We start from the raw sequence: 277349 nt of genomic DNA on the forward strand, positions 1-277349 counted from the left end.
ACAGCTGAATTGATGCAGGCATGACCAGAAACAATTTCCTTTCAACAGACATGGAAAATGACAATATTACTCAACAAGTCACTAGCATCAAAAGAATCTTTACGTGCGCACTTCCAAGATTAGGTTTGTTCTTTCCTCTGTCTTGTTGTATGTACCACTTCAACGATAATGCTGAAGAAGTAGCTAGCTAGCTTGTCATTAATTAAAGATTATCCATAGTATTTACCTTGAGCCTCGTTGATCTAAAGGTGGTTAAGAGGAAGAAAATCCATGTGTGTAATAATACTCTTTCGCATTAATCATATTTTTCAAGTAGCTGACTACACCTTTTCCTTTCCTATTTCATATCCTTACGTAAAGCCAACCTGCTGCAGGACTAGCTACCCTCTTCTTGCGCTGTATGGAGAAATTAAACAAGCAGCAATATATACGAGACATTGCTGAGGGAGATGACATGCACGCAGCATAACTACAAATCTCGACTACAGCTTATATTATAAATGGCAATTCATGACTGTCAATTAACAACATATTTTGTACACTGGATTTTGAATGGTGCATACATACCAAGACTATAAAAAGAGTAGCGCTAGTGCTGTCCTGTCAGCGAGTGTCATTTTATGTGTATTTTTTGTCGGTGTTAACAGCTAGCAGTGCTGCAGCAAATCAGTAGTTACAAATTACTAAGCATATATAGAAGATGACAAAAGTTCATATAACACAAAAGGTGCAAGTCCCATAATATTAATAGGGAAATCATTGGAGATGAAAGTTACTATTACCTCATCTTCTAACCCAATCATGCTTGACACATCATTCAAGCTCAAATCTATACCATATCAAAATCTGGCTATCGGGTGTGTTGACATGGCAAAACAAGATCAAATAACAACAAAATGCGCACCTCTAACTCAACATGCTGCCAATCTACCTTCTGTAGTTATCAGGGATCTTCCCTTTGGTTGGACCACACACATATGCATGAAAGTTGCGTTGATTTTACACCCTCTAGGCATTAGTGTTCCGTACTCGGGGAAAAAAATATGGAGAAAAATCATCATGAGGAAAGAGTTAGACGTGCTGAATTTACTCTTTCTTCTTTCCATGCCTTTTGCAACATGTATAGATGCTATGATGGAGTTGGGTGCAGGGACAATTTTTTTGGGAAAATATCTATGAGAAGCTAACAATTTCACATGATCTAATTTCAGCTGGTTTGTTGTGCCACAGCTTAATTGTCAATAAAAGTTTTCAAGATGGAACGAGTTGATGGAACTAGATGATGCATGAACTAGAAGAGAAAAGACAAACCTGTCAAGAACTCTAGCAACAAGACAGAAACGTTGACGCCTTGTACGTGGCCTAGAACTACAATATTTAAACAGGGTTTGTTTTTAATTATATATTGATTTGTTATTTGTTCTTTTTGACGTTTGCCTCCAAAAACAATTCCATTCTCCTAAAAAATTGGCAATAATTGATCTTATTAACAGGAACAACGCATTTATCATCTGCAGAGAAGTGAGTTTTCCTTATCTGATCAGTTGACACCGTATATATACGATGTTGTGCTCTGAACCCAGGTGCTCGGTGTTCATGATCAGAGAGATAAATTGGCGAAAGCACAACATCTAGCTACTTGTAAAGAAACTATATAGCTATATATAACTAGTATAAGGGGTAGAGTCATATAAAGCAACAGAATAACAAGCCTGGCCCCTCTACTTAACAGAAAGACAAAGAAAATGAGCTGCAACATGCCATTTGCGTACCCAATGCTAATTCTCTTTTCTTTCAATTTGATAGAAAAATGCTACAGTTCAAATTGGCATCTTGGCGGGTGTTGGCCTTGCTGACAAATCAAGTCACGTCACACTCAATGGTATGGGCAATTTTTGTTGGTCTTGAATCATCAGAGTACTAAAAATCTGAACTTCGGAGAGTTTTCTTAACCATGTCAATTAAAACCAAAGTAATGATCAAATCATCACCACCCTCAGCGCAACATTTACAGAGGCTGATATATATTACCAATTATGAATCCCTGTTTTAGGCATGAACAATAGGAAAAGATCAAGCATGGAAATATTAATGTCAAACATAAAGGGTGTGGCGTGGATTGAATGATCAAGGTACGTATATAGTATTATATTAGTATTGATCCTCTGATCATCATGTTAATATATATACATTCTGCTGGTAACATTGCATTTTTGGATAATTATTTATATATTATCATTTGGCTGGTATTAGAGGGAATCGATTGTCTGTCTAGAAAAATTCTCTAGATGGTGGTAAGGACCCACTTATCACGTGGTGAAGGACTGCCCTAAAAGCAATCCTACAAGACAAAGAAATGGTCATTTACATATCTCCTCTAATCCCCTCTCCACCAATTATCATCTATCCCCCACGTGGGACTGCTGGACCCATCTCCACTAGCTAGAATCCCTACACCCTATTTCCTTCGCTGTTGATCGCCTCCTATGGTATGATGCAATCATCTTCCTTGTATTATATATATTGCACCACCAACCCAGGCATTCTGCAGTTACATATTTGTTTTCCTGCAGTTCTTGCTTAATATTCTGCGTATATATATATAGCACTGGTGTTTTGGATCGGGATCATGGGAGACTCATCTGCTTCATACATACACATGGTTAATCTTATAGAATATTTAGCTCAACGTTTTCTTCTTTAGTTCTCTTAGATTTTTGTTGCTTGGTCATCTATGTTGGGACTTGTTTGATTCATCCATTCTATTGACTGTTTCTGTTTCTGAAAATCTTGATTTTGCTGTTGATGGATTTGTATGGTGATTAAATTTATAGGTGCAGCACCTTATAGAGAAGTGCCTGATCTTCAACATGACTAAAGAAGAGTGCATGGAAGCTCTCTCTAAACATGCAAATATCGAGCCTGTCATCACCTCCACTGGTTTGTAATTTCCCTAATTCTGTCCATTTCTACTTTTTCATCCTCTTCCCTTCAATCCTTGAAACCTTCACTTTGTAATATTAACCTAATTAATTATTAAGGCAATAGAGAAGGATTTGATACCAGATCACGCTCGTTTAACACAGATAATAATTAAGTGGGTTCATGTGTGTGTGTGTGTGTTACATATTATTCACTTTCTGTTACCTTGAAGATATGGTCATGTACTCTTTAGACTGATGACTACAAATAGAACTTGGCCATGTCATGTACAGTAGGTCAAAAAAGTTTTAGTAGAAAAATCTAAGAGTTATTTTTTCTTTATAGGTTTGAGATGAACTGTCTAATTGTTCCTTATGAAAAAAATAGTTCTTAACTATGATAATCACCAAAAAAGATTATATGTATAAGTGAGGCTATGATCTATATGTAAGCGTGCCTTAAAAGAGAAAAGCCAATCGATCCTCCCATACGAGCTTGCTCACAAAATTTAAGGAATTAGAATGTTCATACGAGTTACTTGATGCAATCATTTCATAGACTCATTCCAATATGCCTGATTGATCTTGGCTTTGATCTCAAAAACAAATAAGATCATGGCTTGTTTATCTCGTAAACAATCCAGAAATATATACAAGATCCTCTCTTGTAAAAAAAAATAAAATATTGAAATGATTATTTAATATATAGTCACATAATCATCAAGTACATGCAGACAAACACAGACACCAGGATTTTTTCTTACGTAAAAAGCATGTATGCTAGCTACGCATAAATATATTTATAGTAGCAGTAATAATACATATAGCAATGGCCTGTGTTTATGCAGTGTGGAAAGAATTAGAGAAAGAGAACAAGGAATTCTTCGAGGCCTATGCTCAATCGAAAAGCAAGGATGACAGAATGTCCGAGGAAGAAACCAGTCGAGTGATTCAGAGGATGATCTCCCAACAATCAGAATCAGAATCCTCTAAAGATCATGATCCAGATAAATAAAGATTAATTAATGATTTATTAATTTTTCCATGAAAACGACCGATCCCTCGATCTCCTTATCATGTTCGGTGTTCGGGCTGGTAGTTTTGCCTTCCCTCAAAACTCTAATCCGACCAAAACACAAAGGAAAAAAAAAAAAAAGTTATCTCAAAGTCCCTGTATTTGTGAATTTAAAGCAGAAAACCACGGTCTGTTGCTTCCATGGTCCTCCTAGCCACAAATAAAATCATGTATTGTGCTGTCTGAAACAAGAGACAGCGCCAATTATTTAATTAGGGTGTATATAAGAATATATCATAATTGTATTCGGATCCAATATTCATCAATGTAATCAGTCAGGGGCTATTATGTCATTTATATTTCTTGTTATATTGTATATAATTCATGTGGTTGAAGCATGGATTTGTCTTCTTGACCGGAAAAAGAAGTCGTCTTTTTAGATTTCTTCATGAGCCAAACCAGGTTAAGACCGGCTTGTCTTAGACCGGAGGGCCTAGCCTTGGCTTGGCATGACTCTTCAGGCTAATTCCCATGTTTATACAAACACACACACACACACACTGTTGATGTATGAATTTGTCTTTTTGAATTATTTAAAAAGAATTGTCCTTTTGAGCCTCGAGGTATGTAGGGGAAGGGAGACATACTCATGGTTTTAGAACCCCCACCTGGAGCAGGAGTTGGCGACATAATTTTTTTTATAAAAAGAGAACGAAAATGATATTATTATAATAAAATAAAAACTTAAAGGTTAATAACTGAGCCAGATGAAGTTATTTAAGTCATTTGTGTTTTTTTTTTTTTTTTTTCAAATTAAATTGGTACATACTTGAAATTAATATATCGAGTTATAAATTAACTCTCCAATCCATTTAAGTTTTAAAAGATAATATTTTAATCTATCACTTTTTACTGTTTATACTTATTCGTGGACCAAATTGAAAGGGTGTTCTAGACAGCGGTGGATGTTTCGAAAATCATAAAAACATTATTTAAAATAAATAAAACTTTTCAAAACTCCGTGGCCAAACACCCCTTTGGTGAAGACCGGCTCATCTTAACCCTTTATTTGGTGGCCCAAACCAGGTGGGGCTCTTCAAGTTACTTTCTTGGTTTGCCCTCAAGTTTTATCTCCCCACCTACCGTGCATGATTAAAAAAAAATAATTATGTTATATATACATTATCATAACTATATATAAAAAAGAATTCCATAAAAAATTATTGATGGATATTATACTTTTATATAATACTATAATATATACACATACACACTACTATTTATAAGTAAAGTGAACCTCATATTTAATTTAGAAAAAAAAATATTGATAGATCTTCTTAAAAAGAAAATTATTAATTTCTAGAAATAGGCTGTTTATAAAAATGAATTATAAAATATATTTTTATCCTTTTTTAATTATTTTTTATTTATACATCATATAAAACCATAAATAATATTAAATAAAATATTTTAATCACTCCTGAAATATTACATACTATACTAGTATTTTATCTAGACTATCAAAATTCTAAAGGCTTCGAAACAAGCTAATAAAAACAAAAATAAATATTAAAAAACAAAAATAAATAAAATACTTAAGATTTCATAGAAATATTAAATTAAATTCTTTGTTAATTTATTTTTTAGGTTGTTTTTTTTATTATTATTATCATCTTACTTATTTTTACTCTTTGTAAAAAGCATTGATAATATAAAGAAAAGGATTGAAAAAAAATAAGAAAATAAAAAACCCATAACAATATAATGTCAAGTGATTTTTTTCCGGGTAATTATTATTTTGGAAGTGTTATATATATTTACCCTAACTATTAATTATTAATTCAATTGAATAATAATTCAATTGTGTTCCTAATTTTTAATTAAATACAATTATAAATTATATTATATGGTTGAAAAGATAATTTAATTATAATCATCAAAATATAAAATTTTATATTCAATTATAAATAATTCTGAACATTTTATTGAAAATTAGAGGAAAATACTATAAATTAGTTAAATAATCCACGTGCAAAGTACTTGTCAAGAATCTACTTAATTAAAAAGGGATCCATTTACACATGTAAGAGAAAAGGGTTCTCCTCAATTTATTGAAAAAAAATATGCATTAAACCACCGCTTCCCTTTGCCAGCGGGCCTCGTGTTTCTCATTCATATAAAAATAAATATATGCATTAATTAATTAGTATATTTTTTTAAATATAAAAATAAGGTTTGAAAACCTTTAAAAAAAAGGATTGATATCTATTAAGTTATAATTTATTGGCTTAATTAATTAGTATTAATAAAAAGCGAGCCATCACAGAGCATACCTTAATTAATTACTCCCAAATCCTATAATATTAACTTATTATCCTATTATAGTTTCGTAGCAGCAGTTCAAATACTAGTAGTCATAAAAAGATTTAACGAAACTCCTGCTTTTCTATAAATTTTTATATTTTTATTTATTTCTTTTTAATTTTAATTAACAAAACCATTAGTTATGCGATGAATCCCGAATCATTTGTATGCATGCATAGGTGTCTTTCGCCATGACCTGATTCTAGTGTATATCCAAATTAACCAATGGTTCGAGCCACCTTTTTCTTCTTCTTATCTATACGAGTATTATCTCCAAATGATTCTAGCTAGCTAGCTATCCAGGGAAGGATCTGGGATTCAGAGATAAGAGGAGGAGACGGAGAAACTTTCAAGAAATACAGGAGGCCCCCTTCTCCTCCATGTAAGTTGATCCGCCCTTGTATCTATCAATATATCATCACTGTTCACTTGTTTCTGGTTTATTGAGCATTCCTGGACTTGTTATAAGTGTCTGATTTGCAGAAAAAGGAATATATACTCGAAGAATTGATGCTTTAGATTGGGCTCTTCATTCTCTGCAGATGAAATCAAGTTGTGCAAAATTGATGAACTGCAGAACCAGTTCAGCTCTATTGCTACAAGGGTAAAAGCTTTGAAGCCCTTTTACCTGTATTCACAACTTGACAGAAGCAAACAATGCAGCAGGTCATTTGGTTTGGCTAAGCAGAGTCTGGACAGAACAGATGGTTTTGTAGCCTGGTTTTGATCTAGTCCATCTCTTGTATTTCTTGCTTCTGCTACTGCTACTGCTACTGCTTCTGCTTCTGCTTTGTACCCCATTATCTTGAATCCTATTAATAGAGCCTGGTTTAGCTTGTTTAGCATAACGGGCTCCTCTACTCTCAACTATTCGCCATGCGAAATATGATGCTGCTAATTTTGCAGAATTATGTTTTGAGCGACGCAGAAGTTTTGGCTAAACCTTGCATATATGAATTAATGACTGAACAACACGTACACTGGAAACTTAATTTGGATTTCTTCACCTGGAATCCATGGCAACACGGGGTGCCATATGGTGTTGTGCCATTTCCATCAAATGGAAAATCTCAGTGGGATAACGCAGTCCAACTTCATTAACAGAGCTGGTCAAGGCCTGTATCTAGCATTTAATGCATGCCTGCCAATGGCATTGCACAATCAACGTTTCCGTTTTGGTAAAACCAAATCTCTGGCTTCCTAGCTGAATTTGAAAAAAGCATTTGTGCACACATTCCAAACTCCTATCATGAAGATGCAGAACGTCCTCACGTTAAAAATAAAAATAAAAAACAAAACAAGCGGTGCAATATAACAGAATGGACACTAGGTAGTGCTCTCATAGCAAGGCAACAGACACGCGATGCTAGAAAAAAACAATGCCAGCCATTTCACATCGATAGGTTAATAGATTTTATTAGATGATAGAACACACAGCAACCAGCTTGGTTTTAAAAGGTCTGACATACACCAGGCTCAACTTTCTTTCTTTTTTGCCCCTTTCTGATAGAGAAGGCTAAACCACAGTACATAACCAGATTCTGATAGCTTATAATTTGGAACGAATTCATGCATTGACCTTTGGCTCCCATCCAGCAATGATGTATTCCTTAGCAGCCTTCGTCTTCTCGAAAGATTCACGGGAGAACAGCAACTGCAAAGGAAGAGCAGAGGGATTTGTTAATCAGTTTCCAACTTCAACAATTATGGGGAGATTTGGGTTCTGTATTTCTATTGACCTGAATCACAATAGTTCAAAACAACAAAAATTCAAAAATAAAATAACTCCATCCAAATCACATTTCCTTCAGCCAACCAGTAATTTGAAGGAGATGTGATGTAACATACCTCTAGCTCTATTCCACATCAACTGGACCTAAAAGCTAGCATGATAAAGTTCTCTCCCGGGTATTGTAGCACATTAATTATCATAGAGCATTTCACTATAATGATATATTTTTTTTTATCTTGTACACAAAATACATGAATATCAAAAGACCCTCGTGAGTTCCTTAAAGCTGTAAGGTTAATGCATGCTATTGATGCTATCAATAGCATTTAATCATAGGAAAGCAGCATTTAATCATAGGAAAGCAGAGTTCTTCAAGTTGGTTTACTTCCATGAAGAAACCTAATACAACCGAATCATAAGCACCTCGTGAACCACAGTTGATTTGTAAGAGTGTGTTTGGCATTGCGGTAGCTGTTGTGGTTGTGGTTTGAAAAAAGTTGTTTTATAAAAAGTACTTTTAGTTGAGGTTGATTTGAAAAAATGAATGTTTGGTTAAAACTGTGGTTAAAATTGAGGTTGAAGAAAAAGTAGTTTAATGTGTTTGGTTTAAAAAATGCTTTTTCAAATTGAGGTTATAAAATAAATTAAAAAAATATATATTAATATTGATGGTTTTAAATTTAAATATTGTAAAATTAATTACTCCTATTATATCATGAAAAAAATAATACTTTATATAAAATATTTTTTATTATTCTATTAAACTATTTATAATTTCATTACATACAAAATTCATTCGATAAAAACTACAAAATTGATATTACTGTGCGAGTGAATTTAATTCTCTATACTAGTTTTTCAAGAAAAAATTTCGAGAAAAAAAATATTATTCACGTCGCGAACGAATTTAATTCTGAAAACTATTTTTTTTTAAAAAAAAATATAATACAATTAACACATTATTATAAAAAAAAAAAAAAAAAAAAAAAAAAAAAAAAAAAAAAAAAAAAAAAAAAAAAAAACACCTGCGTACAGTGCAAGTGAATTGCACTGTTCACGTGAACAGTGCAATTCCTTGTTTTTTATTAGCCGCAGAGAACGAAAAGCATGTTTTTGTTGCTTTTTCGTTTCAAACGCAAAATTCATGTGGGTCCCATGCACAGTAAATCACTTTTCTTAATTACCAAACGGCTGCGGACTGCGTTTTAAATAAAACGCAGCCGCAGCCGCGTAGACAAACGGACTCTAAATCTAAAACCCCAAGAGCTCTCTTCAGCTGACGCAACATAATTCCACCTGGGAATTGGATAAACAAATCTTGAATTGCTACTCTTCTTGAAGTGCAAAGAATATAGATACATTTGGTTGCCAGGAAAAGGGCATCACGTGCCCAACCTAACCTGTCTACATTATAAGATCTGGCAAAACTCAGTGATGGGGACACCGAACCGGAAACATTATTTATGCACGCATACGATCATAGACGATGGAGGATAGTCCAAACCATTGAGAAATTGGGCTTTAACTTATGTTTTTTGGTTTAATTTATATGGACTTTCAGTTGAGTTTTATTAATTTGGCTTTATTTGTTGGGCTTGATTTAATTAATGTTGGATATTTTATTTAATGGGCCATAAGCCCAATTGCTTATTCAAGTTAGGGTTTTAGTATAAATACCCTACTTCTCTAAATGTTAAGGGACTTTTGATGATTAATGAAAAAATGCAGATTTGCATATCTCCAACCCCTCTCCTCCTCTTCTTCTTAGCTTCTTTCTCTCTTTACAGCTTCTTTCTTTTCTTGCTTTAATTCTTTTTATTTGTTGTCCCGCGTCAAATTTGGTATCAGAGCACGGCTTTTAATTGTTCTTACAATTAATCGATCTATGTGTTATGTTTACCCCTAGATTAATCTGAGAAAAAAAAAAAGTCACTGTTCGCCGTGAAAAAAAAAAAAATATATATATGTTGTTCTGATTACAAAGAAAGTGTGGACGCCGATACTGTTCATCGGTATTGTTCGAATTTACTGTTCACAGGTACTGTTCAAAATTACTGTTCATCTCCTCCGCAGCTGCCAAAAAAATTTGTCACTGTTCAACGCCGATTACAGCTTGCATCAACGCCGGTCACACCAAGATCCACGACGACAGATTCTCCTACAGAAAACCGCTCCCTACGCCATCGACAGACACCAAATCGTCTTCAGCGGCGCCTCCACAGAACCACAGCGGTTTCAGCAGCACAAATCAGAATCACAAACCACACCAGACACCACAAACCACCAGACGCCGCCACCCACAACACCCATCACAGCCAGCATCGATTCGGGTTTACAGCAGCAAAGGCAGCGCCTCAGCCGGTGTTGTCCTCTTCAGCGCCAGCGACCGCCCACAGTACCATCGTCGCGCCCCGCCATTAGCGACCGATAGAGCAGTAGAATCGACCGGCGGCGACCACGATCTGCAACAGACTGCAGTCACGCGTGCGCCGCCAGCAACAACACCCAAGGAGACAGAGAAGAAGGAAACAGCAGCGTGCAAGGCAAATTAATTAACCTGCCACGTCAGCGCCACGTCACCTGCCACGTCACCTGCCACGTCATCACTCAAAGACAGCATCTGACCACATAATTGACATGTCACCTGCCATGTCATCACGCCAAGGCATCAACTGTGTCAGCAGCCACGTCAGCCTCTAAATCCACATCAGCCGCCACATCAGCATGAGCAGCCATGTCACCCCAATTGCCATGTCATCTGAGGTCCATCCGCTATCGAATTCGACGATTTGAATCTTGGTCGGTAAATTACTCTACTCTTTGATTTGTTGATTTTTACTTCTTTGGTATTGCACTTAGTATTCGAAATTATCATTAATATTTCTGTTTGTGCCAAAAAAAAAAAAAAAAAAATCTCACCTAGCATTTTTATTATTAATTATGTTCATCAACCTCTTTCATTAGTGATAGCTAATATCTTGTTCTATTTGATAATTATAAGTTCTCGCTTGTGACATCGTGTTTGTTTAATCATTTACAAAAAAAAAAAAAATCTAGTATTACATGCTTACAATTTTATTAGTGTAATTTGTTCTTGATTAATCTCCACATTAAAAAAAAAAAAGATCAAAAAAAAAAAAACAAATTAGCTTTATTTTTGTATTGTGATTTTACATGCACGAACCATTTGTGATCTCAATTCCATTTATAAGTTAGTATTGCATGCATTTGTGTCACGATCATCTAGTGTCTAAGCTCAAGTTCACACTTACTGTAGACTCAACCTTTAGTGATACTCTGATGATCATTTTAAAGGAACTGCAAACTTAGGTGATCAACATGTTTAGCAGAATTGAGCCCCAAGAGAGTTTTCGAATAAGGCACTCAAAGACCAATAAATATCACAAGAATAATCATTATGAACAAGATCACTCTGAAGGACACCAATATGACCATCATTTAGGTTACTCTAAACACGATGACTTTGATGAGCGAGTCTTGAGTCCTAACAAAATAGAAGCCCCCACTTTTGACGGTCGTCATGACCCTTGGATATTTGATATGTGGATTCGTGATATGGATCAATTCTTTGAGTGGCATAATTTGTCTGATAATAAGAAAGTTAGATTTGCTAAGATGAAACTCATTGATAAAGCCAAAATTTATTGGAGAGATGTTGAAGATTGTTTAGAGATGAGAGGTAAACCTCCTATAACAGACTGGATCAAAATGAAACAAAAACTTCAAGAGAAATACGTACCCCAGTCTTATAGGAATAAACTCTTAGACCAATGGAACAATCTAAGACAAGGAAATAAGTCTATCAATGAGTACATAAGGCAATTTAACGATTACATGATTAGATGTGCCATAAGAGAGAGTGAAGCCATGACTTTGCGTAGATTTTGTAGAGGCTTAAATGATGATCTTAGAAGAGAAGTTGTATTTCAAGGTGTATCTACCCTTGACCAAGCTTATACCTTACTAAAAACTACAAGTTGGTCACAAAGAATCAGTGGAAAAATCATCAGGACTCTTATAGTATCCCTATTAGGTCCCAATTCAGAAGTAGTGATTCTTTGTTAGTTGCTCCACCCCACAGACCTAATCCTAGTAACTCACAACCTTACAAGAAAGATAAAGGCAAACAAGTTGTCAATGAAGTGTCTAACGTGAGTTCAAAGGTTAAGTGTATTAATTGTTTAGGTTTTGGTCACATCTCTTTAGATTGCACCTCGAAACCCTTAGTCGTCCAAAAACATAAGAATATAGGTAAAGAAGAATATTGTAGTGTTGAAGTGTATGAGCCTAATCTTGAGGATTTTAGTGACCTAGATGATGAGGATGTACAAGACGAGGGACTTAACACAATGAGCCCACATAAGCTTGATCTTGAGGTTAAGAAAGAGTCTGCTATGTCTGCTTTAATGGTGGAGGGAATTTTAGAAAACTCTTTAGTGGAACCTCCTATAGAGATAAGTATGGTCTTAGAAGAGTCTCATGATATTAGTCTTCCTGAATTACCTGATTCCTCATCCCACATGCTTGGTGTCCAGCATTTTATAAGTTTAGAGCAACATGTTGAGCTTTTTGACCTCTTACCACATGCACGTGATGAGAAAGATGAAGATAATCTTGGGTTACTTGATTGTGTCCATACCATATCTACACAGGTTTCAGACAATGCTTGTCTCATTCCACACTCTCAATCATTTAGTGTTCATAGTTACAAACCTGAGGAGCCGATAGAATACCTTCCCATATCTCCTCACGATAGGATGTCTAAGTTAGTTGAGTCGTTACCATGTAGAGTTCATAATTTGCATATTGAGATCATGAAACAAATTCAAGCAAGTAATGAACAATACAAATTTCGAGCTGACTTACTTAAATATCATGATGCACTTAATGTTGGAGATTATTTCATGATACAGATTAGACCTGAACGGTGTCCTTTGGAAACCGATCATAAATTGCAAGTAAGTAATGCTAGACCATTCAAAGTGTTGCAAATGATTAAATCAAATAATTATGTCATTAAATTGCCATTAAACTTTGATATTAGCTCTACTTTGAACATGAAAGACCTCAGTATTTATAAAATACAGCCTACCCCTGATGCTCCTTTTGATACCTCTACCTCATTATCCATATTTTTGGCACAAAAGGAACATATTAATGCTACTTTGAATGCACAAGTTGTTTTTACCAGGGATGGTGAACTTCAGCAAATCCCAGTATATGGACTCGACAACCAGATTCAGACTATACTTGGATTATCAGAAGAACATCACAACAGCTTGATCCTTGTCATTGAGAGCATTATCGGAGCTGTCTTGACCTATACTCGACGGGGTCGAGTTCTTCCAACCCCGGGAGAATTGATGGGGACACCGAACCGGAAACATTATTTATGCACGCGTACGATCATAGACGATGGAGGATAGTCCAAACCATTGAGAAATTGGGCTTTAACTTATGTTTTTGGGTTTAATTTATATGGACTTTCAGTTGAGTTTTATTAATTTGGCTTTATTTGTTGGGCTTGATTTAATTAATGTTGGATATTTTATTTAATGGGCCATAAGCCCAATTGCTTATTCAAGTTAGGGTTTTAGTATAAATACCCTACTTCTCTAAATGTTAAGGGACTTTTGATGATTAATGAAAAAATGCAGATTTGCATATCTCCAACCCCTCTCCTCCTCTTCTTCTTAGCTTCTTTCTCTCTTTACAGCTTCTTTCTTTTCTTGCTTTAATTCTTTTTATTTGTTGTCCCGCGTCACTCAGGCTTGTACGACTCAGCCACATCCCTGCAGGAGACCTGGCTGTGCACTTCCAATCCTAATGCAGGATGATGTGACCAATCAAATAGCTACCACTAACATCACGGCATTCTATGAATCTGCCCCTGAGCCTCTGCACAACCTTTGACAAGAAAGAGGGCATCTTCATAGAAGTATAGGAACTTAATTTTATTTTTCTTTCCGCTATTTCTATCTCTAAAAGTATCTGATAATTCTCAGGCACATTTAGCCCCCCATATCATACACCCCAATAACGAATAAGATATTCCTGATAATTTGCCCAAGAAGTGAGATGAATGAATCAAATTCAGAAGGATCACTTCTCAAGGTCTCAGGCGGAGCTTGAGGCTACTGCATCGACCATCAAGAATATCAAGAAAATCATTTTATTTTCCGGTGCTAAATTTTCAAGAATATCATACCCCTCGATATAGTAGGTCATGCATCAACTGGCACAAGTATTGCAAATTTCCAAACAAAAAAGGTCGATCAAACTTGAAGTGTATTTCAATAAGGTTCAAGTCATTAGCAAACTTCAGTGTTCTCTTAATAATCCACACTTGAATCTCAATATCACACCCATAGAAGCGAACAACTTCAAAAGATCAGGTCACCCAAGGTATGAATGTAGTTTAAAAACCTACCATCTCATATGAATGATGAGAATCATGACCAAGAGAGGGGGAAAATAAGGAAACGGGAAAGGGAAAGTTGAAATATAGACGGCTAGTTACCTAAACAAGGGATTTCCCAAGCATAAATGAAAACAGCTTATCAAAGTTTTAGATCCATCATTTAATTTGTTGAAGTCATATATATGAAACAAAAAACAAGGTGCATAACAGGATAGCCCAAAAAAAGAAATGCGTACCTTTATGTAGTTGAGGACATGTGTCAACTTGTCAGGGATAGTCCAGTTCTTGAAATGGGCAAGAGCAACCTCAAGATGGTAAAGCTTCGGAGCCAAGCTCAAATCTACAGCAGAGATCTTTTCTCCAGCAATGAATGGACCCTGATAACAAGCTCCAATAAATTAGTTTATCTTTCAAAACTAAACTGCAAAGCAGAACCATAAATTCTTCAAAGACATGTCTGTGTTTCAAATCTATATGTACGTGTGCTTTAAGATGATCATCCAACGCCTTCAGTTCCTCAAGCAAAGCCTGCTCAGAACCATCATTGGGATCCTTGCTCTTCAAGAACTTGACGAAAGATGGGAATATCTTTGAGCCCCTGTACTTCCACATGGTTTATATAGCAACCAAGTTAATGATTCAATCCATGAACTTTCTGTTAATAACCTTCTAGAAACAGCCAATGAGATTTGAAGCCGGAACACAGACAAAACATCCAAAGACAACCTCAAACACATATCAGCTAGCTGTTATTGTAATTAGAAAACATCTGAAGAATAATGTATCCTTGGAAGAAGAAATTAAAAAAAAAAAAAGCTACGAGTATGCAAGATGTTTTGACGAAGATTTGATCATGAAATGAGAAAAAAAAAAGTAAGAGAAATGAAGAAATTTCACACTGCCAATGAACTTCTCAAGGATCCATTTCCAAATAAACAGTGAGAAGAAAGCACGTAACATTAAGCACAAAATACAAAATAGAATCGATTTGCAAACGATATCTATCTTGCAATTTCAGCAACTTCCCATATTCACCAGTCAGTGAATCTCGAGCTTGAGTATGAAACTACGCTATTAAAAAACATCCCCCCCCTGCTCACCTGTCATTTATTGTGACAATAGAGCTTACGTTTTAAGAAGAAAATGGTACTTCGCTTCGCACCTTGCCCGATTTCCATGTAAAACAAATCTCAGAAAACTACCACATAGACGATCAAACTAGTGGAGACGGTCGTGGAATGAGAAAGATGCTTACACAGAGGCAAATTCCGGAGGAGTGGCAAGAGAGGGCCCAGGGTATTTCTCCTCTAAGATCCCAACAATCACATCAGAGTCTGCGACCCATTTGTCATCAAATTTCACCACTGGAACCTTTCCTTCCGGGTTTACCTCCAAGAACCTATCAAAATAACAACCATCTAAATGTTAATCCATCATAGCACATAAAAGCAACAAGAATAGTACATGCATTTTCCATGTCTATTCAACGTGTTCATATCAAGTAGGTGTACTCTGGCCATTAAAAGTTCTATTAATCCATAGTTAATGATACCAGTTGTTATCAATGATGTCCGATCCTCTTTGCACATTAAACCTTCATTTCATATCTGAATTTATATATGAAAAAATGATCATGCCTTCCTAGATCATTTTTTAACAGTTTATTCTGCAGTGGATAACGAAGTCAACAATAACCTTCATATTTTGGAAGTACAGTTTCTTCTTAGGCAAATACTAATCGCCCATACACATGTGAAACACATGGTGACAGCAAAAACAACAGCTATATGTAATCCAACACCACAACAAAAAATAAAAGCCTCAAAATACCATATCTAGCCAACAAGCCATCTACACAACAGGAACCCATTTTCTCAGACGCTTGAAATGAACAATAAAAGCACACAGCAACCTCAGATTTGCAATAAAAACAACTATTTTTGAAGATTGATCTATATGATCAGTTTAATACCATTGAGGTTTGTCACTAAGATTGATGAGATGAGACTTGTAAGGAATTTTCTTCTCTTCCAGAGTCAAGAGAGCTCTCTGGCTAAATGGGCCTAAAACAACAAAAGGACGCAAACTTTAACACAAGCATGCAAAGTTCCCATCAAAACCCAGATCCAAAATCACAACCAAATGACACCCATAAAAATAAGCAAAGAGAACTTACAGTCTCCAAGAATATCAGGGGCACCGACAGCAGCTTTGACAGCGATCTCCAGAACCATTTTTTGAGGGAGAGATTGCAGTGAAAGGTTTATGAGGCAGAGAGGGGGGGGTGCAAGAGGCGGTGAGTGACCGGTGGTGTATTTATTGTGTGGTTTTGATGGATGTTACAAACTTACACCAGGGTGAACAGATCAGGACCGGTGAGACATGGGCATAATTCATGCTTTGTGGGGTTGAGGATAATGTTATCATATTCTGGTTTGGGAAGACGTGTTAAATGTGAGTTATTTACAAAAAGGTTGTTTTTTATTTTTATTTTTTTATTTACATGAATGTCCGGGTCAGCTTGCATGCACCACAACTAATCTCACGACTTATTGAACATCCTGCAAACCCAGTAAACATGTAAGGTACCGCAGGGATGACAGACATGCACGATGAAGTTTGAATCCAGAATACAGAGAAAGAAAATAAATTCCTTCAACCTCTAGATTAAAACCTCAAATGCGGAAAAGGTTGCTTTTTTATCCAGAACGTTCTTGCTTTTTTGCCACTCATTTATCCTTCTTATTTTAATTAAAGTAAATTTCTTTTCTTTACCTTCAGATTTCTTTATGTGAGTTTTTCCTTCTTCAATCCCCTTTTTAAAATTGAATTCAAAATGATTGAAATGGACAGTTACGAAAGAGTTTGGTTATGATAATTTTTTAAAGTATTTTTTATTTAAAAATATATTAAAATAATTTTTTTATATTTTTAAAAATTATTTTTAATATTAATATATCAAAATAATTTAAAAATATTAAAAATTATTAATTTTAAATTAAAAATTAAAATTTTAAAAAAACTACATTCCTAAATAATTATTTATTATAATTAATACGATTTTATCGAGTTAAAAACTAAGTTAACATGCAAACACATTAACCTAAGTAAAACCCACTAAAAAACCAGCAATTTTAAGCAAACTCGTTTTGATCCTTATTTAAAATATTCTTTTGATTCCTAGTCTCCTGATCCGTGAGTCTTATCACGGGTATGTCTTGTTTTTGGGAGCAAAAACCTATAAGGGAAAATAAAAATTGTCAAAACAGTTTGATTTTGTTTCCTTTTCAAGCCGTGAAAATGGATCCGATGAGTGATTATTAATTAGGTTTTGCACATTTTCCTCGTTGGAAGAGTGTTGTTAAGCTATATTGTTTTTAAAATATTTTTTATTTAAAAAAATATTTAATATTAATATATTAAAAGTATTGAAAATATAAAAAAATATTAATTTAAATTAAAATAACTAATTTTTTCATAAATATTTTACAAATACAAAAACAAACAAGTCATGTATCCGCTGGCAATCAGGAAGCAGCAGTGAAGACAGCTCATCAAAATGAATATGGTCGTCTTCCCCGATACGTTCTTGGTGGTGTCAAGATTCTTTTATTGATCACAGGATAAAACACGTGTTATCAACCTTGTCAGGTGAATTAATTGGAGGTTTTTAGCGTGACTTGATAACGAATCACGTTTCAAATATGTTAAATTGATTTTTTATATATATTTTCAATCACACATCTGACTGTATTATGTCTCCTTTCTAGTTAGTTTTTTAATATTTTTTTAAAATTTGGTCCGTAGAAATTATGTTGTTTCGGTTTTATACTGGTTTTATATTTCGAGATTTGTTTTGAATTGCATGCTCTCACATGTATGCAATGATAAAAATGTCTGACATTAAATAAAATATTCATTTTATAAATTATAATTTAAGGTTATTCTTAAAATAAAAATTAAAAGAAACAACGTCCAAGATCACATAACCTTTTTTTTTTCCATGTGCATGTTTTAAGTAATTTTTGATATTGTGTTTTAAAAATGTTTTTTAAAAAAAATTAATATAATTTTTATGTTTTCATATCATTTTTGATGTGTTGATATTAAAAATATTTTTTAAAAAATAAAAAAAATATATTATTTTAATATGCTTTAGAATAAAAAACATTTTAAAAATCAACCGCTATCGTAATTTTTAATTTATATATTTTTTATTGTTTTATGCTTATTTGACCAATCTTAGACTTAATATTTTAACGTTTTAATCCTTGAATGTTGGTAGAGAATATAAAAGATAATTGAAAAAATAAAAGGGGGAGAGGAGGAGTTTGTTCAACTATGTTCCAATCATGTAAGGTTTAATCCCAGTATTAATAGGTTGGTTATATAAAAAGTTCAGTAAATGTAATCTTTTCTTCAAACATGCTAAAAAAACAGATCAAACCCGTGATTTATTTTATTTTATTTTATTTTCAAGGTGATTGGATGGTGTTTTCAGATTAAAAATAAATTTATTGAATTTTTTAGGATGTTCTTAAAGTATTTTTAGGGGAAATAAATCTACAGTTAGATTTTAAAAATCATAACTAGTAAACAAGATGTCGTTTTCCTGGATGAATCACTAGTCATTTGATGTGTCCATAAAAAAAGTTAATCAAATGTGCAAACCCACGCCTGGCCTGTTTTTTAACGAGGGAGTTTCGGCCACGTGTTCCTTCCTCCTCGAGGACGTCAAAAAGCAGACAATGAGAGTGACGGGGCTTTCGCGTCGTTCACTCTTTATTACAGTGGGGATATCTAGTTCCACTCGAAGGATACTTTTTTGATTTTTTGTTGCTTGTTGTGGTGCCTGTCTCTTTCGTTCATTTTCTTCTGTCTTTTTTTCTTCGTTTGCTATTAAGCATTCTGTTAGATTGCTCGAATAATATTTTCTCCGAAAGTCACAGGTCCATTATACAATTGTAATTGTAATTGTAAAATATACTACAACGTATCAGTGTTTTACTGTGGACTGCACAGTCAGTCCACAGTAAAACACTGATCCCCGCTGTTTCTTTTTTTTTTTTTTTTTTTTTGTTAACTTTTCCTTTTTGCTTTTTGTTTTTTCTTCTTCATTTTTTCTTTGTTTTTGTTTAATGGATATTTTACTGATCCTGTGCTTTACGGGTTTTTTTTTTTTTAATTTTTTGCTTTTTTTTAAGTCTTTTTTTTCATTGTTTTATTTTTAATTGAGTTGTCTTTTTTTTTTTTCCTTTTTTTTTTACTTTTTACTTTTTACTTTTTGTTTTTTTTTTCTTCATTTTTTCTTTGTTTTTTTTAATGGATATTTTTTAAAAAAAAATTTTGTTAATGTTAAATTTTTTTGTATCTCAAACTTTTATAACACGCATTCCAGGTTTAACGGGTTAACCCAGATTTTTTTTTTCTGGTTTCATAAGTTAACCAAATTAATTATGGGCTAACCCGTTAATTTTTTTTTCTATGCAGTTATCAAACTTTCATGACGCGAATTCCTGGTTTGACGGGTTAACTTGGTTTGAGGGTTAACCCAATTAATTCAGATTTTTTTTTTTTACTTTTTGCTTTTATTTTTCTTCATTTTTTCTTTGTTTTTTTTTAATGGATATTTTAAAATAAAAATTTTTATTAATGATAAATTTTTTTTTTCCATCTAAAACTTTTATAACACGCATTCCAGGTTTAATGGGTTAACTCAGATTTTTTTTTTTTCTGGTTTTTCTTTTTAATTAATTTTTTTCATTTCCATAGTAAAACACCGATTCCCTAGGCGTTTTTTTTTTTAAATTGTCTTAGTTTTTTTTAACTGTTTTTTTTTATGTTTTTTGGGATTTTTTTTTGCTTCTTCCTTTGTTTTCTTTTAACAAATTTTTTTTGTTTAATTTAGTTTATTAATGTTTAATTTTTTTATTTAGTTGTCAGACTTTCATGACACGTTTACCGGATTTAACGGGTTAACTTGGTTTGACAAGTTATTTTTTTGCTTTTTATTCTTTTTAATTAATTTTTTTTCATTTAGTTTAGTTTGTTAATGTTAAATTTCTTTCTATTTAGTTATTAGACTTTCATGACACATATCCCGAGTTTCACGGGTTAACCTGGTTTCACGAGTGAACCCAGTTAATTTCGGGTTGACCCGTCAATTTTTTTTTTTATTATTTTCATAAATGTTTTTCTTTAATTTAGTTTGTTAATGTTAATTTTTTTTATTTAGTTAGTAGACTTTCATGATACAGATCCCGAGTTTAACGGGTTAGCATGGTTTGATGAGTTAACCCAGATTTTTTTTTCTTTTTAATTAATTTTTTTTGTTTAGTTTAGTTTGTTAATGTTCACTTTTTTTTTATTTAGTTACCAGACATTCATGACACGGATCCCGGGTTTAACGGGTTAACTTGGTTGATGAGTTAACCTGAATTTTTTTTTTAATTATTTTTTTCGTTTCGTTTAGTTTGTTAATGTTAAATTTCTTTCTATTTAGTAGTTTTTTCTTCTTAGAGGTTTTTATTTCTTTTATTTTTTTTAATTAAATTTATTTCATTAATTTAGTTTATTAATATTAAATTTTTTTCTAAGTAGTTTTTGGCCGATGCCTTTAGGTTTTTTTTTTTATGCCTTTGACTGTGGACTGCACAGTGCAGTCCACGGTGAAAAGGCTGATGCCTTTTTTTTTAATTAATTTTTTTTAATTTAAATTTTTAATGTTATATTTTTTTCTATTTAGTTATAAAACTTTCATTACACGGATTCCGGGTTTGACAGGTTAACCTGGTTTGACGAGTTAGCCCAGTTAATTCTAGGTTAACCCATTAATTTGTTTTTTTTTTTTAATTATCAAACTTTCATAATGCGAATTCAAGGTATGACGGGTTAACCTGGTTTGAAGGGTTAACCCAATTAATTCATTTTTTTTCTTTTTTTTTCATTAGTTTTTTTCTTCATGTTGGTTTTTTTTTTAACTAATCTATTTAATTATCACACTTTTATGACACGGCCTTGCAACCAGACCCACGTCCAATGCTATTGGATCTGGTATTGTAGTCCATACACTTTTATGATAAGGGTTAACCCAAGTTTAATGTTATTATTAATATTATAAACATTACTCTTGGATCAGGCGATGCAACCAAAATTGAGATTTTTTGGTATAATTTTACAAAAAAACCTAATACTTTTAAATCTTGACTATTTTTAAAATGCAAAAAATAATTAACCCGCGGCATCGCGCGGGGCATGTAACTAGTACAATACTCTAAATGGTGTGGGGGGATCACTGTTCCCCCACACACAAAGCATTGTGGATTACAACAGTAATCCACAGTGCTTTCCTCCTCTTTTTTTTTTTTTTTTTCAAATTTACTTTTTTTTTCAACTTTCCTATTTTTTCTTTTTTTTCATTTTTTATTAATTTTTTTTCAAATTCCTTTTTTTTTTCGTTTCTTTTCTTTTTTTTTTTTTCAAATTTACTTTTTTTTTAACTTTCCTATTTTTTATTTTTTTCATTTTTTATTAATTTTTTCTCCAAAATTATTTTTGTTTATTTTACTTTTTAAATATTGACTTGGTTAAAAAAATTTTCTTTCTAATTTTTTTCTTTAAAATACTGTGAAGTGCTGCGATGTTTTCCACATATTTTTTCTATTTTATTTTTTTATTTTTTTAAAATTATATTTGTCGATTTTTTTTTAATATTAAGCTGATTGAGAGTTTAGTTTTGTAATTTTTTTTTCTTTAAAACATTGTTGATTTCTACAATGTTTCTCCACATGCTTTTTTTTTTATTATTTTCTCCAAAATTATCTTTTTTATTTTATTTTTTAATATGGAGCTGGTTAAAAATTACAGTTATAATATGTGAGGAAAGCACTGTAAATTTCCTTGAAAATTAATGTTGATTGCTACAGTGTTTTTTCTCACATGGTTTTTTCCTTTTTTTGTTATGTTTTTTCCTAAAATTATATTTGTCAATTTTATTTTTTAAATATAAGCTGGTTAAGAATTGCAATTACAAGTTTTCCTCACAAAACACTATGGATTAATATAATTTTTCCTCATATGTTTTTTTTATCCAGTTTCTTTTGTATTTTTTTTGCAATGTCTTTTTCTAAAATTATCTCCGTCCATTTTTTTTTTTAATATTGAGTTGGTTAGAATTTAACTTTGTAATAAAGCTTAATCATGTAAGGAAAGCATTGTAGCTTTGCTCATAAAACATTGTGGATTGCTACAGTGTCTCTCCGCATGGTTTTTTTTTGTTAAATTTTTTTTTCAAATTATCCTTTTCAATTATTTTTTTTAATATTGAGTTGTTTGTGAATTACAATTATAAGTCATTACAAGTAAAGCTAAATCATATGGGGAAGTACTGTAGCTTTCATCACAAAACACTGTGAATTGCTACAGTGTTTTCAACATGATATTTTTTTATTTTTTTGGTGTTTGTTTTGTTTTTTTTTTTCTAAAATTGTCTTTGTCTTTTTTTTTTAATACTGAGCTGATTAAGAATTTAGCTTTATATTTTTTTTCTTTAAAACACCGTGACTTATTGCAATCCTTTTCCATGTGATTTTTTTATTATTTTTTTCAAAATTATCTTTGTCGATTTTTTTTTTAATATTGAGTTGGTTAAAAATTATAATTACAATAAAGCTAAATCATATGAGGAAAGCGTTGTAGTTTTTCTCATAAAACACCGTGGATTGCTACAATATTTCTCTAAATGGTTTTTCATTTTATTTTATTGGGAAAAGTGCTATAGTTTTCCTTACAGAACATTATCAATTGCTACAATGTTTTTTCTCATGGGTTTTTTTTCCTTCCAAAATTATCTTTATTGGTTTTTTTTTAATATTAAGTTGGTAGAGAATTTAGCTTTGTAATTTTTTTTTTATTAACTAAAAAGCTAAATCATGCAGCGAAAACACTGTATCTCTCCTCACAAAACACTATAGATATCTGCAAATCATTTTGTTCAGTCTCTGAGTTTTTGATCACCAGCACAACTTTTTTTCCCATCATGAAATGTTTGCTCTATCATACCTTTAATTTCTATTACTTATCTAGCGTTGATTCACAATTATAATACTATCAAATGTATTTATTTTATAAGCCCGCGGTAACGCGCGGGCATGTCATCTCGTTCATAGTAATCAACGAGTGTTTTAACTACGGATTGTTATTTTTATAATTGTTTTTGCCAGCTCAGTTTCCCTTCGCGAGAAAAAGGAAGGTACAATGATAAGTGAGCCACTTTTCACCTTTTAAGGGCCCGGATATTTCTTACGGTGGGGATATCAATTAGCCATCCACAAGGGCTGTGCTTTGCCTCTACAAGGAAAAAAAAAAAAAAAAAAAACCATTCAAGCACTGTTTATCAAATCAATAATCATTTTTATGGGTTTACTTGATATTTAATTCAACTTGAGTTTTAAAAATGAAGTATAATTTGAAAGGTTAAATTCAGATATTCTGATTAAAATATAATATTTTTTTTTAAATTTCCTTTTAACTATATAAATTAACCGACTAAATCCATAAATTAACCTTGTATCGAGTGATATTAGAATAGAGTGTGTTTGTTTTTGAGATAATTTTTGTGGTTATGATTGGAAAAAAAATAAGTTTTAATAAAGTATGGTTACTTGGATTTAAATACGTGTTTGGTAAAAACTGTGATTAAGGTTTATATATAACAAAAAACATATATAAAATGTTTAGTTAGTTGTGTTTGGAAATATAATTGCAGTTGCTTTTCAAAGTGTTATTTATTTAAAAATATATCAAAATAATTCTTTTTATATATTTTAAAAATTATTTTTGATATCAACGCATCAAAATAATTTTTTTAAAAATATTAATTCGAAGTAAAAAAAATAAATTTTTTTAAAAACACTTTTGAAACAAAAAAACAAATATAGTTTTAAAAAAAACTCAATTACAAAAACATGTAAAACCGTTTCTTAAAAACTGTATTTTAAACTCAATTTTTAAAGAACTTACATTAAAAAAACACAATTTAATATGTTATAAAACATCTTATTATATTTTTTGCACTGCAAGTACAAAAACTACAAATATATAAACTCAATCTAAGTACACATGGGTAAAGTTTCTCTTCACGAGTTCAATTTTAAGAAATTAGATATGAATTGTTAAGGTTAAATTTAAATATTTTAATCAAAGTATAATATAATTTAAAAAAAAACTAAAAAAACTTCATTTTAATTATATGAGTTACCTAAAGTTCAACTAGGTGACCTGGCCACTCAGTACACAGTGAGTAAAGTTTCAGAAACCACCCAAGTTCAAGGGCTCGGCCCGGTTTGAACGATGGACTCAGAACTTGAAAGCCCACTTGCCACCAGGTCCAACTACCAGCCACGTAATCAATCACAAATTGGCGCCCTCATGGCTCCTGCAACGGAAACAATAATAAGAAAATACCCTGATCTTGTCTCAGTTCACATGCAAATCACTTGCGGATGTTTTGCCGCGTTTTCCGTTGACCACAATAAATACTCCTATTTGTCGATGTTTCTCACTATTTCCACATCCAATCCTTCTAAATCCAATACTAACTACAATATCATTTTGCATGTGCTTTTTTTGGCACGGTATCGTAAAAAACAACAGTGATAAAATTAATGCTGTTTTAAAGATTTATTTTTTCTGAAAAGAATGGACTATGATTTAAAACAGAAGTATATTAACAAGTTTTTTTTTTGTTAATATTATCTAAATGCATCTATAGCTTCCATTTTTGTCGGATTTAGCTTAAAATGTTATCGAAATCAATCTTTAATTAAAAATTTTATTTTTTAATCCATTATTGATTTTTTATATGATAAAAATAACCTTTATTTTATATTTTCAAATTTCAAGCTTCACCTATTTTTCCCCCAACATTACCTCTACGTAAATTAAAAAAATCTGGGTACTCCCAAGTCCCAAGTGCAGTATATCTGTAAGAAGCAAAAACAAGAGTGAGAGTAGCCATCTGCTTTATCATTCTGGCGCGAGGTTCGCAAATACGCTGTTAAAAAAGCGCGCGTAAATCCACACAGTGACAAAAAAACCGAACCCACATATTTCTTTCGATGATGCTTCTTTAAAATAATTAAATATTAAATAGAAAAATAAAAAAAATAATAATTAGATCCTGTCTCAATCATTTCTAATTTTCTATTAATTAACTTCAACATCTCTCTCTTTTTTTGATTTCTTAACGTCTCTCCACCCACATTTATTTAATTTAATTACTATAATCTTATCATTTGCGTCTCTGATGATCTAATTTGTATATAAAAAATAATTGCTACTTTTATTTTAGCCGACCATTTGTGATTCTTCTGCATGAATTCCATTGCTGTTGACCTAAACTTCTCTCTTTCTCTCTCTGTATTAAATCTGTTTGACTCCAAACTTTTATCCAGCATGGCGGCGTGTCTTTTCTTGCTTGATTTCTGATCAAGATTATCATTGAGCGTGACTTAAAGATTTTGTTTTTCTTTTAAAAGAAGAGATTTTGATTGAATTCATCGCATGTTAAGGAGAAATGAAGTAATGGGTATCGCATGATATCCAAGATTGGTATCAAGATTCAAATATCTCTTCAAAAAGGTCATTTCCCCCCTCTTTTTTGTTTAATCAAATTCTGGGTTTTTGTTCTTGTGTTGTTTATGGGGTGTTTGTAATGATTTTGATTTTTTGCGTGTACTTTTGCTAAACTTATTGATTTTGTTTCTAGTGGAATTTAATAGTGATGTTCTGTGGTAGTGGCATCAAGATCATTTGGTTTTTGTTTTGTTCTTATTGATGCTTTGAGATCAATGGTTTTTGCTTATCAAATCTTCTTCTCATGGCAGTTTGTTAATTCATAGGTTTATTTGTTTGTTTTACTTTTGAAAACTGTGACCAAGTCGTAATGATGACGGTATGTTACATTTACTCAACCACTTTACACTTGTTTCTATGCTGTTCTAATAATTGCTTGCCAAAGAAAACTGTTTTTAATGATTCTGTTTCTGCATGCTGATTGCCTGTGCTGCCACTTACTAGTATCTTGTATTGATTGAGATTTAGTACTTGGGTTTCCAGAGACTCCTTTTCGGCTTCATGGACGGATCACAAAAGGCTGTGATTTGGATTCACTGACTGTTTTTTAGAAGAAAAAAAAATTCTTTCTTTATTTCTTAATGTTTTTTTTTTCTTTCTTTATTCCTTGCGGGGATGGTAGATATGGTCTAAAGGTTATGATGTTTCCAGTATATGGCTTTTTCAAAAGTTAAATCCAATTTTTTCATTTTTTGTTTACTGGTCTCCCGCAACTGTGTTTAGGGTTAACTTTCATTTTTACGTGCTGTTTCCCTATCTTTTTGGTTGTTTGTGATTCTTCTTTCCTTGTTTGTTTTCTCCTTTCGTTTTGCATTTAATTTTCCAAATATATTCTCTTTGCATATTTGTTGTTTTTTTATAAAATCATTTCCAGGAAGCAATAAGGGTTTGAATTCCTGGAAATGGTCTGAATTTGGCATCTTATATAGCAGTAAGTAGCTATTGCTGTTTTGATTTTGTGCAGAATTGTTCTTTAACTTTGCACACCTAGGGGGTTACTCTAGAGTAAGTAGCTATTGCTGTTTTGGTTTTGTGCAGAATTGTTCTTTTAACTTTGCACACCCAGAATACAACAACATGAAAATTAGAGGAAAGAAAATAAATCATGAAATAGTTGTCCTGGTATTTGAATAATTTTATTTCACCTGATTTGGTATTTCTCTTTGATTTGATTTGGTGTAGGGGCGTTGTTTTAAATTCTAGAGGGCTTGAATTTTCAGTGTTAACTTCAAGTGCCCGAAGTGAGGTCAATGGAAATGAAACCTAAACAAATCACAGAAAGTGTGATTGCAAAATTAATGGGTCTTGATGAACTGCCACCCCAGCAGCCTGCTCAAAAGAAACCAAGAGTGCTCTCTGAGAATTATCTACGAAGAGTTTCTTCTATAGGTGTTAGAGAGAAAAATTCAGAACCTAACTCATGTAGGTTGAGTAGTGAAGAGCAGAAAGATCATATCGAAGTCTTCCAAATATTAGAAACATTAAAGAGACACAAGCACCGTAGCATGTCAGTTGAAAAGAGAAAAATACGTTCAAGTTCCCCAGGGGCAAAGGTGATGTTTAGAAGGGAGGAATTCAAGCAATCGACAGATTTTTCAGAGGATATGAAGCTTCAAAGTTCAAAGGAATGTCATGACGCACATGAAGTTATTGATTCAAAGACTGATAATTTTCCAAAATATTTCCAGGAACCAGAGTTCACCAAGAAAGCAAATAATCTGCAAGGCATCCCTCATTACTTGCAGCCAGGGCTCATTACACTTGTAAGGCCATTGTGTCCTTCTGACCGCAGAGATATTGGCAGGAGCAGGAAATTTTGGAGGCCAAGTGAACAAGGATATGCAAGGAAAATTAAAGATGGCCTTGGGACATATTCCTGCAGAAAACTTGGCCTTGACGTTGCTAATGAGTCTCTTGGATCACAATTGGATTTGAATGATGGGTCATGCCTCCCCACTACCAGGATTGTTCTTCTGAAACCAAAGTCAGGAAAGGCACATGATGCTGGAAGATATTTTTCATCTACTGGTGCTATTGAGGTTTTTCATTCAGTTGATAGGAATCATGAAGAGATTCTCAATGTTCAAAATGAAAACTTGTATGCTGAAGTGAAAGAAAGGAAGAAGATGGACTGTGACTCAGGACCTGCAAGGTCGAGGTCTAGGTTTTCAAAGCAAATAAGCAGAAGAATGGGGCATGGTATAAACAGCATTTCTACTAAGGCACAGGGGTCTGAAATCAGGGGTAGTGACAACTTGCCTAAAGAGTCTGAGTTGATGATACCTTCTTTGCCTGTTTTTTCTGATAGGAAGAACCAATATCACTGTTCAGATGAGCCATATCTGGCCAGGGAAGCCAAGAAACAAATCTCTGAAAGATGGAAGACGACCAAAAAGTTTCAGCAGGTTGAACTAGTTAGTAGGTGTAAAACCTTGGGTGAAATGCTTGCCATTCCTGCTTGTGAAGCAAGGCCAAAAAAATTTGCTTGCAATCCTGATAACTATGATCAAGTCGTTCCTGACAGGGGAGGTGTGAACTCTAATACTCCTTTAGGCACAAGAAGCCTGGAATTTCGGGATGGTGGGCATGTCAGAGACTTGCCAAAATCCAGATCTCTTCTTGTGAATTTTAATACAGTTGCAGGTCCTAAAACCATGACCAGACATAAATCTCTTCGAAAGTCCAGCTGTATGATTTCTCCATCAATTCCTCATCTGGGGTCAGAAAACAATCATTCTGCAGATGCTGTTTATGCTCTTCAAAATGAACTGGAAAACAAAATTGAGGTGAGCAATTCACATGGCCAAAGATCCTCATTTCTCGGTTCATCTGGACAAAACTATCAGACCTTGCAAGATCCTTGGGTGACACAGGGGGGGCACAAGAATGAAGGCAGTGATGGGGATCTATCTGAAAAGAATTATGAAGTTTGCAAATCTTCAATGAGCAATATTTCTTCAACTAACGTGGTAGTTAATTCACCGGCTGATGCAGAAATTGCAGTTCCAAAGAGGTCCCTGTCATATCACGAGTTGCTTGAATTGGAACCTAGCAATTGTGTCTCGCTAGTAAAAGATGAATATTCTTCTCAAGACCCACCTACTTCAACTCAACAGGTATGATTCATTGTTTTCCTTGACACCTTGAAATTTCATTAGCCAAATTTTGCAGATTCTTAAAATGTAATTTAGCTGCTGCATTTATCTGGAAACATAACTATCTGCATCTTTCCTCATGCTGTGCAAATTGCAATGGAGAATTTATAGTAACAAGTTCTACATCTTCAGAAATAATATCCACTACTCAAGACCTCAGCTGTATGTTATGATGCATGTGACTGATATTAGCTTTCATTGTTGGTATTTAAGAAAAGATTTCTAGGAAAAGTGTTTGTTTGTTCCTTCCCAAACTTAGAAAAGTGTCATTCTCATCGAGCTAGTGAAACTCTCTTGCAAGTTGGAGTATAGACTCTGAAAGCCACATTGATTCATCATATGTTCTGTTACATTAACATGTTGGGGGAAGTGGTTGCATATTCCTGACAACTGGGGTATAAGTTTCCTGGCCTCTTATGATTGTTATCCTGTTGGGACGTGTCTAGTTTTTAATGAATTATTTACTTTGTTGAAATTCTGCAACTTTTGTATTTGTTATGGTTTTATTTTCCATGTGTTTTATCTCTTTTCTCCTATGTTGCTTACAATGCAGTGCAGGAAGAAATGAGGATATGCAATCGATAACCAAAATGATTTTAACTAGCATGCAATAAAGACATCATTTCCAGAATTTATTAGTCATACAATGAAATGAAGCACACCTATGATTTTAACAGACGCATATATGAATATTTTAGTCATCCTTAATAGTTTATTTTATTCACTTGATTTATTACCTTTTTCTTTCTTTTTGATAATTGTTACTATAAAATTTTGAAGGCTCTTTCTTATTAGGAATTATATAATAATGCTGCAGGATATATCCAATGGAATCTCTGAGATAGAGTCTGTTTCTTCACACTGCTCTGGCACCGATGGAGACCCGGAATCTTTGATGAGCATTGAGGATGCTTATCAACCTAGTCCAGATTCTGTACTGGAACCATTATTCAAGAAAGAGATTTCATCTACCTCTGACTGTTTTGAGAGCGTCCATGCTTCTTTACATGGTTGGTGCACTGGATCTGCTCCTTTAGAGTTGCACAGATTCTCTTTCTTTTAAGTTTTTGTCCTTATCTCTTTCCTTGTCTTTTGATCTACCCGTGGTTCCTAGGTTTACAGTCGCATCTTGAACTTATGAAGTCGGAGGCATCAGAAACATACTCAGAAGGATCTGGCATGATGGTTTCTAGCGATGAAGATGCTGGGGAAGGAGGAGGATCAGTGGATGACTCTGATGAAAATGACAAGACGAGATTTTTCAGAATTGAAGAGAGTAGGGATTTCTCCTACCTGGTTAATGTATTGTCCGAGGCAGGTTTTGACAGTAGGAACCTGAAAATGGGCTTTGATTCGTGGCACTCTCAAGAATACCCGATTAGTCCTCTTGTCTTTGAGACCCTTGAGAAAAAGTTTGGTGAGCAGACATCTTGGAAGAGGTTTGAAAGGAGGCTCCTATTTGATCGAATAAATACAGGGCTGATTGAGATTCTACAGCCATTGATGGGCGTGCCGACATGGACAAAACCTGTAGCAAGAAGGTTTAGTTTTAGTCTGGGCCAGGAGATGATCGAGGAGGAGTTATGGATGTTGCTGGTTGCTGAGGGAAAGGAAGCCAGCAAGGAGTCTGGAAAGGTTCTGGGGAAGGATGACAAGTGGTTAGAGTTGAGTGATGATGTTCAGATCATCGCTATAGAAATAGAAAATTGTTTGATGGATGAGCTGGTTGCAGATGTTGTTAGCATGGAGAGTTTCTGAAAGGTCGGCAGTATTACTATATTGTTATCAGAATTCCTCAAGAATATTTGGATAGTCAATCAGAATTCCTCGAGAATATGTGGATAGTCTGTCTGTATTGTTAAAAATCCAAAGGAAAAAAAAACATTGAAGAGGTATAGGGACTAGGGAGGTAGTCGTGTCTTTCGCTTGTTCATGTTTGAACAGTAGGGGAGAGGCATATGTAGGTTCAATTTTGATCCAGGTGTGAGGCTTGAAATTGGTTTTGGAGATTGCAGTGAGTATTCAAGTTTTTTTTTTTTTTGCTTGAGTAAATTTTTTCTGTACCAAATTCACGAGCCAATTTTCATGATGTATTGAATTCATTCTTCTGTGGAAGTTTTTGTTTTTGAAGTATCAGGTTCTTTCATTCCTGTGAAGTGAAAAATGTGATATTGTTTTTTTTATCTTCAGTGGTGCGTGACATACCCTTGTGAGTTAGTGCAGTAGCCTCTACTCTTGAAGAACATGTGTTGCCCTCCTGTTTCTGATGATTAATTAGTCCATTTACAGAATAATGTTTTTAATCTGATATGGGTGGTCTTCGCGTTTAGGATAATTGTCTGTTTATTGTTTACCAGCTTGCATCCCCGTTTTGATTTGAAAGGAAGAGAGTGATATATTTGTTGCTTACGTTTGCACTGAGAGGTTTTGAGTTTTAAAATCGGATTCTCTGAAGGCAGAAACGAGAAGAGCTCCCTCTTGCATAGTTCTGATGGACTAGTAAACGAGGGGAAAATTTTATGGTGAAATAATGTATCGATTATTGATGATTAGGTATGCAACAACTCCACTGCCAGGTCCAATAATGCATATAGAGGTTTAAGTTTCCTTCACAATCCCAACCGTTCCTCTTGTTCCACTTTCTACACCTGACCACACACAAACAGTTAAAAAAGTTCTCAGCAACTCCATCTCATCAACTCCGATTTCAGAGAGCACAAGCTATATATACATGCATTCACATGCCCTCTAAAGCATAAGCAAAACACGGAAAGAAAACTCGTCTTCTTGAACTTTATTCTTTCTTTTCTGCCCTCGAGTCACTGAAATGGAAATTCACAAAATTCTCTCTGCCACAAACAAGGCCATAGCCTGTATTCTGTTCCTCACTCTCGCCATTGCATTTACTACCTCAGCTAGAATCCTCGATGAGCAACCGGAGGTACCTGTTGCCCCCCCGGAGTCATACAACGCAGTTGATAATCCTGTCACCGATGTTTCACCACTACCTTTACACACATTAGCACCACAACAATAATCCAACGGCTGCAAGTACTAGTGCGGGAGCCACAATTACCAATCCTGGTCATACCTTAAGCTTCTTCATGCATGACATTCTTGGTGGGACAAACCCCTCAACTAGAGCCGTGACCGGCATAGTCAGCAATCCAGCAGTCACTGGCCAAGTCCCATTTGCCAAACCTAATGGTGCAAACCTCCCAATAACCAATGGGGTGTCCCAAAATAACAACAATAACGGCCTTATAAACAACACAACCTGCCTTTCCTAACTGGACTTGGTGGCACCACACAACCTGTGTTACAGAACAATGGCAACAACTTCAACAATGCATTTAACTTGCCACTGAGCATGGGGGCACCTTCCCATCTGGTTCTGCTCTTCAACAGCTCATGTTTGGAACCATTACTGCGATCGACGATGAAATAACTGAAGGGCATGATTTAGGGTCAGGTTTTTATAGGTAATGGCACAAGGGGTTCTATGTGGTTAGTGTCTGTGGATTGGTACAGCCAAATATGGCATTTCACAGCTATGTTCCAGAGTGGTCTTTATGCTGATAGCCTTAGCTTTTTCGGGGTTCACCGAACAGGAGTTTCCGAGTCTCAGCTTGCTATCATGGGTGGCACTTTCGGAAAGTATGTTATGCTTCGGGGTTTTGGCTGTTGTTAAAGACAATCCTTCTGTCAATCAGCACGCGACTGATGGTGTTGAAACCTTGCTTGAATTCGCTGTTTATGTTAGTTACTAATCCAAATTGTTCGAGAAAATCAATGCTGTATTTGTAAGCATGTTGTATGCGTGCTTGGGGATTGTGAGCTTGTAGCATGTGGGGCTCTTTGAACAGAATGTTTGCTTTGTTTATGAATTATATCTAGAGAAAATGGAAAACTCTGTTTGTTTGTTCATCAAGTTCAAACCAATTAAAGGAAACATGTGATTCATCGATATTGTGAAATGAAAGCTTAATTCTCTCACGTCATATGCAGAGAAAACCTTCAGCTGGAGAAAGCATTAACTCATCAAAACTAAAGGCATGCAGTAATTAATTCTCACACATTTCTATGTTCAGATATTAACTGTGGATTAAACTACTGTAGAGGGGAATTGGGAATTTTAAGCCATCTATGTCACTATTTGTCTGCTTCTTCTCCTTCTTTTTTTGGCTGTCAAAGGTAACTATGGTTTTGGCTGGTGGTCAACCCATACCTGCAACTTTGCGAGATACACAGACAATTTGCTTGGTGACCATAGGGACCAAAGCAAACTCCCTGTGGAATTCCGTACTGTTTTGCGTGCCTGCTGATAATTTTTAGTCATGCTTTGAATAACTCTTACATTTAACACATGACATTAACCAAAATATGTAAGAGCATTCTAGTTATTCTCAGTCGAGTGTTTTGTCCTCAAGCATCAAACCAAAGAAACTAAAGTAATCAAGCAAATCCATTCATTAAGGCAGTCAAACAAGAAAGTTTTCTTTTCCAAAGGATCATGTTACCGATTAATTTTATTATCCTGGTTGCTTGGAATCAAATTTAATTATTACACAAGAGATCCAAAAGAAAACCAAGAAAGGTGAAATCTCATTGGATCGAATGGTACCTTTATTGTTGAATCAAATGTGCTTCTGGGGTTAAATGGACTAAAATCTGTTCTCTTGTAACAATAAATATATATTATAAAATGCTGCCCACTTCACAAAAGGGCATTTGGTCTAGTGGTATGATTCTCGCTTAGGGTGCGAGAGGTCCCGAGTTCAATTCTCGGAATGCCCCAGTTTTGTGCCGTTTATTTTTACTTTCTAAGATTCATTTGGGCCTACGAGAGCCGGCAAACTTTAGACGGTACTGATAATAAAGCCCAGACAGACAGCTTCTGCACGAAACAATATTTAGCTATTTATTTCCTTTTTCAAAATAATGGAATCATCATGATTGACCGACCGTATATGGATTTTAAGAGAAATTCTAATAATCCTTTTGTTTCTAATTCAATTTTATTAACGGAGTTTAACGATCCATTCCATTTTCACGTTAATTTACAGTTATTCAAATTCATCTGTGCATGTCAAATCTAATCAATTTTTTCTATGCAATTAAGTTTAGATTTGAGATTTAAAAAAAAATGTATTAGTTGTTGCCTAAAAGAGCCAGAAATTTATAATTTTTCTTTAGATATAGCATAAAAACAGTAATGTATTTATATTTAATTTAATGTAATAAAATTATTGTTTTCTTTCTAAACAAATAATAATAATAATGGGTGGAGAGAAATATCGTTATTGATCCAAAAGCCGTGAAGACGGCTTTAAAAGACCCGAGATCTTTACAATTTTGGTCCTTTGAATCCATCTGAAATTCAAGAATGCCAAGTTCTGGACTTGCTCACTACTCGAGCTTTGAATTGATGATGCATTGGCTTCATCTAACCACAATATGGTATATATAATCAAGGCTGTTGACTATAGTTTTGCTGAGACATTATAGTAATTGACTAGAGTAGTATATATATTTAACACTCAACAATATTCAATTCCTTGATGATTTTAACGAGTATATACTGTCATCAATCCCAGCCTCTCTTGGTTCACCATAGCTATAAATTTGTTCTCCAAATTCATCCAAGAATCAAGACTAAAATGCCATGCAATGTAACCGCCAAAACACATTTGATTCAACAACAAAGCTGGTCTCCTTCAATATTCCAATATATATAGTTCAAGATACATCAAACTTCAACTGAAGTTTTCAAACAGAAACCAATCTTGCAGATTAGTAAAGCAACTCCAACCAAGAACACATGCACACACACACACACAGAGACATCCTACTCAGAGAGGTAAACATTGAAATGCATTATGGTATCTACACCATCAGTTGTGTGCTGATCCACTTGTGGAAGAGTCTCAACAGTAGCATACCCTTTTGCATTCTCATACTTTCCAGTGCCACCAATCACTGCAATCTGTGAATCGGTTGTTGCTGTTCTGTGTACCCCAAAGAAACTAATAGTATCTTCAACATCACCATGATTTTCTCCACCATGTAATAACACTGTAAATGCCATTGTATGGCTAGTACCATCCATTGAACTAGCCAAGTAAAATCCCTGTGCCTTCCCAATCACAGCAGAACCCAACTCATGTCCTTCTGTTAATTCGTTATCAACGACTGTGATAGAGCCAAACATGAGCTGTTGTAGTGCGGACCCAGCTGGGAGATTGCCCGCGGTGACAAAAGGCTGGTTGTTGCCATTGGCAACATTGTTGTTGTTGCCTGTGTTTTGTAGGAATGTGTTAGTTTGGGTACCAGTCAGGCCTGTAAGGAGTGGAGCGTTGTTTGGGTTTATGAGGTTGTTAAGGTTGTTAATGTTGATCAGTGGGGTCCCACCTTGGAGTGGGAAAAAGTTGTTGTTTGGCTGGGAGAAAGGAATGCCATTGATTTCAGTGCGGGCGATGATCCCGGTCACGATTCTATTTGATGGGTGGGTTCCTCCTAGGATGTCATGCATGAAGAAGGACAACGGAGGAGAAGTGGTAGCGGTGGTGGTTTGTGAGCCAGCAGGTTTTGCTACGGTGGCACTCGTGGCCACTAATGGGGCTGGCCCACTTGGTGGTGTGGTGGTGGTGATGGGACCTGCAGGTAGTGGTGCTGCTACTCTGACTGGAGAAGCTACTGGTGCTGTACCATCATCAACCGGTGTTACCGCATCAGCAACTGGTGCTGCCACAGCAGTGTCAGGGACTACAGTTTCATCTGGAAGTGGAGGGTCTGCTTCGCCATCTTCAACTGTGGAGGGAGTGGTCGCTTGGAATTGGCCACTTGGCAATGTAGTCGTAGGAGCTGGGACTGCTGTTGTCGCCGGAGGGCCAACAACAGCTGGATATTCGGGTTCTACCCCATCAAGGATTCTTGCCGAGTTGGCACAGGAGAGAGTCATAGCAATCAAGAAAAAACAGACAATTGCCTTGAGTGATGTAGTGGTAACAAAGAGGAGTCTAGCCATCTTGGGTTTCGATTCTGTGAAAGAGCTAAGTATTGCTCAAGAGGATTGAAGAATGATTCTGATGCTAGAGGAGGAGTCTATTGTGGTTATATATAGTTAAAGGAAACTCCAGTGAGAAGTGGAACTGATATAGTGGAGTTGGAGCATACCTTCTATTAAGTTGAGTGTTCTGGTTGTGATACCAAATTCCTATTTCATATTTTGACGTGGGCATGAATTGGTGCAGGTGACTTCTAGTTACAATTTGGTGTACCAGATCACAAAGGGAAGTTGTGAGCTTCCTATAGCAAAACCAAATGTGGTGTGTATGCTTCTTTTCGAAAGAAAGGCATGGGTCGCTTGGTTTAGGTGCCTTTCTACTTTTAATATTTGGGAGCAGGTACTCTATTATGCAGGATAATTGGGCAGTTAAGGTGGGATTTCTCTCTGGCATTACATGCTAGGTTGCTGCTTGGTGTAAATTATATTCACAATCTTAATCCTGGCAAGGATCAGAAACTACCTGCATTAAGGTTTGGCTAAATAGGGATTCAATTTTGAAATAACATGAAAATAGTCAATGCTACATTTTTCAGTCCATTAACTGAAAACGAGTTTCCGACATCTTCTTGACACCCTACCATCTTAACTGAAACCATTGAGATTTAGTACAGCACTTGGTTATCTGGTGGTGGTAAAGAGGGCAATGAAGGTCATGTCCAACAGGAAATTGATTGCCTTTTGCGGCATCTCAAGATTAGTCCTTAGAAGCAGGTTGTGAAATGGATTTTGCTTTCTTAATGTTGAGCATCCGGATTCGAACTCATTGACAGATGTAAGAGCAAACAGATAAAGCTGAAACAGCAGTTAACATTTTCTATTTCTGGACCTAACTTGTTATGATTGTGATGAGATGACTTGAACTAGCCCAGAATTATCTATTAGAGTTTGTCTTGCCACACTGCAACTCGATTATAGAAAGGTGATGGACACTGTAACAATGGTAAAGAGCCCATTATATGGAAGTGACTGGTAAAGCAATTGCGCTGCTGCTGATAAATCGCTATGAATTCATAACGTGACCACCACTGCAATTTCCATTTTCCATTGGTCTGGAAGCAAAAAATCCTTCTGTTTCCACAACAGTTAGGAACCCATTTGGGAAAACAAGATGGATCACCCCGTTTTATGGTTGTCCGGAACCATTGACGATCTTTTCTTTAATAGGTGATGGTTTCCATAATTAACAGTTTTTTAAGGAACAACAAAAGAGTAAGTGGGGATCATGATTTCCTTGTAACATTCTTTTGACTTATATATATCACTTGTGACAAAATAAAATAAAATCATATATGATATCGTAGTACAGATCTGTAAGAGTTTTACTAGCTTAGATAAACATTGAATAGAAGATTTCCTTTTGTTCTGTTTTCTTCCCCTGCAGTACTCTTAGAACCAACACCAACCGCCTTGATCACAGCATAGCCATTGGCACTGTGATACTTCCCAGTGCCACCAATGACTGCAATATGAGACTCAGGCACGTCTGTCTTATGCACACCAAAAAATCTCAACCCATCCTTGTACTTATTCTTCACAAACTTTACTGTCATTGCCATCATGTGGCTAGTTCCATCTTCTGAGCTAGCAACGGACAACCCTTGTGCTTTTCCAACCACCAATGATCCATAAACAAATAAGTCCTCATCAATTTCTGTTACACTTCCAAATTCCAACTCTTGCAAGGTAGCTCTAGCCGGAAATGATAGGCCAATGTTAGAAACGTCAAGTGTTTGTGTTGACAACCCAGTACCGGAAACTGCTGGGTTGGGTTGCTGTAAAGGGATGCCTCCACTCGGAGGAAAATAGCCTAGAGGTTTGGGAAATGGTATCTGGCTAGTAACTTTAGCTGTTGCAGGCTTTGGTAAGGGGTGTGTCACATTCAACACATTTTGCATTAGGAAAGTAATTTTCTTGTGGTGGTTGTGGTGGTGGTGCTGGCCAGGACTTGAATTGCCAAGGGTTCGAGCGAAGGATGATCGGTTGATGATATTCATGCAAAGGAGCAAGCCAACCAAGCTCATCATGGAAGGAAGCTTACCCGTTTTCATATTGTGAACTTGTGATTAAATTTAAACTCTGGTGACCAACATTGATCATTTATAAGCTAGAAGAAAAGGGAGAATTAGCAATGTTGAGAGAGAGAGGGAGGGAGGGAAGTGGGTTAGGCTTCTTGTAGTTGGAGCAGGTAGGTTATGATCTGAGAGTGACGTTGTTGGGTTAGTCATGTGGTGTCTTTTTGTGATAGTAAAAGATTTTTCTCATAAAAAAATGACGATGATGAATAAATGTTTTTATTTTCGGTCACTGATTCACATTCGTTGTCGTATCTTACCATAATGTTTTCCTAAAAAATAAGATGAATTAATTAATAAAAATCAATCGCAATATGCTTTAGTAAAATAATATTAGTATTTCCCACAATATTGTTTTCTTTTCATCTATTAAAAAACATTACAGTAATCATTCATTTTTACATTTATATTTTGTGTTTTTAGAAATTATAATTTATACTTTTTATGAGTGTAAAATAGACTAAATTATATTTTTTTTTTCTTTTTGACTCTAATTTTCTTTTTATCTATTAGAGAAGATCATTATGATCATCTTATAATTTATTTATTTTTATACTTATATTCTGTGTTTTAAAAAATTATAATTTATATTATTGATGAGTTTAAAATAAAATAAACTATATAGCATCTTCCGATATATATTGTTAAGCATGTAACAAAGTTTTATGATGTGAACTTTAATTTATAAAAACACGAAAAATAAATGTAAAAACAACTAAATTATATAGTAATTAGAGTAATTTTACATTTCTTAAAAAAAAGGTCTTGATGAAACTTACGTCTTAGCCATAGTGATAAATATTGGTGGAATTCCACCATAGGGAAGTTTGAATTTATGATATATCAAAGAAGGAGGAGGGGAAAAATTGACTAGATACAGGAAGTTAAGGTTAGGAAAGATTGAAAGTATAAATATTTAGGGTCCTTTCATCATTTATTATTATTACTATAATCAGCATTGTGAATAATATATATGCAAAGAATTAATTAAGAAAATAAAAAAACTAAACCAGCGGGTCATGCTGACTTGTCTAGCATTTGTGAGTCTGGGTCTGCCCTAGTTAGTAGGAAAATCAAGTCAGGTTAGACATGAATGATAAATATTTTGATATTACTCTTTAAAACATTATCTAAAGCAAAAAAAATTTACGAGCTTGAAACTTGTATGGATTTATATTATATTATATTTAATTTTTATTAATTAAAATAAAAATAATGAGATTTTAATTCGTGATTATTTGGTCAACAACTCTAATATCATGTCAAAAAATAATTTAAATCAAAAAGGTTAAATTGTTTGGTGAAGCCCCAAGATAAGATTTTATATTACTTTTTAACACACTTCGCAAGTAAAAGCTCTTTAGGCTTGAAACTTGTATAAACTCATACTATTTTGTGCTTGATTTTTATCAAATAGAATGAGGGTGGTAAGATTTAAATTTGTAACTGCTTTGTCACAAAAACTTTGATATCATGTTAAAGAATCATATCACCTAAAGATTTAAGTTGTTATGTGAAGTCTCAAGAATAGTTTTTATATTACTCTTTAACACATTCTTTCATGTGAAAGCTCTTTGAATTTGAAACTTGCATAAACTCATATTACCCTGTGTTTATTTTTTTTTTATCAAATAAAATAAAGATGATGAGATTTAAAATCATGACCATTTGATCATTAAAAACTCCGATACAATGTTAAAGAATCAATTTTATTTAATAACTTAAGTTATTGAGTTGAGATGATTTTTTTTGACAGAATCCATATTTAAATCTACTTTTAATAGGGGGTGAAGCTTTAACGGGTTTAAAACTTTTATAATAGTCCATAATAGTTTATGGATATTGAATTCGCATCACTTTTTTATATATATTCCCAAAATGTGGTTTTTTTGAAACTTTCCCATTATTCAATCATACACCTAAAAATATGATTTGCTCAGAATCATTTAAAAGGACTATTTTGTGTTTTGCAATTCAATTTTAATATGATGATTTTGTTTAAATCAAATATTACATAGTAAAATAATATTGTATACTAATGTAATAATACTTGGCAAAATGGTATTTTTACTTTTGCTCCCCTTAATTGCGAATCCTATACCCGCCCTTGGCTCTCAACCATCGTTATGAACATAGCTAGCCAAGCAAACAATTTGCAGAAATCCTCCTTCTCCGTGTGAGCAGGAAGAATACCACAGTAACTTTATCAACCAATCTAGGCAGATTTTGTTTTGAAGAACAAACATTCATTGAAGAACGTCCTTTGTCTGCTGTGAATTTGATTATATATAATTTCTATTCAATCTCAATTGAAGTTCTTGACTTTATAAAAAAAAAAAAAAAAGGAAAGTAAGGAGGTTATTGGAATTTCTTTTGTCTCAAGGGCTTTTATATAAGTTTGTTATCATATTCCGTTTGTTTTTATGTTTTAAAAATGTTTTTAAAAAAAAAATATATATTTTTAATTTTTTTTATGTTTAAATATTATTTTAATGTGTTGATGTGAAAAATAAATTTTAAAAATAAAAAAAATTTAATAAATTTTTTTTAAAAATATATTTTTTAAAAAAACAATTCATAAATTACTATAATATTAAATAGGCTTTTCATGCAATGATGTGCTGGAGGGAAGAGATTGGAAATAGCTTGCTCATGGATGGAAAGAATGATGTTCGTCTGAAACCCTAGCCACTACAAAGTTTCAACAATCAAGAATTATAGTTAAAACTTGATGTAAAAAATTTAGGATTTAAAATTTATATAAAAAACTCAAAATCCTAAAGTTTGATCTAGATTTAATTTTTATTTAGATTGGATAAATATCAACCTGATAGAATCCAGTTGATTAATCTAATTTTTTTAAAATTTATTAATTTATTCAAACCAAATTGGGTTAACATCAAAGAAACAAAAAATTATCCATTTAATAAAAATAATTAATTCAATTTTAATTTAAAGTTTGAACACTTCAAACTTAGTTTCTATGATAAACTCCTTCACTAATTATTTTTTTAACTTTGAACCTATCTAAATTTTAAAACATAAACCAGAAGTATAAAAAACCTATCGTTGAAGACTTTAGAAGACTTACTTTTTTTCTGGTTTTGAAAGTTTTAAAACTTGTTGTCAATTTTTTTTTGAAAATAAAAACAAAAACAAAAATGTTTATATCTTGCTTACAACAGAAAATAGAAGACGAAATCGATACCAAACAATCCCTAATTTAATTACTAGAAAGATTCGTCTTGGATAAAAGTGGGCTTGGTCCTTGTCTAGTTTTAACCGAAGCCCGTTCTCTAGCCCAGTAAACTGTAAGAGGACTTATTGATTTATATATGGGCTTGTTCTCTGTAGTGGTAGTTGATGGGCCGAGTCTTAAAGTCCATTGCCAATAAATCTCATGTGGTCAATTCAAGAATTATACGAGAACCGATTCTTCTCGGAAATCCAGAACCACTCTCTAGCTAGCTCTCTTCTTTAAAACCCTAAAACCCTGATTCCCACCATTTTCTCCCACTTCAAAACCTAACCTTACCATGTACCTCTACAGCCTCACTCTCCAACGAGCCACTGGAATCATCTCCGCCATAAACGGCAACTTCTCCGGCGGCAAAGCACAAGAAATCGTAGTCGCTCGCGGCAAAGTCCTCGATCTTCTCCGCCCTGACGAGAACGGTAAGCTCCAAACAGTTCTATCTGTTGAAATTTTCGGTGCAATTCGCTCATTAGCTCAGTTTAGACTAACTGGTGCTCAAAAAGATTATATTGTTGTTGGTTCTGATTCGGGTAGGATTGTAATTTTAGAATATAACAAGGAGAGAAATGTCCTTGACAAAATTCATCAAGAAACTTTTGGAAAATCCGGTTGTCGCCGGATTGTTCCGGGTCAGTATTTGGCAGTTGATCCGAAGGGAAGAGCTGTTATGATTGGTGCTTGTGAGAAACAGAAGTTAGTTTATGTTTTGAATAGAGATACTGTTGCCAGGTTAACCATTTCTTCACCTTTAGAGGCGCATAAGTCGCATACTATATGTTACTCTGTATGTGGTGTTGATTGTGGGTTTGATAATCCTATTTTTGCTGCCATTGAGTTGGATTATTCGGAAGCAGATCAGGATTCGACAGGGCAATCCGCGAGTGAAGCACAGAAGAATTTGACTTTTTACGAGCTTGATTTGGGGCTTAATCATGTCTCCAGGAAATGGTCTGAGCAGGTTGATAATGGCGCTAATATGCTTGTTACGGTACCTGGAGGTGGTGATGGTCCAAGTGGGGTTTTAGTTTGCGTGGAGAATTTTGTGATTTATAAGAATCAAGGGCATCCTGATGTGAGGGCTGTGATTCCCAGGCGTGCTGATTTGCCTGCTGAACGTGGGGTTTTGATAGTCTCTGCGGCTACACATAAGCAGAAATCAATGTTTTTCTTTTTGTTGCAGACGGAGTATGGTGACATTTTTAAGGTTACGTTGGATCATGAGAATGACAAGGTGAAGGAATTGAAGATTAAGTATTTTGATACGATCCCAGTCACATCCTCGATGTGTGTTTTGAAATCAGGGTTTTTGTTTGCTGCATCAGAGTTTGGGAATCATGCGTTGTATCAGTTTCAGGCCATTGGGGAGGAAGAGGATGTGGAGGCCTCATCTGCTACTTTGATGGAAACCGAGGAAGGCTTCCAGCCTGTGTTTTTCCAGCCACGAGGGTTAAAGAATCTTGTTAGGATTGACCAGGTTGGGAGCTTGATGCCTATTATGGACATGAAGGTTGCTAATCTTTTTGATGAAGAAACCCCACAGATATTTTCACTTTGTGGGCGTGGACCTCGTTCATCATTGAGGATATTGAGGCCTGGTTTGGCCATTAGTGAGATGGCTGTGTCACAGCTTCCTGGTGTACCGAGTGCAGTTTGGACTGTGAAAAAGAATGTTTATGACGAGTTTGATGCGTATATTGTTGTGTCTTTTAACAATGCAACTCTTGTGCTTTCAATTGGAGAAACAGTTGAGGAAGTTAGTGATAGTGGGTTTCTTGATACCACACCTTCACTTGCCGTTTCTTTAATTGGTGATGATTCTTTGATGCAAATTCACCCAAATGGCATAATACATATCAGGGAAGATGGGCGTATTAATGAGTGGAGAACCCCTGCAAAGAGGACAATTGTGAAAGTTGGCTCCAATAGACTTCAAGTGGTTATTGCTTTAAGTGGAGGGGAGCTTATATATTTTGAGGTGGATATGACAGGTCAGCTGATGGAAGTGGAGAAGCATGAGATGTCAGGAGATGTGGCCTGTTTGGACATTGCCCCTGTTCCAGAAGGAAGACAGAGGTCTCGTTTCCTAGCAGTTGGTTCGTATGATAACACCATCCGTGTCTTGTCTTTGGATCCTGATGACTGTATGCAGATTCTGAGTGTGCAAAGTGTTTCAGCACCTCCAGAATCCCTCCTCTTTCTTGAGGTTCAGGCATCAATTGGTGGGGAAGATGGTGCTGATCACCCTGCCAGTCTTTTCCTTAATGCTGGTTTGCAGACTGGGGTTCTATTCAGGACAGTGGTGGACATGGTGACAGGCCAGCTTTCTGACTCTCGTTCCCGATTTTTGGGTTTGAGGGCCCCAAAACTTTTTTCCATTAATGTGAGAGGTCGACGTGCAATGTTGTGCTTATCTAGTCGACCCTGGCTTGGTTATATTCACCAAGGGCATTTTCTGTTAACTCCCCTTTCATACGAGACTCTTGAATATGCTGCCTCATTCTCATCTGATCAGTGTGCAGAAGGTGTTGTTTCTGTCGCCGGGGATGCATTGAGGATTTTCACAATTGAGAGACTGGGAGAAACATTTAATGAAACTGCAATACCTCTAAGATACACTCCAAGAAAGTTTGTGCTTCAACCTAAGCGGAAATTGTTGGTGATTATTGAGAGCGATCAAGGAGCATATACGGCAGAGGAGCGTGAAGCAGCAAAAAAGGAGTGTTTTGAAGCTTCTGGAATGGGGGAAAATGGAAGTGCCAGTGCTGAGCAAATGGAAAATGGTGATGATGATGATAAAGAAGACCCCCTATCTGATGAGCAGTATGGCTATCCAAAGGCTGAGTCAGACAAGTGGGTTTCTTGCATTAGAGTCCTTGACCCAAGGTCTGCTGCTACCACTTGCTTGCTGGAGCTTCAAGACAATGAAGCTGCATTTAGCTTGTGCACTGTAAATTTCCATGACAAGGAGCACGGAACTCTCTTAGCTGTTGGTACAGCCAAGGGACTGCAGTTTTGGCCCAAAAGAAGCTTGGTTGCTGGGTTCCTTCACATTTATAAGTTTGTGGATGATGGCAAAAGCCTAGAACTTTTGCATAAGACTCAAGTAGAAGGTGTTCCACTTGCTTTATGCCAGTTTCAGGGAAGATTACTTGCTGGAATAGGATCGGTGCTGAGATTGTATGACTTGGGGAAAAAGAGGTTGCTTAGGAAGTGTGAGAATAAGCTGTTCCCCAACACCATTGTTTCTATCCACACCTACCGTGATCGGATTTATGCGGGTGACATTCAAGAAGTATGTTTTCTAAATACATTTAATCTGGATATATATTCAGATATTTGTTTGTTTTTATATACATTTTCCCATCTTTATGTCATTTTTCCTGGTGACATTATGAAGTATATTTTTGGTGTCTGCTTTGCAGTCATTTCATTTCTGCAAGTACAGGCGGGATGAAAATCAACTGTATATTTTTGCTGATGATAGTGTCCCAAGATGGCTTACATCATCATACCATGTAGATTTTGATACCATGGCTGGTGCAGACAAGTTTGGAAATATCTACTTTGCAAGGCTGCCACAGGATGTCTCTGATGAGATAGAAGAAGATCCAACTGGTGGAAAGATAAAGTGGGAGCAGGGGAAGCTTAATGGAGCTCCAAACAAGGTAGAGGAGATAGTGCAGTTTCATATCGGTGATGTGGTTAACAGTTTGCAGAAGGCATCTCTAATTCCAGGTGGTGGCGAGTGCATCATGTATGGGACAGTGATGGGAAGTGTTGGGGCCCTACTTCCATTCACCTCTAGAGATGATGTTGACTTCTTTTCACACTTGGAGATGCATTTGAGACAAGACCACCCACCTTTGTGTGGAAGAGATCATATGTCATATAGGTCTGCTTATTTTCCTGTTAAGGTAAGTCAATATAGATGTTCTCATTTGATTATGGTTTCTCAACACCAATTTAAAATGCTATTAAAGCCACTGAGTTGTTTCAAACTGGAATGATTCATTGCATGTAATTATTTGTCTCAGTAATTTATTTGTTTTTTTCTAAGTTATAGTGCTACCTGGTATTTTCTAAAAGAATGCTAAAAGCCTTTGGGATAATTTTGCAGGATGTGATTGATGGGGATCTATGCGAGCAGTTCCCAACTCTGCCCCTTGATGCACAAAGAAAAATTGCTGATGAGCTGGACAGAACTCCTGGGGAGATACTCAAGAAACTTGAAGAAGTTCGAAACAAGATCATCTGAGGAAAGATTATCTTGAAGGTGCTTCTTTTCCCCTTTTAAATATTGTGATCATCTTATTTGTAGCTCAATATGAATGCACACAGTTGTTTTTGAAATTGCAGGACTGGGACAGACTCATTTTCATGAATGCATTATAATGTCTGTGCGAGTCTTTTTGAGATTTGGATTTGAAACTATATATGAACTTTTTATACAATCAAACACCCTATAATGTGAAAAGTGTGTGGCTATTGAGGTCGTCACTCATGGAGTATAATAAATAGGTATACAAAATCAATTAAATATTTTACAGGAGAAGACGGCGAGTCCTTGTTTTGTGTTAAATTTTTGATGAGCAAGTGTTGTTGATGAAGGCTCATTCACCCTTTCATTTGTTCTATAGGTATACTAATAGTTAAAGTATGCTCCAACTGTTATATATATATATATATATATTGTTTATGGTTGGGTCTTTGCAACTGTCTTGCTGGATTTTTCAAGGAAAAAAAAAGCTTCTGTGCTCTACTTAACTTGTGATATGGCTAATTTCTTTGCTTGAGTTTTTAAAACCTTTTGGTTCCCAAAAAAAAAAATCACTTCTTACAACTGCTTTAAATTGTTAAAAATGAATAGAGTATTTTCAAAGTTTAGGTTATTTGGTAATTTTTATTATTTTATTTTTTTGACAGTGTCAAATTCCATATGCCATGTCAACCAATAAATTGAGAAGCCTGGATCGCATAGAAGATTGCTTGAGCAATCCTCAAAGAAGCGCACTTTATGATTGAACCACGGAAGGGTTTGATTCCAACCTTCTGGGACCGTCGAGGAGAGGCTGGAAGATTTCAACGTCAACCCTCCTATCCATGCAGTGGTTCTATCAAGACTTGTTGGCATGGGGCCTGTATAGTAACCTGAGTGTGATTTTCTTTAGCTCCCTGCAAATGCAAGCGATCAAGCTTCACTTTTTCAACAGGTAAATGGGAAATGGATATCCTTGTCATGGTGCACCGGAAATGGATTTCCTTGTCATGGTGCACCGCCTTCTATCCACCTAATGGTGTCTGGGTGGTCTTGCAGTCATTGTCCGCCTGGTTGGCTTGCCACTGACTTTCTCGAAGTAACTTTGTACCTAATAGTAGGCTCGTAGCTTGGGTGCATATGCAACTCTAGTAGGTTTGCACTCATTGGTTAAAAAGGTTTTCACGATGATCAGTTTGTGAAACTTCAGTTAAAGAAGCCTTATTGTTTTGGTTTCTTCCATTTTGTGAATTTGATGGTTGCTGTAATTACTCGATACATGCTATCTACAATTACTTCAGAACTGAAGTGATAAATTAGCTAGCGAGCACATTCTTGAAACCAAGATAGAAGTTGCTCACTGTTAATTTAGAAAGCCTTCTGTAAAACAAACTTTTCGTACAGAGGATGTGCAGGCGTATTGAATGAATTTCCCGAAGCCATTTTATGTTATTAAGTGCCCCTATGTATCTCACAGTTCTTACTTCTAATCGCACTTTAGCCTTTACGTACAACAGTCCAGCCCGACTGCCCTCGATTATTGATGAATATTATAATGTCATCATTTGGGATGTACTGTTTTTGTAATGGAAATTCGACCTCGCACTCATCGAATTGAAGAACTAGATCTTGCCCAGGGGAAGATCATCACCACTGAATTTCTTGCTCTTATTTAGACTTGGAAAAATCATCATGCTTGTGTTTTTGCTCCCTCTCCAGTCTTGTATTTCCACGATCAGCCCTGTTATCTAACCAATCGATAATGTCTTCAAAAACAATGTCACTGTTTTCTACTGGTTCTCCATAAAGTAGACCGTGCCACATCTCAGGATACAACTTAATGGTCTTGTCTGAACTTGAAGCCACCCTGAGGAGTTGCTCGCTGACAGATTTATCTGTCACTCTATCTGCTTCACCATGCAGAACTATGAACGGCAATGACACTTCCTGAAGCCTCTGCTCAAGATCCAAGCTAGTCCTTAGAAGTTCATGCCCGGTCTTCAAGCGAGGTTTCCCTTTGTAGCAGTAAGGGTTTTCTCTGACCTGTAATTAAGTAATCATCAATTATTAACATATCATTTTAGTGGGGGGGGGAAATCATTACAAATTGGGAGGAAAATAAATATTTGGAGCTAGAAGAAATATACCTGTTGTCTTACTTCAGGTACTTTAAAGGCAATATCCACGATATCTTTGGTTGGGATTATTTTCCAAGTTGGAATGATACTGCAAAGCTTTCTTAGAATGGTGATTACGAATTGAGGTGGCTTCACATCATCTGCAATCTGCAGATAAAATCGAGTTCAAGTAAATCGTCATGCCTTTTACTGAGCTTGAATGGGTACAAACAGCTAATAGAGGACCAGATCAATAAAATGACGAGAAATATTGCCTGCCTGACCAATTTCTGAGCAAGTTTATTTGACAATTACAGAGCTTTTCAGCTTCTTCTTTTTTTTTTGCTGCAATCATTGGCTAGTGTTCAACTTAGAAAGGTTTTCGGAAACAGCTTGTCCTTGCGACTGACTCAAACAAAGTGGTTGAAAAGGTAAAACACTCTGATGTTTTATATTTTTATTTGAATAAAATTATAGCCAGCATAAAAACCTATCATACAAACAACTAGAAAGCAACAAGAACTAGATCCAATTTTGTAGGCAGACCATGGATATATAAGTAAAAAAAAAAAAGAGCTAGCAGACGTGTGAAACACTATAATAAAGGAGGGTAGGCATTTTTTTTTTTTGAAAAAAATAAAGCAATTTGAGAGAGAATAAAGGGGAAAAAACATAATTAATAAACAAAGATACCTTACACATGGGTGCCACCAATACCGCACCATCCCAAAAATCTGGCTTCTTTCTGTGTAAGAGCAAAGCGACTGCTCCTCCCATGGACTCTCCTAACAAATATCTCATCTTCTCCTTGTTCTCTTGCTTTTCTAAAATTAAACAAAAAAAAGAAGAAGAAATGATTGGCCATACAGGATGCTTCAAGACAGTTGATACATACAATAAAAAAAAACACGTTACAAGAAGAAAAATAAAATATTACCACATATACTTGTAAAATGACTAGAGCAGTCATTGATAACGTAATCCATGTTTTCCACGTAGCCTTGTAAACCAGCTGATTTTCCATGTCCTTCATAATCTAAACCATAAACTGCATAACCTGCCTTTGCAAGCCGAATCGCCGTGCCTGAAAATTATAGTGGAAACGCCCCTTAGGATTGAATTGCCAATTTTCCATAACGTTTTGATATTCATCAAGGCAAACTTCAAAGCCTTAACATGCAGATTTTTGTAGATACTAACTGTTCATGGTGATGCTGCATTCCATGCCATAACCATGGCAAATAAAGACCAAGGCTTTTGGTTCTTGATTCATGGGAATCCATTTGCATGCGAAAAGCTTCAATCCTCGAGAATTCAATACAAACTCCTATAAAAATTTATAAAAGGAAAAACAGTTTAAAAACTGGTAAAATAAAATACTATAAGATAATTCAAAAAAAAGAAGAAAGAGAGTAACAAATGAATATAGCCACATGAACTTATCTAACCTCATCATACATGACATTTCCAATCTCTCGTGCCTGAAAATATTAAACCAGGAAGAAAAAGGTAAATAATAAAACAACTATATATAAAAAAACAGGAGCGAGAGGTAAAACTTTCTCAGAAAAAAAAGAAACAAGAGATTAACAGATCTCCCAGATAGAGAGCTATACGTACCATGACGTTGAAGGATCCCAGAAACCTGAAACTTGATAGGATGTGTATGATTTAGAAAGAGAAAGCTGGCGCTGAAAAATCTCAGGGAATTGTTATTTTGCACGAATGAAAACTTGGGTTTTGATGAGGATGTATGGATGTAGAGAGAAAGATTAAGATAGCGAGAAGGGAACACTAAGAGAATTCAGGGTAGATAAAGATAATTAAGAGATATATATCAGGAAGAAAGTTGTATAAAACCTCAGGTAAAGAAGGAAAGAATAAGAGACGAACAAGGATTACAGAAGCAGACAAAGGAACGGAAGTGGAGTGTTGAGTTGTCTTCAGAATCTATTTGAACATATTTGTAACTGTTTCGTGGCCATATTTAGATAGTTTTAAACCTAACGACTTGCTTGTGTCTGGTACCCTACAGGCTACAGGCATGCCATTACCCTTTCCCCGTTTTATAACCTTATTATTGCTAGATTCACTTGTGATTGAGATTTATAAGGCGGTAAAAAATACCGGAATTCACCTGTCAAAAAAGATTCCGGTAAAAAAACTGTGAAGGGTCATGTGCAAACCTAACGCGAGAGGTTGTTGGTTTTAAAGATGATAAATACAAGATGATTACATAATGGTTGTTAATAATTAAGGGAAGGTGACAAGGATGAGTAATTTTCCCTTGATTTTTCTAAATTTAATATTTGGATTTGATTCTTCTTTGCTGAGATCACCCGGAGCTGCAGCCTGGACAAGCAACTTGCCTTAGTGGACAATATCCTACCATTTTTGAATTACAACATGAAGTCATATTCCTTTCTTAACTGCTTTTTGGTCAATGCTTTTCGCAATTTCCTTGTTGGTTTACGCCATGGGAGGCCGAGGCACTTCCGTTGCCGTTCTGAATAGGCAATTAATTATTCCTTCAAGGAAAAAAATAAAAAAAGTAGTGTCGGCGGCCGGGTAGTTGAAAGTTTTATTTTTATCTGTTAATTCTTTGTATTTCTTATGAGATGTTCCGATCCTTCATAAAATGGAAAGGAAAGGAAATTAATATATATTTCCCACCCCTTCTGTTAGTAATAAGCATGAAATTAATGGCGCCCTAGTTAATATTTCTCATGTCTTTTAGAAATAATCAATAGAAAAAATGATGATTTACAACTAGTTTTGAATAATTAAATATAGACAATTTCCCCAACGTTTTCGAAACAAAATTAAAAAAAAAAAAAAATCGGTAATCTAGCATGCATTAATCATGTAACATCATGTTTTAAATTGCACTGGCAATCTTGCCGCCGTCATGTGAAACCAGTTTCGAGAAGATCATGAATCTTTTCATATATGTTCACATTATACATGGCTCCTTCGAGAACAGCTCCTTCGAGAGAACTGCTCCTTCGAGAACAGCTCGAACAGCTCCTTCGAGAGAACTGCTCCTTCGAGAACAGGCCTGCAACTGAGTAGCTATTGAGTGAAGTTTCCTGGCTCCTTGCCTGCTTAACTTCGGGCTCTCGTCGTTTTCAATGTGAGAATATGGCTCAAATCCACGCAGGAAAAGCAGAACAGCAAAGCACTTCGAGGATTATCTTCCTGGAAACTCATGCCTATCTCGTCTTCCAATTTTGTATTTAACGATAGGGATATTTTTGTAGTCTTCATGAACCGAGTCTTGGGTGGATAACATCCTTACTTCCAAACCAGCTGGACCCTACACTTTAATGTTATTCGTGGATGTTATATTTTCTTTGTCACCTTCTTTCATGAGTTGTTGTCATTAGCACTGTTAAAAATCAACGTGTCTTGTTTTTATAGCTTTAATTTCTGTTTCCGTATATTTTGATCCTTGATTTTTAATTTTTTTCTTTGATCCCTGTATTTTATTTTTTATAAAGAAAATATTTAATTGAAAGTTTGTTAGTCATTGTATTTTTAGTATGTATAATTTAGTCCTTGAATTAAATTCGTATATGTCAGGTTGAAAACTTAATTAGTCGAATAGTTAATGAATACAACAAATTTTATTTCATATAGAGGGTGTTTGGGAGTGTGGTAGCGGTTGCTTTTCAAATAGCTTTTTGTGCCGAAAAACATGCCAATAATGTTTTTTTATTTTTAAAAAATCATTTTTAATATCAGCACATCAAAACGATTCAGAAAGTACAAACCGAACTCAATTTTAACAAAAAAAAAAAATTGAATTTTTGCAAAAAGCTGTTTGGACCGCATTGCCAAACAGCTTCATAATATTATTGATGTGGGTTGTGAGAGTTTTCTTTTCATTTTTATTTTTTTTTTAGATTTTCTTTTCATATAATATTATGCATTGTGAAATATGATGACTAAAAAGCTTTGAATTAAAGACTTCATAAAAATAAAATACAATGACTAAATTATTTTTTCTAAAACATCAGGGACCAAAATATACACCAAATGAAATTTTATGTTATAGAAGCATGACACGTGTCAATTTTTAAAAGCTCTAATGAAGCTAGCCAATGGAAGGACGTGGTGACAACAAAAACGCAATATACATGGATGATATTAAAATAAAAATAGTAGAAATTATTTTAAATACATTAACCCCTAGCTAGACTGACTATTGTATTTATAATTTTTTATTGCGGTCTCCATGGCTGGGATTATTTAGATTTTGAATAATAATAATACAAGGCACGGAGCCACTTAAACTAAGTCTCATTTCTTCATCTTACACACATCGATCGATAGCAATTGATTGTGAGAGAAGCATCTAATAATCAAAATCAAAGTGGAATTCATGTATTTTGTCATTTGTGCCCGCAATTCAAAGCAACCACCGAGCCAATACGATCATCGATTTCCGATTTCATTATGATTCATTGCTCCGGCTAACGTCACCGTTCAATAATTATTGATTTCTATGTTCTTAGATCCAGATATCAAGATATATATGATCAATATGACGTGCCACGTCTCTCGGGTATAAATATAATGCAATGTGTGCTAGAGAAAGTTCATATGCCGGACGGTGAATGGTGGATGACGATTGCACACTTGAAATTTTAAACGTTGATTATTTAATTTCTATATATAACGATACATATGAACACTGGCCATCAAAGAATTCAAATCTCCGAGTCATATAGCTCATTAGACATGCACTTCAATTTTACGACAATATTAATTTTTATAAATTATTAAATTTTTTATAGTGTGAAAAAGTAATATAAAATTATTAACAAAACCTTACTTGATAATTTAATTTGTTAATATGATATCAAAATATTAATAGTCATAAAATTACAAGACTCTTGAATCTTGTTATTTTAATTATAAAATTAAGTATTATAATCATAATTATATCTTATCAAATTTGAATTTTATTACTTACATTCTAACTAATAAAATTAAGTATGTTTAAGAGTTTTAATTAAAGAGGTTTAAACTAAAAATATAATTAATCTCTAAGTATATAAAAAAGTTAAAAGATATCTCTTAATTGTTTTCAAAGTTTTTGAAAAAACTTTTAAGCCGTTTTAAACGATTTTGAAAGCTTTTCATGTACGTCAAGGATTTAATAATTCTTTGTTGAATTTAAGATTTAAAATTTTAAAAATTGAGAGAATGAAAGAATCCTTTACAATCACCACGGGGACAATTCTTTGAATCACACCTGTTTATTTTTTTGTCTTCAAAATTAATGATTCTGATTTCTAAAGATCCCAAAAGAAATAAAACTATAAAGATATAAAGATAAGATAGTAATATAAATTATATTTTAAAATTTTATGAATACTGAAATTTTTATTATTTTTCTGTATATTTTTTTAATTTAAAGCTCCTTGATCTTAAATCTTGTATAAATCTCATAATCATTTGATTAACAAATTTTAACAGGAAATTATAATTTTCTCACTCGTGTTTTTTTTTTTTTATATGACAATTGATACTCTGGTCAAAAATTTAGGTCCGATGTGATGTAATGATGACTGGTATTGCTTTCAAAGTACAGGACGAAGCATAATAAAATAAAGTTCTCCCTTATTTTATTGGACACCATTGTCGCTCGAGACTTTTGATAGCAACCACGAGGCCCGCAATTTGCGGTAGTCAATGCCACTTGCGAGTTCCTAAGTCCTAACCAAATAAAAAATGGGGATGTTGACCTAGCATTTTGTTTTTAAATCAATGCTAGGGATCTTTTTTAGATCCCCTTTGCTTTTATATTTTCAATTTTTTATTTTATTTTATTAATTATTAATTTTTTATATTTTCAAATTGTTTTAATTTTGATGTGGTGATTTTAAAATTATTTTAAAAAAATTAATTGAATATATTTTAAAAAATAACAGGTTTCATAATTTAAACACAGTTAAAAATTATTCACATTATTGTATTGTATTGAAGCACTTAAATAATTGTCTAGGCCTGAACATAAATGAAACTGGATCCTTCAATCATTACTAGGCTGGCCCGTAAAAGAGCATCCCAAGTGAGATAAAAAAAAAGGCCCACTTGAACCATGATCTTTCATAAAGGCCCGCTGAGAAATTATTACCTGAACTATAAAGCAAACTTTTTGTTAGAAAAATCTCTATTAAAAATGTCGTGGAAGAACTGAAGCCAGCATTGGTTATTGGACCGCAACCAGATCATTATTTAGGCGGGCCTACAAATACATAGCTCAACTGAAAGTAAACTAAATCGCAGCCCAATATCAACATTATTTTAAATATAGGCCCATACAAATGGAATCACCGGTGGCCCACATCCAAAGAGATACTTTCCCAAGCTATTGGGCAAACCCAGGACCAAATACTATCGAGCCTAGCCCATATCTAGCTCTCGCTATAAAAGAGTCCAAAACCCTGCCACCTATTTAGGGTTTGCACAACACAGGAGAGCCGCGCAGCCGTTGCAAGAGAGAAAGAGAGAGAGAGAGAGACAGAGAGACAGAAGCGAAGCAATGGGTAACGAATTGAAAAATCCTAGAATCAGTTGATTTTTCTTAGAGTTTTATTATCGTGTATTTCTATTTCTGATTTGTGCTTTTTGTGAATGATTTCAAACAGCAAGAATCAAGGTCCATGAGTTGAGACAGAAATCAAAGACAGATCTTTTGGCTCAGTTGAAGGATCTCAAAGCTGAGCTTGCTCTCCTTCGCGTTGCTAAGGTCACCGGTGGTGCTCCTAACAAGCTCTCCAAGATGTAAACGCTCACTATCCCTCCTATTTTGCCATTTTGTGTTTTCTTATTCACTAAAACTGATTGATTGACCTGATTTTGTTACTTATTAAGTTTGATGGGCTCTCTCTTAGGTATTTTTTTTATGGTTTTACATAGCGTTTCGTTTGCCTTTTTTTTGTTTAGAGTGTATTCAACTGGATTTGCTTTTAGTGTTGTCATATAATCTCGACTTTTATGCTATACTAGTGTTCTTTTTTAAAATTTATCTAGGCAGTATTTGCTGTCATTTTAGGCTGCTTTCTGCTAAAATAAATAAGTAGGTAAATAAAATCGTTCGTTTTGTAAACCATTGAAGTGATTTCGAGTATCTACCCTGCATGCCTTGATTTTAAAATATCATTTTTGTTTACGTGGCAGTGTTTAGTTTATTGTGCACTTCCTTTTGTTTTATATAGCAGCTTGATATTAAGGGCTATTAAGCTAAAAGACAACATGTTAATTAGTTTATATTCTTTTTTGAATTTGTTAAGAAATTTATACATTATTTAATCATCTTTTTAGAACAGGAAATTCATTCTCTTTGGAGTGATAAATGTTCTTTCAACTTTGGAACTGAACAATGCCTAGGTCTTATATAGTGCATGCACAATATCTTGATGTTTTTCATCTACTCTTTGTTGGTTTACTCATTGAATTTGTTTTGTTAATTGTTTTTTGTGGTTATGTTTTTATTTATGTATTTTCTTGTGTTTGTGCTGTGTCTTGATGTTGGATGCAGCAAGGTTGTGAGGTTGTCGATTGCACAGGTCTTGACTGTGATTTCACAGAAGCAGAAGGCTGTATTGAGGGAGGCTTACAAGAACAAGAAGTTTTTGCCTCTTGATCTGCGTCCCAAGAAGACCAGAGCTATCCGCCGGAGGCTTACCAAGCATCAAGTAATATTTTTTTTCTGATCTCTTCTCTATTATCTTGTGTTGGGTGCTGTGCTGGGTTTTTTTTTTTGGCATGCTATCTTTTGCTGTTGAACTATTTGTTTATGCCTGAAACATCAAAGCCTAGACAATGTGTTGTGTTATAGATGTGTTATTACATGGTTATCCAGCCAAGTAGGTGACCTCTGGTGTGTTGATTAGGAACTCGAGTTTAAAATCTTGATGTATTTACATCCTATTATGTCTCCTTAAAGCATATCAGTTCGTGTACAAATCTTGTTTTTTAAGGGTGAAAGAAGCAGAATAGGGAGTGATCTTGTTCCTCTTGGAGGGACCTTTTTGCAATTACTGGTATTTTATCTTGGTCTGGAATTGTAGGCTGTTTAGCTATGTGTGGCATTGGTGCTTCATGTTAGCATGTGGTGATCATTTGTCTTTGTGATTGATAGAAAATGGATCTGTAATATACTGTCATCACTGGGAAGTTTGCAAATGATGCAATTTCTCTCTGGTTAATTTATAGTGTAGTAATGAAGCTCCAATTTTCAGTGCAATGTGATTTTTGTCAGGACTCCATTGCTGGTGCATAGTTTTTCTTTTTATTAATATTTTTGCTTTCAGTGGGATTGATTGTGTGTGATCATGCAAAGCATTATGTTTTGTCAAATATGTTCAGATGTGAAAAGCTTTTCATCTCTAAATGTTGTGGACTTCAATAATTTCGGAAAAAAACATAACCATTGTTTATAATTAGAATGAAGTTTATGGAATCTGTTATTGGTCATCGTCTCCTGCTTTTATGTACATGTATTTCTGCTGTCTGTCTAAACATTTTGATATGCTTGTCTATGCAGCAATCACTGAAGACTGAGCGCGAAAAGAAGAGAGAAATATACTTCCCAATGAGAAAGTATGCTATTAAGGTCTAGGGTGGCATCAATCACATAGGCTATTTTGATATCTTTCCTGAACCTGTTTTGTTGACAAGTTTTGACTTTGATCGTCTTCGTGTCTTGTTTGTGAACTTGTTTTTTTTAATCAATTTATGTTTAAAAACTTTGGGAAGGGGTGTTTCTTACTCTAACCAAGATGCTAGATTTATATTGGAATAGTAGCTGAAGAGTATTTTTGTTCATGTGTCTTGAAGCCTCGCTGTGCAGTCGTGCACTTTCAGATTGTTAATCATTGCTGCTCGTATTTAGGGTGTTGTCTTGCACTTTTTTTCTTCTCTGCCATTTATGCTTGCGAAATTGCGAGAGCAATTATTTAGTTCCTTCGGAAGTCGGTATGGTGGGATTCTTGGTCTGGTTACTTTGCCCAGTTGGTCGGAAGTTTTCATCAATAGTGAATTGGCAGTTTTTTGTTAAAAAAAAAAAAATAGTGCTCGATTGAATGTACTTTTAAATATTTTCAAGTGAAAACAAGTTGAATGTCAGGTAAAATCCATTCTCTGGTTTTTTTTATGCTGGAAGGTAACTAAAATCTGGATCATCTAATTAGTTGACGTGTGTTATTTGCTCCAAATGAACAATGTTAAAAGGGTTGTGTCATCCACGTGTGGGTTTAGCCTTCCAGGTTCTACTTCAAACAAAAGGTTGTAAAAACAAAAAAGAGAAACATGAACAAGGATAGGGAGTTTTGATTATAAAGATTCAATTTTTTTTCTTAATTAAAATCATCCCAAGTGTTTTACGAATATTGTTTTAAGTGCCTTTAGTTTTAATTAAAAAAAAAATATTTTGCTAATAGAGAAAACGTATTCGTTAAAGAAAAAAAACATGAATAAGAAAAACAGATTTTAGTTACAAATGTTTTTTTTTAAGAAAAATATAAATCATTATCCTTTTAATATTTTTTGAAGAAAAATATGTTTTAAGAAATACCCCATGACATTAACTAATTGAAACGAAAGTCATGTCAATTTGTTCGAGCGGTAAGTAATATTCTGACAGAGAGGAACGGAAGACGGGATGCGTTCGCTTCACGAACCATGGATAATAAAATGACAAAACTATCCTTTACTGCTATTTTTATTACAGTCAAGAGAGGGTGTGAAGGTTATTTATTCACCATAAGCTAGTTATGCCCAAAATCAGCTATTTTGTAATTTCGCAGTAGCATCCTCTGTTATTTCCAACCCATTTCCTTATCCACCTTCAATTAGAATCATGGAATATTCAAATAATTTTGTAATATCCCCTCGCCCATTTACACTTCAATTAGATTCTATCCAAGTTGTGAGATCGACAGCTTTGTGGAGGGTTAAATTGTCATTTTCTACGCGCGCGCGCGCGCGTACTATTCCAATCAACCGTGTAATTTCTCGTCCCATTCCGTGAAACTAAGTGCAAAAAATCTACTTAGTCGCTCGAAGAATACATTCTAGTAGACAAGTGTAGTCTAATCTCCTCTAAATTCCATGCAGTCGTCTTCCTCGATTTCCATCTAACCCCGGTGCGATGGTTCATGCACCTGGTCTGCTGTAAAGACCACTCCATTTAATTTTTCTTCGTGTGCCGGCTAATCAACTCTGGTAGAAAGTGGGAGGCAACGGTAGTGGTGTAAAACTCGGTGGCAAGGTCGTCACCTAGAATAAAAAAGAAACGTGGTAGCAGAGGCTTCTATACGCTAAGGACATGGAATTAGAGGAAGCGGGAGAAGCTTCTGCTACCAGACTTCACTGCAGGGATTCCAGGCCCGTCACATACCAAACTACTAGAGCCGTCGCTCGCACTGAGTAAACAAGTCGCCCATGATACATTAATTAGAAGTAGACCATCATACTCTTACTCTATTAGCTCTCTTAGTAAATCAATTAGCAATTCATAAATCACATCTTTTCTTCACGAAAGTGGACCAATCTTATGAATTAATATAACACATATAAAAATAAAAACTATTATTATAGCTTTAAAATTCAATTTAAAGTTAGTTCAGAGTAAGCTCAGATCGCAGGGCGAGAGGGTCGACATGAGTTGAACCGAGTCAATTAATAATGAAAGTAGTTATTATCATTGTTTAAAACCTGGGAGTTGACCCGGGCTTACTCGAGTCAATATAAAAATAAAAATGATTGTAGTTTAAAAATTTAACTTAGAAGTCGATCGAGGGCAAAACTCATGTCATGGGTTGGAAGAGTCAACCTAACTTGAAAGTTAATGCATAGAAAAAAAAAGTTATTATCAGTTTTAAAACCTAATTTAAGAGTTGAAGGGGATCAAGACTCAAGTCAAGATGAGAGGGGGTCAACTTGAGTCAATGTATAGATAAAAATGGTTATAATTATATTTTTAAAACTCGACTTGAAAGTCAATCAAGGTTAAGGCTAGAGACACGGATCATGAGGGTAAACCCAAGTTGATTTATTTTTAAATTAAAAAAATATTAAAGCAACCTGATTTTAACCCTTGTTTTAAGCTTGGTTTTTTATCGGGTTAGATCGAAGCAATCATTCCTCTATTGTTTTTTTAAATCAGACTAGTTCATGCTCCAAGTCAACCCACCAGTCTAGTTCAAGTTTTATAACCAAAGTATTATTATATTATTAATTTCAAACTTAATATAACTAAAAAAAAAAAAAAAACATCTAATTAGTTTTTAAAAATACATATGTTCGACAATAACATGTATTAAAGGTAAAATAAATTTTTTTATATTTTGTTTATAATAATAAAATAAAATATAAAAATAATTATTATATCTTGTATACTACTACCAAACACGATTTTTCTCCTCTTTTTTTTATTTATTTTTTTAATTATCCTTGTCTCTTATATCCCAAGATTATAACTAAACACAACCTTAACGCAACAAAAATTAAGCACCTCATATTCTAGTTCCTGGTATATAGATTCGTAACTACAAATTTCTGAAATTCATAAACCGTGCTGGAAATTGAGGGTGTCAAATTGAATCACATTCAAAGTTATGATTATGAGATTGGCTAAATAAAAATTTATAAGATGGATATATTAATTGAGACAAACGCTAGAACCAAAACACATGATTTTGCTTTATCAGAAATCAGTTTCTTTGGCATTTTACATTTTTTTCAACCACTTTTTCCTATTTTAATCTGAATTCATTTTTCAGATTTGTTTGCTAATGCAATAAGTGCCCCAGTTTTCTCCTAGTGACCTTGGTTCCGTGTAAGAGTAACAGCTTCTCGGTATTTTTTTTAAAAAAAAAACCTTTAAATTGATGTGTTCTGTAACTATTTTTTATGATTTTAATATGCTAATTATTTTTTATGATTTTAATATGTTAATATTAAAAATAAAAATAAATAATCGGGCAAGGCGGTCTTTCTCGTTACTTTGACAATTGTTTGCTCTTTTTTGGCCGAAATAGAACTACTGAGGATCTCCCCCGTAATCTTAGATAGGTTGTCCGAGGGTTTGCCGCGGTTCATTGTGCCTAGGCAAATAAAGCTTTATTAGAATTTAAAATTATAGCCAATTTTAAAGTGAAAAATGCTTATGAAAAGAATTTTTTTAAAAAAAAAAATAGCACAGCAAATTAAAAGTTTTGGCAAAATGACATCATTTGAAAAAGATTTCATGAAATATCTAACTTTATCTTGTCACTCTTCTGAATAGTAGCATTTGAACAAGTCACGCTTCAAAAGCACGATAACTTAACATGTAGCTTCAATGACAATCATTTGACTAAACCGATCAGTCAGTTAATTCAGTTGTATGAATCGATTGGCTGTTTCACATAAAAACTATAATTTTATGAATTTTTTTTTCAAATATGTTTTATAAGTGTCAATGATGTAGTTAGACTTGCGATAACGAGTGATTTTAAGTAATCATATATGAGTCTGCCACAATTAAATAAAGATTTACCTTAGACAGATTACATGAATAGTCTAGCATATGCATTTATGGACCAGTAGGATAAGTCTAGACTCAAGAAAAGATTTGGTTGAAAACAAACCAAAATAATAACTCAAAAAAATTATAACTTTAGATTATGCTCAATTTTTTACAGGAATTTTTGAAAGTTGTTTTCCGTCAAATCTTTAGATTTTAAAAAAATCACCTCAAGGTCTAGTTTTAACAATTTTATGATTTTTCTTGTTATTTTCGAACCAGTCAACCAATTTAAATGTTCATTACAAAATAGTCGATCAGTTAGTTCTGAATTTAACTAATATCACAACTGTGAAAAAAGACATCAATTAAAATTTCATCGCAGTTCTTAACCATGACATTTAATTGTTGTCACAATTAAAAAAAATAATGTTTAATTAAATATCATGGTTGAGAATTATTACATGTAAAAAGATGTTATTTCGCTAAAATTTGTTGCTGCTATATTAATTCGTTTTTTTTTTTTTTTTTATGATAATCGACTAATTTATCATTTTAATCTAAACACTTACTTTATGATAGTGCGCTTGAAATTCCCGTCGACGCAAAAGGTTACACAAGAAAATCACAATATGAAGTAACAAATCAATTGAAAATCCCGGCCCTCGCTGCTTGTCCTTAGTACCTTGACTTCCTCAACTCAGGCCAAATCAAGATTTCCCTACTTAAAACAGGCGTAGATCCTTGAGCCATACGACGTTCACTGCCCGGGTAATATCATTTGAACAGTTCTTAACATAGTTTTAAAATCCAGTCCGGTTTAATAGATCGGTCCAGTGAGAGCCGGCTGGCGAGAGCCGAAACCAAACTAGAATGAAGAAAAAACAAGTAATTAAAAACCCGTTGTAATCCGTTGATTTTTTTTTATATATATAAAATAATGTAGTTTTTATTTAAAAAAAATTAACCCAATTAAAATTAGACCAGCTATCAAGCCGGATCTAAAAACAATGACTCTTAACCTCAACAAAAGAAATCTTAGAAGACGCCATTCTAAGTTGATGAGTGATGACTAAGAGGTTTCAAGCCCAAAAAAGGGTTCTTGAGGATATGCTTAGCTCTGTTTCAATACTTTAATATAAAATTCGTGGAGTTTATAAATAAGCATAAAAGACTTATGATCTAATTCAATATCCTTTTGCATGCATAAACATTTCCTTGTTTTCTTCAATAGAAGACAGAAACCATGATTTCGTGTAAGAAAGTCGCTGTTGAACAATGCTTCGTATTTCACATGCTTGATGCTGATTTTTATAGCACATCTGAATTTTTCTTTTAAAAAGAAAAGACAGAAAAGAAATGGAATCCTTCTACCTAGAAAAGATACAGTTCCCATCCCTCTACGATTATCTAACCTGCCGAGACGTAGTAACGTAATTCGCCACAATTTGTTGTTTAATTACAGCTTGGCGTGAGCTATCGTCCATTGCTTATCATAGCCGATATGCTTATCCGAGGAGGGTTTGTTTATCACGGTCCAAGATAATGGCCTGTGTTTGCTTGCTGTGCAAGGATTCTGCTAGACTTTTTCACAAGCACCCACCTTCTCACCTACACCAATATTTAAATATAGTTGCATTCCTCGCGTCAACTTCAAATGGGAGCACCTCAAAGTAGCTGTTCTAGTCAAAATAAATGAAATAGTCGTACTCACTTAGATGAAATTCCCGTTAGGTGGGTACAATTCGATAATAGTATGATCAGTTGTTGTTAAGATCCATAATAATTCAATTGCTTTATATTTGTAGAGTTTAAAAGCAAATATCTTTAAATTAATATGTAGTTTTAAAAAGTAATTTTTTATTCAAATTATTCGGATAATTTGACAAGAAATATTATGTATAATTATTAGATCAATTAATTCTGAAAATTTAATTAATTTTAAAAATAAAAATAAAAATCATTTATATTAATACTTCAATTTTGATTTTCTCTGCAAATCTTCCCTCCAACATCCAAATCTATTGATTTGGTGTCTCTCACACTATAAATTACAACAAATCCCCTTACATATTTTAACTGTATAATTAAATTGCATTTTGGTTATATTTTTCTTGGTAATTTATTTTAAACATCAAGTTGCACGTATTCTTACATCACTAAAAATGTATAGTAAATTTTCAATCATTATATATCATTATACCCATCATTCTCCATTCTTCTTGTCTGTGGATAAATCTCTTCTTTTCGATAATTTTTCAATTCCTTTTCTTTGTTTTGAATTAAAAAATAATTAGCCGATAATTAAATTATGATTTTTGTAAAGAAACTCACATATTTAAATATTTGGAGAAATTAAACGGTGAATTAGATAATTAAATAGTTACTATACTATGTAGTTGGCTTTGTAAAGACGAGAAAATGCTGCTGCTGCACATTTTAATGATATTAATCCTAATAATTGTAACCATTTAATGGGCAAACAAATCACAAGAATGAATGAGGATAAAATACCTGACAACAAAGTATAAATGATGATGCATTTATGCCAAGTTAAAATTCTAAATCTTGTTTGTTTTCATGTTTTAAAAATATTTTTTAAAAAAAAATTTAATTTAATTTTTATTTTAAATTTTTATTTTTTTGGTGTTTTAGATTTTTTTGAAGCACTAATATCAAAAATAAATTTTTTAAAAAAAAAATATTATTTTAATATATTTTTAAGTAAAAAACACTTTAAAAAATAACCACAACCATACTTTCAAACAAGTTCTGACATATTTTTGCATGAATTGGTCAGTACATATGTTTTAGCATATTTAAAAAAAATAAAAAAATAAAAATTTAATAAAAAAAGTGATAATTATTGATTCACATCAGTTAATAAAATAAAATAAATTTTGGTATTTCCCTCGTTATTAAAATGTTTTTGTTTTTTTAAATCCCACCTATCAAGACAGGCAATAGATCATTTGACGACCATCTCCTTCTTATCTACACTCATTTCAATTTACACAGAAACATGATTATTATAATTTTTTTTGGTGCTAGAAAGGATGCGTGTTTTATCAATATTTTTCATGAACCACATAAAATCTAGGAAGTCCAAAACCACAACATTAGGAGCAGTGTATGATTAATCTTCATTGAATTAATTAGAATACAAATTTGGTCAAACATTTCTGCGGTCACTAGGAGAGCCTACCAACTTTTTTCATTTTCGTTCTAGAGGGTTTGGGGAGTGCTTTTCAAAAACTACCAAAAAAATTTAAAAATTTTTTATTTATTTTTTTTGCTTTGAATTAATATATTTTTAATGTTTTTAAATCATTTTAATATGTTAATTTCAAAAATAATTTTTAAAAAATAAATAAATATTATTAGCATACTTTTCTAAATAAAAAACACTTTAAAAAACAACAACAACTATACTCCTAAACACACTCAAGTCTCGATTCTCAAGCTCTGGTGTTGCTTGCGACAAGTGCATGTCTCCTTTTCAGCATTTTTTTTTTTTTCAATCTTTTCTTTATATATATATATATATATATATATATATATATATATATATATTATTTTCCATGTGTGTAAACATGACCGGGTAAAAGCCCAAGAAATGGATCTTTCTGCACCTTACCCGGGTCGTTAGCCACCAAAATGCTCCATCATATGCCTCCAATAAAAGGGTCAATATGGATGGTTGACTTGATATTTGGGATTCCAGAAAATTCATTTTTATTTCCACGTGGATTACGAGTTAAAATTAAACTCTATAAAACAGATGAAAGCTTTCACCAGATGAAACAAAATTAGAGAATCTTATGGTTGCTGTAGACTTAAGAATTAAGGTTGTTCGTCATGGTTGAAACGAAACGATAACAGCCTTCCTAGTCCTTACGCAGTTGACAAGGGATAAAAAAAACCAATATAGAAGCATCTGCGAAGAAGCTGAAAAGACTAACATTGTACCAAACTCAATTAAATGCCATTAATTACTAATTGAATGTATGATTTTCGAATTAATTATAGGAGATGTGCAATCTTGGAAATTCGAGATCCACTAATTAAAAAGTTTGCATTTTTCTATGCATTTAAATGACATCTTACTCGAAGAAACTTCATGGTGCCGAGAGTAATTACTCGTATTAATTTTAAAAGATAAATAAATATAAAAACAAAAACAAAAAAGAAAGGAGAACATTCCAATATTTTTTTATGGATCCTTCGATTTGATTTTTTTATTTAATTTTCTATATTTTTTTAAAAGTAAATTAAAGAAATAACTACTCGTAGATACCGTAAATAAAGTTTTTTTTTTTTTTTTGATAAGCATAAAATTCTTAATTTCTAATCGAACCAAGAACCTCGAGCGATTTATGGAGCCCCAAGGGAATTTGAGGCTTAAATTTATAGCTACTAGCTAAGTGGTTTTACTTAGATTGATAAACAAAATGTTAGCAAGAGTTTAAGGATTGGGAGTTGGGTTATGCGAGTCATGAACAATTCAGAACATTCTCGATGCCACGCTGGACACTTCCATAAAAGTGTCTTGGTCCCCGACTTTTCTATATTGGCATCGTGGGGTTCATTCTTTTTTCATGTGATATGCCAGATTAACTTGTATATATTTTAATTAATTTTATAGATTTTAAATTAATAATTATATAATTTTTTAATAATACATTACTAAGATTTGTGAAAAAACAAATTTAAAATTTTATTAATTAAATTATACTTTTCATTCTTATACATGTAGTATGACGAGGTCGGAAGGGAATATAGAACGTTCACAATGTGATCTCATCATTGAATTTTCAAATAAAAATGATAGGACTTAAATTCATCTATTTATTTAGCAACTATAATTGAAAGTTAAGAGCCAGGAACAAGTATTTTACAGCTTATTCAGTTGAGTCAGGTCAAGTCTAGGTTTTGAAAACTAGCTAAATGAAATTGATGGGCTTTAGATTATGGGCAAGAATCAAGATCATGACATGCACGTCGTGGTTTTAAAGAATCAGTCTAACCCACTGAAATTAAAAGGTGTTTAGAGTTTTCCAGGATGTTTCCACCTTCCCTTTCTTCTCAACAAGCAATTAAAAAAAAAAAAAAGTTTCGATTATCAGCTTAATGCTCTATCCGGAGAGTTCAAAGCGCTAGAAATCCTTTCGATAAATATTAAGTTCAAAAAACAAAATGGTTAGGTCGCAAGTGCAGCCTGGCTCCAACGCCAAAAAATAAAAAATAAAAAAAACGAAAATCAAGTAATATTGAAGCTAGCATAGCCTGAATTACAATATCTTTTAAACATATTCTCCTCTAGAGAGATCAATAACAGAGTTCTTGGGTGGAGACTGGCCGGAGCCATAGAGTCTTCGTCAGTCATTTGATACAAAGAAATCTTGATTAACAAAGCAAGACCTTACGGAGTGTGTGTTGGTAAAGCAATTAATGCTGGTTTTTTCTTGTAACGATAGTCAAGCCTCGGGTTCTAAGATTGGGTGGGCAAGTCATGACTTTGCTTGCTAAATCCCTTGCTAGTATTTAATTCCCATTTATTACGTTTTTTAATTTCATCATCCTCACGTCACTAACCATTCTACAAAGAAAATAAATAACAAATAAAATCATCACATAATTGTCTAAAATTAAAAAAAGGAAAATACAGTGTAATTAAATGTATAAGGTCTTATTTAGTATTGAAGTCCAACTATTTAGTAATGTATTATTGTTTTAATATATTGATATTAAAAATAAATTAAAAAAATTAAAAAATATAATTTTATATATTTTTAAACAAAAACATTTTAAAAAATAATATTTATCACGTTTGATTATTCTTAAATACTCTATTTCATCTAGACATCTTGCTGGAGTCGGTCGATGATTTTTTGGTCAAACAATGGTAGAAAGCAACCTTCCTCGATTAGGAACTTAGCAGCTCCTTTCCTCTATATAACCCCGCTCCATATTAAACACTCAACTAGAATAACCAACAACTGCAAGCCTCCTGTTTCGAATATAATTAGCTTTGAGCGCACACTTTCAGGGCTCAATGGCTCGGTCAGAAACTCCAAGGAGTATTGCAGCAAAAAGAGGGATGTTAGCCCGCCTTTTCTCATTCTCTACAACACTCTCCTTCTCCTCTTCACTTTCAACAACCCCTTCTACTCCTTCCACTCCTTCCTCCTCTACCCACAACATGTTCTCCGAATCCGTGATGGAGGAAACTATAAAAAATGTCGAATCAATCATCACCAAATGGGATCCAAACTCTTCACCGATTACCAGAGCCACCTCTCTCTTCCATAGTAACAGAGAAGAAGCAGAAGATTTTCTCGAAAGTGTCAATGACTTGCGTCGAGCAATGCATGCATTGGTCTCTGAACATTCGACCTCTGATAAGCTTTTGCTTGCCCAGAACCTCATGCAAATCGCCATGGCAAGACTTGAGAAGGAATTCTATCAGATACTGTCTGCAGCACGTGATCAAAAAGACCCAGAGTCTATTTCAGCTCGATCCTCGGAGGGGTCGAGTAATCTCGAAGATGAGAATGAGCTTGGATCTGAAGAAGAGTTCACAACAGCAGGTGAGTCAAACACTAACGTGGAGAGAGTCACAGCACTAGCCATGTCATCAGACCTCAAATCTATTGCTGACTGTATGATAAGTTCTGGCTACAGCATGGAGTGTATTAAAATATACAAACTTATCAGAAAATCAATCGTGGATGAAGGATTATATCTGCTCGGAATCGAAGAATTCAGGCCTTCTCAAATTCTCAAAATGAATTGGGAAGCTCTCGAGCATCAGATCAAGAACTGGCTGAATGCAGTAAAGATTGCCGCGAAAACACTCTTTATTGGAGAAAAAGCTCTCTGTGATCATGTGTTTTCAGCATCTCAGACGATCAGGGAATCATGCTTCTCTGAGATAACAATAGGAGGACTAAATCTTTTCAGATTTCCTGAGCTTGTAGCTAAGTGCAAGAAATTGCCAGAGAGGATTTTCCCACTATTGGAGCTCTACGAAGCACTCTCTGATATCCGGCCAGATGTAGAATTGATATTTGACTCTGAATCAACCTCAAAGATTAGACAGCAGGCCGTTTCATCACTACACGGACTTGGCGAGTCAATCCGTGCCATTCTTTCCGACTTTGAATCAACAATTCAAAAGGACTCATCAAAAGCTCTAATCGTTGGTGGCGGGATTCACCCACTGACCCAAAAGGTTACGAGTTACATATCTTCACTTGCAGATTACAGCAGGATTCTCTCAGACATTGTTGCTGATTCTTCACCACCAGGGAATACAGCTTTCCCTAAAGCTTACTATGAGAGTCCAAACTATGATGCCAGTTCAACACCAGCAGTCTCAGTTCACCTAGCTTGGCTCATTTTAGTCCTTTTATGCAAGCTTGATAGAAAAGCAGAAGGGTACAAAGATATGTCCTTGTCATACCTATTCCTAGCAAACAATCTTCAGTTTGTCATAGATAAAGTTTGTACAACTCGCCTTTATGTGCTTCTCGGCGAGGATTGGGTGTTCAAGCATGCCGAGAAGGTTATACAATATGCTTCCACCTATGAAACGCTGGCATGGGGTAACGTCTTCTCATCTTTACCAGAGAACAATTCTCCACTACTGTCTCCTGAAGCAGCAAAGGAATGTTTTCAGAGGTTCAACGCAGCTTTTGAAGAAGCATATAAGAAACAAGCATCATGGGTTGTGCCGGATAGGAGGTTGAGGGATGAATTGAAGGTGTCAATTGCAAAAGAACTTATACCAGCATACAGAGAATTTTATGACAAGCATAAGGTGATGTTGAGCAGGGTGAAGGATTTTGAGGTGTTTGTAAGGTTCGGCCCTGACGATCTTGGGAATTACCTCTCGGATTTGTTTCATGGAACTGCCATTTCAGGCAGCACCTCACCTCCTACACCGCGATAAAGTCAATCTCCGTGGAATGATAGAACGATAACTGTTGTAGGCTTACAGAACCTGTTACTTCCTTTGTAATTATGTCTCTTTTGTGCGAGTTCTTGCTGTAAAATAAGCAGTCAGCCAGTGCCGCAGAAAATCAAATATAATTGCTTCGCATCTCTACTCATATTCTGCACAGATGGTGATTTTCCATTTGCAGTTTCAAACAGTGGTTATACCAGAATAAGATTTTTTAGCTGAGAAAATATGGCTAAAAATTCAAAATTGGTGAAGCATATAAAAATATTTCGACTTCAAATTTTTAAATATGTATGAAGGATTTAGATTAAGTTGAGAGTCAAAGAGCTTGTGAAAATATCATCAGCTTCAATATCAAAGCCTTTTCTTCTGTCCTGCTTCATATATATTGCTTTGAGAATAAACCTTATAAAACCACAGTAGAATGATACTACAATTAAGAAGCTGTGTATCTTGCTGCAAATCGATGTCCTAAATTCTAAATGCAAAACAACGCATATGCTTAATCACAACAAATCACCATCATTTTTTGGACTCCAGGTCCTGCAGACTGAGTACATTTCCTGAAACGTTTTGGGCCAGGTTCTAGGCCTTTTTTATTTTGCTTGGGTTGGAGTGGTGCTGGGCTGTTCTACTTGAGCCTTTTTCTATTGATAAGTAGGCCCACTTCATGGCTTTGCCTTTTTTCTTCTTCTTTTTTATGTTTCCCACTTCCCGCCAAGGGACATCATTCTCCAACGAGTCGAGGGTGAAGTAAGGTTTTAAGTTATTTTTCAATTCAGAAAAAAAAAAAGTTTTAATATTTTAAATATTTTTTTAGTATTATAATTTTTTATTATTTGTGTTTAATAAAATAAATCAAAAAATATATAAACTAATAAATCAAAAAAATTATTAATATTGATTAAATATCAAATCAGAAAGCTTATTTTCCTTATAAAAATAAATGATAGATTAAGTATAAATATTTAACCCCAATTATTATTTTTATTTAATTTATTTTATCTTAGAGGTTTAATTACAGTTGTTAAGAAGAAGAGATTTTTGTTTTTATAAATGTGGCATGCAATTATAATTTATTTATATAAAATATAAAAGGAACAAAATTAAAAATAAGTCATAATAATATCTTTAAGAAATTATAAAATTCAAAAACAATTAAAAATATTAATTGATATTCTAAAAATCGATGAACTATAAAAATTAAAGAAAAAATATTAATTTTAAATTTTAAATTAGACTGGGCCTGTAAGGCCCGTGCACTGAGGCACACATAAAAAGTCATATATTGTGTGGCAAACAACCTATAATTTGTTGCATAATTTTGAAAGTGATCGAAAAATTGAAACCCATGTTTTCATACCCTAAAATCCATTTTCAACTTGTTTACAACTTAAAACACCTAAAAATATCATATCAACCCCAATAAACTCAGCTACAATTTAATTATTCTAAAAACCGAATATAAATAAGTAAAATGTTTATGGGTCCTAATCTATTTTTTTAGCGTGATTGGAAAAAAATCACCTCTACCAAATTATTTTCAAAAAAATAAACTCATTGTCACAAAAAAATGATCTTTTTAATGAATAAGATCTAGCCACTAGGCTACTTTCTCACTCCTCAATACTTTTCAGTTTTTTTTTTTTTTTTCTCTCAGCATTTAGAGATCTAAATACAAAAAAAATATTGTTTGAGATCAAAACGTGAAATGCTAGGATAATCAGGGCTAACCAATAAATAAACTAAACTTTAGAGAGAAAATTGAAGTTCTCCACGCCAATATCCAAATGGGGTCATATTGTGTTTTTTGTTCTTTTAAGTTTTTTAATCACAACTAGAGTTTTATTTCACAAAATTGAACTTTAATTCATCATTTAAATATTCCTTAACACTTTGTATATGTGAGAGGATGCAAATTAAAAAATATCCTAACACATAAAATCATACTAATACAACTTAAAAGGATGGAATTGCAAATAAAAAAAGTTTGATGACTAAGAGGTGCATGAGACACTGTTCCTTGTTCCAGATCTTTATATCTAGTAATTGTAAATTTGTAATTGCAATGTAATTCGTAACAGGACCTTTTATCCTTCTCATTATTATTCTTATATAAACTTTAACTAATTTCACGAATAAAATAATTAATAATTATATAAGTTTTTAATAATCCTAAAAAAATTAAAACATGTAATTATTAAAGAATAAACTGTACCAGAGAATAAACTCAATGCCTTGCCAATTTAACTGTCCTAATGGTTACCTCTCATTAATTTAGTTAGGTTCCTTAAAACAGGTTCATCTGCGCCCCTGTGGGTCCCTCTCATTAATTTACTTCACACAAAATTGCGAGTTTTTTTTTTTAACAAGGTAAAAAGAAAAAACAACGCATTTGAAAAATTAATTAGGAATCTAGAATAGTTTCAAGAGTTGTAAATGGTATACGTGACTCACATGTATCTGCAACTCGCGTTTCTCATAAAGCATCTCCAACATCACCATGAATGACCTTTCGGCCCTCTCCCCCGGAACCCAAAAACTTTGATTTCTCATATGGTGTTGGCGGATGAAACTGGTTGACGGCGGCGTGAGTTCGAGCCCTGCCTCTTCATCTCCTGCCAACGTGCTACAGTGTTCGGTTCGTGCCTCGTAGGTCTTTGTTGGTCGGTCTTCGTCGGTTGATTTCCTCTTACGATTGAACGCGATTGGTGTTTGTTGCTAGATCGCTTTTCCTAGGCTCTATCCACCTTCCCCCACACGTGAGATGCCCTTTTTTTTTTGTTTTCAGTTGAAGAGAGGCTGCAACAGTTTACGGGTTTGATTTGTCAGGACTGCTTGGTGGTGAAGAGAGAGGTTTGATGGTGACAAGGGAAGTTGATTCCGGTGGCGGGTAAAACTTTGGCTTAGAGGAGGAACATACGACAATGCGGTGGAGCATGGCCTAAAGGAGGCTATTAATGGTGGTGAGAGAAAAAAAATTATAATCTGTGATATTTGTTTTCTTAAGAGGGGTGGCGGCTTGGTTGCAATGAATGGGTTGCTAATTATTTGGCAAATCAAAGTTTTTGGGTGATGGAAAGAGAGCTAAAAGGTCGTTCATGGTGATGGTGGAGATATTTTATGAGAAACATGAGCTGCAGATTGATGACATCTGTGAATTACGACTCTTTACGTTATATTTTTTAATTATTTTTTCACCTGTAATATTTTACAAGATTTTACTTTTTTGAATGTGATAATATATCGAAACACTACAAAATTGCAACCCTATCAACCAACAACCTCATTTATGGTTGATGTCCTTTCTGTTTATGTAAGGTAGCTGTCAGTGTGATACTTGTAGTGTGTTTGATATGTTATTGTAATTATTTTTTAAATAATTTTTTATAATTTTATTTTTAAAAAATTATTTTTAATATAAATACATCAAAATAATTTAAAAATATATTAATAAAAAAAAAAATTTAAATATTTTTAAAATTCAAAAACAAAAATACTTTACCTGAGCTTACTATTTTTATCATCGTTTGACAGCTTTGCCCTTGTCATCTCAGATTCTGGAATGCAGTGCAACAAGTATAATAATATATACCAGTTTTCTGTAATTATTAATTATAATAATCTGGAAAATTCTGCAATGCTATCGATGCTCTGAGCCGTTCAGAAATTTCAGTATTTTGATTTCATTTATTTCGAATATACTGCTGAGATCTTTCATGACTTTCATTTAAAAAATTAATTAGCCTTGTACCTTTAATTTTAATTTTGACCACCTTATACTAAAATATATTTAAAATTAAATCTTTTTGTTACCTTTTTAAAGCTTCTTTCCATATTTTGCATACAAGAGTAATAAAATGACATGAATGTCATCAACATCGATATTTCTCAACGTAATTGATTTTTTTTCTTGATAGATTTGGTTTTAGATTTTGAAAATAAAAGTAAATAAATTTAAGATTTATATAATTATTTTAATTCTCCGGTAAAGAAATTTGATTTTAATTTGTTTAAGAAACAAGCTAGTAGCCTAAATATTATTTATTCTGTCTTAAAAGAAAAAACATATCAGAAGCCTTAAAATCTCTTCTTTGTTTTTTTTCCCTCTTAAAATCAAACTTTCTAGAAGAGGAATTAAAACGTGACATTAAATTTTATTCTTAAGATTCTTATAGAAAAAAATTAAAATTGATTAGCTAGGTCCAAGCTTACTGAAGTTGAGCGAATTTAATTCATCTAGTTGAGAATTCTACTCTAGTTCATGGCAAAACATAGAAATCTAGAGACATTTTCAGGTCTATGCGTACGATTGTGATTAATGACAGCTCGTGCTTCTTGTCAGGTTAATACAGGGCAGGTCCATGTATATCTGCTTGCATAAACTATCCCGTGGTGCTCCATCTAGAACGTCGACTTTCAGAAAGAGTCCTAAATCCTCAAGTTAAAGTCTGTCGAGAGCATTAAGTTTTTCCTAACTCTTAACGGTCGGTGGAGGAATAGATTGTCAAATATCTTTGTTTTTATGTTTTAAAAAAAAAATTATTTTTTTTTAAATTAATAAATTTTTTATGTATTTAGATCATTTTGATGCGTTGATATTAAAAATATTTTTTTAAATAAAAAATATTTAATATATTTATAAATAAAAACACTTTAAAAAATAATTATAATTATAATTTCAAACAAGCCATCGAGGCATCTTTTAGAGGATAAGGGAATCTCCAGTGTGTCTATATTGGATAGCAGTAACTTGGATGGAAGAAACACATTCTTACCGAGCAATAATCATGGCTAAGCTCCATGATCTGCAACACATCTCCTTCACCTTATTAAACAAGAATTATCCTTTTCATTACATTGGGCTTGTAGCCCAGTGGTGATAAGGGCTTTCTTGTTTTTGCATTCTGGGTTCAAGCATTAACGTGTATGCCTGTTATCCCCGCGGTATCTTACATGTTTACTAGGTTTGCAGGATGTTCAGTGAGCCGTCGGATTAGTCGTGGTGCGCGCAAGCTGGCTCAGACACCCAAGTAAATCAAAAAAAAGAATTATCCTTTTCATTGTCTGCTGCCTGCGAAGCACGATTACAGCAACATCAGAAATGAAAAATTACTTTAATCTCAGGTTGAAAAATTACGAATGATCGCTCATACTGATGTGTTGGAAAATAAAAATTGCATCCAAAGGGAAGAGGTCCTAAATAACGTGCCTGTAAAATCACACTCGTGTGCCTGGGTGTTAATGTTGTTTATGTGCCTATAAAATTCAATCAACTTAAGCTCATATAATTATCATTATCTTGTTCATATAAAGAGCACGGAACAATTTAATTTTTACTAGCCAACGAACCTAGACTGTCCAGAGTCTAGCCAGGCTCACGTTTATTCGTCGTTCTGTGGTGGTGAGCTTTTTCCACTCTAGACCCTAGAGAGCCAAGCATTGTATAGGTCAAGTGCTTGAAAAGTTTGTACGAGACGTCTGTCCTGCTCATTTATTTCACACGAAATTGCAACTTGATCAACCTCATTTACTATAAAGACGAGGTAACATCTCCTCGAGCTGCTGTGAATTTATAAAATAAATATATTTAATAATATTATAATTATAAATTAATACTAAATAAATAATAAAAATTAAAGGTATAATTGAATAAATATTTCATGATAAAAAAAATTGTGTTGGTAATAAAAAATTTAGAAACTAACAAAATAATTTATAGCTATCTATAATATTTTATAAGAAAAGATACACTGCTTTCACCATATGATTTAGTTTTTTTATTAATAAAAAGAAAACAAAATTACAAAAAAATTTTTTACCAACTTAATATTAAAAAAACCAACAAATATAATTTTAGAAAGAAAAAAAACCCATGAGAAAAAACATTGTAGCAATTGATAATGTTTTGTGAAGAAAAATATAGTGTTTTCCCTAATAAAATAAAATAAAATAAAAAACAATTTAGAGAAATATTGTAGCAATCACAATGTTTTGTGAGAAAAACTACAATACTTTCTTTATATGATTTAGCTTTAGTGTAATTATAATTCTTAACCAACTTAATATTAAAAAAAAATCAACAAATATAATTTTAAAAAAAATCATATGGAAAAACACTACAGCAATTCACAATATTTAAAAAAAAATTATAAAGCTAAATTTTTAATCAGTTTAATATTAAAAAAAATCGACAAAGATAATTTAAAAAAAAAACAAAATAAACACTAAAAAGTAAAATCAACAAAAATAATTTAAAAAAATAAATAAAAAAAAAAAAATAGGAAAGTTGAAAAAAAAAATTTGAAAAAAAAATAAAGAGTAAAGTTGGAAAAAATGCAAAAAAAAAAAAAGTATACATTGTGTGTGGGAACAGTGATTCCCACACCATTTATTGTTAAATTTGTTTTATTACAAGCTTCGAGCTTCCCGTTCTTGTCAGAGGCTGACAGCTTGGCACTGGCCATGTCAGAAACTGGAAGGCCGTGCAGCAAGTTGACATATAGCACCATGCCAGTTTTCTGTACTCGAAAATTTTGGAAACTTCTGCAATGCTTTTAATGCTCCGAGCCAATGGAAATCTCGATGTTTTGGTTTTAGTCTTGGGATTCAAGTGTCTCAAGTTCACGGCAGAACATAGAAAGTTGAAGATATTTGGAAATCTGTACATTTGTAGATATCTAGAGTAGGTCCTATTCCTGGTATTTTGGTGTTTAATTGCCCGCGTCGCAGCCAAGGTTCAAGCAAAGCGGCGGCACCACCACCACCACCACCACCAACAAGCCGATATACACGTGTTGCTCCGTATAGAACGTTGAGATTCAAACGTGTTGAATCCTTGATACCGGAACTATAACATTACTGTGAAATTTCTGCTGTAGCTATGGGATGATTTAATTTCCATGTTGATCGAGATAAATAAAGAACGATTTTAAAATAAATAAAAAAAGTCTGCCCAGCCTTTCACTATGTAGCAAGATTTAATACACTATGTATTGTTACAGTGCATACTTAATACATTATACGTTGTTATAGTACATTGATGATTTTACTCTACAGTTATAAAAAGAGAGCTAAGTTTTGGGAGGCATGCGGATGGCATTACAAATCTGTTTAGGAGTAGATAAGTCTCTTTGAATTTTTATTATGCAATGAAATTATTAATTTACCTTTTAGAAACAACAATTATAACCCAGGGCAAGGAGGGTTTATGGTTTTTAGTTTCTTTAACGGTGTAATTATTTACCCTTGTAATTTTGTTTTCTCTTGAAGTTGAGCTCAAGGGTGTTTTTTGTAATCTCACTTTGGCTTTTTGTAATTGTGAATCAGATTTTGGAGCAATTAGGTCTTTCGGGATATATATATATATATATAAGCTTATAGGGGGAGGAGTCCATGTAATTTGAGGGGCGCGTGTTAGCTATTACCGCTATCAAACACTGTTTTTCAGGATAACATTTAAAGCGGCGCGCTAAGAGCTTTTTATTTTCATGCGCTCATGACGACGAAGGATACATTGTATGACTGTGGTGGACTTATTTCTCCTCCCCCTTGTTTTTTTCTCTCCTCTATTTGGCAAAGCACACAAGCCCCTTTTCATTTCTTTTATTATACAATGTGTTCCTCATTATTTTTATTTCTATTTATTTAGTTTTTTTTTTAGTTTTTTTTTTTCAATTTTTTCCCAATCATTTAATTTTATTTATTTTTTATATTGAATTTAGTCCTCATTTGATTTTTATCTATTTTGTTTTTTATCTTTTGTATGTTAGTTTTTTTCCTTTAATTTCATTTCTCATAATTAAATTTAATTTAGTTTTTATTTCAAATTTAATCACCATTTTTTTAATTGATGTTTATTTCATTATACACACACCCCATCCATATATATATATATATATATATATATATAATCTGATGATTGGTATTCATATAAATATTTAAAATTCTATTGATAGTTTATAAATATCTAGATTTTTTACCCTACAGATAACAGGTAGGATATGAATATCAAAAATCAATACACAAGTACTTATTGCTATCCATGCTCAACATTTGATTTTGATTATTTTTTTTTATCAAATTTTATTCTTTTTTTATTGCTCTTTGGATCCTTTTTTTATTCTTTTTTTTCAAATCATCCCTTAATGTTTTGTGATTAATAATTTTACTTTGTTATTTTTTTTTGGTTTACCTTCAATGAGGTTAATTCCAAGCTCATAACCAAGATCACAAGTTTCAAATATTAATACATTGACTTCAATCTTTTGTTTAGGTTTTTTGGTGAGATTTTTTTTAATCTCACTCTTCAATGTTTGATTATTGAAAATTGATTCTCAAGCTTTTTCTCTTACTTTTGTTTTATTGAATTATCTCAATTTTATATCCATGGTTGGATTAAAAAATTAACCCAGTTTGACTAAGATATTTTTTTATTATTTCACTATTTACATGCTAAATTGTTTGGCATAATCGAGATTTTAATTTGCTTACAATGAGATTACTCCGGTATAATAATCAAGTCATAAATTTTGTATATTAACCCGGATAAATTCAAGTTTTTTTTTTTCATTTATATTATCAAAATTATACATGTTCATCACCCAGGTCAAGTTAGCTACCCGATTCTTTCTTCTTCTTCTTTTTTTCCTGAGAATATACTAGTTGCCTTGAATTCTATTTCTTAAAAAAAAAAAAAAAAATTGATCTGCCACGCGATAACACAGGCCACCGGTCTAGATAACGATTGCTTACATGCGCGTGTAAAATCCTTCCTATTCATCTTGCACTTTCAAAAGAAATCTGTGGGCATGTGAGATGGTGAATGGTTTCGGGGATTCAACTTCAAGCCCATACACGTAGCAAGTCCTGTTCAGTGGGCCTTGCCTCCATCAATGGCTCTGGCCTATATCCACAACTTCAATTTACAGCAAGCAACAATCCACGGAGGTGGATGAAAACTGCATCACCTAAAGCAAATGGACATGCCTAGCTAGAACTTGCATCAACCTCAAATTGTACTATAAAAGGACAGAAGTTCAACACTTCTGATACACACACACACAACTTCTACTACTCTCTTCCTTCCAACAGGGACAATCATGATACTCTGTACTCTCTTCCTCATTATTTTCTGCCTTTGTAAGTTGGTTTTCCTGAAAAGAGAATCCTGTTGCTACATGCTGGCTTACGAGTGCTATAAAGCTCCGGATGATAGGAAGCTTGACACAGAAACTAGTGCAAAAATCGTCTTCAGAAACAAGAACCTGGGGATAGAAGAATACAAGTTTCTATTACAAACTATGGTTAGTTCTGGCATTGGTGAAGGAACGTATGTCCCTAGAAACATTATCTCAGGCCAGGTAGATTCATCAACTCTCAAAGTTTCCATTACGGAAATGGATGATCTCATCTTTGACACACTCGACAGGCTCTTTGCCAAAACAGGAATTTCTCCATCAGAAATTGACATCCTTGTTGTCAATGTTTCTTTGTTCTCTCCTGCACCTTCTCTAGCAGCTCGCGTTGTTAATCGTTACAAGATGAGATCAAACGTTAAAACTTTCAACCTCTCTGGAATGGGATGCAGTGCAAGCGTTGTATCCATTGATCTTGTGCAGCACTTGTTCAAGTCACACAAGAATGCATTCGCTGTTGTTGTGAGTACAGAATCGATAGGTCCAAATTGGTACCAAGGCAAAGAAAAATCCATGATGCTCTCAAACTGTCTGTTCCGTTCAGGAGGTTGCTCGATGCTCTTCACAAACAACAGCGCCTTAAAACGACAAGCCATCTTCAGATTGAAACATCTTGTACGTACGCATCTTGGCTCAAAAGATGAGTCCTACGGATGCTGCACACAAACAGTAGATGACCTTGGCTATAAAGGTTTTCTCCTTACTAAAAGCCTTAAAAAATCTGCTGCTGAGGCTCTTACTTTGAATCTCCGTGTCTTAGCACCTAAAGTGTTACCGGTAAGTGAACTCATTCGCTATGTTTATGTATCTCTTCGAGAAAAGAAAACCAAAAACACCAGTATTCAAGAAATGGGAGCAGGTTTGAATCTGAAGACTGGAGTAGACCATCTCTGTATACACCCGGGTGGAAGGGCAATTATTGATGAGGTTGGGAAAAGTTTAGGCCTTAGTAATTATGATCTTGAGCCAACTAGAATGGCACTTCATCGATTTGGCAATACATCAGCTGGTGGCCTCTGGTATGTTTTAGCCTACATGGAGGCCAAGCAGAGGCTTAAGAAAGGTAATAAAATACTAATGATCAGTCTCGGTGCAGGTTTCAAGTGCAACAACTGCGTGTGGGAGGTAATGAGGGACCTGGACGATGTCAACGTTTGGAAAGACAGTATAGACCAATATCCTCCAGAAACCACAGTCAATCCATTCATCGAAAAGTATAGTTGGATCAATGAAGAATATCTCAGCTTTGTTAGATTTCACTAGATGCTAGTCCTGCCCAGATCTTTCCTTCTTTTGAACCATCCTGGCATGATTTCTATGTTTCTTTTCTTTATGATTTTGAGCAACAGTCAGTATCGGAATATCCATTGTTTCTTTTAATACTGAACTGTAGCAGTTGCTGTGGAAGATTGATGTATCTTAGCATCTCGATGCCCACATTCGGTGCGGCATTATCAAATTTCTAGTTATTTCTGCATGGTCTTGGTGTTTTTTATTGCAAATTCTCTCTGAATTTCTATTATGCCATCTTTTCTTATTTTGTTTTTCCTTTCCCTTTTGGTCGGAACTTTCAACTTCCTGTCATGCTAGATGGATCATTCTGGCCTTGTTGATGAGATCACTGGGCAAGTTTTTAACAAAAGCAAAATTAATTATGTTCACATTAGCTCGATAAGAGCATGGTTATATCCACCTGGACAATAGAGATTCATATCAATGTTGCTTAGATCATGGGATTAAGACAGCTGTTTTTTTTTGCTAACTTATTAATCTCGCCAGCTTGTTTGTGAGATTTATAGAGGCAGAGTAGTTCATATTTCTACATGGACCTTGTTTTTTTTTTTTCACGTGTATAAGCTAAGCTTATAATTACTGCAATGTGACAGAACAGGGTGATGGAAATATGTTTTTTTTCCTTGCATGCTCACAACCTTAGAAGACTGGAGCCATCGGCCTTGCTATCAATTCATCTCAGCATGCAGAAGCACCTGGTCATTAGAGAAGAATATTTACGAATAAATAATTGATCATAAATGCAAGCCAGTTTATTTTACAGACCTACCGTAGCCATTGCAATATTTGAGAACTGTCGCCATTGCTTGCATTGCACATGTCTATCGTCAGTTATTACATACTGATAAACAGAACTTCTATGTTTTCTTAGTTATCACTTGTCAACCATATCAGCCCTGCTATATTTTATTGAAATGGTAAAATAAACTAGGTATTGTCCAATGAGTTTTTTTTTTCTTGTTAAATTCAGAGTTGAAATCCTAATTAAATTAAAGAAGGTAAAGTTGACATAATCAAATCATAATACAAACTACAATAAAAACCTACATGAGGGTCATTAAAGATACTATAAGATCTATAAAAAAGACTCTGCACAAACTATGATGTTATTAACCGAGAGGTTGATCTGGGAGAAGAATTTCTGTATTAAAATGATGTTATTTTGTTTTTTAAAAAAGGCTCAAATTAAAACAAGTTGTATTGATTACAAAGTAATAATAAATTAACCCACCAGTTGACAGATTAATCCAGCCGACATGTGATCCGAGTTTGAGCAGGATGATATAACTATGATCTTAATTCGCATGGCAGAGACCATCGTTAAGCTCTCGACCTTTAATTTTCTGTCGTGGAAAGTGAAAATACTTGCTACCTGCTCAAAGCAAAAGGCATTGATTACGAGAGTAATACCTCTGATACACATTGAATTCACATTATAGAACCACCTACCCACGCGAAAACTTGACTAAATGCAAAATAAATTTGTCAGATGCGATGGATAGAAGGAAAGACGGGAAGGATAAAGTAGAGCGATAGAGTGAGGAAAGGACGCATGTTAGATGCCACACTCGTCTATCCAGTTCTTAGGCTCTTAGGCTAGAGAGGGTAAGAAAGTCTACGCCCACTGCATGCAGCACAGTAAGGCTTCCAGATACTAGCTGCAATTCAATATATAATTACACCTGCTTGCACACCCATAATTGACTGAGCAGTGATAATTGATCTCCGATAGGCCACAATGTTTTGGGAAAGTTTTGAGTTACATCTCTTTTCCTTCGTCAGTTGTTGTTTTCATCACTTTCTTCTAATATTTTGCTGGCGCCTTTGCCTGTGCAAGAACACAATCATCACATTCAGTTTCTTCTTTCTTCAGAAACGCTAGCCATTACTGTCTTGTTAACCTGCCAATACTTAATGCCAGCACATGACGAACTGAAACTTAAGCTTACCAGGCAGGCAGGCCCATTGGAAACTCACAAGTAAAAAGAATAATTATCTTTTGTACTTTTTTGTTTTTTGTTTTTTTATTGCCATATACGTACACTTCTGTTGCATAAGCAAGCAAGATGGAGGGATGGAGGGATGTTAGCTAATTTGATATAGAAAAGTTTTGTTACGAAAATCCCACGTCGGAAGGAAGAAGCATGAGGCTTGCGTCTCTGTTTCAATAAAAGAGAGGACAGAAGCCATGATTGCACTCATGGAGCCACGTGTTAAGCACAGAGCAAACTTTTCTTTCACCTTTTACAAAAGATACAGTGGCAATATCTACCACTAGTTAAAGGGGAGGGTTCATCTTGTGAAGGCCCCCATTAATTAAGTTGAATTTCGAGTTCCTCCATTATGGAGCCGGTTGCTGGACCAAAAGTCGTGTCTGAGGTGAGATTTTACAGTTTTAGGTGTTCGGTAATGAAATAGTGATTTGTGCTTGGCCGATGCTATCAACTACGTACAAAACTTGTTTCAAGAATCAAAACCTGTCCTCGGCCAACAGAAACTCAAAAACAAACCCGTGGTTTCCAGAATCAAAACGTGATACCCTTTACTATTCACCCAGAGCTTGCATATTTAACGTATTTGTTGTCAGGAAAAAATTATCCACACTCGATGCTTATGAACAAGTTCTCGGCTTCTTTTTTTAAAAAAAATTGAGAGTTGTTTTAATTCGATTTTTAGAGTTTTGAGGATGTATTTTAATCTGGTAAACATAGAATTTCATTTACTTTTTAATTTATCAGCTCTATTTACCATCCTCACTTTTTAGTCCCCGTGACAAAAAGTTTGAGGAATAAAGTCCCTTCATGTCAATTTCTTTTAAAAAAATTAATGGGAAGGCTACCCATATCCAAAAGCTATATTAGCAGTAAAGCGGTAATTGGAGGAATTAATAAGGTATATAAAATTCATATTTTTGAGCATTTTTATTAGGTGTTAGTTGGGCCCGGTGGAACGGTACCCATTTCATACTCGGCCCATTACCATCTCTAATCTTCTTCTCAATCTAAAAAAATACGCTGGACTGGACTGTACGGACAATAAAGAGGGTGCGAAGGGCTGCTTCTTTTGCATATCCTGATGAAGGTTATTTCTAGAAAAATAGATTTTTTTAGCTAATTTTGTTATATTCTTTATTATAATGTTTTTTTAGTTTTTTTATTTAAAATGAATATTTTCCCCTGATTTATTTCTTATTATTAGCGTTCTTTATTTTTTTCTATATAAATAACTATAATAGCTTTCTGGTAAAAGAAAACAAAAAAATTAAATTAAATATTTTAAGATTTTTTATTTATTTATAATGTTCTTGTTCTTTAGGGTTTTCAACGGTAACAAACCTTTTATCTTCCTCCACCTTCGTCACTTCCCCAACGTAACCGAGTAGTAGCAACTTTTGCATCACAAACCCAGAGAGGTTTCCTTGTTTGTCTTTCAACAGTGGTGGAGGCCATTTAGCAACTGCAAAAGGCTGTTGATTCTGGGTAGAAGCCAGGCATGCAGCTAGTTCTGTTTGCACCATTTTATAACTTCAAGCTACGAACCCTCCCAGAACCTTAGAATAATGATTTAATGTAGCATTTTGTGGAGTAATTCCTTGGTGAAATGAGGAAGATTGCAAATTACAGATAAACATGACCGGATCCTCTTCCATGGAGCAAGGAAGATTGAGAAGAACGGAGTGAGATGAGTGTGAGCGGAAAGTTGAGAAAAGTAAAAGAGCATATCGTGTTTCTCCGTCTCACGTCGAGAGGAGGCAATCTAAAGCCTGGTGGCCCAAGTCAACTGTGATTTCGAGCCCAACATGTAGAAGGTCAAAGTTCACATCAGCTGCAGTAGTGAGCCCATCTAAGTTAAAAGGCCGACATTGTATCTGTCATGAGCCTGTGGCGTGGAGGTTTAAGACCTGGTAATGGATCCTCTACTGCGGCTCCAAAGCTAAGGTTTTCGTATTGGGAAAGCAGTTGTAAGGGTCCAACCAGCCCACTTCTAGCTATTTCACCGTGCTCTCTTAGATAATTTTGTTTTTCAACCAAAACACACACACACACAAATTTTTTCAACATGTTTCTTACATCAAAATTTAAAAAAAATAAAAAATTTAAGCATTCATATAATTAAATAAATTAAAAATTATTTATGTCAATAAATAAATAAATATATATATATATATATATAAATCATTAATAACAATTAAAGATTAAACTAAAAAACCCCAAGAGATACACATGAATCAAGATAAAATGGTTTGTTATATTTCAAAAATTCCAAATATCAAAGACACCATAAGTTAAGACTCTAGAAATACTTAATTTTATTAATTTATGTCTTCACTTGTCCAGAAATTATTACAACCCTTCACATAAAAAAAAACTAAAAAACCCTAACAATGCTAAATAAAAAGAAATAAACTAAAAACAAATTCCTTCAAATAGGGGGGGACTAGAAAAGCATCACAATAAATAATAAAAAAAATTATTTTTTCTTAAAAAAAATCTCCCTCATCGTTATTTCCGGGTTGGCAAAAACTTGTCTTGATTTTAGTCTTTGGCTAACAATCACCCTCCATCATGAGCTTCATTTTGTGTGTTTTTCACCCCACTATGTGTTTCTAATAGCTTTATGTAAGTTATCCCATAATAGATCTTTAACGTGACATCTTTATATGAGTTGTTTCGTTGTTAGTTTTAGTAATAGGATTTTGAATGATATAACTAATGTAAACATAAATAACAAACTAGTTCCTTAACATTACACTTTTTAATTTATTACTAGACAAACACATTTTACTATACAATCTTTTTTAACCATAATTATTTTATAACGCACAACAAAGTAAAATAAATATTAGAAATCATAAGATTCTGATATTAATTGATGTAATCACTCTTGAAATAAAAATGCCATTAATATAAAAACACTCTCAAAATACTTAATTTTATGCATTTATATTTTTATTTTTTTAAATATTATCACAACCTTCTATATAAAAAATTAGAAAACATTAATAACACTAAATAAAAAATAGAATCGCATTATTGGCAAAACGCGAATGACATTGACCTCCACTGCTTTGCTTGCTACCTAAAGTCCTTACTCATTTGACTGCCTTCCTTCCACGAAATTTCCATCTTCACACTTTTTCTTGTTATATTTGACAATCTTTTGTTATTGCCATCTCTCACACACGCAACGATTCTCTCGTTTCTTTCGAACTTCTCTCTTTCTTTCGCATGACCCTCTTCACCAGCTAGTTCTAACCATGGCTTCACCTATGGAAGAAGGTACTGTATCAATCTATGCACACATCAATTTCTGTTTCTAGATTCTATCCAATGACCAAGATCAAGTTCTCTTCATCTCCTTTCTTGTTTTTTTTTTTCTCAGTTCGCTTCTATTGATGGTAGGAAAAAAGAGACATGTTTCGCAGCTAAATTCAGAAGTAAACATAACAAAGTTTTGATTTTATGTGATTTTCCCTCGAGACCAAAAAGACTTTTAATTTCTCTCTGATCAATCTACTTTTTCGCTTTTTGATATGCATTTTTTTTTCCAAGCAAGTCTAAATCTGCTTAGCTTCGAAGTAAGATGGAATTAGAAAAATTGGTTGCTAAATGCTAATAGATTCTTAGATCCTTGAATCTAGTAAATCATGTATCTTACTTCCGCCCCTATAAAGTTTTTCTCCATTTTTATTCGAGAACAATATTTCTTTCTACCTATTTTCACTTGAATCAAAGCTGAGTAAAAGAACAAATCTAATTGATGTATATCAAAATTTTGTAGTATTATTTTGATTTTGTATGATTTTTGTGATTATCTAATTGATGGGTATTTTTTTATAGGGAGGGAGAGGGATTTAGAGAAGGGATTAGTGCAGCCACAATTAAACCAAAACGCTTTTGCCGAGCCATCACCAACACCATCGCCATCTTCAACATCAACTGCCCCAGCTCTAGTTTTATCGAATTCGGGCAAACGAATTGACCAAGCTGGGAAGAAGAAGTATGTAAAACAAGTCACTGGTCGTCACAATGATACCGAGCTCCACTTGGCAGCGCAGCGCGGCAATTTGGCCGATGTGCAGCGGATTCTCAATGATATCTCAAAAATGATGGGAACTTCGAGTGGGGATGACTTTGATGCTGAGGTCGCAGAGATAAGGGCATCAGTGGTTAATGAAGTGAATGAGTTGGGGGAGACTGCGCTGTTTACTGCTGCAGATAAAGGTCATCTTGAGGTGGTTAAGGAATTGCTGCAATATTCGAATAAGGAGTGCCTCACGAGGAAGAATAGGTCGGGGTATGATTCGTTGCATATTGCTGCCTTCCAAGGGCACCACGGTAATAATCTTCAGCTTTTAGCTTTTTCTTGTTGCTCCTAGAAATTTGTAGATTTTGATCGTTTTTAATGAGATGTTGCTTAATGGGAGTATACTATCTCTTGATTATAGTTGAATGGTTCCGATACCCTCATGCATTGGAGTTCTATAGTCACTTACATTAACCTTTCCACAAAACAATTTAATATATCTCAAGAAACGGCTCTTTTACTTGTGGCTTATGATGATTATGAGTCTTTAGGTTCATGGTATATTATGATTCTTCAATAAAGTAGACAAGGTAGATTTCCGGCCTTAGACTGCCTTGAGAAAATACAAAGCAAACATGCTGAAGTCCTAGTAATTGAATCACCTGTGCTCAATTAGTGATGCTGCTGCTAACATAATTTGTGAGTCATGAGCGTTACCAGTAATGCCTTTATTTCTAAAGTCACAGAAAACAGGAATATAATTAGAAAGATGACGAGTGTCGATGTTGGCTTTCTCAGGTTTGTTTTTTGTAGAGGATGTCGTTTTGGTATTCCCTGGTTGCTTCTACAATCCTTTTGGAAACTTCCATTTCATGAATCATCTGCCTTTCACCTATTCCCAAAGAGTTGCTAGGACTGGTGTCGGTCATGTCTCATCTTTTAAATTGAAGATTGTTGGTCTTGGGGACAATGTATTTTTATCTTGCTTCTTTAAGAAGTTGCATAGTGAAATCTTAATTCACAAGAATTCTTGTAGAGGCTATCATGTTATGTTCTCACTATCAATATGCTTTATAAAAATCTAGGGAACACATGCTCACAAAAATTCTTTTATGTCAGCCATTGTCCAAGTGCTGCTGGATCATGACCCCAGTCTGAGCCAAACACATGGCCCATCGAATGCAACTCCTCTTGTATCTGCTGCTACAAGAGGGCATACTTCAGTAGTCATTGAATTGCTGTCAAAGGATGGTAGCTTGTTGGAGATTTCTAGATCTAATGGGAAAAATGCGTTGCATTTAGCTGCCCGACAGGGACATGTAGATATTGTAAAAGCATTGCTCAGCAAAGATCCCCAGCTAGCACGAAGGACAGACAAGAAAGGGCAGACTGCTTTGCAGATGGCTGTAAAAGGGCAGAGCTGTGAGGTGGTGAAATTGCTTCTTGATGCAGATGCTGCGATTGTGATGCTTCCGGACAAGTTTGGCAATACAGCATTGCATGTAGCAACAAGGAAAAAGAGAGTTGAGGTGATAATTTTTAATCTTTCTCCCAAAACAAGAAGCAATATCTCAGTATCAAAATGCTTTTTCTATTTTTAATTTTGATCATGTTTTTTACAAATGCATGCATCATGCTGGTGGGTTTTACAGTTGTTATTCTTACCATGTTATAACACACACCCCATCTCCTGACGTTCTGGCATCATATGGAGTGCTCATTATTTTCCATCTCATTGTTTAAAAACCCACCAAGAATCATAAAATATAATCAATCAGCTTTTAGTGGTTTAACTAACATCTCAGGTTTGATTCTTCTTTTCCAGATAGTGAATGAGTTGTTATCACTCCCAGACACCAATGTTAATGCTCTGACCAGAGATCACAAAACTGCCCTTGATGTAGCGGAAGAGCTTACCCTTTCTGAAGAATCATCAGATATAAAGGAGTGCCTTTCTCGCTATGGTGCTCTTAGAGCTAATGAACTCAACCAACCAAGGGATGAGTTGGGGAAAACTGTTACTCAAATTAAGAAAGATGTTCACACACAGCTGGAACAAACCAGAAGGACCAACAAGAATGTCCATAATATTTCAAAAGAGCTTAGAAAGTTACACCGTGAAGGGATCAACAATGCCACCAACTCTGTAACTGTGGTTGCAGTGCTATTTGCGACCGTTGCTTTTGCAGCTATCTTCACTGTACCTGGTGGTGATAAGGATAGTGGGACGGCTGTGGTGGTGACCCATGCTTCTTTCAAAATCTTCTTCATATTTAATGCTATCGCTCTCTTCACATCCTTGGCTGTTGTGGTGGTTCAAATTACCTTGGTCAGGGGCGAGACAAAAGCAGAGAGGCGAGTAGTGGGGGTGATTAACAAATTAATGTGGTTGGCTTCTGTGTGCACATCAGTGGCTTTTATGGCCTCCTCTTACATCGTGGTTGGTCGTAAACATGAATGGGCTGCAATGTTAATTACTATTGTTGGTGGTGTTATAATGGCTGGAGTTCTTGGAACCATGACTTATTATGTGGTGAAGTCCAAGAGGATTCGCTCAATGAGGAAAAAGGATAAGCATGCAAGGAGAAGTGGTTCGAGTTCGTGGCAACATAACTCAGAATTCTCTAATTCAGAAGTTGATCGGATTTTTGCCATTTGACGTGTAAATCTGAAACTTTTGGCCACTGTACACTAGAAACATATGGGAGTTGAGAGCAAGTAACCAGAAGCCTCATGCTTGATAAAAAGCAGCTGTACTTTCAACAGTTACTTCGATGCATGCAGGCGGATGACTTCTTTCACGAGCCCGAAGTTGTAGATGTCATGGACTGCAAAAATGAAATTCCAAGGCTGCTGCACTTCAACTAGCATCAGCATAAATAAAAAAAGAAGAAGCCACCCTTCCTTGTAACATTTCAGGGTGGGGGGACATTCTTACAGGGACAATTTCAATGCTCTGAGGACTGCTAATTATCCTATATGATCTTCCATCCGAGAGGCTAAGTTTCGATGGTGCTTGGAACACAACAATAACTGCAACTGGTCTGCAGATTATGGGGTGTTTCTGTTGCCCTCGAATGTAAAATTAAAACTAAGCTCCTTACAAGATTTCAAGTTCAGTACATGGTTTGTGTTAACTGACCCTTTCTGTGTGTTTCATTTCATCTGGTATTTTCCGGCCAGCTTCCTATCACTGGGAAATGAGACGGTGAGACTTGTATTAAATTACTGTCCAATGCAATATATTTATTTTAATGGCGCATCGCATGTAACGGATAAGTTATCGTGGATTGAACGTTGCTGTGGAGTGGGATAATTCTCCGAGATGTCAATCGGGCTTATGTTTGCTTGTCAGCGTAGTAGTTCTAGCTGTTCCTTGATGCAATGAAAGATCCATGGAGGGAAATAGACAAAAAGAAAAACAAGGGAAAAAGTATCTCTTTTTTGTCCCCTCTTTTTCGAAGCAAACAGACTAGTTGTCCAGAATGCACTTAACCTGGACCGGCGGCTATACATGTAGATGTGTGAAAGTGACAAGGCTGTTTCTTTTGTGTTTGTATCGTGTTTATCTCGAAAAAAATATATTAAATTATTATTATTTTTTAATATTTTTCAATGATTTTATCACACTAATATTAAAATAAAAATAATTATTTTAATATATATATTTTTTAAAAAAAATCGAGCTTTTAAAAAACACAGCACACAGGAATTCTCTCAACCTGCACCGGCGGCTATACATATAAACGTGTGAATGTCCCGTGTGAAAAGGGTCAGGAAGACGACTGGTGTACAAAGAAATGAGAATAAATAATAGGAGGAGGATATGATGCATCTCTAGCCAACCATCCATAATGTGATTGGTCATATCCAAAAATCTCACCAAAGAATATTTCATGCCTAATTATATATTTAAGCCTTAAATTGGATAATTATGTTCTCACTTATTTTAATCAACCTAGCCTGTCATCAACTCACTTGTAATTTAACCGTATAATTACGAAGCAGAAACAGAGATAATCTCTTATATTTATCAAGAGAATATAAATTTATACAATCAAAATATTTACAAGGGATGGTGGATTGTTGTCCTATTTCTCATTTTAAATAACTACTTGGAAACAATAAAATTTTTATTATTTTATTTGCTGGAAGTTAAAAGGTTTAAATCTTATGAAAGATGAGATTACATTAGGAATGGGGGAAAAAATTCATTGTTTTGTAGTTGTGGTTTTTAAAAAAATTTCTTATAAAAAAACACTTTTGATTGAGGTTGGTTTGGTATTTATATATGTCTGGTTAAAATTGTGGTTGAACAAAAAATAGTTTAATGTATTTAGTTAAGAATATTTTTCAAATTGAGTTATAAAATAACTAATATATATATATATATATATATATATATATATATATATATATTAATATTGATGGTTTTTAATTTAAATATTATAAATTTAACTATTTTTATTACATCATGAAATAAATAATAGTTTATATAAAATATTTTTTATTGTTTCATTAAATTATCTGCAATTCCATCATGTACGAAATTCATCCGATAAGGACTACAGTTTTCATAGTTTCCTGAGTGTACAACAACATCAGGTAAAATATCACTAGGAACAAAATTGGGATTGCGATCAAATTATGCAAATGCTACATCATCATATGATTCCCTTCTAGTTTACGTAGTGCTATTGAATAATATTAAACACTAGTTTTTTGAATAAAACACAATTAAAAAAAATGGATTTTATTTTATTTTATTAAGTCAAACCCGGTTCAATGCATTCAGGTTTGGGCCAGACCTAGTCTGGCTATGAACAATGAAGATGTTCTTTACTGTCCACATGAATAGTGAAGAGTAAATTAATTCACTTTTCACTATTTAAATGGAGACAACATAAGAAGGAGAAGCAACTTAAAGTTGTTTTCAGTTACCATATGTTTTAAACGTAAATTGTATTAAGTCTCACAAATATCAAATTACATTTAATAATTAATCAAACGGTTTATTTACTTGTTTTGCTTCAAAAGTAGAAACAACCACATAAACAAACACTATCTAGTATGCAGTATGTTTTAAAAATATTATTTTCTTGAAAATATATTAAAATATTTTTTTTTTATTTTTAATATCAGCACATTATAATTATAAAAAAAATATTTTAAAAAATCAACTTAATATTTTTTTAAATCAAGCATACTCTTCAAAGTTTAAGATAATTCTTAGTTTTTTCAAAAGAAAAGGCCCCATCCTCTATCTGTTGGGCCTATTAGCAGTAGCAATTGAGGAATCGCTCTTTAGATTTAGGGAGACTTTTGGGCAATTTGCTCCATCGACTCTTGAGGCTTGAGCCCATTAAAGTTAGAGAGAATTTCAGTTCTCTCGAAACAAAGCCCACATAGACGGACATCTAAAAATAAATAAAACGGCGCGTTCAAAGTGGATTACGATTTATGATTGCGAGTGCACTTCTCAGATTGACGAAATTGCCCTTTGAAATCATTCAAATTGGGAATTCATTTTTGTGTAGGATGAGCATTATTATTCATGCGTGTATTTTAGTTTTGCGTCAGTCTTTGATATGATTTATTTATTTTTTGTTTTTTATAATGATCAACGATCATCATGCAAGAAATCAAGTAGTTAAACTTGTAATAAATTAAATGCTGCTGCATCATTTCTATAGTGATCAACGATCATCGATCAGATATCTTACTCACGCCTTAGTTAGATTGCAGTCTAAACACACTTCTTGATTTGTTTTCAGCAAGTAGTGGATCTTCACTTTAATGCTTGCTGATATGCTACATTGCATGAGTGCAACGTGGTGGTTCTTGTTGTCAGCCTTTTTCTGATCATTTTAATCTGCTTTTTTCCTGCTTTATGGTCCAGGAGATTGCTTCTAGCCTCTATTGACTCTGAAGGTGGCCATTAAGAATCCATAGTTGATGGTGCTCCCTTCCCAGTTGAGTTGCTGATCCTCTGAACATCTTCAAGATTATATTGTGGATTCTTCCCTTCCCCATATCTTCCATTCATATTTTCTTCCCCGTGCGTGACATTCTCTCGTTCAAGAGTCTCTAAAGGTGTAGTGTGATGGCAAATAGTTTGAAATCTGGATAGCAAGGTCTTCAAATTAAAAGTCCAAGGCGTGTACCTTTTCTAAAAACCTGAACAACCAAGGGTTTTATTTTCTCATCTAGACCCATAAAGTAAGTTTAATAGGAGGTGGGTTTTCCCGAATAAAAAATAAAAATAAAAAAATCTCTCGTTCAAGAGTGAGGGACGATTATTGAAACTGCTCAGCACTGAGCAAAACTAAAGCCCTTGCGCTTCCTGTTTCGAGGCTGCTGGATGTGAAGAGTGCTTGATCAGTGAACTTACGAGGAGGGAATTTCCCTGTATTCTATGATCACTATTAGCATCAGACTAGGTTCAAATACAATCCTTTTCCGTTGCGTTGATGTATTTCAAGATGTTGCCATTATAAACACCCCTACGGAGTAAAGTTTCTAGTTGCAGTCTGCTACTAAACGTAAGCGTGCTCTTGCGTTGCTCTGAGGTTATATATATAATCTTCAAGAACAATGGCAAAAGGCCATTCTAACTGTGCTGCTATATCATGTCTTCTTTCACTAAAAACAATGCAAACATTTCCCACTGTTGATTCTCGATTTCACACTTTCAGAATCTGTATCAGGTTTCACCAGAAAGCTTGTACTTTAACCCTGAATCATGAACCCTATTCCGAAAGTGAGGCACGCAATTATGACATAGTGCGATAGAAAGATCGAGTGCATGCATTCACATCGGATGATCGCCTACAAGTCCTTGATTTATAATTTCTGATCAAACAAACAGGCATGCATGTGAACCGGCAGAGGTTAGTTTATTGCATATTTATTGGGGCAATAGAAAAATATTTAGCAACAATAGAGCAACTTATTTAAGTGGTTTCCAGCAGGTATGTAAGGCAGCCAACCTTTAACTTTCCTCGAAGAAAAACCTGAACTAGCCTTTCCAAAGCCTTCTATGGCTCTAATAGCGCCAAAATCCTGGCTGACATGTTCACTTAGCTTAAGGTCAAGCACACCCACTAAAAAAAAAAAATAGAAGAAAGGAAACGAGCCACCTGAAGATTTCCTCTTTCTCGTATGGTTATAATATTTCTTTCCTCAACTTATTAATCAGTAGGTATGACATAAGAACATGTATAGGCATTATTTTAAATAACGGTTGTTATATAACGAAGTCATCGATCATTATACGGACCATTCCTCTACCGATGTATTCTTACATCTTATAATTCCGACATATCACTTAACCACGTTCATTTTCGACGCACGAGCGTTTTATCAGGGAGCTATTATATATTTGATGTCTTATAATAGAAAAAATAATTATAAACAAAATATAAATATAAATATAAAATAAATTTATCTTGATTCAATTTTAATGTAGATTTTTATACTTTTAAAATAGAATTAATCATATGTTTAATTTATTTTTATTTTTATGTCTTTTTAACACTTTTATGTCTTGACACAATAACCAAACATTACTTAATAAATAATTTATAAAATTATTTTTTTACTAAATTTTGTAGTTATGCAGCCATGGTATATTGTTTATATGACTTTTACCTACTTAGAAGTTTTATTATTGTATATATTTGGCAAAACTATTAGAAAGCTATGTATTATAAAAGTTTGTTAGAAATTGCTAATGAATTCGACCGCCACCGTTATAAAAGTGTTACTGTTAGAAATTGCTAATGACTTCTAGCTGCAGCACCGTTTGTTTCAATTTTTTTAATTTTTGAATAGTTGATGTTAAAAATTAATTTTAAAAAATAAAAAAATATTATTTTGATATAATTTTAAATAAAAAAATATTTTAAAAATTCACTTTTACCGTGACAAACATTATCGAAATCCGTGAGACACGGATGCAATCCCGATCACACCCCCTATATAAAACTGCGTGTACAGGGACTGGCTACGATATCTTTTTCTACAACTAGTTAAACTTTTATGTATTTTGCTGGAAGAAACAACGACTTTTTTTCCCATCAGGAATCGCTTTTCCTAGTTTACATTTTAAATGCAGGTAGGTGTCTCTTAGTTGCTGCTAAGAGGCAGACAGATGGGGTTTTATATCCAAATCATGATTTAGATCTGTCACCCTATCATTGGCTTGGACACAATGATGTTTTATCTTCGCCTGGTCTGCATCAGCTTCCATCTTTCTGTGCTTTATTGTTTTCAAATGAATGCTTACAGAGCTGCTGACAAGTGAGACTCCTCTATACAAGCAAGGTCAAATTATTAGAGAAACTTGAGATGGTGAGAAGATCAATTCTCTTTTCTTTCTCATGTTGAAACTTAATGAAACAAAGGTGAATGGCTGAATACATTAATCTTCAAGAACCATGTTGAAAACCATGTCGACAATTTCCTGAATTGTTTCAGGACAGAGATTTTGTTCACGGAACATTGTCATGTGATGATTTTTTACCTTTTCCATCGTGTCGGACTGCAATCTGTTTGTTTCTGCTAGATATTTGTGATATCCTTTCTCCTCCCTCTGTACTGAATTATTAAACAGATTAAATATGTCGCCTAGATAGTTAAAATCTGGCCCACATCATTCTTAGGTTGGCTAAGAGCCAAGTAATTAAAGCCTAAACTTGGAAAATATCCTTATAATTGAAATCAGAAGTCTCAAGTTCTATTGAACTCCCCTTGAAACGGGAAACCTCTGGCAATGCTCTTTGAAACAGTTTGATACTTTATAGGAAGGGAATATAAGCTTTATAAGATAAAACGATGTCTTTGATTTCTGCCTTGTTTTAATCTTTGGCATTTGCCTGGAAGCTGAATATTGCATTTCTGTTACTGATGTCTTAATTTCCCAAGGTTGAGTTTAGTTGGCTAATTGAAACTGTTAAAGCATATGAATTGCAACAAAAGTACTGCATATTTGAACATGTAAGATTGCAAGTTCCTGGAGTGCTTCTTGAATATCTCTGGTGAGTAAAAAGCTTTGGCATTCTTTTGATAAGTATCATATTCCTTAGCACAGCACTCGTTACAATATTTATCGGTGATCATTAAACCTTGGCTTCAAGGAAGAAAGCATTTATTAGACATTTTCATAAGCTACCGCAGGATGATCTGTTCTAGCAGTTAAAACACAGGCTAGACATATGATCGATGTGAAAAAACCAGAGAAAGGAAAGCATTGGATACAAAGTTATAATTTACGCTCTCTTTCTTTTTCTTTAAAGGTAAAGATCAGCCTCTGCAAAGAACTGGTCTTTCTTGTTCGTCACATATGGAAATCCTGGAAGCTGATAATGAGAATAAATTGGCTTCATTTACAGTCTTCCTCGAATGGAGCAGCTGCTGAGACTGTTTGCAATGTGCAATTGCTCCTTGGATTGGGTTCTCAATCTCATATTTTGCACTGCTGCTTCTCTTTAGAAAAGGCAACCGGTGAGCCCCGTTTGAACTAGTCGAGCTTGAAGACGATGATGACGAGTCAGATGATGATGAAGATGATAGAGACTTGTTTTTTGGATACCTTTTGATGGTCATGGAGAATGATCTCCTGTGGAGGCGACCACTGCCGTCCTCAGTGATTTTTTGTTTGTTCTGCATTGCAGTAGTTGACGTTTGGTATTTATCCTTCTGGATTTGTCCAAAAGGCGTCTTCTTTGACGGCCTCTCATATTTGTTCAAAGATTCTTTGGCTTTTGAAACTGTCACTTCATCTGCAACTTTTGTAGCCACTGTACATGAATCATCTGAGCAACTAGACTTACCAAACAAAGACTTGAAGTAAGCCCGGGATGCCTTCAGTTTTGAACCAAGCGAGGACTGTTTGATCAGCTTAAGCTTCTTGGTCCAAGACTTCTTTGGGTTTTCATCCATGAAACCACCGATTTCACTCGAATACTCAAAGAAATACTCCTCTGGATTTAATTCTCTACTGACACAACAAGACTCGGAAGGTGAAATATTGCAGGATTCAAATGGAGTACTGGTTGAAGTCGGTGTCGTGGCAGTTGTCATTAGTGGGGTGCTAAAGCATTCTTCAAATGTATCTTTTCTATGATCATATTCAGAGCTGGATTTTTCTAGGATTTTTTCAACCATTTGTAAACGTGGAGGAAGGTGAAGGGGAAGGAGCTTGCCTTTGTAGAAGAGCTCATCAGCCGGAGAAGTTGTGGTGTCCTTTTCTAGTGGAACTGTGGACATTTGGAACTCGAACTCTATTGGGAATGGAGGGGAGCTTATGGAGTGGGAGGGGAAGTTGGAGCATGAGCTTACTTCCAGATCAATGTAGCCATCATCATCATCATCATAGTCGTATGATATGAGGTCGTTCATGGCCATTTCTAGCAACTTGAAGATCTTTTCAAGGTAATCCTCAGGGTTGTATGTTTGTGTCTGTGGAGTGACTTGTGAGGAGCTGAGTATGGTGAGGGGGGGGATGAAGGGAAGTGCACCATTTAAAAGAGCGAGATGATGATGCTCAAGTCATGAAAAGTTCTGCAGTACTGTAGACAATCGCCAGAATTTCGTATGCTTCCAAATATAAAATCCAAAATATAATGGAAGGTCCTCTAATGGTCCAGCACCGAACCATTTCTCTATTTCTTTTTCCTTGAATTTATATATTCTGTGGCTCATTAATTCACTTTGCTCTTCATTATATTATATTAAGTAGGAGGTCTTGTCTCCTCTTCATTTTCCTTTAATAAAGTTGATTTTAGGAAGAGAATAATGGAGCTCGTTACCTCAAGAATTGGTCAAATCTTGGTATATTGTTTGACAAAATTCTTGAGAAATATAATTTTAACGAGAACCTCAATAATAATTCATGAGACAATCTGAAATGTTGTAACTCCCACCTAGTTTATAAATGGTAACTCTTACTTCTCTACCTTTTTAACAATCTATCCTTAATTTGCTGAAATCCCAATTTAATTATGAAATTCAAAGGATATTGATTAACATTTCAAGGCTATTTTACCAATTTTTTTTAATTAGAAAAACGAAGTTTAGGCTCGAGCCCTAAAGCATTACTACTCTGGTGATGACTCAGGTTCCTTGCAGGGCACGGTAGTGGATATCTTGAACATCATCTAGACAGTGTTATATTTTTAATATTGCTGTAATTATTTTTTAAAGTTTTTTTTTATTTGAAAATATATTAAATTAATATTTTTTATTTTTTAAAATTTATTTTTAATATCACCTCATTAAAATAATTAAAAAAACATCAAAGAAATAATTTAAAACAAAAAAAAAAATTTATTTTAAAAAAAAATACAGCCTAAACTAAACAGAATATAGACTTATTTTTTGGGGCCGAGCTAATTTTAGTGATCCTACGCAACTGAGGGGTATTGAGCAATAAGATTATCTGAGCCCCACCTGTAATTATGTTTTAAATTTTATAAAATATAAAATAATATGTTTTTTTGAGACATATTATTTATTTTATATATACAAATTCATTTCACAATAACACAGCAGTAATTTTAACTAAACACATATATATGTTTTTTAACCTTGTATTTTTGAAAATCTTAACTAAAAAGTATTTTATTTTATACCGCAGCTGTGAAAGCTAGCGGAAACACACGCTTTAATCTTCTTCCTTTCCTTTTTCTTTTGATAATAATGATTAACAAGGCTGCTGATTCAATTAGAGAATCAGATTAGTATAATCACAGGAGCAAAAACAAATGGTGGAAAGCAGATGGAAGTGAATAAAATAGTAGGCATGCCCATGTGTGGGGAGTCGAGGGAGGTATGGCTCTTTCTACTTTGTTAGAGAATTGATTACTCTTAACTTGAGGGCTTGCTGATGGAGATTATTATATCAGATAGTTCTGCTGCTATCTTCTGCTACACTCACCAAGCTCCTTTCGACCAAATTCGAATTCAAAAGCCGCCCATGTCTTATTATGCACTCGCGTCGTTTAATTAATTAATAATTCATCGGTTTCTCTTCCTTTCCTGTGCCCCATAACCATCCAAAAAAACTTGTAAAAAAATCCGTTCTTGAGTAATATAATACTTAGAGCTAAGGAATCACTTTATACTTTACCTGGTTTTACTACTTTTACTGGATTCCTGGGTTTGTCTTTTCCCTTTGTTTCTTACTGGAAAATCTTCTTGTATAATGGATTGGTATGTGTGCATCTTTTCTTTTCTTTTCATAATCCTTATAGCCATCAGTCAATAATCCCTAGTTTCTCTTTTCTTTTCTTGAGAATTACTCCCTAGTTTCTTCCGTTACATTTGAATTAATGACACGGGAATAGAAGATTTCAAGAGAAATGATTCGTTGACCTCACCAAGAAAACAACAAATGATCCGACAGTTGATGGTGGAGAGAGGGGGGTTATGGATGGATTGCCTGCAAAGCTCGAGACTTTTTTTTTGGCTTTTCCTTTCATCACACACCGCACAATCAAGATATTTATTTTTTTATTTATTTTCATCATGTGGTAATGAATTAATTAGGAGGAGATAATATTCTTGATTTTAATTTTATTATTTACATTTTCCAACTCATATGTAAATCTAATCTGAGTTGACAAGTTTTCTCTTGTGATTTGGATCTTGAATCGCGTATGTATAAATTTTGTTCAAAGTATATCCATGATATTAAAAAAAAAATACTACTACTTAGAAGATCGAAGGGGCATCGTCACTTACTTCAAGAACTCGAAAAAAAAAAAACCTTGCTATATATATATAGCTGTTATGTTTTGAAACAAGCACAAAAAAACACATCTAACTACTAGATATCTTAGAGGTTGTTTCCAGTCTTTTTAGCAATGTTCAAGGTATCATCACGTGTATTGTCATGAGGAAGCTGTTGGCCTCTGCAAATCCAACCATAACGCTGGCCTACAAGGTTGAATTGGAATAATGGATACACGAGTCATTTGAAGAATAATGGATAGGCCCTCCTACATTTCGACTCAAATCGATTTAATTTCTGCAACAAAATAACTGGCAGTGCTGATAAGTTAGGAACTCAGCTTGTCCTCCCAGGGAGAGATAAGAAATGTTAGGTGGGAACATATCTGTTGACACCAAGCCAAATAATGCTGATTTTAACATGGCCAAGGAATACTGATGGCTGCTCTTTGTACGGATGGCATCGGAACTCCCCTCCCTCCCCCTCTCCGGTAAATATCACATCGCTGTTCATGGTCATTTTCTCTTGAATAATGAGCTTGGATTCTGCAGGGACACCAAAAAAGTACGGGCAAAGGAGAGCCATAGATGTATCCATCTAAATGACCCACCACCCAGAAAATCAGGATGCCAAGTTTCTTTCATTGGTTCGACAATTGAAATGTAGAACCACTCTGTTTTCGATTAAATGGGTTCCATTTGCTGGGAATCCCACCGGCACAAACCAAAGTAGAAATTGCAACAGCTACTAAACAGTTGCTAGCCAACCCTTCTGGTAGTCGTTTTAGTGACTGCCTTTTTAAGAGATCTTTAGGTGGAGGGAGGGGCTAGCGATCCACTAGCTTCTGTACTCGTGTGTTGAGAGCATAGGAGGCCTTGCGCAATGATGGTGCTCTCCAAAGATCAAACAAATTCCGACTACAGATATGGAAACCTTTTGACAATACATGCAACAATCCTTTCAATTTTCCATAAATTCGCATCAGGAAAGATAGCAAAGCCCCCACATTCTCTGGTTTTGTCGCAACATCCCTTTGCAAGTATGAAGGGTCACCTTTAAGATCAAATGATCATCCCAAACGTCGGAGAACACAGATGGAAATCACAACTGGAATGGGTTCTGCAAGAGGACAACGTAACTAGTGCACGACATGGTGGAGCCCTTCACCACTTCGCATGAGCGTGCACCTCCAGGACAGGTGAATATTGTTGGTCCGCAAGAGATTCAAACTTTAACATGCAAACAAATACTTCCATTAATTTGTTTCATCAGTTGCATTTTACAACGTGGACAATTTACAGAAGAATGAACAAATCGAAACTTTATCCAATGGAAGAAACAAGTTACACCGAAAAGCTTATGATCTAAAATTCAGCTTTTGGGGATATAGATGCATGCATTCACAGGCTTGCATGATTTAAATTTCAATACAAGGATCGCCATTTTCAGACGGCTAGCTGTTTGTTGCTGTATCACCGGATCTCAATTCCCTTTCAAGCTCATCAAACTCCCAGTCACCGATCTCCTCGGTTGAGTAGTCCCGAGCATCTTTCCCAAACTCTGACTCTAACTTTGCAAGTTCTGCTGCAGGGTCGAGCACCTCATCTGCCTCTACTGCAGGTGCTTTGGGATGCTCATCTATATTGGATTTAAGAGTAGTCGCATTCTGTGTTGAGATGTGGGATGGGCTTCCCAATGGCTTCTCAGATGTAGAATCAGCCTTCGGGGTCGGAATCTCCAATTCTAGATTTGGTCTCTCAATGGACTCGAATTCCACTCTCAACTTTTCAATATCATCAAATAGCTCTTTAACCGTAGTATCATCCTTCCTGGATAGAGCAGGCCAGGTATGACATTTTTCAGGCGAATGATATGTTTTTCATCAAATAGTAACATGTAAATAACTGATGAAGAATTCAAGGAAAGGACCAGAATCCCACCTAGAACTTTCCCCTTTCTGAGCATAAAACTGCTCTCTCATGTTGTCCACTACACTGAAGGTCGTTATAATCTGGACAAGACAGCCAAACTAACATATCAATCTATGTCTGTGATGCTTTTGCCAGCTATGTACATGCAGGGAACACAACGAGGCATGATTTTTTAAGTTACACAAATTGTTCGGCACATAAAATAAAAGGGAGAAATTCAATTCCAAAAAATTAAGGAGAAAAAACTAGAAAGAGGAAAAACTTTGGAAAATAAAAAGAAAGAAACTTGAAACTAGTAAGACAAGAAGTTATGGAACCAAAATATTCCTCAAGGCAGTTTACTGCATTAGAGTTTCTGCTTGACGCTTTCTGAAAGAGAGATTTTTACAAGAGGTTACGTTGATAGCACAATATAAACAGTAAATGTGGATGACCAATAGAGTCTACTTGTAAACTATACACATAAGCCAGCAAGAATTATTTATGCAACCCACCTCAATCACAACACTTCATCCAAAAGCTGGCAGATTAATAAAGGTTACTGTTAAAATAGCCCCATGTTTAAGGAATCGTCTAACAAAAGGGGATCTTAACAGCAAGATAGCATTTTATATACGGTAAAGTAAAATACTATGAATAAATCAGTCACGTCAACAGCAAGGAAACATACCTTTGCTTCATAATCCAAATATTCCTCCTCAAGATTTTTCCTTGGGTTTAATTCTTTAGAATCTTCATTATCTGCACTAGATGCCATCTCCAACCTGTATTATGAAAAATAAATGAGCAAATGGGATAAAGAAAGAAACAATAAGCAACCTATTGGTGCAGCAAATTACATTACCCTCCACTTAAATTCTTTAGGTTTTCCACAAATTTCTCTATGCGGCTGATAGAAGGCTCCAACTCTTTCTGCATAGAACATACAAGTTACATCAGAACACAGAAGAACGGTAGTAATGCAAGCACATGTGAGAGCAGGCGTGAGAGAAAAGAGCGAGTCACAGCCATAAGTTCAGTTTGTGGATAAACATTCTTCAAAAAGAATATCAATTTACCTTGTACTCAGAGAGAAGATGAATAGCCAACTTCACAAAATAGTCCTCGTGTCTCTCCAGCTCATCACTTGAAAGGGAAATAAGCAACGAGTAGCAATGATGTAAGTGATATGTGAGATGATAGGGAATGCACTTTTCAATAGTGGAAAGTACAAAACCAACACACAGAAAACTACTAGCCATGGAAATAGGACATATGCAAGCCATAATGATATACATACTTGAGCTGCTTCTCCTTAGCTTCAGTGTGAGATTGCTGGAGAAGCCAAGTATCTTCCAGAAAATTGAGCCAAGTGCTGAGAACAGCTGCTTCTACCTTGCATGCAGCAATTGTTTTTGACACCTCATCTTCCTATATAACTCATGGAAAAAGATGCATCACATGGCTGAATAATGAGTACCAAAGACCTTAAATTAAACAATTATATTTGCACCTAATCAGGTAGAAAGAAACCAGACGAGAAAATCCAAACCTTTGTTTTCAAATGCTCAACTATCTGATTGTTAGCTTCATCAAACTGGTCCCTCTCTTCCCTGGCATCATGAAGGCGCGCATTTGCAACAGCTAAGGAGGCATTGACCTATATGGTGTGGACCAGTCTTTAAATGTTTGTGATCAATAAAGGATAAATGAACAGGGAACTAGAAAAGAAGGCATGAACTAAAAAGATATTGATGGTCAGTTGTCAATATACCCTCATACTTCCAGCTTGAAAATCCAAACTTAATTTCAAAATTATGACAATGCACCCTTTGAACAAAGCAAAACGGGGGGAGAGAGAGAGAGAGAGAGAGAGAGAGGTAAAACCATTTTCAATTCAGCTTCAAGTTTGTCCCTTTGTTTTTCAAGTGCTGATACCTCAGCTACTATTTCCTGGAAAGAAATCAAAGCAAGGAAGTCACAATAGCCCTCAAATCAAGTACATTAGCTACATGTTTGTAGCATGCATAGCATCCTATTTTCTACAATGCATAACCAAAGGTTAAGAAAAACACAGACCATGGATAAATATATATACCCACTATGACAGTAAGTTTTGCATAGTATTTGCTTTAGTTGAGAGCTATTAACTGATATGTAACCATGCAATGCTAAAAACAATATGAACTAAAGAAGAAGAACTCTTGATAAGCCAATTAAACTGAGCAGTCAATTAAGAAACAGACAATCCTAAAAGGAAAATTTCCAAATACAGAGTGAATAAAAATCCACATGACCATGCAGACCATCACAGCATAAGATACCGCTATCAAAAGAAGGTTTTCTACAGCTAGTTATATGAGCATACAAATGTTTATAGTATTATAGCAAACAACAAATTATTAAAGTGCTTTTAAAGATAATTCATGGTATGATCAGTGTTGTCAGGAGGCACTCCAGGCGAGGCGAGGCCACAGCACCTTTATTAGCCTCAGGCTATGAATTTCAATGAAGTGCTGCCTAGGCGAGCGCCTCGTGAGTGGGTGCCAGGTGTTAAAGTGAGCACCTGATTGAAATACTTCTTTTTATGTTGGATTTTTCTTCTTTTTTCTTTATCTTGCTTATGTTTTGACCTATTTGTCCATTTTTTAATTTCCAACAAGAATGGAAAGGATAACACTGCTTTCCCTTTATTTTGAGATCTAAAAATAACTGTGCAGAACAAAGGCATTGGTATTGAAGACACATTACCTTCTCCTTTTCATTTGCTTCATCAGCTTTGACAACACGAACTTTCAGCGCCTCTTCTTTTTGCAATCTGTGAATTGTGGGGATGGGGTAAGGATTATAAATTCTAAAAGTAATGACAGATTCAATGATACCTACATTCAAATACTGCAAGTCTATGAAGTGACTACCAAGAGGATCCCTAGTGTATGTCTTGTTTCTTGGTGGCTAAGGTTTCACAGTTCAAAAATCATCTTTACTTTTTACCAGAGAACTTCCCAAGCACAGAAAAGACAACATATTTTAAGTGAATCAAGGTAACAGTTTCAGTACGTTTTCCAAAGATATAATCATAACTTGAGCAAGAATAATGACTTCTCAGCAGCTTGAGGAGAAGAGTGAAGTTCAGCCATCTCAACAGAATTTGTGAAGAAATTTAGTATGCAGTGAGATGGAATGCAACGAGTCTAGAAATTGTAAGAGTACAAGGGCCCAGCCATTTTGTCTGCATAAATAATACTTCAGATTGACTTTATACCTGTGATCTGTGATGCGCTTTTCACCTTTTGATGTAGAGCTAGCAAGAGATTCTGATAAGACCTTCAACTTGTCAACCTGCTCATATAAGCAAACAATTGTTGGTGACAGCTGGCACAGCTTTTAAGAGAATTTTTCAGACTAATATGATAAACAGAGATAAAGAGTTGGTAGTTGGCACCCAAAAAAGACGAAAGAAAAAAAACACCTGTCATCACTAATGACACAATAGAAGTTAAGAAAATAGAAAGGGAGAAATATATTTGTATCAAAATCAAAACTAACAAATTCACAAATTATAGATACAAGGCCTGGAATGCAAGTCCTGGGTAGAATTATGTTAATCCAGTGTATGATGTGTGACGAGTAGATAGGTGTCATTTTAGTCGGTCCAAAAGGAAATGATTACAGGAATGAGAAGTGTAGATATGCTCATTATTAACAGCAAGTGGCCTATCGTTTTATCAAAGACTACTCCAAATCAACATTTTGCTATTGTCATCAGCATCCTTAGTTTTGCAATTGAGATGCTTGAATTACCGCCATTTCTCTTTTCTTCTTTTACTCTCTTTTGATAGGCAACCATGAAACCTATGTGATGCTACAGGTACCTACCCCTTATAATTGCATATACTGTTAGTATTATTATTGCTCTTTTTGCTTCCCAAAGTTTCTTATGCATAAAAATTTAAGCCTGTGAATATGTCTTTCACATCCCATATAGGAAATTATCTCCCTCCCCCAGACACTCACTTATAAAATATTCTACCTGTCTGTTGTTTAGAAAACTGAAGCATACCAGCTCCAGCAGTGGATATCCATGCTAAAATGGACACTAGTCTCTATGTTGCATATGATAGCATAAAGACAACATGACCGAGAAACTTGGAGGGAAAACATGAGATATCTAATAGATAATAAAAGCTGGAAAAAACAATCATGAAGCTAGGATTTCAGAAAAAGCATTCAGGACAAAACCCAACAGCATGAGTGTGGCATACCTTTTGAGCATGAATGTCAGGAGAGTCTCCCAAGTTCAAAGTTTTCTTTTTCAACAGAAGCCCTTCCAATCTGGAACAAATTCGAATTTGTGCAAGAGCTTCTTTCAGTGCCTACATAAACAGGAGTCAGATCTTTAGTTTACAGCTTTCTATGCAACAATTGGTATGAAACCATTTAATGCTTGCAGAACCATATACAAATACCACCAAATGTCCAACAAGATTTTAAAGACAGTGAGCAGCAAAAAGGAAATCATAAAGGCAGCGATTTTTTAGTTCAAGGATTTCTAGGTAACTTATGTTTTATGGTAGACACTACTACGATTAATTATAGAGATTGTGTTGTTCAATTTTTTAGGAGTAAGAGATGGAAACCCGAGCAATCTTTTCCATAATGTCTTATTGCACAATTCACGCCTTTCCGGAAGAACCTCGACAACATGGTATGTGCATTGATAATGTACATCACAAATTGCACTGTTTTGAGTCTCTTTTTGTATTTCAGAGAAAAATCTAGAGTAGATTTGTACTGAACTAGGCATTAACATTGAATGTATCAAAAAGGAATCAAATAGGCACAAACCGGTCTCCTTGCATAAGATCAACGTTCATATTCCCATCATAGAAGAGTGATAAGATGAGATTGTCACATGCTGAAGCTCACCTCTATAGTTGCTTTGGCCTTTTCATCGAACACCTTTTCCTGATCTTCACTTGATGGCTTCTGGGAATGCATAATTCCATCAAGTTTGTTCCTCAGAACCTTAGCTTCAGCATCTATTCTGTTGACATGAAAGATCAAAAAGGCAAAGTAGAACTAATGAACAATCAGTCAACATCATAGCTTCATTTCATATGAATATCCATATCAGGTATAGTGCCTTATGTATCAATATAGTGAAAAGTTGGCATAATGTATTACACAGGTGACAGCAAGATAAGCCCTTACTGAAGAACGAGTTCTGGTACAAGTTTACAAACTAATAATCAGGTTCCTAGTCATTAAAACTTGGGACTCCCAACATAGAGGTCTCATTGTCAAACTTGTGGACTGTGGATCAGAATGCAGGGAAAGGAGAGGTTGACAAGTCTACTAACTAAATTACTCCTCCACCAGTAAGCATGCAAAATTAATAAAAAGGGGGGGGGTGACCAGCATTATACAGTATTTGTGGTTCTGAAGGTAGTGAATTGAAACCTTGTATGCATGTCAAAAGAGCCAGTTTATACATCTAGATGGAAAATTGTCAACTAAGTTTAAAGAGGTTCGAACTCAGTTGAAGAAGTTTTGTTCTAAATGCAAATTCCATCATCCTCCACAAATATACACATGGAACATAAGTAGAAGTTGCAGAAAAGCTGTAGTTGGCAGTCCAAACCAAAATGCACAAAACAAGGACAAGAAAATAAAGCATGAAGAAACTAAATAGAAAAAGAAATAAGAACTTCTTGATGATAACCTTGCAAGATGGACGTTGATTTTCAACCCTGTAATGGCATTTTGAGCAAACTGAAGCAATTCTTCCTGCTTCACCTGGAACCAGAAAGGGAAAAAAATTGCCAACCAAGAAATTTTCATATTGAAACTAAAATATGGAATAGAAATTTCAAGCATGTATGCTGGATGCAGCTACAACAGTCAAAGCAATTCCTCCTACTCACCTAATTATGTATTTTATACCAGACAACTTCCAAGATATGGAAAAATTGCCTTTTTTCTTTTTCAAAAATCATTATTTAACAATAAGAAAGTCACTTCAATACTATAAGTTTAAACATGATTTTGCATGCCCAGACATGGTTGTTTTGCACAGCAATTTGCCTAAATTAGAATTCAATCTGTATTCTTCATGTCTTTACCAGCACTTCATCTTGGTAGCTTGCAAAAGCAGAAGCCAGATCCTGTATACTGCTCACAATTGCATTATGAACTTCTTGTCCTCCAGTTAGACAGAGCCTGCAAGTAACCAGATTATTAAAAGGGATTCGGGCAGAATTCAGGCTCGTCCCAAGTATTGATAGCGAGCATTATACTCTACCATTTACTAAATATCCAAAACAATGCAGAAGAACCCCGAAACAAAATGGGTGTATTTCCTTGCCACATTAAAGCTGAAGTAATAAAAATTCCATGAAGCCAAGAGCACTATATTTAGCTTGCATTGCCTTTAATAAGAAGAATTTTAGATTGGTCCCAGAGAGCCCCTAAAATATATGTGTGCTGGCATTTCAGACCTACATTTATGCGTTGAGCAGTCTAGCATACTCACCTAAACACCTCCAGTAGCAAGGAAATTTCTTCCTCATTTGGTGCTTCAAGAATCTGAATGAGAAGAAAATGATAATCTGAAGTTAAACTCCACAATCAGAAAGTACGAGAAAGAAAACATGAAAGTCTATCCAACTTGGCATATTTTAAAACTCGTTTACTAATTTCCTCAACTGTGTTCTAATTTGTGAAAAAATCTTAATTGTAATCATGACATTATTGCCAATACTTGCTTGCAGCTGTGCCTTTAGTAAAAAAAAGTACAGTCCTGAGAGCATTCACCAAGAACTACTTTTGCAAAGCATAACCATCAACATCAACATTTACTACTCCGTAGGGGTAAGTTATGAAAGGAGGATACTGGTATCTCTATGTTTATCTTCCTCCACTGATTTCCAGTACTGACTACCTGTCTAAGCATGTCTATGCAGCTGGACTGAAATAACTTTACTGTACCATGGACGTTGTTATTCCTTCTAGAGCTTGACTTTGGAGAAAAACATCCCAGAAAGTCAATGGTTCACCCCCGACATCAGAATCATAATACAGAACCTATCCATCAAACAAAAAATTAGACAAACAAGATCAAGAAGCCGGAACTTTTAGTAGTTCAGTTGTTTCAATCCACGCAAATATTTAACAGCTCACCATGGGCAGTGTGCGATTCCTTGGACTTCCCTTTGATTCATCAGGGCCAACATTTTGATCGACGGATGTCTGTTTATCTTCAGACAAACCTCCTGATGGCTTATTGAATTGTTTAAGCACAACCAACCATCTTCTGAGCAACAAAACCCTCTCCAGGCCGCGACAGGAGATTGCAACCTCCTCTAATCTCTTAGCAGTTTGCTTAGCACTTTTATAATTCCTATTCCCCTGGAGGCAAAAACGAAAAACGGAACGACTAGAATAATTAAATGATATAGAAACTAAATGAAATTTTAAATAAAATCAAGTGTTTCCAATCAGATCAAAAACCCTAATTGCAACTAAAAGTCAAAGTTAAGAGGGATTACTATACGATCTTGCAAGATTTTGGCTCCTTCAGAGACGGCTTGACCGGCTTGGTGAACAACGGAGTCGGCGTAGTTTTTGACGGCTCGAGTCAGGTTGTTTTTGTTCCCTGCTTCCACTGCCTTGCTCACAGCAGATCTCAACCACGACATTTTCTCTTTCTTTCTTTCAATTTTCGAACGAAAAAAACACAAGAAATGTTTCCGAAGGAAAAAAAAAAAAAGGAGTGGTTAAAAGGAAGATTAATAAGAGTGTAGCGTTGTTAGAGGAGGAGTGAAGATGGTTGAAACTGATTTTGCTGATGGTGTGTACTGTTGTGGGTTTTTGGGGTTGAGGAATATGAGACGAGATTTGGCCGTTTGTCAAGCGTCTGAAAGTTACGTTGAAGTGACGTCGTGCTGAGTGGTTTCTTAAATGGGGACCCACATCGACCTACCGGTCTATTTGCATGCTTGCTTGTATTTATTAATTGACAAATAGACATCATTCGTGTAAGATTTTTGGATAAACTTCTTTTTTTTCTACTTAATATCTTCAACCCAACTTATATATCAACAAAAAAACAATTAACAATTTTGAAAACATCTCTATTTTATATTAGATAATTATGATTTTAAGTATATTATTCTTGTTCAAACTTTAAATATTTATAAAAAAAATCTTTGTGGATGCTTTCAAGATTTATTATGCTTGATATGTAACTTTAAAAGTATTTGAAAATATGAAACAACTCATGTTTTTTAAAATATTTAAATTTTTTTATATATTTTAAATTGTTTTGGCGTGCAGATTTTAAAAATAATTTTTTAAAAAATAAAAAAATTAAATATAAAAAATATTTTAAAAAATAATTATAAACATAGTTGCATACAGGCTATAATTGTAAGAATTTCTCTTACTTTTCTTTTAGTGAATGCATAAATTAATGTATAAATGACTCGGTTAAAACTAAACTAAAAAACCTTTATATTTAGAGATTGTTTGGTAGTGAGTTTAAACCTGTGTTTATCGAAATTTTGATTTTTTTTTGTTAAAATTGAGTTCGGTTTATACTTTTTTTAATCGTTTTGATGTGTTGATGTTAAAAATAATTTTTTAAAAAAAAAAAAAAAAAAATTATTAGCATGTATTTCAGCACGAAAAACTATTCAAAAAGCAACCACCACCACACTGTCAAACACACTCTTAACCTTTTAAAAAAAAACATAAACATGTATAATGAGCTTGTAGACGCAGTCAACACAAATTGCAGTTCTCCTATGCGCTTTTGTTTGGCCATTCTCATAAATTTTACGAGGAGCTCTTTATTTTTATCGGTGGTTTTCAAAATTTGAAAAAAAACATAAATTTCCACGGTTTAGTTTTTGGTTTAAAACAATAAAATTAAATATTTTTTTAACATGAAAAAAAATAAAAACTTAGTTTTCATACTTGTAATTTTAATACAAATTGTAAATAACAATTTTCATTATCATTATCATCATCATCTAATTAGTTTGGTATTGTAATAAGTTATGCTTTTCAAATTGTTTTTTACATAAAAAATACTAAATTAATATTTATTCTAGATATTTTTAATATTTTTAATCTGTTAAATTCAATTTTTAAATATATATATATATATAATAATTTTATTATATTTTCAATTTAAAATAATTTACATTGTAATGTCAAACACGTCACGCGGGAGTTGAACAAAGCTGTGTTCGAATTTAAAATCCTCGAAAACCAGGTCGAGTGGGGCTACATGTGACGTGATTAAAAGAATTGGACCCGGGCTTGGCTATATGGTCTAGAAACCGAGAAAGGGTTGGATAAGGTCCGAACCTTGAGGTTTGGATTGATTAGAATCCATGATGGTTTGGTAGTCGAAAAAATATAAACATGCAAAGGAAAAGAAACAAACTTTGTATTCACAAAAGTCTCGATGTTTTTTTAATCAAAAGGGTTTTTCAGCTAAAGAGCACTTTCAAAAAGATTTAAAGCTCTAGTATTAATATTATTCTCATTAAACAAAAAGGTTGTATTAAGAATACATTCATGTAGAACTTTGACAACTAGGATTCGAGATATTTAGAAATAAAATTGATAGGTTAGATAATTATTTGGTTTTTTAGTTAAACTAATCTTATTCATTTTTTATAATTAATATATTTAGTGACTTGATATGAAAAACTCAAATAGTTAATAATTTGTAGCATGTAATATTCAATAAATTAGGTGATTGATAATTGATACCTATAAAAAATCTCATTTGATGAATGTAGAGACTCTTTAATGATAGAATTAATAATTTTATAAAAAAGAGAAAATACAAAGATTTTACGAAGAGAGACACTTCTGAAAATATATATGCAATAGAGAATGAAAATATTATGAACCTTGACTAGAAAAATCTATGAGGTAATTATAGTTTATGAATCTTATTATTTTTATAAAGAGAAAGAATTATAGTATAATTTTATTTCTGTGATATTTTGAATTATATTCTACTTAATATAATACGTATTAGATCAATATAAAATATCGAGAAACCTATGTATGGTCCTAGAAAAATCTTTAGCAAGGGTTGGGCTCGAGCCTATTAAAGGTAAAAAATGTACACATGCGTGCTATCTAGATCCAAAAATGTTAGCCTGTGACACACTCCAAGGCTTAAGCTCACGAGGTGCTGGGCATGTAACGCCCACACTCATTGCATGCCTTGCATATACTTAGGCTTCTTGCTCAAGCCCATGCCCTGTGGATAGTTGAGCTCGGATAGCAGCATGTACATATACTTCTTGTGTACTGGGATCGGGTTACCATACCCGAGTCTATTATTCTTGGGTCTCTACTATATTTTGAGCTCCGGATACCATGTTTGAACTTTGAATCTATTCTGGAAGAATTTTTTGGATCAATTTTGATGGTTTTTTAGATCTACAAGAAAGCAACACCTCGATCACAAACTCTGTGGGTTGGTACCAGTTCGACCACGGTTGAAGATGGGAATTTACAAACTGAAGCAATTCTTCCCGCTTCACCTGAAACCAGAAAGGGAAAAAAAATTGCCAAACAAGAAATTTTCACATTGAAGCTAGATATATGGAACAGAAATTTCAAGCATGTATGCTGGATGCAGCTACAACGGTCAAAGCAATTCCTCCTGCGCTCCTAAATAGTAAATATGTATTTTATACCAGACAACTTCCAAGATACGGAAAAATAGCCTTTGTTTTTTTTCTTTCAAAATTCATTATTTAACACTAAGTGACTAGTTTATTTTTTGAACTCCATTATATTTTGGGTTTGAAATACTAAATCCGAGCCTAATAAATATTTTTATTAGATTTATTTTAAAGTTTTTTTTATTCATTTTATTTAGATCCTCTTTGTTTTCATCGACTATCCATGTGCAAGTGAGGGCAGCTATAATGTTAAAAGCCGAATTACCCATAACCAAAGCCTACCCTCCTCCCACTGCATGGCCAAAAAAACAAGATATAACAGCATGTAACCTCCACACAACAACTTATGCACAAATAACTAGTTTCGGTAACCACGTATTAAATTAAAATTTGAACTAGCACATTCCATACAGAATTTCACTAGATTCGTGTCTCATATAGCTAGATATATTGTTTTTTTTTTCCATCATTGGTTTAAATGATAAATGAAGTTTGTTCTCCAGATTATTATCCTAGATTGAATTTGATAAAGAAAACCTATTTTTTTTTATAAAAAAAAAAATGAATATCATATCAATGGTTTTTGCAAAACTTATTTGAATGGATGTAGTAACCTTATAATAAAATCATAGTTATTAAATCTGAACCGACTCGACAGGTCGACCCGAGATCTAGTTCAGGTAAGATAAAAAAACCGAGATGAATAAAAACTCAGTATATCAGGGGACCCGATAAAACCGGTTGAGACCTTATTTTTTCAAATGTATTTTTTTTTCACAGCTAAAAACTCCTCTTTTTTTATTTATATATATATATATATATATATATATATATATATATATATTAGTCGGTTATAAACTTTTTTTCAAAGTTTATTATATAAATACTATAAGAATGTTTTTATTTTTTTAATATAAGATTTAAAACTCTTTAGTAATAAAAAAAATATGTTTTTTAAATATAAAATAAAAAATATTTTTGGTTTAAATATTTCAATTAAAAATGATAATATATTAACATAGTATATTTTCAACGTGGAATAAAAAATCATTAGAAATAATCTTTTAAACTTAATTATTTATAATATATATAATTTATATTTACATTGATTGTTTTTTAATTTTTTATATAAAATATTAAAATTAAATTTTTTTTACTTTTTAAAATTAATTCAAGTTAATCCATGTAACCCCACATGATTTCTTACCTAGGACAACTGGTATAATAACTATGAACAAAATACTTTCTCGGTCATTCTCCCCAAACTGTACGAGAAAGCTGGACCTACAGGAAGGTAACCCAATGCCACCAGAGCCTAAATGGGAGGCCCAGGAGAAAGACTCTCAATTCAATTCGGAAAGGCCCACCAATGTCTGGACTCTGTACCAACCATCCTCTCATCAATGCTTACCAATCTAGGCATTGACTATATTGCTCTTCTCGCGCATTTTAGTGCATCTACTCTTCCAGCTCCAGTTTTTAAGGCCGGACCTGACTGGATTAGTTGGCATCGCGTGCCTCCACGTGCATCTACCACAGCAACGAGACCAGACCACCCGTCCTCTTCAACGCCCATCAGCTACTAATTAAGTAATTATTAAGACCAACCCCTATCCATCTCCAAGCCCGCTAGCTTACCTCACCCACCAACTCCCTATAAAACTACTAGTTTGAAATCTATCAAACACAACTGACGCAAAAAACAAAAACAATGTCTCTTGCAGTGCCTCTCTCCGAAATTCAAGTCGAGAATGTCACGTTCCCGCCGGCGGTGAAACCTCCGGCTTCAAACAACACTCTCTTCCTCGGTGGTGCAGGTGCTTGATTAATCCACACACCCGTTGCTTATGCTAATCAATATCATGTGATCAGTACAGAGGGTTTTTTTTTTAATTTCTTATTACTAACTTGGTTTCTTTATTACTATTGCTTTGTGCTAACGTGAGCAGGGGTTAGAGGATTAGAGATTGAAGGCAAGTTCATAAAGTTCACGGCTATAGGAGTGTACTTGGAGGATAAGTCCCTGCAGTCACTTTCTGCTAAATGGAAGGGCAAGACTGCCAAGGAGTTGACGGATTCCGTCGAGTTCTTTAGAGATATTGTTACAGGTAAGTACTTATGTTCTGTATTAGACGGGATTTCGGCTAAATCTTCGGTTACTTTGTTACAACACGGCAATTTTGATCAGTCAGGCGTCTTTCGGAGTGTCCTTAGGATGTTCTTAAAGTTTTTTTTTTTAAAAAAAATATTATTTTTAAAAATTTTTAATTTCTTTTACTTCAGACATTAAAACTATTAAAAATATAAAATAAATTAATTAAAAACTCAAAAAAGTTTAAAAAATATAAGTGAACCACAATGCAGTGCCAACTACTTTAACATTGCGTTTGACTAACGAATTTGCAACGGTTATTGCGTCCGTAATGAGTATAGTTACTGAGAGTCTGAGACAGAGATATTTAGTCCGGGTTTCCCAGGGCGTGTTTGGTACCTCAAAATTTAATTTTTGTATTAAAATTGTTTTGTTAAATAAAACGATATCACATGATTGATGGTTTAATATATTCTATTTTTATTATTATATCATTAAATGTAATAAAAATTCATGATTCATGAATTTAAAACATTTGCACCTAACGAATGACAGATCATTTAACAAATGACATTTTCACGCCTAACGCCCGACCAGCTAGGTCCATCTATTATGTTTTAATTGACAAGTACGTCTAGCTAATAATTCATTTGTCTCGCCTGCAAATATTTATCGAGGTGTGTGGATTAAATACGGAATTCAAGTTCAATCATCAAAGCTTCGCATCAAGTAATTTCATGTTTGGGTTACTACTATGATTGGATTTTTCCTTCGTGCATTAACATAGTGAAAAAGTAAATAAAAATTACACTACTATATATGTTAGTAATTTAAATTCAAATTTAAATTACTGTGAACACGAGGAGTTTCATTGAAATCTCTAAGTATGGAAAATGTTTAGAGATTTTGCAGCTATGCATGACCATGAGTATTGGATCTTTCTTGGCCTGAGTTTCTAGTCAATTCATAGCATTGCTGATTTTGCATTTTATCTAAAAATCTAAGTATATTTCCTTATACTATATTCAAGGACCCTTTGAGAAATTCATGCGGGTGACGATGATATTGCCATTAACGGGCCTCCAATATTCGGAGAAGGTTGCGGAGAATTGTGTTAGAATTTGGAAATCTTTGGGAATTTACACTGATGCAGAAGCCAAGGCCATTGAGAAATTTCAAGAGGTCTTCAAGGAAGAGACCTTCCCCCCTGGCTCCTCTATTCTTTTCACACTATTGCCCCATGGATCATTAGCCGTAAGTGTATCATGCTAATTTTTGTTGAGAATTTTTATCACAGTGTAGGGGATACTGGCACGTGTTTGCTGGAATGCTCTTTAATGAAACTCGGTGCTCATAACTGATGTTTCGTATTATTATTCACCCTCTCTAATTACAGATTACCTTCTCAAAAGACGGGTCTGTACCGGAAATCGAGAATGCAGTGATAGAGAATAAACTACTTTCAGAGGCGGTGCTAGAGTCAATGATTGGCAAGCACGGCGTGTCTCCTGAAGCAAAACAAAGTTTGGCTGCAACATTATCAGAATTGCTGAAAGAAAGTAACGAAAATGGGAACTAAGGCATAGCTGTTTTTAGCTAAACCCTTGTTGCTGTCATAAATAAAGGTTGATTGCCGATGAGCTTGAAGCTCAGCCGGAATTCATGCTCGTTTTTTTTGAGATTTCAGGCTCAAGCTTTTCCATTGTAACAAAAAAGTACTGTAACGTTTCGCAGAATCTGTAATTTCCTTCTATCTTATCCGAGGTGGTGTGATTTTTGTTTGTTATATCTGTCTGTTAAGTAGCTGTTTGGTCGGACAAAAGCTTGCCTACTCATCTCCTAGGATGTATACTCGTTGATAAAATATTATTGACAAATGACAATATCCAAAGGTCTTAATTAGTTCTAAATCTGAAAAATCAAGAATTGTTTGTAGATTACAAGGTTTAGCTAGAAGTTATTTAACACCACGTCTCCCTGTCAACTCCCACCATTTTGGGAAAGAACATAAACTCTGCATCTGTGTATCATCGCCCTCTTCTATGCTCATGGGTAAAATTTTGTGGATTCTTTTGGTTTTCATGGTCCTTCAATTGCAGAATTCTGCTTTTCAGGGTAACTTCCTGTGCTATAATTTCTTAAGAAAAAACCTTCAATCTACTTTTTTTTTACATAATTAGTATTTGATTGACTCAGACGTCGTTTACATCAAGTCATCAACCGTCCTATATTGTTAAAATAAAGTTTATGAACGAACAGATTCCCTGGACTATGTTGGATGGGGGATCGACTGTGGCTGTGAGGTAACCCGAGTTGATCCTGACATGACCATGTGGGACACGGATGAAGAATTCACTCGATCAGGCATCAACAAACGTGTCCTGGATCAGCAGCCACTCGATGAGATGAACACTCTCCGAGTCTTCCCTGATCTGACGGACCAGAATTGTTATACATTTCCCACGACCATGTTTCTGCACAAAACTCTGCGATACGTGATCCGAGCCGCGTTCTACTATGGCAACTATGATGGACTCTCAAATCCTCCAACATTTGATCTTCATCTGAACGGCGGAAAATGGTCTTCGGTTAATACAGCTTCAAGAAGTGGGCCCATTTATCACGAGATTGTGTACAGTTTACAGAAATCAGCGATTCTTACAGTGTGCTTGGTGCAAACAGGAGATGGAGAGGTCCCTCTTATCTCTAGATTCTCTACCTTGGAGTTTATGCCACTGCCAGATGTTCTGTACCCGCATTTGGATCCTAATATCTCATTCTCTCTTCTCTGGAGAGCCAACTTGGGTGGCGGCGAGGTCAGGTCTGTGGTTTTCTTGCTTTTTATTTTTCTGTTTTTGGTACAAAGGGATAAATAATTAAAGCAGAGCTAAGGCCTCGATAAGGTAGTTTTCTTGCTATTACCAGCCTATTCTGGCATTGAAAATAAAAATCTATAATAAAAAAAATCAAAGAAGTCTATAACTGGCTTGACAAGATTATTTACACTAACCGAGACCAAAACAAAATTATAAAACTTTGATTAAAACTTCAATAGTTTATTGCTACGTGCAAATGTGTAATAGCTTCTCCACGTAACAAATCATTAACAATGGTGTATATTTTTATTCACAGTCCTACTGGAAATCGGACTATATACACACAAGAGCATGGACCATTCTCTCTCTCTCTCTCTCTTTTAATTAATATTTAAACTAATTTCATTAATCTAAAATTAACAATCATTTTCATTCTTGATATCCCCATTAATTACAAAGTGCTTTTAAAGCAAGAAGGTTTATAATTATAAAACCTACCGTGTGGATCCGAAATTCAACTTAGCCTTATTTCTACTCGTGTTTGAGTTTTTTAAAAAATTAATTAGGAATCAATTCAGTTTGATTTTATATGTACAATCAAAACTTGATTTATTAATGATGTATATTTCTTATAAGAACAAGAATACAAATTCAATTCTCATAAAATATATTTGTTGGAAGGTCAATCTCGAACGGGGTAAGAAAAAAAAGTATGGAAATACCTGAATAAAAAAATAAATTAATTTAAATTTATATTTTAAAAACAGCACCACTTTAATTTTTTTCTAAAAAAATAAAACAAATTGAAAGAAGTTAACTTACTTCCGCTCGTCTAACCCGCAAGCTGTATCTATGTATATATTCCTTGCATTTTCTCTGCGTACCTGCATTCCTCCTCTTATATTCTGTCTATTGAAGTCAATTATATTGGAATTTGGATGACACTTTAATAATAATAAAAAAAAATGATGTTATTGTGGAGAAAAAGTTCGAGGAAAATACTCTCAAATTTCATTATTAAACACATTGAAGATTTCAAACGGAAATGATTAAAAGTAAAACAGCCTAATTTAAAATATAAAAAAATCATTTTAATTCAAAATTTTAAATTGTCATGCAAGGTTCTAGGTTTTATCAGGTTAAAGTTTTTGAAATTTATATAAATTCACAAATTTAAAATTGTGATATTTTACTTAATAATATTATGATATCTTATTAAAAAAATTTGTTTCAATTTAAAAAATGAAGTTATTAAATAAAATTTAAAGATATTATTTTAAAAAAATATTGTTTGCGTGGAACGCAGGTACGCGGGACTTATCACGGATGAATTCTACAACAGAATATGGACACGTGGAGTCACTCCGTCAAACTGTATTCAAGTCAGCACCTTGCCAGATTCAACATTCTCGGTATAGAAAATGACCCTCCTGTTCCAGTGTTGCGAGAGCCCATCGTATCGAAAACTTCTGATCCCATTACCTTGACCGTTGATCTTCCAACGGCGACCCCACAATCTGCTCATTTTGCATTTTACTTTACGGAATTGGCAAGCAGGCCCTTGTTAAATGACACGAGGATCATTGATATTAACATCGACGGTCAGATGATGCAGACGGTGGAAGCAGAGATGAACAAGTGCAAGGTGGTCACGTTATATCCTGTGATTGTTTCGGGCCCCACGATCAATATCACACTTGCTGCCAATGAGTCGTCTACCTTGCCACAGATGATCACTGCCGTTGAAGTGTTCACCAAGAATGATCTTGCGCCAGTTCAAGGAACAGATGATAGCACCAATGAACAGAAACATTTGTCTTTATCACACTTCCTTTTGATTAGTGCCTTGTGCTTAGTTGTTTCCTTTGAAGCATGAGAGAGACATTTGATGTGATCTGATTTTGAAAATTTGCAGGGCCTTTATTTTTAAATTCATTCGTTTCAGTATAGAGCATAGAAATTGGTTTTTTTTTTTAAAAAAAAAAAATAGAGTAATTGCATTTTTTTATATAAAAAAAAATCATAAAAATGAAAACAAGAATTTCCCAGTCAAGTACAGTATTTATGCATGGATTTATACGAGTTTGTAAAACATATTTTTTTTATACGCGAACACTGTTTAGCAATCTAAATATTAGAACTATTTTTAGTTAGTGTTATAGATTTGATTTTTATTATGAATTAAATATAAAAACTCTTTTTTTTAGTCTATAATATAACTTTTTTCATGATATTTTTAAATTTAAATAAAACATTAAAGTAGTTATTATAAGCTGTGATTTTGATTTTCCATGGCAATTAGCTGTGATCTTGATTTATTTATTTATTAAAAGAAAAATCATATTCATTCTCAATAAAATGAACACCTTTTTTTATTATTTCTTCATTAAAAAAAAACTAAAAAAATGAATTAAAGATGAAGAAAATGAATTTTCTATCAGTAAACACACCCGGACTTCTTAATTAATATGAGAGGTGTATTTTTAAAATTGTAATATTAATTAATATGTAGATTGTAAATACATGAGAGGTGTATTTTTTAAATTATAATCTTAATTAATATGTAAATTGTTTTTTTTTTTAAAAAAAAAACTAACTGATAGTTTAAAGTCCACTGGACTTCTCCGTCAGAAAAAAATAAAATGTATTGAGATTTAACTCCGAGTCGAGAATTGATATCTCGGGAACACAATTTCCCTCGAATCCAAAATAAATTCCAAAGTGCAGGCTGGATTAATAGCATGTGTTGTATGAACAAGAAGGCTATCAACTCCAAAGTGTATTGTATGAATAAGCAAGCAATAAGTTCAAATCATATAAACATTGGAAGCGACTAATTGCGAATTCTCTTGTTTAGAAAAAGATGGCTCGCTTCCAGGACACAAATATTTTTATGACAAGACCTGGAAAATAAAATGCTCGATACTCAACATCCAGCTCACTTGACTTTATTAAAGTAAAAGCAGATCTTGATATGATTTCCAAATCAACGGTGGATAATCCAGTGATGGATACTTCATCCCATGCGCCCTGTTTGCTTCTGATTTCCGCCATCTGCGCATGGTGCTGGCCGTTGTAGAGAACGCGTTTACACGTCTTGTGACGACAAAGAAGGGGACATGAGCATAATGTAAAGTATCATTTGATTTTATATATAAAAAAACCCTTAATTGATTATATTCTCCCCGCCAGCCATTTTCACGAAGCTTCTCCCTCTTCGTCACTCTTTCATTAATTAATTAGTTGAAGTACATAATTTTTATTTTTATTTGAAAAATAATACGGCTCTGGAAGAGTGGTATAGATTGAAAAAATATTTGAAAAAAAATATTATTTAAAAAAAAATTATTTTTAGATGCGATTAAATATTATTTTTTTTATATGATCATTACTAACGGTTATGTGATGATGTTTTAAAATATATATTTTTTTATAAATTAATCAACTTAAATAAAAGTTAACTTGAAATTTCTTGAAGATTTGATTTGGTTACCAAAAAAAAGAGATAAGAAAAGGTGATGTGATGTAATAGAAAAGAGAAATGAAAGGAGAAAAAAACATAATGGGTTACCAGAAATATATCAAGATTTTATTTTTAATACACTTGTTGCTATTAGAGAGATTTTGATGAAATGATTATAGCAATAACATACTAAAAGATAACCAAATGAAATCATAATTGGTTATGAGTTTTGTTCATGGTTAATTATAAACTTGTTTAGTGGTTTTTAATGTGTTGTTATAATTATCTTGTCATTATCTTTTTAATAATATCAAATATGTAAAAACAGAGCACTAATATATTCTCGATAACTTTTTTTTTTTATTTTTTTTGTTCTTTCATGTTATATCACCCAATCTTCTCTCCATCACATCACTAATATGTTCCTAACAACTTTTTTTTCTTCTTGTTTTTATCTTTCATGTCACATTATCTTGTCTCATCTCCACTATATATTAAATCTTATTTAATTAGGAATTGATCTTCATCAAATTTGGATTAACCTTTACACTTGCTAGTTAATTTGCCAATTAATGTGTTTAAATATTATTTTTATGTATAATTACCATTGCTAGCAGTTGTTGTTTAGTCATGTTTTAAGATGAATGTCTTTTGTAAATCCATTGACTTGAACAAAAATTAACTCAAAATTTCATGAAGATCCAATGAGATTTAAAATCTAATGATAAAGAAAGAGAAATAAGATAAGATGATATGATAGAATAGAAATATGAGGGAAGAAAAAAAAAAACAAATAACGAGTCAACAGTGATATATTAAGATTTCATTTCCAATACATGCATTACTATTATAAAGATTTTGATCGGATGTCTAGAACAACACCTTGAAAGACCACCATACACGATCATAAGTGGTTAGGAGTTTTGTTCGTGGTTAATTATGAACTTGTTTGATGATCTTTCTATCTTGAGATATTTTTAACGATATCAAAAACATAAAAATAAAGTTTTGATATATTCTCGATGATTTTTTTTATCGTTTCCTCTCTTGTCTTCTTTCCATTGCATATTGAATCTTATTCGTTTAGCTATTGATATTTATAAAATTTGAGATCACCTTTTATAATTGTTAATTAATTTGCATGACAAATGATTTTTCAAGCAACTGCGGCTATTACAAATAACAGTTGTGCTCAGATGTTATTTTTAGTAGCAGTTATATCAAGATTACACTACTTTTCTAATATTTCTTTAACCCGTGTTAGTTTTTAAATTTTTTTTATTAAATCGTGCGAGGATGATAAAAGACCCGAAGTAACAAAACCAGGGCATGCTCGTGCTTCTTCACCCAGGACTAGCCAATACACATGTCCATCCACGAGAAATATCAACATACCATTACTTATTCTTTTGACATGCTTGAACTGCAAAACACAATTGTGGCAAACTCAAACCTTAAAAACCGATCATCTTAGGTACAACATACCGGGAAGAAAATTGTTTTGAAATTGATTGAATCTCTTAATAATATAAATTATATTTTAAAATTTTATCTAATAATTTAAGTTACTGGACTGAGTTGGTTCATTGACATGGTATTAGAGTTTTGATACCAAGCGGTCACGAGTTCAAATCTTACTATCTCTATTTATTTAATAAAAATTAAGTATAAGATAATTTGGGTTGGTGTAAGTTTCAAGTTAAAAAGTTTTCACTCGAAGAATATGTGTTAAATAACAATATAAATCATATTTTAAAAATATTATATAACAACTTAAATTATTAGATTAAGATGATTATTTAAGGTGAATTAAAAAAAGGGACCATAATAGAAAACAGGGTTTCACATTTTCCCGAAAAAATACATTATTCTCCTCTTAAAGATCCCAGGTTTTTTTCTAGCCGTTTCATACATTAAAACTCAACTTTTTTCTCCCAAGTTCTTAGCTTACACACAAATTATTCATATTCGGATTAGTCTTTTTAATTGAATTGTTTTCAGCTTTTCATCAAATTCGAATCCAGAATAATAATATAAACAAACTCATTTATCTCCTAATACTATTAAAATCTTAATTGCTGTCTAATTACCGAAAAATGTTATTCCACAGAGACAGGGCAAGAACCCGAACCCATCGTTCTAACATCGGATAATGATATTCTTATACCATACTAATGTTTCAGCGATCATGCATGGTTTAAGTACAGCAACAACAAGCCCAGAGTTGGAATCACAGTCCAATCTAACGTGCAAATCCGCCGCACTGTCTCTGTCACTCAAGAAATATGTGATACATGTACACTATCACAACCTAAAAGTACAATTACCTTTAATCCACTCACTCGGAGAAGCGCAACCAATCCATCTACCAACATTAGCTGTCTTCCTCATTTCCCTTTTATATATCTTGTCTTCTTCTGTCAACCACTCTAACTCTCTCACCCACTCTATCATCTTTTCTTTTAGTTCTTTTTTCCTTCTTTTCCTTCTATTTCTATGAATTTGTCAAAACAAACGTTTGCTAAATGAAAAAACAAACATTTCCTTTTGGATTGCTGTCAAATTAGTTAAACGATGCTGGACTGCAACGTGTTGCTGCATAACACGTCACCTCTGTTTACAAGTTGAGGAGGCCAATTACATGACTGGGGATTTTTGTAGCTTTTCAAGTATCTGGTTTGGTGTTTGTTAATATAAAGTGATCTTGAAGGTGACCAATTTTTCCACTCTGTTCCACTCTTGATTTTTTCTTTCTTTTTTATGATCCGGGGCTTGTTGATATTTTAAGGAGGTAATTATCCAGGTATCAACCACCATCCCTGTCACACTTTTCTTCCTGTAATCGTCCCAGGTTTGTCACTACTGTTTTCAATTCTTTCACGATCAGCATTAAAGTGTCAGCTTTGGTTGTGATATTGGAATCTTTTCTTTTCTTTCCCATTCCTGTTTCTATAATAGTCCCAGTTCTGCCATTTTTGTTATTTTCATCTCAGCTTTGACTGTTCTTTTGTTACCAATCCAGCTTCAAAAGTTCTATTGAGTTTGTTAATCTGATTTTTTCTCCAAGTTCTTATCTTTCTCTGTGGTTCTTAATCATGGTGAATATCTGCAGTTGTGAATTGCTCATCTTGACTGGTTCAATTCTTTGTCTAGTATGTGTTTCATTAGAATATGTTCCCGAAGATAACTATTTGATAGATTGTGGATCCTCTACAAATAGTTCAGTAGGGGATCGTGTATTTGTAGCTGATCAATCATATTCCGATGTCCTTTCAACCCCACACAGTATTTCTGCCAATACGAGTTCAGATTCCACCTCTTCAACGTATGATTCTGCTCTTTACCAAACTGCAAAAATATTCAATGAGAGCTCTCATTACACCTTTCCAATCAAGAAACCCGGGCGACACTGGATCCGCCTCCATTTCTTTCCCTTTGCGTATAGAAACTACAACTTGAGCATGGCAAAGTTCTCCGTGTCTGCTCAAAATTTCACACTTATTAGAGAATATCGGTTAGAGTCTCCTCCCATTGTTAAGGAATACTCTGTCAATGTAACGTCTGGCAGTCTCGTTCTCACCTTTACTCCCTCTGTCAATTCATTTGCCTTTATTAATGCATTAGAAGTTTTTTCACTCCCTGACAAGCTGATTCCTGCGGGTGCTAGGACCATTAGTAGTCTCCAAGGTAACTACAAGAATCTGTGGAAGCAAGCATTAGAGACAGTCGAGAGGGTTAATATGGGCAACCAAACCGTGTTTCCCCAAAATGATACCTTGTGGCGACTTTGGGTTTCTGATAATCAATTTCTGATACATAATAATCTAGTAACGTTCGTGTCTAATGTCACAGCGGTCAATTTCACTGGAGGAGGGCCGAGTGAGAATATAGCTCCCGCTTTGGTCTATGGGACTGCTACTAGATTGAACTCAGACTCTGATCCTAATATCAATGCCAATGTGACATGGCTTTTTGATGTTGATCCTGGTTTTGAGTATCTGGTTCGGTTCCACTTTTGTGATATATTAAGCAATCCTCTTCCTAAGCTGTACTTCAATGTGTACATTGGTTCTTGGCTGGTTTATCAAAATCTTGATCTTCTCAAACTCACATTCTCCTTGGGTGCTCCGTATTTTATGGACGTCATCACCAGAGTAAGTGACACTCGACTGTTAAATGTAAGTGTTGGCCCTTCTAATGTAGGTACCCCTTACCCAAATGCCATTCTTAATGGGCTGGAGATCATGAAAATAAGCAATTCCGAGGATAGCCTCGATGTCTTAGACTCTATATCCTCAAGAAGTTCGGAGGTGAAAGTCATTATTGTTGTAGGCTTGACCGTTGGATTGTTTCTCGTTGTTGTTCTGGCTTTTGTTCTGTTTCTGCTGTGTCGAAGAAGGAAATTAGACCACGCTGACCCCTTGAAATCAGAAGGCCATTTTCCCTCGAGTGGAGGAGGTAACAATCGATACTTCAACGGTGCTAACATCTTTTCCACCTCAAAATTCGGGTACCGCTTCCCTTTCATGGTTATCCAAGAAGCTACAGATAACTTCACTGAGAGTTTGGTTCTTGGGGTTGGTGGCTTTGGAAAGGTTTACAGAGGAGTTCTGAGAGATGAGACAACGGTGGCAGTGAAGAGGGGAACTTCACAAGCACAAGGCATTGCAGAATTCCGGACCGAGATTGAAATGTTATCTCAGTTCCGGCACCGGCATCTGGTCTCTTTGATTGGATACTGTGATGAAAGGGATGAGATGATCATAATATACGAGTTCATGGAAAATGGGACTCTGAAGGACCATCTGTATGGCTCAAATCATCCCAGCCTAAGCTGGAGACAGCGGCTTGAGATATGCATTGGAGCAGCTAAAGGACTTCACTATCTCCATACTGGGTCTACAAGGGCTATCATCCACCGCGATGTCAAGTCTGCAAACATACTACTAGATGAGAATTTCATGGCCAAGGTTGCTGATTTTGGGCTTTCTAAGACTGGTCCTGAAATAGATCAGTCGCATGTTAGCACAGCAGTCAAGGGAAGCTTCGGATATCTCGATCCAGAGTACTTGATAAGGCAGCAACTGACGGAGAAATCAGATGTTTACTCATTTGGAGTCGTCATGTTCGAAGTTGTTTGTGGGAGACCTGTTATCGATCCATCAGTTTCAAGAGAAAGTGTTAACTTAGTTGACTGGGCATTGAAGTCTATAAGGGGAGGAAAATTGGAGGAGATTGTAGACCCTCGTCTTGAAGGTCAAATCAAGCCAGACTCATTGAAGAAGTTTGCTGAGATAGCTGAGAAGTGCTTGGCAGAGTGTGGTGTTGATAGACCTTCAATGGGAGATGTCTTGTGGAATCTGGAGTGTTCTCTCCAACTCCAGGGTGATGAAGAGAGATCAAGCAACAATTATCAGATGTCGACACAATTCAATCGTGGAAATAACTTTGAGACCAGAGTATCGGCTAGAGAATTCAGCTTGGGAGGCGGAGATGACCTTGATGGTGTTTCAATGAGTAAAGTCTTTGCCCAAATGGTTAGAGAGGAAATGAGGTAGACTGCAGGGAAGCCATGGACTCAAACCTGTAGAAAAAAGGATCCATTTATTGCAGAAAGTCAGGTCTAGAAGAATATACCGTCCAGGAACTGTGGATTAAAACCTGTTGCAGGTAGTAGACTGGTATATTTTGAAAATCAAGTAGCTTGATTTTGTATGTTGTCAAGGGAGTAAATGCATCGCGCATTCCATTATTCCACCTGTGTCTTCGATTTCATTGTTTTCTCTTTCTTGGATGTTGAATGTTCTTCATTGACCTAGGGCTTTCTCTCATGATTTGTAATCTTGTTTTCTATACGAATTTGGTGCTTGATCTCTTCCTTCAAATAATTTTTTTTGAGGGTGTTGTTATTTTTTAAATAATTTTTTATATTAAAATATATGTTAATAATATTTTTTTATTTTTTAAAAATTATTTTTTATATCACACATCAAAATAATTTGAAAATATTAAAAATATATTAATTTAAAATTAATAAAATAATAAAAAAATTTAAATATTCTTAAAATATAAAAATAAACATATCCAAATCCAGTTTCCACTTCTCAAGCAATATATATCATTGTCATCCTGTTTTTGCTTTCTGATGTGCTTGGTAGTTGATTATCCTCTTATACTTTCAAGCTCGAAAGCAAGAAAAAAAAAAGAGATGCTCAGGTGCCGAATAGTGAATCACAGAGCTGAACTAGCCATGACAAAAAAAAAAAAAAAAAAAAAAAATCTTGAATTAAAAAGAAGGACAATGTAGCATACATGAAAGACAACTTGGAAGGGACAAAGGTTGCATGCTTGGCCATGGACTGCGATGGAAGTTTATTTGCTGCTTATGAACAGTAATTTTCTCTGCTTACATGAAGGGAAACATCTTCTGTCACTTAAATTTCTGGAAGAACCTGCTTTAGTTTTGCACAATTAGCAGGTAGATTTTATAGTCGGTCCAGTGAAACTTGCATGGGTCAAGCTAACACTTGTGGAGAGTTTCAGGATTTATTTAGCGTGTTTTTTTAAAAAATAAATTTTAATTTTGATATATTAATATAAAAATAAAATTTAAAAAATAAAAAGTTATTATTTTTAATATATTTATAAATAAAAAAATATTTTAAAAAATACCAAAAAGACAACATGCTTAAATTCTTAAAGAACGAAATGATTACTTTTGTAAACCACCCAGAAAACGAGTTTCCCTTGCTATTTTAAATATGATTGTTTTAAAATATTTTTTTAAAAATATTTTTTTTATTTTAAATTATTTTAATGGCTGGTGTTAAAAATAAAATTTAAAAAAATAAAAAAAAATTATTTTAATATATTTTAAAAAACTGCCATAACAATGAGAATATATATAAATTGCTAAGAGGAAATGTTAACTTTTGATTTTAAAATTTACAAATTTATCCTCTCATCATTTTCCAGTATAAATTCCCTTTCTCCAATCCTCCACCGCCTGAATTCAACAATAAAACCTTAAATAAAATCAAATAAATAAACAATACAAATACCATAATCCTAGCCGTTCTTTCATTACCCTCACGAATATCTCACCCTCTCTTTATCCTTAAACTAGAGAAAAACAGAGTGAGATAAAGCGACAAAATCAGATAACAGTTAACAAAACCCTAGACTACAATGGATCGCTCCTCCAAGCGCACACGTGACGACCGTGACCGTGACCACCACAAACACCGATCACGAGACGATAAGCACCGAGACTCCTCCGATTCTCACCACCACCGATCAGAGAGAGAATCTCACCATCGAGACCATCACAAATCATCTAGGCGCGATGATACTAAGCGCGAAAGATCTCGCGAGCGAGAAGAGAGTGTAGATAGGCGAGAGAGATCTCACGATCACAAGTCATCTTCCTCATCGAGGCGTGAGGACAGAGAGAGATCGTATGATGAGAGAGAGGAGAGAGAAGGGAGTAGAGAGAGAAAGCGCGAGAAGAGAGAGAGAGAAATTGAAGAGGAGGATTATTTTGAGAGAAAGAAGAGAAAAGAGAGAGGAGGGAGTGAAGATAGGGTTGTTGTTGACAAGGAGAAGAGGAGTAGAAGAAGATTTGGCGAAAAAGTGAAAGAAGAGGATATTAGTATTGATAACAATAATAATGGTAATAGTTTTGAGAATGTGAAGAGTGTGGATTTGAGTGAGGTTAGAGTGAAGGAGGAAGTGAATGGTCAGCCAACTGGTGGCGGCAGTGGCAGCACCACAGAAAACGGTGGTGTTTCGGCTGCAAATGTAAGTTTTCTTCCTGGCTATAATTTTATTTTTCGTGCCTGCTTTGGGTATTCTTTTCCATTGTGTTTGTTTGCTGTTTTGTGGTTTGATTAAGTGTACGTGTTTGGCTTGGATAATTGGATTAATGTAATATATTAAGAATAGAGGACGGTGTTATGTTCTCTATGTTCTCTTATCTTTGGTTTAATTAGTTGTAATATGGGCTGTTTGGATTAGACGGTGGGATAACGAGGGGTAGTTTGGTGGGGAGATGGGAGCTGTGGTTCTTCACCGAATTTGATGCTGTGTGTGCCTGTTACAATTCACAACTAGAAGCTATTTTATTTCTTGTGTTACGTCTCGTAGTGTTCATGGTTGCTCAAATGGGACTGTTATTGTGTGTTTCCATGTGTGTAATTTGAGAATGGAGGTGGTATAGTGGATAATTTGTTGTTTTGAAATCTAAAATGACTAGTCGCTGTGCTTCACTAGAAATAGAAAATTGAGCAATAATTTGGATCAGGTTGATAATTAGATTTTCAAGTTTAATTTTAGTGGTTCTATGTGAAAAATAGAGGTAAATTTTAGTGCCAAGTGATGGAAGATATATAGTGTTTGTGGCATATGTGATTTTGCTAAGCAGTGTTCTTAGGGTGTGTTTGTTTTTGTTGTTGTATTTGCTTATCAAAGTTCTTTTCAAACTGTTTGTTGCCGGAAAAAAAGCATTAAATTGATGCTTTTAGGTGCTTTTTGATGGTTTTGATGAGCTGATGTCAAAAAATAATATTTTTTTTGGAAAAATCATCATTTTGATGCATTTTCAATTGGAAAACACTTTTAAAAAGTACTATGGACTGCATTACCAAACACACTCTTAAATCCTTATATTTTTTAATTAGCATTTTCTTAAGGTTTTTGCTGAAGGACTCACTTTTGTTCCTCTTTTGGCCTCGTTCACTTGCTCAATTGTCCCTACTGTTTGGCACTCTGCCTTGCAAGCATGCTGCTGTGTGCACATGGACTATCTGGTTTCATCAGTTTTCTCATAGTAATAGGAACCTTTTGAACTGTATTTTGAGATTCCAAATCATTGGTTTGCTTGCATAAAGGTTGATTAAAAGTCCTCTATTTTTAACAAGAAATGGCAATTTCCCTTTCGTGCTAGAACTGTTTTCCCATCAATCTAGATGTAGGTAGGAGATAACGTTCTTTACTTTATCTTTTTTTTTTTTGGTTAAGACCTGCTTTCACTTCCTATTTTTATGCAATGAATATTTGGCTGGCTGTAGAAGGATGTGTCCTGTGAATCTTGCATTTAAATTGTTCAACTTTGAACTGTTCCCTGTGTAAGGTGATTGGTGTCTGATATTTACGTTTGTGCCTAATTATATGTGTTTGGATTTATTGCTGTATAATTTTATTCACATGGTGTGGCTTTTGCATTATGTTTTCATTTGATTATAAGCCTATTATCTTTTCAAAGCTATTCATTTGTTGCCCCCCCCCCCGATCTCTACTTTTAAATGGTCTTTCTTAAGGTGCTCCTGTTATCAAGCTTGTATGCTGACATGTGAAGTTAATTGTTCCATATCTGCAGGGTGCTACTCTGGCAACTTTCACCAAGACACCAAGCAATTTGCCTGAGACCTCTGTGGCACCTGTCCACCCCCTTCCTACCAAGGTATCTTCAATTTCAAACACAAATGAAAATAAGGGAGTTAGTATTGCCAGATCTCATGAGGTTCCTGGAAAATCTAGTACAGATGGGACAACTTCAGCTGCTGGGAAAAGTGGAAATCTATCACTTGATGCTTTAGCGAAAGCTAAGAAAGCCTTACAAATGCAGAAGGAACTGTCAGAGAAGCTGAAGAAGCTACCCCTGGTAAGTTCCCATCATGCAATTTCTTTGACATTCTTGTATGTGCTGTTGTTTCCCTATATCTCTTTGTCATGTCCAAATATTCATACACCCTCTTTCTTTCTGCGATTCCAGTACATATTAACTGTTTCTGTTCTTTGCTCTTGTAGTCGAGTAAGGGTAATAAAAGTTCAGGTGGTAGCTTACAAGGTCCATTGTCATCAGCAACCATTACTACTGCTGTTTCAGTAGAGGCAATGCCAAGTTCATCCACCTCATCTACTAGTACTATGGTGTCTGTAAAGCCACCTGCAACTGGCATGGCACCTCCGCCTGATATTACTAGCATGCCCAATTATGAAGCTGTTAAACGTGCCCAGGAACTCGCTGCTAAAATGGGATTTCGCCAGGACCCTGAGTTTGCTCCTCTTATAAACTTTTTCCCTGGTCAGTTGCCAGCAGAAGTCTCTGCGCTGCAGAAACCTTCTAAGGCCCCTGTTCTTCGTGTGGATGCACTTGGTAGGGAAATAGATGAACATGGAAATGTGGTGAACGTGACTAAACCAAACAACCTCAGCACCCTAAAGGTTGGGTAATCTCTATAAGACTGGTCTTTTTATTATCTTTTTGTTAGACCTGTGATATTTAAATAGTGATTGTTCAGGGCTGTTATGTGATACATTTGGATTTTTTCAGGTCAACATCAACAAGCAGAAAAAGGAAGCATTCCAGATTCTTAAACCTGAATTGGATGTGGATCCTGAATCAAATCCTTATTTTGATGCAAAAATGGGAATTAATAAGAATAAATTCTTGAGACCCAAACGGATGACCTTCCAGTTTGTAGAGGAAGGCAAGTGGTTAAAAGAAGCTGAAATAATGAAACTGAGGGTACTTCTTGCAACCTCTGCACCGTTTTGCTGTCATTGCTATTTTCATTGTGTGCGTGTATTTATAGTTTTTATTTGCTTAACTCAGAATCAATTTGGAGAAGAAAGAGAAAAGGATATGAAGGCAAGGCAAGCATTACATGCAAAGGCAAAGGCAGCTCCTGATATAAATCCTAATTTGATAGAGGTATCAGAGCGAGTTACAACCAAAGCAAAGCCTAAGGATCCAATTCCTGATATTGAGTGGTGGTAAGTTTACAATTACTTATCTTTATATAATATGATTCTTCTCAAAAACAACACTTGTTGTTGCTTTGTTGCAGAATTGGTTCCACATTTGTACACTTGAATTTGAGCCTGAATGATCTAACTGGAATGATTGTTTGCTAATTCTCGTTTTAGGAACAATTGCTTGTTACTGGAAATGCTCTATTTCAAAAAATCTTTATTTGATCCTTCTATGTACGTGCTGTATAAGGATGGCTAGGGATTGATGAGCTGTTTTTTCTTTGCAACTGCTTGAGTAGATTCTAAGATTCTGTAATGTCTGAGGTTCAGCAATGACTGAATCTTAAAGTTGTGTTATACTTATTCAGAGTTGATCAGAGTGGCTTTTTAACCAGGGTTGTGCCAAACTTTGAATCCTGTTCTGATTCCTTTAAGCTACTTTTCCCAGTGGTTTATCCTGGCTATCGCATGCTCAATGAGTCCCACAACCTGGTTAAAAACAGTCTCTGAGCAAAAAAATAGGTCTAGTACATCCTAAGCTCCTTAGTCTACATTCTTGGGGTTTCCTTCTTTTGAAGCCCAAGAAGGGAATCATGCATGTCTGGCTGTTTGTGAACACTTCAAATTAGAATAATTACAGATAGTGGGAGAACTTTTGTTTTGATTATTCTATGTACTTTAGCTTTTCTTCTTATTCTCATATCGGTCATTCTTGTCTTAGATGGAAAGGAATTAATCTGTTTGTGGTTGCTGAATTTCAGGGATGTACCTCTGTTGACTAGTGGGACTTATGGTGATGATGTTGATGATCTCATGACCCAGCGTAGATTGAAACTGGAGAAAATTACTATCTATGTGGAGCACCCACGTCCAATTGAGCCCCCGGCTGAGCCAGCTCCTCCCCCACCTCAACCTTTGAAGCTAACTAAGAAGGAGCAGAAGAAGCTCCGTACACAGCGTCGCCTCGCTCGGGAAAAAGATAGACAGGAGATGATTAGACAAGGCTTGATTGAACCTCCAAAACCAAAGGTTAAGATGAGCAATCTAATGAAAGTTCTTGGCTCTGAAGCAACGCAAGATCCAACTAGACTTGAAAAGGAAATTCGTACTGCAGCTGCTGAACGTGAACAAGCACATATTGATCGTAATACTGCACGTAAGCTCACTCCTGCTGAGCGCCGTGAAAAGAAGGAGAGAAAGCTCTTTGATGACCCAAATACTGTGGAAACTATTGTTTCTATTTACAGAATCAACGATCTTTCAGACAAGAAAACTCGCTTCAAAGTTGATGTCAATGCTCATGAGAATCGCTTGACTGGATGCACGGTGATTACAGAGGGAATTTGTGTGGTGGTTGTTGAAGGGGGGAGCAAATCCATCAAAAGATACGGAAAACTAATGCTTAGGCGTATAAACTGGGCTGAAGCTGTAAATGAGGATGAAGGAGGTGACAATGACGAGAAACCAATGAACAAATGTGTGCTAGTGTGGCAAGGTAGTGTTGCCAAACCTAACTTCCACAGGTTTTCTTTGCATGAGTGTGTGACTGAAGCTGCAGCCCGAAAATATTTTGCTGATGCTGGTGTTGCCCACTATTGGGATCTGGCTGTCAATTTCTCCGATGATCAAATGTGAGAGGCTGCTTTGAAGAAAGAGTGTTTTCAGGTCATTACTGATCTTCGTCAAAGTCTAGTTACTTCCCTTCAATTTGCGGCTGAGAGTTCTGAGATAACTTTGATGCAATTTTTCACCTATATGTGGCTTTCAGATCATTGAAAGTAGATCTATTGCATTAAGATACGTGTTGATTTAAATCCCATGTTTCTGAACCGTTCTGTCCATGGGGTTAGGCAGAAAAATGCTTGAAAGCTTCGAATTTTAAATGTAGATGCTATTGTCAGATTGAATAGCTAAAGGAGTATTCTGATGGTTGATCTTTCTTCAAGGCAGTGTGGCAACTACTAGGTTTGTCTGGATATCTAATTGAATTGTCAGATGACAGTTATCTGTTGCTTTAAGATAGACTAATCTCGAGTTTTGCTAATGCCCAATTACAGCACGCGTACTGATGATGTTGGGAATTGCAGTGGCCTGTGCATGCAGAAAGTGGCAACTACATTTATTATGTAGTGTTTTAGGGATCAGCATTTGTTGATGCAGCTGCTAAGGCTGTCAGTCAACAATGTTCATAAAATCACGCTGCCGTCTTTCCGAGAGGGACTCGTAACGTGCTTGTGAATTAAGGATGAAGACGTCCAAGCTCTTGCTGTCCATAAATGGGATGTTGGGAGACATTACTGCATTTAGCTTTTGATATTTCTTGGCACCTCCCCTATAGCCTGAGCATTTATAGCAATTTTTGGAAGGGAGGCCTCTTGTGCCGCCGGAGCTTGGCATCATTTATTTCAATAATTTCAACTAACAAAATTGAATTTCCTGACTAAAGACGAGCATATTGTCAACAACAATCATTTTTTCATCTTATCATTGAGGATTACGTGAACTGGAGGTGCACCGGCATCGGGCAACTAAGGGTGCAACCTGCCACCGTCATATATTTAAACTGACCCCCTGAAAGCGCTAATATGGGCTTTTCTCTCCTGTGGGATGGTATCTTTTCCTTCACGGACCGGGACTGAGCTCGCATTCAGTTTAGTTAGTTAAAGGCATGTTATTGACATCGGATTACAAGACTAGGAGATTCACAAGAATTTACTTAATTTACTTCTACGTTATTAGATAAAAAGGTTTTAGAGAAAAGTTGTAAAATTCAAAATTAGTATTGTTTGCTAACTGCAAATTTGATTTTTTAAATGTTTTTTACTCGTAAATATAAATATATGAAAATAATATTTTTTTTTATTTTTTAAAATTTATTTAAAGCATAAAAAACCAATTAATATCAAGAAAAAAAAAATCAAACCGGTTATAATTGCCTCAAGTTAAGTTACTTGATTAATTAATTGAAGGGAGTAAACGGGCACCTTAATGTTACTATTTGGGCCTAAAAAAGTACTAAATAGTAATCAACGATTCCTATTGACTAAGGTAAACCACGTGCACGCGTTGAAATGGACAGATTACCCTTGGAGTATAGAAAAAGTTTTTGGTGAAGTATGAAGAGAAGAGTCTCTTTTGCTCCAGAAGATTAAGAACATGCAGCTTGATAAAGACGGGTAACAAAAACAACCTGCAGGCCTTCCTCTTTTGAAGGTTGACTTTGGAGTTTCCTGTGACAAAAAAACAGTTGAGAAATGAGCCCCATGCCCTTGCACGTGCCTGTTTGCTCTATGCCCATGTTTTTATTTTGACCAGGGAGATTTCTCACAGCTCGAATTGTAGGTGCGGGTTAGCTTGGAATTCGGTGAGTGACGGTAGCCTATCTACATTGAACCACCGAGTGTCTTGTGTGTACCAAAAATAAAATGCATTTTTGTGAACTTGTTGCTTGCACTCCTTTTCCGTTCCCTTTTTGAGATATTGTAAAGCATGCTAGTGGGCACTTCATGGCTAACAAGACCACCTTTGTTTTATTATTTAATTTTGAGTTGTGGAAATTGTCCTTCGTACTTGCGATAGGCCATGATCGTATATATGGATGCTTCCATGCCTTCTTTTCCCATTTTATATATCTTCCCCTTTTCTTGAATTGGTTGAACTAAATAGCTTTAATATTCAACAAACTCCCATTCGTTGGAAGTGCCCATATCTGGTCCATGTTGCTTGTAATTTAAAATTCCATTTTGAGCTACGTAGATAGTGTTAGAAGCATGCCTTGTCAAAGAATAATATAAATCACATCATGATTAAAAATTCATTTTAATTCAATAACTTAAGTTGTTAGGTATCTTATACTTGATTTTTATCAAATAAATAGATATGATGATATTCAAACTCGTGACCGTTTGGTCATCAAGGTTTTGATAACATGTCAAAAAACCAACTCAACATAATAGCTTAAACTGTTAGATAAGATCTTAAGATATAATTTATATTATTATCTAACACATTATTTCAAGTGAAAGTTATTTAGGATTGAAACTTGCACATACTCACATTATCTAGTGCTTGATTTTTATCAAATAAATAAGAATTGTGAGATTCGAATTTGAAACCATTTGGTTATCAAGGTTCTGATACCATGTTAAAAAACCATCTCAACCTAATAGCTTAAAGTATTAAGTGAGGTTCCAGAATATAATTTATATTATTCTTTAACATATCTTTTTATACACATCGACATACTCGAGAGATTTGATTAATTTTTGGTTTCCTATATTTATTCAATTTCATGGCAACGCCAATAATATTATGTGAGTTTCCATTGAAGGTTTTCGTGTGTAATGAACAGCTAACTTGGAATCCATAATCGATGGTTTAGAGATTAATAATCGGCTTGGGATGGCTTTCATCACATTATCTAAATCGAATGGCTCCTTTTTCTCCAGGAAGCAAGCAGGAAGACTTTGGTAGATAATTGTTAGCTGTAGGATCTCATAAAGGGGTGCCAACTTAACTACTACTCCCTTTTGTGCTTGCAACCATTGTCGTCTTCTTTGAGGTACGAAAAGTAAATAATACGTCCAGTTGTGTGTTCCAAAATTCGTTATTTGCTCGAATTATTAATTCATTCGCGTACCCATCAGTAAGGTGTCCAATAACTGATTTTGTTTCAAACAACCGTGCTAATCTAAAAGTTAATTACACAAGCCCACGCTACTTGCATATATTTATTAAATCTTGCTTTTAATTTTTATTAGAATGGAGATGATAGAATTTAATTTTATAGATAGATTTTAAGAATAGTTTTATATTATTTTTTAAATAAAAATTATTTAATCTTGAAATTTATACAGACTCATGTTATTTTATATTTTAAATTTTTAATAAATAAAATAAAAATTATGAGATTTGAACTTATAATTATTTTCCCAATAAAACTTTAATTGTATTTTAAAAAACTATTTCAACTCAATAACTTAAAATATTAGATAAAATTTCAAATATAATTTATATAATTCTCAAACATATTTACTTAAATGAAAATTTTTGAAATTAAAACTTATATAAACTTACTATGTTCTATATTTAATTTTTTTAAATAAATAAAAATAATAAAATTTAAAAAATTAACATTTTGAACGCAATAGTGCTATCAGTACTGAAGCCGTCTCACACCAGCAACACATCATCTAGGCCAAGTACTGGTGGAGTTATGAACGCTGCGATTTTTATTTTAAAATGAAAAGTGGATATATTCGTCCCTAAACATTTGCATGATTCTCAATTGGGTCTTCAAACAAAATAAATTTTTAATTGGACCCCCATCCATCAATCACTACCCAATTAAATCACCATTATAATATGACAAGAAATCGCATCTCGAGACAGACATGTCATCGTTTTTTTTTTTTTTTCCTGAGTGTTTCTAAGGGCATAACGTTTTGTAAAAAAGGGTTAATTAATTAGATAATGTTCAATAGACAGGAAAGTTTTTTTAATTGGGAATTGTTTTAAATCGAGGACCTAATTTAGATTTGGGCAGTACTTGACGGGTCCTCTGTCCGAAAGTTATTAATATATTCAAAGAAAGTAATTTGAAGTTTCATGACAGGGTAAGATGTAATTTTCAGTTTCGAAGGCTGCAGAACGTGGAGAGCAGCAGAAAACCATGCAACCTGCAGCCTTCGACATGCTTGACGAGGCCTGAGGTTCTGGAAAAGATAGAATCAATGCGGGGGCACGAGATAGCGTACATGCATGTGAAGAAATATACGTCCCGAAGTTATTTTCCAACTTTTGACAAGTTCGGCTCCACATCTTAATTATATTTATGGTGCTTAGCCATTTATTATAAGAGATTGTTTGGTTCTATCGGAGCTTCTGTTTTTTCTTTTTTATTATTAAAAAAAATATTTGATTAGTTAAATAGTTTATTTTTTGCACCGACTTTCACACGTTATCGATATCCAAGCACAAATACCAGCCTTATGAGGGGATGTATGTTTTTAGAAACTAAAATAATCTATTTTATATTTATGAAGGTTTATTTTAAATACAAAAATATCTTTTAAAAACTATATTTAAAAAACTACAACTATTGATATTTTATTAAATATATTTTTTTAAAAAATTATAACCACAAAACTACATAATATAAAATACATATTTAGGCTCCCAATTACCCTTTTGGCTTCTGTGTAAGAATGACAATTTAATGCAAATCTGGTGGATGCCCAATCAATCTAAACAAATGAGTATTTTTTATACCTGATAGATAATAGTTAGGGTATGAATATTATCAAGCTAGACCCGAAGCATAAACCTAAACCCGAAATATATATTTATATTATATAAATATATTTGTAGAATATTTAGATTTTTTTAATATGATATAATACACACACTTTGAATATATATTGTAATGGAACACATATATATGAATAATATTTATTATTTTATCATTTAATAAACATATAAATATATATTTATATATATATGTATTATTTTATTTTTTATTGAATTAATAAATAATTAATAAGTATTTGATGTCTGAAACTCAATAAATAATTTATTAATACCTAGATTTTTTACTCGAAAAAGAATAAGTAAAGTATAAAATTCAATCCGTGAGTATATATTGCCATTCCTAATGGTGCGTGTGTAGACAATTAATTACCTAAACATTTCAAGTAAAAATTTATGAAATCATTTGCATGCAGGCCACACAAACACCAATTTATTAAAGTTCATTTATTTATTTCATATTTATTCTGCTACTGTACCACGTATTTCTTTTGAATAATCGTGAATATATATTTTCTCTAATATTTTAATTAAACTAAATTTGCAAATAAAATAAAATTAAAGTGTTTGATTCAGTAGTCCAAACAATCACCAAATCCCCTAATTAATCGATATTTCAATGTAACAGCCGAGTCAACTCGTTATTTTCTGGCTCACCATAGAAATAGGTTTCTTCATCAACCAGATGCATCGGGTCGCAATTAACTAGCTAGTTTCTCGGTCTAACCAGACAGGCGAAGTCAGATTCAGATAATAGCACTGCAGAGGAGGCGATAGAAGTTACCATACAATCTTACCTGTTTACTTGGAATACAACACTGCTTACGCAAACAGTAGATCAACACCCAACCTACTTCAATAAAACCCTAAATACAAACACCATCAACGAAACCCATTTTGCCACATGTCAACTCTCACCAACCTCAATCACCCACGTGTCATGTCCCATTCCCCCGAAGAAAAGAAGACGTATAGGCAACAGATTAGGAGATTTAGGTCACCTTTCTCTCACCACCTCCCTCCTCTTCACACAGTGAAATGATCACACCACTAAAACATAATTAAACTTGTAAACTTAATTAACGCTGTAATTATCCACGCACTTTCCTTTTGCAATTCAATCAAATCATTATATATAGAAGAAATCACAAAACTCTAAAACAGGGACACATCTAAAAACAACCAGAACTTCTCTTTTTGCTCCTCCTTTCCTTCTAAAACCCCCAACCAAACACCACCGATCCACCGCCACTTCCATTAGAAACCACAACCACAATCACGTTTCCCCTGCTTCAACCGGCGTTACCTCTAAACAGGAGGGCCGCATGCAATCTAACCGTTATCCTCACCCTCTCTAAAGATCATCTTTAAATTCACTTCTCTTGCTTCTGAATCAAAATGTCCCGGGTTGTAGCAGAAAATTACTCGCCAAGTCGAGATTCTTTTACGGTACCGTTTTACACAATGGACTTCACTAATAATAACCACCTCCAGCCACCATTATCCGCCTCATCCGCCTCTTCGGCTTCGCCGACTCTGGGTCAGATGCTAAAACGCGTCGGAGATGTCAGCCGCGAAGCCACCGGAGATGGAAGCGACACCCCGGTGCACCAAGTCCTCGAGCTTGGAAGCACGAATCTTGAGGTTCCACGATCGATTCCATTCGTTCTCTCCTTCAACAAACTCACTTACAGCGTCAAAGTTCGCCGGAAATTTAAATTTCCAGCTATGCTCCCCAGCAGGAATAACCACCGCCTCGGCGCCGCCACTGATACCGATCCGGTCGGAGGCGAAAGCCTCTTCACCACCACCAAGACTCTCCTGAATGATATCTCCGGCGAGGCACGTGATGGAGAGATTCTGGCTGTACTCGGCGCGAGTGGGTCCGGAAAATCGACACTCATTGACGCGCTCGCGAATCGAATCGCGAAAGGAAGCTTGAAAGGCACGAAGACGCTAAACGGCGAGGTTTTGGGGTCTAGAATGTTGAAGGTGATATCAGCTTACGTCATGCAAGACGATTTGCTATTTCCAATGCTAACAGTGGAAGAAACACTAATGTTCGCGGCGGAGTTTCGGTTGCCAAGGAGTTTGTCAAAATCGAAAAAGCGGCTGCGCGTGCAAGCACTGATTGAACAGTTAGGGCTTAAAAACGCAGCAAAAACCGTTATTGGTGATGAAGGCCATCGAGGTGTGAGTGGAGGAGAACGACGTCGTGTCTCAATTGGAATTGATATAATTCACGATCCAATTATCCTTTTTCTTGATGAGCCCACGTCCGGTTTGGATTCAACAAGTGCGTTTATGGTGGTGAAAGTTTTGCAAAGGATAGCACAGAGCGGAAGTATTGTGATTATGTCAGTGCACCAGCCAAGTTATCGAATTCTTGGGTTGTTGGACCGGTTGATATTTTTGTCGCGTGGACAAACCGTTTATAGTGGCTCACCGATGAATTTACCGGTTTACTTCTCGGACTTCGGGCATCCGATACCAGAGAATGAGAACCGGACGGAGTTTGCTTTGGATTTGATTAGAGAGCTTGAAGGGTCACCAGGAGGGACTAGGAGTTTGGTGGAGTTTAATAAATCATGGCAGGATCTGAAGCATTCAAGAAAAGGAGGGAGTGAACCGGACCGGGGTGGGTTGTCACTTAAAGAAGCTATTAGTGCTTCCATTTCTAAAGGGAAGTTGGTGTCTGGTGCTACTAATAATGATGCTATAAGTCCAAATTCAATGGTGCCAACTTTTGCAAATCCAGTTTGGATAGAAATGGCAGTGTTGTCGAAAAGGTCGTTCTTAAATTCACGAAGAATGCCGGAATTGTTCGGGATTCGATTGGGTGCTGTCATGGTTACTGGGTTTATTTTAGCTACAATGTTTTGGCAGCTTGATGATTCACCAAAAGGAGTGCAAGAGCGATTAGGGTTTATCGCTTTTGCCATGTCGACAACTTTCTACACCTGTGCTGACGCTCTTCCAGTTTTTCTTCAAGAAAGGTATATTTTCATGAGAGAAACTGCGTATAATGCTTATAGAAGATCATCTTATGTGTTATCTCATGGGCTTGTTGTTTTACCATCGTTGATTTTCTTGTCGTTGGCATTTTCTGCGACGACGTTTTGGGCTGTTGGGCTAGATGGTGGTCTTTCAGGGTTCTTGTTTTACTTTTTGATAATATTTGCTGCATTTTGGGCTGGAAGTTCATTCGTGACATTTCTGTCTGGTGTGGTGCCTCATGTCATGCTTGGTTATACCATAGTTGTGGCCATTTTGGCATACTTCCTGCTTTTCAGTGGGTTCTTTATCAATCGTGATCGAATCCCTGACTACTGGATATGGTTTCACTACTTGTCACTGGTGAAATACCCGTACGAAGCTGTTTTGCTAAATGAATTTCAAGATCCAGCCAAGTGTTTTGTGAGGGGTGTTCAGATTTTCGACCAAAGTCCACTTGGGGAAGTATCCACATCGCTGAAACTTCAACTGCTGGAATCAATGAGCAATACACTGGGAACGAAGATCACTAGCTCCACATGCTTGACTACTGGGGCCGACATATTGCAGCAACAAGGGATTACAGATTTGAGCAAGTGGAATTGCCTGTGGGTCACTGTGGCGTGGGGGTTCCTGTTTAGGATTCTCTTTTACATATCTTTGTTGTTTGGAAGCAAGAACAAGCGAAGGTGATGAGGCCCGAGGGGAGTGTTTAGATGGTGGGTACAAGGGTCGTGTTTGGCGGGAGGATCATATTTATGTGGTTTTTTTTTTTGTTTGTTTCCTGAATTTGTACTGTTTGAATTACTTGACCGTTGGAGCCTTCTGGTGTAAAACTGCTACATATAATAGTTCAATTATGCTCATTTAGATTAAAAAAAAACACTACTCTTATATTCAATTCATTAATTCAGTTTTCATAATCTAGGGGGGAATGGCTGTTGCTTTCCACAAGTCTTTTGTGATCGTTAAATATTATTATATATATTTTAGTTAGTGCTGGTAAGGTAGTGTTAGGAGGAGAGACAACCTAACTAGCAGTACACGTGTGCGTGTGATTGTTAAAGACTTGAGAATCCAATTCTTAAGTTTTGTATTTAATTTCATCAGGCAAGGATTAGTGATATATGGTATGAACTTGTTCCCCGAGCCATAGCTGTGAAGGTTCAAATTAAGGGGCTTGCTTAAAGAAATACATATAAAAGAGGGTGTGGATTTATATTAGTGTAATAGCTTGAGATTTAATTAAAACTAATTAAGTTGCCTTAAAGTAGGTTTTATCATTTCCTTAATTACATTAGATATATTACACAAACTCCTTTCTTTTTAATTTCATCTTTTAACTTGAGAACGTGTTTATGATCAACATCCCAACATCTACTTAGACTATTATGTATATTATTAGAAAAGATCAGATTATCTCAGATCAAGTCGTTCATTTCAGATGGGATGTTTGATGTGTCATAGTTATATGCCTATTCACATGGATGAAGCCTGAAGGTTTTCAGGGCGGCCGGTTACCTAAGAAACCGAGTTGCTTGCCAGTTTGACTGTAATCATGGGACGATAAACATGATTCTCCCGAGCCCTTTTTCTAGGTTGGTGGCCTAGCTAATCCTCCGCTTTTGACACAAAATAATCATGGGACCCAAACAATCGCAGGAAATTCGGGGACTACAAGTTTGCCTCTCTGTGTTATTTGTATGAACAGTAGAAAATCATTTGCTGCCACTTCAGTTTCCTCTTCCATTCATCTATATTTTTTCCCAGGGTTAGTTGTGTATAAAGTAATTTTAATCATGTTTTCAGCAACAAATAAGGTAGTATACCCAACAAAGGAATATTGAAAGCTTTCACAAGGCCGACTCGTCAAGAGGAGTGCCTTGGCATTATGGGTAAGGTACCGATAAACCATAAACAGTACCCCTCTGAAAGAATATATATATATATATGGTTGCCAATTGGTGCTGAACTTCACTATGAATCTATAATCCTATAGAAGCACACGCACACAACAATTTCTTTTCGTAAAATAATTTAAAGATAAGAAAATTATCTACAAACAAATAAATCATATCAAAATACAACTAATATGAAAGTAATATCTTGTAGCATGTATTGTAAATCCCTATTAGAAAAATTAAATGATGGGTTATAGATGAGAAAATATTAATTGTCATATACACGCAGATAATTATCTGGCACCTATATAAGCAAGGTCCTGCCACCATGCATGCCACGTACAATTTATATTATTCAACAAGAGTAATTAAAGTTTCGAGCTTCGATAATAAGTTAGTGCAAGAGCATGCTGGCGCCGGGTTCTCTTTACTCTCATTTCCCATGTATAAGATTTCAAAAACCTCTCAAAATAAACCAATAAAAGAGAGAGAGTATTTTCTGATCTCAAACTTGATGTTCCAAGCCCAAAAAATAAGAATATTAAGAAGAGTGGGCTCGGGCGTCGTAGCCCGAGCCCAACTTACTACAGCACATGGGGTCTTTTAACATTTTATACACTTTTGCCATTCATAAAAAATAATTAACCAAGGAGACTTGAAAATTAGAAGAGCTAGAATGGTCTCCTTTGCTTAAATCAACCTTAAAAAAAAATGATCTCACGCTGTCGACATAAGCATTAGATGTCCATAAATTAATATCTATGATATGCCACTTAGAAACTAAGCCGAAACACACATCTCGTAGCTTTCAGCCAGCTGTTATTAAGGAACATGGAAGCTTTCTTGACCACCATAGCAAAATTCTTGACACTCCATTTTCACGTTTCTGGTCACGGCAGGAAGTTGTAGTGGTTGGGAGAGAAAGCTCTTTTGCCCCGTTCATCAAATAAATACATGCATTTATTTTTTTAGAGTATTTTAATTGCACAAAGAAGAGGGAAAGGCACACTCCCTTGCACGTTCAAAGAGCCCGTGAGCATGATATTCCCTTTTGGTTGGCAAACGAACATACATGTATGTTAGAGGATCCTTCTGCACAGCTTGGAGACCACAAGTGCAATAAATTAGCCCATTACTCGAATTCTAACAACCAGACTTGGTAGGGTTCATCTCTTTTGGCATGGCGACTGCTTTCTTCCTCTGTGGTGATGCACTTCCGGTGTTCCTCCAAGAAAGGAATATTTTCATGAGAGAAACTGCTCATAACACATACAGAAGATCATCGTATGTGATAGCTCACGCGCTTGTTTCACTACCGTCATTCGCGCTCTCTGTGACCACATTTTGGGCTGTTGGGCTTGATAGAGGTCTTCCAGGATTCTTGTTTTACTTTTTGATGAACTCTGCTACGTTTTGGGCTGGAAGGTCTGTCGTGACATTTATATCCGGGTTCAAGTCATTTTTCATTTTTCATGACCTCTGCTGTGTTTTGATCGATATATAATATATTAAATAATTATTTTAATTTAATAATTTAAATTATTAAATGAGATTCAAAATAGTTTTATATTATTCTCTAATACTAATACTTATAAAAGTTAAATTATGTTTTTTGGGCACCTATATTATAAATTGTTATTGTATTCAATTAATTATTCCTATATTATTAATTAGGTACTAATATATTTGCAAGTTCTTATCATTTAAATACTCCCCCCCACACAAATATATAAGCAAGTGTCTGCCGACGTGCATACTATTACGCCATGCATCTACATATTCAAAATTAACACGAGCCTGGAGATAATTAAGCAATATTCAGCTCGATCCTAATATTTGATTTTTTTCAATATTCCTCACAATATTAGAAAATCTTATCTGATATAATCAAATAAGAAAATTGTCAGTTATTCAGCATGAATTGATTCTGGGCTTCAACAATGATTGGAATTTTCTAGGTTTCAACAATGAATGGAGGTGTGATCCACGACAATAGCGCAACGGAGGCAACGCTCAAGGACCCCATTAGCAATCGACCGTGATGAGCACCCCCTAAAAATATTAACATGATTACATATGGGCCTAAGGCCCATATATGTGAGTGGAAAATTGGGCCTTCAATTGGACGTTATACGTTCTGCTTTCAATGCTCCTTGTTTGAGCGATGTGGGATTCGTACCCCCATTGTTCATTGGTTCTCTTTCTTGTCTCTACTCTTGCTGTTCTTCCGAGTTTGGTTTGTTGTTTTTATCATTATATAATACTTGATTTCTCCGATATTCTGGAACCGAATTAGAATGCGATTATATTGGAGTTTCAGTCTAGCTTTCAGTTGCTCCTCCTATTGCGATCGCTTCACACTGGTTTCATTTCTTGTCTTTTGGAGTTCCACAACCAAGGTGGCCAATGTTACTTTCTACCTACCTTTATATCGTTTGGACATTTGCTTTAACAATTGCAACCCTTCAACTTGATTTGGAGGGTGCGCCTGGCCCTTGCAGTAGTGCAACGCATGGGCGACGCGTGAAGATCCCAGTAGCAAGCTACTGCGGTGGATCCTCCCCTTTAAAAAATTAATTTAATATCGTGTGGACCTATGGCCCACGTATCAGATATTAAACTGATAAGAACAGATACTACACTTGATCTTAGCCAAAAGGCCGAGAAAGGTATGCTTTGTATAGTCGCTTCAATTGCTTTTTATAGATGCAGCTCTCAACATTATCTTCTGCTTTGTCGATGTGGGATATAAGCACCTCACCTCTTTTTCTGCTGCATGTGTTCGTATAAAAAAATAATACAATTGCACGAGAGATGTGATCTGGCTTCGGTTTTTATCACTTTGATAGATTGCTTTTAAGCCCAGAAAAATTAAAATATATAGGACCTCGTAAATTATTATAAAAAAAATAAAAAGGTTTGGGAAAAATTATCGAGGATGTCTAATTTTTTTTTTTTTTTTTCATTTTGTCCTTCTCTAAAACAAAATAGAAGAAGATTGCAATTAGAGATACTATGATATTTTCAAATGAATACGTTTGTTATTTTCAAATTCATAAGGGTCAAAGAAGTAATTTTGCATTTTTTAACAAGAGGATTGCTAAAATAACATTTTTGGCAAATAAAAAAGAACTTGGGTTCGAAGGTTTTGGAGTCAATTCCTACTTTAATAAACAGTTGAATTGCATAGCTATCTTCGGAAACCAAAAAAACAAAACTTATATATATATATATATATATATATATATATATATATATATATATATAGAGGACTAAGGGTATTTTGATCTTTTATCATGTAAAACTTTAAGAGAAAAAGTTGTTAGTGTGTGATGAACGCGTCAATAAATGGACTAAATCACATTATTAAGGTAACATGTGTGGCAGTATCTGGTAATGAAACATGGCCTTCAATTATGATGTTAGAAGTGCGATGATATCCTTTTTCTGGTTATGCAACAGTTGTATGAGATGAGGTAGTGGTTGGGCTCCAGCTATCTTTTTTTTTCTCTTTGCTAAATTCTAACGGTGTCCTCTCATTTACAATGATACGATGAAAACTACATTGAAAGATTTATTGCAAATTTTAATTTAAGCAATTACAGGATCAAAGATAAAAAAAAACTCGAAGACATATTCAATGGATTTATTCAAAATATTTAAATCGGTGTAAATTAACATCAAAAGGTGAATATTAAACCTCGGCCAATTTAATTCATGCATGCACATCCTTTACTAAGCTTATTTAAATTTAAAATCACAGGCTTTATTGAGGGTGGCATGCGCATTACTGAAGAAAGTTAACCAACTGAGTGGACAAGAATTATTTTCAATCGAGGATTTTAGTTTTCCTAATCTATCATGGTCATCAAGTAAAGTTTTAATTTATAATTGTTATTTTTATTATTTTGAGCTTTATTTAAGGTACTCTAAGCTATATCTTATTACTTCTTGATGATAATCTATTATGTCCACTATAGTTTATTTTTTCAGATAACATTTCAAAGATATATTTTAAAAAGTTATATAAAACAGTATTGTTGTATGTAGTACATGTTGTGAGAGATTTATCTTGTTTTTTTTTTTTTAAAGAAAATTATATGAAATTTAGCTTTTATTATTTTGATTATTTTTTACCAATTGATTTTGTTTCCGAGTTCATCCCTAGCATTTTAATTGTTTTATTTTAAATTTGATCTCTTTTGATTTTTTTTCACATCAGTTTCATCCCTAATCACTTAGTTTAATTTAATTATATATCAAATTTATTTTTTTATTTTTTTAATTTCTTTCCTTTTAATGGTTGAATTTTGTTTTCCATTTTGTCCCTGGCATTTGATTTTGAATTTATTTCCATGTTGAATTTTTTTTCCATTCTCTTCATTGTTATTTATTTTGTTTTGAATTTTTTATTTATTTATATTTTTTTCAATTTCATCCCTAATTATTTTTTTATTAGATATCTTGCTTCATTTTCTTTTGTTTGCCTTTTATGGTACTAGTCATGGTTTTTATGACTAGAGTAACGAATTTCAAAGGTTGACTTTGATTTTTTAAGTTCTTTTATAATATTAATTTATTTTTAATTTTATTATTTAATATTTTATTTAAAAAAAAATTAATCTCCTTGATTTTTTTTTTTTGATTTTTTTAAAAGATGCTTCAATGGGGTTATTCTATTCTACATTTTAGAAGAAAGAAGCTTGAATTAAAATACTTAAGAGCATGACGGTGTTACCACGTTAGACCAATAAATACAGTAAGCAGATGAAATTATGTAAAAAATTCATATCATTAGGCAGGGATCACTAAAAGTTTATCTATATATCTGACATTTATTGGCCTAATCTATGAATAACATGGTATACCAAGTTTATCTGACAATTTATCTTTTACATATAACTTCTGAAATGATATAGCTCATAAATATTGTTCAATAACAAATTTCTTCCACTGTTTCAAACTCTAAGATCATCCATATTATTGATGTAGATGCCAACTATAGCTCGACACCTTGCTTAATATACCCATCTCGACAGATGAAATAATGTTTTCTCACTCACATGACAATGAGAGTCCATGATAGTTAAATGGAAGAAAACTACCCCAAGAGTACCTAATAATTCCCCCACTCACTCTGCTATGACCGGGTTAGAAATTTATCATGGGCCCAAATCCTATCTGTAGTTTAAATCTAAAACAGGGCCGATATTAGCCCAATATCAATCACATTGAACTTTTTAGCAAGTCCATTTAAATACATTTGGGAGAGTGGTAGGCCCATTCACATGAAAGAATTTTACAATGACAAAACTACCCATTAATAAAATAAACGAAGCTCTCACTGTGCCAATCGCTAACTAACAACTCCCGCCACAAAAAAGAAGAAGGAAAAAACTGACAGGCGGAGAGTTTTTGTGCCTTATCCAAACAAAATAACACGCACTAAAAGAGAACAACTTCACCAGAAATTTAACAATGGCTACACTACCATCTTCACCCTCTCTGCAACTCTCAACAACTGCAGCAGCGACTCATTTCCCTTCCCCACGCGCCGCATTCCCGATCAGATCCCACGTGCCCAAACACTCCTTCACCACCCGTGCGACCACAGATGACAACAAACCAGACACAACCCAAGAACCCGATTCCAAAACCGGGTCCGAATCTGATGATCCATTCGAGAGCCGCCTGTCCCAGGTTCGACTCCGATACCGAAGCGGGACCGGCAAGAAAGCAGAGCTCCGGAAAGCTAAGAAAGGGAAATCCTCATCCGGGTCTGGGTCACGAATGTACCTTCCTCCAGTTCCTTTAAAAGAATCGGTTTCTGGGGGGTTAAAAGTGGAACTCGGGTTTAGCCCGTACAGTGAACGGGTAAACGGGAGGATCGCGATTCTTGGGTTATCAGCTTTGTTATTAGTGGAGCTTGCAACGGGTAAAAGTGTAATTAACTATCACACACCAGCAATTGTGTTGATTCAAGTTTATTTTGTAACCGCGGTTACTGCTATGTATGTCAAGTACGAGAAAGAGAAAGTTAGCATCTGGCCTGAATCCGCCCCTAGTAAGGATTGAATCAACGAGTAATTTGTAAACAAAAACAAAAATTAATGTTTTAACACTTGTTTTGTAATACAAGTTTGTTGTTTTGGAGCCATATTTAGGTTTTTATTTGTGACATTGTTAAGGTTGGTTGTGGTAATACGCTTGTTTACCCGTCCGTTCATTTATTTATGGATGAGTCAGATGGACCTTTCCTAGTCTGTTTTATCAGTTAAATTTGTTTCATCTGTTCATCAAATGAAAAGACATATTGGCAAGATCTGGAGGAATGCTGCCAGAAAGATTAACAGACATTTGGCATATTTTAGGACCTTAGAGTAAGGAAGTCTAGGAACAGATTTCTTAGGTGCTTTTGGATTCATTGTTTTTATTACGAGTAATAGTGACAATTAACAAAGAATAGGGCCATAAACACAATTTTTAATCATCCACCAGGCAATCAGATTCAAGTAACCTCCATCACAGCATGCATCCTGAAGATTCCCTTGTAAAATTATCTTCCTAATGCTTCTAGTGGTCTTTCACTGTGTTTTCAGCAAGGATTTTCGCACATCCCATAAACGTTTTTCTTATTCCGTTTTAATTGAAAATAAATCAAAATAATATATTTTATTTTTAATATTAGCCCATCAAAACTATAAAAAAAATACATAAAAAAACATTAATTTAATACATTCAAAGTAAAACACAATTTTAAAGTATATCTAGAAACCGAAGCTACCACAATCAAATACGTTGGTTTTCAACTGTAGAAGTGGCCTTCCCTAAACCTGAGATTGACTCCATCACTCTCTAACTTGTGCAATATAAGAAAATTCACCTCACAGAAGCAGCAAATCAAACAACAATTGCATGTTAATGCTCAAAAAATCATTAACTTTCATTAATATAACACACAACAAAACTCGTGTTTCTTATTTCCTTCCTCTTCGAGTATTTTTAACATGCCATGTCTTTCTTCCCCAATAAAGAATGAATCATTGTTACAAAAAGCAAACAATCTAGTCACAAGTTATCGTGCCAGCTCAGAGCACTCAGCAACCCTAGGCAAATCATTTCTAAGGGGAATTTGTGCGCCCTAATTTCATCGTCTGTTCCAACTCTATACACCTATGATCTACCCTCTCTAATGTTACAGCCAACCTCCACAGGCTTGAACTAAACTCCTCGGCCCAGATAATACCCCGCGTTCCTGGCTGTACGAATATATTGTTGAGGGCAGCAAAAGTTTTTCCATGGTTTTCTTACTATGTTATCAATATAAATCACCTTGGCTACAAGGATGTCCGTGTCAGAAAATCATTAACAGCCAGGTTAGCGTCTCCATGGGCCACAGCATCTTCAGGTTCTGGCATATATAGACTGGAAGATGAAGCCTGCACATCAAGGACCCAACATTGAGTCATAATGAAACCAAAAATACATAAAACAAGCATCCATAAGCTCGCGAGTAATGCTTCGTATAATGAATTATTCTTAATGAATTCAACACGAATGCAAGCAATGGTATTGGTGGTAACTTAATGCAACTTTTTGGCCATTTATTTTGCATGATCTGTTGAATTCGTTTAAAAAATTTTGTTATACAAAACATTACTCTAAGCTTGTATTGTGTTTGGTTCACTTAGTTGCAAACCAGAGACAACTAAACAAAAAAAACATGCAAAGGGGAATGTACAGGATTATTTTTTTAGGGTAAATTTCATAATATTACTTGAAGATTAGTGAGATTACAGTCTAAAAAATAGCAGTCTGCAATGCTGTGATGTAACAGGGTTCCAGATAGGTTCCATTGATCCAGAAGGGTTCCATTGATGCAGATCAAGACCTAATCTATTCCTACAAATGGCTCCCAGACAGAGTAGAAATATGTCATTGCTTAAACCCAAGGGAATCCTGGAATTTAACAGTTTTTCCACTGGACAAGGGATGGAAATCCAGTAGCATCTAAGGCTCAGTGCCATAGCAATACTTAGGGACAAAGTAATTGTTATATGTTGTGAAAATTTACAGAGAAATTGAAGATACCTTTGCATCAAGCTGCATCTCTCCATTGTTATCTGTGGTAAGGCAAGCACCGTGGGCCTTCATCCATTCCACACACTCCTCTAATCCTGACCTGTCTGAGTCCTTCTCATCATTTCCATCACTCGAACTAGAGAAGCCCAAAACCTGTGAAATGTAAGAAACTGGTATTGTAGGGCGATATGACCAGGACATGCAACTCACAGCCTTGTACCGCATCTTTTCAACATAGAGATCTGTGAGAGGAAAAACATTCTTGTCAATAATGGATTGCCAAAGTGAAATTTCAAAAAGAGGAGAGTTTCTAATGCCCACCCATAAGGCAAGTGTTCAAGTTAGGCGCCTCCTTATAAAGTCTGAAGAACATTACATAGTTTCCTGAAGTGACAGCTGCACGAACTGCAAGAGCATGTTTAACAGCTTTATCCTTCTTTGTTCCCTCGGTTAATCTGGAAAATCAAAACAGCAGTGTTAAATGGTAGCAGAATCATTTTGTATCGTAACAAATGAATGCAGACTGATCTACACTGATTATCCTAGGAGTCACCAGGTGAAAATTAAACCTTGCATGCACTTTACACATTAAAAACCCAAAGTATGCAACAAAAAGACAATTCAATATGTAGAGCATCAGTGTAATCAAACTCTAATTCAGCAAATGTCCAACATCGAGCATCAGCATAACCAAACTCTAATTGAGTGAATGTCACCAACCTTGACATCGATGAAACAAGATCTCTATTGTTATTCGAGTGCAATATAACACACAGTAAGTTATAAGCTGCAAACTCCATATGACATCCTTCAATTCCTTCAGCATAGAGGGTTTTCAACTGTGATTGACACTGAAACAAAATAGAGAAAGCAAAAAATTATAAGTCACAATCATCATATTCTATAAATAATTTATCACAGTATTGGAGAGGCAACTGCTTCATTGATTCTTATATCTTTCTGTTTTTTGAAATTTGAATTTCAAGCAATGAAATAGACATTACTTCAGATTCAAACTCCAATAAAGCACAATCTTCTACAATGTAGGAACCTTGACATGCACTGGCAAGAAAGAAAGCACTAATACAAGGATACCATGTCAGAGTAGAAGTTCCAAAACAATACTTGCAACCGAGAATAAATTATGGCAAAGGAGTCTGAATATGTCCACAATGGTACATTACATTGATGATGACAGAACATATACAACAAAAAGCTGCATGCTAGATAAAAGCTTTAAGGCTCCATTTTCCTACGAGTTTTCAAATCATCCAGCCACAACTAATGTGACTAAACATCATTTTTCCAGCTACAGAATTTTTATGGCCTCAGATATAATGCATCAGCACAGTTATTAGCACGCAGACTGTTCTGCCAGGTGCAATGTCTTATTGGAAATGGTTCAACTGATTGCTTAGAATAAGAATGTGTGAATGGAAAATCACTTCTAGTCTCAGGAAGAAAAACCTGTATGAATGAACAATGCAACAAATTTTCAAAAGGAATTTGACTAAAGTCCAGCCAACACAATGAACTAGAGAAAAATAACATGGTTTATGGTCATGTTAATAGCCCCACCAACCTGATTATACTCGGGCAAGTCCCCTGCTTCCAGTGCTAATCGAGCATGTGTTTCATACACCTGAATATACACAAAAACAAAACTAAATAGACTCAAAACAAAAGAACAGGAAATTTTCATGTCGCATGGTAAAATAGGTATCACACACACCTTAACTGTCAGCTGATTCTGTATTCGTTGTACAGTTAGATCTTGACGAATAGATTTTAATTGATCGCATTTATAAAGGTAGTTCTTTTGAGAATTCTGAACCATAAGCAGAGCCTTTTCCAGCACTTCTTCTGGTCTCACCTGCAAAGCAGTACAGATTCAGACCAAACAAATCACATTATATATTTGTGTATAACTCATCTTTTGCTTGGGAAGTGAGGAAAATAAATGAAAGGAAAAATGTGAGAAGTCTTCCAATTAGGAAATAAGACGGGGAGAAGTAGCATCTCATGCCAAAAAAAAGTAACAGCAGCAAAGTAATCCACCCAAAACACCAAAATTAAATTTCCAATTTTACCCTTGATTTTGAGCTTAAAACAGCATCTCATTAAAAAAAAAGGGAAGTAAATGGCAGCAAAATTAAATTTCTAATTTTAACCTTGATTTTGAATTTAAAATAGCATCTTATGAAAAAAAAAAAAAGTAAACAGCAGCATTCCCACCCAAAACACCAAAAAAAAAAATCCCCTTCCTTTTCTTCTTCTTACCAAACAAGGGAAAATAAATTTTCTCCCTTTTCATCCCTCCTATTGTCCTCTCTTCCAAAAAAAAGAGATCAAAATATTTTCCTCATCTATTGTCTTTTCCATTATTTTCCTTCCAACCTAAAAAAAATAAAAAGTCAACTTTTGTTCATTTATGGATGCAAAAGGATAAAAATGACATTAAGATGTTAGATAGTTACAGTGGAGGGATCAGGTGCAGAAGTAAGGCGCAGAAAACGTTTCTCAATTTCTTGGCAGGTACCCTTGACAGTTAGTGCATCCCAATCAATGTCTTCAACGGCTTTGCTTCCACTGTCATCAAAGCTGTTGCTAAGCATCGATGCACTCGCCCGCCGACTGTAAAAGTTCCCAGCACCAGCATTTTTCGGTTTGAAATAATTAACTTCAGTTCGATATCCCTGTCCCTTTTCAAATCTCTTAGAGCGACTCTCACGTTTCTTTTTTTCCTCTGGTGTATTGGCAATTGATATTGCACTAGAATAATAAGCAGTTAAACCTTGCTCCTTATCACTGTCACTTGATGCATCGTTATAAGCAGCATCCAAACCATCAGCAAGATGTTGCCTCTTAACTGGCCTCTGATTATTTTTTCTTGGAAGTTTCTGCTCTGATAAAGAAAACTTCACATTATTCACAGCATTCTCCTTGCTCTCGGAATTCGCACTAGGAGCCTGTATAGTTAAACAGGTTAATAAATGATCTAAACAAGATGCAGAGAGCACTTCCAAACTCAAAATACAGGAGCCAACAATGACTCCCAAGAAATTAATACGTAATGAGAGGAGGGAGAAAAGATGAGAGCAACAAGATATACCTTTCTGTCCCAACCACCATATTTTACAATATCATTACTGGTGGAAACAGATTTGTCTACTGATTTCTCTTCTGGTAAAGGCTCCCACCTACTTTTAGATCGTCTGCTTGGACTCCTTTTATACTTCGGTACTGAAGAAAAAGGAGTGGAATATTGTGAACTCCTGCAACCATAAAAGTTCAACAAATGTTTATTGTTGGATTCAAAGAAATTTTATATCCACCTATAATTGCTAAAAGGTCAAATATAAGCTAGATTACAGGAATTATTTAAGCCATGATAGTAAGAGGAGAGAGCGGCTGAAAGGTTACATACTCCACATTGACAGCCTCAGAATTTGGTATTGCAAAAAGAGGCTCCGCATCCCAGTCTAGAGTGTTAAGTGTACCATTGGCAGTTGCCTTCGTGATGATCTGGAAAAAAAGGAGAAAAAAACTTGATACGCATGCTATCAAAAATCAGAACAAATTAACATAAGTTAAACCATGGCAATTTAAAAAACTCCAGGAACACCATGTTACTAAATCTCAATAAGAAAGAAGACCATACAGAACATGATGTAACAAAGAATTTTCAGCAGATATAGCCTCAAATAGCTCAGAGATCAAATCCTGTGGCGCCTTTCTGAATTTGGATGATTAGAGCAAAACTGAACTGAACAAACAATTGACAAAGATGCAAGGTAATTGGCAGAAATAGTTAAAGACTTCGGGAGTTAGTTGCAGAGACTCCCAAAATAGTGTATCAGACTTCATACCAGTCTTAGATGGATAAGAAAAGGCATCTACATTTAGTTTCACTATTCCAAAATCTTATGAGTTCTTTATATTTACTAGATTTCAGTGATTTCTTTGAATCTCTTGCCACTATCTCACTTATCACAACACTCATCAGCCAAGACATGGGCAGATCATAGAAGATGAGGCAGCCCACTAAAATATGAAAATTCTATCAAATTTCTACCTTGCAACAAGATGTAGCCACTCTAGTTCATCTTAATATATCAATTCTAAGATACAGTTTTAGCATCAAGAATGATAACTTCTTTGTTGCTGCCCATATGCATCATATAACATATATTTAGACCATGTTAAACAGGATGTTGACAATCTATTTGTTACATGTCAGAACGAATGGATTCTAGAAGTTATAATAAGTGCCATATAATCAATTCCAAGCTTAAAACCATGCCAAAGGGGAAAAAATAAAGCGAAAAAAGGAAAATGAGCATATGATGTTGCACACTTTAAAGGCAACAAATGATGCCAGAATAGCTTATAGACTGTGCAACTTGCCTCCTTCATGATAGCCTGACAAGCTACCCTTTGTGTGTCATCTTTACAGAGATCGAAAGCCCTTTCAACATAACGACACAGTGACTTAGGGAACATTCCAGGCTGCAAGAAGCAAGAAAGTTATTAATGCTGCATAAAAACAATATTCAGATGATATTTTTAATGAAACAGTGAAAGATAAAAGACAATTTGTGAAAAAAGAAAACTTCCTGTAAGAGTTCCTCTTTTTTTCTTTTTTTTTTTGGGATAAGCAAAACCTCGTCTAAGGAACACCGATGTGGTACAATCCAGAAGTTGGAAATTGTCCACCCCCCTAACCCCCCCAAAAAACAATTAATAAAAAAAAATCTGTCACCACCTACAGACAAAAAAATAAACCTTGAACAACATCAAAATATCATGCTTTATACCAAAAGCATAGAGATTTAGCCTGACTATGGAATGTAAACAGAGAAAGGGAACTTCTCTCCCTCAAAAGTCCTATACTTCCTCCATGCTAGACAAAAAATGATTAGAGCAATTAAGGCAGGAATTTTTCTGTTATCTGTATAGAAGCATCTAGCCATATACCACTCCAACCACACAACCCCCTCTTCAATCAACTCTACTCATCTACAACTTCAGGTCAAAAACCACCCATCACTTCTTTCTCATCAATGCTGCTTGCATAGATATTCAAGGATTCTTTTTAAACATCACATCTATGAATACAGCCCAACCTTTTCACATAACCTAAGTCTTTAGCTTAGAAACAACAAAAGAATTGGTAAAACCCTCTACACTAAGTTACATGCTATCAAAACAAAAGGGATCTGGCAAATCTTCTAACATCTAGAATACCAGGGTCATAATTTGAAATTGTTCTGCCAGAAAGAACTAGAGATTTATAAGTAAATTAAAACATCTTTAGACTTTGAAAGACTTTTTGGTGGGTACCTCAAAGAAAAATTATGTGTGGAAACATTAACTTTTAGAAGGGCAAGTCGATAAGAAACCAATATCACCTTAAGCATGGAAATAGTTGTGTCATTGGACAACACTTTGTTGTTTGGATTTGGCATCGACACACTAATATAAGCAGGTTTTGCTGCTGCATTGGTCATAGAGCCATCCTTATCGGTTTTTGATAAGCCCAAAGCTAAATTTGAAGCAATTCTAGGATTTGTTGGAATCTGCATCATGTTTACCCTTCGAGTATCTAAAGATGGAGCATTTGGCAGAGGTGATTGATAACTCTGGGTCACCTGATGAGCAGCAGGAAATTGTGAATTAGGACCTTGATGAGCAGTCTGTTGTTGTTCCTGAAAATTATCATATGAAGCTTTTGAATCAAGAGAATATTGAAAGTGTGGTTGCGTAGGACTAGCATGGTGAATTTGAAAACTTGGAGCCCCTTGTTTCCAGCCATCATGAGCACTACTGATAGTTGCACTGGTCTGACAAGAAAACCAGAAAAGACAACATTAACTTGAGTAACTAAGGTTTTGTTGTGAAATGATTAACTAATCCAACACAATTAATACATGTAATATGCTGCAAACCCCAACAAAGGCAAACAAAGATCTCACATATATATCGCAACTATAATCACAAAACTGGACAAGCAATTGAGGATCAAACATTAAAACATTTTCGAGAATTAGAACACATATAGAAATGAGCCACATAGTAAATCCCAATAAAATCAAATGAGGATCTCACGTATAGTCAAATATGCTGCAAACCCCAACAAAGTTAAATGAGGATCTCACATATATATATTGGAACTATAATCACAAATCTAGACAAGCAATTGGGGATCAAACATTAAAACATTCTCGAGAATGAGAAGGAACACATATATAGAAACGAGCCATATAGTAACAAGAGCTGTAACATGTCAGGACAAGTAATCTCTAGCAGATGCATCATATTGACAAATTAAAAGCATTAATGCTATTATTGATAGGAAATAATATCAGAATCAATTAAGCATATGATTATAGTCCAGAAACCAGATATGAATCCTTATCACAATCATAGTATCATGTTATGACAGAAACCTGAAAGAATCTATACCTTTTCCTTTAATACTCATGCCTTGTGAATTAACATCAACTTTGGACATAATTTTAAAATACATATATTAAATTGAGAAAAGTAAATAAAAAACACCATAGAGTAACAAAACTCTACAAGTCTTTCCTGTTTTAAGATGATGCATATGATGCGTCTAGACTGGTGGACATTTTCTAGACATCTGTTTTTTCTCTCTCAAATAATTGTGGCATGTTAACTATTGATGTATATAAAGAAACTGATGAAGAGAGAGCTTGAAAGTATTATGAAAGTGAAATTTGCAGTTCCTGAAAATATCACAATTGCAGTATCATGTTATGACAGAAACCTGATAGAATCTGTCACAAAAATGTTTTCCTACGCCTTCTGAATTAACACCAAATCAGGACATAATTTTAAAATACATATTTTAAATTGAGGGGTAAAAAACCAAAGAATAATGAAACTTCGCAAGTCTCTTGCAGTTCAGCATCCCTTAAAACTCCAGTCTCTCGCAATTCAGCATCCCTTAAAACCCCAACATTTCTCAAGAATGACAAATTTCACTTTCATAAAACTTTCATGCTCTCTTTTCACCAGTTTCTTTAAAAACATCAAAAGATAACATGCTGCAATTATTTGCGGAGAGAGAGAAAAGACAGATGTCTAGAACATGTCCACCAGTCCACATCACATGCATCATCTTATAACAGAAGAATCTTAATTATGCATGTATCGTTTTACATTTCAAGGGAAGCAATAGTTGTGTTTGAATTGAGCACTTTAAAACTTTTTTTCCAGCCCACTCTGTAATTTGAGAACCTACAGGAGGCCTTTCTTTAAATATTCAAGTGGAAAAATCATTCCTATTGGTTTATAGACAAATTTAAATAACATGAATTGATCGTGCCAAGGATGGGGTATGCATAGATCACAAGATCACCAAACAGATGTTAAATGTGACCTTACCCACAAGATAACAATTCTCATGCAACAACAGCATCCTAAATACTCAAATATCAGATTCTAATCAAATCAAACCCAGGAAATTATATACCAACCCCACCCTGATATTCTTCAATCTAGTCCATGGTCCCTTATCTCAAGGACCCCCTCCCTCCACACCCACCAGGCAGGACCTCAGATCACAATTTCAATAATAGAAAAGTAATTACGCTTAAGCAAAGAAAAAGTCAAATAAAAAGCTGATCATGAAATAATGATAGGAGTAAGGAGAAAAATAAGAACAGGGACATGCATAGATATCTTCATGGTAGCAATTTTCTCTTGCTAGCTCTGAGATAATGTACCTGCAAAGAAGGCAAATCAGAAGACGCAGATTCAGTCCTCTGAGATGTCGGGGTGAAAGATGAGGGAGGCTGGGTGCTGGAAGTAGGATACACACCAGACACAGCACTTCCCTGGTTAGATGTGCTAGCAGCAGACAGGTGTTCTGTCCCAGGAGCACAAATAACTTCTGTTTGGCTGTAATAATCAGCCCATTGCTTGTAGTGCTGCTCGTTGTTCATTGATGTCGAGGCTGCAGTACCGGAACTATAAGCACTTGTTGTGTCTGGAGCATAGGTTGAATACTGTTGAGATGTATAATTTGCATAATTGGAATCATTCCACAAGGTAGTCTGATTATTGTATCCACTGCTTGGGTAACCTCCAGCTGTCTGATAATCACCAGGATTGTAGTAAGTGGTTGAATAACTTGTTGTCCCAGAATAAGACCCTGTATTCTGAAATGAGGAAAGAGGCTGATAAGGAGCACCTGTGTTTTGATATGCTCCTACAGTCGACGAGTAAGAATGGCTAGGTTGTTGCTGCTGAGAGTATGAATGGCTAGGTTGCTGCTGCTGAGAGTAAGAATGGCTAGGTTGTTGCTGCTGAGAGTATGAATGGCTAGGTTGCTGCTGCTGAGAGTATGAATGGTTTGGTTGTTGCTGAGAGTATGGATGGTTGGTTTGCTGCTGATAACCATTATTATAGTAACTTGTTGCATATCCAGTGCTTCCATAACCATATGGATCTGTAGGGTTGTATGCTGCATAACTACTGTAATCTTGTACTACATTTGTTGTTTCTTGAGTCGATGAACTAGAAAGGGATGTCGTGTTCAAACTATCTTGAGCATTTCTTGCAGGCTGCTGTGTTTGCTGATCATGGTGATAACTGGAATTTGAAAGGATTCCATTCTCTGTGGAGTGATTATCCACTCTATGCGTGGTCCATGGTGCAGTTTCAGATCCATTTACTGAGGGAATATAAGATGTCTTCCCTTGGTTCGCATCAACAACATATCGACCCTAAAACAGCAGCAAATAAAAATTATGCTCTGACAAAGTAGTCATAAATCACAAATTTTACAAGAATCATCGAAACACACCAGTTTGGAACTTTGAATTAAACTAGCTTTCCATACACACAATTATATCAACATCAGGATCGCATGTAAACTTTTGTTCGATCTTCTACCAATGTGCTACTAAAAAACAAAGATTAACAAAAACTCCCAACTGACACTAAATTTCCTCTAAACAACATGGTAACGCCAGACCTAATTCATTGGAATAAATATAATTTATTCTGGTCCACCATTAACAATAATTCATATCAAATAGGTTCAGAAATTAACTCAAAAATTTGCCAGTAATATTTATCAATTTAATACAAAAAAAGTCAAATCAACGTCGGACATTACTTCGTTAAGTAGAAACTAAAGCTAATGCCAGAAAATACAAATCTGTGAAACTTACCTCAAGTGAATTAGGGTCCACCGAAGCTATGGTTTGCGCATTGACTCCTTGATTCATCATCATCATCTACTCAGCATCCTATATTAAACGTATTAGGATCAAATTAAGCTTGAAAAACAAAATTTAGAATTCCACAAAACCCTAATTTAGTAACAGTAAATTAAGAGAATAATCTAACCTTCGATAGATTAACACAAAGAAAGCGATTGAAGAGATAGAGAAAGCGAGAGGGAAGTAACAGAAAATCAATTGAGAACAGCAGAATCAAAAATAGCAAAAAAGAAAAAATTCTGTATGTGTAAATAAATGCAACAAAAATTAGTAGGAGAAAAAAACGTTCGATAAGTTGGATATAGGAGGAGATAAAAAGAATTATATATATATATTAGAGAGGGACTGGGAGAGAGGCGGATTCAAGTAAGGAGGTGTCAATGATAGGCCGTGTTTGGGTCCGTGCGTAATGTAGTTGATGGCGGTACAGGAAGTTATAATCCTTTTGGATTTTCTGAGGTTAAGTCGGATTATAATTTATTTAGTGCTCTGTCAGTTATAAGAATTGCAACTTGACTTTTGTTTTTCCCCCTTTTTTTAATTTTTATTTGAGAGATCGTTAGTATAGTTTTTACTTTATTGATTAAAGAGTTTTCCCTTTCTTCTGTTTTTTTTTTTTTCATTTTGTGTATCGCCTTTTGTGGACGGATAACAACATGCTGCCCTATTTTATGCATTTATCTATATTAAGACACCTTTTTTCCTTCTTTTTTGAGCTATAGCTGCATTATACTTTTATACTTATTTATTTTAAATATATCAATTTTGATGTGTTTCAGGATATGTTACAGCTTACAACAATATCACACAGTTGTGTGAAATTTGATCGAAATAGATACATAAGAGCAATCAAATTTATGCACGTGGATCTCTATATATTATGAGAAATCATTATATATTTCAAATTGTATTCTTTCCCTCCTAAATAATTTAATAGGATTTATTGTAATAATTATTTATCAACTCCACTTTCTCACAGGAGTAGAATTTTTCGAATGCTGAATAATTGCTGAAAAGCGTTTTCCATTTCAAGAATTCGATTGAATTATTCAGCACAAACAACAGAGGAAGCTGAGAGAGAATGGAGGGCAGGGACCCTAATCGAACAACGCATGCGGACTGCGTAGGTTAATAATCGAGAGCACATGTTTCAGCCACGATCTGACCAAATCCGACCGAGTACAAAGCCCAGGCCTGATCGAGGCCCATATATGGGGTTCGAGATGGCCCATTAGCAAATCCATTCGAAAATGTTGCTTTCCTGTACTCTCTTGGACTTGGCCAGATAATATAAATTATAGAAATCACACAGCCAACTATGGCACCGGATTTCCTCGCTCGAAAAACAGTAACAGGAATCATCGTAATCATGTGCTACACATTGTGCTACTTTTCAACTTACTTTCATTACCCATGGTGTTCTTGTTCTTGGATGCAGTGCTGGGAACTTGGGATCGATTTCGTACCTAGAAACTCAAAGCCATTAACTAGTTAAATATTTTTGCATCTATAACTTGCTGTAAGTTGACATTTCTTGACTGGTATGCTCCCGCAACACTGTATCAGTAACTCAAGTGATTGATTTATCTTTCTACTACTACTACGACGATTATATTTATCTTTTGCCTCGTCGCTTTACTTCATCTGGACACGCTAGCGACAGCATTGTTGCACTCAGGGGTTAGGCAGGTGGGTCTTAACTTCTGGCATTTATATTAAAAGCACGGTATCACTGAGACGTAGGATGATAAGTTTACACACGTCTAAGTTTTAGAAAAGTGTCTTGAGAAAATGGGAGAGTTTTCTTTTGTTAAATTGGAATGGCACCAACCATTGGAGCATTATTCCATTGTTATATATATTGCCCTGAAAACCGAATGTGAATCGTTTACCAATTGCATGCAATGGTACGGCAAAGCAACAAAAGTCGCATCACAACCACACAAGACTCTTATGGTTGGGGCAAGCGATGTCCAGAGTTGAAAAATAATAATGCAAAAACTGAAGATTCCTGCAACAAGCCACTCCTAGCTAGCAGTCGAGCAAAATTTTCAACCGATTAGTTTTGGTTTACTGGCGTCAAAAGTGTTCAAAAGAAGGAACGAGTAAAACTTCATAAACCTTCTTCAGGTCTGAACGTGTACGTAAGTTCAGAACTGTCTAAACACGCCTTTATAAAATAATCAGGTCACTGTTTTTAGAGTCAGCCCTACCGAATTCTAAATTGGAAGAAACCACAGACTCCCTAGGAGCCCTGGAAAAAGGAGCATTGTAATGCGTTCGCCAGGGCAGCAGTGGCCGACGCCTTTAAAGAAAACCACCCAATCAGTCTCAAGACGCTACAATTGCTGGCCTCTAGAATGCAAGAATACAGATGATACGGGGAAAGAGAGATGATTGCAGTACAAGCACACAATTTTTTTTTTTAATTGAGTACAGGAACTTCAGTTCTTTTTGTTTGACCAGGGACTTTTTCTAAATATTGTCGTGGGGTAAATGGTACGTGGGTTACCTGACCCTTTCATGGAACTTTCCCTTCCAAATTACTGCCATCAAAGCAATTTAAAAAAATTAAATAGAAAGTAATTGATTAGCTGTTTTGAAAAGGTATGTATACTTAATTGAGAAAACATTAAATATTGGTGAAATTATCCTCAGGGAAATATAACCACTGCTGTATTTCGTCACTGCAGCTTTCCCTGGTTCCCACGTTTAAAGAGTCCATCAATGGCATTCTTTTAAGAAATCACCAGACAGTCGGATCATCCAATCAAGACTTAAACATTCAGGAGAAATGGGCGGAAAATGCTTGGTCCAACCATTAAGAACGGGCACAAATTCTAATCTTTATCGTACAAGTTGTTGACGTGCAGAAGATTCAACTTCTATCGAGCAGGCAGCAAACTTTTGCCGGCAGATGTCAAGGTTGAAATCGCGTGCAATTATGAGATTCAGAGTCGATCTTTATTCTCGTCTTCATGGCTCTTGCCAACATCATTGCCCCCTCCACTAAGTCATGGTCTTTTTACGGTCTCTGTTTGCACAATGACAATCCAAATAAGGAGTCGCGGGAAAAAGAATTGAAGAAATCACCAAGGCTGCTAGCAAAAAGCATTCCTCTTTTGGTAGCAGACAGAGATTCTCTTCAAATATTTCCAGCCTTTTTTTTTTAATCATCTATTGGAAATTGAGATGGTCAAATTTCGAAAAGTCCAGCTTTCAATCCACATGCAATCCACAAACTGACTTGTAATAGTCAACATATTGCCCTAAAGTAATGGTTAATAAATACCAAATCATGGTCCCCCAACATCCATGATCCATGCTCGTCTTGTCTCGTCCATGAGCTTCTTGGTGCTAAAACTCAACATTCTTATTATACTTAATATTAATATATAATTTTATCATTATTAAAAAAAACAGAAAAGATGACAAAGGTGATGTCAGTGCCATCACGAGACATGATTCAACCTGGTTGCCGATCCTCGAGGACCAATTAATCAACATCGGGTAAAGGTGGGTGTTCAATCAAGGGAACAGCCTTACCTGAGGTTTTGCACCACCACCTTCAGAACCACAAACCCCCGTGTCTGTACCCACATTCAACATATGTTCTAAAAAACCCACCGTACTTTGTTTCAGTAATCATACAGTAGTAGATACCACACCACAAGCAGTGTATCGCAGGAGTGCAGTGGCTGAATCACCCTATTCAGTGTAAACAATGAAATAGATTATCCCCAGCATTCCTAGGTAGCTGTTTTCCCGAAAAGAACAGATAAAGCTACCAGTAAACACCGTAAGCCACCATGCAACATAGCAGTCATTTGCTGCCTTCCAAAGAGAACCACGAAATTACAACCCGAAAAGCTAAGATTTCCAGACATGCTCCCTTTCAAGCAAATGCCTAATAGGAGGTAGTAGTTTAATCTAATCCACTGAAGACAAGACATCAGGACAGAACTCAATGGCTGGCAAATGCATGAGATTAGACAGGCCACCAACATGGCCTTCTCAAGTAACAAATAAAAGCACAGCTATGAAAGCCTACTCCAAGTAACTAGTATTCACCCGACATCTCTTGAAAGCATTTAAGACTTCCTATGAGAAAAATGACAAAAGCTTAACCAAAGTTCAGTCAAACTTGAGCCCGTAAGAGTACTTGCAGCACAACGAACCATGAACTCTGCAAAGTCTAAGATTCCAACAGTTGAATTACCTCAGTCCACCTGACATTTCAGCTTCCAACAGTTCATACTGTTGAGTTCAAAGCAATTGCACGCCTGAAAATTTCCCTATTCATATAGTAGATCGCAACAATTAGTACTTTCTAAGAACTTTAGCACTGTGCAGTAACTGTATGAGATGGCTGCACAAATTTGGTAACATGATTGGAATATTCATATTTGGGCAACATAACAAAGGGAATGTGAAGCAAAGCAAAGAACAGAAAGTTACTGATTTTATTAAAGCTTCTTTGATGGCTTCAGAATCAGACCAAGTTCCAACAACGCCTTGCTGCATACCTACTCCAACCCACCAAGCATAATCAGCATGCCAAGCTGAAAATACTTTTGAGAAACTGGGCATCCACTGGAGAATATACAAACACTGATTTTAACTGCAATGATCCCACGCCCATACATAAAGTGCAGCCACAATTATGACACTATAAAACTTGCTAAGGTGAAAATTGAAAAGTGGCCCAACATCCAGAACTTGAGAACAAGAAACCAGTGGATAGAGTTCTGAAAGAGACAAGCTATGTACGTGACAGAACAGTCATCTGATGGCTGAAAGTATCAGTGTTAAATGAAGGTGGCATCTGACATTTATCAATCAAGCTGTGCAAGTAACCACAAGCAATTCTGCCTCTAGTCTCCTATATAATCTAAAATAACAAGCCTGCGGTCCTGGTCTGTTGACCATTAAAACCTTTTCCTCTTCATTGGTGAAATATCATCAAACCCATCATCACCCAACACATGACCACCATGCCTGTAATTTCCTGCCCGCTCTTCAATGCCTCTGGGTCTTCTAGGTGCATTTCCAGGACAGTTCTTAATCTGCCCATCAAACTCTCTTTCCCTCAAATTAGCTCTCTCGTGGAACTCTGGATCATCTTCTGGAAAGAACCTAAGAGGTCTAGGACCATCCACTGCATTGAGACGAAAATTTTCACCATCAGCACCGTTAAAAGGCTTAAATGTCCTGACAGGTCCTCGCCTCTCACTAAACCTTCTTCTATCTTCAACATTTCCATCACCACCAAGCTCTTGAAATCGGCCAGAGTGCATGGGGCCTCCAAAGAACTCATCTCCATCCCTCCTTTCTCGAAGATCTGTAATACCAAATCTCCTACCGTTTCTAAGCAAAACCCTTCCTGTTTGGCCCCTGTTAGAGATGATAGACCTTGGATGGCCGTGATCACGACCAAGATCCATTTCCCTTGTATCATTAGGTCGAGATAAGAATGGTGGGGAACCATTCCTCCTGACAACCATTTCCCTGGGAAAACCAGGATGGTCAGGTGATCTGACCCTCCCTATCCTGTAAATTGGTGATCTCCGACTAGAAAATTCTGACGCTGCACCAAACCCATCTGGAGATCTTCTTCTGGCAGATGACCATAGACAAGGAGAACGAGATCTAATTGGAGATTTTGAACGAACTTGGGGAGGAGTCCTTCTCTGAACAGATGAATAGTTCCTAGTCCCTTGGACAAAATGACCATCTAACCCTTCATATGAAGGTTGGGGACGTGTAAATGCATGATCTGTACCATCATCAGGGAATCCCCTCGTGTTCTCAGCATGCCTTACTCCAGCAACTTCAGAACCATCTTCCCCAATGTTTCGAGGAACTCTATGCAGCATTTGAGTGCCCCGAGCAGCGGGTCCATATCTCCCTCTAGGAGACCGCCTCCTTGAGGGTACATGGCGGAAAAGTGGTGTCTCATCATCCAATAATTTTCTCCCTCCTCGAGCAGTACCTACAAATGCACCATCTGGTCCAATATTATAATTAACAGAAGAATCTGCCTCAGCAACAGCAGAAGCATATTTATGTCTGCGAACAGCAAAATCTGATGAACCAGTATAAATTTCTGAAGCATAGTTACGTTCAGAATCCCTGTCACCACGTAGAGTGTCAATCCGACTGGACATCCTCCCTCTACCATGGACAAAATTCATTCTAGAGTTTCTGGGGAAATGCTCTTGATGCCTCTCTCTTGGGAATCTGCGTGGGCCATCAAAATAATTTTCGTCCCTGAGATAAATCACCATGGAAGAAAATCAGACTATAAAACATATACTAGACAGTCAAAAAATGGAGCATAAGAGAGAAATAAAATAACAAATAATCACCTCCCTCGGGGATGCAGTTTACCACTCTCAAGCAGCATATCAGGTAATCTTTCTCGATGTGATGGCAAAGTCCTGCCTGATATAGATCTTGTCTTGCCAGGAGATGATGAATTAGAAGCTCGAGACAAGTTTATAATCCTACTCCGGCCACTGCTGACATCCTTAGCCATATCACGACCATTTAAAGATGCTTCTACCTCAGGCAACTCATTCTTTTCCACATCATTTGTTTTAGTGTTCTTGTCTGAACTTTGCTCAATAGAAACTAAAGTTCCTTGAGCTCCAGTAATGCCTTGTACAGGTGACAAATCTGCCCCCGGGCCCATCAGATCATCTTTCTGTCCAGATGTGTCGAGTGATTTTCTTTGAATGATTGTGGTTGCCCTCTCTTGATCTTCCCCACAAGATGGAATCTCAACTGTTGATGAGTTTTTCATAATAGCATTATCAGCATCTTCAGTGGTTGTGGTGATACATTCTTTCACAGTATCTTCATTGTTTTCCGAAACTTTTATTTTAGAGTCATTTTCCTCAACATGGGATGAAATATGATGACCAGCAACAGCAAGTTCAGAGTTTACCTTTTCATGCTCAGAATTACCACAATTACCATGACTAACATCTTTTCCCTCAAATTTCTGACACTCTGTCACAGCCTGCAGGCGCGGATCTTGGACCTCACCATCTTCATACTCGTGTTCTCGATGCTCTTCTTCAATATCCATAGCCATAGAATGACCGTCAGACTCATAGCCAGAGCCATACGTATCTTCTTCTAGCATATCACCAGACAAGTTGATCTTTTCCTCATCAGTTACTGAACCCTCATCATTTCCATGTGAACCTGCAGGGACTTCCTCTGTAAAATTCAGTTCACACTGCTCAGGAATATCCACATTTCTGCCCTCGGTAATTGCAGTATCTATCTTAACAGAAGCATTTAATTCATTGCCACTGTGACCCACAGGTATATAGACCATTTCTGAAGAAACCTGCCCAGCACTTTCACATGCTTCCTTTACAATCTCCTTCCTAAGAAGCACACCTTCAGCACATTTGGTATGCTCTAAACATTCTGACGCGTTGCCACTTATAGACAAACCTGTTGAACAAGTAGGTTTTGCTAAGATATCTTGACCTTCCCTCGCCCAGTCATTTGTTGAACAGGAAGGAGCTTGCCCACCAGTATCCTGACCTTGCAGCTCTTGTTTACTAGTCGAGCAAGGAGCGTGCCCTCCAGTGTCCTGGCCTTGCAGCACTTGTTTACCAGTCGAGCAAGGAGCTTGCCCTCCAGTATCATGGCCTTGCAGCACATGTTTATCAGGTTGGATTGACACCCCCTCTATCATCCTGGGAATTTCTGGTTTACCATCAGGAAATGGTTCGGGTTTTATGAAACCCTGACCAGCTAATTTCAGAGAAACAAAAGCTGAGGACTTTGCGGTTTCTGGACTACCCTTCTCAACTAACTCACGCTTCACGAAAAAATCAAATGGATTGACTTTAGCTCCTCCAAGATCATGTTTGAAGCTCCCATCAAAAGGTTCTGATTTTATGGTCCTAGAGTTAACCATGGTTGCATTGCCTGCCGACAACAAGACACCAGGCAAGTTAATATTAGGAATAACCTGGCTTTCTTTGTTAGCAGAAGAGCTGGAAGATTCCTTGCTTAAGTTAAACGATGGAAATGATGGACTGAGACGTAGATGAAGAGAATCCTCAGAAGTACACTCCTTGGCACACTCTGAGAATGTTTGGGGAAAACTCAATCTGCACTCACTCCCATCAAGGAGTTGCCTTTCTTTAGCAATACCAGTTCCAATTATTCCTGTAGTAATATCATGTATAACACCAACTCTGTTCCACGCATCAGCAGTTACTTGAGCAGCATGCTCATCACTGGTAGAACCATCCCATGTATCTGCAGTAGTATTCAAGTCCCAGTTTGATCTGTTAGTCCGTAGATCAGTGCTGTCAGTAGCCAGGATATTGTACATTTTGTGCTGAATACCGGACTCACCCTTGCTTAAAGACAAATTCGATGAAACAGCTCCTGCATTTTCATGATTTTGACTGCCAACATTGCTATAACATTCGAACGACAAAACATCATGTTCCTTTAAACCTAAAGAAAACTGAGAAGTTTCTGAAACTATAGGTGTCTCCGATTTACACTTTCCATCTGAAATTTGTTGGCTGTGTATCTCTTTACCTTTACTGTCTTCTATATTCAACTCATTTTTTGCTGAAATCAGCGTTGCTTGGCCATACTTTTCTGCCACCACAAGCTTCTCTTCTTTTCCAAATTCAGCCAGAGAATCAGACTGGATTGTTTGGTTCAGTTCTTCAACTTTACCTACCGAGCAGTTCGCAATGTTCATCAGGACAATGCCGTCCAACCTGTTCTTATTTTCTTCAAGTACAGAATTCTCACATGGATTGCATAAATCAGAACTTGCTGCAACACTAGCATTGGACAGAGTTGACTCCACAAATGTTCTGCCAGGTTCTTTCTGCACAGAATCATTTTCCACCAGTGGCACAGATTGTTCTCCTCGTGGAGGAGAAGGAGGCCAAATGAACCTCCTTTTCTTGATAGGAACACCTGCAATGTTAAGACTGGACTGCCATGCAAGGGGTTTAACCCCAGCCTGCCAACAAGAGATTAATGAATCAATATCAAAGGGAAAAACATTTTAAATGTTCTCTAATGTTACTTAACAGCAACTCAGAAAGAAAATAAACACCTCTTCATTTCCTGTCACCGGCATCACTTCAAAGTTTGCACGTTCACAACCCTTTTCAATACCTTAACAAAAATAATTCATGGATTAATCCCCAACAATATATCCTGAGTTGCCTTCAAATCCAACCCCAATAATTACTGAAACAAAGTTAGCAAATTTATTATTTTCAATGACTAAAATCAGTCAGTTTCTCTTAGTCTTTTAGCACCAAGAAAAGTTATTGCTACGGGTAGTTAGCACCTGCAGACAGCACAACACGACAAAACTACCCATCTCCTTCATTAGTCCTAAATAGATTCCAGAAAAGCAGAAAAAAACAAAAGGAAGTACACTAATTGATCATGAAAATATCAAACTAGATCCATATCATGGGTGGGTTATCATAAAACCCAGTAAGAATTTCATAATCAAAATAATCTAGATAGCTAACCTCAACACTCTCATCTTAATAGTGTCATTGATATCCAAATCTATAAAAAAAACTATATAAACGATAGCTAACGCAGCAATCAATAGAAGTAACTGAAGCCCAAATCCATCAATTAGACTGTGAGTTACACAATAACAAGTTGACCTAAAATTACAATCATCGATGACTAACTACTACTATTGAAACAGACACGTCAGATTATAAGCCGAAAGAAAGAAAAAACTGAATTAATTACATATTAAAATCAGAGATTAGCACAGATGCAAACATTTCACTTTCAAATCCACAAATAAATTAATCAATATTCAAAAAAAGGACAGCAGTCTCCTTAAAACGTCCTTTTGAACATTTGATTAGATAATCTATACTCCATGGACAGAAGTATTTGAAACCAGGATTGAAAAAAAACAAAAAAGAGTGAAGACCGTTTCGGGGAAGATAACAGAAAAGGAGAAAAATCAACCCTCCAACTAGGAATCGGAGAATACGAGGGTTTTGATTAATTAAAATAAAAACACAAACAGATTATTACCTGATTTGAGAACGAGTGTGAGTGATTTTGGAGAGAGAAGAGTTCAAGATGTTTCTTTGCAACTTCTTGGAAAAAACATAGATAGATAGATAGAGAGAGAGAGAGAGAGAGAGAGAGAGCAGGGGAATCAAAGATTGCTTTGATAAGTTGTTGCTCAGGGTTAGGGCTAATAAAGTAACCGCGGTCTTTCTTGTAATTTGACTTTTTTGTTTTTGTTGTGGCTGTTAGTGTATTGAACACGCCAAGGGGACCCGAGACTAAACGGATTATTGACACGTGTTTAAAGTTTTGGAAATCTTCAATGTGAGTAGGACCCTCAACCACACCTTTGCCGGCCATTATTGACTTCCTACTTCCAATGTTTTTTTCCGGACATTTTTAAGATTGTTACTGCTGACTTTCAAGCCTCACTTGTTTTTGGCATGTTTAGAAATGTTATTATTTTTATTTTTTAAAATATTTTTTATATTAAAATAATATTTTTTATTTTTAAAATACTTTCATTAAAATAATACAAAATATATAAAAAAAATTAATTTTTTTAAAAATAAGAATTGAATTGGTTTTCAAACAGGTTCTTTGTGTTTTTTTTTTGGATGCTGTTTGGCTTTTGGTTGGTGGGCAGAAGCAGGGGTGAATAAAGATTCCAATACCCATTTGCAAGAAACGATTAAAGAACCTTTTAATTATACATTATGCACCCTTTTAGCTCTCATCATTCCTTTGGCAGTTCTATCAAAATCAATCTACCACCTAAAAGACGATACCTCAAGTGATAATATCCCATGACAAAAGTATGTTTATTAGGGAGGACCACATTACACTGGCTTTTTAATTATTGATAGATACTATTTGCTTTCACAGCCATACAATTAAAAAAAATAATGTTTTTTTAATGTATTAGTGTTAAAAAATATATATATATATAATTTTAATTTATTTACAAATAAAATTATATTTAAAAACAACCACAATCGTAACATCTAACACTATTTGATAACACTTCCTTGATCCTTGCTTTCCACGTCATGACAAAATTGCTTGCAAGATTAAGGCTCCGTTTGTTTGCAGGAAAGTAGCTTCCTTTTGGAAAGTGAATTTCGGGGAAAGTAAATTCCTGGAAAGTGAATTCCGGAAAAGTATTTTCCGATGTTTGGTAGTGTTATGGAAAATGAACTGGAAAATACTTTCCAGTGTTTGGTTGTGTTATGGAAAATGAACTGGAAAAATAATTTATTAATGAATTAAATTTTTTTTTCAAGTTTATCTAATATATATAAAATATTTAATATAAAATATTTAATCACTTACAATTATCATAACCCAATTTTTGACCTTTTTATTTTTATTATTAAAAAAAAAAAGATGATGAAAAATAAAAATAAAATAAATGAAGGATTAATTAAAATTTGGGTTAAGGGCAACATGATTGGAAGTTTAAAGATTTAATTAAACTCTTGACTAGTTTAATTAATTAAATCAAGGGTTTAACTGGAGAATTGATTTAATTAAAATTTAGATTATTTTAATTAATGAAATCAAGAGTTTAATTGAAGAATTAATTAGTTTGAGGAATTAATTAAACTTTGATTTAATCAAAAACCCAAAGCAAATTATAATTCACTTTGTACCGTGGCAAGCGAATTATAATTCACTTGACACAGTGGAAAGTGAATTATATCACTTGCTACAGTGCAAGTGAATTATAATTCACTTGCTACAGTGCAAGTGAATTATATCACTGACTACTGTGGCAAGTGAATTATATCGCTTGCCACTGTAGCAAGTGAAGGCGCACGCCGAAAGGAAAGTGTTTTCCTTTTCTAACAGAAGGAAAACACTTTCCTTCGAGCACGTTATTAATTCTAGGTGGATGGAATTCAGTTTCCTTTTATTATTTTCCTTTATCGCCGCCAAACATAGGAAAAGCAGGAAAGTGAATTCCAGGAATTCACTTTCCTGCAATCAAACACGGCCTAAGGCACAAAGGAACATCCTCATGGAACACTTTCAATGGCAAAAATCATTTAAAAAAGCTAAATTAATAATATAATTTTTAATAATATAAATAAGGTTTTTTTATTACGTGCACTTCAATAAAAAAATTCATTCTAACACCTCATTTGTACTTTAATATATTTAATATTAACATTTAAAAAAAATAGAAAAAACTTAAATTGATGAAAAAAGATTTTCTAAATAGTTTATTTTATTTTTTTGGATCTTTTTATAGATAAATAAGAATGATATTTCTCTGGCAAAACAAAAATTATTTTCGATTTTCATTTGGCTCTTTCAATGGATTCTATAATATGAAAAGAAAAAAATAAAGGAAAAGTAAAGATGCCATCGATTCTTCTGTTACCAAAGTTTTAATTAAAGCGATGCGCCCAAGACAGGAGAGCAAGTAGGCGGCGAAGCATATGTTATTGGACTTTCCATGAACGTTTTCCATTCTGTTTTATGTTGATGTTTTCAACATCGATGAAACCCGCCCACAACCTCACAAACCAAACACAACGACGTGTGGAGGGAAGCATGGTCCACAAAAACTTGCGTTTTTGCCACATCTCAGATTTTTTCCTGTTTTTACATTTTAGAAACACCTTTTTAAAAATATTAATATTTAAAATAACTTTCAAAATATAAAAAAATATTATTTTAATACATTTTCAAATAAAAATATTAACTACCGCAACTATATTAATATTAATCATAATCAGTCGAATCAAGCACAGAAAGTCGAGCCCGTAAAATAAAAAACACAAGCCTATCGAAAGTTGGAAACAGAACCATTTCCATTCCACAAAAAAAAAAAAAAAATTAAATTCAACATTAACCCATCACGCACTTATACTTACAAAAGTAGTACCTAAAAAAACCTGATTAGCAAATCTAAACCCCATCCCTCAGAAGCCCTTTTCTTGACAGCAAGACTTTTATTTTAAATCAAAAGCCCTAACCACCGAACCCATACAGAGTCCTTCCCTGCCTCTTGAGGGCATACACCACATCCATGGCAGTAACGGTCTTGCGGCGAGCATGCTCGGTGTAGGTCACGGCGTCTCTGATAACATTCTCGAGGAAGATCTTGAGCACACCACGAGTCTCTTCATAGATCAAGCCACTGATACGCTTGACCCCACCCCTACGAGCAAGACGGCGTATTGCAGGCTTTGTGATACCTTGAATGTTATCACGAAGCACCTTGCGATGACGCTTGGCTCCTCCCTTTCCCAGGCCCTTGCCTCCCTTTCCACGTCCAGACATGTTTTTCTAGCTAACGAGAAGATCTGTGGAAAAGATTCGACATGAGAATCGTTACCACTTGATAGCGATTTAAATAATAAAAAAAAACAAAACCCAAGAAATTGAGACCGAGCACGAAAATTTTCGATAAACTCCCGCATTTTCTCAGCAAACAAACACGTATCAAATAGGGAAAGCTCAAAATTTTCACGATTAGCAAAAAATCAAAACTCATTTCTCGAACATCAATATTTTCTCGCTTTTTATTACTGACCGAACAAAAAGCGTTAATAAAAAATAAACAAAAACACAAGCTGAGAACGGACTAATCGAAACACACTTCACCGTAATTAATATATTCAGGTGCTGATTCGAATCTTGATTTTAGATGTCCAAAATCAAATGAAACCCTAGCCTTCGTTTTAAGCAGAGATTAACTAGAACGAATTTTGTAAGCGAAATCACGCAGTGAAAATCAAATTAGACCCAGAAACGAGTACAGAAAACAGAGGTGAAAAATAATGAGAGAGAGAAATACCGATAGAGCAGACTTGGAATTGAATGTCCAGGTTGGAATCGAGATCGAGAAAGAAAGATATGTGGAATTTCGTGCGACGGTGAAAGACGGTACAGATTATATTTATAAGGGACACGCAAGGGATTGTCCATCGCGGTCGATCCGAGACAAGTGTTTTGAAGATAACTTTGGGCCATTTGGCTTTGAATGGACGGTCAAGATTATGATGTTTGTAATGGAGCGGATCGATGACATGGCATGCGTTTTTTCTTTTTTGAAAAATACTTGCTCGCTGGTAATGGTGCTGGGTCTTGAATTACCAGGGGAGAAAGATGATTTGTGTTTTCTCGTGCTTGGTTTGGATCCGAATCCAAGTAAGCTTTTTGAGATTTTGTTTGAATTTAAAATGATTTTGTCCGTGAAGAAGGTGATAAATCTGGATTGAAAATCAATTTCGAGGTTTGAACATCATGTAATCGGGAATTAGAGGTTAAACGAGCAGGTCAATCTAGATGTTACTGGTTTGTATGTTCACTTTACTACGTAGAGAGATCTAATTTTTTTTTAAAAGTAAAAGAAAAAATAGAGGCCTTGGAAAATATGTTGTTATTGCCATTAAATCTAAAAATATATTAATATTTGTATTATTTATCTTAGTTAGCATAATATTTTTAATTAAAATTATTATTTTTATTTACAAAAAAACTTTTTATAATTGTTAAATCAAGTGAACAAGCAATCCAAAAAATTTATTATTGATATTATTATTTTCAGATCATAAACATACTAATTGAAAAAAATATATTAAAACTAAAATAAAAATTTATAATGGTATCTGAGAAACATGTATTGAATAAAAAATAAGTGTATCTCGTAAATTCTCTTCGTATAAAAAAAATACTTAAAAAAATAAAAATAAAAATAAAAATAAAGAAGCAAAGTGTCAGCCCTTTGCGCCTGTTATTTATTTTTTTATACTGGAGAGACAAACGACATGTCAATACGTCCCTTGTTTTTTATTAAAAACAAAAAACTCGAGTCGCCTATCAGAATTGAGAAAATTTGTGCTCCTATTAGCTCTCAAAACACACGACCCCAATGTTTATCCGCATGCTAGCCAACTCAACCATGGCAGTTAGTTGTAGATTTATTTGGGAGTATAATTACAGTTTTTTTAAAGTATTTTTTTATGTTAAAATATATTAAAATGATATTTTTTTATCTATTAAAAATTATTTTTAAGATTAGATCTAAAATATATAAAAAAATTAATTTTTAACAAAAATAATATTAAAATTTTTATGGAACGATATTTGCATAACGTTTCCAAACAGTGTTATTAATAAGGTAATTAACTGTTTACATAAATAATAAAACACCTTAATAACCTTTTTTTTTAAGTGTATTATTATAATTTTTTCTGTTCAAATCCTCTTAATACCGATCCCTTGCCTGACGAGAGATGTTTCTAAAAAGTTTGCTCGCTTGTTATTTCGAAGTTGGGAATGCTGCAAAGCTTGTTATTGTCATTTTGATTGAGCAGAAAAGAGGGCAGGTGAAATCAATTATGTTACTTTATTCTTCTGATAGAAAGCAGGCTGCAGGGAACAATTATGTGAAGCTGCATAGATGTGCTTTTACTGGCATTGCTATTTCCGACTTCTCTGCTAAAATTATGAGGAAATATAACAAAATTGATGGCCTGTATCTGTATTTCCTGCCGGAATCAGAGAGGGACCCTGGCATCAGCTGCCTACCCGAGCTCGGAGAAGTGCATAGCACGGTAATTTGCACTATCACTTTCTTTGTTTTCGTTATTATGATTACTGTGCTGCCATTGTTACAGCATTCCACCTTCAATGATGATGCCAGCGCCTTCGGAAGTGGTCGGGAATGACAAGGTAAAATAAGAGCAGAATGTTCATGGAGGTTAGATGCCCAATACCGTGTTTGGCACATAGGTATTATACTCGAACCTAATATGTTGATGTTGATGGAGGATTTGATTAACTTGGTAGCTAGACTGATCTAGATAAGTTAAAGAATTAGGATGAGCTAAAACCCGGTAAAACACTGTTGATTCGTGACTTGGATAACCCAATAAAATCAGGTTAAGACCTAGTTTTTCTATTTTAACTCATTAGCGCTACTACCTGCATTCTGGATCAGAGCAACATGCAGAAATTGCAAAGCTTCAAAATCGCAATTGCAGATCAACTCAAGTCTGTTTCTCATGAATCACTGAACATGCTGGAACTCAAAACAATTTCAGTGCCCAGCACAAAGGATATTTCTCATGAATCACCGAGTTTGCTTCAAGAAGCAAATTATGATATATATGCCTTCACCAACCTGTCCTTGGACAGGTTATTTTACCATTGTTTCTCTTGGGCATTTCTTCAAGTGCCTGCAAAGCCAGAAAAAAAGAAAAAAAAGAAGTCAAACTAATCAAATTAGTGGCAACAATGTGGCTAAGAGGCATCTTTATATCACATGAGAAAATTGAACCTTAGTGCTGTAAACGCAGCCACTGGGCAACACTTGCGGTGGGTTCTCTGTGTCCATTAGTTTTTTAGCTATGTAACAAACAATCTTACATGGTGCTGCTTTTAAGGAACCGGAATTGCCAACTTCCTGAAGCTCTCCTGTGGCAGTGGATCTTCCTTGGTGCAATCATCTTCATAGCAGTATCTTCAAAAAAGGTCAAGGCAAAACCCAAACACTTGGATAACATATCAAGCATTGACCGCATAGCCTTAAGGTCCAAAGTGTTTTAAAAATTTAAAAACATTTTATTTTATTTTTAATTAATATATTTTTAATATTTTTATATCATTTTGATATGATAATATAAAAGTAATTTTTAAAAAATAAAAAAATATATTATTTTAATATATTTCAAAATAAAAAATAATCATTACCATATTTCTAAACATCCTCATAATGTTACGAGAAAAACTATTACATCATCATTTTGACATTATATTTTAAAAATATTTTTATATTAGACAGTGTAACCAAACACACCGGCTATCGAGGGAAGCATTGTCCACACAAACTTAAATGGACACATCTCAGATTTTATATTAATCACGTTTCTTTAATTTAGGTTTCAGTTAAATCAAGCAAAGAAAGTCGAGCCCGTAAAATAAAAAAACACAAGCCCATCAAAAGTTGAATCGAAACACCACCATTTTCATTCCAAAAAAATAATCAACATTAACCCTTCACGCACTTATAATTACAAAATAGTACCTAACAAAACCTGATTAGCAAATCTAAAACCAATCCCTAAGAACCCTTTCTTGACAGCAAGACTTCTATTTTAAAATCAAAAGCCCTAACCACCGAACCCATACAGAGTCCTTCCCTGCCTCTTGAGGGCATACACCACATCCATGGCAGTAACGGTCTTGCGGCGAGCATGCTCGGTGTAGGTCACGGCGTCTCTGATAACATTCTCGAGGAAGATCTTGAGCACACCACGAGTCTCTTCATAGATCAAGCCACTGATACGCTTGACCCCACCCCTACGAGCAAGACGGCGTATTGCAGGCTTTGTGATACCTTGAATGTTATCACGGAGGACCTTGCGATGACGCTTGGCTCCTCCCTTTCCCAGGCCCTTGCCTCCCTTTCCACGTCCAGACATGTTTTTCTAGCTAATTAGAAGATCTGCTGAAAAGATTCGATGTGAGAATCGTTAGCACATGATAGCGATTTAAATAAAAAAACAAAACCCAAGAAATTGAGACCAAGCACGAAAAATGACGACAAACTCTTGCATTTTCTCAGCAAACAAGCACATACCAAATTGGAAAAACTAAAATTTTCACGATTAGTGAAGGAAAAGAAAATCAAAACACATTTCTTGAACATCAATATTTTCTCGCGTTATCTTAGTGACCAAACAAGCAGCTTTAATGAAAAATAAACAAAAACACCAGCTGAGAACGGAAGAATCAAAACACACTTCACCATAATTAATATATACAGGTGCTGATTCGAATCTTTATTTTAGATGTCCAAAATCAAATGAAACCCTAGCTTTCGTTTTAAGCAGAGATCAACTAGAACGAATTTTGAACAACACAGTGAAAATCAAATTACACCCAAAAAACGAGTACAAAAAACATAGGTGACAGATAATGAGAGAGAGAAATACCGTAAGTGCAAACTTAGAATCGAGATCGAGAAAGAAAGATGCGTGGGATTTTGTGTGACGGTAAAAGACGGTATAGGTTATATTTATAGGGACACGCAAGGGATTGTCCATCGTGGTCGATCCGAGACAATTGTTTTGAGGAGAACTTTGGGCCATTTGTTTTTGAATGGCCGGTCAAGATTACGATGTTTGTAATGAAGCGGATCGATGACATGGCATGCGTTTTTTTTTCTTAGAAAAAATACTTGCTCGCTTGAAATGGTGCTGAGTCTTGAATTACCAGGGGAGAAAGATGATTTGTGTTTTCTCGTGCTTGGTTTGGATCCGAATCCAAGTAAGCTTTTTGAGATTTTGTTGAGTTTCCATTGATTTTGTCCGTGAAGAAGCTGATATATCTGGATTAAAAATCAATTTCGAGGTCTGAACATCATGTAATCGGGAATTAGAGGTTAAACAAACAAGTTAGAATAGATATTACTAGTTTGTATTTTCTCGTTATCATGATTTAAATATTTATTGTTTTCTATAATTAAAAAAATAATATATTTTTTTCTGGGCAAGTTCTTTGTTGTATCCACGCAAACTTAATATTGCATGTTGTAATTCACCGTGGCATTGTAGTTATTGGTATTTTCCAATAATAATAAATGAATAAGATTGTTTTTATGTGCAGAGGTTTTTTCCCAGTGCCCAGGACTCGGAAACAAGATCTCTCCTCGAAATAGTTCGATGTATTACGTAGAATCACGTCAATATAGTTTTAATTCAAATTCAAATGAATTATTTTCATATTTTTTTTATTTTAATCATTTTATTTTCTTAAAACCTCATCTGAAATGCTAAAAAATATATCGTGTGGGACACCATCACAATAAAACCGTGAAGAACACAAACAACATAAAATACAATCAATAAACAAAAACATGATGATATGCAATCTCCCCTGGTAATTGGATATAATTATCCATGAATGCAAGAAATTCTGACTATTTTACTCAATTTAGAGGGTGTTTGGCATTGCTATTGAAAAGTATTTTTAAAAAAATTAAATTTTTTTTTTTTGCTTTAAAATAATATGTTTTTGATGTTTTCAAGTCATTTTGATATGTTGATCTCAAAAATAATTTTTAAAAATATTAACACATTTTTTTAAAATAAAAAATACTTTAAAAAACAATAACTATACTCTCAAACATGCTCTAAGAGCATTCGCTATTAGTCAATACTACTATTGTTTTAATTTAATTTTGCTGAACATATTTGTACTTTATTTTGTTTTTTAATTGGACGTTAATTTTGTTTCTTTTTTATGTATTTTTTTATTTTTAATTATTATAACATCTTATTGAAAGAACTTAACATAATATAGTTCATGCTCATTCACTAATCAAACCCCAGAGAAGCAGGGAGAAATGAAATTATATCACAGAAAAGGCTTGAAAAGAGCTGCTAAGCCGATCATCCCAATATTCACACCCCGAAAACCACCTCACTTTAGGCCAATAAATTAAAAGGGTGCGATTGAATTATCCTTAATCCTCTGATAAATCATTAAAAAGTTATGAAACATACCGTATTTTCAATCATCAATCCTCATCGAACAAGAAACCTTTATAAAAGAGTCGTGATTGAGAGATAAATTAATAGAGCTTGGTAATTTAAATCGCAGATAAGAGAGGCAGGTAAAAGTTTTGCTTTGTCGCATTCACGAAGGGTAATCCATAAATGTTCGCTCAATTTTAGTTTCTCCATGACATTCTTGATCCCTATTTATTTAATTTGTATTTGAAAGTATAATTATAGTTATTTTTAAAATATATTTTTAAATAAAAAATATATTAAAATAATTTTTTTTTTTTTTTAAAAATCATTATTAATATCGTTGCATCAAAATAATCTAAAAATATTTAAAAAATTAATAATTTAAAACAAAAAAAAATTTAAAAACACAAGTTGAACATAAAAAAAAATTTAATCGTGGACTTCAGCACCGATCAGTGCATTGAATACAATACAGTATCAAGAATTCTATCAATAAAATAGACGGGGGAAATCTCAAAATAAAGTACCAGCAGCAGTCAGGTAAGAATTGCCAAATGAAATAAATGTAACATAAAGAAACCAATGCATAAATTTTAATGAGCTGCACCATCACTCGGATTGGACCATTCTATAATCATGGAAACAACCAAATTCTTCCATCATGACAATAAACATGCGGCAATTCCAAATGACTAAGAAATACATTTTTAAAACTCAAAAAATCAAATTGATGAGATCATAAATAGGAAGATCATAGACACTTTTTCCAAACAGTAGTTCCCCTTTACTACTGCATCTAGATGTGCCAGAAAGGATATAATAACACAGAGAAGAATGAGGACTAATCCAAAAAATAAAGAGGCGTCAAGCTCCATAATCATACCAGAAGATCAGTGGAATACCATAGTAAACTTCGAGAGCAGAGTTCTACCAATTATACTCTCAAAATTTCCCAACTCCATGAAAAGTGTATTCATGCTAGTGTTTAATAATTGTCTCATGTTAAGTTAGAGACCTCCATGAGAACCTAGTCAAATCCCCGGGTATCAGATGATGTTTAGTCATAGTGGTAAAAATACAAGCCACTAGGTGTTGAAAAAATATACTGATAACGTCATTTCTATACTTGATGCTGGATTATTTTATTTATGATCAAATTCATTGATCAGCTTAAAAGTTCTGGTAGGAGAAGATTTTCAAACCAGATTTTTCCAATCACATTGAGAGTATCAGTGTTGGATATGCTTTCTTGGGTAGTGTTATCCTGCATTATCTGCATTATCTCTTCTATATATATATATATATATAAAAAAAACCCAACGTAAACTCAATTATCTAGAGGTAATTGGTCATTCCAAATACTTTGAGATCATGCACAAGATCATCTATTTTCCTCTTGAAACTTGTATATTTGTTGTAGTTTATTCTCCAATCAAGAAGGTCATCTGACAGATATAAGAAGCAAGAAATGCAGGCAAATCTTCCAAATTATTAGCTAATTCACATCACCCAATTAACTAGAACTTACCTTGAGGATAATAACTAAAAAGAATTCAAAATTCAATTCATAATATAAAAGCAGATTATATAGCATGACTTTCATTCACATGAAGGTATACCATAACTATTGAACCAACTTCAGAAATCAATGTAGGATCTAGCACCAAGTCTAACGACATCATTTGGTGTGTGGCAAAGCCAGTTGTCTCAAACTAGTTCACCAAGAGATTTTTCCTTTTGGAACATTGAGGAGTTCCTTAAAACTGGAGGGACTGGAGAGGTAATGGATGCGATAAAGGAATTATGTACAAAACAACTATCTAGAGGGACCAGAACAAGACAAATCAGAGAGCAAAGGGACTAGATACACCATTAACCCTTTTTGAACAAAACACCTCATTGAGGCCAAATAACAATTCAATTTGTTCCTTATAATCACATGCATGGAATTTTCCATTAAAAGTATCTTTGTCGCCTCATTGCATTACCTTCTGTTTTATAGGGAACGAAAGAAAGATCATGACCAAACGATAATAGTAAATAAAACTTGACCCTATTTTCAATTTCCAGCGCAATTCAACCAAAGGAACATAGAGAGGCTAAGATTCGTGTTTTATCATACAATCATAAGCAAGGAGCATAAGAGGTTGTGGCTGCAAAAAAAAAGCATTTTGTATAAAAAAATCATCTAAAGGGACCAGAACAAGAAAAATCTGAGAACAACGGGACTAGATGCACCATTAAACCTCACATAACACCTCATTGCCTTGCCAAATAACCAATCATTTTGTTCCTTAAAACAGTATGTATGAAATTTTCTGTAAAAAATATCATCTTAGCCTCAGTGCATTACCTTTCTTTTTATAGGAAAACAAGGATGAAGATCATGAAAAAACAATAACACTAAAGAAATAGTGACCATATTCTTAATTTCCATCGCATTTCAAAAAAAGGAACACGGTGAGGCTAGGATTCCCTTTTGACCATATGATCATAAGTAAAGAACATGAGAAGTCATGGCTGCAGTAAAAGGCATTCTGTGCAAAACAATTATCTAAAGGGACCAGAACAGGAAAAATCAGAAAACAGAGGGACTTTATAAGCCATCAATTCTTTTTGCACAGAACACCTCATTGCCTTGCCAAATAACCAATCAATTTGTTCCTTAAAACAATATGTATGAACTTTCCGTAAAAAATATCATCATAGCCTCAGTGCATTACCTTTTCTTTTTATAGGAAAACAAGGATGAAGATCATGAAAAAAAAAAAAACACTAAAGAAATTGTGACCATATTCTTAATTTCCAACACATTTCAATAAAAGGAACACGGTGAGGCTAGGATTCCCTTTTGACCATATGATTATAAGTAAAAAACATGAGAAATCATGGCTGCAATAAAAGGCATTCTGTGCAAAACAATTATCTAAAGGGACCAGAACAGGAAAAATCAGAAAACAGAGGGACTATATACACCATCAATTCTTTTTGCACAGAACACCTCATTGCCTTGCCAAATAACCAATCAATTTGTTCCTTAAAACAATATGTATGAAATTTTCTGTAAAAAAATTCATCTTAGCCTCAGTGCATTACCTTTCTTTTTATAGGAAAACAAGGATGAAGATCATGAAAAAACAATAACACTAAAGAAATTGTGACCATATTCTTAATTTCCAACGCATTTCAATAAAAGGAACACGGTGAGGCTAGGATTCCCTTTTGACCATATGTTCATAAGTAAAGAACAGAAGTCATGGCTGCAGTAAAAGGCATTCTGTGCAAAACAATTATTGAAAGGGACCAGAACAGGAAATATCAGAAAACAGAGGGACTTTATACACCATCAATTCTTTTTGCACAGAACACCTCATTGCCTTGCCAAATAACCAATCAATTTGTTCCTTAAAACAATATGTATGAAACTTTCCGTAAAAAAAAATCATCTTAGCCTCAGTGCATTACCTTTCTTTTTATAGGAAAACAAGGATGAAGATCATGAAAAAACAATAACACTAAAGAAATAGTGACCATATTCTTAATTTCCAACGCATTTCAATAAAAGGAACACGGTGAGGCTAGGATTCCCCTTTGACCATATGATCATAAGTAAAGAACATGAGAAGTCATGGCTGCAGTAAAAGGCATTCTGTGCAAAACAATTATTTAAAGGGACCAGAACCGGAAAAATCAGAAAACAGCGGGACTTTATACACCATCAATTCTTTTTGCACAGAACACCTCATTGCCTTGCCAAATAACCAATCAATTTGTTCCTTAAAACAATATCTATGAAACTTTCTGTAAAAAAAATCATCTTAGCCTCAGTGACCAAATTCTTAATTTCCAACGCATTTCAAAAAAAGGAACACGGTGAGGCTAGGATTCCCCTTTGACCATATGATCATAAGTAAAAAACATGAGAAGTCATGGCTGCAGTAAAAGGCATCTGTGCAAAACAATTATTTAAAGGGACCAGAACAGGAAAAATCAGAAAGCAGAGGGACTTTATACGCCATCAATTCTTTTTGCACAGAACACCTCATTGCCTTGCCAAATAACCAATCAATTTGTTCCTTAAAACAATATGTATGAAACTTTCCGTAAAAAAAATCATCTTAGCCTCAGTGCATTACCTTTCTTTTTATAAGAAAACAAGGATGAAGATCATGAAAAAACAATAACACTAAAGAAATTGTGACCATATTCTTAATTTCCAACGCATTTCAATAAAAGGAACACAGTGAGGCTAGGATTCCCTTTTGACCATATGATCATGAGTAAAGAATATGAGAAGTCATGGCTGCAGTAAAAGGCATTCTGTGCAAAACAATTATTTAAAGGGACCAGAACAGGAAAAATCAGAAAACAGAGGGACTATATATGCCATCAATTCTTTTTGCACAGAACACCTCATTGCCTTGCCAGATAACCAATCAATTTGTTCCTTAAAACAATATGTATGAAATTTTCCGTAAAAAATATCATCTTAGCCTCGGTGCATTACCTTTCTTTTTATAGGAAAACAAGGATGAAAATCATAGAAAAACAATAACACTAAAGAAATCGTGACCATATCATATTCTTAATTTCCAACGCATTTCAATAAAAGGAACACGGTGAGGCTAGGATTTCTTTCTTGCCATACGATCATAAGTAAAGAGCATGAGAAGTCATGGCTGCAGTAAAAGGCATTCTGTGCAAAACAATTATCTAAAGGGACCACAGCAAGAAAAATCAGAGAACAGAAGCACTAGATGCACCATTAACCCTTTTTGCATAGAATACCTCATTGCCTTGCCAAATAACCAATCAATTTGTTCTTTAAAATAATACATATGAAATTTTCCATCCGAAATTATCATCTTAGCCTCGTTGCATTGCCTTTTGTTTTATAGGAAAATAACGAATTAGACAATTACAAAACAATGACATCACATGTACCCTAACCGTATGATTAGGGTTGAAAGTATTGCACGAAGAGAGAAATTTTCGGTGTTTCTCTCTGCTAGCTGTTTGGGTGCGAAAGACCCGTAATCATACAAATTGAATTGCAACTAATATTAAAACAAATCCACGAAATCAAAATTTCAAAACCCTAACCCTGGTCTTTAATTACAACAGAAACATAAAAAAAAAAAAAAAAAAAAAGTAACAAGGAGATGAATGAATACCGTTTGGTTGGCTTTAGAAGAGAAAGGTGGAAGGCGTTGTTTTTTCGCTGGCGTAATTCGACTAGAGCCCGTTCGTATTCTGGGACCAGAATTTCCCATGACGGATCTGAAACCCTGACCCTTGGAGAAACTGCCATAAAAGAAACCGAAGGGAAGGGGAGAAGAGGAGGGAGCAGAGAGAGGAGATTTTCGAGATATGCCAGATCATATTTGATGTATTTATATCGGTCAGGTTATATTTAGTGTTTTTTCGCTACGCTGGCAATGATTTTACGCTAAGTTAAAATCAGGCCTTATGTGTATCAATTCATTCTAGGGCCCGGATTTTCTAGGCCTTGAAGTCTCCCTGTAGAAGGTGATCTAATCCACTCAGCTGCATAGGTCCAAACAGAGACAACCTGGGTCTGAGCCTCTATTATCTGTATGGAGGACTAAAAAATGAATTTGCTTCCATTCAAATACGTGGAAAAGGTTGAATACTAGACATGCATCAATAGCTAATGACCCTGGGCTAGGTTAGTGTTGATGTCTTTCCTTTTCCAACGGTTTTCTTGGCATATATTTAGAGTGTGTTTGGTATTGTGGTAGCTTTTGTGGTTGCGGTTTGTAAAAAATAGTTTCATAAAAAGTACTTTTTATGAGGTTGATTTTTTAAAAAAATGGTGTTTGGTTAAAACTGTGGTTGAAGTTGTGGTTTGAAAAAAAGCAGTTTTTGGTGTTTGGTTACAAAACTGTGGTTCAACAATTGTGGTGGAAAAAAAGCAATTTTGTGTTTGGTAAAAATTATGGTTAAAAAAAAAAATTTCTTGTGTTTTGTTATTATGGTTTGTGTTTTATATTTGATTGGAATTAAATATTTGATTGGAATTAATTAAAAGGACATATATAGACACATATATATAATTCCAAAACATAGGTGTTATGTAATTATGATTACATAACAAAATGAAAAATCGTTATACATTAATGTACTTTTTTATTGTTCCATCAAACTATTTGCAATTCCATCGCGTACAAAATCCATACGTGAAGGCCTCTGTGAGCCTTGAACGGCCGAAGCCTGAACAGTATCAGGCAAAGAGTCATCTGGAATCAAATTGGGGTTGCGATCATACTCAGAAAAAACTGCATCATCTTGCGATCTCCTTCTAATATAATTATGTAGTGCCATTGATGCAACTACAATCTCAACTTGTGTTTTGTATGGATAAGCAGGCATGTTTTGCAAAATTTTCCACCTCTGTTTCCATACCCCAAAAGAACGTTCGATCACGTTACGTAGTGACGAGTGTGCACGATTAAACACTTCTTTCCGACCACTTGGTTCTCCACGACGTCTAAATTCTTGGAAGTGATACCTCTCGCCTTTGTAGGGACCTAAATATCCATACTCGTTTGGATATCCAGCATCAACCAAATAGTATTTTCCTGAAAAAAATAACATTGTAATTTTAAACAAAACTTAAAAAAATAATTATATTCCTTCAATTACCCAATCTTCAATTTAGTCAAAATCACAACCTTCTGGAGGTTTTGGAAAGTTGATATTGCTATTGTCAATAGCCTCCAAAAAAATACGAGTATCGTGTGCACTGCCTTCCCATCCTGCCCACACGAACATGAATTGCATGTCGAAACTACAAGCGGCCATTACATTTTGTGTTGGTACACCTTTTCTTCCAATAAATGGAATTTGATTTGCAGCTGGTATGCAGGCACGAACATGTGTTCCATCAATTGCACCGACACAATTCTACATGCCACAAAAACATTTATAGTACTCATATAAACTTTTATAATATATTTCATACTCCTCTGAACAACTTAATTAAACTACTTAATTATATTTATATATATATATATATATAAATTAATCTTACCTTGAAATGTGACATAAATCTTGGATTCATAGCAATTTCTCTTGGTGTGCTCGTAAATTGTGGATCTACTGGTTTTATGACTTCCACAGCAAACAAACGTAATGATTTAAGCACTTCTGTAAAACATCGACTAATAGTTTCACCTGAATGCTGGAATCTTTCCTGCACTTGTCTATTTGATGCCCCAACTGCTATTGTAAATAGAAACATTGCCACCTTTTCAATAACGCTCATTCTTCTTGACGGTTTTAAGCCGTGGTGCGTTTCCAAGTCGGTGCACAAACTCAACAAAGTTGTTGCGTCCATCCTGAACATGTTAACACTTCGTTTCCAATGACCTCTTAAAACCTCCGTCAACCAACGCATCCCTGTGTTATAGGAAACCATACATGGTTCTTTATACATATAATTAATATAATACGCGTTTATAGCGTCAGCTGTGAATAAATTCAATTTTTTCCTATCAATATGCCTCCTTATAATAAATGCATCGTCATCATCACTATCACCATCAACGTCGGCATCATCATCGTCGTCGTCATTACTGTCGTCGGAGTCGTTTCCATTACTATCATCTCCGGCACCATCAACCGAAGCACCACTAACTCCACAACTAGGATAATTAATTTGGTCTACAATCCGGTTCATTACATCATCATAATTACCAGCGAAATCTTCATTAAATATGTCATTAAATCGTGGATCATCCATAACTTCAATTACATGTAAACAAGAAAAAAAATTATATGTTCATTAATAAAAAAACTTTAAATAATTAAATAACATTCAATAAAAAAACTTTCATAGAGTTATAGAGTTGGTGCGACATAAGTTTTTTTCCATACCTGTAAAGCCAGCAAAAAATAAGTATTCGACTTGCTTGTTGTATTTGGTGCAATTGAAAGGTTTGAAAGCTTGTTATGAAGAAAGCTATGTCATTGAAAAAATATGATGTAAACATTCCTCTTTATATAGAAAATTTCAATCCTCTCTACGTATAGTTTACAATTTTTCAGCTTTCAAAATCAGTACATTCACATGTATGCATGTGATATCTGTACACCATCCTTACATGTTTAAAGGAAAAAAAACAGAGCTACAAGTCACTGAACCAGTAGGAAAACCAGCAACAAAGAAAAGGAAGAAAAAGCAACAACATTACTCCTATCAGCCCACACGGCAACAATGAAAAAAATACAAACATTAACTGCAAAAGGTGTTGCTTTTTCAGACCTCACAAGCTAACAGTAGCTATAAAAGGTGCTGTAAAAGTTTACAATGTTTCAACTTTCAAAATCTGTACATTCACATGTATGCATGTGCTGTAAAAGTAGCATATAATGTTACTTTTACAGCTCATATCTGAACACTATCCTGACATGTTTAAAGAAAAAAAAACAGAGCTACAAGTCACTGCACCAGTAGGAAAACCAGCAACAAAGAAAAGGAAGAAATAGCAACAACATTACTCCCATCAGCCCACACGGCAACAATGAAAAAAACACAAACAGTAACTGCAAAAGGTGTTGCTTTTTCAGACCTCACAAGCTAACAGTAGCTACCCAATGGAAACAATTACAGCCAAGGCAAAAACCACCTGCAACACGTCAATCTCTAGCTAAACAATTGAAAAAATTACTGCAAATCAAAGATACACAGCATCATATATTATGAAACCTCATGGCAGCAAAGAAAGAAGGATCAACAGTACAGGTAAATTATAAACAATCTGTCATTTTTTATTTGCCTTGGTTCATTTTTATCCCCCCCTCTCCCATTTGGACAATGAATCCTAAAGGGGTAAACAATGCAGCAAATGTCATCAAATGTTCCCTCCTTCATCACACATAAATGCCCAGCAGCAGCAGCACACATAACCAAATTAAAAAAAGTACAGCTAAGGAAAGAATCACAGCAGCATGTATTATTATTCCTAGCAGACCTCACGGCAGCAAATACAAATATACAGTTAACAAAACAGTTAAGGTTAATTACCAACCAATTCAATTAAAAAGTCAACCAATTAACATTAACCATTAAACATTGTAATTTGTTGATAAAATACAACATTACAACCAGCAATTTGTCATACAATTCTGTTAACTCCCATAAAGTAGTTTAATAAATATAACAGTACATAAATTACCGCAAATACAATGCCTCGAACAAACTTCAGCAAATGGAAACTACTCTTTTAAAAACCGGCATCCCATTACTCTGCAACAATAAAACAAAACATATATAAATATCGTAAGCACTTAAACATACTTAATTGATTAACAGTTAAGATACTTAAATCATACCATGTCAGCTAAGCACGTTTACTTCGTTCATACATTCGCTGCAACCATCGCAACTTCTGTTGCTTATCGCCCATACTGGACCACATTTCCCTTTTCCTTCTTAGACTGAGATAATCCGTAGCGAAGTCATGAAAATCAGTTTCAATTGAAACTCCAGGAATTGAGTGCAGCTCAGCCATGACCTCGGGAATACTACAGCCTTCGCGATCCATATTAACAGACGTCGAATCACTATTAGTCGACATACTCTCAAGTAGATGATTGCACCTTGTCAGCAACTGAACACCAATTCCAAAGGTTTTCTTCTTTCTACCTCGCACATCATATTGATCTCGTTGTTTTCTTTTGTCGCCGCTTTTTGTATTGCTGCTGCTAGACATATTTATCCCTCCAACCATTCGAGCCATGTCAGTCTGGAAATCTGGAATCACGTCTTCCTCCGAATCACCGCTGCCCTCTTCCAAACCATCATCAGCAATGTCGGCATTGCTTGTACCAGGATCAACACCACTACCAGCAGGTACACCTGATGAAGGAGCCCATGCAAACGCTCCAGTTGCGACAATGTTGGAATACATCCGGTCAAATTTATTCTTTAAAGACGGCTCAATACCGACATGTCTGAATTTTTTGGCTCCTCTAATTTCCTGCATATAAATTAAATAAAGTAATGAAGGATCAAGACTAGTAAAATTTTAGGGCTGGAATTTGACAATAATAAAAGAAATTGTTAGGATGACAAGGAATGTACCTGAATTTTTTGTTTCCACCACTCATCACTAGCTGCAATTGTGCCTAATTCACTATTCCAGCCAACACCAGTTTCAGAAACCAGCTTATTCCATATCCTCCAATCCTTTTTGCATCCATCCCATTTGTTTTTCAATTGTGTTTTAGTAAATGCATGCCCAGTTTGTTCTTGGAATGATGTTATAAGAAATTTCCACCCCGGTTTATCGAAATGAGTATTAGGTCTCATTCCCATATCAATTGCCTTAATGCATATATCACAAAATATATGCAACATTTCCTTTGTCCAAGCAGCCTTATCAGAAGATTCAAGACCTTCCATGATATCTTTTAACATATTTAACAAAAGTTTGAAATCAATAAATGATATCAATTAAATTGTGGCACATTAATATGTGGACTAAAACAATAATAAAGCACTCAATGTTCAACATTTACAAAAGCTGTGTTTGGCAACAAACATTAACCGTGCATGTATCTCAATGAGAATGTTCATGTTAATTTGTAATGAAATGTAATTGCAACCCATTAATTTTCAACTGATCATAAAACTCAGTTTCGGCCATAATATTTGAATGATCAAGCAACACTTCATTGCCATCATGCTGTTTGGAAGACAAAAATAAAGGGAAAAAACAAACAAAACAGAATTTATTTCTACATTCAAAGAAACCAGCTTTCTTTCGTAGCATGCAAACACACAAAACTAAACTCAAAATTTTGATTTTGACTACACAATTATAAATAAAAGTAGTCCTACACGACATGCTAATAGGAACTCATTACAATAATTGTCAATTGAAGAACACACGGTAATTGATCATGCAGGTACACAAACATGCAATTTTACATCTAAAACAAAAGAAGATGGAGATGGAGATAAGGCAGGAACTTACCTCAGTCTAGCTCTTTTGGTGATCAAAAAATTTCTGTTCAAAACAGCTTTAAAAAGTTACTTTAAATATAAAGCAAACACACATAAAATTATTTTTTTTTGCCAGTTAAGCAGACCACTGATGGATAGACCTGCTTTCAGTGAAAATCAGTGTTTGCATCATTCAAACAGTAATTAGAAATCAGTGAATTAACAAAAAAAAAACTAAAACCATTCAAGCCTCAGACCATCCTAGTTCATGAATTAACAACAGTTTAGGCAGATTGATAGACCTGCTTTCAGTGAAAATCAGTGTTTGCATCATTGGCTGGCAGCACAGTAATTAGAAAAAACCAATGAAAGCTGAGACTTGAAGACATAAAAGCAGAAAGATAGAGAGCATCAGATCTTCCTATTCAAGCATATAAATCATAAGAACCCAAGAGTCTGAGCAAAAAGCAATTGAAAAGATTCGTCATTTGCCTCTCAAGATTGAAAAAAAATAAATTCAAACATCTGTAATGATATTTTCAGTTCTCACACATGAGAGATCAATATGGGTGATTCTGGAAAGAAATCAAAGCAGCAAGACTTGCACAAATCTTCACCATCAGACACAGTGAATGGGTCGTTGCTGATTAAATCATTGAAGATAAAGAAGGGTGGCAAATTATCTCATAGACAAAGCGAAAAACCGAACACTAAAACCTCATCTGAAAACTATCATTAATTCCTCTGTATAAAAGAAAAAAGAACTCTTCTGAGACCAAAGGAATATTTTACCGAATCTGTTCTCATACCAAAGGAATTTTCCCAGTTTACAACATGCATAAATACAAAATGAAATAAAAAGAACTCTTCGGACTGGAAGTTTGAAATTGATAGAACCATCAAATGATGGTAGAACTCCATTTTATAAAGAGTTACAAATAAAAAATTTGTAATCGAGCATGCATCAGCAATGAAATTTTTCATCTAAAAAACCGAAAATGGAGATGGAGATGAGGAAGGAACTTACCTCAGTCTCTGCGTTTCTGTGCTTCAATCCCCAACGGTGTTGCAGCGGTGTTGCAGCTGTGGTCTGCAAAATGAAATACCCATTACAGAAATTAGATTTTGAGAAACATAAACAAAATTGACAAAGGGAACGGACAGTACCTGGTATGTCGCTCGTGGACCTTTCCCGGGACCAATCTCTTGGTTTTTTTCTGCAATTGCAACAAAGGAGGGACGAATCGGTGACGGGTTGTGTTTGAATGGACAGAGGGGAAGAAGCTTGTCTGGTGTTGGTGGTTAGGGCAAATAGAAACGGGGTTGTAGCAAGAGAAGAGAGAGGAGAACAGTTTGGGGAGGAAAATTGGGTTTTTAATTGATCTGCAACCGTAATCCGTTGGGGTTTTTTAGTTCATCAAATTGGATGGTTTGTCTGCAACCGTAATCCGTTGGAGGTTGACTGAAATTTGGGAAAGTTTGGTGGTGAGAGAGAGGTGAAACAATTGAAACCGCATGAAAGAGTGGGCGTCGATCTGCAACACTGCTTTCAATGAAATTTTTGGGTTTTTTTTTTTACCGTCGGGAAGATTAATTGCAAATTGATGAGGGACGGGGGAGAACAGTTGGGAAAGCAATTGGAAATCGTCGGTGATGAGAGAGAGCAGAAACGCATGAAAAGCAAAAGATAATTGCTTTTCATTTTTTGCTTTTGAAACTCAGTTTCTAATGGGACCCACGTCAAATTAAACTGCGGTTTGTGGTTAACCAAACGGGTATTTTACTGCTTTTTTACGAACCGCAGCCGCACAAGCATTGTCAAACACCATCTTAGTAATGTAGTTGAAATTGAAATTATTTTTCTAAATAGGTATTTCATTTGAAAAAAAATCAATTTTTAAATAATTTACAATGTGTTTTACGTTCTCACGTCAAGAATCTTTAAAATCATTTAGAAAAAAATGAAATTAATATTTTTTTAAATAGAAATTACTTTTATTTGTCTATAGACTAATTAATAAAGCATGGAATTCAATTCTCATGAGTAAATTTTTAGTCTCGTACTGTCTGGTGGAGTAATTATCATCGACATCATATCCACTTGTCACAGTCACGAAACCAATTGAACAATTTTCTCGAGCTGGTTGACAAAATAATGTTTTGTTAATTTAAAAAAAAAAGATTTGTCAATAAAATAATGTTTTTTAGTCGCTATTTCATGGTGGTTATATTCAGTTTTCAAACCAATCATCATTGTGGACACATCGACACGGAGACGGAAGATGATCATACCTGCAGTGGTTAAAAGACTAATGATGCGTCTCATGATGTGCCATAAAAGAAGATGCACAAACCCATGATCCAAGCTTAAACTTTTACTTTTCAATGCACTTTCTCCAATCCCCAAGAGGGTGTCTGGAACAGTAAAATAATGATGAGTTATTTTTAAAATTATTTTTTATTTTTAAATATATTAAAATAATATTTTTTATTTTAAAAAATAATTTTAGATATTAATATACTAAAATGATTCAAAAGCAAAAAAAAAAAATTAATTTTTTTTCTTAAAACTCCAAATCAATTAGATGGCACACCCTTTAAAAATCAGTCTTCAACATTATCTTTCTTTTTTTTTTCCATACTTGAATTTTTATAGGACATCTGAACCAATAAGCTCTTATTTATTTAAAAGTGTAGTTGCAGTTGTTTTTTTAAATGCTTTTTATATCAAAATGTATCAAAATAATAGTTTTTTTTAAAAAAATTATTTTTTAAATCAATGCATTAAAATGATCCAGAACATGTAAAACAATAATTTTTAATGAAAAAAATTAAATTTTTATAAAACACAATTTGCTCTAGTATGCAAGTCATTTTATCTAACCCTACTTCACATGTTGGCTTCAACAACGAAGGTTTTTCCTTCTGTGTGGTTGTTATTTTCGGTTTAAAAAAGTATGGATATTTTGATTTAAATATAGGAAACTTGCATATTTAATAATTGACCAAGTGATTCAATGATGAGGAATTCATTCTCAGCTAAGTTTATTTTCCAAATTGACCGAGAGTTGATGGAGTCAAACAAAAACTAGGTTAATTTTATTTTTTTCTATAAAACAATGTCATTTTATAATTGATCTAGGTTCAAATGGTCAATATAAAATCCAAACTATAAATCAAATTACACTTTTAGCCAGGTCTAAAAATTATAAAACCCAGCACCAACATAAATCTGAGAACACGTGACGATAAATATAAAAAACACAAACCATACTCTTTATACAAATCCAACAACAAGAATTTTCCCTATATGGGGTTGCTATTTTAGGTTCATTAACAAAGTAACTTAAAGAAATATATTGATATTGTAATTTAGATATTCAAAGAGAAACTTTGATATTTATTAAACATGATTTAGTTAATGAATTAGAAGTTTATTCACGAACGAATTTATTTTTAAACTTATCTCAGAGTTAATCTAATAAAAAAACTAGGTTGAATTTAATGTATTTTTTATCCAAAACAATGCCCATTTAGAGTTGATTTAAATTAATTTAATCAATCTAGAATCCAAATTTTAAGCCAAGTTAAATTCTCAGCCGATTTAAAATTATAAAACCTAATATCAACATAAATTTGAGAATAGGCGACGATCATTAAAAAAAAAAAAAAACAGCATAAACTATCCTCTTTCTACAAATCCAAATTGTGCATACGAAGGGTCCACACTTTCACTACCCTGTCCAATGGTCCACTGGATCCCAAATTCCACAACCCCCCCCCCCCCGCTCCTCTTCCGCTCTATCCGCGGCAGACAAATATTTTAAATTTCTTTATTTTATGACCGAATTACCCCTCCGTATCTCCCTCAATTTCTGTCTCGCTCCCCTCACTTAGCCTCTCTTTTCCCTGGTAGCGCCTCTCTTTTTCTCACAAGTTCCTCTCAGAGTCAAAATCAATATCACTTCACTTTCTCACTGGCCCCAAACAGCAACCCCTTTCTCCCTCTATTATCTCCATTCTGATACTTGACACTAAAAAAATCACACTCCCCGTCACTGTCAGTTCTCTCAGTCCCTCAAAGCCGGCCTTTGACACCGTCACACACAGGCGGCCCTGTAAGATTCCGTTATATAGAACCTCCCTTAAATTTCGGTTTCGTGATTGGACTTTTTTTTAAATACTTTTGAATTTTGAAATCCGTCAGAGGAACCTGTTTATTATTCACTAATCACTGTAGTTTCTGTCTTAATGGCAAGTTAATTAATTCGTAGATGACAATTTCAAAAAATAGAATTCAATCATTTAATTTGCTTTTGGTTTCTTTTTAATGGACCGAAGTGTCATTAGATGTTTTTGACCGTTAGCAGAGGAAAATTGAGAACAGTGAACTTTTTTGTAAGTGAAGCTTTCTTTTTCTTTCTTCGCTTTTTAATTTCCTTTCTTGTTTCTTGATTCTGTTTGGTTCCTTAGAAAACAAAGGAATGGGAAAGGATAGAGCAAGAAAATTGTTCAGGTGCATGTGTTGATTTTTTCGTTAGATTTTCAAGTACCGGCAACTGTGTGATTTTTCAATTTTAATTTTTCCCTTTCTTTCCTTTTTTCATTAGCTTCTCAGCAGCCAAAAAGTGTTTTTTCCTTTTTCTTTAAATAGGTGATTTAACCATTTTTCCTTTCTTCTGCCATCTGTTTCTCAGTCTCTAAACAGTGTCATCTCCTTATCTGTTCTTTTCTTCTGTACTTTACTTTCTGTGGGATTGTAAATGAATATTCTTTTTCGTTAATCACGATGTTGTTCGATTATTAAAGGCTTGCATAATATTAGATTCTTCGTGTCAGCTTTGTGTAATTTTTTAAAGGGTGGTGGTTAGATTGGAGACGAGGTTTTTTTTAGGGTTTTTGAGAATTGAAAATGGTGAGGGCAGTCTGGTATTTTTAAGGCATAGCTCAGTGCTAAGGATTGGATCACAAGCCCTGACACGTGCATTTGATAATCGTTTTTTTTTTCTGCGCTCTGTTTTTTTTTTTTTTACTAATTAATGCAAATTTATATTGCTGAATTTGATGTCTGCTTTCGTGTTTATTGCTTCTTCCACATTAAATAACTGACATGTTTTTTCTCTAAGTATTCATTTATTTTCTGCTTGTGCGTGTGGGTGTCTCTATTGTGTTGCTATGTGAAATCCGTTGGATCTTGATGAATAATTATCCGAGAAAGTTATTTATTCATGAATGCTATAGGTTCTCTGTTTTTTATTTTTTTATTTTGTTCATGGTTGCCATTTTGATTTTGAATGAAGGGCAAAGAAGTACTCTAAACTTATTGTTTTAATTCAAGTATTTATTATAGCAATTGAATCTGACCATCTTTTGGATCTGGGGTTTGAAATTAGTTTCAGTTATGTATTTTTGGTATAGGACTGTCATGTTTTTTTTGGCTATATGTATCTCAGGTTTCTCAAATTGTTAATTGGGTTTTGTACCTGTTAACGTGATGGTTTGGAGTACCAAACCTGTTTATTTATGCTTTTAGGGTTTTCCGGTACGATTCATAATTATACCACCTTGTTGTGTGCTTTCTTTCCACTTTTTTAGATATCTTAATCTTGATGTGGTGGCTTGTGTGTGTGGGTGGGGGACTGGAATCCTAGCTTAGTGAATGTGCCATGAGGTGTGGGTACTGTGTAGTTTGTGGACTAATGACCATTGTCCTTTTATTTGCTTTTATACTCGTCCACACTCTTCAGTAATCTCAATGATCATTATGTGTGTACTGAGTAATATCAATGATTATTATTTGTGTATGAGTTGCTGCATTCCTCTTCAGATATTTCTTTGTAAGATTTTAATCCAGGTTTCCCCTTCTAATTTCTTACATAATGTAATTTCAGGTTCATTGAGGTCCCTTCTGTCTGAAGATTGATAAAGCACAGGATTGTGAACTACCATTTTTCATGAGCTACAAATAGCAGTTCTAGTTTGAGATAGACAGATGAAGAAACTATTCTTTTTCAGATCTTCTTCCTCCAATGATGGAAACAACAATACCAGTTCTCCACTGTCAGCAGATAAGCAAGTTTATTGGGAGGCACCATTGGAAGGTAAACCAAACAATCAAGATAATGATAATGCTCAGTGTAATTTTTGGAGCCCCAGGGGACTATTTTCAAAATCTGGAAAGCAAACATATGAAAGCCAGATCCCAAGCAACAGTTCGGGTCTTAGAAGGAGCCGCTCGTTGTCATCAGCTGCCTTTCTTGATGATGGGATGGGCCAGATGAATTTTTCTTGTACAAACGATGAAACTATATCTTCTTCTAGCAGTTCCAGTGGTGCTCATCAGCAACGTGATCACTCATCTCGGTGAGACTTTTGATCTCATTAACATCAAGTTACAAGGATTCATTGACACCATTTAATGATCTTGAATACAAGCTTGTTTGCATAGCTCTTCTGTGCACTTTTTATTTGAATTGCTTATTGAGATTAATTCAAACTTTTTTCTGATTTATGACAGTAGGCGCAATCTTACTCCTGAGAGGCGAGCCAAGACAAAGCGATTTGAAGTGGCAGCTACTGGACTAGAGAGATCTGGTCATTCCAAATCTCATTATGATTCATCAGGAAATTCTTCTTCTAGTAATGTCTCAAGTAAAATTGTGGATCGCTACATTGATGGAGAACAGGAGCAGGAAATGAGCAAGCCCAAAAACTGTTCACAGAGAAATTTTACTGGAAGTGGAAATGCTGGTGGAAGACTTCCTCCACGAGTTCAATACACAGCCCCTGCTTCACCAGCAGATAACATCAAAGATAAGCCCAGGTCTCACTCATTTCGGGAACATAGAGGGACTCGACAGAAGTTTTCTTCAAGAAATTGGGTGGATAAGGGATTTGGCCACGAATCTCCACAGAAACTTGCAAGGAATGTCATGGAGAGGCTCTCCCAGGCTCGTGCTTATCCAAAATCAAGTTCTAAGAGTTATGACCGTGACATTCCTATCACAATTGAAGATGTCTACGGTGGATCAACAAATTCATACATGGATGTTCCTGCCCGAAAAAGCTACTCATTGGAGGAACCTTGTGAAACCATTAACGGTTACAATGGTGATGATTTCTCAGGCTTTCAGAAACAAAATTACTTCCTTGGAGATGATTTTGGGGATATGAACTCTGTTGGTAGTGGTGACATGGTAGATGTTGAACTACAACGAAGATCTAAAGAAGCTGAGGAGAGGATTGCCCTTCTTTCTGAAGAGCTTGAGCAGGAAAGCTTTCTCCAAGATAGTGGATTTGATGTTCCACCGTTGATGCAAACTATTCAAAGCTTAATAGAGGATAAGATAAGCTTGGCAATTGAAGTTTCAGGTCTTCTGAAATCTCGAATTGCTGACAGGGATTCTGCCAAGGAAGGTTTTCGATTAGCAAAGGCAGAATGGGAGGCAAGGAACCGGAGAATAGAGAAGGAGAAGAGTGAATTGCAGACAGCTCTGGAGAAAGAATTAGACAGAAGGTCAAGTGACTGGTCATCAAAGCTTGAGAAATACCAGCTAGAAGAGCAAAGGCTTCGTGAACGGGTTAGGGAGCTTGCAGAGCATAACGTTTCACTCCAGAGGGAAGTATCTTCTTTTAGTGAGCGGGAAGCGGAAAACAAAAGTGTGATAACATATTCTGAGCAACAACTCAGGCACTTGACTTCAAAGGTGGAGGAAGTGAGTGATGAGAATCAAGATCTGAAACACAATCTTTCTGAGCTGCAAAACAAGTATGCAGTGGCTGAAGAAGATTTAGATTGTATTAAAAGGAATTTTGAAGAGAAGAACAAGGAGTGCAAGGATTTGCATAAATCCATAACAAGATTATTAAGAACCTGCAGTGATCAAGAGAGGACGATTGGGGGGTTGCGGGAAAAATTTAGTGAGGATATTGAGAAGAAGACATCATTTGACAAGTTTGATAAGCATGTGACACAAATGCAAATGGAGCAAATGAGGTTGACAGGAGTTGAACTGACTCTCAGGAGGGAGGTGGAATCTTATAGGCATGAAATTGATTCCCTTCGACATGAGAATATAAACTTACTGAAGCGCTTAAAGGGTAATGGTGAAGAGGTTGGTGCTTTAACTTTCAAGCTAGATAAGGAAATGTGGACACGTGTTTGCTGCCTGCAAAATCAAGGATTGTCTTTGTTAAATGAGAGCATCCAGCTTTCTGCTAAGTTATTGGAATACATCAAAGGGAAAATGGGCCACTTTCAAGAATTTAAGCAGGGTATGGAAGTTTTGGGGAATGGTTTAGATGGGCAGTTTATTGTTGAATCTGGTATGAAAGTTCAGGGCTTTAAGCGTGGAACTGAAAGCCTAACAAGGAGTTTGCAGACAATATCTTCTTTACTTCAGGAGAAGTCCAATCCTGGTGCTTCAAAATCTCATTTCCCAAGCAGTAATGTCAATGGCTCTGAGAAACTTAATCATACTCCAGAGGTAGGTTGCTGTTTAAATCTGTTCTTGTAGCATGTGTTTCTTTTGATTTCTGCGGGTGATGGTCATGATGCAAATATTTTCGTTTGATCTTTAATTTGGGTATTAAAAAGTTTACTGTTCATAAACTTGCTTTCAACCCTTAGTGCTATTATTGATGTTCTCTTTCATCTTCACAGGAATCTTTGAGATTCGAGCTTAAAGCTGAAACTTTACTTACAAGTCTGTTAAGAGAGAAGCTGTACTTCAAAGAGTCGGAGGTTGAGCAGTTGCAAGCTGAAATAGCAGCAGCAGTGAGAGGCAACGATATCCTCCGATGTGAAGTTGGGAATGCACTGGATAACCTTGCTTGTGTCTCTCATCAGCTGAAAAATCTTGACCTTCAGGTATTCCTAGATACCAACTCTGCAGCAAAAATCTTACGTTGCATATCACTTTATATGTTCATTTACACAGGGTGCTTTGCCAACATTGCTTGTGCGAAATGCATGTATAAAAACACTTAATTGTAAGATGATGCCTCAACTTGACGGGTTGAATTCTGGGTTGATTTGATTAGCTCGTAATGTTCCCTAAGCTCTTTTCTATGCGTGATTGCCTTACCTATGATTTTGGTGAGTTGGGCTTCTGTAAGCTGAAATCTCTGTTTTGGAGGTGTAGTGATGTGCTGGCCTTGTGCAGCCTGTGATGATTGAAAGTTCTTATAAAGCAATTTCCTTCATTTTCGATGAATGGTGAAACTGGCATGAGACCTTTCTGCCCTCATTTTTCCACGATTGTTTTGATTGCCATTCTTAAAACCAGTTTGGTGTCAATCATTATCCTTTAATTTTAAAACAATATAAAACTTGTTATTTTAAATGCCTGCTTTTTGTTGTTTTTTCTTTCAGTTTAGTTTCTTTGCCATGGCATGATTCAATGTTAATGTACATTGAAAACTAACTTTGTTATGATGGACATCTTTGACTTCACTGACTTGTTCACTCCCTTTTATTCTTTGGTCCATGTTGTGATCGGCTTTGCATTTTTTTGTCATATTGCATGAAAACAGTTGCCACTAAAACAATTTAAAAAGTTTCCTTTTTATAGGATACCAAAAGCCAACAACATATTACCTTTTGGCACAGCAGTTTGTCAGACCAGTGATAATTTGAATTTTTTTACTTGTATTTTAAGTCTGGAGAAATCAGCAAAGAAGTATAATGAAGTGTTGTACCCAATTTGCTGTATGATGTCTCTTTGTAACTTCATTACTTGGGAGCTATTGTTATGCCTTAAGATTTGGTTACCAGTGTACAGTTAGAACATTTGAATTTTCTTGTTTTTTCCTTAATAATTATATCTCATAAGAAATAGAGCTTCTCGGTAACTACAGCTGTCTTATTATTTTGTTTGTCTTGGTTTTTTGCTTGGTTTTTTGCAGTCCTTTAATATAAGTAATGTTTTTGTCTTTTTTAACAGATGCTGAAGAAGGACAAGAATGTAGATCGGCTACAAAGTGACCTCCAAGCATCCGTGAAGGAATTAACAACGATTAGGGGGGTATTGGCCAAAGTTTCACAGGAGAGAGATATGATGTGGGAGGAAGTTAAGCAGTACAAAGAGCAGGATATGCTATTGAATTCAGAGATTAATGTATTGAAGAAGAAGATAGAGGCCCTAGATGAAGATAGTCTTCTTAAAGAAGGTCAGATCACAATCTTGAAAGACACCCTAGGTAGCAGGCCTTTTGATCTCCTTGGCAGTCCTAGCTGTACACGAGAATTCTTGCTAGAATGATTGCGTGGGAACTACTTTTTTTTTTCCTGGGTAGGGTGTGCAGGCACGTACTGTTTATAGTTTGAAATTGTGTTCTTGGGGTTTCTTTACATTTCTTATACTTTCCTTTACTGCAAGCTTTGATGGGTAAAGATGTTAAAGCTTTGAAAAATCTACACACTATGATTCATTGTGTATACGCAGTTGGTTTCCTCGTTCCCTTATAACTATGAATAGATCTTTGCAATTTTAATTCTCTCTGGACCAGTGTGTCTGCTTGGTTCAGCTTGTTCACCGTGTAATGGCTGGAGCAGGAGGAATGGGTTCTGACTCCATGGTCGTTTTCTATCTTGCCAATTTGTTTCCAAATTTTTGTAAGAGTACAGTATACTTGATATTGTCTGGTGTTTGGTTTTAAGCTTCAAGATGTTCTGATCTCATCTTGAACTAATTATTTAATCTCGATTCCCTTGCTAAAAATTTGCTGGCAAATACATTGGGACCTCAGGATCCAACCTAGAATCAGCAAGTCACAGGTCTGCTGCATCTCTATAGAAATGGCTAAAAAGGTTTGTTAGGTTTGCTGCATCTCTGGCTGGATTCCACACACCGTCCTTCTGCGGGAGGATAGAGGCGGACGTTATGTAAAACAGAGGCTAAGCAAATGCTCCGAGATTCTATAGAAAAAGAGTTCCAACGGGCCAGAACTTAATTGTATTTTTCTCAAGAAGTAACACGGACTGGCTTTGGAGGCAAAAGCTCGAATGATTCTGCATTTTAAAAAATATTTTTAAAAAAATTATAAATTTTTTTATTTTAAATTAATTTTTTTTATATATTTTTATATCATTTTAATATACTAATATTAAAAATAAAATTTTAAAAATAAAAAATATATATTATTTTAAAACATAATCATTATTATAATAACAACACCAAATAGGCTTTAAGTTCAAGGAAATACATTAAGTATACGTGTGCGTGATTTTGAAAAATACTCTCATCTTCCATCTTCGTCAGGTAGTCACTCGAACTTCTAGTTAGTGCTAGAAAAATTAACTTAGAAATGTTTTTCATTTTGTAAATCAAGCAACGAGTTGGTATTATAAGGTCATATTTATAGAAAAAATATATTACAATAAAGGATAAAGCAACGCCAGAGTACATTAGGTTTCAAAGGTTGCAAAGTGAGGCATAAAACCTTCTTTAGAATGACAATAATCCAAGCCATACCAGACATTTTCAGGCACAAATCTTCTAAAATAGAACACATAAGAAACTGGTACTAAAGCACCGCTGCTCTCTTGATGGAGCACCTTGACCCAGCCCGGTCTCCAATCATCAGTACCAACTTTCTTAAGGTACAATGAGCACACACTTTGCTTCATGCACGTTCCACTTGCCTCAAACAAGTCTATGGCACATCTTTCAAATCCTCCATACGCACCGCCTTGTTTCTTAAAACCCTTTGGAGCATATAACAGCTTGGGGTTCTTTAGATGCTTCACTATGATCAAGTCCCCTGCAGAATCACTGAACCTAACACTGATGTGATCTTTAGTTTCAGCAGATGGAGCACAAGTTGTTTCAATCTCAATTGAATATGAACAGTTTTTTGATGACGATCCTTGGAGGGTGACATTCGTGGCATGGTTTAAAATGCTCAGAGAAGAAATTGTAATGGCTACAATGAAAAGGATCAGAGAGCTTGTTCTCCTCATCGAAAATTGCTGTCTTGGTTCTAGCTAGTCTTCGTGTCGAGCTCATGCATATATATTATTGGTTTTGCTAGGATATAAAGAAGAGGGGACATAAAGGATCACTAAAAATGGTTTTGCTTTCGATAAAGGCAGGCATTTGTGGCAGTGTAAATGGGCCACTTTGAGAAAGAAGAGGGGATCCCTTTCACTTTCAGCCGTGAAACGCTATCTTCTAACTGTTACAGATTCCGAGACTTGAAAAGAAATTCGGTGGCATCCCTTTCCAAAGATGGAACATAATTTTATTACGGGGCTATTTTAGATGCCTCTTGTCCTCCGAGTTAACAATGATATTACATCTCACTTACTGAGTTGTGGAGCCCATATGAAAATAGCCTCTTCTTTTCTTTTTCTCGGTCCTATACCACAGTATTGCGCTCTCACTTTTTCTTCTTTTTGAACAGCACGATTTAAGCTTCAAAAGTAGGTGAATTAGTGGTATTTTTCAATGATCCAGCTCTGGCACTAAAGCACATATTACTGCCTATAATTAGTCACGGGAAAGTGTCCATTTTCATCATAAATTAGGTTGGTTATACGCTTTAACCCTGAAAACAGAAAGAGAGTTAGGCACCTGATCCTGGTCTGCAAAGTAGACAGGCCTCCATAAGCACATCCGTCTCGGGCCTGAAGAGGCTTCAGACCCATGACTACCCATAATAGATATTTCTCCCTCTCAAAATTAATGGTTAGCGGCCTCAATTCACATCTCTCTCTCTCCTTGATGCACGTAAAATTAGTTGTTACTTCTATCAAAAAATAAAAAAACCTCGGGCCGGTATATCAGCCATACCGAGCTCAGTGGTCGATTCTAGCAAAGCAAGAGACGACCTTTGCCAACAATGAAGCAACGTGCAGCATTGCAAATAGCAATCCCATCCATTATTGCATCTAAGGCCCCTGCATGACAATATCAATTCCACCCACAGTTGTATCGTAAATCATGCCATGTTAACAATCAATCCTCCCTACTGATAAATCAAAGGTCAAAACCGTTTTTTCCCCAGCTCCATGTGATACAATATTCCCTTTGACATGGGAATCAACAGAATCCTTCAAAGCACCGAGGCGAGGCTGTCCTGAACACATAACAGCCCCTAACTTATCCTTGTGCAAGTGTTCATCGGCAGGCGTTTGACCAGGCAGAGTCTGGACAGTTTGCTCAGGTATCGCTTCAGTAGGAACTTCAGTGGCGTCCTCCTGGTCAGCCCCTCGACTATCATCATTGGGATGTGAAGGTTGAATATATTCTGATGGTTCAAGTAGGCACACTTGCTGCCCAGCTATTGCTGACAGAACAGTCTCCTTAAATCTGGCCATGTCAGCACTCATTTTCTCCATGTAAAACATCACCATATCTTTACGCAATTCGGCGAGTTCTTTATTCTTTGCAACCTGCAGCACGAAACAAATCCCAATTGTCAATGCTTGTTTATATTGGTAGATGATGCATCATAGAAGGGAGCATCTTACAACTCACCGTAACACTGTGTGATGCCATAGCAGAAACACCTCTCGTAACCAGTTCAACCTATTTGTCATGAAAAAAGAGAAGTTGTTTATAAAAGAAATTCTTGAGTTTGCAAGATGCTTAGTAGGGTAAATGGAAAGCACGAATTTGAGAAAGGTGCTCTAATGCCTACCTTATCACTGTCCATACCTCCAAGCTTGTATACCTTCTCAAACACGAGACTTTTGGCATCTTCATCCCAATCACAAATCCGAGGTGCTAGTCCACTTGCTCTTGGTAATTTAATTTGGCCAACATTGACATGCTCCAAGTAAAAGATCTACACAAAAATGCAAGTGTAACTATAGAGAAGCAAGATCACAACTAATTTGAAGTTGTGCGCATTAGTAGTCTATAAACGAACCCACCAACCAATACAATCATACCTCTAAAATGAGAAGACACCCAGTCAGCCGCTTAGCTTTGCTAGGCACAAAATCGGTCTCGCTATATTTCTTAATTCCACTAACAAGGCCCTCCAAAGCATATTTTGCCCAATTGAGAGCACAGACAATTGAGAGATTTTTCAAGATGCCAAAGCATGATGGGCTGACATATACAGATGTGCTAGGCCGTATCACAGTAGAAATGGCATACAGAAGGAATTTTGCTTGAAACTCAGGACTGGCAGGGATTGAAGCCAGACTATCCCCCAGCTGACCAGCATGAATTCGATCTGAACCAAGGTTGTACGTCATGCGGGCATCCTCGTCGTTTCCAATAAATTGCTCCACGCTAAGCCCAGACGATGGCAGACCCAACAGCCACTCGACTCCACCAGGAGTTAATTTCAATCTCCCTCCATGAACCTCTAACTCACAAGATTGTATGTCAAACCTGGCAGCAAGATCTTCAATCACTTGGAACTTCCTTTTTTGCTTTTTAATATGCAAGAGCCCAGCAAGTCCAAGAGCATTAACTGCTTGAATCTGATCTTGATCAAACATTTTGACAACTGCTGCAAACTTTCTCAACGAACACCGGGAATCAAGATATGCCTGGATGGTCAAAAGAACCATTAAAAAGTTATGGCACTTAGGCTTTGCCCAAGATCAAAATTAAAAATCATATTTGGATAACTAGTTAAATCTTCATAATTTTCAGCAGGCAAGCCCCAACCCAAATTACCTTCTTTGGTGCTTCAGGGCGCTCACCTCTCTCTTTTACATGATTTTTCCAAGCATCTTTCACTGCATCTTGGAATGGTCTCTTCTCCTCCTCTGGGAGTGACTTCCATTGCTTTGCGACATTCTTTGGAGCCTGAATCCAAACCCCCCACCCCCAACCGATAAACCAGTAAACACAATTGAAATATTCTGTTGAAGCAGTCGTGACATCTAAATTTCACGCAGAAAAGCTTACTTCAAACTTCTTGTACCTTCAATTTCTTCTTCCCCCCATTTTCCCTCTCTCCATCCAATCCTTTGCTCAAGCTAGAATCACAAACACTCATCATAGTTAACACAAACAAAATACAAGTTGCCTAATAAAGGGATCAACTTTTTATTCCTCACAAACTCACTAATATTCAATGAAGCTGTTGTGAGGCCGCTTTTTTGACGTGCAGGATTCGTCCACCTCTATTTCATTTGCATTCTGCTTGCGTTTCTCAAGGGAATTGCATTGTGCTCCAGTCTGCGAGGCACTGGGATACAGTAAACACAAAAATATGCCAAGTAATCATTGTTAGAAACACCTCAAAGCACCGGTTTTAAGTGAAACAACCAGCTATTCAATAGATTTTAACAAACCTTGGCTCTGCATTATCGGAACTTGATGCAGCCGCTGCATAAACACTTGGACTTTCTTGGGAATCTTCACCACCATCCATCACTGTGATGATTAACATCGCCGTTAAAATAATTTTTCAAATAAAAAGCTTATCTCATTTCAGTTTCATGCATTTATTCTCATAAATTCAGTTATTTCTGACAAAAAACAGCTTAAGGCGACGTTAATGCAATTCAAAAAACAATAAGAAATCCACAATTTGAATTACACTCTGCATTAAAGCATGAACAAAGAAATCCCTCAAAAGAAAAACCCGCAAATCAAAACGTAATTAACTATAAAACCCATGTTTATTTAGCGAAATTAAAGTGATTGAACATGTATCCAGAAAGGAAACGTGACACGAGAAGGACCTAATGATATTTGAGCAGCCAGTTTGCTATATAAGAAAACACGCACCTGGTATATTAGAGGAGAAGGTGGCGCACGGTGAAGAGCAGACAGCGAAAGCATCTGAAAACAAAAGTGAGAGTCCAGTCGAATGAATCTCAGTTTCAGTGTTTTTGCGAAAACGAAAGCCCTCTGCTGATACATTCGTGACCCGGAGGCCATTTGTCGTTCGTCATTGCGCTAGTTTTTACAGTTTATTTTGAACAGGTAGATTTAATAAAAAAAATATTAATTTATTTTTTTAATTAAGATTTAGATGATTTTGTTTATTAAATAAGTATTATTAGAATTATAGTTAATATATAATATACTACTAAACAGATTACTCTTGAATGACACGTCATCGGGAATCACAATCTTAGCCCTTGGGAATGCCAATTTGTCCCGGCCCAGCAGGTAACCGCTCCGATCCGTCCGGAAAACAAGTTCCTGTGCCCAGACCCATACGAGCCACATCCCAGCCCAAGCAAAATCTTTTTAGTTTTATCAGTAGTGGGCCATTGATGGGGCCTCGGGCCACCACCTCTGCTCCCCATTCGACAAAATAAATTGCTTTTAGGTGATTTTTATAGGTCTTGCTTTTGCTTCGGTGGTTGTCAAGTAGCGATCCATGAATAAGACTTGGATATTTATCTATTGTTTTTTATGGTTCCTAATCTCAACGGTTGAATAGTCGTTTTTTAAATAATTAAAAGGAACGTCGATGGAGCCTCGAACTGCCATCTGTATTCCCTGTTGAGCTAGATGTATAGTTTTTAGATGATTTTTGTAGGTCCAGCTTTCGTTTTTAGGTAGCAATCCATTATTTAGATTTGAAGATTTGATATATTTTATTATTATTCCTGGTTCGAACATTTTAGTAATATTTTCTTATTTTTCAAACAACTAAATAGCAGTTTTTATTTTTCATTGTTATATGTATGTTAAATCAATATACTATATTTTGTTTCATGCCAAAAGCACACCTTCATAACTCCAAATTCCCCAATATATTATAGCTCATCATGTAATACAATTATACACCAGCCATCATATAAATTACCTAAGAATTATTACAATATTGTTTGTTCTTGTGTTTCAAAAGTATTTTTTTAAAATTTTAAATTTATTTTATTTTTATTTTTACTTCAAATTAATATTTTTTTTTTTGTATTTTTAAATCATTTTGATCCACTGATTTCAAAAATGATTTTAAAAAATAAAAAAAAATATCATTTTGATACATTTTCCAAGTGAAATGTATTTTGAAAAGCAACCGCAATCACGCTTCAAAACATGTTTAATTCTAGCACGAGTCATAAAAGGTACATCCAAAGATTTAGCCCATGAGAAAAGACGGGTTTGCCCTTCTCTATTTTTTTTTATGAGGGTTAATTAGGTCTTTTCTTGGGTTTTATATACTATTTATTAATTTAATTGAGGGTACTAGGGTTTTTTTTTTCCTGACAAATTGAAATTACTTGATTGCGTTTTAAAGATAAAATATTAAAATTTTGGAAACACTTACGTCACCTTAACCATTTTTTATGTTAGGTTAAAATTTTCTTGGTTCGCGGTGTGGTGCCAGTTACCAATACAGATTTAATTGAGTTGTTTTTGTGGATCACTTTTCTAGATTTATTATTTTTTTGTGATCTTTAATATTTGATTCATCACAATTGACTTTTATAATTTATCCCGGTATGGGTTCCATAGGGTTATCATATTTTTCTCCATTGAATCGTGAATTTTACAGGTTTATCATAATTGATTCGGGTCAATTCAATATGCCACAATCTCAATATATTTTTATTAAATAATATGTCATCCAATATATTAATATTCGAGTATTTTAGAAGTTTTTATTTATCTAGCATGCATTAAATTTTTTACTTCTTAATATCTTTATATTTTTTTAAGACTAGAAAAAAATGATTTAACTACTGTGAAACATAGGTCAAAAAACTAGTTGTCTATGTACAGGATAGAAAATGGAGCTAGAAGGATAAAAAACTTTGGGTTAACATGTTAGAAAAAATCAACCCATCCCTAGTTCAATGAAGAAACCGTTTGGGAACGTGATTGAAATCGCGTTTCCAAAAAATTCAATTTTTTTTTTGCTAAAATTTAATATGATTTGTATGTTTTAAATTGTTTTGATGTGCTGATGTCAAAAATAATTTTTAAAAAATAAAAAAAATTATTAATATGTATTTTGGTACGAAAATTTATTTGAAAAACAACTATTACCATACTGCTAAACATACTTGAAAACCTACACTTAAACCGGGGTATACTTGTTCCGGTCCAAAGCAACGGGAGGAAAGCAAAAACGCAATCCTGCCTGCTACCAATCTCTTAAGACAAGCCTATTGTTGCAAAGACGCCTTGTTTGTTGTTATGAATGACCACTCAATTTGGCATTACGTGACTTTAGCACCCTCGTTATATTCTGGAGTCTCTTCTATTACAGTAGCCTCTTTCACTACAATGCTGTCAAAATTCGGATTAATTCGTCTTCAAAGTTCAAACTATGGATTATAGAGAACAAATCACAGAGACATGTCCGCTGATAAATGAGACGACCGGTCCTTGAAACATACAACAGCAGGAGTCTGATGCAGCTTGTCAGATTATCTGGACAAAAGTGCACGCGCTTGGAAGGGCATAATTTTCAACAATCATAGAGATGCAGATTCCAGAAGTCGATGGGCTTTCATTGCAAACGAAAGCCCTTTTATGCCTTCTCCTTCAAACCCCTTTACACATCAGGAGTTGCAAACTTGCAAGTTGCAACCATAATCAACAACATTTACTTGACATATCCACAATAACAGATGGAAATGTTACATTCAAATCCTTGCATGAAGTATCGAAGTATTCGATGAATATTTTGTTGTCCCCGACAGTATACAGATGTGATTAAAAAGGTGAGCATAATTTAAGCAGGCATGCTCACTGACAAATGGCGTCTGAACTTATTTCCAAATTCCAACTTATTCTTAACTACTGTATCATCCTAGCAAGAATATAGATGACTGTTCCTTGAATCATATGGTACAGCATGAATTCGATGCGAGTTGGCATGTTGTCTGGATAATAGCATAGATGGACGGGCACAATCTTCAACAATCATAAAGATGTAGATTTCCAGAACTCGATAGGCTTTCTTTGCTGGAAGTATAAGAGATTGCATTTCTTTACAAACAGGAAAACTCGCATAAATAGAATGATGCACACACCCACACATCATTGTACCATGGATTCACATGCACAACTTTTAAAGCATTAATGTACAAAAGACTCTCAAGAGACCACACACACTGACACCTGCATCTATGTAAGCGCAGGACACATGCATGCATACCAAGCTGAGTTAGAGTATACAGATGCTCACAAGCTCTAATTCTAGCAGTGGAGGATGGACATGGCCCACATGGGGGAGGCCAGTTGCTAGACTAACAGGCGATACCAGGCACTATGTAGCGCAGGCACATTAGGTTAGATCCTGAGTAGGATATAGTTCAACATCAAACCAACCCAGCATGATAGACACAGAGCCCCGGCATGCCACAATTCACATCTAGAATTCCACAATTTCAGGCGAATCAAATAAATCAAGCACAAGCACCAAAACCAGCAGCGTGGACCTGGTCCATAATTTAAGTGCTTGTCCCTAACCTCCAAAGCAGATAGCCCATCAAATCCAGGCTCAACTGTGCAATATGCATGTCTTTCCACATCAAATCTCTCGGAGGCTTGGGCTACTATTGAGACCTAGAGGGCTGTCTTGCTATTTCAACACACCCGTGTTTGGTATTTCTTCCCCTCCAAATTTAGTTGCCTTAAGTACTTGTTAACTTTTAATCAGCCTCATATCCTAGAATTGAACAGGATAAAGTTACCTTAGCAATTGGTATTTTTGCTCGTACTGAATCAATCAATGAAAAATCAATATCAGCCACAGCAATCCCTGTTGAAATGCGATCTGCAAAGTAAAAGAGAATCAAATTGGTAATCAGTAAATTCATCAAACAAGCTAATGGGCTATAAACCAAAGTACACAGCTCATACTTTAAAAGCACCACAAGCTAGAGAAGAAGAAAGGAGAATGGGAAATTATCGAAGAGTCCATTGGATGAAAAAAAAAAACATGTAATGCAAATAGAAATGCATTCACAATAGACTCTTCACTCAAGGATAAGAAGAAGCACTAGAATGAGAGACATTAATTCTCACCAGGCAACCGACCAACAACAGTTCCCCAAGGATCAATTATTAACGTGTCACCATAGCTTTCTCTTTTATCATTATGCTTTCCAGCTTGTGCAGCAGCTATTACCTGATAAAGGGGAAAGAGAATTATTACCAAGCTTGCATGGTTGACCCAAAATCATAATTCTGCTAAGATAAAAATGAATTCATACATAGCATTGAGTCTCAATTGCACGAGCACGAAGCAAAATCTCCCAGTGTGCCTGGCCAGTTATTTTTGTAAAAGCAGAAGGTACCAATAAAATCTGCAAATTATAATAAATGCTTCATGTTTTACATGATAAATCATAAAAGTCAAGCTATACCAGAGAGTATAAAAATTGAATTATACCTGGGCTTTGTGCTGGAACCTGAGCTGCTGGTATAACTCTGGGAACCTCAGATCATAGCAAACTGATAAACCCAGGCGTCCAACAGGGCTGTCGACTGAAACTATATCCTTCCCTGGATACATAATTAATATAGATCAGTTAGTCCCAGAAACTTGTGTGAAAAAGCACTTATTAGGAACAAGGGATATGAAAATGCTCCTAGAAGCACGTGAAAATTTTACGAATGCATTACACATGGCTAATTCTTAGTAGAAAACTCTATGAATCCAAATATTTGGATCAAAGAAAAATAAAGCATTAGAAGGTCTTCATCAAGATAATCCAGAAAGCATGCCACGTTAGGCATATTGGCTGGCAGTGACTTGTTTTGCCATAGATTTGCAGGTATGAGGTTACAGAAGCACAAACGTCAAAAGTGAACCAATAAAATGCTATTTTATACCAGTCAGAAACATTTCTAGAGTGAACCAAATGCAGGTGCTGGCAGGTGATAAGATAATTGTTCATTCAACATGCAATTCAGACACGCGGATGAAGAGCTCACCAGGTTCTGTAAAGCTGCTTTCCTTGTATACCCGTCCACCAGGAACATCCACATCAAACCTTAATTTAGAAAGAAAACTTTTATTTAGCTCCCAGATGGATAAATTAAACCATGATATGCACGAATTAATATAAAAGAAAGAATCGACATAAAAACTTCGAGCGAGCAATACTCATACACTCATATACACTAAAGAACTACAGTGATAAGGGGAGAAGCATCACAACAAAACCTAGAGTTAACCATCTTACAAGTGTATTTTACTATAACTGCTTCTTATACTCCCACAGTCATCAATGATAACATGCGTGTTGCGCAAGTGTGCATCGTCAGATCCTCTCTCTTGGAATCCTCCAAGGGACAACCAAATGCCGGACTCCCTGCAATCCAAAAGACCAATCCACTTACAATTCAATAACCATAACCATAAAGCAATAAGAAAATTCTAATATTGTGCCAGAAAATAATATGATGATCAATGTCTATCACCTAAAAATAAAATCACAAAGCAGGGAAAATAAAGCAAAATCATATATTACCTCGCCAATGAACAATACTGTTGCATAATCGGTCCATCCAAAGGCTCCGCAATGTTAACGCTTTCCCCATCCTTGTCCGCGATGAAAGAAAAACTTTCCGGGAAACAAACCAATTTTGCCCCTTCTGCCACTGCTTCCTTCACATTACAACCCCAACCCCCAAAAAAAATAAATTAGCAGAGGAATGCTAAGCACAGTCGGAACAAAAATAAGTATAATAATAACAAAACTGTGTGCTAATGAGAAATCAAAAGCGAGTTTACTTTGACGAGGCGAGAGCAGGTTGCGAAATTGGCAGCCAGGTCGTTGATTGACGTCATCTGAGCTGCAGCCACTCGGACTGAGTTGGATGCCATGGCTGGCTCGCTGGAAATGGTGGCACGTGATTGAACGGTCAGTGAGGTGAAGCGCGCGTGGCGTATCGGACAGGGAAGAGTTCTGTTGCTGTTTAGCTTGACGAAAAAGCGGTAGTTGTGAAGACAAAATGGCATCGTTTGGTTTGAAAGAAAAAGATCTTTCGGTGATGCTAGCTGAGAAAACAGAATTTGTTTTCTTTTTGCATTTTTGTCCTTGTTGTTTTGGTTAGTTTTCATAATGGTTCTATTTACTGATCTTGGCCCCCGAGGAGAGGAGTCTTTGCATTTGGCTATAATTATTTGGGCCATGCTGTAATTTCCTTTTATTTAATTTGATTAAAAAAATATCATTTAAAAAAAGATAATAAAAAAAAAAAACATGTCACTCATGGCCGAGACTATAATATTTATGAGAAAATACGTAAAAACTATAATCTTATTTAAAATTATGACTTTGATAGGAATCTTTTATATGTTTTCAATGAATATGAGATTTCTTTTCTGTTTCTCTTTGTAGAAATACTTAAAATCTCAATTTCATTAAACTCCCGGTAAGATTCATTGTCAAAAAATTAACATCACATGCTTGAATGTTTCCTTTTTTAAAATTAAATTATACTTGGTGTGTGTTTATATTATGGTAAAAAAATATTTTTTATTTAAAAATATATTAAAATACTTTTTAATTTTTAATATTAGCACTTCAAAATTATTGAAATATACTAAAAATATATTTATTTGATATTTTTTATTTCAAAAAACAGCCAGACACAAGTGAAATCGTTTAAGTAGCTTTCACTGTCAAAATAAATATTTTTCATTGTTTTATAAATGTATGAAATGTTATTTTTTGGCTTATTATAAGTGCTCCTGACTTTCAACTTTTTTTTAAAAAAATCAAGTATATACAAGAACCATCTTATCAATCCATTTCAACATGTTTTAAAACCAATAATAATCATTATCATCAATTCAACTTTCAAATATATATTTTTTTAAAAATAAAAATACAAAAATAAAAATAAATACAAAAGAAAACCAACCTTAATCATTTTCTTTTTTACCTTTACTATAAAAGGAGAAAAGAAGATGAGCAAAAGTTGCCTGAAATGATGGTTAGTTGCAAGGTCAAGGTCAAAACCCTCCCACGAGGCAAGTAAATTAGAAAAACAAAAACTGAAGAAAAAAAAAAACTGAAAATCACAGCTTAATAAGCCCATTGAGGAATCAGAGAAGACGACCTTCTTATCATGGATTTCCATTAAAACCCAAGATTCGCTGTATAGATAATTACAGTCCTCTCTTTCCTTAACCAATCACAACTCCACAATCTCTCTGTCTCTGTCTTTCTCTCTCTAGATCTACTTTTAATACAACCTTATTTTTTGTTAGAACATCTAAAATCCCTTCCCTTGGGTTCTCTCATCTAGTAAATCCTTCAAAGTTTAGGCCTTTTAGCTTTTATTTTAAGGCTTCTGCATTGAAGGATCATAAAGTTTTGTTCTTTGCCCTTTGAAATTGATGACAAGGTATGCTCAGGAACTTTTTTGATTCTCAAAAAAGAAGAAAAAAAAATTGTATGCAATTCCTTTATCCAATTTTACTACAAACCCATGTCAAATTTGATTCCTTCAAGGGTATTTGGTCTCGAGACATAATTTTTAATTGCTTGGACAGTACCCATTATCTGTTTTTTTTCCGTTTGTTTTATGTTTCAGGTTGGTGGTGTCTGCAATTTGATTGACCAGAATCCCTCAAGGCAACTACATATAGATTCCCGAGGTGTGTTAAAGAATTATCGTCGGATAGTTTATAATGTACCATGATTGTAAGTTTTGGGTCTTTTTCATTTCATGCCTCTTAATCATTAAAATGTTCGATTTGATGGTGCTTGCATTTGATAATTGTCTCAAAATTGAAACTTCTCTCTCAAATATCGTGGCCATGCCATGACGACATAATTTTGGTTTTGCATGTCCTAAACTCCGCATAATGCAGTTTATGGATGTGCAAATTCACTTGGTTTACTAGATTGATGGTGTGTTGAAATTTGAATTTTTGTTAAGCCCATATTGTGCAGTTTCTGGACCTGCACAGAAATGAGTTTGTTGTATCTTGAATCTCTGATGAGGTAATGCTTCTTGCGTTTTGGTTCCTCCCTAAATGTCATGCTATGTAGTTTATGCACAATTCATCATTTGTTGTATTGTGAAATACTTGTCAGATGTATGGCCCGTGGATTTACATACAAAATCATCAATGCAAGTTTTTGGACATACTCGTTGGTTTCATAATAGTGTACCCTCTGCAGATTAATGGTGTCTGCATTCAATGCGGGTTTGATTTCTGATACATCTGTTGCGGGATTAGAGATTGGTGAGAAACAAGATCCAAGAACAGTCTCTTATATACTTATTGATACTGATTCGTGGAATAGTTTGATTTCTGGGTTATTTGGGAGAGAATATGTGAGTGATGGTTTCAATGTCATTGATGAGAATTGTTTCACCCTGTTGGAAGCCTTCCGTCGAGGGTGAAAATTCAAGTAATGGTGGGGATGCTGCTGGTAGAGCTGAGGGCTTGTTATGGTACAAAGATTCAGGTCAGCATGTTAATGGGGAATTTTCAATGGCAGTAATTCAAGCGAACAATCTATTGGAAGACTATAGTCAACTTGAATCGGGGCCAATGAGCTCAGTTGACCCAGGTCCTCAAGGAACATTTGTAGGAGTCTATGATGGCCATGGAGGTCCAGAAGCTGCCCGGTTTGTAAATGAACGCCTTTTTGAAAACATCAAGAGTAAGTTTTTATTACTCGTCTATGATGAACTTCATTCTTATTCAAATGGTTGTATCATGTCATTCATGGAATCCCAGTCTGGTCTGTTGATTTTTCTATGATTGTTCCATGATTATCACTGTTGAAATCTAGTTTTGCATGTATGGTAATGATTTGTTTTCCATTCATCTTGATGTTTGGGCTATTTGGAAGTTCATGAATATGATAGATAATTGCTCTTTGTGTTTTACCCTCTCAAATACTATACATCCACCATCAAGATTCCTCTGGGGCCACATTTTCTTGAAAAACCTGCTTTTGCATGATCAGGTTAAAACAAAATTATCTAAGTGATTTTTGGATATTTTAAAGAATCTTTTTACTTGGATTTCGATCAGGGACAGAGAGAAGTTTCAGAATATGCGCAAGTTATATAAGATTAATGGAAATTCAAAAATTTTGTCAGCTGGAAAGATCTTTTCTAGATATATATATGTTGTATTAGATTGACGGAAAGTCAAAAACTAACTCCAACTTAAACAATCTTTTTAGAATAATGACAATGGATGCATCAACTCCTTCATGTTCTGAGCTTGAAACTTCATTTTCTTGTTACTGCACCTCCTTTACAATGAGTTGCTAGAGTACTTGTTATTGCCATAATTGATAATGCAGACTGCCTTTCCAATGTCATTGGTGTATTATACTCTCCCTGTCCCTCTCTATCAGTGTGGATGTTTTATTATTTTCTGGATATGTGGATTGTGGATTTTGGGGTATTGTTCAATTTCAGTGGAGAGTCTTGGGTGGTTGTGCAGAAGGTGGCAGACTAATTGTTCTGACTTGGTTTTGGGGTATTTCTGTTGGTTCTGGAGGAGGAAAGAGTTTAGGACTTCATGGTTTTGCATCTTCCGTGCTGTTTTTTGTTGTACTTGGTCAGAGTGTTCAGAAATTTATTCTCTCTGAAACAATTGTTATGGGAGTGGATAGTTTTTCTTTCTTCCCTGTGGTGTCGGGCTTCAGGTGCTTTTAGGGGTGTTTCCTAATTTGATATCGAGTGGGATTGGGCTGGTTTATTATGAATGGTTTTCTTTTCTGAGTTTCCTTTCTTTGGAGGATAGCTTATTCTCCTTCAAGTTTTTCTATTTGTTTGGTTGATGTCTTAATACAATTTTCTTTTATCCAAAAAAAAACTTTTCTGCCTAGTTTAACTTCCTGTTTATATAGCTAATGCACATGTTTACTGACTTGACAGCTATTCATGGTGCAGAATTCACGTCGGAAAACAATGGAATGTCAGCAGATGTTATCAACAAAGCATTTTTGGCAACAGAAGATGAATTTCTCTCTCTAGTGAAGAACCAGTGGCTACATAAGCCACAGATTGCTTCTGTTGGTGCGTGTTGTTTGGTAGGTGTAGTATGCAGTGGTGTTCTCTACATTGCAAATGCAGGAGATTCCCGGGCAGTGTTAGGAAGATTGGAAAGGGCCATTAAGGAGATCAAAGCAGTTCAGTTATCATATGAACATAATGCAAGTATAGAATCTGTGAGAGAGGAGTTGCATTCATTGCACCCCGATGATCCACATATTGTTGTTCTAAAGAACAAGGTTTGGCGCGTGAAGGGTCTGATTCAGGTGACCTTTTCTATGTTCCACTAGGTTCCTGGACTTTTCTTATTATTTCTATGATGATAAATTGGTGGCATTTTATATTCTTGATTATTGATACTACGATCTAATCTATTGGCAAATCTTTGTTTCTTCCACAGATCTCAAGATCTATAGGTGATGCCTATTTGAAAAGGGCGGAGTATAACAGAGAGCCTCTGTTAGCTAAATTTAGATTGCCTGAACCCTTCAATAAACCGATTCTTAAAGCTGAGCCAACAATTTTAGTGCAGAAACTCTACCCTGAAGATCAGTTTCTTATCTTTGCATCAGATGGCCTGTGGGAGCACCTAAGCAATCAGGAGGCAGTTGACTTTGTCCACAGCTGTCCACGTAATGTAGGATTGCTGTTTATGATTTCAACTTTATTTTGCCTTCATGTCACTTGCTGTGTTTATGGCTGTCTGTAATCATGTTCAGGGAACGATGACTTCTTTGAACTTTCAGAATCATCCTTTCCTCTGCTTATGAAGAGACCTCAACTTGTCCTTGTTTTTGCAGGGTGTTGCAAGGAAACTTCTCAAAGCTGCACTCCGTGAAGCAGCAAAGAAAAGAGAAATGAGGTATTCAGACTTGAAAAAGATTGACCGTGGTGTCAGGAGACATTTTCATGACGATATCACAGTCATAGTTTTGTTTCTTGATTCGAATCTTGTCAGCCGCAGCTCCTTCCGCGGGCCCCTAATTTCCATCAAGGGAGGTTATGGTGTCTCTGGAAATGGCAACACTTAGCTCGAGAATTCCTGCACTCTATCCCCATTTCTTCGTTTGTATTGAGAAACAATTTTTTCTTTGAAGAGGAGAGAGCTTAAAGAATTACCCCCTTGTTTTTTCAATTGTATAGCCACGCATCTCAGAAACCTACTTTAATTTGTTGAAAGACCTACTTAGGTAAGTATAGTTGATGCCATGACAGAGAGATACCTAAGCAAAAAACCTTTGTTAGTAGCTGTCTGGTTGTTGGCATATGATACTTGATAATCTATAGTCTTCCTCGACTGCCTTGAGAACTAGAAAAAATAACCCCGTTTAGAGTGAAGTTCACAATATTGTTCAGTTTTAGTTCACAGAGTTTTCGTTTTTTGTGTGAATCTGGGTCTGCCATCTGTCCTTTTTCAAGCTTTCCTTGACTAGTACTCTAATCGGAAACTATTGCGTGTCGTCTGATTGTGCTTCTCTTTTTCTTAACCGCGGGAATCCTGGGGCTAGCTTTTGCATCCCGGAGACTAATGTATGAATTTTCTTTTAATCAACTTTATCACCATCTCCTGTTGCTTTCTGCCGAAATGATATATGATAAAGTGGGGAGTAAATCCACTTGCTTGTCACAATCTCCCAAATCATTTTTTTTTAAATAGCATAAAGAAATATTCAGTTATTATTAAGATTAATTCAGTGTTATTTAAATTAACTTAGATATGTAAAAAAAAAAAAACTTGATGATTGTTTGAATGTTAAAAAAAATTCACGACGGTAATTTTTTAAAATATTAAAAGAAAAATATATTGAATTTAATTTAAATTAACTCATGTTAACATGTCATATCCGTAATTTATATCGTGAGGTTGACATAACCATATAGAAATTCAATCCAAAAAAATTATAAAATTCAATTCTCAATCAACGCAATATTAAAGGGTAAAATTTATAAAAATAATTAAAAAATATCAAAAAATAAACAACTCGAGTCAATCCGCTAAACATTAAACTCGGTTTATGTGATTGAGACATCTTTATAAAAAAAAATTTACAAAACTTAATTTTTAATTGATATAATATTAAGAGGTAAAAATAAAATAAAAATCAATTAAATCAAAAAAAAAAAAAAAAAGGCCTCAGGCTTGTACATGATTTTATAATCCATGGGATACCACCTTCTAAAATGAAAAGCATGGCTGTACTGTTTGTATCTTGATACAGAATTGTGCCACCCATGTCAATAATGGTCCTAGCCCATGGTTATAAAAGCATAGTGATCTGAGATAGACCGGAAAGGAGGACAAGATAGGGGTGAGCAAAAACGAGAAAATCAAGAAAAAAATAACTGAAAAAACCGAACAAAGAAAAAACTAATTAAACTGATTAAAATTTTGAAAAAACCGACCGGTTCGGTTTGGTATTGGTTCTAGGCTTATAAAACCAAACCGAACCGAACCGAAAAAAAACCGAGCCAAAACCGGAAAAACCGAGCCAAGCTGGTTTTTTTCCTAAAAAATTGAACCGAACCGAAACCAACCGGTTCAAACCGGTTTCGGTTTTTAAAAAAAACAAATTTTGATTTAGTTATTTTTTTTATAAAAACCGAACCGAACCGAATTTGCTCACCCTTATAACAAGATCTCCCCTGTATGTGGTCCTCATAGTACAGGAACCGCATGGGTAAATTCAGTGGCAACAAGAAAATTTACTTGGAGGTTTGTTGATGTTTTTGCAGTGTCTTGATGTATCTATATCTCGATTGATACTAGCTTCCACTAAAAATATTATATTTTACCGTTGATTAAATAAAAATATATATCTATAACTCAGTTTAGGATTCTCCGAAGCAAGCTTCCTTCCGTGTGTTTTAAATGCAAGAACCTAACTAGCTTTCAAAAAAACAACCGATCGACGAACAATGGCGCATTACTGCCTATGAACTATTTCAGTAGTTCATCACTGCTGACATCCTCAAAACATCCTTCTCTTCGTTTGACTTTCGATCTGACCTCCAAGAAAACAGCAAGATTCCTAAACGCTAGTGCCATAAAACTAAGCAAAAACAGAACCAGTTCCTTATCTGCAACAAGGGCATGCCACTTGTCCTTACATGTGCATGCTTGCATTAATTAGATTGGTGGTTTGTGTCTGTTTGGCTGCTTTCTTGCTGAGAGAAGGAAAGATAAATAGTTTTTCCATTTGGCAATCAAATAGGGCAGAGTGTTTTTCCATTCTTTTTGCGGACTTTGAGGGTTTTTTTCCTTCTCAAAATTCTGTACAGAGGTGCGAAAGAAGTTCTTTCACCAGCTCTTACTTCTAATCCAGACCCACCACCATTTTTTATGGAATAACAAGGTATGTTCTCGTTTACTTCACTTGCTTACAAATTTACAATGCTAGTATAATAAAATGGAATAATTGCTGAATTTTTTTATCCTTTGTCAATGCATTTTCTTCCTATAAAGGTAAAAATGAACAAGCAATCCATCTTTACCATGGTGCGTGTTGCATTTTCTATGTTTTAGTTGTGCATATAGTACGTGTGTCCTTATGCACCGCGTGCTTGGACTGCCCGGAATTGCAAGTTTATTTCGACAAGACAGGCCTGCCAGGTGCAAAAGCCTCCACGTGCACTTCCGAACTTGCAACACGAAGATTGATTCTCGGTGTAATGGTAACTCTCTTGATTTGGTGATCCTATCTTGGTTCTACATCACAAGGATAAATCATCGTCTAATGACTTCCATTAGAGATTGAAAAAAAACTTGAGATCAGTCATCACTGTGACTCGATTCTGGCAATATGCTGAAATGCCACAGGCCATAAGAATGATGTGATCATAACATTGCATCTCACTGGAGTATTATCCGCAGGAGCATCTCAGATAAAAGTTACAAACTCGACAAAAACATCGGATAAATTATTCAAGTTCTTAATTCTCTGTAATTCTTGTTTCTTGTTTACATTGGAATGGACGATATTTTTTCTTCAGCTCCATCGCGAATAAATTACAATGTGATACTACCAGCATCCACTCATGGCATCAATGATCCAGGAGGCATCAGATCAACACTATCAATGGCTCTGATCAGGCTTTTTCTGTTTCAACTTTCAACATCTACCTCCTCACAATTCTTCGGTATAACAAACTAACATGAAGCCTTTGAGATTTTAAAAACACTAGAAAAACCCTAAAAGGACAGGGAGTCTGCCTCCACACCAGATGCAAACTTAATACGAGGAACTTCCCAAGAAAAAAGAAACATCTTCCCCCCTAATCGCCACCTACTTGAGGAACTTAATCAGTGATTAAGCATTAAAACGGGATATGTATAAAGTGTCTGTGTCATCCACATGCATCCTCGGGAGCATGCATAAGCAATGCAGAGCACGGCTGCTAAACTACTTCAGCAATACTTTCCATATCTTACTCACATATACAGCTAAAGACCATACAGAAAGACCTGCTGAGATATAAAGCAAAATGACACCAGAAGGTACTAAAATCCCTGGCCCTTCAAGACTGCACAAGAAAGAAAAAAGACAAGGAAACAAAGAAGTTGTAAGATACAGGGAATGACACAAAAAAACTTCTGACACACTAATCTTCAAGTTGACCATATAGCAGGAAGAACAATGTGAAAGAAAAATAGGTGGGACCTGCTGTCTCGAGCAGCCAAAAGGATAGTTAGTGAAATCATCTGGGTAGCAGTTTTCCACTTCCCTAAGTTATTTACAGCAACAGCCTGAGAACAGGAATCGTTATTTCTATATAAATCACAGTTAATAGTAGAGCATTTATTCTTAGCGGCAAAATTTTTTTGACAAGTTTAAAAAGAAATGATGTGGTTGAGGAGCTTGTACAATAACAGACAAACCTCTAAAAGTTTGCTATTCCGTGAAGCAGCCCATTCTCTAACTGCAGACATGGTTATCTACAAACAAAAGGCAACTCAATTGGTCAGATCAAATCATACATGACCCGTAACATCACACAAGAATGTATGATTACCTGAAGGAAGAAAAAAGAAAATGAAAAATAAAAATAAAAATTGGATAAAATAGCATGTGACATAGGCACTTGGGAAACTAAGGCATGCTATTGGCGTGTGGGAGTGGAGGGGTTAGGAACATAACAAAATAAAGTAAATTACAAAATCAATGATTCATCGATGCAATTGTCTATGGTTGAAGATGATTGACATTATTCACAATCACAATAAAAACAGACTACCATTGAGTTCCTCACAAACCCCAAAGAACATACGAAAATGAATCATTAAACTCCAATGAGCAAATGCCACACAAAACATGATCTTATTGTTGGTTATGGAGATGAAAGAATTACTGGTGAAAGGCAATAAGAATATATGCATTACCTCCCGGCCAATAATTGCAGTTGCAGGTACAGTGAACAGCCAAGGTACTTCTCCTGACATTGCAACTTCCAAAGGTCTAGAACATAATAAGATCAAGGCGGCAGCAACCATAAGCTGCGTTTAATAGACAAAAGAATCAAATAAGAAAAAACGAATAATTCTCATAAGTTACATGAAACACGCATAGTAATCCCACTAGGCTTGAAAAAACACGATACCTTATCAGCTACCGGATCCAAAAAAGCACCAAAAGCTGTGCCTAACTTCATCTGAAACACAACGAAGCGTTTAGCTTTAACCAGTTACATAATAACATCAAAATAAAATTTACTCTCTTTCTAATCAAACAAAAGACTACAAACCTTTCGTGCAAGGTACCCGTCAAGCCAATCAGTGATTGCTGCAACAATAAAAATACTTGTTGTAGCAGTTCTTCCCCACCAACTATCCGCATAAAATGCTACGGCACAAAAATTACAGCGTCAGACCCCTCTAATTGAAGTACCATTTAAAAATTATTTCTGGAAGTAAAAAATATTCAAACGGAATTTAGAACTGAAAGCAAAATTCAACATAAATTCAAAAATCATGCGCGTTTTAACCACCAAAAAAATAAACTAATTTCATGCCTCCAATAAATTGCAAAAAAATAATAATCAAAAAGATATTTCCATAATAAAATCTACTACTCAAACTGTCATTAAATTCAACTAAATTAATACACATTTCTATTTTTTTACAACAAAAATCGCCAAATTGCCATAAAAAATTCAAATACGTTAACCAATATAAACAAAATCACAAGACCTAAAAGTAATAATAAACACAAGTAAGCATTGCGGGAAAAAAACAAAACAGTGCGTACTAGCAACAAGTAGCGGCACAGCAGCGACGCGACCGAGGGTTAAAACGGTAGGCAAAGTTAGAAATTTAGAATGTTGATGTTGTTGATTGTGAATCTGCGTAGACGGTGATGCTGACAGCGGTTGATCTTGGCTGTCATGGTTATACCAACCTACATCGTCGATTTTATTCTCGGATCCCATATCTGACATGAAACCCGACCCGGGAGAAGAAGCTAAAGGCGGCGAATCGGGTCTGGAGAAGCGAGTGGAGGAACTAGAGTTGCGAGAGGGCAATGAAAGGCATCCACGAAACGTAAATCCTGGAGAGTTTTTATTACTTCTATTATTATTACTAGTGGTGTTATAATGGTAATAACAGGGGGTACTTTTATTATTATTCTTATTTGAAGGGAGGTGTGCGCAGGGTGTTAACGTGCGCCAACTTTTATTGCTATTTATGGGTAGAGAGAGAGAGTAAGGAGTGAGAAATGTGGTGAGGTTGGTGGCGGAGGTGATGGTTGTTGCGTGGGCTATTTTTTTGTGGTGGAGGAGTGAAACTGCCGTGCCTAGTTTAAGGGTTGGCGTGGTGACGGTGGTGACGGTGGTGGTGAATTAGGAAGGGGTTTGAATTCTTTTATTTTTGTGCTGGGATTTTAATTTGAGGGGGTGGATTTTGGATTTTCAGTTTGGAAGCTGGCTTCGTCTCGGTCCTGATTCGGTGGGTGGATTCTAGTATTTCATCGGCTTTTTTTAATGCTGTTTAGCTTTTAATTATTATTTTTTCTAGTCCATGTATTGTACAGTGTATGTCGGTTTAGTCCCTGTACTCTGACTGCATCAGTCAAGTCCCGAAACTAGGCACCTTGATGTGTCGTTTTAGTCATGGCAACGGAGAGGAAAGCACTTCATAACTTCACTCGTATCGTAATAATAACAAAAATATCTGTTTCGTGTATTTATTAGAGGACAATTTTGTCCCATTTATTAAGTTCTATTTCCTACGATTGTATCTGTTCGCCGGGTATATAATAGAAGATTCTTTGGATATTAGGTTTCTCTTGGTAACTTATCATGAAATGATTGCATTTCTATCGGCATCAATGACTTGTTTGGTATGCAATTGCAAGAATGAAAAGGAATGCTACAAGTGACAGTAACATGCTAAAATTATTTATCAAATAAATTTTTTAATATAAAAATTAAATTATTAAATAAAATATCAAAATATAATTTATATTATTTTTTAATATGATTCTTTAAGTAAAAGCTCAACTTGCATAGATTTACACTATCTTATACTTAATTTTTATCAAATAAAACAAGAACGGTGAGATTTAAACTTATAATTACTTTATCAATAAAATTTTGATATATTATCAAATAAATATTTAAAATATCAAAATTTGTGTTGTTATATAAAATATTAATATATTATTTATATTATTTTCTAGTATTATTTGATTATTGCAACAAAAAACAAATAAAGTTCTGATTTTTTTGTATTGTCCTCCTGCTAGTGTCCTTAAATGTCGTAAATATGCTAGACATTTAATGAATAGAATTTTATGTATTTGGTATTTCATAAATGTTTTTCCATTGAATATATATAGAAATAAAAATTTTTAAATTTTTTTTTATTTTATTAAAATTAATAAAATATACTAAAACATATTAATTTAATATTTTTTTCAAATAAAATTAACTTTTAACACGCGTCTATAAACATAAGTTTTTCAACTCTCAAACACAAATATCTTGAACAGGCAAAGAAATAAATTCATTGTCGACATCGTGGGTCAAAGATTTTTTTTTCAACAAAAAAATAAAATTATATGTATAAACTTTTTCAACATATTTCTATAATTAGAAAAATTAAAAGTAAAAATAATATGTATATATATATATACATGCATATAATTAAATAAATTAAGAACTATATATGTTAATAAATAAATAAATAAGCTACAAACAATAAGTGAAACTAAAATTAAAAAAAATCAAGAGATATTTTTAGATCAAAATATTTAAATTTGTAATACAAGATATTTACATGATTGTGTTTGCTAAATTTATTTATGAAAATAATTTTTTTATTCAATCAAGTGATGAAGAAATAAACACACACATTAAATTAATTTCATAAAATAACAGGGAGAAAAAAAAATACTACACAATACTATATATATATATTATAAATATTATCTGAAATAAATATATTTTATTCAAAAAATTAAACTTCACATGTAAAAAAGATATATATATATATATATATATTATACATATATATATCAAAAAAAGCTCTTAAAAAATAAATGCATAAAAAAAATAATTATCATTTAAAAAAGACTTTACAAACAAAATAAAAGAGAGAAATTGAAAAAAATATAAAAATGCACAATTTTTTTTAAATAGAAAAAAAGTTATTAGAAAAGGAGAAAATGTTAGGTATTGTTGGTATCGGCAAGCCTGACCTATTTTATTAGGCCCCGTGACCTGGCTTTTTTTTTTGCATCTAAAGCGAATGTTCATTCTATTTAAAAAAAAAAATAGATGACAAATCATCTATATTGCCCAGTTTTTGACCATTATGTAGCCTATAAAATGGAGCTGATGCTTTTTCAAATCTAACAACTGAACTGTTAATCAATTTTGCACTTGAAACACCTAAAAATACGATAAACAACTTGATAAACTTGTTAATGGTCTAAGAAACTCATTCTAAAACAAAAAATCTTACCAAGATTGTATATATTTTTCTTAACAATTTAAAAGTGAAAAAAAGAACTTTAATGCGAGATATTCTAAAAAAAAACTATAATAATTTAAAGCTAAAATAAAATTTTAAAAAACACTAAAATACCAAATGGGCCAAATTAAACAACGAAGATGGTTGTTAAATTGGTCATAGCTAAAAAAAAAAAAAACTTTTCCCGTACTAGCTGGTGATTATATGATACCAGTGAAAGGCGTTTTGGGCTACTTGTTTGAGGAAAACACACTGATCCATATCTGTTCCATCTGCTGATTGCTACAATCGGTATAGATATTTAGGTACTGTTTGGTAACGTGGCTGGTTTAAATGCTGTTGGGTCAAAAATTGATTTTTTATTTTTTTTATGATTTTAATTTGCTAATTAAAAAAAAAAAAAAAACCTCTTTAGAATTTCCAAGTCATATCCTATGCTTGGCTGCCGACACAGTCGTTGCCGCATGAAGAGATTATCTACTGCACGATCCACACCTCTCGATCGTAGTAAGATGATATTTAGAAATATAATAATTATTATTTTTAAAAATATTTTTATTTAAAAAATATTAAAATTTATTTCTAATATCATCACATCAAAACAATTTAAAAATATTAAATAAAATAATTTACAAAAAAAATTAATTATCTACAAAAAAAAAAAACTTAAAACTTAATCCCAGACACTCAAGAGCTACCTAGTGTATTTTTTTTAAAAGCTGTTGAAAAACTTTTTCACTCAGAAAAATATTTTTTTTTCTCAAAAATATGTTACAGTATCCATTAAAAAAACATTTTCATGTTGTTTTAAAACGAGTAAAATGTTTTTAGACAAACCTTTTCATGTATTAATATTAATTATTTTCTTAAAGTTTTCTCACGTTTCTTGAAAAATAATACTGTAAAGGAATACAAACATGATATTTTTCACTGAAAAAGACCATCGTTGCCTCAACTGATTTCCAATGAAAAAAAAAAACACTAAATTTTCTAATGAAATTATTGTGTTTTTATTTGCATACTATTATTCATTATGGATTTCCATTTTAATTATAAAACCTTTGAAATATGAATGGGGCAATATTATATTTTCATCGTGATTTAGTTGTTATTTTTAGATTATACGGGGACATGTTAGTCTTCTTACTTTACAATGAATTATTTTATTACCTTTAAAATAAATAAAAAAATAAACTTACATTCGGTGCTTTAAAGTATTTTTTTATTTTTTAACGTGATAAAAATACTTAGTTATCTTTAAAGAAAAAAAATACACAAACTGTCTTCTTGGGTTTTTTTCATCGTTTTTTTTTTTTTTTTTGTTAATATCAAGTTGGCTCAAAAAAAAAATTTGTATTTAAATAAATATTGAATATTATTTATAAAAACTTGCATACACTAGCAAATGGGTTGCACGTGCATATTTTTTCGTTGATAAAAAATTACTTTTAAAGGTGGTGTTTGAATCCTCTTGATATTCTTTTCATGGTACGGCGACCTGTGTTGCCAACAAATCTCTAATTTGATGCCAACAAACTCTTTTTTTTCACATTCTTCTGTATTCGTTCTTCAATTTCAATGCTTGTCATTTTAAAATCTCAACATCGCCTTTCAACTTGTTATTCCTTCGTTCATGATCCATATTCTTTTAAACATTGTTTGTTTTATTTTAAATAATTTATCAATGTTGAAATTTCTTTTTAATTTCACCCCCTTTATTTTTTTAATCTCGTTAGCATGTTCTTTGTTTTTTTATTGATATTGTTTTATGTTTTATGATTTTTTAAATTGATTTTTTATATATATAATTTTACCCCTTGAAGTTTTTTTCCTTGACAAGTTTGATATTTATTATTTTGATTGGTATTTTTTAAAAACCTTGACAAATTTTTAAAATTGATATTTTTATTTTATTCTATCTCTTATCATTAAATTTACTAAAAACCGAACCTCTTAAATGAGCTTGGTCTATAATTTCACAAGTTGCGAATTTTAGAGATTAACAAGAATTTAGAAGGTTTGTCTAGTTTTTATTTTATTTTTTAAGACTCGTGTTTTTTTAGTTTTATCATTGTATATTTGCTTAGTTAGATATCGAGCTCTGTTATTTTTATTTGTTTGTTTTCAATGTATTTTTATACTAATATTAAAAAAGACTCAAGTTATAATGACTCTTTTTAGTTGTCGTTCTTTGTTGAATTTATTCTGATGTATTTTTTTAATTTTTTTCTTGTCAATTTCATAAATTTACATTTGATTAGTTATGAGTTAATTTTATTTTTCAACCTCATCCATGAGGTTGGAGTTTTTGATAACGGGCTTTGTGATTTTTTTTATTTTTTATTTATTCGTTTATCACGGTCTCATAACTTAGATTACAAGTTTGACATATTAACACAATTTAACTTGATATCTATTTAGACATTTGTTTTTTAAAAATATCCATTACATTTTGTCCTTCAACATTAAATTGTTTCATAAACGAGCCTTATAATTTTTGACGGTTTGTGTTTCATAGGGTTGTCTCATTTACATGAATCAGGTCATATGGTTTTGTTGGCTTGCCTAGTTTATTGGTTGTTTTTTTTTTTATTTATTTTTAATTTTATCTTTGGACGTTGAATTTATTTTAAACTAGATTTTTCTTCATTTGTTTTCCACTGACTTATCCCGATCTCATGCTTGCATATTTAACGTGTTTACTTGAGTTTTTTTTTTATTTGTCCGGCTTAAATCATAAATTCATTGCTTTTTTTTGTTTTGTTTTGATAGTTGTGTTTTTTATAAGTTCCCATTTATTATTTTTTGTTCAATTATCAATTCTTTTAACACTTTATTAAAATATATTCAAGCCATGTTTTTTTTTTAAAAAAAATAAAATTGTGTAGCTTTTTAAAATTAATATTTTTTAATTTCATATCTCGACATTAAATTTATTAGGGATTAAACCTTTTAATTGAGCTTAGGTTTGAAATTTCATGAATTGTTAACAAGGATTTACAAGGCTCCCTCAATTTTTTTTCTTCTATTTTTCCAAACTCATGTTTTTTCAGTTTTTATCATTATATATTTGTTTAATTAGATATCAAGCTCTATTATTTTTATTTTTTTGCTTTCTATATATTTTTACACTAATTTTTAAAAAGACCCAAGTCATCACAATTATTCTTTGCTGAATTTACTTTTATAATTTTTTTTTTAAATTTATATATATTTTAAATTTTATTATTCAACATTAGATTAGTCATTAATTGATATTATTTTCTAGTCTCATCCATCGAGGTTGAAGTTTTTGATACCGTGTTTTGTGATTTTTTTTAATTTTCTTTTTATTCATTTATCACGATCTCATCATCTAGACCATGAGTTTGATGAGTTAGCCTAACTTGACTTAATATCTATTTGGATATTTTTTTTGTAAAAAAATTAATATCCATTTCATCTTGTCTTTCAACATATAATTGTCTCAGGAGTGAGCTTCATAATCTTTGATAATTTGTATTTTATTGGATTATCTTATTCACCTAACTTGGGTCACATGATCTTGTTGGCTTGCTCAATTTACTAATTGTTTTTATTTTTATTTTTTTAATTAATTTTTTTATAATTTCATCTTCCATGTTGAATTTACTTAAAACTAAACTTTTTTTATTTGTTTTTCTTTTACTTGTCTTAGTCTCTTTCTTGTATATTTAGCATGATTATCTCGGTTGTTTTTTTTTTTTTTTTTACTTTTTCCCACTTGACTGGCTTAAATCATAGCTTCATTGCATTTTTTTTTGTTTTAATAATTGTTTTTTTTTATATAATTTCCCATTTATTCTTTTTTGTTTAATTATAAATTCTTTTACTACTAGATTAACATATTTCAGAGTAATATTTTTTTTTAATCAATAAATTTTTTTATTCCAAACCTGCAATTTAGCACTGATGGAAAACATTAGCATCAATAGGAAAAATATTTATTATTTCCCAAAATTAGATTCATAATCAACACAACACAACACCACACAAAACAAAACCTCAGGTAGCAGTACCGGCTCACGGTACATACCAGCATCCATCTGGCATCTCGTCGTCATCGTCCACAGCCGCTCCTGACTGATCGATCGCTCCACATCGTGGGTCCCTTAAATTTAGCAAAATATAGACATCAAATTACCCCTCTGTCTCCCTCCGTTAAGCGCCTCTTTGAACTCCGTGCTTAAAGAAAGGGAAAAATGAAAAACGGCAACCCACACCACACACATCTCCCACGTAATAATGTAAACGCCAATCTCGATATACACACATCACTCTACTCCCCCCCTTCTCTTAAACTCTCACAAAGCCCACGCTATTAAGCAAAAACGCGCATACACACTAACGCGCACGCTCTCTCTCTCTCTCTCTGAAAATCAGTCGCGGAGTGAGATCTCTCTGCCAGCATCAATCTCTCAACAGATAATCTTAAAAAACGGACCAATCAAATTCATCCAGCAAATGAAGGCCCAAACTAAATCTATTAACCCTCTCCCCGGCTTTGAACACAAGAGGTACATCTTAAATCCACTCCTATCTCCTCTCACCACGCGTCACTTTCTTTCCTTTTCTTGCGATGATCTATCAAATCCCGGTCCCTCTGCTGCCGTGATTGAATTGAACTCCACCAGTAGACACATTTCCCTGATCGATCGCGTTAATAATTACTATTTCTTGACTGCTCTTTGACTTTGATTAGCTTGATTTATTACTGAGTTGGTTTATGATCGAGTTTGATTTGTTTGAATTTTGATTACTGTCACAGTGTAATGCGTGATGTTTGGCTTAATTTAGGAATCAAGTGTGAAATGCAGTGTATTTTTTCAGTAAACTTGAGTGTGTATCGAGGTAATTTTGAGAGACATGGAGATTAGATTTGGAGTTTTGATTGGAATTTGTTGTTGTCTAGTTTGAGTCAGCTAGATTTCGAGGTTTATTGCAGGTAAATTCTACTTTATTTATTTTTTTAAAAAATTAACTTTGGCTTGATTGAGTTTTTCGATTTGTTATTTTAGAGTTATAATTATTATTTTTTGTATCTGATTGACTGAAGTGTTTGTATGTATTTTTGTGATTTGTTCGTCATTGTGAATTTGCTTGAATTTTTATTGTGGAGGTGTTATGTTGTTAATAGATATTAATGTGGACAGGGATGCGTATGGATTTGCGGTGAGACCGCAGCATGTACAAAGATACAGAGAATATGCTAATATCTACAAGGTTTGCTTGCTTCTGTTATACTTTCTTTCTAATTTTGAACATTCCTATCCATGCCATTTATAAGATTAGTGAAAATATTGATAATTGAGAGCAGCGAATTTCCGAACCTTACTAGGACTGAAAAATGAGGCTCGTTGTGTTCTATTCCTTGTTGATCTGGAATTTTTTATCCAAAATTTAATTTATCTGCAATTCTGCATTTCCTAATATTTTTTAAGCAACCAAATGGAGCTTGAGAGAAAGCAGTCTCTTACCAAGGAGAATAGCTTTTTTTTTTTTTTTTTTTTTTTGTTATGGGCTTTTCTGATGCACCTGTGATTTTAGGAGGAAGAGGAGGAAAGATCGGATAGATGGCAAACCTTCCTGGAACAGCAGGCAGATTCAGTTCGATTGCCAATGAATGGGATATCTTCTGAGAAAGATAGCAAGGAATTGCATGCAGAAGAAAAAGAACAAGAGACCAGAAATGGCTCACAGAAGAAAATTGAAGGAGTTGATATACATGGTGAGAAACCTAGTTCTGATGTTTTACTGGAAAATGTTACAGAAAAGGAGGAGAAACAGCCAGCAACCAGTAAAAAGACTCATAGGATCCAAATTTGGACCGAGATCAGACCATCCCTTCATGCCATTGAGGATATGATGAGCCTTCGCATCAAGAAGAAAGGCAATCAATCAAAAGACCAGCAAGAGGCTAAAAGAGAAAGGATCGTACCTCCTTTTGAAGATGCTAAATCACCAAAAGGAGCACCTGAAGAGGATTCTGAAGATGAGTTTTATGATGTGGAAAGATCAGATCTAATTCAAGATGCCCCTGCCAGTGACAGTGCCCCTGCCACAGGTACTGCTCCTGACACGCTGCCTCTAGAATCTTCATTTCCTTGGAAAGAAGAGCTGGAGGTCCTTGTACGCGGAGGAGTCCCAATGGCACTCAGGGGAGAGGTATATTCTGACTCCCCCCCCCCCCTCAAATTAAGTCCACTTCATGGTGCATAAGCTTCAAAATTGATTTATGCTCTCAATTGTAGCTCTGGCAAGCATTCGTGGGTGCAAGGGCACGCCGAGTGGAGAATTATTACCAGGATCTGCTTGCTTCAGAAACTAAATCCGGAAATCATGCAGACCAACAGTCAGACAGTACTACTAAAGGTTCAACTACTGACACTGTTTGTGTACAAGAGAAATGGAAAGGTCAGATCGAGAAGGTAATGACATGCAGAGTCTTTCAATTTAGAATGGGACCTACTTTAGTCTCTTTGGTATTCTCAATCCAAGTCACCAACCTATTAGTGGTTTCATATGCAGGATTTGCCTAGAACTTTCCCAGGTCATCCTGCACTGGACAATGATGGTAGAAATGCTCTGAGGCGATTACTGACAGCATATGCTCGACATAACCCCTCCGTTGGGTACTGTCAGGTAATTGAAAACTTATGGTACTCAATGAAATCAACTTTTGTCATGCAAGGCTTGGCCTGCCAGTTCACTGAAAAAAAGAGAGGAAATTACATCTGGAGGTGTGTGATGAATTATGTGACACTCCTGAAGAAGATGAAAAATCTACAACAAAGCTGTGAATAAGAACAATTTGCGTCCTAACAAAGATTTAGCCAACGTCTTAAAATTTCTCATTATAAATTCAGCAGACACAAATGAGATGATTGGCCAAAATCAAGCGATTCCTGAATGCTCCAGATGAATTTTTTATTATAATTGTCAGCATGAAATCACTCTGAACAATAACGTCATCATTAACCGGAGATATGATACATGTAGTGAAAATTATCATCAATGTAAAACTCAAAATCACAAATATATGATATTAAAGTCCTGGCAGTACACTAATTGCAAAGATAAGCTTGCAATTGTAACAGCATATCGCTGTTACTTTCAGCTAAGTTAAAAGAACTATTATAACTTTGAAGTGCAATTTTCTCTCAACTTATGAGATATATTCGAATAAAGAAGATACTATTACATAAGACAGAACTTACAACATCAAAAATGTGATTTGACTGCATTATACTGTCAGTGCAAACAAATTTAACCCCAAGAAACAAGTAATTCAACTTGAATAACTCTGGTATTTTTATTTGCCATTGAATTCTAATGAGTTGTTGGGTTCAATATGTGTGCAGGCCATGAATTTTTTTGCTGCCTTGTTACTACTTCTGATGCCTGAAGAAAATGCCTTTTGGTAGGTCTTGAAATTTAGTTGACATTATATATCTTTCCAATTTGATAGTCTTTGTATTTAGAAGGGTTGAGCTGTGGTTGACATTATATATTTTTCCAATTTGACAGTCCTTGTATTTAGAAGAGCAGTGCTGTAGTTTTGTATTGGAACATGACAGGGAACACTGTTTTTGGATTTATATTTTGTATTGACATTGCTGTGCTTCTAAATTTTGGTTTTATTTGCAGGACACTGATGGCTGTTATTGATGACTATTTTGATGGCTATTACTCGGAGGAAATGATAGAGTCACAGGTAGTGCTTGCAATAAATCTGCCTTTCTGTATATATGTGCCTTTACTCTTGCAAGACATGTGAATGACACTCAGATCAGTGGGTGGACATGGATAAGTATCTGATAAGCTGTTCCATTTGTCAGGTTGACCAACTTGTTTTTGAGGAGCTGGTGCGCGAAAGGTTTCCTAAATTGGGTTTGTTCCATTCCTCATCATTTATACACTCATATAAGTTTTCTTTGATGATGCTTCCTCAGTGAGTTCTTATGCCAAGTTTACTTTTGGTGCAGTCAACCATCTTGATTACCTGGGAGTGCAAGTTGCTTGGGTTACAGGGCCATGGTTCCTTTCCATATTCATGAATATGCTACCATGGGAAAGTGGTCAGGTTTTACACTATTAGATATGAACTTAAGTTTGTCTAACATTGCATGATAAAGTTTTTCACTTCAACATTGGCTGTATTCCTAATTTCTTCATTCCTATTCTCATGGCATTGTGCCCTAGTTACAAGATTGACATCTGACGGCTTTCTCCTGACTTCAGTTCTCCGAGTCTGGGATGTCCTCCTTTATGAAGGAAACCGTGTCATGCTATTTAGGACAGCACTTGCTTTGATGGAGTTATATGGTACTGAAAAATGATGTTGAGTTGCTATTTTTTACTGTGCAGACAATAACTTGGTTTTCCAATCATGAAGTGATGCTGTTATAATTTATGGAACTTAATTTAGTTCAGTTTTTTTGTAGGCCCTGCATTAGTTACCACTAAGGATGCTGGAGATGCAGTTACTTTACTACAGTCACTGGCAGGCTCAACATTTGATAGCAGTCAACTTGTCTTCACAGCCTGCATGGGTTACCAAAATGTAAATGAAACCAGATTACAAGAGCTGAGAAATAAGCATCGGCAAGCTGTTATAACTACAGTTGAGGAAAGAACAAAGGGGCTTCAAGCTTGGAGGGATTCTCAGGGTCTGGCAACTAAGCTATATAATTTCAAGCATGATCCTAAGTCATTACTGATGGAAACAAAAAAACAGACTAGTGGTGAATTATCTCGTTCAGAGTCTGGATCCACCAATGCTGATGAAGTTCTTATTAGCTTGACAGGGGACACAGAAATAGATAGTGTTCCAGATCTTCAAGATCAGGTAGGCAAACATTTACCCCCTTTTCTCGAGCATAATCTTTTCCTCAATACATAATTTTTACTAATTTAATGATGATTGCCTATCAGTAAATGTCCATATGATGTTTATCAACAGAATCCCCTTGGGTCAAAGACTGCATATTTTTTTGTTTGTAGTGAAGAAGAAACTGTAGAAATGTAAAATATATAGATCATCCTTCTTTTAAATATACCCTTCTCTACTAAAGTCTTTTAGTTACACCAGCTTGACCTTGATTGCAAAAATTGTTCTTGGAATGGAGTGGGCATATTTTTTAAGCGATATGGGGGGGGGGGGAACATTATGTGCTTTGCTCTGATTGGAATGATGTGCTGGAAGATAATTATGTAAACACTGGCATATAGACTTTTGGAACAATCATGTGACTCCTCTCTATTGAAATGTAACCTCTGGAGAAACTACCGGGGAGGGAAATGTGTATTGTTGATCTAGAGGTTCTTGATCAGAGCTGATTTGAACCAATTTGTTGTATTTTGAAACATCATGCTTCCAACCAGCAAAGTTCAAACTGGACATGCGGATTATATGCTGAACTTGTAGGTGCAGTTGCTTCATTATCAAGTGTTTTCATTTACGGATGGGACTGGGTTGGGTTTTCATTCTAGGTTTGTTTTGCACTCCCCTTTGTTATCTTGTTCATGGCAACCATCATGAAACTTGGAATTTATATTCCATTATTTAATGACATTAATACAAGTTTAGGTGATATAGTCTTTGAATTTTAGACTGTGAAGTGCAGTTCTATTGTCATGCCGCTTCTTTGATTACTAATATATGAATTACATGCAGGTAGTGTGGTTGAAGGATGAACTGTGCAAGTTGCTAGAGGAGAAAAGATCTATTGTACTCAGGTTAGCACTTTTCCAATTCAATTGTGCTAATGCGCCTTTCTGTTGAGTGTCTTAGTACCATTTTGGCTGCTGAGTGCTATACTATTAAGAAATAATTGCACTATTCCGTCCATTGCAATATTTGTTTAGTGATTGTAACGAAAGGGATACATTGATTCACCTTCACTCTTCAATGTGCATTTCATGAGTAAGAGAGAATAGCAAGTCTATTCGCTGAGTTAGTACGAGGATACATGAGGGTTGGCTAGGGTAGGTGCAAAACTGCTGTTACATATGCTATATTAAATTGGCTGCTTTTCTGAAACGTTATAATTTATGAGCTATGCAGGAGAATCTTGCATAGAGTGAGCTGAGGGTCTGAACATAGGACTCAGGCTCAAAGCTAGTGCTTGCTTCATAACTATCCCACTAGTGCAAAGCTAGCACATGCTTTGTGACTATCAACTAGCTATTTTGATCTCCAAAATATAGCTTTTGTGTGGATGGAATTCACAGTTCGCACATGACCAGATCTTTTAAACATTCCCAAATAAATAGCTTTAGAATAGGTGAGTTAAGCAGAGTTTTGTATGGGCACCATGTCTCTGGCAGAGTGAAAAATGCTACATTTTTGTCTTCAAGTGGCAGTCTCTTTTGGAAACAACAGTAATAACAAAATTATTCTCCCAGTGGCAGTCTTTTGAGAAATTTTTTTTTCTGAAGTCCTCGTTTGCAGAATTTGATGTAGAGTCGCTGTGTAAGTAGTCAAATTGTTTTCCAATAATATTGCATTTAATTCTGTTAATTTCAATTCTTTGTTAGAGCTGAGGAGTTGGAGACAGCTTTGATGGAGATGGTCAAGCAGGATAATCGGCGGCAATTGAGTGCTAGGGTATGTCCAGACTTTCTTCTTTAAATGAGAAATGGTTGATCTTCTTGCAAGGCCCAGGGAATTGAAATTACACAAAATCCACAGTTATTCTGCATTATTTTTAGTTCCCTTCTCAAGGCGATTTCACATTGTAGTTAGAATCTGCTTCATTTTATGCCTATTCCCCATGAATGATGGTAGCAATAGGGTAAATTATGATCATGCAGTGGTTAGTGTTGGGCTGGACATTAGGCTGCAATTTTATGCAATATGCAGTTAATCAGTTATCAAGCCGGATGAGTCCTTTCTGGCTAGCCTTGATTATATGTTGTATTACAGTCTGAGCTTCTTCTGATCTTCAGGTTGAACAGTTAGACCAAGAAGTTTCTGAGCTGCGGAGGGCTCTTGCTGATAAGCAGGAACAAGAAAATGCCATGCTGCAGGTTATTTTTTGCTTCGTGGTCAATCTGTTCATTTTGGGAAGATTGCATCTTCTCTTCTCTCTAATCTTGGATTGTTCTTTTCTTGATACTAGCTCACTTTCAACTTATGTAGGTCTTAATGCGGGTGGAACAAGAGCAAAAGGTAACCGAAGATGCTCGCATATATGCTGAGCAAGATGCGTCAGCACAGAGATTTGCTGCTCAAGTGCTTCAGGTTTATAATTTCTTGCTCTATTCTTTAATTTCATATTTTATATGTAATTTGCATTCAAATAAAAGTCTTTAACAGTTTTAAGATGATGTGTGTGATGTTCCTGACCTGCATTTTTGCAAGCCGAACATACCGATTATACTAGTCATTGCTTGACTCATATATGTTCATTGGAGCTAGAACTCATAAATAATGCAATTATATCAAATTTATCTTTATATCAACTATTAGGAACTTGTGATGAATCCTTTTCTACCCCAGTTCTGGAAGGTAGTGCTTTTATATGAAGGTTTAAGTTAGAATTCTGCATAAAAGTAGGAACAACACTCTTTCTATATGTTAGAATAGATGCAGAACACTCTTGATATGATTGAGATTATCCTTTCTACCATAATACCTTGCCCTATTGAGTAGTTGTGCTCCCTCTCCACCAAGAAGCGCACCAGAGCCCTTGATGTCACTCTTTAATTGATCTGTTCTCATCTTGACATTCTATGTCTCTTCCTTTCACTATTCACTCCAACAACTATATATATGCAGGAAAAGTATGAACAGGCCCTTGCGTCACTTGCTGAAATGGAGAAACGAATGGTTATGGCAGAATCAATGTTGGAGGCCACCTTGCAGTATCAATCTGGTCAACTTAAAGCACAACCTTCTCCACGGTGTGTAGTCAATTTTACTAGTGCCAAAAGTTTCTCATACCTTTGTGCTGTCCTAGTTTTCTTGTTTACAGGGTTTAATCCTCCACCATTCCTTGAATTGTATTGGGTAATGTTTACTTTGATTTATCACTGGGTTTGGTTTGGTATATGCTAAAATGGAGTGGGGTGGAATGAACATAATGGGATGAGCAGGTTGTTCTAATGCTAAAGAGGTGCTTTTTCAATGCTGACAAATAAGCTCTATTTGAATCTTATCATCTCCCTGTTCATCCCCAGGGTTTGGCATGCATTCATGAGCATCACTGTATGTGGCTTATTCCATGCATGAAGTAATGTCTGTTTTACATGCATATTTTACCTACTTGGATGATATTGGTGCTTATAAGAAACATAAATTTGCTTTGTAGATCTTCACATCTAGATTCACAAACACGTGGAAGTCAAGAGCCTGCACAAGATATACCTGCAAGAAAGATTGGTTTACTGGCTCGGCCGTTTGGACTTGGATGGCGTGACCGAAACAAGGTTCAATTTCATTGTTTTATTGCTCCCTTAAATTCATGAATGCTTTCATCATCTACACATTGCAGTGTACAGGTAAATAGGATTATAATGTGTCTGTTTGGGAATGCCCTCCGTCATTCTGATTATTTGTTACTCTGCTTTGTTTTCTTTGTCAAATGGTGGAGTAAAAAGGAGGGTTAGTTGCCTAGCCTCCGCAGGATCTCTCTTAGATCTCTGGTGTGATACCCAAGAGGGTTTACCCCCGACTGTGTACTTGTTTCAACTGTCTTTTTTTACTATGGCTAAAATAGTGTCTGGTGGAGCTAATTACCAGCATCTGTTGTGGACCATAGTGCCTGGCCTTGTATTTATTTTGTGAGAGAGTCATCTGTTGGCTGTTTTTAACTAAAGGTGCTATTTTTTCTCATGAAACAAAAGTTAACGTTGCTGATTCGAATTGAACTCAACAGGGGAAACCCGCTACTGTTGAGGATGCAAGAGATGATAAGCCTTCGAATGAGGTGCAGAATCCAAGTGTTGAGCAGGAGACTAATGGCATTTCGGCACACGACAAGGAATAGAGAATTGCAGATTTACTATAATGATAGGTAGATCTTGAAATCTCCTGCTTGTTGGTTTGGTAGATATTTTTTGTGTACGAATGCAAGTTCAGGCAGGGTGTAGATTAGTATCTGTCTTTTTTTTTAACAGCCATTGTAGAGCCCATTTCCATTATTTATTTGCTCATCAAACAAAAACATTAGTTTAGAGGCGAAGAGAATGTAAGAAGAAACATGATATCATTAGTGAAACAATTGTATAAATCTTACAGTGGTCGGCAGTGAAGTTCATTTTGGTGAAATATGAAGGAAACGTGTCAGTTGCATGTAGTTTCATGTGAAGGCTGGTACATCTAAGCAATATTTTTTAAAGCATTCTTGAGCTAAGCTGAGAATTCCTTGTCTACTCGAGTGCATGGCATGTTTTACTGATAAACAAACAAACTCAAAAGGTGGGCCAAATAAGCTCGCACGCCGGTTCCAAGTCATCAGATAATGTCTTATACAAGACTTTGGATCCAGATATCTTTGTTCCCTGACCTTCTTTTGTTGCTTTGTTTTGTTTGTTCTTCATAAAGTATAGAGGTCCAAGCCCATGGCTATTGACAGAAAATGAATGAAGGCTGGGTAAGGGTTCAACTTCCGTCTTAGGACAATTTCACGACTGAGGTGTTCTGACATCTGGAGGAAAGGTTAGGAGTTGGGATTCGGTTTTGTTATAGAGAAGGAACATAGATGAAAGTAAATGATTTGCTTTAAACACTGGAGTTGATGAGAGCAAGAAGTTCAGGAAAAAAGAGCCGAATTGCATGGGGGGTTGCTTGTGTTCAAAAGAAGAGCGGGGAAACTCGAGTTATGGCTGGCGGGAGAGGCGATTCCTCCAAAAAAATAGGATCAGAACCTTGCTAAGTTGGATTTTACATATTTTACTTCCCTGTTAGTCCGTCACGCCCATATTCCAAAACCACATGTTCAAAGTGCCAGATCCAAAAGAAGTCACCCCTGAGAGATAGATCAATTCCAAAGATTTTGGGCAAATCAGGAGGATGTATGCATAAAAAAAAACATAGGCAAGGAGCAATTCCAAGCAACTAGAGCAGACTTTTATCAAGGCTGCACAAGTTTCTATGAAGAATGAGAATTAGATACAAGGCCCAAAGCTCAATTGGACATGAAAAATTTTTGTAAAGGAAGGGGTAGAAGACTGGGAAAAAATAATGATAATCGTAAGGCCGAAACGAACTTACAAAAAGGAGGAAGACGAATTTTCTATTGCAGCATTTGTGTCTGACACCGCTACACCTGGACTGGTGCAGAATTTGATCGACAAGAACCATAGCAAACGCAGCCAACAACTGCATATCTAATCCTCTGATCTCTGAATCATGGATAGAAATTTGTTCGGGTGAATCATCCTGTGTTCCCGCGGTTTGCAGGGAGATAGCAGTCTAAAATTGGTTTCCCGAGGTTTGAACCATCCTTAGACAACTGTTCCTGCTAAATCTCTACCCTACCACCTTCATTGTTCCCTTCTAGTTCCAGGAGTAGAAGGGCCTGTGCGAGAGCCCTGGACTGGCTGGGTCTCTGGATCATACTTTTGGGAAGCAAGATAAGAAAGTGCTGTGACTACATCAGCTATAAGGGGTCGCATATTAGGCTGTTCTTGAACACACATTGCAGCAACAGCAAGAGCTTGATACAAGCCCCTCATTGGATAGTGGCCTTGGAGTAATGGGTCAGCCATCTGCGCAAATTTTCTCCGATCTTTAAATAACGGTCGTGCCTGCAACACGGGACGAATTAGATAGGATACACTTAAGTAGCTTCATGACAAGAACTTGTATTCTTGGTGATCAGCTCCTAACTAGCTGATGTGACAGCAACAGCATAGCAAATCTGAAATGCAGAAATAATACTGACTAGCTAAATATGAAACACTGACTAAGTTTATTGTGTGAAGCGGATGGATCCTAGGGATAACACTTTGATCCAAATTCGATGGATATCCACCCATCTAAATGGGTAGAATTTTTATGGATAGTTGCTATTTTGAATCAGACATGGATATCTAAAATTCTTTCCAAATGGATAAAGGATAGGTTATAGATATTATCAAACCCAGCCCAATATATATATAGTTTTTCAATTCAGTATAATATACACTTACCCCAACATTAACATTATACACATGTATAATATTTATTAGATCCCCATTACTATAAGTATATATTATTTTTTATTTTATGTTGAGTTATACATAGTATTTGGGTAAGGAATATTGGAATGGATATCATAGAGTATAGATATTCAAATTTCTTACTTATGGATAAGGGATAAAAATATGGGTATAAGTATTGGTTTTGGGTATAGGTATGGTTTAGGCCCTAAGCCTAAGGATTGGCATTCGGCAGCAGTTCTCGTCATATAATCCTGGACTCAAAAAACCAAAAAAAAAAAAATAAGAAGAAGAAGAAGGAGAAGAAGGAGACCAAAGGTACATGGATTCATGGTTGCTGCACTACGTATTTATTTAAGTGAGGCATGTATACAGGAAGGATGAGAATATCAGAGCAGGAGGAAGACATGGATAGCTTTCTTACCCATGCAACCAAGTTATGCTCCCCAGCGGTTCTTGAATTATCAATAGCTTTCCTCCCAGTAATAATCTCAAGGAGAACAACACCAAAGCTATAAACATCTGATTTCAGAGTAAGCTGACCTGTCATTGCATATTCAGGTGCACAATATCCATAGGTTCCCATCACTCTTGTGGATACATGAGTCTCGTCACCAACAGGACCCAATTTCGCCAAGCCAAAATCAGATAGTTTGGGATGATAACCTTCACCAAGTAAAATGTTTGAGCATTTCAAATCACGGTATATAACAGGGGGGTTAGCACTGTCATGCAAATACTCCAAGCCTTTCGCAGCACCGGCAGCTACTTTCATTCTTGTATTCCAGTCAAGTCGTTTTTTATCAGGTGGCAGGTCTGAAATATAAGCATATAAGAAGGAAAATTGCTGAAGATTTGCTACATGAAATCTATATCAAGCCACTGCAGTTATTAAACAAGAAATGTGAATCTAGAACAGAAATCTTCGCCGCAACCATGTAGTTTCTGCACCTCACCTGCCATCGATCTCATTCGACTGTTTAACAGGATATGTAATGGACAAAAAAACACCCTAAACTTTTTTGCAGCCTAATTATCTAGAAATCAAGATTTGGTACCATACCATGTAGATGGTCTTCCAGGGATCCTAATGGCATGTATTCATAAACCAGAAGTCTCTGATCTCCATCAGCACAATAGCCAATCAAGTTAACGAGATTCGGATGGTGGAGTAGGCTCAACATCAATACTTCAACAAGGAACTCTCTATTCCCTTGCAGCCCATTACGATCAAGTTGCTTGATAGCTACAACCTACACAATCCAAAGGACATGGTTAAGGTCTTACCACAACCCTGTTGCAAACGGTCAAAACTAAATGCATTAAAAAGAGATTAAATGCTAACAGTTAAGAGATTATTTTGAAAAAAAAAGAAAGAACAAACACAGCAGAAAAGAAGTATATTTTAACTTTTGCTCCAGTTAAAAGCACACTGCTTTTGCAGGGAGTTCTTCACAAACTTTCCCTTTTGGTGAAACACGCACCTTATAATTCCCATATTTCTTTGGGCACTTTTATGCCTTCCAAAATAATGAAGACTACAAAGAAAAACTTGTCTGTCGATGTTGCTTTTATTTCCAGTTACCTTCCTGTTTGCTTTACATTATAGATAAATGTTTTGGATAAAAAAGCAACCAACAGTAGAGATCAAGTATACATTAAGAAGCAACGCATGCTACCTAGAATGCCTTTAATAAGCATGCAACCATGATCTCCTAGATTAGTGGAAGGGGCAGCAGAGATTCTGCTGTAGGTTTTGACTTTCAAGATCCAGTGGCTGAGGTGGAAGCAGCCATAGATGAACATGTGGGGATTTGCTGGGTGATTGAGGGCCCTGTGCAATGGTTGTAATGTGAGGTTCTGGTACTTGAGTTCTGATGGTGGTGACAACAGTGGCTGGAGATTGATCACAATACAGGCAAAGTGACAGTGGGGCAGGACACTGGTGGGGCAAGGTGACCATCATGGCATGAACAAAGTAGTGACAAGGCAGAACTGTTATTCATTCCAGGCAACAATGATCATGGCATGAGATGCAAGGCAGTTCAAAATAACATGTGAAGCTGCAACTTCAGTCTTGGCCAGGTATGGTTTGCTTTCTCTTCTAAGCAGTATCAGTGCTTGTTTCTCCTTTTTTGTTCTTTGCCCTTAGTATATTTTTTTCCATTGCTTAAAATGCACACTCTCAATGCCTTTTGTCTACTACTACTATTGTTTTTAAAACATGTTCTGAGGAACTTTCTATAAAATAACACTGGTTTTGGCAGAACTTGAAAATTTTTCATGACTGCTAGAATCCAAAAAGTTCAACCAACCTGATTGGTACTCTCCAATCTCCCTTTATATACTCTGCCAAAACCTCCTTCACCCAAAAGACAATCTGCCCTGAAGTTCTTTGTTGCATTTGCCAGCTCGCGAAATGTGAATGTATGTGCTGCTATGTATTCAGAGCCTCCATCCTTAGAAGCCTCCTTCACATCCAGTGCCATATTTGACTTTGTTTTATCTGGAATGCAATCAATACGAATTTTTTTTTTTTTATTGAATGTAGAAGAGCAAGATATGGTACATACTATTACATCAGCAAACATAAAGGATTCTTGGCAATTGATAACATTTCATCGTGTCAATAAGAGTTTGGAAAGAAAATGAAGAATCGCAAAAGACAAAACAGGCATTCAAGAAGGATCTGAGCTTGGATTTTCCCAGTCATACAAGACAAGAAAACGATTGAGCTCCATTACAAGTATCGCACATTGCTTCCGTATGCAACACCAGCTATCCAACTATAACGGAACTGTAAACAGTTTCTGAACTAAGTGGATGCTGAAAAATTCTTTTAAGGAAATTTGACCTCGACATTAAGATAACTTGCCTTTTATTCAAGCATGCAGGAATAAAAAAAAGAAAAGAAGTATACACCTGTACAACTACTGTAATGTTAATTAACCTACCTTTTACAATTAGCATGAAACAAAAGTGTGATTAACTTCTTAAAAAGTGATTGAACCAACTCGGAAAATTACAAATCCAACAAAACTTTAATTAATAAATAATTTACAATCAAGGTGGCAAGGGCAAGAGGTATTAATAAAATTCAGCTTCATTAATTACCTGATTTCTTGAATTTGACGCTACGAGCAACTGTTTAAGGTAAATCGTTGCTGAATCGATCCCGGTAGTACTAACAATCATTTTAAGCTGGTTTACACTACTTGTAATTATGGAAACTCGTCATGCCCACAAAGTCATTATCATTCGATTAGGCTTCGAAATAAACCACATTAGTCTAAACAAGAGCTAAACATGTGCCACAGAGAAACATCAATCTCAAATCTTATCCTCCGTGACCAATCCAGATCAATACATTATTCCAAACCCGTAAAAGATTGCCTCACACAATTATGCAAACGGCGTACCTAATCAATTCAAATCATTTTTCATGGCAACAAAAAATGCATGAAAATCAGTCCAAGAAATATTAACTTGATACTGGGCATATGACAAAAAAAAAAATCTAAACTTTCAAGCTTTATGGTGTCTTTCATTGAAATACCTGAAGATGACGGGATCTGATCATCAGGCTTCTTGTTACTGGCATTTTTTCTGGACTTTCCAGCACAAGAAAAGCAACCCATTTTAGTCCCTCTTTCTCTCTCACTGCAACGAGTATTACCTCGCAGAGAGAGAGGGGGGGCGGAAGCAGACCAAACACCGCTTGGGATAGAGAGAGAGTGTGCTTATGTCTTTAGTTCAGAGAGAGGGTTATTCTGGTATATATCATTTCATTCCTGTGTCTTTTTGCAGCTGCGTCCTTCTGTCTTGCCAATTTATGAATGGCAACTCAGACTTTCTATATTCCCATAAATTCCTCATTTTATTTTTATATTTCAAAAATATTTTTTAAAAAAAAATTAAAATGTTTTTATTTAAAATTAATTTTTTTTTAATATTTTTAGATCATTTTATTACACTAATATAAAAAATAATTTTTAAAAAATAAAAATATTATTATTTTAATATATTTCTAAATAAACAATACTTTTAAAAATAACCATAATCATTCCTCCAAAAATAATATTCTCTCCGTTCATTCCCATGCTTCTCAAGGGTCTTATTTTCAGATCACAGAGATTTTACTGGGTTTCAATTTTAGATTTTAATTGGTACAGGTGCTTTAGATATATTGTATAATACTTTGTATGAAATATGTTTATATATATATATATATATATATATATATTCACCACAGCATGAAATCTTAATTACTGTATTGGTTAAAATGTATAATTTTTTTCTGAAAAACTAAATAAAATAATTTTAAATTTTAATAAAATATATATAAAAAAATCATGTGTCTTTTTTATCCTTCACGTAGACTGATTTATCAAATGATTACTCATTTTACATTATTTTTTTTTAATTGAGGAAATTGACTATCATGTGTGCTATAGGGATGTGTAGTATTGTTGGCTAGATGTGATCACTGTATCATAAATACATGATATTTTAAAACTAGACATCGAAAATCATTCATATACAATAAAGTTATATTAAAGATTCGTATAAACCGATATGTTAATGATAGGTGATAAGTGGTTACGTGTAGGTTTCAAGAATATTAGATGTTTAATAAATTATAAAATAATAGTTGCCACGTCGGTTTGTATGATTTGTTTCCATGACAGCTTTTCAGGATTTTGAATTTCCATGTTTTTATTGGACAAACCTAAATTACTACTGGCTTGTAAATGTACTGTCCATAGTATTTACTATTTAGATCTGTTTCAATAACTAGCCCGGTGGACTTAAGTTTCTGGTTTTAACAGATCATTAGATAATTCGAGTCAATTTTTTTAAAAGAAATTGAAATAACATTATTTTAGTTTTTTTTTAAAAGATTAACGGGTTGCAATCAGATTTTTGATCAAGTTATATCAGATTTTTTTCTTTTGTTTTTTCTTCAACCCGATCAAGTTCTAGTTTTAGATCAACTGGATTTCAGATCAACCCGTAAGACCAGATCAAATTTTAAAACTATGGTACTGTTAAATACTTGGGCATGGATATAATTTTACTCTTGCTAATACCAAGCTGCCCGGTGGAATGCTCATCCTTTTTTCTTTCTTTTTCAATTCTCACCCCCTGTGAGAAAAAAGATTGGATTTATACCAATGGAATACATCATTAAATAAATTGTGCTGCTAGTTAATTTTATTTAGAAAGTAGAACGAGGTTTGTGTTGTATAAAAAACCAAATCAATTTTAAAGATTAAATTATTAATTGAATTTTAATATATAATTTATATTTTTTTTCAAGTGAAAATTTTAGATGATTTTTTAATATGATATTGAAATTTTAATAATTAAATAATCATAAGTTTATTCTAATTAATAAAATTAAACATTTAATAATATAAATTTATGGAAGTTTAAAGCTAAAACAATTTCGTTCTAATCAACAAAATTACTTTTGACATGCATGCATCTTGCATGAAAAGCTTAGCAAGTGAAGGTCGATAATTTCACTAATATGCAAACGACAGTTTGTGCGTTTACAAACCGTTCATTACTAAACCCTGGATCAAATTAATAAAAGATTTACACGTCATTGAATTTATCCATATTATTTCACAGTGAGTGCATTGTTGTTTTTATTACTTGAAAATATTTATATTTTAGACATGATCTATTAGATAAATAAATTTAATTACTCGCGGTGGATGGTTTTGATTGTAATTTTAAAACCACACGACCGGGTAACATGTCGTTGGTGTCCGAAACAAGACTCAAGTTTCCAGAACTGCGAGTTGTTAGCAATAATGCCAACCTAACCCAATGATTTCAGCGCGTTGTCGCCATGTGATTGATAAATGGTATTGTGAGCACCAGCTCGAGCGAGGAATGCTTTCCATATAAACGGTGTTGTGCGGATGGTGTCCGATAGGAGTGATGATTTTTGGTTTGATTTTTATATAAAAAATAGTAATTAAATTAAAAAAAAAATTAAAAATCAACATCAGTTCAAACGGCCGGTTTTGGTTTGGTTTTTTAGAATAAAAATTTATTCAAACCGGTTTGGATCGGTTTTTTTGGTTTGGCTTGGTTTTAACTCGTTTTTTTGGTTTGGCTCGGTGTTTTCGGTTTGGGTCGGTTTTTTTGGTTTGGCATGGTTCTAGCTCATTTTTTCAGTTTGGCTCGGTTTTTTCGTTTTGGCTTGGTTTTTTCAATTTGACCTGGTTTTTTCGGTCTAGGTTTGATTCGATTCAGGTTTTTTTTGTTTCAAGCTTATAAAACTGAACCGGTCAGTTTTTTTAAAATTTTAATCGGTTTAATCAGTTTTTTTACGGATTAGTTTTTTTAATTTTTTCAATTTAATCAATTTTTTAATATTTTTTTGTTCACCCTAGTGTCCAATACCCAACTCTTCATATGGAATTAATTCCAAGGGCAAGCAACATAGCAAGACAACTACTATGTACTGACATGACAAATTGACAACTGCTATTTTGAATCATGCTAGGATCCGAGAGAAACTTACCGTATTTTAAAGGGATTCACTGGAATGTTTGTTTCCTTTTCTTTCTTTCTTTTCCCACCTTTGAATTCAAATTTCAAGAGTCAATAATTATTACTTTTTTTGAAATGTATTAAACAGGTATAGAAAGTTGAAAATTTGTATGGTCATCAAGGGAGTAATTAATGATTTACTGTTAGTTACTTCTAGGTTTGTTTTTAAATAATAAAATATACGATCCACTGGAAGTAACTTATAATTTTTTTTTTTTCTGTAATTTTTTTTTCTACTTGTAATTACTTTTTTTTAAAAAAAAAAAAAACAGGTTCAGAGAATAACCTATTTCAAGTTGACACACAAGCTAGCTTGAAAAAAACATCTCTTAAATATTTTTATCATCAAGTAATTTTAAAATCAAAAGGAGACTTGTCATAAAAAAACAATTTTACCCCTCAGTATAATTTTTCAAGTAAATTATGTCACTAGCTGTTAAGAGTAAGGTTAAATTAAATTTTCCTCTAATTTTAAGTTTGGACCATGTGGTTGCTAATATGATAACTATTAAAGGTTTATATGGGCGTTAACTTCAGGGTTCGTGAGATTAGTCGAGGTGCACGAAAACTGACCCGAACACCAACACTAACAAAAAAAAAAAAAAAAAGTGAAATTAAATTTCATGAGTGATTAAAAAAAAATCTACCGAGCATAATCAAGAAAAAAGAATGGTGTTTTTTAATTCATCCTTCGCACATTGATGTCAATTTCATTCCACTAAGATTCTAGATAACTTATAGGATTGTAGTTGCATTGATCCACTGAATTCAATTGTGAAATGAAAAAATGATGATGCAAGAGGCAAAAATAGTCATGATACGAGCAAACACCTCAAGGATTCAACATTATCATTTGCCTTCTTGATGCTCATAGCACTAGAAGATCATCCTTTGACTTGTCTGGATCAAATTATAAATATCCAGAGCACACTTCTCCCAGCTCAGATCCCGTTCTTTGCCCCTTTTTAGTTTTTTTTACATCGCGGTGAGCTAAATTACTCGTTTTTTTGTTTTTGGGGCATATCTAATCCTTGCCAAAAGGAAACCAGTCCCTACCGAAAGACAAGGATGCCCCTGTCAATCGGGGCATGGATTCACAAAACTCTTGACCAAACTTGCCTTTTCAACCAAGTGAAGCTGGTAGTCTCTACAAAAAAACAGCAACCAAAATCAACTACTTTTGGATACACTGGTGACTTGTGTGGAAGTGAAGTAATTTTTATTTTTTTTATGTTTTTAAAAATATATTAATATTTTTTCATATTTTTTATAATCTTGATGTTCTGATATCAGAATTAAAAAAATTAATTTTAATATATTTCAAAATAAAAAAAATACTTTTAAAAATCAACATATAAATAATAAAACTATGACCTTTCTATATTCATCTCCTCTCTTGTTTTTTCTTCTTGGATTCAGGGCTCTCCTTTGACAAAAAAACAGAAAACAAGAAAACTCCACTTCACCTGCTCTACTACACCCGGTAAGTTTCCAGGTGGAAAATAATAGCGTGGTTTTTGAAACACCCTTTGCCAGTGGCATTCTGGCGGTGGAATCGAGGGTTTGAAAACGCTACTTTTGCAAACCGTGTTTTAGGGAAGGATTTTTCATTAAATTAATGAACTTGCCCGGCCGGAAAAAAAAAAACAGATATTTGATAAATAATTAGTTTGCTTAACTATTTACATTATTTTTCCACACTAGGATCCCGTTTGTTTCCGCAGCTGAGCATGTTTTTAAAAAGTTTTTTTTTTTAATTATTTTTTCTGTATTTTTTTATTGGTTTAATAAAAAAAAATATTAGTTTAATCTATTTTAAATAAAAAAATACTTTTAAAAATAATTAATACCACAATATTAAGAGTGTGTTTGACAGTGTGGTAGCAGTTGCTTTTCAAATAGCTTTTCGTGCAGAAATACATGTCAATGATGTTTTTTTATTTTTTTAAAATTATTTTTAACATCAGCACATCAAAACGATCTAAAAAATACAAACCACACTCAATTTTAACAACAACAAAAAAATTCAAAATTTAGCAAAACACAGGTTGAAACACACAGCCAAACACTCTCTAAACAGCATCAAAACATAAACAGTAAAAGCTGACCTTCATCGTATTATACAACATCAAAAGTGAGCTTTTGTTTTAGACATAATCTTTGACTGATTTATCAAATCAATAACTGTCTTAAAATTGATTTTCTTGTTAACTTTAATGGACGTGTATTCCCATGAATTTTACCGTGAATGTTGTAATTATTGAATATTTATAATACTTTTTAATAAAATAAAGAGAATAATAAAAAATAATTTTTTATACGAGATTGAATATGATTTTTTCTCCTCTCTTTGTATTAATAAATATTTAGTGATTATAGCTTAAATACCATGAGACTTTCCATGTATTTCAAGTTACAATTTTTGAGTAGAAACTTAAGAAGAAATCACTTTTTTTTTTTTAATTAGGGATACAATGCAAGTAATTTTAGCCTGTTTGGCTCTGAGGTTCAACCTGTGTTTTGCCAAATTTTAATTATTTTTTTTTTGCTAAAATTGAGAATGGTTTGTATTTTTTGGATCGTTTTGATATGCTGATGTCAAAAATGATTTTTAAAAAATAAAAAAAATCATTGGCATGCATTTTGATATAAAAAGTTATTTGAAAAATAACCGCTATCACACTGCCAAACAACAATCAACGAGAAGTTGAATTTTAATACCTGGTGGTTAAGAAAATTGATATTTGTTTTTGTAAAACTGATTGTTTTGAGATGATGGCATGATCATTGATCAAACGGCAGAAAAGAAAGTGTCGTTTATTTAAATTGGGAGGGAGCATGGGGATTTTGTCGTTTTTAAAGTTTTGACTTTCTTTTAAAATAACGGACCCAGAGTGATAATGAGAGTGCCAGCTGGTGCCAAATGGCTCATGGCTCTAATTTGGGCACATAAAAAAAATAAAAAATAAAATAGCTGCAACACAGAAAAGAAGGGCTTGTTAGTTCCACCAATAAAATTGCAAAGAGCTCCTCTTTTTTTTCTTTTTTATAAAAAAAGTCTAACGGTCATGGAACTGGGTAGCATCATCTCAAACTGAAAACTTCCCCTTTGCTTTGACATAATGGTTTCGAGACTGCAAGCTAAAAGCTTAAATCTGATGCTGCGACTAATTGCTCCCGTTTCACCTATTTTATCATTATTTTATTTTGCTGCAGTTGACAATTTTGAACAGGGGAATATGCAATGTGAGGGGGAGCTCAAAGAACAAGATAAGCAATTTCCACTTCATGGTCAAGAAAAAAGTGTTGACTACTTCCATCCCCGTACTCAAACTTAAGGAGCCAAACTCGCCGTGTTTGGATCGACACTTGCCTTTTGTGAAGGGAGCAAAGATTTCTAGTTATCGGAACTGTGCAAAGAGGCTGCATATTTTTTCATGTGGAGAGGAGGCATGTGTCCAGTGATGAAAATTACAAGAAAAATGTGATCTTCCAAAAAGAATGAAAATAGATTTCCTTTTTTTTCCTGAATTGAATTTCCTGATTTATCTTCAGCGTCAATTTGCAACCATTGTTTTTCGTCTTGTTTGATGAGCATTTCAAAACCAGCTCAAAACAAATAGAATTGGGAATACTTATGATGTACAGGTTCAGTGGTTTTTGAGCTTCATCTCAAAAGTCAGAACTGAAGTGTCAGTTTGCCACTCTAGCCACTCCCTACGAATAGATTCATGCATGCTCCAAAAAAAAAGGTTTTTAAAAAAGGCAAAAATATGTGTTACGTAATTTATCTTGATCATCGTTAGAACAAAATTATGTACTGACATGTTCCTGCAGATGTCTCGCTGGGGCTTGGAACCTGCCCTGAAAGATGGTACTGTTATGATAGCTTGCAGCAATAATCTAACTCGACAACGATAACTGGCAGAGAAAGAATCTTAACATAAAGTGAGAAGCCAAACCTCTTCCTCTGAATTTTTATTTGCTTTTTTTTTTTCCTGACTAAACTTTGATTCGGAGGTTGAACTAATTGCCTGGAGCTTGTCTAGGTTTGACAACCGTCTTGGAATTCTTGCATAATGAATTCATGGGTTTACATAACGTGTAGGCCTTAAGGGAAAATATCCTCGGTAAAAAATTATAGTTTATGGAGTGCTTTTGCGGTATCATCAATTCGTCACGAGTTTTTGCCTCATGTGCAATGGTCTACTCACCACCTCGCTAGGGTAGCCGATGATTCAGTTCCAGAGTCACCGGATAATTTGATTACGGGGCCTTTTCAAACATTCATGGTCTACCGACCCCGAGCAATCATCACGTTGGATTCCTTGTTTATGATAACAGAAGAAACAAAATGAGAACAGAGGCATTATAATTAGAGAACAGAATCCATACAAGGAGAACAAATGATAACCTTTCAAGTTTCAGGCAGTCCTGTAAACTACAATACAACACAGATTGAGAAGCTCATTTATTGGAGAAGGCTACCCCGTGACGGGTTACCTTCTATCTAGTTGTAGTAGTCCGTGGCAGTAACATGTATATTAGTCCACATTCATAGAATAGTCCAAGATGTCCTTCTGAACAGCTCGTTACACAGTTAATAATTTGTCTTTGATAACAGCGGTTCTGTAATTTTTCCTGCCAAGCATAATCCAACCGATCTCAGGCACAAAATTCCCAAGGCACAAGCTGGTAACAGGTCAGATTAGCTATGTGCATCCTCATCTTTATGTTCAAATGCTACTTGTCGCACAAATTGTCCTCGGACACGGGGTCTGTGTTCTGCCAGGTTCTTCCTACTCTGGTATCGAACCTAGAAAAGATTATGTAAATACAAGGTAAACTTTAAATACTACAATATAGAAACAACAGGTAACATCATAATAGATGCTTTATTCTTAGTTTCACAAATTTACTTAGATGACTGTTGGGATAATTAATGTTTTCAATGCTAATACTAGTAAAGAAAATGTCTGCTGCTTGATGAGTCATACGTCCTTGGTGATTGATCTTAGTGTTCGGTGTTTATCCATGCACAAATAAGTAAATAATTGAGAGATATTTTTACTCTTTGGATGTCTCACAAAGTTCAAATTATCCATCTTTTACCAAGATTATCTACATGCTAGGACTCTTTTCACCAAAAGTTCCTTTAAGAGAAAATAAATGAGTTCTAAGCTTGTATCTAATTATGCTGCAATTTCAGTTATACCTTCTTCTCAAAGCATCTCTCCTTCCTCTTCTGGCGGAATTTGTTCAATGCAGCCTCTCTCGGTGCAAAGCAATTTTGACCGCTCCTGCTCCCACTTTCATCACCTGTACCAGGATTTTCATCTTTTCCAGCTGCCCCACTATTGCTCTCCAAGTTTATTCCTCTGGGATTCAAAGCAATGCAGCTCTCATTTTGGCCATTGCTCCCATTCATACTGTAATTACCAGCATTTCCTTCCATGGGTGTACTCAACATGTTAGATGACCCACACTGGGGGCCTGCAGCTGCCATTTTTTTCAAAGACAAATCATTACAGATGGTGAAAGGCATGTTATGAACACAGTGACGATGGTGTTGCACTTGGCCTTGCTGGTTCATGCCTCTTGATTGAGCCAGAATTGTGTTAGCGATTGGAGCATCACCCGTACCCTGTATTACAGGCTGAGGAAGAGGTGTATGGTCATTCTGCACTGGCTGGAAGGCAGAAGAAGGATGGAGGCATTTAACTGTAGATTTTGGTGCTGGCTTGTCTCTGATTACCAAAGGTTTGGCGAAAGCATTATTAGTTGTAGAGCCCACATCAATGTTGTTACTACTTCCATTGGAACATATATTACGAGGTGTGCTATTTGAGTTGGATTGAAGATTTTGCATTGATTTTGTTTTTGCTGCTTCTGAACAATTGTCGAGCAGAGAAAAGCTACCTACATTCCCTGTTGGAGCCTGATCAGCGGTTGAAGCAGAATTATACCTGCATAGTAATGAAGATTCAACTTTAGGATGTACCTCCATTGAAGGACCAAAGAATGGATATGGTCAGAATCCAAATTTATCCTACCTTGAGAATGCTGAAAGGTCTGAATGTCTCAACACATTTCGGTCATTGGCACTGGCCCAAGCATCTCCAGTATCTCTCAGCCTTTTCAAAACCAGTTCAAGAGAAGGCATCTCCTTGGTCTCATAGATGACCTCATTCTTTTTGTTAGAAGAGAGACTGTTTGGGATGTCTATGATTTCACTTTCAATCCGAGGATTAGTAATGTTTGTGATGACACCCTTGAGATCATTGCCTTGGTTTCTCAATTCTGTATTGTGTTTTTCACTGTTGAGCTCCAGTTGTCCTTTCTCTAAATGCCCACTGTCCTGTTCTGATTTTATTTCACGAAATTTCTCTCCATTATTCCCTGCTATGTTGGTCAGTACCTCTTTGCTTAGATCCTTATGCTGCAAATTTGGAATTCTAGGTACTCCTATCTCCAAGTCCTTGCCCATAACAAAGTTATCTACGAATTCATTGCAGTATAATTTCAACCAAAGGTCAAGAAAAGGAGGGAGATAGGAGGTCTCAGAGAGTGAAAGTTCAAAAACAATCACTGCATACAGAACCATACATACCAAGTTCATCATCCTGCTTTCCAAACTTCTTCGTTGTAGCCAGGGGCACCCAGTTGTCACATGCCTCAGGCCTTGAGTGAATAACCTGGGCGAATGTGCTATCAGGAGGATCAGCTAATTGGTCCCATGGTAACATTGGTTTGGGACTGTCAACTTCAATGGCCCTCTTTGTCCAGGAACTCTGCAAAGACAGAGTTAATACAGAATCTTTGTTACAGGATGCGGCATTCTGTAACAAATCTGCCATGTGTTAACATTAACATGTTAAGGTACCTTTTCCTAGCAAAAAGTACCTTTCCATACATTATCTGTCTATACACACATAAAACAGATGCTCGTGTGCACACATGCACATTAACAAAACCACTGACAAACACGGGGAAGATACAGAATCGTGCAGTCTTTGATGAAATTATGCTCACTATATGGTATCTTTTTGGATATTCTGTTTAATCTATGGTTTTTTTGTTTAACTATTAATCCAGTGCTTATGCTGACAAATAACACCATCATGTACTTTTCCAATCCCCCCATCTTAATCCCTGTACATTAGTTTATGGGCTATCCCCTTAGTTAGTTGCAAAATGCTGAGATATTAACATGATAACAAGACACTGGGAAAAGATCATAAGCCCAGCTTGTACTTGTATATATTGCACCTCAATTCTAGGGTTACTGAAGTTTGATCATGGAAAGACTGAAAATGCTGAAGTTCTTCAGCATAAGACAGGAGGCAAATTTTTTACTTGAATATTCTAACTCTTGCTTGATTGCAAATAAAAGTATTGAACATGGCTAGGTACAGCATTCCAATATATAATCGCTGACAGGTGGATTTGGAGTGGTATCTTTAATAGTTTCTAATTATTAATTCCCATTTTTAACTGGCATAAAAAAATTGTGGTCCCCAAAGTACAAGGAATACCATTACCCACTACTCTATTACTATCCATGTACTTTCTTTTTTCCCTTCATAAATATCAAAGTATAAGCTTGTTCATAAAAACAAATACCTGGGTACCACTTCCATTGTCACTTCCATCCCTTGCATTCAAACCAATGCTTCCAGTGTCATCGCCATCATTGCTGTCAGCATCATTATCGGAGTCATCAGCACCTTTTGACTTTGAGGATTTTTGAGTCCGTACAGCACTCTCACTCCCACTCCCACTCCCGCTACCACTAGCCTGATGAATGATGAATAAAAAAAGCAAAACAGAATTTCAAAACTCGGCACTTTTCTGTGATCCTATATCACCGGAGTGGTAAATATGGTGAAGACAGAAAAGGCCAACAAAAATCCATACAAAGCTCCCACGATGTAAATAGTTGAAATTTGAATCCATGGTAGTGCTCCAAGCAAAATTGACATCTTCCTTTCAAGCTTGAATTTCTCAACAATTGACATGCAAATGCATCTATATATATAAATATATATGACAGACCTGAAGTTGAGGTCCAAAAATTGGTCCAAGTTATTGTTTGTTACACAAAATGGCATAAGTTAGCAACTCACGCTGTGGCACCTCCTCCAAACATGTTGCCAAAGGATTTTAAGCTCATTTTTTCGAATAGGCTTCACTAAAAAGTCAACGGCACCCTTTGACAAACACCTAAAGACTACATTCATGGAATCATGAGATGACATCACTGCACAGAAGGTCAACAGGTGTACCAGTTAAAAGCATCAATTTGTTAAGTTGAAAGTTGTAAAATATTGTCAGTTTCAAAAGAACAAAATAGTAGAAGCACACTCACTAATTACAGGAATATTCCTGCAAGTTTTGTGGCTCATAATGTTGCTTAAAAGGCCAATGCCTGACAAACAAGGCATAGCCACCTCAGTTAAAACAAGATCAATGTGATTTGTCAGATCTTGTAACAGCTTCCAAGCTTGTAGACCATTTGCTACAGCAGTAGCTAAAAATAAAAATACAGAGAAAGAGAGTGATTGTTAGCTTTATAAATGGGAAGAACAGAAACAAAGAGGAGAAAGTTCCAGGCATTTGTTGGAGTAATTAAAGAGAGTAATTTACATTATCTGTCACTTCCCTGAGAAATTACAACGTTTATCAAATTACCAATCATTACTTATATATTACATCTACGAGCCATAATTCAAAAGTTACATTAAATAAATGAAGGGAAAAAAAAGAAATGAGAGAGAGATTGACCATTGCATAATTGTATTTTATCATGCATGATAACTTTACGGCACATAAATATATAAAAAACAAAGAAAAAAATCCAATTCGTCTCGAACTCTCGTATCAAACCAAGTTATAAACTACCAGATCTAATGCCATCTAAATCCCAAAGTGAAAACTAGGTTTTTGGAAATAGTATAAAAATCATTTTGATGGAATCAAAGGAATGAGGGGGAAATGTAAGAAAAAGAACCCAACTTTCTCAAATTTTAGATCATTAGAGGATGCCATTGAGCATTGTGGTTCAATGGTGCCAAGTCCTCCTCCCCAAAACAAGAATGGGTAACCCAAAAAAAAGAAGAAGATTCTTTAGTCAAAGACCTCTGTCAAACTCTATGTAACCCAATCTCTAATCAGAAGCTTGAGAAGCATGATTAATGAGTCCTTGAGCTGAGGTGTTTATTAATAGGTGTCAAAGAACCATCTCAACCCAATAACATAAGCTGTTAGGTGAGATTCTAAGACATGATTTACATTATTCTCTAACACACCTCCTCAGGTGAACACCATTTGAGCTTGAAACTTGCACAAACTCATATTATTTTGTGCTTAATTTATATCAAATAAATAAGGATGGTAAGATTCGAACTCATGACCACTTGGTCATCAAGGCTCTGATACCATGTCAAAAAACCATCTCAATCCAAAAATTTAAGCTGTTAGGTGAGGTTCCAAGATATGATTTATATTATTCTCTAACAATAGGCAAAAATCTTGTTCTCCTCAAGAACAGAGAGGCATGAATACCATTATGAAGGAATGATCATATTAGTTGGTTGTCCTTAAACAAACACATATAAGATGGATGAGGAATGCATCTTTATTTAGGACGAAAGTCTTCTAAAACTGTCGATGAACTGGAAACAAGCTTGGAAGAAGCAATGAGGATGGTTAGTTCAATTCTCATTGCTAGCCAATCCATGCATGCTTTGAGGTTGTTGTTCATATCTTAAGAAATTTGAAATTAGGCACCTGGATGGGACTTCTATTTTGCAAAATATGAGAAATCAAAGTACATTATGAGAGAGCACAAGAGATGCAGATTAATTTGGATTGATTAATAACAACTTATCTACCCCAGGGATGTGGCATGATGAGAAGAGATTGGGGAAGGAAAGAGAACAAAGATGAAAGTGAAGGAGAAAACCACGAGAAGAAAATTAGAACAGTCAAGATAAGGAGTAACTAAATCTAAAGTCCAATCATCAAAAAATGCAACTCCAGAAAAAATATGGACTCTCATAAGTATTCATCAAACCTAATACAGAATAGGAACTGGAACCATTATTCTTCTTTCTACACCTCTCAAGGTGGACTTGCTTTTCTTTGAAATGGTATGGGGAGAAAGTCAGCACCACTAGAATAAGTTCCTAAACAAAACCATTTTAACTGAAAAAATTAAAAATGAAAATGAAAGCCCTAATGACAAACAAGATATTATATAAATGAATAATCTAGAATATTTGAATGATCTTCAAATATGTAATAATCAGGAGTGAGAGCTAGATAGACAGTTTCTTCACAATTGCCATCACTTGCATATTTTCATGTTCTTGATTTGAAATAAAAGGGATCTTCAGTTTCTTGTGCATCTCAGGGCATCACTCATCAAACTTCCTATTCTAACACACCTCGATAGAATGGAGTAGTTAAAAAAAGACACTTAACTGAAATTGCACAAGGGATTCTACAATATAAAAAGATATCATTACCGCATGCATCTTTTTAAGTTTAGGTCCTGATTCTCTGATCAAAGTAATGACAATACTTGCTAGCTCATGCACCATTCTCTTTACATGATATAAAGTATCTACTTTAGATCGCAGATCAAGCTAGCTCTTAAGCAAATGAGTTGACAGCATAAATTTTTTACCTTCATAGCCGCAATTTCGAAGCAACGCACTGACAACATGGCGAGTTGAATCATCATTTTCCACAAGCAGAACCTTTAGAGACCGACGAGGCAGGAACCTCTCCCAGTGAACCAAAGGCCCTTGAGACTGTTGCTGTTGGCTCTGAATAACAACCTGTGCAACGGTCAGGACCTGAAGCGATTCCATGCCCTTATCATTCACATCTTTTTCATCCTCATTCATCTGGGACTCACCTTCCTCTGAGAGTTCCTGGTCCTCACCCATGATCCCGTCCCTTATTTTCTTCTGCTCATCTTCTAGAATATGATTTTGATCTGCAAACCCGTTGTTCATTGAGAACATTCTTATTCATTTGAACTGTTGACATTAATCAGATTCAAGGACATTAATGAGAAACACACTGGACTGAGTAGGTGAGAAAATATTCCTAATTCTGCAAGATAGATTGCAAATTACATTATCTCCGAGATGGTAACTGCAGCAAACACAATAGCTCAGCAAGTCCTACACAAGATATACAAGTTACACATCAGATGTAATAAACAAAACCAGAATCCCCGAAATACAGTATGATGTGCATTGAATGCTCAAAGATGTTGATAGCTTAGCAATATCATACACATCGGTGGCCGAGAAATTATGGAAAAAAGACAAATTAAGTTTAATGGTTTGAGTGCTGAAAACATTAAATTGAACACGAGGTTTCCAAGTATTTAGCTTGGCAAAGTAAAAACATTTTATTTTTCTACAGACACTGAATACATCAAAGATAAGATTTGAAACTCATTCTTGAAAATGAGAAGAAGAAAAAAAGGATAAAGAGTCAAAGTTTTGTTTTTTATAATTTTAAGGCAAGCAGACAAACCTGCAACATGGAACAATTATTGATGTCTTGTCTCCCATTGCTTGCTCGAAATAAAAAATCAGACTATAAAAAGCAATAAAAGAATCCAAGAAATGGACATGAAATACAATTTACTTCATACAGCAATAAAACAAAGCTAGATCTTTAATTTTTTATCCACGTGGCCCAATCAAAGCAAGAACAATTACTCCAGAATAATCCAAGAAACTCTAATAAACCTATGTGACTTTACTTTTTTTCTCTCTGGATTTTTATTGGGAATTAGAATCATATACAAAAAATCCAAGCTAGTTTTCTGCCCCTTACTGTCCAAACTTCTTGAGTCCCTGAATTTCCATACTTCTCTTCTTCCTTCATTTCAATTTTCTCAAAAACCAAACATATTATTGTAACAGAGATCAAAATCTACCAAATTCTGACCAGGTAAACAAAAAAAAAAAACATGAATTCAAAAAATTACAAGAAAAGTAGTCCTTCATTTCTTCGAAGCAAACCTCAATAATTCAAAGCAAGCTTCTTTTCTTCAGTTTTCTAAGCAACCAAGCAGACGATAAGTTAGTAAGTTCACAGGGCAGTACAATTTCAAAATTTTCACAACAAAAAAAAATGAAAAATGAAAAAAATAAATCAATTAAACTCCAGATTTTCTCGAGAAAACAATACAGTTCGTTTCATTTTTCCAGGAAAAATTGAGCTACAGCTCTCCAGCATATCAAACAATAAAAGGAAATAATGATTTTGCCTTTTAAAATCCATTCTCCCTCTAGGTCCAGTAATCAGAATTCAAAAATTCAAGTGTTTAAAACACATATTAGAGACTGATAAAGCGAATACATTACCTTTCTAGGGTTTCACTCGCCAAATCTGAAAAGAAGAAGAAACGGCTTGACTGGTTGAGAAAAGACAAATAAAACACAGATATTGCTGGGGGAAAAAAACCTTAGAAGAGATATTATTAGACTCCAGTTTTCTCTCTCGATGACATGGACAAAATGAAGGCTCGCAGCTCTGCCATGTTAATACCACGTGGGAATCTGATTTCTGAGGTGGCATGAGATCAAAAGCCGCTCTGCGAGTCAACTTCTCGCGATACGGGGATCTAGGGTGATCCTTCTGTGTACATTTTTATTGGTACGCCAACTGCTGGCGTGGATAAAAATCATATACTAGACAAATAATTGCATTGATAAAATACAGTTAAATCTCTAAGACTTAATATGCTGGGATCATAAAGATTTATTAATTAATCAATATGTTATTTAAACTTTAAAGTTAAATCAGGATGAAAAAATATTATTTAATTAAGAATATTAATTTACCAAGTTTCCACGTAATTAATCCTCACATGCACTTTGTTATTCGAACTTGAGAGAGGAACGTGGGGACTAATAATTACAAATTAAATAGAGTTCAGTATCTGTGTTTTTCTAAGTTATATTTGAACTAGATATTATAGATTTTGATGGAGATAGAGTTCCATTGAGACCATAGCTTTTTTTATTTAAAAAAAATATTATTTTAATATATTTTAAAAAAATTTAAGTGTTTAATAGAGTTTTGAAAAAAATATTTTTTAAAAAAACTCTATTAAACACTTAAAATTTTTTAAAATATATTAAAATAATATTTTTTTATTTAAAAAACATATTTTTATCATCAACATGTACAAACTATTCAAAAACACTAACAAAATAATTTAAAATTTAAATAATTTAATAATTTTTTAAAAATAATTTAATTACAATAAACAAATAAGACCTTAATTTATATTTTTTAAAAAAAAATCATAGTAGCGCACTGTGTCAGATTAGTAATATTTTTATTTGCACTCGTTTTTTTATTAAATTTTTTTTATGTAAAAGGGCTATTACCTTACATTTAAAAAAAAAAAAAAAACAAGGAATATCTAACCATGTTAATCACATATTGATATATAACATCGCTGCGTATTTTATAAATTTAAAATGTTTTTACGAACAAGGCTAATAATAGAATTTAAATTTGGGATTGAATTATTTAACCCTCGGAAGTCGGAAGCACTAGGATTTATTTATATTTATTTATACTTTGCAATCACTTGAGAGTGGCTGGTGGAGAATTTGGATGAGGCTCCACTGTTGGAAATAAAAATCGAATGCGCCCGCGTATATGGGCAGAGGAATTCATTCGCTGACATGGAGCGTTGATGACTGCGAATGGAGGGGGTGATGAGATGTTGAGAGGATCCGGTAGATCTTATGGTGAAACGTGGCGCGGTGTGCAGCGAGTTAAAGATGTTCTTGCATTTGGGAGGACGCGAGCGTTCTGTGATGACGGAAGTATCCTTAGTGACCGCTGATTTTTTCAAGGAAAGAGAAAAGGAGGAGGCACGCGAGCAAGAAAATATCTTCGATGACATCATCATAAAGTGTCGGGTTATCGGGTTCAGGGTTCAAGGAATATGGTGCCGGGCCGGGCTGTAATCTGGTATGTGAAATGTTCGCCCTGGTTTTGGAGTTGAATTGGTGGGGAGCACCAAAATCCAATATCACTGGACCGAGAAGAATTAGCAGCTAATTAGATAGATCGATGGCACGTGTTCCTCCGTGGCCGGGACAATTTTTTTATCTGACACAAAAAAGATGCCAATGCCATGCTCACACTTTTAAAAAAGCAGGGAAAATAATGAGATTCAGGTAATTAATTTGATTGGGTTTGATGAAATTTGTTAATTTAATAATATTATTAGAAAATAAAATTAAAAAAATGGGCAATGATTTAATGCAAAAACAAGAGAGGTTCATGTCAATACTGTAGAAATATATCTTTTTGGTGTTCTTGAAAAATCCTTGTGATCTTATTTGTTAAGATAGTCTATGGAAAGCAATATTAAAAAATCAATTAACCTCAATTCCTTTTAAATAAAATGTTAAGTGATGAAATTAAAAAGAAAATTAAAAAACATCGCTTCGAATCTATTCAAGCTAGTAAAACAAGTTTACAATCTATTCGTGAAACCAAGATAACTCAATGAAAAGCAATTCAAATGAGATCAAAAGGCTTGATTCTCAAGTAAACCAAATATCAAATGAATGAAATCGAGCACAAAAATAAAATTTTTTTTTTTAAAAAAAGCAATGCAAACAAAAAGAAATTCATGAGCCAACCTTGGTAAACTCATCAAATCCATTACTTGAGACATAAGCTAACGATACAGTCATAAAAAGAAAGGTGAAAAAATAATGAATGCAAATCCCAATCAACACAGTGTCTGATGATGAAAATGAAAACATAAATAATTTTTTTTTTAAAGAATGAATCTAACTTAGTGTAGTCTTTCAAACTTATTACATGGATCATGAAATCGAATTAAACCATAAAAGACAAACCTTGAAAAACTCATGAAGTCATATTCCCAATAAACCAAATGAAGAGGGGTAAATTGAAAAAAAAAAGATAAAAAAAACAAAAAATATATTTGAAAATAAAGAACCTAATATGGTACTAAAAAAAAAAGAATTCAAACGTTGAGGAGTGAGATTGAAAAAAAAACTAGAAAATTATGGGAAAAAAATAATAAAATTAAAATAAAGTAATATGATACAGTAAAAAAAATATAAATGAAATATGAAAAAATTAACAAATGACCACATTGTTTTGAATTATTGTATGAACAACATGTTTTCCAAACCCGTCAAATGAGAAAAAGATGGGGGAGGGGGAATACATTGTTGGAGCTCCACTATGCAAGTAGCGATAACATGCATCACATCATATTGAAGGAGGGGTGGCGGCGAGAAGCTTAGAAAAGTACTTTGAGAAGCTCAGAAAGCCAACAACTTTTTTCATCTAAATTATTATTATTATTATTATTATTATTATTATTATTTTGATTTACGTGGGTGTCCGGGCCAGCTTGTGTGCACCACGACTAATCTCACGGCTCACTGAACATCCTGCAAACCCAGTGAGCATGTAAGGCACCGCGGGGTGACAGGCGTGCACGGTAAGGTTTGAACCCAAGATGCAGAGGAAGGGAACAAATCCCTTCAACCGCTGGACCAAGACCTCAAGTGCAACTAATATTGTATTTTAGTCAACTTGTTAGTTGCTGAAAAAACCATAAGAAATGATGAAAACACCCTTCACCATAACTTTAAGAAAAAATAATTTTAAGGTTAATTATGATATTTACTATGAAAAATATGTTGAAAAGCCTCTTATCATCAAGTTCAATTAATTTAGCTTCAAATGTCCTTTAGTCAACTTGTTCATTGCTGAAAAATTCATAAGAAACGAGGAAAACACCCTTCACCGTAACTTTTTTTTAAAATAATTTTAAGGTTAATTTTGATATTTTACAATGCAAAAAATGTTGAAAAGCCCCTTATCATCAAGTTCAATTAATTTAGTTATCGAGGGCAGTTTAATAAATTTACCAAGAAGTTAAGAAGTGAAAAGACCTAGAACCTCTGAATTGATAATTTAATTCCATAGAAAATACCATTTCACCTCTAACAAAGTTCTGAATTTCGTGACAACAAAGATAAAATGGTAAATCTATTGTTTTAATTCACAATAAAACGGGAGAGGGTCCATAATAAAAAATTGATGAGTTTATTATTATTATTATTTTATATAATTAGTCAATAGGGTCATCAACAGATCGGCTCTTAAGCACAATTCAATCCGATTATGATACAATCATGATAATTTATTAAATTACGATGATATGAAACCAATTATCACCCTGAAAAGATTAAGTCATTTATTAAATAAATCAAATCAGAATCTTTCCCACACCCGATTCAAAATTAATATCAATATTATTTTTAATAAATATAATACATCGAAAGCATGTAAAAAATAATACAATAACACGACGGGACGTTTAGATTTAGGTTTGTTTATTCTAAATGCCAAATAAAATTCCATGCTTCCATCTCTCTTTTTTTTTTCCCTGTACTGACTTCTATTCTTTCAAATAATCACATGAAAAGTATTTCTATTATCCCTTCCAAGCCTCAAATTAATAATGTGAAAAAAAAATCCTATAAATACGTGAAAAAAATTAAACTCTAATTTATAATGTTCTGATCCAATCTAAATTTGTTTATTTCAAGCTCGTTCCTTGCAAAACACTAAGATATTCTTTCACGCCAGTCCAGCTGAGACTGGAGTAGCCATTTCTATTATTCCTAGCTTTGCTGTACTTCTACAACTCTAAAACTTCATCTTTAATTTTTTGACACTGGCACTAATCCAATTCCCTTGTTCACTTCTCTCGTTGGCTTATGATTGTTTTCTCCACTTCCCGAGACCGCTCAAGCTAGGATGAGGCAAAGGGGAGTCAAAAACGCCAGACGCTAAATGGGCCTTTTCGATTAAGCAATCCAGAGAGAAAAGTATGGGCACAGTTTGTTTTCGGCTTCGGGTCGATAGCAGAAGGGAACTTTAGTGGGTCCAAGGGCTTTTTAACGAGTATTTATAATCTGATTGCAAAATGGATTCCTGATAGGGTGAGAAAAGAATTAAAAAATCAAGAAAACAGAAAAAATAATAAAAAAAAGTAAAAGTAAACTGATTAAATTAATTATATTTTTTTAAAAACCAATCAATTCAATTTTATAACTCTAAAACCGAAAAAATAAAAAAAACCGAGCCAAACCAGAAAAAAAACCGAGCCAAACCAAAAAAACCCGAGTCAAATTGAAAAAAACCTAAACAAATCAAAAAAACCAAACTAGACCAATTTAAACCGGTTTTTGTTCTTAAATAACCGAACCAAAACCTATCAATTTGAATTGGTTCCAGTTCGGTTTCAGTTTTTTTTTTAACTAGTTGGTTACTTTTTTTAATAAAAATCGAACCAAAATCAAAACTGGTCGGTTTGAATTAATTTTAGTTTGGTTTCAGCTTTTTTTTTTATTACTCTTTTTTTTTTAATAAAAACCAAACCAAACAAAAAATTATCACTCCTAGTTTTTCATTCCCGGCCTATCCCCAAAGAATTTGGCATCTGGTCAACGGTGTGATAACTGAGAAAACACTCGGTTCATCGAACGAAGACAGCAAAACCCAGGCACCCAACCCAAAATGAATCTATGAAGTTTCTATCTGATTCAGAACATTTTATGTAATGGATTTTGATCCTCCTGTTGAACATTTACAATATCCTAGCACACGTTACCATGGCGATAATCTGGCTCCATCCAGCTTTATTTTTGCGTCATACTTCCACCAGTGGTAGAAAAGAGGACGAGACTTGAATACCTAAACGGGAAACTAAATGATAATACTGTATATAATTCATCCTCAACATAGAAACCACCTGAACATTAACGAAAATTAAATCAGTCAAAAGAAATCCTTAAAGCCCCAGGTAGGAACATATTGGTGGCACAATTATTAACATGTAACGGGTGTTTTATAGAAATTATATCCGTAAAGAAAAGGCAAAACAATTCACATGGAAAAAATAAAAAACCCGAACAGATATAAGCAAATATGTCGAGAACACAATTTAGGATGCTTCACGTTGACCTGAAAGGAGTGAACCATCATATCGAGAAATACAAACTGTGAGAAGATGAGAAAAAAGCATGTCGATGGATCAGAAGCTAAGGAGTTAGGTGAGCATTTTGTTTCTTAAAACATTCAGAAAGTGAACAAGAGTGTTGGTGTTTTGTGTAACAAGTATATTGTAAGGACAAGGTTAACCATGGGAACTCCAACTACTTATCCAGTCTCAACACAAGCAAGAAACAGCAATAGCAGGCAGCATCTCACAATAGTTAATGTAACAACAAGAAGGAAAGGTGCTCGAGTCCAAACAAAACTAGAACACAGTATTTCCGTGTCATATAATGCTGTTTATTCAACTCCCTCTATTGTTTGCTCTTTCTGTTCAAAGAACCCTAGAAAACAAACTTCATAACCAAATGTTACAGCAAAATTGAATGGCACTGACATTTGTCCACTATCTAATCATTACAAACCAATCCATCGAACAAACAAATAACATCACCAGCAGTGCACAAGGTCTCCTTGCTCTCCAAACAATAAAATATATTGTAAATAGTTTGCGCTTGATTATTTAAAATAACTGTTAACCCCCTTTATCTAAATAATATGCATGCAGTCTCCCGCTTGCAAAGAATGACCTAACTGACCTTGAGAATATCTTATGGAACTACAGGAGTTCATGCTGCTGCAGTGCATTTATCCTCGTGGTCAAGATTCAGAGCTTCCAGCAGCTTTGGCCAGGATTCTGGAATTCCTCCAGGAAGATCAAACTCCAACAACTTCCCACGATTGCGGTAGAAGTCCTCAACAGGTCGACTCTGCAGGAAAAATACAGTTAAAAGATGGCAGGTCAGTAATTGCTGTACAAACAACAATTACAGCTGTTATGTCAAAATAGCTAAAAAGAAATACTTTATGCCAGAAGTTAATGGTCCCATTATTATGAGTGTGCACTTCTCCGCCCAATATTCCAATTCCAAGGCAACATTTTGATTCCTATTTACCACATCAAAAGATACGATAAAGGGTGGTGGAGGGAATAGAGGAAACATGCAGCACGGCATGTATGTATTGATAAGAAATTTCTCGCATTTATATGTTGAGAAAACACACCATGGAAATACATTTAAAATAGAACACAATGCATTTGAAATCAAATGTACCCAACTACACTGTACATGCATCCCGGGAACACCAAACAGTGATCCCTGCCTTCTCCCACGAGGTATATCAAGATAAACCACTATTTCTTTTCCTCTTTTTTTTTTTTTTTTTAAATTCTCGCAAGTGTAAACCACTGCTGAGATGCAAAAAAGTACACCTAAGGATCACCTGGATTATACTGACAATGAGGACAATAACAATAAAAAACTACAAAAATATTAACTGCAAGACTAGCCATAGAGTTCATGACTGTGTATATATTAATGGAAATGAAAACTCCACTTGGACACGGTACCATAGAATTCCAATAAAAATTGCTCCTGCAATCATGTCCTTTGTGTTTGTCACAGTGAAAGAATATAAAAATCATAACAGTTGCAGTCATGGAAAAAATTAATTGCTTGGATATTTAGATGATGGAAGTGTAGAAGAGAGAAGCTGCAACGAGGTGCCTTGAGGTTGTTCAGAGCAAAATAAAATACGAGAGAAAGACCTGGAGCACTTTTAAGTGCAAGAGTAGACAGATGTAGGGCACTCTATAATTAAAGATGTAATGTCGTTTGAGTGCAAGCAAAGTGATTTGACTGCAGGTGAGAAACAAGGGCTAGCATGACATGTCTTCTACGAATGCAAGTCAGCCATATATTTTGAGTGGATATCAGCATGTAGACTGGGTTCATTTATTGCATGTCAGTAAAAAGTTTGTGTTCTTCTAGTGAAAACACGTGTGAGCTATTTCTTACAAATTCATTTGTAATAATACGACCATTTTTGTGTGACTTCTATACAAGTTCACTGATAATCTCTCCAAAAGTGAAGCCCTTAGAGAGAAATCATAATAGACATATCAAGCATCTGCATATTTTTCAGTGGTCTAAACAAGTAGACAGAAAGTTACATTTCACTTTTTTTCTGAATACACAATTAGGTATCATACAAAGGTTATAAAGCATAATCATCTGGGACAACAAACTTCAAAAGAAGATGATATCCTACATATTACTCGTGGCCAGTCAACAGATGGCTTGCTATAGAACTTCACAATTATGAGCACAAGTTCATATGATGATTAGATTAAAACAATAAAACACATAAGAAAAATGAAAGATGAGTAATACCATTTCATTGTAAATACGAAGTCGCTCCTTCACAACTTCTTTGGTATCATCAGCTCGTTGGATAAGGTTCGGTACACATTGTGGAGGGGCTGGAAGTGGAGCCATGTAAATTCCAGGCTTCCCATTCTCACCCTTGATGTCAATGGAAGCAATGTTGTAATTTCCTCCACACTGACTACAAATCCTTCTCCCAAGGCATTTTGCAAGCAGAGCTTCTTCTCGAAGCTTTAGGTTCACCACCAAGTCAATGTCTGTTACTCCCTCTAATATTTCCTGTAGTATGAACAGAACATGAACATCAGATAGCTTACATTGTCTAAAAGGGACGTGATTAAGGAAATGAAGTACTTAACATAACGAACTAACTCAAATGATGCAAATGAGAAACCTCAAAGCGCTCAACCAGCTAATCATTTACAACTAGGCTTGTTTTATCAGTTTCAATATTAATGAGAGTACATAGACAACTGCCAACAGAACTATTGAAAATAACAATTAACTCACCGCTTGTCTAATAGTTCGAGGGAAACCATCAAGAATGAAACCAGACTCACCCTTAGCTTCTCCAGCTTCAAGACGTTTCGACAATAAGCTTATAATAATCTCATCAGAAACCAATTTCCCTTGATTCACAATCTCCTTAAGCTGCAGTACAACAACAAACAGAAAACCAGACCCGCACTATCAGCTCAACACAAATGCGGTCCCATCATGTGGGGCCCAACCATGATATTACCTGGGATTTTTCCCCATTAAGAACAAAAATATCAAACAGGTAACAGTCGATGTCACAATCTCCACAAAAACGCAGTCTTTAACAGAATCAATAAACTTAACAATGCAATTCAGTTCTGGCAAAATTAATAAAGTTACGATGCAAATCTCAACTGCAAAGATTCAGAGTTCAAGAAAAAAGTAAAAGATACGGAAATTCAATACTCCAAGAGTGAGTACCTGGGAGGAAAGTGTGCCAGAGGAATTGAGCTCCTCGCGGACCAGATCACCGGTGGCGATGTGAGGAATACCGAGAAGATTGGAAAGACGGGAAGCATAGGTGCCTTTACCTACACCAGGACAGCCAAGAAACACCCATTGGACATTTCTGTCCTTAGGTTCTTGACGGAGAGGGGGGGAAATGCAAGAAAAAAAAGAAGGTACTTTGAGGTCAGTTTCGGAATTCAACGTAGTTGAGGAAAAACTTCGAGAAATACAGGAAGAGAGTGGTTTTATTGAACATGTTGTTGTTCTTGTTATGGGTTTAGGGTTTCTTAATAGAACTGCCATGGATAGATCGGTTGTTTTTTTTTGGAAACAGAGGGGGCGAGTGGAAAGCAGGAGGAGGCTCTGTGTTTGATTGATGATGGGCTGGGGTTGGGGGACTTGAGGTTTTTTTACTGTCCTCGAAGTGAAGAGAGAGACAGCACGTGATTTTAAAGTTGACGTTGAAATTCCGTCACGAGGGGTTCAGGTGTGTGCTGGGATACTTATTAGTTTTTTTTTATATATATATAATTATTCTTTTAATCCGACTAAAATCCAATGTAGAGTTTAATTTAAGTTTAGAAGATGTCTATAGGCTGGGAGTGAGGTTATTTTCTAAAAAATATATTTTTTAATATGGTTTTAAATAGCAACTTTTAATTATGTTACATCACATGTAAAATACCCTGAACTTGATAAATAATGTGCTCGATACACTAAGGTTGGCATTCATATAAACTAGTTAATACAAGATTATTCATTATCCATTCACAAATAATAAATAAATAAACAGTAATAATAAATTTATATTTAAAAAAAAAAACAAGAATTTTTAAAATATCCTATCGGGTTACAAAACATATAATCAACTATTACACAGACCGTTTTTTAAGGTTTGAAATTCGGCAGTAAAGAAATATCATGGCTTGAGAATTGAGATGAGCCCTTTTTTTTCATGTTATTTTCCATGAAACAAGAAAAAGGCATTCTAGATGCTAATGATCATGATCATGAAAAATAGCTTGTTGAAAACAATATTGCTCTAGATTTGGATATAATCTTAGGCAAGGGTGAGAAAAAAACTGAAAAATTAAGAAACTGGAAAAAAATAACCGAAAAAATCAAACAGTAAAAAAAAACCTATTAAATTTTTTTTAAAAAATCAACTAATTCGGTTCAATTTTGATTTTATAAGCATAAAATAAAAAAAAATCAAAAAAAAAAAAAATCGAGCCAAATCAAAAAAACCGAGTCAAAATAAAAAAACTAAATCAAACTAGTTTGGACCGATTTTTGTCCTAAAAAATCAAATTGAACGGAAACCAATCAATTTGAACTAATTTCAATTTTTTTTTAATTTAATTTGCTTAATTGTTTTATATAAAAAACAAACCGAACAAAAAATAATTACCTATGATTTCTTTTTTTTAATTTGTTTTAAAATAATTGTACTTTAAAAAATTTGATATATTTTTTAATAATTTTTATGTATTAATATAAAAAAATAAAATATTTCTATAAAAAAATATTGAAATATTTTTCAAACAAAAAATAATTATTAAAAAACACTCTGCTTTGTGAACTAACAAAATTTGTTTCCCATCAAAACAACATGATCCCAGACTCAGAGGTTCTTTCTCTCGAATCAAGGAGGCAAGCCGCGCTGCGTACGTTTTCAAATGATTCTGCCATTATCTAGGATGCTTTCGCATCACGAATAAAAAGCTGGAATTATCCATGCTCTTATGGTGGCGAGATGAGCTCAAGGCATCTCTTAAGAGGCTTGATCTTTCATCCTTGCTGATAACTTATTAATCCACGCATCAGCTGAAAAATTCATGGCAATTTATGCACATAAATTTTCTGGCTATCACTAATCGAGATTTCAAAATGTATTAAAAAAGAAAAAACAAGAAGAAAAATCACCAAATCACCAGAACACCTCACAATATAATTAACCAAAGAAAAAAATATCAGAATTACACAAATCGCTACCCTCCTTTTGCTTATAATAAAACATCAATGGATAAAGATAAGAACACACTAAGCTACATCTGCATCATTTGAGGATGCCATTCAGCTATATATGGTCAACCCTCCCATCATCATCATTGATGACATCTCCAGCATGCCTGCAACCAAACCCAATGCATAAGGTCACGAGTTTTTCTGGCTAATCAGTTAAAAAACACAAGCATGAGGCTACCTTGGCAAACAGAATCTTTGGCATTAGAAATACAATGACCATGTTGCTAACTTTTTCCCAAATGCAGAACTTCAGTTCATCAGGATGATGTTATAAGAACCATGTTAAGGCCTCTAATTATGCAAGATCTATTCGCAGTGTACACAACTGCTAGCTAGCTAGTTACCAATTTAGCTACTTCAGAACATCTATACAAGAATGGATTGAAGGTAAACCAATCAAAATACGGTCTCAGGATTCTCGGGGTGCTGCTTCGAAGATGTTAATATTCAGAATGAAAAAGTACTTCATAACAATCTAATCACCCAATTCAGCAATTTTTTAATAAATGGTGATCTATAGTTTCCCAGTCTGTTTTGTAGTGCTCCAGACGCAAATTATTATCAAAGCACATCCAAAATACGTTTTAACTAGTACATAATGGAAGAATCTCATAGAAGCAAGTATGAGAAACAAACCTCCAAGATGAAGTAAGATTCCGAGCTTTTCTGTCCAACTGAAGGTTTTCCAGGGCAGCAGAAGCTTGAATCACATCCTCCGGAAGTTCTTCACTGTCATATCTCCTACTGTAATCATCTTTCCTGTAACCAGACATGGAAGACCCTGCTCTCCTATCTGGATGTTGGAAGGTATCAGAAACCGGGAATGGCAAGGAAAGAAAATGTAGAGCAAGTAATGCATATTTTAATCACTCACCAGATGACAGGGAAGAAGCTGGCCTGGCATAAACATGAGCATAACAGAAACAATTATGAGTAGTGTAGGGAAGAAAATATCAAGACACCATCTAAAATAAAGGTATGGAAAGAAAAATTAAAAGTTGGAATTGGCCCAGAACCTTCCCAGTGGAGGTAAGCCACCAGCAACAGATGATGAAGAGGGTCTTCGCATTCGAATATTCCTAGACTCTACATTGGATAAGGACTCGGCCTCTGGTACTCTTCTTCCAGCACCCCTTCCTTGTGATAAATTCTGTCAAAAACAAGATTTCATCTATAATTAATAGTGAATGGTTTGAGAAAATTTATCAGGAGATAAAAACATTAACAAGCACAAGCAATATAGTCAGTTGAGTTTTGGATAAAGCTTTAAAACCTTTTATTCCAAGAAAAGATATCTCCTACAAAAAAATACATATTGTATTTAATTAAATATCAACATTCAATATAAAAGTTAACGGTGCCCAACAAAAGCCTTACATCACAGCCACTTGGAATTAACTAAATAAATCCTAAATTGCCACTTAGAATGCATGTTATATTTAATTAATATGAACATTCAGTATAAGAGTTAATGGTACCGAACAAAAGCCTTACATCTCAGCCACTTGGTATTAACTAAATAAATCCTTAATTTCCACTTAGCTCCATCTATGACCACAGGCTTCTCAAAATTAGTTTCATGTTATGTCATTTTTCCACATCAGCTCATTCAGATTCATTCTTCTTGTGCATTTCCTGATAGTCATCATATTCTCCAGTTAAGCTTGTGAGAACTACGGCTCAATGACTTGAGACATTAATCTTCAACTCACATCTCTTAGGCTTTAAAACTGTCAAAAGCTTTTCTCATGAGTGTTAATCTGATCATCCAAGCACACAGATGTATCCAACTAACAAATTCATCCCGGTTACACATTCCCTTCTCCTCTCTTCTGCCTCCTAGAGTCCTTTTGGTGGGAACTTGTCCTCACTCAGTTTATTTAGGTTCTTTCAATCAACAGTAAACCATGTGATAGATTATAGTCAATAGTCTTCTCAGGAACCAAAATCTCTCCAACTAAAACTGGTCAAATAATCTACTTGAAAATTAGCTCCTAAGCTTTTGCAGCACATAATATCCAAAGATAAGAAATGGCTGTCCATGACTGGACCATTAAGAACCTAACTTTAAATTCTATATGGCTGTCAAAAATTAGCAAGCTCGTTTCCGCCCCAAATTTAGACAATAAAACTACTCCACTCATCCAAGTGAGATAAGACCAAAACAAAAACCATCCATGTTAGCTCACCATATTCCCTAATATCATGCATGAAAAGGTTTTACAAACTCAGGCACCAATACCTCTTATTATGTGTGATCAGTCTAAAAAATAATCAAATATCCAAAGAGATAGTATTGTATTACATTTATAGCCAGATGTCCAGCACCGTATTGCCAGTTTTATTTCCCCTAAGATCAGTCTTATATGTAGATATGCAGCTACAAACAAGGACAAACCTCAAATTTCAAAAATCCTTCAAGAACATCCAAAAGCAAAGGGCCGCTATCTCCATTCCTGTTCAGATCATATCCATTCTTGCTACTAAATTCTTTCAGCTCAGCTTTCCAAGAATCTTTTTGCTGCAATGGAAAGTAAGGATTGCTGTTTAATATTCACAAATTAAGTGCAATGAACATTGTACCAAAGTTGTTAAAAAATCTTGTGAAAAGACCATTGATAAATTACATGATTACCAAATTGCATTCTGGTAGATAGACTTTTAGTGTATGGTTTAGCTGCGCCCAGTCTAAGTATTCACATATCAGTGCAGTTAGCAGCCTCCCTGCATTTTTCAGAAGAAAAATCAACAGAACATACATAAACAATTATGTATGTCGTCTTTTTCTTGCTTTACAAGAAAAAAACACATGCACAAATGCTTAAATCACTAGAAACTTTAAACGCCACAAGCAAGTTACTTGAGACACATTTTTTAGGATTGGGAAAATGGAGAATAGCTATTTGATATCATGTCTTATCAAAAACCAACATCCAATGAAAGACCAGCAGTCCTGTAATGTCCTCTATACTCTCATGATTCTAACAGGAAAACATGAAGGACAGCCTAAACCAATCTAAAATAACATAACTTTTGAATTCAGCCCCCAAAAGCATGTCCACTCACGAAGCTTCAAAGTTTTAGTTGCCTGTGAAGGAGATTTCAAAAAAGTATTCTGGATGGGCCGGGGGGGGGGGGTTCCTAGTTTGTCCCCCCTGCATCAAAATTGTTATTTAACACGATAGACTGATACGAAACATAAATATTAGTCCATGAGAAAAATAAATTGTCGAGTCAGTTACCCCCCATTATTTAAAGCAATCCAACTTTATTTCAAGACCTTACACAAGCTCTCATAAATAGGACAAAATGCTACCAATGTACATAAACATACTATCATGGATTACATTAATTTAAACAAAAAATAATTAAAGAAAAGGCTTAACATTTTCAAAGTCGCCAGACAAAGATGGAAAGGGCTGTGAATTCAAGGAGCGACCTGATGGAGAAGCATGAAGTTGTTTAGCACGATCATTGCAGCTACCCAGTAATGCAGGAGGTAAGCCTTCATCTTTTTCAATTACCCTATCCTCCTCTTCAATTGCCTCAAAAACACTTGCCCTGAGTTCAGCCTACCAACAGAGTAGACAAGTAAGATACAGAAATTTATAAAAAGGAAACTAAAAACTATATCGACAATGGCGAAACAAGACCAAGTGACCAACGCAGAAGAGATTACTGTGAGGCTACATTTTCAATTTAATTAGACTCAATTGACACAGTTTAGGATAAAAAACGAAAAAGAATTGCTTCATTGAAAACTTCCTGGACAAAAATTTAGCATGAGACAACAGATAAAACGCATAAAAATTTACAAGAAGGAAGAAGGAAAAGCCATCTAATTCACTGAAAATTTGAGACCTTTAACTTCACATTAGACTACAAAAGCTTTGATCTTGCATGAAACACAAAACCCTAGCTACAAAATATAAAAATACCGTTTCTCCTCCCATCCACTACGAGAAAAAAGGACCTAATTTCAATTCCAAACAAAGAAAACAAGATCCAGAGCAAAAAAATCATCCAATTAAAAAAAATCCAATTTTTTTACCCACTAGACGAGATCCAACCAGGAAAAAGTACCTTGGCTCTCAATTAATTAGCTTGAGACAACAGAATTAAGATTTTACAATCAAAATAACCATTTTACTTTCAGTTTATTATCGTTATAAAAAGGAAATTGAAGGTTTGATACCCGGATCTTAGCAAGGACGCCTTTCTTCTCTAGGGTTCGAGTGACGAGAGTTTTCAGGTCCATCATTTCTCTCGTGTAATCGTCCATTTTTTTTTAAGAGAAAAAAAAAAAGGAGGGCTGGTTTGTTCTTCCCTGCTCACTGTTTCTTTTTGAAAAAACTTGATATTTTTTTAGTAGAAATGAAACACAGAGAGAGGGGAGAAGAGGAGAGACCGTGGGGCGTGTCAGAATAATGACCGTAGTCGTAAACGTGGGGTCCAGTGGACGATGGTACTGAAGATTGGATCTGGGTCGTCCATGTCAGGATCTGAGGTTAGAGTTTGTGGGTCCTACTTGTTGGTGAGGAGGGTAACTCATTGCAGCGTACTGTTTTGCATAATTTGAATGGTTGTTTAAAAATATAAGTTATATAATCTTATAATAATTTATGTTGTTATTCAATAATTTAATTGATTATCCATCCATGATTATGCTAGTTGTTGCTATTATTTTAGAATTATCACTCAAGAATACATCGCCATCTTCTAGAATAAATCATTAGTGATTAAATATGATTTTAATAAAAAAAATTATTTGTTGCTTTATAGAATTAAAATTGTTAACAAATATTTTTTAATTATTCTAAGCTGATAAGTATTTAAATGTTATACTCTACTGACTTGTAAACTTGAAGTTGCTATAACTATAATACCTACGGGTAATTATGACAAAATCGCAATATTTTGTGGCTCGAAATATACGAATAACCTCCCAAATTAATCTGCACCCCTGCAGAGATTCAATGATCAATGGATTTATAATTTACATAATATATATATATATTAAGGAGTAGTTTCATCCGGAAAAAAAAAGAGGACTAAACACAGTGTGTTTAGTATTGTAGTGTAGAGTATTTTGAAAAAAAATATTATTTTGTTTTAAAATATATTATTTAAAAAAATTATATTGGTATATTAAAATCATCAAAAACTAAAAAAATATACAAATTAATAAAAATATATTTTTAAAATACATAAAAAAGAAAAAAGAAAGAAAGAAGAAGCTACTCAGCTCCTAACAATCACTCAAGACAATGCCCCGGCTTTCTGGATTGCTGGTCGCTAGCAAACATTTATTTAATGGCATTGAAATTGAATTCCCGTCTAGTCTCGAGTATTCATGGAGAATTTTAAGGTGTCATAAAAAACTAAAAGTTGACGAATTTTACAGGAACAAATACAATGACATGAGTTTTCATGTTATAAAATCTTTGAATCATTAATTTTTTTCACCTCTATTATACTAGAAGGAAATTATAAAACTCTTTTTTTTTCACTTATACAGAATCTATATTTTATATGGAGTCAAGTCAACACCTCAAAAGAGTATTTTCAGGGGTAGTAATTATTGATTTTTAAAATATTTTTTATTAGAAAATATATTAAAATATTAATTTTTTATTTTAAAAATTATTTTGAAAATCAACATATTAAAATTATTTAAAATTTTTAAAAATCATTAATTAAAATTTTTTTTTAAAAAAAAAAAAAAAAAAAACAAACAGCCCTTCATCACTCGCTCACCGATAAAAATTATATAAATCATAGGTTATGATATCAAAATGTTAAACGACAACAGGCCCTGGTTCAATATTTCTGGGCTTTATTACACACCCATCACAGCCCATGACTATAGTAGGAGGTATTGACGTAATGGGCTCGTGGATCTCACCTCTTTATTCCGCGAGATCGAATTTCCAGGAGATAATAATAATTATAATAAAAGTTTATCCACGTGTGCCTTTAATGGTTACCATCTTTTCAGTTTCCAGCCGTTGATTTACAGATAGACAATAACGGTATTATAGAACTTTCAAATATTAAGAGTTTTCTACCTGGGGCATTCTTCAAAGTTTTTGAAATATTCAATTTTTTTTTTTTAAAGAACAACTGAGGATAAAACCAGGATAAAATCTATTTTTTAAAAAAATAATAGAAAAGCTATTTTTTATTTATTTTAAGGATAAAATCACGTCGACTAAAACCTTTTTCTAACCGATCTTAAAAAATGCAAATTTAATAAAAAAATTAAATACTAACACTAAATCTAAAAAGTTACTCTAACTAGAGAAATGCTATTAACGAGAGCAATTAGACGGGGCACTAATTGAATGGATTCATTTTTTTGCAACCAGCGGCCCATGTTTCCAGCGATGGTTGCAGCAATAACAAACCCTTTCTGGATTGATATGAAAAATCAAACAGAAAATTCTGATCAACTGAAGCATCTCCACGGCCGGGTGTTTAAAGGTTTAATAATAATTAATTATAATATTTGTTTTTAGAAATATATTAAAATAATATTTTTTATTTTTAAAAAATTATTTTTAATATATTTAAAAACATGAAAAAATATTAAAACAAAATTTTTTAAAAAATATAACTTCAACTCCATTCTAGAATTTAGTAAAGATTGATTTTTTTAAAAAAAATTATTTAAAAATACATTTAAATAATATTTTTTAAAAAAATATTATTTTTAACATTAATACATTAAAACAAAAAACATGATGCACCATCTTGACAGTTGAGGAAGAAGAATAGTCATGCAAAATCAGTAGAATTATTGAGGAGTGAAAACCCTATTTATTTTTTCCTTTCAAAAACATTTTTTACAAGATTAATTTTTAAATTTTTTTTACTTTAAATTAATATTTTTAAATCATTTTAATACACTAATATAAAAAATAATTTTTTTAAAATAAAAAATACTTTAAAAAACAATCATAACCTTACTTTTAATACAATACACTCAAGTATCAAAATACAAAGAAGATATTTTATTAACACTGCCTCGTCTCATTAGATATTGGAGGATGGTGTGTAGAAAGATGCACATGTTAAGAAGACCAGAGATGATACTATTGGCCAGGGGTGTTCAAAAAAACTGATAAATCGAGTAAACCGATAAAACCGACAAAAAATTAACCGAAAAAACCGAACTGAAAAATAAAACCGATTAAACCGATTAGATTATATAGAAAAAACCCCGATTCGGTTCGGTTTTCAGTTTTGTAGTGCAGAAACCGGGTTAACCGGACCGGACCGGTTCAAAAAAATGGTCCCTAAACTAGGCTAGTATAAATAGAAAAAGTTGCACCAGCACATCCCTCTCTTCTCTCCAGTTTACTCTCCCCCACATACTTTCTAAACCCTAGCCGCCACCCATGTTTCACCATCTTCATCTCAGCACAACCCCCATCTTCATCTCTCATCTCTCAACCTTTCTCACATCTCTCAATCGTTTTCACAGCCTCCCGTCTTTATCTTCATCTCTCAACCTCTCTCACAGCCCCCCTTCCCCAGCCAACATCTTCATCTATCGTCTCTCTCAACCTTTTAAGGCTTTAAGCACAACCCCCTCTCCTCCCACGAAGTAGATCTAGTGAACGAACCATCCTTATCTCTCATCTCTCTATTTTTTTTGTTCTTTTCTCTAAGCATAGTCGACTAAGCTCATGGATTAACAACCAAACAGCAGCCCCCCTCTCTTCAATCTTTATCTCTTAATTTTTTTGTTTCTTTTTACTTTTTTTTTTTTAATTTATGTAGATCTATTATGTATTCATTTCCTATATTTATTTACAAGGTTGTTGATTTGCTATAGTATGCTCATGTTGCGATTACTGTAATGGATGTTGTGAGAATTATTTATTTACAATTTCTCTTTGGTTTTATCTATTTTTGGTGGGGTATTCTTCAGTGGCTGGCAATTTATGCACGATGTAATGCTTAACTGGAAGGCAGTTGGGATGGATCCTATACCCAGATTTGAAAAAAATATCCATCTACGAGTAAGACTCCCTGTTAAGTGCTTCTAATGATATTCTTGAAACCTACAATTATGTTGCTAATCTGTAATAGTTTTGTAATTCTCAAGTTGGCACGGCATTTTTTCATCATATATGGGCTTCTTCATTATATTAAGTTATGGCAAAAATCTGTAAATTCAAAGCTGTAAAAGCTCAATTTAATGTAAGCTTTAAAAAAATAAAAAAAAAAATGGGATTAGGTTTCCCGGTTTTTTGCAAAAAAACCGGATTTAACCGAACCGGTCCGGTTCGGTTTGAACCGGTTTTCGGTCCGGTTCGGTTAATATGTTACAAAATTACTATAATTCGGTTCGGTTGATTTTTTAAGTCTAAACCAAACCGAACTGAACCGTGAACACCCCTACTATTAGCCTTCAGGACATTAAAGGTTTAGGTCCAGCTACCATATTGTGGTGTATAGCCATCCTACACGTGCTTGGCAAAGATTGCCTCAACAGTACGTTGAGCTATAGGGTGGTAACATTCACGAGCTTCAGCAAACACTCTTTTGGCCAAGATTTTCTCTTCTTCGTTTCCAGGGCCTTGAACGAGACCACTGTAGAGTGGGCGGAGGTACTTCATCCTCCCAACTTCCTTCAATGTTTTCTCCACCTCACCATAGTAATCTCTACACCTGGAGGAGATTGCCAGTTGGAGAAATGCCACTTTCACCTCATAGTCCTTGGATTCCGACAGCCTATAGCGTGCATCCAAGGCTAGCACCTGCTTGATGAATGACAACAATAAGTAAAAGACGAGGAGAAAATCAACTAGTTAGTTAGTTTTTGGGTTTGC

At 34.8% G+C, this 277349-nt stretch overlaps 35 protein-coding genes, 3 long non-coding RNA genes, 3 other non-coding genes and 2 pseudogenes across 71 annotated transcripts in view; 20 read left to right on the plus strand and 23 right to left on the minus strand.

Annotated features, from left to right (window-relative positions):
* The first annotated feature begins 2501 nt into the window (after positions 1–2501).
* LOC118059886 (uncharacterized) lies at positions 2502–4297 on the plus strand. The gene is made up of 3 exons (XM_035072884.2): positions 2502–2662; positions 2835–2940; positions 3770–4297. The coding sequence occupies exons 1-3, from the start codon at positions 2630–2632 to the stop codon at positions 3934–3936; spliced, it is 306 nt and encodes a 101-aa protein (XP_034928775.1). The 5' UTR covers positions 2502–2629; the 3' UTR covers positions 3937–4297.
* Positions 4298–5967: 1670 nt separating this feature from the next.
* LOC140956041 (uncharacterized) lies at positions 5968–7142 on the plus strand. Of its 2 annotated transcripts, none has more exons than XR_012170974.1 (2): positions 5968–6682; positions 6770–7142. It is a non-coding gene; the product is annotated as an uncharacterized lncRNA (long non-coding RNA). The 2 variants fall into 2 exon arrangements; XR_012170973.1 differs by having other exon boundaries at positions 6784–7142.
* Positions 7143–7667: 525 nt separating this feature from the next.
* Positions 7668–16901, minus strand: LOC118059885 (glutathione S-transferase DHAR2). Its single transcript, XM_035072883.2, has 6 exons — positions 16651–16901; positions 16447–16537; positions 15730–15873; positions 14955–15072; positions 14711–14851; positions 7668–7954 (listed from the first exon to the last, which is right to left on the minus strand). Exons 1-6 carry the CDS (start codon positions 16706–16708, stop codon positions 7868–7870), a joined length of 639 nt encoding a protein of 212 aa, XP_034928774.1. The 5' UTR covers positions 16709–16901; the 3' UTR covers positions 7668–7867.
* Positions 16902–25723: 8822 nt separating this feature from the next.
* Positions 25724–31393, plus strand: LOC118059887 (uncharacterized). Of its 2 annotated transcripts, XM_035072886.2 has the most exons (5): positions 25724–26114; positions 27073–27113; positions 27291–29224; positions 30081–30273; positions 30378–31393. In XM_035072886.2, exons 3-5 carry the CDS (start codon positions 27359–27361, stop codon positions 31019–31021), a joined length of 2703 nt encoding a protein of 900 aa, XP_034928777.1. In that variant the 5' UTR covers positions 25724–26114; positions 27073–27113; positions 27291–27358; the 3' UTR covers positions 31022–31393. The 2 variants fall into 2 exon arrangements, with proteins under 2 accessions (XP_034928777.1, XP_034928776.1); XM_035072885.2 differs by lacking the exon at positions 27073–27113 and having other exon boundaries at positions 25725–26114.
* Positions 31394–32074: 681 nt separating this feature from the next.
* Positions 32075–33193, plus strand: LOC118059889 (dirigent protein 25-like; annotated as a pseudogene).
* A 795-nt stretch (positions 33194–33988) lies between these two features.
* TRNAP-AGG (transfer RNA proline (anticodon AGG)) lies at positions 33989–34060 on the plus strand. Its single transcript has one exon. It is a non-coding gene; the product is annotated as a tRNA-Pro (tRNA).
* A 915-nt stretch (positions 34061–34975) lies between these two features.
* On the minus strand, positions 34976–36335 carry LOC118059890 (dirigent protein 24). The gene has a single exon (XM_035072887.1). The coding sequence runs from the start codon at positions 36288–36290 to the stop codon at positions 35112–35114; it is 1179 nt and encodes a 392-aa protein (XP_034928778.1). The 5' UTR covers positions 36291–36335; the 3' UTR covers positions 34976–35111.
* Positions 36336–37654: 1319 nt separating this feature from the next.
* LOC118059777 (dirigent protein 25-like) lies at positions 37655–38380 on the minus strand. The gene has a single exon (XM_035072751.1). The coding sequence runs from the start codon at positions 38378–38380 to the stop codon at positions 37655–37657; it is 726 nt and encodes a 241-aa protein (XP_034928642.1).
* Positions 38381–41822: 3442 nt separating this feature from the next.
* LOC118059891 (spliceosome-associated protein 130 A) lies at positions 41823–47157 on the plus strand. Of its 2 annotated transcripts, none has more exons than XM_035072889.2 (4): positions 41823–44952; positions 45083–45574; positions 45778–45933; positions 46584–47157. In XM_035072889.2, exons 1-3 carry the CDS (start codon positions 41941–41943, stop codon positions 45913–45915), a joined length of 3642 nt encoding a protein of 1213 aa, XP_034928780.1. In that variant the 5' UTR covers positions 41823–41940; the 3' UTR covers positions 45916–45933; positions 46584–47157. The 2 variants fall into 2 exon arrangements, with proteins under 2 accessions (XP_034928780.1, XP_073267712.1); XM_073411611.1 differs by lacking the exon at positions 46584–47157 and adding an exon at positions 46017–46274.
* Positions 47158–47335: 178 nt separating this feature from the next.
* LOC118059892 (caffeoylshikimate esterase) lies at positions 47336–50198 on the minus strand. The gene is made up of 7 exons (XM_035072890.2): positions 49653–50198; positions 49481–49513; positions 49233–49359; positions 48970–49116; positions 48726–48856; positions 48063–48200; positions 47336–47958 (listed from the first exon to the last, which is right to left on the minus strand). The coding sequence occupies exons 1-7, from the start codon at positions 49653–49655 to the stop codon at positions 47584–47586; spliced, it is 954 nt and encodes a 317-aa protein (XP_034928781.1). The 5' UTR covers positions 49656–50198; the 3' UTR covers positions 47336–47583.
* A 4268-nt stretch (positions 50199–54466) lies between these two features.
* Positions 54467–56873, plus strand: LOC118059893 (large ribosomal subunit protein uL29). Its single transcript, XM_035072891.2, has 4 exons — positions 54467–54589; positions 54692–54827; positions 55585–55741; positions 56593–56873. Exons 1-4 carry the CDS (start codon positions 54586–54588, stop codon positions 56665–56667), a joined length of 372 nt encoding a protein of 123 aa, XP_034928782.1. The 5' UTR covers positions 54467–54585; the 3' UTR covers positions 56668–56873.
* LOC140955992 (uncharacterized) lies at positions 55748–56448 on the plus strand. The gene is made up of 2 exons (XR_012170879.1): positions 55748–56036; positions 56070–56448. It is a non-coding gene; the product is annotated as an uncharacterized lncRNA (long non-coding RNA).
* An 8581-nt stretch (positions 56874–65454) lies between the features above and the next one.
* LOC118059894 (exocyst complex component EXO70H1) lies at positions 65455–68669 on the plus strand. Its single transcript, XM_035072892.2, has one exon. It carries the CDS (start codon positions 66611–66613, stop codon positions 68507–68509), a length of 1899 nt encoding a protein of 632 aa, XP_034928783.1. The 5' UTR covers positions 65455–66610; the 3' UTR covers positions 68510–68669.
* Positions 68670–77107: 8438 nt separating this feature from the next.
* LOC118059895 (3-ketoacyl-CoA synthase 19) lies at positions 77108–79255 on the plus strand. Its single transcript, XM_035072893.2, has one exon. The coding sequence runs from the start codon at positions 77623–77625 to the stop codon at positions 78979–78981; it is 1359 nt and encodes a 452-aa protein (XP_034928784.1). The 5' UTR covers positions 77108–77622; the 3' UTR covers positions 78982–79255.
* A 4864-nt stretch (positions 79256–84119) lies between these two features.
* LOC118059896 (ankyrin repeat-containing protein ITN1) lies at positions 84120–88300 on the plus strand. Its single transcript, XM_035072894.2, has 4 exons — positions 84120–84290; positions 84852–85349; positions 86158–86567; positions 86864–88300. The coding sequence occupies exons 1-4, from the start codon at positions 84269–84271 to the stop codon at positions 87695–87697; spliced, it is 1764 nt and encodes a 587-aa protein (XP_034928785.1). The 5' UTR covers positions 84120–84268; the 3' UTR covers positions 87698–88300.
* A 5777-nt stretch (positions 88301–94077) lies between these two features.
* LOC118059897 (probable membrane-associated kinase regulator 4) lies at positions 94078–95730 on the minus strand. Its single transcript, XM_035072895.2, has one exon. It carries the CDS (start codon positions 95443–95445, stop codon positions 94342–94344), a length of 1104 nt encoding a protein of 367 aa, XP_034928786.1. The 5' UTR covers positions 95446–95730; the 3' UTR covers positions 94078–94341.
* Positions 95731–99001: 3271 nt separating this feature from the next.
* LOC118059899 (uncharacterized) lies at positions 99002–107566 on the minus strand. Its single transcript, XM_035072896.2, has 18 exons — positions 107232–107566; positions 106864–107091; positions 106672–106767; positions 106217–106269; positions 105807–105903; positions 105407–105480; positions 104611–104728; positions 103947–104057; positions 102947–103023; positions 102433–102499; positions 101569–101634; positions 101234–101341; positions 100982–101112; positions 100761–100827; positions 100547–100614; positions 100373–100466; positions 99712–99782; positions 99002–99600 (listed from the first exon to the last, which is right to left on the minus strand). The coding sequence occupies exons 1-18, from the start codon at positions 107379–107381 to the stop codon at positions 99225–99227; spliced, it is 2052 nt and encodes a 683-aa protein (XP_034928787.1). The 5' UTR covers positions 107382–107566; the 3' UTR covers positions 99002–99224.
* A 4377-nt stretch (positions 107567–111943) lies between these two features.
* Positions 111944–114277, plus strand: LOC118059901 (chalcone--flavanone isomerase 2). The gene is made up of 4 exons (XM_035072899.2): positions 111944–112216; positions 112349–112507; positions 113522–113745; positions 113888–114277. Exons 1-4 carry the CDS (start codon positions 112111–112113, stop codon positions 114068–114070), a joined length of 672 nt encoding a protein of 223 aa, XP_034928790.1. The 5' UTR covers positions 111944–112110; the 3' UTR covers positions 114071–114277.
* Positions 114278–114539: 262 nt separating this feature from the next.
* LOC118059779 (probable LRR receptor-like serine/threonine-protein kinase At1g51880) lies at positions 114540–117183 on the plus strand. The gene is made up of 3 exons (XM_035072752.2): positions 114540–114606; positions 114751–115312; positions 116706–117183. The coding sequence occupies exons 1-3, from the start codon at positions 114540–114542 to the stop codon at positions 117181–117183; spliced, it is 1107 nt and encodes a 368-aa protein (XP_034928643.2).
* A 3997-nt stretch (positions 117184–121180) lies between these two features.
* On the plus strand, positions 121181–124545 carry LOC118059900 (probable receptor-like protein kinase At5g59700). Of its 2 annotated transcripts, none has more exons than XM_035072897.2 (2): positions 121181–121480; positions 121574–124545. In XM_035072897.2, the coding sequence occupies exon 2, from the start codon at positions 121866–121868 to the stop codon at positions 124326–124328; it is 2463 nt and encodes an 820-aa protein (XP_034928788.1). In that variant the 5' UTR covers positions 121181–121480; positions 121574–121865; the 3' UTR covers positions 124329–124545. The 2 variants fall into 2 exon arrangements, with proteins under 2 accessions (XP_034928788.1, XP_034928789.1); XM_035072898.2 differs by having other exon boundaries at positions 121185–121480; positions 122438–124545.
* A 1263-nt stretch (positions 124546–125808) lies between these two features.
* On the plus strand, positions 125809–131470 carry LOC118059902 (protein RDM16). Of its 2 annotated transcripts, XM_035072902.2 has the most exons (7): positions 126513–126570; positions 128147–128230; positions 128313–128431; positions 128578–128994; positions 129104–129298; positions 129386–129546; positions 130287–131470. In XM_035072902.2, the coding sequence occupies exons 3-7, from the start codon at positions 128390–128392 to the stop codon at positions 131158–131160; spliced, it is 1689 nt and encodes a 562-aa protein (XP_034928793.1). In that variant the 5' UTR covers positions 126513–126570; positions 128147–128230; positions 128313–128389; the 3' UTR covers positions 131161–131470. The 2 variants fall into 2 exon arrangements, with proteins under 2 accessions (XP_034928792.1, XP_034928793.1); XM_035072901.2 differs by having other exon boundaries at positions 125809–126570; positions 128147–128431.
* Positions 131471–136974: 5504 nt separating this feature from the next.
* LOC118059903 (ABC transporter G family member 6) lies at positions 136975–140055 on the plus strand. The gene has a single exon (XM_035072903.1). The coding sequence runs from the start codon at positions 137230–137232 to the stop codon at positions 139516–139518; it is 2289 nt and encodes a 762-aa protein (XP_034928794.1). The 5' UTR covers positions 136975–137229; the 3' UTR covers positions 139519–140055.
* Positions 140056–143203: 3148 nt separating this feature from the next.
* LOC118060234 (U2 spliceosomal RNA) lies at positions 143204–143399 on the minus strand. Its single transcript, XR_004689406.1, has one exon. It is a non-coding gene; the product is annotated as a U2 spliceosomal RNA (small nuclear RNA).
* Positions 143400–146089: 2690 nt separating this feature from the next.
* LOC118059905 (uncharacterized) lies at positions 146090–147125 on the plus strand. The gene is made up of 2 exons (XM_035072906.2): positions 146090–146790; positions 147037–147125. The coding sequence occupies exons 1-2, from the start codon at positions 146205–146207 to the stop codon at positions 147108–147110; spliced, it is 660 nt and encodes a 219-aa protein (XP_034928797.2). The 5' UTR covers positions 146090–146204; the 3' UTR covers positions 147111–147125.
* A 519-nt stretch (positions 147126–147644) lies between these two features.
* LOC118059904 (SAC3 family protein A) lies at positions 147645–158641 on the minus strand. 3 transcript variants are annotated; one of them, XM_035072905.2, is made up of 15 exons: positions 158193–158610; positions 158015–158092; positions 156563–157564; positions 154583–154651; positions 154220–154459; positions 153216–153317; positions 152236–152333; positions 151921–152083; positions 151286–151777; positions 150541–150681; positions 150391–150450; positions 149529–149659; positions 149130–149263; positions 148818–149050; positions 147645–148165 (listed from the first exon to the last, which is right to left on the minus strand). In XM_035072905.2, the coding sequence occupies exons 2-15, from the start codon at positions 158078–158080 to the stop codon at positions 148064–148066; spliced, it is 3033 nt and encodes a 1010-aa protein (XP_034928796.1). In that variant the 5' UTR covers positions 158081–158092; positions 158193–158610; the 3' UTR covers positions 147645–148063. The 3 variants fall into 3 exon arrangements, with proteins under 3 accessions (XP_034928796.1, XP_034928795.1, XP_073267786.1); XM_035072904.2 differs by having other exon boundaries at positions 154220–154651; XM_073411685.1 differs by lacking the exons at positions 147645–148165; positions 148818–149050; positions 149130–149263; ... (1 more) ...; positions 150391–150450; positions 150541–150681 and adding an exon at positions 150729–151205 and having other exon boundaries at positions 154220–154651; positions 158193–158641.
* Positions 158642–162509: 3868 nt separating this feature from the next.
* LOC118059906 (uncharacterized) lies at positions 162510–168496 on the minus strand. Of its 4 annotated transcripts, none has more exons than XM_073412016.1 (4): positions 168143–168496; positions 164434–167084; positions 164187–164335; positions 162510–164057 (listed from the first exon to the last, which is right to left on the minus strand). In XM_073412016.1, the coding sequence occupies exons 1-4, from the start codon at positions 168479–168481 to the stop codon at positions 162994–162996; spliced, it is 4203 nt and encodes a 1400-aa protein (XP_073268117.1). In that variant the 5' UTR covers positions 168482–168496; the 3' UTR covers positions 162510–162993. The 4 variants fall into 4 exon arrangements, with proteins under 4 accessions (XP_073268117.1, XP_034928799.1, XP_034928800.1 ...); XM_035072908.2 differs by adding an exon at positions 167181–167242 and having other exon boundaries at positions 162510–164335; positions 168143–168277; XM_035072909.2 differs by adding an exon at positions 167181–167317 and having other exon boundaries at positions 162510–164335; positions 168143–168250.
* A 2323-nt stretch (positions 168497–170819) lies between these two features.
* On the minus strand, positions 170820–172085 carry LOC140956045 (histone H4). The gene is made up of 2 exons (XM_073412017.1): positions 171930–172085; positions 170820–171435 (listed from the first exon to the last, which is right to left on the minus strand). Exon 2 carries the CDS (start codon positions 171410–171412, stop codon positions 171101–171103), a length of 312 nt encoding a protein of 103 aa, XP_073268118.1. The 5' UTR covers positions 171413–171435; positions 171930–172085; the 3' UTR covers positions 170820–171100.
* Positions 172086–175082: 2997 nt separating this feature from the next.
* On the minus strand, positions 175083–176224 carry LOC118059780 (histone H4). Of its 2 annotated transcripts, none has more exons than XM_073411979.1 (2): positions 176074–176224; positions 175083–175583 (listed from the first exon to the last, which is right to left on the minus strand). In XM_073411979.1, the coding sequence occupies exon 2, from the start codon at positions 175558–175560 to the stop codon at positions 175249–175251; it is 312 nt and encodes a 103-aa protein (XP_073268080.1). In that variant the 5' UTR covers positions 175561–175583; positions 176074–176224; the 3' UTR covers positions 175083–175248. The 2 variants fall into 2 exon arrangements, with proteins under 2 accessions (XP_073268080.1, XP_034928644.2); XM_035072753.2 differs by having other exon boundaries at positions 175083–175586; positions 176074–176217.
* A 2233-nt stretch (positions 176225–178457) lies between these two features.
* Positions 178458–182984, minus strand: LOC118059908 (uncharacterized). Its single transcript, XR_004689364.2, has 2 exons — positions 182790–182984; positions 178458–179768 (listed from the first exon to the last, which is right to left on the minus strand). It is a non-coding gene; the product is annotated as an uncharacterized lncRNA (long non-coding RNA).
* Positions 182985–186980: 3996 nt separating this feature from the next.
* On the minus strand, positions 186981–188044 carry LOC118059782 (uncharacterized). Its single transcript, XM_073411937.1, has 2 exons — positions 187724–188044; positions 186981–187619 (listed from the first exon to the last, which is right to left on the minus strand). The coding sequence occupies exons 1-2, from the start codon at positions 188042–188044 to the stop codon at positions 186981–186983; spliced, it is 960 nt and encodes a 319-aa protein (XP_073268038.1).
* Positions 188045–188835: 791 nt separating this feature from the next.
* On the minus strand, positions 188836–188925 carry LOC140956059 (small nucleolar RNA snoR20a). Its single transcript, XR_012171093.1, has one exon. It is a non-coding gene; the product is annotated as a small nucleolar RNA snoR20a (small nucleolar RNA).
* Positions 188926–188995: 70 nt separating this feature from the next.
* LOC118060238 (small nucleolar RNA snoR64a) lies at positions 188996–189068 on the minus strand (annotated as a pseudogene).
* A 3404-nt stretch (positions 189069–192472) lies between these two features.
* On the plus strand, positions 192473–199081 carry LOC118059909 (uncharacterized). 4 transcript variants are annotated; one of them, XM_035072914.2, is made up of 5 exons: positions 192473–192705; positions 194479–194950; positions 195108–197073; positions 197250–197456; positions 198532–199081. In XM_035072914.2, the coding sequence occupies exons 2-5, from the start codon at positions 194580–194582 to the stop codon at positions 198847–198849; spliced, it is 2862 nt and encodes a 953-aa protein (XP_034928805.1). In that variant the 5' UTR covers positions 192473–192705; positions 194479–194579; the 3' UTR covers positions 198850–199081. The 4 variants fall into 4 exon arrangements, with proteins under 4 accessions (XP_034928805.1, XP_034928802.1, XP_034928803.1 ...); XM_035072911.2 differs by having other exon boundaries at positions 192475–192705; positions 195105–197073; XM_035072912.2 differs by lacking the exon at positions 192473–192705 and adding an exon at positions 192734–192985 and having other exon boundaries at positions 195105–197073.
* An 844-nt stretch (positions 199082–199925) lies between these two features.
* Positions 199926–204476, minus strand: LOC118059910 (uncharacterized). The gene is made up of 9 exons (XM_035072917.2): positions 204289–204476; positions 203850–203931; positions 203621–203743; positions 203477–203531; positions 203227–203358; positions 202485–203096; positions 202232–202378; positions 202069–202119; positions 199926–201983 (listed from the first exon to the last, which is right to left on the minus strand). Exons 2-9 carry the CDS (start codon positions 203927–203929, stop codon positions 201540–201542), a joined length of 1644 nt encoding a protein of 547 aa, XP_034928808.1. The 5' UTR covers positions 203930–203931; positions 204289–204476; the 3' UTR covers positions 199926–201539.
* Positions 204477–207048: 2572 nt separating this feature from the next.
* LOC118059911 (deaminated glutathione amidase, chloroplastic/cytosolic) lies at positions 207049–210459 on the minus strand. The gene is made up of 9 exons (XM_035072918.2): positions 210212–210459; positions 209949–210085; positions 209661–209789; positions 209410–209468; positions 208865–208977; positions 208686–208778; positions 208498–208600; positions 208164–208246; positions 207049–207432 (listed from the first exon to the last, which is right to left on the minus strand). Exons 1-9 carry the CDS (start codon positions 210437–210439, stop codon positions 207391–207393), a joined length of 987 nt encoding a protein of 328 aa, XP_034928809.1. The 5' UTR covers positions 210440–210459; the 3' UTR covers positions 207049–207390.
* Positions 210460–211479: 1020 nt separating this feature from the next.
* On the plus strand, positions 211480–215845 carry LOC118059912 (probable protein phosphatase 2C 38). Of its 4 annotated transcripts, none has more exons than XM_035072921.2 (6): positions 211480–211833; positions 212023–212435; positions 212616–213104; positions 214339–214721; positions 214856–215092; positions 215256–215845. In XM_035072921.2, the coding sequence occupies exons 3-6, from the start codon at positions 212780–212782 to the stop codon at positions 215484–215486; spliced, it is 1176 nt and encodes a 391-aa protein (XP_034928812.1). In that variant the 5' UTR covers positions 211480–211833; positions 212023–212435; positions 212616–212779; the 3' UTR covers positions 215487–215845. The 4 variants fall into 4 exon arrangements, with proteins under 4 accessions (XP_034928812.1, XP_034928811.1, XP_034928810.1 ...); XM_035072920.2 differs by having other exon boundaries at positions 212023–212132; XM_035072919.2 differs by having other exon boundaries at positions 212023–212086.
* A 2495-nt stretch (positions 215846–218340) lies between these two features.
* Positions 218341–221025, minus strand: LOC118059914 (CDP-diacylglycerol--glycerol-3-phosphate 3-phosphatidyltransferase 2). The gene is made up of 7 exons (XM_035072924.2): positions 220698–221025; positions 220195–220292; positions 220051–220101; positions 219833–219946; positions 219332–219388; positions 219114–219199; positions 218341–218976 (listed from the first exon to the last, which is right to left on the minus strand). The coding sequence occupies exons 1-7, from the start codon at positions 220885–220887 to the stop codon at positions 218856–218858; spliced, it is 717 nt and encodes a 238-aa protein (XP_034928815.1). The 5' UTR covers positions 220888–221025; the 3' UTR covers positions 218341–218855.
* A 6572-nt stretch (positions 221026–227597) lies between these two features.
* On the plus strand, positions 227598–236714 carry LOC118059915 (uncharacterized). The gene is made up of 18 exons (XM_035072926.2): positions 227598–227958; positions 228595–228664; positions 228989–229606; positions 229693–229869; positions 229970–230083; positions 230803–230861; positions 231089–231155; positions 231280–231331; positions 231427–231519; positions 231683–231766; positions 231886–232289; positions 233118–233179; positions 233981–234050; positions 234392–234472; positions 234585–234686; positions 235224–235348; positions 235756–235873; positions 236323–236714. The coding sequence occupies exons 1-18, from the start codon at positions 227906–227908 to the stop codon at positions 236431–236433; spliced, it is 2460 nt and encodes an 819-aa protein (XP_034928817.1). The 5' UTR covers positions 227598–227905; the 3' UTR covers positions 236434–236714.
* Positions 236715–237493: 779 nt separating this feature from the next.
* LOC118059916 (probable serine/threonine-protein kinase PBL7) lies at positions 237494–242350 on the minus strand. 2 transcript variants are annotated; one of them, XM_073411569.1, is made up of 6 exons: positions 242145–242289; positions 241703–242007; positions 240904–241094; positions 239652–239841; positions 239013–239404; positions 237494–238195 (listed from the first exon to the last, which is right to left on the minus strand). In XM_073411569.1, the coding sequence occupies exons 3-6, from the start codon at positions 241075–241077 to the stop codon at positions 237932–237934; spliced, it is 1020 nt and encodes a 339-aa protein (XP_073267670.1). In that variant the 5' UTR covers positions 241078–241094; positions 241703–242007; positions 242145–242289; the 3' UTR covers positions 237494–237931. The 2 variants fall into 2 exon arrangements, with proteins under 2 accessions (XP_073267670.1, XP_034928819.1); XM_035072928.2 differs by lacking the exon at positions 241703–242007 and having other exon boundaries at positions 242145–242350.
* Positions 242351–249509: 7159 nt separating this feature from the next.
* On the minus strand, positions 249510–257700 carry LOC118059917 (two-component response regulator-like PRR73). Of its 11 annotated transcripts, none has more exons than XM_035072938.2 (11): positions 257554–257700; positions 257209–257245; positions 256306–256353; positions 255849–256163; positions 253527–253688; positions 253285–253418; positions 252782–252955; positions 251769–251949; positions 251212–251656; positions 250374–251124; positions 249510–249974 (listed from the first exon to the last, which is right to left on the minus strand). In XM_035072938.2, exons 4-11 carry the CDS (start codon positions 256111–256113, stop codon positions 249867–249869), a joined length of 2220 nt encoding a protein of 739 aa, XP_034928829.1. In that variant the 5' UTR covers positions 256114–256163; positions 256306–256353; positions 257209–257245; positions 257554–257700; the 3' UTR covers positions 249510–249866. The 11 variants fall into 11 exon arrangements, with proteins under 11 accessions (XP_034928829.1, XP_034928823.1, XP_034928827.1 ...); XM_035072932.2 differs by having other exon boundaries at positions 255849–256206; XM_035072936.2 differs by having other exon boundaries at positions 257175–257245.
* Positions 257701–262660: 4960 nt separating this feature from the next.
* On the minus strand, positions 262661–266906 carry LOC118059919 (adenylate kinase 1, chloroplastic-like). Of its 3 annotated transcripts, none has more exons than XM_035072944.2 (5): positions 266455–266906; positions 266005–266145; positions 265501–265773; positions 263866–264036; positions 262661–263024 (listed from the first exon to the last, which is right to left on the minus strand). In XM_035072944.2, the coding sequence occupies exons 1-4, from the start codon at positions 266782–266784 to the stop codon at positions 263896–263898; spliced, it is 885 nt and encodes a 294-aa protein (XP_034928835.1). In that variant the 5' UTR covers positions 266785–266906; the 3' UTR covers positions 262661–263024; positions 263866–263895. The 3 variants fall into 3 exon arrangements, with proteins under 3 accessions (XP_034928835.1, XP_034928836.1, XP_034928834.1); XM_035072945.2 differs by having other exon boundaries at positions 262662–262966; XM_035072943.2 differs by lacking the exon at positions 262661–263024 and having other exon boundaries at positions 263511–264036; positions 266455–266904.
* A 1505-nt stretch (positions 266907–268411) lies between these two features.
* On the minus strand, positions 268412–272912 carry LOC118059920 (protein TONNEAU 1a-like). Its single transcript, XM_035072946.2, has 8 exons — positions 272705–272912; positions 271949–272081; positions 271145–271233; positions 270908–271030; positions 269526–269659; positions 269384–269406; positions 269146–269302; positions 268412–268613 (listed from the first exon to the last, which is right to left on the minus strand). Exons 1-8 carry the CDS (start codon positions 272789–272791, stop codon positions 268562–268564), a joined length of 798 nt encoding a protein of 265 aa, XP_034928837.1. The 5' UTR covers positions 272792–272912; the 3' UTR covers positions 268412–268561.
* Positions 272913–276686: 3774 nt separating this feature from the next.
* Positions 276687–277349, minus strand: part of LOC118059921 (leucine aminopeptidase) — a 3651-nt gene continuing 2988 nt past the window's right edge. The window contains exon 4 of the mRNA XM_035072947.2: positions 276687–277277. Coding sequence (XP_034928838.1) covers positions 276981–277277 — 297 coding nt within the window. The 3' untranslated portion in view covers positions 276687–276980. The remainder of the gene's footprint in view (positions 277278–277349) is intronic.

Source organism: Populus alba, chromosome 10, assembly GCF_005239225.2.
Source record: "Populus alba chromosome 10, ASM523922v2, whole genome shotgun sequence".
NCBI lineage: Eukaryota > Viridiplantae > Streptophyta > Magnoliopsida > Malpighiales > Salicaceae > Populus > Populus alba.

What these genes read in the sequence shown, in the direction of transcription:
- LOC118059886 (XM_035072884.2), top strand. Translation starts at nt 2,630, where the DNA reads ATGGGAGACTCATCTGCTTCATACATACACATG. An exon ending in CTGCTTCATACATACACATG is followed by an intron (nt 2,663 to 2,834) that starts GTTAATCTTATA and finishes TTAAATTTATAG; the next exon opens with GTGCAGCACCTTATAGAGAA. An exon ending in GCCTGTCATCACCTCCACTG is followed by an intron (nt 2,941 to 3,769) that starts GTTTGTAATTTC and finishes GTGTTTATGCAG; the next exon opens with TGTGGAAAGAATTAGAGAAA.
- LOC118059885 (XM_035072883.2), bottom strand. Translation starts at nt 16,708, where the DNA reads ATGGTTCTGGAGATCGCTGTCAAAGCTGCTGTCGGTGCCCCTGATATT. An exon ending in CTTAGTGACAAACCTCAATG is followed by an intron (nt 15,874 to 16,446) that starts GTATTAAACTGA and finishes TTATTTTGATAG; the next exon opens with GTTCTTGGAGGTAAACCCGG. An exon ending in CCTCCGGAATTTGCCTCTGT is followed by an intron (nt 15,073 to 15,729) that starts GTAAGCATCTTT and finishes GTGGAAGTACAG; the next exon opens with GGGCTCAAAGATATTCCCAT.
- LOC118059887 (XM_035072886.2), top strand. Translation starts at nt 27,359, where the DNA reads ATGGAAATGAAACCTAAACAAATCACAGAAAGTGTGATTGCAAAATTA. An exon ending in CACCTACTTCAACTCAACAG is followed by an intron (nt 29,225 to 30,080) that starts GTATGATTCATT and finishes ATAATGCTGCAG; the next exon opens with GATATATCCAATGGAATCTC. An exon ending in CGTCCATGCTTCTTTACATG is followed by an intron (nt 30,274 to 30,377) that starts GTTGGTGCACTG and finishes CGTGGTTCCTAG; the next exon opens with GTTTACAGTCGCATCTTGAA.
- LOC118059890 (XM_035072887.1), bottom strand. Translation starts at nt 36,290, where the DNA reads ATGGCTAGACTCCTCTTTGTTACCACTACATCACTCAAGGCAATTGTC.
- LOC118059777 (XM_035072751.1), bottom strand. Translation starts at nt 38,380, where the DNA reads ATGAAAACGGGTAAGCTTCCTTCCATGATGAGCTTGGTTGGCTTGCTC.
- LOC118059891 (XM_035072889.2), top strand. Translation starts at nt 41,941, where the DNA reads ATGTACCTCTACAGCCTCACTCTCCAACGAGCCACTGGAATCATCTCC. An exon ending in ATGCGGGTGACATTCAAGAA is followed by an intron (nt 44,953 to 45,082) that starts GTATGTTTTCTA and finishes TCTGCTTTGCAG; the next exon opens with TCATTTCATTTCTGCAAGTA. An exon ending in CTGCTTATTTTCCTGTTAAG is followed by an intron (nt 45,575 to 45,777) that starts GTAAGTCAATAT and finishes ATAATTTTGCAG; the next exon opens with GATGTGATTGATGGGGATCT.
- LOC118059892 (XM_035072890.2), bottom strand. An exon ending in GAAATGTCATGTATGATGAG is followed by an intron (nt 49,360 to 49,480) that starts GTTAGATAAGTT and finishes AAATTTTTATAG; the next exon opens with GAGTTTGTATTGAATTCTCG. An exon ending in ATGCAGCATCACCATGAACA is followed by an intron (nt 49,117 to 49,232) that starts GTTAGTATCTAC and finishes TATAATTTTCAG; the next exon opens with GCACGGCGATTCGGCTTGCA.
- LOC118059893 (XM_035072891.2), top strand. An exon ending in CCTAACAAGCTCTCCAAGAT is followed by an intron (nt 54,828 to 55,584) that starts GTAAACGCTCAC and finishes TGTTGGATGCAG; the next exon opens with CAAGGTTGTGAGGTTGTCGA. An exon ending in GGAGGCTTACCAAGCATCAA is followed by an intron (nt 55,742 to 56,592) that starts GTAATATTTTTT and finishes TTGTCTATGCAG; the next exon opens with CAATCACTGAAGACTGAGCG.
- LOC118059894 (XM_035072892.2), top strand. Translation starts at nt 66,611, where the DNA reads ATGGCTCGGTCAGAAACTCCAAGGAGTATTGCAGCAAAAAGAGGGATG.
- LOC118059895 (XM_035072893.2), top strand. Translation starts at nt 77,623, where the DNA reads ATGATACTCTGTACTCTCTTCCTCATTATTTTCTGCCTTTGTAAGTTG.
- LOC118059896 (XM_035072894.2), top strand. Translation starts at nt 84,269, where the DNA reads ATGGCTTCACCTATGGAAGAAG. An exon ending in TGCCTTCCAAGGGCACCACG is followed by an intron (nt 85,350 to 86,157) that starts GTAATAATCTTC and finishes CTTTTATGTCAG; the next exon opens with CCATTGTCCAAGTGCTGCTG. An exon ending in CAAGGAAAAAGAGAGTTGAG is followed by an intron (nt 86,568 to 86,863) that starts GTGATAATTTTT and finishes CTTCTTTTCCAG; the next exon opens with ATAGTGAATGAGTTGTTATC.
- LOC118059897 (XM_035072895.2), bottom strand. Translation starts at nt 95,445, where the DNA reads ATGGCCATGAACGACCTCATATCATACGACTATGATGATGATGATGAT.
- LOC118059899 (XM_035072896.2), bottom strand. Translation starts at nt 107,381, where the DNA reads ATGTCGTGGTTGAGATCTGCTGTGAGCAAGGCAGTGGAAGCAGGGAAC. An exon ending in GCTACCAAGATGAAGTGCTG is followed by an intron (nt 105,481 to 105,806) that starts GTAAAGACATGA and finishes TTCTGGTTCCAG; the next exon opens with GTGAAGCAGGAAGAATTGCT. An exon ending in AAGCAAATGAAAAGGAGAAG is followed by an intron (nt 101,635 to 102,432) that starts GTAATGTGTCTT and finishes ATTTCTTTCCAG; the next exon opens with GAAATAGTAGCTGAGGTATC.
- LOC118059901 (XM_035072899.2), top strand. Translation starts at nt 112,111, where the DNA reads ATGTCTCTTGCAGTGCCTCTCTCCGAAATTCAAGTCGAGAATGTCACG. An exon ending in TCTCTTCCTCGGTGGTGCAG is followed by an intron (nt 112,217 to 112,348) that starts GTGCTTGATTAA and finishes TAACGTGAGCAG; the next exon opens with GGGTTAGAGGATTAGAGATT. An exon ending in TGCCCCATGGATCATTAGCC is followed by an intron (nt 113,746 to 113,887) that starts GTAAGTGTATCA and finishes CTCTAATTACAG; the next exon opens with ATTACCTTCTCAAAAGACGG.
- LOC118059779 (XM_035072752.2), top strand. Translation starts at nt 114,540, where the DNA reads ATGGGTAAAATTTTGTGGATTCTTTTGGTTTTCATGGTCCTTCAATTG. An exon ending in GCAGAATTCTGCTTTTCAGG is followed by an intron (nt 114,607 to 114,750) that starts GTAACTTCCTGT and finishes ATGAACGAACAG; the next exon opens with ATTCCCTGGACTATGTTGGA. An exon ending in TTGGGTGGCGGCGAGGTCAG is followed by an intron (nt 115,313 to 116,705) that starts GTCTGTGGTTTT and finishes GCACCTTGCCAG; the next exon opens with ATTCAACATTCTCGGTATAG.
- LOC118059900 (XM_035072897.2), top strand. Translation starts at nt 121,866, where the DNA reads ATGGTGAATATCTGCAGTTGTGAATTGCTCATCTTGACTGGTTCAATT.
- LOC118059902 (XM_035072901.2), top strand. Translation starts at nt 125,959, where the DNA reads ATGGATCGCTCCTCCAAGCGCACACGTGACGACCGTGACCGTGACCAC. An exon ending in ACAACCTCAGCACCCTAAAG is followed by an intron (nt 128,995 to 129,103) that starts GTTGGGTAATCT and finishes GGATTTTTTCAG; the next exon opens with GTCAACATCAACAAGCAGAA. An exon ending in CTGAAATAATGAAACTGAGG is followed by an intron (nt 129,299 to 129,385) that starts GTACTTCTTGCA and finishes TGCTTAACTCAG; the next exon opens with AATCAATTTGGAGAAGAAAG.
- LOC118059903 (XM_035072903.1), top strand. Translation starts at nt 137,230, where the DNA reads ATGTCCCGGGTTGTAGCAGAAAATTACTCGCCAAGTCGAGATTCTTTT.
- LOC118059905 (XM_035072906.2), top strand. Translation starts at nt 146,205, where the DNA reads ATGGCTACACTACCATCTTCACCCTCTCTGCAACTCTCAACAACTGCA. An exon ending in CTGGCCTGAATCCGCCCCTA is followed by an intron (nt 146,791 to 147,036) that starts GTAAGGATTGAA and finishes AAATGAAAAGAC; the next exon opens with ATATTGGCAAGATCTGGAGG.
- LOC118059904 (XM_035072904.2), bottom strand. Translation starts at nt 158,080, where the DNA reads ATGATGATGATGAATCAAGGAGTCAATGCGCAAACCATAGCTTCGGTG. An exon ending in TCTGAGGCTGTCAATGTGGA is followed by an intron (nt 152,084 to 152,235) that starts GTATGTAACCTT and finishes TTATGGTTGCAG; the next exon opens with GAGTTCACAATATTCCACTC. An exon ending in AGAATCAGCTGACAGTTAAG is followed by an intron (nt 150,451 to 150,540) that starts GTGTGTGTGATA and finishes GTGTATATTCAG; the next exon opens with GTGTATGAAACACATGCTCG.
- LOC118059906 (XM_035072907.2), bottom strand. Translation starts at nt 168,481, where the DNA reads ATGGCCGGCAAAGGTGTGGTTGAGGGTCCTACTCACATTGAAGATTTC. An exon ending in CACACTCGTTCTCAAATCAG is followed by an intron (nt 167,085 to 168,142) that starts GTAATAATCTGT and finishes TCTTGTTGGCAG; the next exon opens with GCTGGGGTTAAACCCCTTGC. An exon ending in AAACTGCATCCCCGAGGGAG is followed by an intron (nt 164,336 to 164,433) that starts GTGATTATTTGT and finishes GATTTATCTCAG; the next exon opens with GGACGAAAATTATTTTGATG.
- LOC140956045 (XM_073412017.1), bottom strand. Translation starts at nt 171,412, where the DNA reads ATGTCTGGACGTGGAAAGGGAGGCAAGGGCCTGGGAAAGGGAGGAGCC.
- LOC118059780 (XM_073411979.1), bottom strand. Translation starts at nt 175,560, where the DNA reads ATGTCTGGACGTGGAAAGGGAGGCAAGGGCCTGGGAAAGGGAGGAGCC.
- LOC118059782 (XM_073411937.1), bottom strand. Translation starts at nt 188,044, where the DNA reads ATGGAAGGTCTTGAATCTTCTGATAAGGCTGCTTGGACAAAGGAAATG. An exon ending in GGTGGAAACAAAAAATTCAG is followed by an intron (nt 187,620 to 187,723) that starts GTACATTCCTTG and finishes ATTTATATGCAG; the next exon opens with GAAATTAGAGGAGCCAAAAA.
- LOC118059909 (XM_035072911.2), top strand. Translation starts at nt 194,580, where the DNA reads ATGAAGAAACTATTCTTTTTCAGATCTTCTTCCTCCAATGATGGAAAC. An exon ending in CAACGTGATCACTCATCTCG is followed by an intron (nt 194,951 to 195,104) that starts GTGAGACTTTTG and finishes GATTTATGACAG; the next exon opens with TAGGCGCAATCTTACTCCTG. An exon ending in TGAAAAATCTTGACCTTCAG is followed by an intron (nt 197,457 to 198,531) that starts GTATTCCTAGAT and finishes CTTTTTTAACAG; the next exon opens with ATGCTGAAGAAGGACAAGAA.
- LOC118059910 (XM_035072917.2), bottom strand. Translation starts at nt 203,929, where the DNA reads ATGGATGGTGGTGAAGATTCCCAAGAAAGTCCAAGTGTTTATGCAGCG. An exon ending in GGGGGAAGAAGAAATTGAAG is followed by an intron (nt 203,359 to 203,476) that starts GTACAAGAAGTT and finishes GTTTGGATTCAG; the next exon opens with GCTCCAAAGAATGTCGCAAA. An exon ending in TGGCATCACACAGTGTTACG is followed by an intron (nt 201,984 to 202,068) that starts GTGAGTTGTAAG and finishes TTCGTGCTGCAG; the next exon opens with GTTGCAAAGAATAAAGAACT.
- LOC118059911 (XM_035072918.2), bottom strand. Translation starts at nt 210,439, where the DNA reads ATGCCATTTTGTCTTCACAACTACCGCTTTTTCGTCAAGCTAAACAGC. An exon ending in CAGTATTGTTCATTGGCGAG is followed by an intron (nt 209,790 to 209,948) that starts GTAATATATGAT and finishes TTTGGATTGCAG; the next exon opens with GGAGTCCGGCATTTGGTTGT. An exon ending in AGTTATAGTAAAATACACTT is followed by an intron (nt 209,469 to 209,660) that starts GTAAGATGGTTA and finishes TTCTAAATTAAG; the next exon opens with GTTTGATGTGGATGTTCCTG.
- LOC118059912 (XM_035072921.2), top strand. Translation starts at nt 212,780, where the DNA reads ATGGTTTCAATGTCATTGATGAGAATTGTTTCACCCTGTTGGAAGCCT. An exon ending in CCTTTTTGAAAACATCAAGA is followed by an intron (nt 213,105 to 214,338) that starts GTAAGTTTTTAT and finishes CTGACTTGACAG; the next exon opens with CTATTCATGGTGCAGAATTC. An exon ending in TCCACAGCTGTCCACGTAAT is followed by an intron (nt 215,093 to 215,255) that starts GTAGGATTGCTG and finishes TTGTTTTTGCAG; the next exon opens with GGTGTTGCAAGGAAACTTCT.
- LOC118059914 (XM_035072924.2), bottom strand. Translation starts at nt 220,887, where the DNA reads ATGTCAGATATGGGATCCGAGAATAAAATCGACGATGTAGGTTGGTAT. An exon ending in TGTGCCGCTACTTGTTGCTA is followed by an intron (nt 220,293 to 220,697) that starts GTACGCACTGTT and finishes TTTGTGCCGTAG; the next exon opens with CATTTTATGCGGATAGTTGG. An exon ending in GGAATAGCAAACTTTTAGAG is followed by an intron (nt 219,200 to 219,331) that starts GTTTGTCTGTTA and finishes TCCTGTTCTCAG; the next exon opens with GCTGTTGCTGTAAATAACTT.
- LOC118059915 (XM_035072926.2), top strand. Translation starts at nt 227,906, where the DNA reads ATGAAGGCCCAAACTAAATCTATTAACCCTCTCCCCGGCTTTGAACAC. An exon ending in AGGAAATGATAGAGTCACAG is followed by an intron (nt 231,156 to 231,279) that starts GTAGTGCTTGCA and finishes TCCATTTGTCAG; the next exon opens with GTTGACCAACTTGTTTTTGA. An exon ending in CGAAAGGTTTCCTAAATTGG is followed by an intron (nt 231,332 to 231,426) that starts GTTTGTTCCATT and finishes CTTTTGGTGCAG; the next exon opens with TCAACCATCTTGATTACCTG.
- LOC118059916 (XM_035072928.2), bottom strand. Translation starts at nt 242,226, where the DNA reads ATGGGTTGCTTTTCTTGTGCTGGAAAGTCCAGAAAAAATGCCAGTAAC. An exon ending in GATTGGAGAGTACCAATCAG is followed by an intron (nt 239,842 to 240,903) that starts GTTGGTTGAACT and finishes TGGATTGTGTAG; the next exon opens with GTTGTAGCTATCAAGCAACT. An exon ending in AGCATAACTTGGTTGCATGG is followed by an intron (nt 238,196 to 239,012) that starts GTAAGAAAGCTA and finishes CCCGTGTTGCAG; the next exon opens with GCACGACCGTTATTTAAAGA.
- LOC118059917 (XM_035072932.2), bottom strand. Translation starts at nt 256,191, where the DNA reads ATGTTCTCAATGAACAACGGGTTTGCAGATCAAAATCATATTCTAGAA. An exon ending in CAGGAATATTCCTGTAATTA is followed by an intron (nt 253,419 to 253,526) that starts GTGAGTGTGCTT and finishes CCTTCTGTGCAG; the next exon opens with TGATGTCATCTCATGATTCC. An exon ending in AGAGATGCTTTGAGAAGAAG is followed by an intron (nt 249,975 to 250,373) that starts GTATAACTGAAA and finishes AATCTTTTCTAG; the next exon opens with GTTCGATACCAGAGTAGGAA.
- LOC118059919 (XM_035072944.2), bottom strand. Translation starts at nt 266,784, where the DNA reads ATGGCAGTTCTATTAAGAAACCCTAAACCCATAACAAGAACAACAACA. An exon ending in CTGGCACACTTTCCTCCCAG is followed by an intron (nt 266,146 to 266,454) that starts GTACTCACTCTT and finishes GTTGTACTGCAG; the next exon opens with CTTAAGGAGATTGTGAATCA. An exon ending in CTCGAACTATTAGACAAGCG is followed by an intron (nt 265,774 to 266,004) that starts GTGAGTTAATTG and finishes TTCATACTACAG; the next exon opens with GAAATATTAGAGGGAGTAAC.
- LOC118059920 (XM_035072946.2), bottom strand. Translation starts at nt 272,791, where the DNA reads ATGGACGATTACACGAGAGAAATGATGGACCTGAAAACTCTCGTCACT. An exon ending in ACTTCATGCTTCTCCATCAG is followed by an intron (nt 271,234 to 271,948) that starts GTCGCTCCTTGA and finishes TGAAAAATGCAG; the next exon opens with GGAGGCTGCTAACTGCACTG. An exon ending in AATCTTACTTCATCTTGGAG is followed by an intron (nt 268,614 to 269,145) that starts GTTTGTTTCTCA and finishes GTTTGGTTGCAG; the next exon opens with GCATGCTGGAGATGTCATCA.